This window comes from Pipistrellus kuhlii, unplaced genomic scaffold (assembly GCF_014108245.1).
Source record: "Pipistrellus kuhlii isolate mPipKuh1 unplaced genomic scaffold, mPipKuh1.p scaffold_m20_p_9, whole genome shotgun sequence".
Lineage (NCBI taxonomy): Eukaryota > Metazoa > Chordata > Mammalia > Chiroptera > Vespertilionidae > Pipistrellus > Pipistrellus kuhlii.
Genome location: NW_023425595.1, coordinates 32,119,312 through 32,400,268, shown reverse-complemented (window position 1 = coordinate 32,400,268; position 280,957 = coordinate 32,119,312). Strand labels below are relative to the sequence as shown.

General features: G+C 45.0%; 13 protein-coding genes, 1 long non-coding RNA gene and 1 pseudogene across 50 annotated transcripts in view; 6 read left to right on the top strand and 9 right to left on the bottom strand.

The window, feature by feature from the left end:
- The window catches only part of LOC118713445 (folate receptor beta), an 8,520-nt gene extending 2,075 nt beyond the window's left edge, over positions 1–6,445 (bottom strand). Inside the window, exons 1-2 of one of the 3 annotated variants that reach the window (XM_036428006.2) lie at positions 6,289–6,445; positions 1,120–1,284 (exon numbers count right to left, since the gene is read on the bottom strand). In XM_036428006.2, coding sequence (XP_036283899.1) covers positions 1,120–1,272 — 153 coding nt within the window. In that variant the 5' untranslated portion in view covers positions 1,273–1,284; positions 6,289–6,445. Of the gene's footprint in view, positions 1–1,119; positions 1,297–6,288 lie in introns of all 3 variants that reach the window. The other 2 variants (XM_036428007.2, XM_045577785.1) reach the window with 2 other exon arrangements.
- The window catches only part of LOC123651886, an 82,597-nt gene extending 3,864 nt beyond the window's left edge, over positions 1–78,733 (top strand). The window contains exons 2-3 of the long non-coding RNA XR_006740867.1: positions 20,520–20,685; positions 78,541–78,733. This is a non-coding gene — a long non-coding RNA (uncharacterized LOC123651886). The remainder of the gene's footprint in view (positions 1–20,519; positions 20,686–78,540) is intronic.
- On the bottom strand, positions 27,361–49,442 carry LOC118713444 (folate receptor beta). 3 transcript variants are annotated; one of them, XM_036428005.2, is made up of 5 exons: positions 49,256–49,442; positions 46,127–46,300; positions 28,153–28,167; positions 27,888–28,023; positions 27,361–27,743 (listed from the first exon to the last, which is right to left on the bottom strand). In XM_036428005.2, the coding sequence occupies exons 1-5, from the start codon at positions 49,406–49,408 to the stop codon at positions 27,466–27,468; spliced, it is 756 nt and encodes a 251-aa protein (XP_036283898.1). In that variant the 5' UTR covers positions 49,409–49,442; the 3' UTR covers positions 27,361–27,465. The 3 variants fall into 3 exon arrangements, with proteins under 3 accessions (XP_036283898.1, XP_045433739.1, XP_036283897.1); XM_045577783.1 differs by lacking the exons at positions 46,127–46,300; positions 49,256–49,442 and adding exons at positions 33,789–33,933; positions 36,460–36,580 and having other exon boundaries at positions 28,153–28,341; XM_036428004.2 differs by lacking the exon at positions 46,127–46,300 and having other exon boundaries at positions 28,153–28,341; positions 49,256–49,439.
- LOC118713453 (60S ribosomal protein L31-like) lies at positions 30,204–50,033 on the top strand. 4 transcript variants are annotated; one of them, XM_036428025.2, is made up of 4 exons: positions 30,204–30,633; positions 35,213–35,217; positions 35,705–35,712; positions 43,371–43,381. In XM_036428025.2, exon 1 carries the CDS (start codon positions 30,248–30,250, stop codon positions 30,623–30,625), a length of 378 nt encoding a protein of 125 aa, XP_036283918.1. In that variant the 5' UTR covers positions 30,204–30,247; the 3' UTR covers positions 30,626–30,633; positions 35,213–35,217; positions 35,705–35,712; positions 43,371–43,381. The 4 variants fall into 4 exon arrangements, with proteins under 4 accessions (XP_036283918.1, XP_036283917.1, XP_036283919.1 ...); XM_036428024.2 differs by lacking the exons at positions 35,213–35,217; positions 35,705–35,712; positions 43,371–43,381 and adding exons at positions 41,155–41,164; positions 50,021–50,033; XM_036428026.2 differs by lacking the exons at positions 35,213–35,217; positions 35,705–35,712; positions 43,371–43,381 and adding exons at positions 33,203–33,210; positions 40,425–40,435.
- Positions 66,827–75,675, bottom strand: LOC118713456 (folate receptor alpha-like). 2 transcript variants are annotated; one of them, XM_045577786.1, is made up of 5 exons: positions 75,586–75,675; positions 73,061–73,268; positions 67,540–67,728; positions 67,275–67,410; positions 66,827–67,129 (listed from the first exon to the last, which is right to left on the bottom strand). In XM_045577786.1, exons 2-5 carry the CDS (start codon positions 73,226–73,228, stop codon positions 66,894–66,896), a joined length of 729 nt encoding a protein of 242 aa, XP_045433742.1. In that variant the 5' UTR covers positions 73,229–73,268; positions 75,586–75,675; the 3' UTR covers positions 66,827–66,893. The 2 variants fall into 2 exon arrangements, with proteins under 2 accessions (XP_045433742.1, XP_045433743.1); XM_045577787.1 differs by lacking the exon at positions 75,586–75,675 and adding an exon at positions 74,039–74,167 and having other exon boundaries at positions 73,061–73,234.
- A 10,113-nt stretch (positions 78,734–88,846) lies between the features above and the next one.
- ANAPC15 (anaphase promoting complex subunit 15) lies at positions 88,847–91,858 on the top strand. 7 transcript variants are annotated; one of them, XM_045577802.1, is made up of 6 exons: positions 88,862–88,990; positions 89,542–89,634; positions 90,324–90,448; positions 90,974–91,033; positions 91,302–91,439; positions 91,591–91,858. In XM_045577802.1, exons 3-6 carry the CDS (start codon positions 90,329–90,331, stop codon positions 91,648–91,650), a joined length of 378 nt encoding a protein of 125 aa, XP_045433758.1. In that variant the 5' UTR covers positions 88,862–88,990; positions 89,542–89,634; positions 90,324–90,328; the 3' UTR covers positions 91,651–91,858. The 7 variants fall into 7 exon arrangements, with proteins under 7 accessions (XP_036283910.1, XP_036283907.1, XP_045433758.1 ...); XM_045577801.1 differs by having other exon boundaries at positions 90,319–90,448; XM_045577800.1 differs by having other exon boundaries at positions 89,542–89,729; positions 90,319–90,448.
- Positions 91,859–91,926: 68 nt separating this feature from the next.
- Positions 91,927–96,922, bottom strand: TOMT (transmembrane O-methyltransferase). The gene is made up of 4 exons (XM_045577784.1): positions 96,073–96,922; positions 94,945–95,230; positions 93,565–93,761; positions 91,927–92,861 (listed from the first exon to the last, which is right to left on the bottom strand). Exons 2-4 carry the CDS (start codon positions 95,201–95,203, stop codon positions 92,541–92,543), a joined length of 777 nt encoding a protein of 258 aa, XP_045433740.1. The 5' UTR covers positions 95,204–95,230; positions 96,073–96,922; the 3' UTR covers positions 91,927–92,540.
- A 748-nt stretch (positions 96,923–97,670) lies between these two features.
- On the top strand, positions 97,671–103,495 carry LAMTOR1 (late endosomal/lysosomal adaptor, MAPK and MTOR activator 1). The gene is made up of 5 exons (XM_036428013.2): positions 97,671–97,854; positions 101,675–101,820; positions 102,068–102,145; positions 102,465–102,591; positions 102,856–103,495. The coding sequence occupies exons 1-5, from the start codon at positions 97,813–97,815 to the stop codon at positions 102,946–102,948; spliced, it is 486 nt and encodes a 161-aa protein (XP_036283906.1). The 5' UTR covers positions 97,671–97,812; the 3' UTR covers positions 102,949–103,495.
- A 608-nt stretch (positions 103,496–104,103) lies between these two features.
- Positions 104,104–118,773, bottom strand: LRRC51 (leucine rich repeat containing 51). 9 transcript variants are annotated; one of them, XM_045577793.1, is made up of 6 exons: positions 118,627–118,773; positions 112,306–112,388; positions 111,564–111,700; positions 106,129–106,334; positions 104,939–105,087; positions 104,104–104,302 (listed from the first exon to the last, which is right to left on the bottom strand). In XM_045577793.1, exons 3-6 carry the CDS (start codon positions 111,643–111,645, stop codon positions 104,233–104,235), a joined length of 507 nt encoding a protein of 168 aa, XP_045433749.1. In that variant the 5' UTR covers positions 111,646–111,700; positions 112,306–112,388; positions 118,627–118,773; the 3' UTR covers positions 104,104–104,232. The 9 variants fall into 9 exon arrangements, with proteins under 9 accessions (XP_045433749.1, XP_045433746.1, XP_045433750.1 ...); XM_045577790.1 differs by having other exon boundaries at positions 104,104–104,669; positions 118,627–118,771; XM_045577794.1 differs by having other exon boundaries at positions 104,104–104,717; positions 111,574–111,700; positions 118,627–118,766.
- A 2,644-nt stretch (positions 118,774–121,417) lies between these two features.
- On the bottom strand, positions 121,418–121,976 carry LOC118713454 (annotated as a pseudogene).
- Positions 121,977–156,509: 34,533 nt separating this feature from the next.
- NUMA1 (nuclear mitotic apparatus protein 1) lies at positions 156,510–193,911 on the top strand. Its single transcript, XM_045577777.1, is given in 27 exon segments — positions 156,510–156,679; positions 161,305–161,378; positions 169,671–169,756; positions 173,162–173,241; positions 174,488–174,570; positions 175,136–175,216; positions 176,706–176,793; positions 178,320–178,431; positions 178,922–179,079; positions 179,312–179,429; positions 179,518–179,635; positions 179,954–180,094; positions 181,060–181,182; positions 181,311–184,697; positions 185,170–185,211; positions 186,672–186,740; positions 188,052–188,162; positions 188,252–188,470; positions 188,586–188,737; positions 189,699–189,945; positions 190,831–191,059; positions 191,573–191,622; positions 191,624–191,761; positions 192,120–192,293; positions 192,497–192,607; positions 192,696–192,911; positions 193,242–193,911. Coding segments are annotated over 26 exon segments (6,387 nt in total). The 5' UTR covers positions 156,510–156,679; positions 161,305–161,336; the 3' UTR covers positions 193,254–193,911.
- A 926-nt stretch (positions 193,912–194,837) lies between these two features.
- Positions 194,838–218,651, bottom strand: LOC118713447 (interleukin 18 binding protein). 3 transcript variants are annotated; one of them, XM_036428012.2, is made up of 7 exons: positions 218,639–218,651; positions 212,730–212,734; positions 197,192–197,248; positions 196,634–196,813; positions 195,874–195,997; positions 195,648–195,795; positions 194,838–195,259 (listed from the first exon to the last, which is right to left on the bottom strand). In XM_036428012.2, the coding sequence occupies exons 3-7, from the start codon at positions 197,217–197,219 to the stop codon at positions 195,188–195,190; spliced, it is 552 nt and encodes a 183-aa protein (XP_036283905.1). In that variant the 5' UTR covers positions 197,220–197,248; positions 212,730–212,734; positions 218,639–218,651; the 3' UTR covers positions 194,838–195,187. The 3 variants fall into 3 exon arrangements, with proteins under 3 accessions (XP_036283905.1, XP_045433753.1, XP_045433752.1); XM_045577797.1 differs by lacking the exons at positions 212,730–212,734; positions 218,639–218,651 and adding an exon at positions 197,820–197,931 and having other exon boundaries at positions 197,192–197,246; XM_045577796.1 differs by lacking the exons at positions 212,730–212,734; positions 218,639–218,651 and adding an exon at positions 197,651–197,850 and having other exon boundaries at positions 197,192–197,246.
- Positions 197,988–250,845, bottom strand: RNF121 (ring finger protein 121). 8 transcript variants are annotated; one of them, XM_045577780.1, is made up of 10 exons: positions 250,730–250,843; positions 231,615–231,652; positions 228,009–228,150; positions 214,632–214,786; positions 214,053–214,160; positions 211,062–211,182; positions 202,891–203,024; positions 202,160–202,261; positions 199,030–199,035; positions 197,988–198,557 (listed from the first exon to the last, which is right to left on the bottom strand). In XM_045577780.1, the coding sequence occupies exons 1-10, from the start codon at positions 250,790–250,792 to the stop codon at positions 198,467–198,469; spliced, it is 960 nt and encodes a 319-aa protein (XP_045433736.1). In that variant the 5' UTR covers positions 250,793–250,843; the 3' UTR covers positions 197,988–198,466. The 8 variants fall into 8 exon arrangements, with proteins under 8 accessions (XP_045433736.1, XP_036283863.1, XP_045433735.1 ...); XM_036427970.2 differs by lacking the exons at positions 197,988–198,557; positions 199,030–199,035 and adding an exon at positions 199,415–200,661 and having other exon boundaries at positions 250,730–250,844; XM_045577779.1 differs by lacking the exons at positions 197,988–198,557; positions 199,030–199,035; positions 250,730–250,843 and adding exons at positions 199,415–200,661; positions 240,573–240,614.
- Positions 250,846–250,939: 94 nt separating this feature from the next.
- XNDC1N (XRCC1 N-terminal domain containing 1, N-terminal like) lies at positions 250,940–274,723 on the top strand. 3 transcript variants are annotated; one of them, XM_045577781.1, is made up of 10 exons: positions 250,940–251,459; positions 255,253–255,422; positions 258,903–259,044; positions 260,607–260,762; positions 261,802–261,980; positions 266,712–266,797; positions 267,035–267,207; positions 270,981–271,053; positions 273,185–273,312; positions 274,099–274,723. In XM_045577781.1, exons 2-10 carry the CDS (start codon positions 255,378–255,380, stop codon positions 274,329–274,331), a joined length of 1,215 nt encoding a protein of 404 aa, XP_045433737.1. In that variant the 5' UTR covers positions 250,940–251,459; positions 255,253–255,377; the 3' UTR covers positions 274,332–274,723. The 3 variants fall into 3 exon arrangements, with proteins under 3 accessions (XP_045433737.1, XP_036283871.1, XP_045433738.1); XM_036427978.2 differs by having other exon boundaries at positions 250,940–251,669; XM_045577782.1 differs by lacking the exons at positions 267,035–267,207; positions 273,185–273,312; positions 274,099–274,723 and having other exon boundaries at positions 250,940–251,669; positions 270,981–271,025.
- Positions 274,724–275,309: 586 nt separating this feature from the next.
- ART5 (ADP-ribosyltransferase 5) lies at positions 275,310–280,491 on the bottom strand. Of its 4 annotated transcripts, none has more exons than XR_006740863.1 (6): positions 280,136–280,491; positions 279,690–279,824; positions 277,091–277,817; positions 276,451–276,483; positions 276,181–276,365; positions 275,310–276,112 (listed from the first exon to the last, which is right to left on the bottom strand). XR_006740863.1 is itself a non-coding variant. In XM_045577776.1 (5 exons), exons 2-5 carry the CDS (start codon positions 279,747–279,749, stop codon positions 276,235–276,237), a joined length of 951 nt encoding a protein of 316 aa, XP_045433732.1. In that variant the 5' UTR covers positions 279,750–279,824; positions 280,136–280,491; the 3' UTR covers positions 276,146–276,234. The 4 variants fall into 4 exon arrangements, 1 of the variants encoding a protein (XP_045433732.1); XR_006740865.1 differs by having other exon boundaries at positions 276,181–276,362; XR_006740864.1 differs by lacking the exon at positions 280,136–280,491 and having other exon boundaries at positions 279,690–279,949.
- Between the last annotated feature and the right edge of the window lie 466 nt (positions 280,492–280,957).

Here is a 280,957-nt window from a genome sequence, read left to right as displayed (position 1 = left end):
AATTGTCTCCTCAATGGCAACACTGCTAGGGTATCAGACAGCATTTAAGTTGCTAATAGAGTACACTGGTATAAATCTTCATTTGAAGCTGCCCCATGCATGTGCTGTTTCACAAGCACTTCTAATGTAGCCATAGCAGAGAATTGACATATGAAATATAATTTGTTTGTTTGTTTGTTTTTAACATATTTTATTGATTTTTTACAGAGAGGAAAAGAGAGAGAGAGAGTCAGAAACATCGATGAGAGAGAATCATCAATCAGCTGCCTCCTGCACACCCCCTACTGGGGATGTGCCCGCAACCAAGGTACATGCCCCTGACCGGAATCGAACCTGGAACCCTTCAGTCCGCAGGCCGACACTCTATCCACTGAGCCAAACCGGTCTCGGCTGTTTGGTTAGTTTTTTATAAATTGCTTCCTTTTTGCTTCTCTTTTGCATTTTAGGTAATTATGATGACATTTTTTAATTAATAGATTCTAGTAGCTTTGAACTTCACTCCAGGATAGACAAGAGAGGTAAAACAATATTTTTCCTAAAAAGGAAGTATGGAAGCTAAAAGGGTTACAACCAAGTGGCATAATTTTTGATATAATGTGTGAGAGTACTGCACCTCTGCCTCGCGTCGCAGTCAGAAGAGGCTTCTCCTTTGCCCCTGGCACTCCGTGGAACAGGCACGTGGTCAAAGTAGGAAAACCACCCTCCCCCAAACCCCTGGAGGTGTCCGCCCCAGTCCTACCCCACCACGAGGGCTAGTCATGTCCAGGTCCTGTGTGTGTCCGCAGGCTCCTCTGGGCCTCAGTTTCCTCACTTGTGTCATGGGGAAAATGTCACCTGCCTCCCTCAGAGGACCTCCGGAAAAATGAGGTCATGGACAGAAAGCACATGACACCTGGTAGGTAGGTCCTCAGTAAGTGATCATTGCATGTGATTGCTGACATGGTCTCCTGTTCTGAGGAGGCCGCCCCAGAATCAGCTAAACCGCTCCCGACCTTTACCTTCTCAGCAATGATCAGAACCTGGGCTGTCGGGCCCCTCCCCTCTTCCCGCACCACCCTAAGGTCCTCTTCCCTGTCACAACCAGTGCCCTCCCCAACCGCAGCCACACTGCAGCCACACCTGGCCATGCAGCTTGTCCTCAGGGCCTGGCTTTGTCTTGTGGTGTTTGGCATCCATGCAGACGTTGAGCAGGTCTGTCCTGTCTCTGGCGCTGCACACGGAGGCTGACAGCCAGGCCAGCAGCAGCAGAGGAGACATCCGTTTCCAGGCCATGACTTTCTGTCCCTGCAGAGGAAGCTGTGGTGAGGGAGAGCGAGGCCTGAGGGGAGAGAGCCCCTGCCAGGTGCTCCCTTCACCCCCTCCTCAGTCTCCCCATCTCCACAGTGAAGGCTGGGGCCAGAGCCTGTTCCTTCAGTGCTGGGTCCTGGGGCTGCCTGAGACTGAGATAGATGAGGCTGGCAAAGGGGGCTCCCTCGCCTCATTCTTGGAGGGTTCAGAAGGGGATCTGGGGTTAGTAAGGAGACTCAGGGACAGTACCCAACTTGGAGAATAATGCTTGCACCCACATGTTCTCTCTGGATTTTACCTTTAAAAAAGTACTTAAATGGCCGAAACCGGTTTGGCTCAGTGGATAGAGCGTCAGCCTGTGGACTGAAAGGTCCTGGGTTCGATTCCGGTCAATGGCATGTACCTTGGTTGTGGGCACATCCCCAGTGGGGGGGGGGTGTGTGTGTGTGTAAGAGGCAGCTGGTCGATGTTTCTCTCTCATTGACATTTCTAACTCTCTATCCCTCTCAATTCCTCTCTGTGTAAAATCAATAATATATATATATATATATATATATATATATATATATATATATATATATTAAAGCTGTGAAAAAAATAAAAAATAAATAAATAAGTACTTAAATGGTTGTGTCCATACTTCCTAAAAAGAACCAGGAACCCACAGCACCTTATGCTGTGTTCAGCAAGTGCCCTGCCATTAGACCCTGGATCACCTGGGTTCCCATGGCAGCTTAGGAACCCCGTTTGCCTGGCGAAGGCAGTGGCCCAGTTCTGCTGAGTTCTCCACATCAGCCTGAGACTCAAGGGATGTAAACAGGACTGTGTTTGGTTTAATGATACAGAAATGGGAATGGTGTTTTTTTATATTTAAAAAAAGAAAGGTTTTAGAGAAAACAAAGATGGTGGCATAAGTATACACCTACACTGCGGCCTCTCACAACAATTTCAAAACTGCAACTGGAAGACAGAGCGGACATCGTCCAGAACTACCATAAAGCTGGCTGAGTGGAAATTCTACAACTGGAAGGAAAGAGAAAAGGACACTGAGACCCAGAGTTGCTGTGGAGGACAGAGGTGCAGAGACCTGCATGTGTGGAAAGGGCAGGCTGCTGAGTACACAGCTGGCTTACGTGTGGCACTCAGACAGGGCAGACAACAAGGGTGCGGCTAGCTGTCTCATTTGGGAGGGAAACAAAACCTCCCAACTGCACTGAAATCCAGTTCTGGGTGAGACTTTTTTTTTTTTTTTTTTTAATATATATTTTATTGATTTTTTTATAGAGAGGAAGAGAGAGAGATAGAGAGTTAGAAACATCGATGAGAGAGAGTCATCGATCAGCTGCTTCTTGCACCGCCCCTACTGGGGATGTGTCCGCAACCAAGGTACATGCCCTTGACCAGAATCGAACCTGGGACCTTTCAGTCCCCAGGCCGACGCTCTATCCACTGAGCCAAACCGGTCTCAGCTGGGTGAGACTTTTGGGTACCCAGACTCATTCAGGGAGAAACTGAGCTATCTGGCAGCAGGCAAAACTCAAGCTCAGCCTTCTCTCAGAGGTGCGTGCAGCCATTGCCTTGGGACACTGAGACACGGGCCTCACAGGGCATAGCTGACGGGAAACCAGGGCTGTCTGCTCCACCCTGAGACTCCGCCCTATCCAAGCTGAGCACAGAAGCTCTCCCAGCAGAGACATAGCTGATCCTCACAGTCAATTGGCCTGGGTCAACTCCCCACAGTGACACTAACAATAATCTACGCTTAACTACAAGACTGCACACACAGCCCACAAAGGGGCACATCAAGAGTGTCCACCTCAGGTAATGGGACGCTGAGCCCTGCTAGGCCCTGCTATGACACCTAGCACACAAAGCCACTCCATCAACTCAGGGAAGCAGGCAAAATGCAGAGACAAAGAAACATCACAAATGAAGGAAATGGAGGAAAGTAAACGACTGGATATAGAGTTTAAAACCTCGGTTATAAGGTTTTTCAAGAATTTCCTAGAAAAGGCCAATAAAATTTTTTAAAATATATATTTTATTGATATTTTACAGAGAGGAAGGGAGAGGGATAGAGAGTTAGAAACATTGATGAGAGAGAAACATTGATCAGCTACCTCCTGCACACTCCCCACTAGAGATGTGCCCGCAACCAAGGTACATGCCCTTGACTGGAATCAAATCTGGAACCCCTGAGTCTGCAGGCCAATGCTCTATCCACTGAGCCAAACCAGTTTCAGCGAGGCCGATAAATTTAATGAGACCCTCAAGGATATGAAAAAGGATCAACTAGAAATTAAGCATACACTGATTGAAATAAAAAATATTATAGCTGAAACTGGTTTTCTCAGTGAATAGAGCATCAGTCTGCGGACTGAAAGGTCCCAGGTTCAATTCCGATCAAGGGCATATAATTTGGTTGCGGGCACATCCCTGGTAGGGGATGTTTCTCTCTCATCGATGTTTCTAGTTCTCTATCCCTCTCCCTTTCTCTCTGTGAAAAATCAATAAAATATATTTTAAAAATAAAATATATATTATAAAGAGATATAAAAAACAGACTAGAGGATTGAAAGAACCAAATCAAAGATTTGGAATACAAAGAAGCAAAAAGACTCAACCAGAAAAGCAAAAAGAAAAAGGAATCCAAAAAGTTGAAGATAGTGTAAGAAGCTCTGGGACAACTTCAGCGTACCAACATCAGAATTATGGGGATGCCAGAAGAAGAGAGAGAGCAAGATACTGAAAACATATTTGAAGAAATAGTGACAGAAAACTTCCCCCATCTGGTGAAAGAAATAGACTTACAAGTCCAGGAAGCACACAGAACTCCAAACAAAAGGAACCAAAGAAACCACAACAAGACATGTCATAATTAAAATGCCAAGAGCACGCTGAGACCGGTTTGGCTCAATGGATAGAGCGTCGGCTTGGGGACTGAGGGGTCCCGGGTTCGATTCCGGTCAAGGGCATGTACCTTGGTTGCGGGCACATCCCCACTATGGGGTGTGCAAGAGGCAGCCGGTCGATGACTCTCTCTCTCATCGATGATTCTAGCTCTCTATCTCTCTCCCTTCCTCTCTGTACAAAATCAATAAAATATATTTAAAAAAAAATGCCAAGAGCAAAAGACAAAGAGAGAATATTAAAAGCAGCAAGTGGACATGTGCCCTAACCAGAATCATTCAACCCCCTCTTGGTGCATGGGATCATGGGATGATGCCCAACCAACTGAGCCACACCAGCCAGGGCAAGAGTGGTGGCTTTCAAACAGTTAATTACCTACAAGGGAGCACCCATACTATTGTCAGCTGATTTCTCAACAGAAACTATGCAGGCCAGATAGGAATGGCAAGAAATATTCAAAGTGACGAATAGCAAGAAACTACAACCAAGATTACTCTACCCAGCAAAGATATCATTCAGAATTGAAGGTCAAATAAAGTGCTTCACATATAAGAAAAAGCTAAAGGAGTTCATCACTGCCAAACCAGAATTATATGAAATGCTGAAAGGTATTCTTTAAGAAGAAGAAGAAGAAGAAGAAGAAGAAGAAGAAGAAGAAGAAGAAGGAGGAGGAGGAGGAGGAGAAGAAGAAGAAGAAGAAAAGGTAAAGATAAAAATTATGAACAACAAATACATATCTATCAACAAGTGAATCTAAAAACCAAGGGAATAAAAAAAATTAATGAACAGTATTAACTGGTGAATATAATAGAATCAGTAGCATAGAAAGGGAGTGGACTGACAGTTCTTGGGGGAAAAGGGCAGTGGGGGGTGCGGGAAGAGACTGGACAAAAAGCGTATACCTATGGATGAGGACAGTAGGGGGGAGGTAAGGGCAGGGGGTGGGTTAGGAACCTGGTGGAAGGGAGCTATGGAAGGAAAAAAGGAACAATTGTAATAAACTGAACAATAAAGACTTATTAAATTAAAAAAATATATAGGACCTTCTGCTGGGAAAAAAAAAAACATTTTGTTCTGACTGGTTTGGCTCAGTGGATGGAGCATTGGCCTGTGGCTGTAGGGTCCCAGGTTTGATGCAGGTCAGAGGCATGTGCCTTGATTGCAGGAACATCTCCGGTAGAGGGTGTGCAGGAGGCTGCTGGTGGATGTTTCTCTCTCATCAATGTTTCTAACTCTATCCCTCTCCCTTCCTCTCTGTAAAAAAACAAAAAATCAATAAAATATATGTTTAAAAAAAAAGTTTTTATTGATCGTTAGAAAGAGGAAGGGTTGGGGAGAGAGAGAAACATCAATCTGCTGCCTCCTGCACAATCCCTACTGGGGATCCATCCCACAACCCGGGCATGTGCCCTGACCAGAATCATTCAACCCCCTCTTGGTGCATGGGATGATGCCCAACCACTGAGCCACACCAGCCAGGGCAAGAGTGGTGGCTTTCAAACAGATTTGCTCCCTCAGACTTCTTCCTTCCCTATTTCCTGAAAGCCTTTCCTCCCTCCACCCCACTGTGACTCTGGCCCCTCAGCTCTCTCATGCCCCAGATCGCCACCTGACTCCTCAGAAAACAAATGCAGAGACCCTTGGACTGACCAGAGGACAACAGAAAGTCTCCCGTGTTAGAGGAGCCTGCCCGACAGGCACTGAGGGGCACGGGCGGCGCCTGGAAAAAGTGACAGCCCCTGTCTGTCCATGACTGCCTGTCACCCCACCCACCCCCTCCCTTTACAGATCCGTTTCCTTGGGCTTAGTCGCTGAAGCACTAAGAGTTGATAATGAAGACCCATTCCTCTCCCTCACCATTCCCTCATGCAGTTGATCAACAAGCCTCGGCAAGCATCCCTCCAAAACCTTTGCAGAATTCCCTTCCCCTGGCTCTGTTTGGGGTCAGTTCTCTCCTCCAATTTCTTCCCCTTCAAGTCATCTTTCCACAGGAGCCAGGGGGATCTTTCTAAAGACATGCCCTTCCCCTACCCACAGACCCACCAAGTCCCCCAGTGCCTCTGTCACCCTTCCCTTCTGAGGGCATCTTGCCTGAGCCTCGTTTGCTGCTGGGAGCACACACTGCTGTGTCTGGACTGACCTCTCTCAGGGCTGGCCACAGCTCCAGAACCCTCGATTCCCCAGTGGTCTCTGTCCTCAGGGCAGGATGACTGCAAGAGCTCTGAATGTGCTTATGCAGAAAGTACCCTGAGGTTAACAATGTCTACGTCTACTTCCTTTCCAGACCTCACTGCATTCCAAGTCCTTAGTCTGTCAAGTTAGCCAATTTTATGTGATTTCAGCTCTTTAGTTGTTAATTTCCTCATTCCAGGATCCACGCATTCAACATTCATGATAATAGCAGTATTTTCCAAACTTTTGACATATGTGTACCCGTACCCCTTCTATAATTTTCGTAACGCTGAGTACCCCTCGTACTCATGAGAACGTAGAATTAGGCGCAGCTAAGCACGGTGCAATGCATATCCCCAAACTCCGGTGCAATGCGTACCCCCACCAAACTCTTCCCGTACCTCTTGGGGGTATGCGTACCACACTTTGGGAAACACTGATATAGAGTAACACTCTCCTCCTCAGGGAATCTGATTTTTTGTACCTTTTTGTTAAAAACGGATTTTTTTTCTACTTCAGAGAGGAAGGAAAAGGGAGAGGGAGATAGAATCATCAAAGGGCTGCCTCTTGCACGCCTCCCACTGGGGGTAATGCCTGAAACCCAGGCATGTGCCCTTGAACAGAAGCAAACTGGGACCCTTCAGTCCACAGGCCAACACTCTTAGCCACTGAGCCAAAATGGCTAGGGCAGGAATCTGATTTTTTAGATTCCCCAACTGCTTGTTAGGATAAAGCTAACTTGAGAGGAATTAGGCAAGGAGGGGAAAACACAGGCTTTAGGGTCAGGCCTTGAAACCCAGTAAGGGTTCCATTCCTCGCACAACCTTGGTTAACTTACTGAGCTTTTGCTGGCTCATAGGAAAATTGTTGAGAATTTAACTGGAAAAGTCTGACACATACCAAGCAGGCTTAAATGACAACTCTCATGTTAATTTGTTAGCAGTGAAGTAGACAAAGGTAGAAGCTGAGGTACAGAAGTCTAGGTGTGAGGTGTTCTCTCTTTTCCGCATTCAGCACAGAAAAGGAATGGTCCGGTGGAGGAGCTGGGGAGAAAGGAAGGAAGGAAGGAAGGAAGGAAGGAAGGAAGGAGGGAAGGAAGGAAGGGAGGGAGGGAGGGAGGAGGGAGGGAGGGGGGAGGGAGGGAGGGGGGAGGGAGGGAGGGAGGAGGAGGGGAGAGAGAGAGAGAGAGAGAGAGAGAGAGAGAGAGAGAGAGAGAGAAAGAAAGAAAGAAAGAAAGAAAGAAAGAAAGAAAGAAAGAAAGAAAGAAAGAAAGAAAAAATGCAGAAATAGAACCAAGCTGGATGCCATCCTCTCTGATGGAGAGGCAAGGACTCTGAGCCCAAGCAGTGCATTTATTTTATACCCCCAAATACCTTGAAGTATCACCAAAACTTAGGATCAAAGGAGCTTATTTGCATTCTTGAGTAAGCCCTAGCATTGCTGGTGCTAGAGTGGATTTACATATCAAAGTTACAAATCCTCAACACCTGGACAAAGGTAAAAGCCAGTACTGGTAATATTTTCCTCCTTCTTGCGGAATGTGTATCCAAGATGGGGCTCTGCCAGTCAGCTCAGACTCAGCTGACAACAACTAAAGAAATGCCCATGTGCCTTCCCAGGTGCTGTCTATATCTAGGGACACAGAGAAAAGTTGTATCAGATCTGATCAAATATAATATCTCACCAGATAACATTTCTTTAAATATAATTAAGGAATGTTTATAATCTTTTAAAAAATATGGTGGAATACATAGTATATAAAATATACAATCTTGGGGGGGAGGGCATGTATGGCAGTGGGGGGGGGGCAATGGAAAGATATTACACATATAATATCCTAATAAAAAATATACAATCTTCACCATTTTTAACTGTACAGTTCTGTTCAGTACATTCATATTGTGAAATCAGTCTCTGGTGATCTCATTTTGTAGCACTGAAACTATTCCCGTTAAGCAACTATTCCTGATTTCCTCCTCCTCCTAATCCTTAGCAACCATCTTTTGACTTTCTGTCTCTATGAATTTGATTACTCTAGATACCCTCTTTAGGTGGAAACATGTTCTTTTGTAACTGGCTTCTTTGACTACAATATAGTCATAAAGTTCATCTATTTATCAGAATTTAATTCCTTTTTATAGCTGAGTAATATTTCACTGTATGTATATGCCACATTTTATTTACCGATACTTGGGTTGCTTCCACCTTTTGGTATTGTGAAGGACACTATAAGCATGAGTGTACATAAATCTCTACAGGACCCTGCCTTCAGTTCTGTTGGATACATACCCAGAAGTGGAAGAACTGGATCATATGGTAATTCTATTTTTACATTTGAGGAACTAGCATACTTTTTTTTTTCATAGCAGCTGCAGAATTTTACGTTCCCATCAACAGTGTACAAGAGTTCAAATTTCTTTTTTTTTCTTTCTTTTTTTTTTAAAATATATTTTATTGATTTTGTACAGAGAGGAAGGGAGAGAGATAGTCAGAAACATCGATGAGAGAAAGTCATCCATCAGCTGCCTCTTGCACACCCCCTACTGGGGATATGCCCACAACCAAGGAACATGCCCTTGACCGGAATCGAACCCGGGACCTTCCAGTCCCCAAGCCGAGGCTCTATCCATTGAGCCAAACCGGTTTCGGCAAGAGTTCCAATTTCTTCCCATCCTTGCCTACAGTTGTTGTTTTGCGTTGGATTTCCCCCCCCCCCCAAAAAATAGAAGCCATCCTAATAGATGTCAGGTGAAATCTCATTGTGGTTTTGATTTGCATTTCTCTAATGATTAGTGACATTGCACAACTTTTCAAATGTTTATTGGTCATTTGTACATCTTCTCTAGACTTCATTAGCAAGTCCTTTCCCCCTCTTTTTAAATCAGGTTATATGTGTGGGGTGTTTTTTTTTGTTGTTGAGCTGAAGGATTAGCTCCTTGTTAAATATATGATTTGCAAATATTTTCTCCTGTAAGTTGCCTTTTCACTCTAATTGTTCACTGATGCACAGAAGTTTTTATTTTTGATGGAATTCAATTTAACTCTTTTTGTCTTCTGTTGCCTATGCTTTTGTTCTTCTGTCCAAGAAGTTATTGCCTAATACAATGTCATAAAGCTCTTGCCCTGTGTTTTCTTTTTTTTTTTTCTTTTTTTTTTTTTTTAAATATATTTTATTGATTTTTTTTTTACAGAGAGGAAGAGAGAGGGATCGAGAGTCAGAAACATCAGTGAGAGAGAAACATCGACCAGCTGCCTCCTGCACACACCCCCACCGGGGATGTGCCTGTAACCAAGGCACATGCCCTTGACCGGAATCGAACCTGGGACCTTTCAGTCCGCAGGCCGACGCTCTACCCACTGAGCCAAACCGGTTTCGGCTGCCCTGTGTTTTCTTGAGTTTTCATTGTTTTAACTCTTTGTGATTAGGTCTTTGATTCATTTTGAGTTAAATTTTATAGATAGAGTAAAATAAGGGTCAAATGTTTTTGGTTTTTGTTTTGTTTTGTTGTTGTTTTTTTGCATGTGAATATCCAGGTGTGTCCCAGCATCATATTTGGAAATGCTATTCTTTGAATTGTCATTTATTCCATTGAATTGCTTGATACCATTGTCAAAAATCTGGACTTTACTCTGGAGGGTGAGGGCATGTATGGGAGTGGAGCAGCGGGGGCAATGGTAAGATATGTATACATATAATACCTTTTGTTAAAAATATATATTTTATTGATTTTTTACACAGAGAAGAAGGGAGAGGGATAGAGAGTTAGAAACATCGATCAGGCGCCTCCTACACACCTCCCACTGGGGATGTGCCCGCAAACAAGGTACATGCCCTTGACCAGAATCGAACCCGGGGCCCTTGAGTCCGCAGGCCAACGCTCTATCCACTGAGCCAAACTGGTTTTGGATACATATAATACCTTAATAAAAAAAAAAAAATCTGGACTCTAAGTTCTATTTCATGGATGTGTACATCTATCCTCATGCTACTACCACTGATTATTGTAGTTTTGTAATAAGTTTTGAAATTGGAAAGTGTGAGTCCTCCAATTTGGTGTTTTCTTAAGATTGTTTGAGCTATCATGGGTCTCTGGCATGTCCATATAGATTTTAGGCTCATATTGTCTATTTCTCAAAAAAAGTCAGCTGGAATTTTGGTAAGGATTGATTTGAATCTAAAGAGCAACTTGGGGAGAATTGCCTTTTAACAAACATGTCTTCTGATTAATGAATATGGAATGTCTTTGCATTTATTAGCTTTTTAATTTCTTTCAACAACGTTGTGTAGTTTTCAGTGTACAAGTTTTTTAGCTTCTTAAATGTATTGCAATGTGTTTTGTTCTTTTTTATACTATTGTGAATGGAATTCTAATATTAAATCCATTGTTGTATTATTTATTGATAGTGTACAGAAATACTCATCTGAGGATATTTTTCCCATTGATTTTAGAGAGAGTGGTGGAATGGAGGGAGAGAAAAAGGGAGGGAGGGAGGGAGAGAGAGAGAGAGAGACATCGATGTGAAAGAGAAACATTGATCAAATGCCTCCTGGAGGAGCCTCTGACCTTTTGGTGCATAGGATGGTGCTCAACCAAGTAAAGCCACACTGGCTAGGGCCATAACTAAGCAATTTTTTAATAACCTTTAAAAATTGTGGTAAAATACACATTATGTAAGATGTACCATCCTAACCATTTTTAAGTGTATTGTTAAGTACATTCACATGGTTGTACAACCAGTCTCTGGAACTACTTCACCTGTAACACTGGAACTGCATTCCCACTAAGCAACTACCCATTGCCTCCTGCCAGTCCTTGGCAACCACCATTTGGCTTTCTGTCTGTATGAACTTGACTACTTTAGATATCTTCTATAAGTGACATCATACAGTATTTGCCATTTTGTGAGTGGCTTCTTTAACTTAGCATCATAACCTCAAAGTTTATTCATGTGTTAGAATTTCATTCCTTTTTGTAGCCAAATAGTATTTAATTGTATGTATACAATGTATTTTATTTATCCACTTATTCCTAAATGTGCACTTGGGTTGCTTCCATCTCTTAGAACTGTGAAGAATGCTGCTATAAGCATAGGTGTATAAATATCTCTACAGGACCCTGCCTGCAGTTCTTTTGGGTGCATACATAGAAGGGGAAGAGCTGGATCATGTGCTAATTCTATTTTTAATATTGAGAAACTGTCAGACTGCAGAATTTTACATTTCCATCAACAGTGTAAAGAGTTCCAGTTTCTTTTCATCTTCACCAACACTTGTTATTTTCTGTTGAATTGAGGAAGGGGAGGATAGAAACCATCCTAGTATGTAAGGTGAAATCTCATTGTGCTTTTGATTTGCATTTTCCTAATGATGAGTGGCATTGAGCAGATTTTCATATGCTTTTTGGTCATTTGTATATGTTCTTTTAAGCGATGTTGTTTGCCCGTTTTAAAATCAGGTTCTGTGTTTTTTTGTGGTTGAGTAGAAGGATTAGGCTTTTATCAGATAAATGATTTACAGTATTTTCTCCTGTTCTGTAGTTTGCCTTTTCATTGACGCACATACATTTTTTAAATACATATTATTGATTTTTTTTTTTTACAGAGAGGAAGGGAGAGGGAAGAGAGTTAGAAACATCAATGAGGGAGAATAATCCATCAGCTGCCTCTTGCACACCCCCCACTGGGGATGTGCCCGCAAACAAGGTACATGCCCTTGACTGGAATCGAACCTGGGACCCTTGAGTCTGCAGGCCGATGCTCTATCCACTGAGGCAAACCGGTTTTGGCTATATATAATACCTTAATAAATAAAAAAATCTGGACTCTAAGTTCTATTCCATGGACGTGTACATCTATCCTCATGCTACTACCACTGATTATTGTAGTTTTGTAATAAGTTTTGAAATTGGAAAGTGTGAGTCCTCCAATTTGGTGCTTTCTTAAGATTGTTTGAGCTATCATGGGTCTCTGGCATGTCCATATAGATTTTAGGTTCATATTGTCTATTTCTCAAAAAAAGTCAGCTGGAATTTTGGTAAGGATTGATTTGAATCTATAGAGCAACTTGGGGAAAATTGCCTTTTAACAAACATGTCTTCTGATTAATGAATATGGAATGTCTTTGCATTTATTAGCTTTTTAATTTCTTTCAACAATGTTGTGTAGTTTTCAGTGTATAAGTTTTTTAGCTTCTTAAATGTATTGCAATGTGTTTTGTTCTTTTTTATACCATTGTGAATGGAATTCTAATATTAAATCCGTTGTATTATTTATTGATAGTGTACAGAAATACAATGTTTTTGTTAATACTCATCTGAGGATATCTTTCCCATTGATTTTAGAGAGTGGTGGAATGGAGGGAGAAAAAAAGGGAGGGAGAGAAAGAGAGAGAGAGAGAGAGAGAGAGAGAGAGAGAGAGAGAGAGAGAGAGAGAGAGAGAGAGAGATGTATGTGAGAGAGACACATCAATTGATGATTGCCTCACGCAAGTGCTCGGACCAGGATCCTCAGACCCAGGTACTGTTCCTTTGACAGAGAATTGATCCCGAAACCCTTTGGTGCATACCGACTAGGGTCAATTTATTTATTTATTTTTATTTTTAAAATATATTTTTTTATTGATTTCAGAGAGGAAAGGAGAGAGAGAGAGAGAGAGAGAGCTAGAAATATCAGTAGAGAGAGAGAGAGAGAGAGAGAGAGCTAGATATATCAATGATGAGAGAGAATCATTGATCGGCTGCCTCCTGCACACCCCACACTGGGGATTGAGCTGCAACCTAGGCAGCTGGGACCTCCTGGTTGACGCTTAACCTCTGAACCATGGGCCAACTTATTTTTATATATAGATCTGGTGCTTATAAATTTGCTGAATTCACCTATTAGTAATACAATGTTTTGTAGTTTCCTTAGGATTTTTTATATACAATGTCATACCATCTGTGAATAGAAATAGTTTTATTTTGTGTTTGCAATCTGAATGACTTTTATTTATTTTTCTTAAAATATATTTTTATTGATTTCAGAGAGGAAGGGAGAGAGAGAAACATCAATGATGACAAAGAATCATTGTTTGGCTGCCTCCTGCAAGCCCCCCCAATGGGGATCAAGCCCACAACCCAGGGAATGTGCCCTTGACTGGAACTGAACTTAGTACCCTTCTGTCTGTAGGCCAACACTCTATCCACTGAGCCAAACCAACTAGGGCTATTTCTTTTTCTGCACTAATAGCTCTATCCTAGAACCTTCAGTAAAATGTTGAGTAAACATGATGAGAGTAAAAAACAAAATAAAAATAAAATACCATGAGAGTGGCTATTCATGTCTTATTCCTGATCTTAGAGGGAAAGCCTTTTGTCAATAGTGTGATGTTAACAGCGGGTTTTTCATAGATATTTTTTATAAGGTTGGAAAATTTTCCTTTTCTTCCAAACTAATTTTTTGTTTTGTTGGTATGTTTTTGTTTTTGTTTTGTTTTGTTTATCATGAAAGGACTTTATGTTTTGTCTAATGATATTTCTGCATCAATTGAGATTATCATGTGGATTTTGCCCTTCATTCTAGTCATGTGGTATTTTATTAAATCAACTGTCTTTTGGATGTTAAATCAACTTGCATTCCTGAAGTTAACCCTACTTGGTTATGGTGTATAATATCTTTGACATGTTGCCAAATTCAGTTTGCTACCGTGTTTCCCCGAAGATAAGACATCCTCCGAAAATAAGACCTACTTACAGGTTTCCTTCTGAGTGAAATATAAGGCATCCCCCCCGAAAACAAGGCCCGCCCCCCAGGCTAAACATGAAAGATTTGGTTCACTGATTCTGAAAGAAATGGAGTTACAAGAAATTCACCAGGAAATTCAGGAATTGGATTGTTATGATGATGTTCCAGAAGATGATGACATGATTGTCATTGAATAAATGAGTAAATTCTTTTTTTTTTTTTTTAATATATTTTATTGATTTTTTACAGAGAGGAAGGGAGAGAGATAGAGAGCCAGAAACATCAACCAGCTGCCTCCTGCACACCTCCTACCGGGGATGTGCCCGCAACCAACGAACATGCCCCTGACCGGAATCGAACCCGGGACCCTTCAGTCCGCAGACCGATGCTCTACCACTGAGCCAAACCGGTTTCGGCAATGAGTAAATTCTTTTTCTTTTTTTTTTAATATATATTTTATTGATTTTCTTACAGAGAGGAAGAGAGAGGGATAGAGTTAGAAACATCGATGAGAGAGAATCATCGATCAGCTGCCTCTTGCACACCCCCCACTGGAGACGTGTCCACAGCCAAGGTACATGCCCTTGACCAGAATTGAACCCGGGACCTTTCAGTCCGCAGGCTGACGCTCTATCCACTGAGCCAAACTGGTTTTAGCAAGCAATGAGTAAATTCTTGATACTGTAGGATTCACAGTTTGTCTGGTTTGTGTTGACAACTACCGTACTACTGTACCGTATACAGGTAATAAATTTCCTTTATTTTCATTTAACAATAAATGTGTACCGTATTCTTCTTCATGGAAAAATGAGACATCCCCTGAAAATAAGACCTAGTGCATCTTTGGGAGCAAAAATTAATATAAGACACTGTCTTATTTTGGGGGAAACAGGGTAGTATTTTGTAGAGGAGACTTATGACTTTATTTAAAAGGGATATTGGAGTGTAATTTTCTTTGATATGGGTCTGCTTTTGGGCTCTTCATTCTGTTTATTTATTTATTCTTTGCCAACACCCACTGTTTTGATGACTTTGTCTTTATAGTAAGTCTTGAAGTCAGGTAATATCAGTTCCCCAACTTTGTTTTTTCTCTTTCAATATTGTGTTGGCTATTCTGAGTTTTTTGTTTCTCTATATAAACTGTAGAATCAGTTTGTTAATATCTACAAAATAACTTAGTGGAATTTTGATTAGATTACTTGAATCTGTAGATCAAGTTGGGAATAACTGGCATCATAACAATATTGAATCTTCTTATCAATGAACATGAACTATCTATTTATTTAGTCCTTGTATTTTGTTAATCAGAGTTTTTTAGTTTTCTTTATATAGATCTTATACATTTTTGGTTAGATATATACCTAAATTTTTCATTTTTCTGGATGCTAATATAAATAATAATGTTTTTAGTGTTTTTTTATTTCAAATTCCATTTGTTTGATGCTAGTATATGGAAAGGCAATTTACTTTTTAAAAAATATATTTTTATTAATTTCAGAGAGGAAGGAAGAGGGAGAGAGAGAGAGAGAAACATCAATGATGAGAGAGAATCATTTATTGGCTACCTTCTGCACACTCCACACTGGAGATGTGCCTGCAACAAAGGTACATGCCCCTGACTGGAATCAAACCTGGGACCCTTCATTTCCCAGGCCAATGCTCTACCCACTGAGACAAACAAATTAGGGCCTATCTGTATATTGTTTATGTCCTTTCCTTATTTTATTTCATTATCTGGAACTTCTATTATGATGTTGAAGGGGAGTGGGAGAGGGAAAATCCTTTTCTTGTACCTGATCTTAGTGGGAAATCTCCCAGTTTCTTACATTAATTATGATTAGGATTTTTAAAATATCAAGTTAAAGTTCTAGTAAATTTAAAAAATATATATTTTATTGATTTTTTACAGAGAGAAAGGAAGAGGAACAGAGAGTTAGGAACATCAATGAGAGAGAAACATCGATCAACCGCCTACTGCACCCCCCCCCCCACTGGGGATGTGCTCGCAACCAAGGTACATGCCCTTGACCGTAATCAAACCCAGGACCCTTCAGTCCGCAGGCCGACGCTCTATCCTCTGAGCCAAACTGGTTTCAGCTCTAGTAAATTTTTAAGTTTAATTATTATACTCCAGATTTTCTATTTGATTTAAAAAAAAAAAATAATTTATGCCCAAACTGGTTTGGCTCAATGGATAGAGCGTCAGTCTGCAGACTGAAGAGTCCCGGGTTCAATTCCAATCAAGGGCACGTACCTTGGTTGCGGGCACATCCCCAGTAGGGGGTGTGCAGGAGGCAGCTGATGGATGTTTCTCTCTCATCAATGTTACTATCTCTCTCCCTTCCTCTCTGTAAAAAAATCAATAAAATATATTTAAAAATTTTTTTGAAATAAAAATTAAAAAATAATTTATATCTTGTCCTGCCTGGTGTTTCTCAGTGATTAGAGTGTAGGCCCACACACCAAAGGGTCATGGGTTCAATTCCAGATCAAGGGAATGCACCTGGGTTGCACTTTCATTCCCCTCCCCTGGTGGCAGGTGGGGCACGTGTGGGAGGCAACCAATCAATGTGTCTTTCTCACATTGTCTATGTTTCTCTCTCTATCTCTCTCTCCCTCCCTCCCTCTCTTTCACTCTCTCTTAAATGCAATAGAAAAAAATGTCCTCAAGATAGGATTAACAACAAAAATTTATATCTCTTTATTGATATTCTCCTTTTGATTTTTACATTTTTACATTTTTCCCTGATTCCGTTAGACATAGTTCGTTTTTATAATAGATGATTTAAAAACTAATAAGTTCAGCCAAAGCCGGTTTGGCTCAGTGGTAGAGAGTCGGTCTGCGAACTGAAAGGTCCCGGGTTCGATTCCGGTCAAGGGCATGTACATTGGTTGCGGGCACATCCTTGGTGGGGGGTGTGCAGGAGGCAGCTGTTCGATGTTTCTCTCTCATTAACGTTTCTAGCTCTCTATCCTTCTCCCTTCCCTTCCTCTCTGTAAAAAATCAATAAAAAAATATATTTATAAAAAAAAAAACTAATAAGTTCAATGTAAGGGACAATATCTGTTGACTGCTTTTTATTCTCCTTCTATAGGCCACACTCTCCCATTTCTTTGCATGTTTTATCTTGTTGGGGAACAGAGTAAAAACTGGTCATTTTAAATGACATTCTATGGCATCTTTGGAAATTAGATACTCCCAAGGCTTATGTTTGTTCCTGTCTATTTGTTGATTGACATTCAAGGAGTAAATCTGTAAAGCCTGTTTTTTTTGTCATGTGTGGTCACTGTCATTTCTGCCATTTAGCTTAGCAGTCAGCTAATGAGTGGACAGAGAGTTTCTTAAATGTCTTCCCCTCTTTGCCAACGGATTCTGTGTGTTGGTTCAGGCAAGCCTTCAAAGCTCTGAAAGTTTACTCTCCCTTGTCCCTCATTTCCTGCTTCACCCAGGCCTCGAGGTTATTAGAAATGAGAGATCGGGCCTTTTCATGTGTTCCTTGGGTTTACATACAGTTTTGCAAACACATGTGGGTTTCTAGACCCCCGGGTATGTCAGAGCTTTTCAAAGCCTTCTATCTCCGTGTCCTTCCTAATATTTCTCCTACGTTTTTTGGCCGCTTCTGGTTTGTCTCGGTTGGTTTCCCTCCTCAGGGAGTTGGGATGTCTAAGTTTGCTGATGATTATTTGGAAAACACGCAGGGATGGAGCTTCTCACTGTGAGAGCTCCGAGTCAGTCAAATAAGACGAGCTCTGTGAAGGGGGCTCTTACCAGGAGCTGCCAGACGAACCAGTGACATTTCTCCAGGGACAGGGCTCTGGGAGGAATTCCACGCCTACTCTGTCCCCTCCAGTGGCTCCCAGGCTTCTGTTTCCACAGTTACTATAGTGGTAACTGTAGTTATCTGAAAACAGATAGCTGGGTTTGAAGGCTACCAGAGTTTGAGAGAGGAGGATGGGGAAAAAGTAAAAATGCCAAGAGCTTGCTGTTTCCTACTGAGATCCAACAGTCTTTCTTAAATAAATACACCTTAGATTTTGAAAGTTTGGGTTAATTTCCAGAGTTCTGGAAAAGCTGAGTTTGACATCTTGCCAGTGTTCTTGCTTTCATGGAGGAGTGGATTTTCAGATGTCCTTCCTCTGCCATTCCAGAAGTGCATCTTCAGGTTACTTTTATTTTAAGAGGCATTAAGCTTTAAATAATGTTGGCCACTCTTACTAAGAGTCTTTGAGAATACATTCTGCACTTAACATGAAGAAATAAGTTGATTTTTGTTTCCTGTGTTTTCCCCTGCAGCAGTGTTAAGGTCCTTACCCAACCTGACTGTGAACTTTTGCTTCGCAGGAAACACGTTCATTTTTATTTTCTTTTGTGCTGGCTCACTCATGTTGTGCTCTTAGGTCATGAGACAAGACAGTATGTTTCCTCACTTCTAGAGAAGTTAAAATTCTTAACGACAATGTTATAAGTAGAGTTCTCTTATTAATGAGACAGCCAAGACTCAGGCTGTTTCCTGCCAACACTTCCTTCAGTTCTCTTTTCTAAATCAGGCCCTACATTCAGGACAATAAAACTAACAAGGTGTATTTTACACCAAAGTCACCCTGGCATTTCTCAGACAGCTGCTAGAACACACCAAAAACTTGCTCTCTAACAGGAAGGCACTCATAAGTAAAGTATTCAAGGAGGGATGCTAAAAATAATTAAATATAATTGGTATGCTCCACGTTTTTAAAATTAGCTTATCAATATTATAAGAGCTGCCCTGTTCATAGTGTCCACAATGTGGAGGAAAATGACAGCAAAGAGAGGAGCTTCTCCCTTTGAGATGAGTTTTATACAAGGTAAAGGGTCCTGACCGAATGGTTAGTTATTGTGGACTTTTTCAAATGGGTAAAATCATACTCATGTTCATAGGCAAGGGTTTGCATGATCACTGTCAGCAAGTTTATTTCCAAGATGATTTGATGCCTTTATTTAAAATCACCTTTTAGACTAGCCAGTGTGGCTCAGTGGTTGAGCATTGACCTATGAACCTGGAGGTCAAGGTTCAATTCCCAGTCAAGGCACATGCCTATGTTGCAGGCTTAATACTCAGCAGGGAGCATGCAGGAGACAGCTGATCAATTGTTCTCTCTCAATATTGATGTTTCTCTCCCCCTCTCCCTTCCTCTCAAAAATCAGTAAAAAAAAAAAAAAAGTATGTAAAGTAAAATAATAAAATCACCTTATATTGTTGATAGCATTCTGGGTGCACATCTTACATAATAGAGTGTAAGGCACTGGGGACTTCTAAATATGTATCACCCACAGAGCTCTGGGAAATAGAGGAGATAAATGGAATTATCAAAAATAAGTTAGGTAGCCCAGCTGGTGTGGCTCAGTGGTTGAGCATTGATCTATGAACCAGGAGGTCAAAGTTTGATTCCCAGTTAGGGTTGTGAGCTTAATCCCCAGTAGGAGGCGTGTAGGAGGCAGCTGATCAGTGATTCTCAGCATTGATGTTCCTATCTCTTTCTCCCTCTCCCTTTATCTCTGAAATCAATAAAAATATATGTTTAAAAATAAGTTGGGTAAAGTGGTTGAGAAAACTAACTCTTCTTGTCTACTTCTCCTTACTCAGGGTCTGTGATATGTTCTCTTGAAAGTAGCCATCGCCGAAACCGGTTTGGCTCAGTGGCTAGAGCGTCAGCCTGTGGACTGAAAGGTCACGGGTTCGGTTCCGGTCAATGGCATGTACCTTGGTTGTGGGCACATCCCCAGTGGGAAGTGTGCAGAGGCAACTGATAGATGTTTCTCTTTCATCGATGTTTCTAACTCTCTCTCCCTCTCCCCTCCTCTCTGTAAAAAAATCAATAAAATATTTTTTAAAAAAGAAAGAAAGAGCTGGGACCGGTTTGGCTCAATGGATAGAGCGTCGGCTTAGAGACTGAAAGGTCCCAGGTTCGATTCCGGTCAAGGGCATGTACCTTGGTTGTGGGCACATCCCCAGTAGGGGGTGTGCAAGAGGCAGCTGATCGATGACTCTCTCTCATCGATGTTTCTAACTCTCTATCTCTCTCCCTTCGTCTCTGTACAAAATCAATAAAATATATTTTTTTTTAAAAAGAAAAGAAAAGAAAAGAAAGAAAAGAAAAGAAAGAAGGAAGAAGGAAGGAAGGAAGGAAGGAAGGAAGGAAGGAAGGAAGGAAGGAAGGAAGAAAGAAAGAAAGAAAGAAAGAAAGAAAGAAAGAAAGAAAGAAAGAAAGAAAAGAAGAAAGAAAGAAAGGAAGAAAGAAAATAGCCATCAACTGAGACTTCATGAATCTCTTCCTCAGGAGGTTCCTGCTCTGTTCTGCTCTTCATTCTGCTGTTGGAAATGAACACATTGATCAGATCATCTGGTTCTTTTAACAAGTGGTTTCTGTTCTCTCCTTTTGTTTCCCTGCAGATCCTGCCATGATTGGCTGATGGGAAAATAGACTCATGGATCTGACACCACCACCATAAACCAACACTTGAATAATTCAACCTATCAGAGGCCTGGTTCTTGTCCAGAAAAATTCCAGCCCCAAAGCAAAAGATTTCTCTGAAGGGAAGCACTCACCCACAAACAGGTAAGAAGAAATAATTTTTAGAGAAATAGTGAAGTTGACAAAGGATATGTTTGTGCTTATTGTGTCGGTATTTTTGGAATTGTGCTTCATGTTCTTTTTTTAATTAGTCATATGATGCAGCTCTTTTTTTTCTCCTGGCTCTGATAGCTAACCCTCAATTTAGCAGACCACACTTGTGCCAACTGGAGTAAACACTTCCTCTAAAAAATTCTTTTGGTCAGTGGGCTACGTTTTTAAATGTCTCAACTGGTATTGTTGCCTTTATCTACACCAAGAACAGACTCCCTCCTTGATTGCTGTATCGATCCAACCAATGCCTCAAAGTTCATAATCAAATAAAAATTGCCTCAGCCCTAGCCAGGTGGCTCAGTTGGTTGAAATGCGGTCCCCTGCACAAAAGATTGCAGGTTAGATTCTGGTCAGGGCACATACCTAGGTTGCGGGTTCAATCCTGGTCAGGGAACATATGGGAGACAACTGATGTCTTGCTCACATCAATGTTTCTCTCTCTCTCCACTCCTCTCTCTAAAATCAATAAACAAACTCAGGTGAGAATTTTAAAATATTATCTCAGATAATAGATTGTATGGAGCCAGGTGATAAATTCCTTAGAATACAGCCCTCATGGGTGCAACCCATAGAAATCAGAATCATACAAAATTCCCTATATGCTACCATGCAAGAGAGAATACCCATTGGCAATCATTCACTTATTCATTCTTTTGACATATCATAAAATTTACTTAAAGTTTACAATGATTTTGCCAAATGGTACAACCTTACTGTAAAAGAGTTTTATTGTTTTTTAATTTATAATTTTTATTGAATTTATTGGGGTGACACTGGTTAACAACATTATACAGGTTTCAGGTGCATAATTCCACAACACATCATCTGTACACTGTATTGTGTTCACCATTCCAAGTCAATTCTCCTTCCATCATCCTATACCTTCCTCTACCTCCCTGCCCCCCATAATATTTAGAACATTTTCATTCCTTCTCATACACATTTATAGTTAATTCCTGTTTCCAAATCCAGTCCCAGGCAGTCACTAATCTACTTCTATCTATATTTTTGCCTTTTCTGGAATTTTTCATACAAATGGGCTTTAACTTGGCACAATGTTTTTAAAGTTCATCCATGACATAGCATGTATCAATAGTGTATTAGCTTTTCTTGATAAAAAAGTATTCCATTCTATAGATACAACAAATTTTGTCTATCCATTCACCAGTTGATGGACAATTAGGTTGTTTCCAATTTTGGACTTTTATGAATATGCTGTTATTAACATTCAAATGTAAGTTTTTGTGTGATATGTATTCTCATTTCTCTTGTTTTGTTGGGCTATAAGATTTAACTTTTGAAAAACTCGCACTGTTTTCCAAAGAGTAGAACCATTTACATTCCCATCAGCAATGTATGAGGGTTCCAATTTCTCCACATCCTTACCAACATTTGTTATTGGCAGTATTATCATAGTCAGTCTAATGGGATGAAATGGTGCATCATTATGGTTTTAATTTCCATTTCCAAAAGATGTTGAGCATCTTTTCACGTACTTTTTAGCCACTCATGTACTTTCTTTGATGAAATGTCCATTTATTTCTTTTGCCCATTATTTCACGGGCCTGTTTGTTTTTATTATTGAACTAGAGGCCTGGTGCACGAAATTCATGCACTGGTGGGGTCCCTAGGCCTGGCCAGCGATCAGGGCTGATTGGAGCTAGGCCTATCAGGGCCAGGCCAGAGAGGAAACTACAGGTCCCATGCTGGGCGTGGAAGGAACGCCAGACACCTACACTACCATTGTCCGCAGCCTGCCACTGCATGGTGCCCTCCTTCCCCCCTCCTTCCCTTGCCGCCAATGCAGCCACCGTGGCAGGCAGGCAGCAAGCTGATCTGGGCCTACTGGCCAGGGGCAAGGACAGGACATGGGAGGTTGGATGCCTGCCCTGAAGAGGGAGCCAGCCCTTGGCCCTCCTGGGAAAGGCACTGCCCCAGCCCATTCCCTGTCCCAGCCCAGCCAGCTGGGGGAGGTTGGCTATGACAGAGCACTGAATGCCAGGCGGCAGTTCCTGTATTGAGTGTCTGCACCCTAGTGGTCAGTGTGTGTCATAGCTACCAGTCGTTCCAGTCACTTAGGCTTTTATATACAGTGGTGCCTCGCATAAAGAACGCCTCGCACAGCGAACACTGCACACAACGAACTTCCTTTCATGATTCATACAACGAACTTCGTTTCACACAACGAAGTCGCCCGAGCTTCCATGACCGCTTTGCCCGAGCTTCCACGACTGCTTCGCCCGAGCTTCCATGATCGCTGCCGATGTATTGCATCCTTCCGCGCAGGCACTGCAGGCAGTCGTTAGTCACTGCGCTTAACTTAAGCACGTATCACGGCAATCGTTCTTCATTACGAATTAAATCACACACATATCACGGCAGTCGTCCTTTTAAGTTAAACTCAATATTTTTTTTATATCATGGCTTCTAAAAAAAGCAGGAAGGTGATTTCTGTTGAAATAAAATAGGAAATAATTAGGAGTGAATGTGGGGTAAAACAGTGTGACCTCGTCAAAGAGTTTGGCCTCAGCAAGACCACCATTTTCACCATTTTGACAAATAAGGATGCAATCAAATCAGCCAAAGTAGCCAAAGGAGTATCAAAACTATTTCATGAAAAACATAGGTCTTCAATCCACGAGGAAATGGAGAGGCTATTAGCGATTTGGATTAAGGACAGGCAGGTGAAAGGTGACGTAACAACCCAAGATATTATCTGTCACAAAGCCAAGAGAATTTATGACTGATCTAAAGAAAAACAGTCCCTGGAAGTAGCAGCAATCAAGATAATGAAGAAGGATTCAAAGCCAGCAGGGGGTGGTTTTTTAGATTTAAGAAAAGGTGTGGAATCCACAGCGTTACTATGCATGGTGAGGCTGGCAGTGCTGACAAGAAAGAAGCAGAAAAGTTCTCTATTAACTTTCAAAAATGTATTAAGGATGAAGGATACTGCCCACAACAAGTGTTCAATGCCGATGAAACGGGTCTTTTCTGGAAAAGAATGCCGAGCAGAACCTTCATTACAAAAGAGGAGAAGAAATTGCCAGGACACAAAGCCATGAAGGACAGACTTACCCTTATGTTTTCGTCTAATGCCAGCGGAGACCTCAAGATCAAACCTCTATTGGTTTATCACTCTGAAAATCCAAGAATTTTCAAGAAAAATAACGTTATTAAGTCCAAACTGCCCGCCCATTGGAAGTCCAATCAAAAAGCCTGGGTGACCCAAGTTATCTTCAACGAATGGATTCTGGAAACCTTTGCTCCTGCCGTGAAGAAATTCTTGCTGGAAAAAGAACTGCCGCTCAAAGCCCTTCTGATACTTGACAATGCCCCTTCTCACCCAAAAGACCTAGAGGAAATATTGCAGGAAAATTATCCTTTTACTATCAAGGTGCAGTATTTGCCACCAAACACCACATCCATTCTTCAGCCAATGGATCAGCAAGTTATTGCGAACTTTAAAAAACTCTACATTAGAGCCCTCTTTAATAAGGTGTTTGAAGAATGCGAGTTTGGTGGAGACAATATGACTGTCCGAAAGTTTTGGAAGGAGAAATTTGATGTCCTTATGGCAATACGACTTATACAGAAGGCCTGGGAAGAAGTGTCACAAAGGACCCTCATTTCTGCTTGGAAGATGCTTGTGCCTTCGTGGACCCAGGAAGAAGCAGTAGTTATGACACAGAAGTGGTGAAGGACATCATCACAGTGGCCCAAAGGTTGGAATTAGAGGTAGAGGAAGAGGATGTAGAGGAGCTTATTGAGGAACACGAAGAAGAGCTGACAACTGAAGAGCTCCAAGCACTTCTGGTCCAGCAACAGGACAATGCTCAAAGGGAAGCGTCATCTGATAACGAGGAGCAACAATCAAACAATCCCAACTGCTGACATCAAGAACATCCTGGTCAAATGGAAAGCAGTTCAGGAGTTTACCAATGCCCACTATCCGGATTCAGCTGAAGCAAACAGGATCAACGATCTTTACTCCGATACTCTTGTCCGTTATTTCTGGCAGATGTTGGAGAAAAGAGAAAAACAAACGACTTTGGACAGGTTTTTCATGAAACCATTGGCCAAAAAGCAGAAAATGGATGAAGATGTGCAAGATTCGGTAGACTCTACTTAGTCTGTCTTAAAATTAAAAAAATGTGTTTTTTTTTTTAAATTATGTTTTTAGATGTATCTAAATAAAAATAATAACAAAAAATTTATCTTTTTTTATGTCATCTTAGCATATTTTATGCTACAGAACGAATTATTTTTTTTAACATGTATTGTTATGGGAAAACGCGTTTCACATAACGAACTTTTCGCATAACAAACTTGCTCCTGGAACGAATTAAGTTCGTTGTGTGAGGCACCACTGTATATAGATTGTTGCCATTCTTTGCATAGTATGGATACAAATCTTTTTTTTTTTTTTAATATATTTTATTGATTTTTTACAGAGAGAAAGAGAGAGGGATAGAGAGTTAGAAACATCGATGAGAATCATCAATCAGCTGCCTCTTGCACACCCCCTACTGGGGATGTGCCTGCAACCAAGGTACATGCCCTTGACCAGAATCGAACCTGGGACCTTTCAGTTCGCAGGCCGATGCTTTATCCGCTCTATCCACTGAGCCAAACCGGTTTTGGCATGGATACAAATCTTTTATCAGACTTGTGTTTGGCAAATATTTCCTCCAATCTGTTGTCTTTTAAATTACTCAGTGGTTGAGCATTGACCCATGAATGGCTAAGGCCATATATTTTTATAAATGATTCACAATCAACACAGTAGACCTTTGAGGTGTTGGATTGAGGTGATTCTAATCTTAAATTTCAGTAATTTTAATCTATAACAATAAAAGCATAATATAATTAGACTGGATAGCTGAATGGCCTTGCAGATGTCCTTCTGGATGACCTTCTGGGTGAAGCCAGGGCTATGGCTGCAAGGGCCGTACCCCTTGCATGAATTTTGTGCATGGAGCCTCTATTACATCTATAAATATGCCATATTTGTAAAGTGTCACAAATTCTGTAGAGAATATAATACATTAATTAACTGTGTTCGCAAGACTATTTAGGGTGGTAGCCAGTAGATCGTACCACTTTCCATGTGGTCCTCCTTATCAAAACCAAACCCAAAAAATACATTTGTAACTATGACCTGCCAGAAATATACTGACCATAGCATAACAGTCTTTGTAGTAGTCATTAGGTCTGTTGACAAACATTTTGATCGCCCTCTCCTTCCAGGCACATGTAGGATTGTACTTCCCTGGCCTCTTTGAAGTTAGTCATGGTCATAACATAAGCTGGCCAACAAAATACTAGTGATAGGTGGGTACCAGGCCAGTGTGACTCTGTGGTTGACTATTGACCTATGAACCATGATTTGATTCCTGGTCAGAGTACATGCCCTGGTTGCTAGTTCAATCCCCAGTAAGGAATGTGCAGGAGGCAGTCAATCAATAATTCTCTTACCAAAACCAGTTTGGCTCAGTGGATAGAGTGTCAGCCTATGGACTGAAGGGTCCCGGGTTTGATTCCGGTCAAGGGCATGTACCTTGGATGTACCAGTGGGGGGTGTGAAGGAGGCAACTGATCAATGTTTCTCTCTCTCTCCCTTCCTCTCTGTAAAAAAATAAAATATATTTTTAAAAATAATTCTCTCGCAACATTGATACTTCTCACTCTCCCATCCCCTATTCCTGTCTCATAAAAGTGTGTGATCAGATGGCCCCTCCATCAGCCTGCCTCGCTGAGTGCCCAGCAGTATCCCCCACATTAATCACTGTAGCTTGAGCAAGATATACCAGTAAATGTTAGTTGTGATAAGCCACTAAGATCTCAGGGATGGTACTGGAACATAACCCAGCTTATCACAACTGCTACAAACTACACTTAATGTGAGATCAGTGCCCACATATCTGTCAAATCATTGGCTTGGAACCTGTTCTAGGATTGGGATCCAGTCCTAGCTCTGCCAGGGCAGCTCAGGCCCAGCTCCTCTGGTCAGGCATGGGTACGGTATCCCTTTAAAATGCACACATTCACCCACTTCACAAGGGACAGAGCTTGTTCCCAACAGCCAGATTGCCTGGAGTGTAAGCCCAGCTCTCATGCAGGGGATGGCTTTGACCATGTCCCTTAATTCATGGGCCTGTTTTCACATATGTAAATGCAAACCATAGCATCTACACCTTATGGGAATAAACATAAAGCATTTAGGAAAATGCCTGGCAGGGAGTGATTTGCGGGTATTACAATAGCTGTATAGAGGTATGGCTCTTGCTGGCCCCCTTCACCTCTTCCCAGCCAGCTTCCAGAACATGCTGGTCACTCCCATTCCCTCTCTTCTACTGAAGAGCCGAGCTCAGGACAGAACAGTCAACCCTGGGAGGCTTTGGTCCAATTCAAATGACAAAGTCCTGGGCCTGACTCTACAGTGAAAAATGAAATTGAAAACTGTGAATATGTCCTTGATTAGAATATTTTAAGTATCTAGCAAATAGCAAGAATCAGAGCTGGGAACTGACCAAGTGTCAGTCAATGGCAACAGGGAAGCAGAAGTCACATCCCTATTCACACCCAAATCATTTGCAATAGACATGCAGGTAACTAGTTTATTCAAACTGTTGGACAGAGCTCCCACCATGGGAGCTGAGCCTCGGGGCTGAACTGTGGGGGGATGACCAGGTATCAGAAGGTAAAGGGAGCTCAGCTGAGCAGCAGGAGCAGGGCCAGGCCAAGCAGGAGAGACCAGGCCCCATGGAGCTCAGCTCCATTCATCATGGCCTCTGCATAGAACCTGGCCACCTCCTCGTTGGGGTTGCCCTGTGCCGGGTCAAACCACATCTGGATGCAGCGGCCACTGCCTCGGCTGTAGTTGCTGACTTTGAAGGAGTGACTCCAGATTTCGTTGCACAGAGCAGCAGGCGTGGGGAAGTAGAAATCAAAGCGGTGGCAGGCATTCTTCACCGGGCACTCATTAATCCCTGTGGGAGGATGGAAGCCCTTTAGCCATTGGACCCTAAACTATGTCTGGTTCTGCCAACTCCTCAACTCTGTCCCTTCATATGCCCATCTCACACCCCAGCCTCCCCTCCTAATCCCTCTCTCCCCACCCACCAGGCTCTCACCTGAGGTCCAGTTCCAGCCCTTGTGCCAGTTACTCTTGCAGGTGGAGGAGGTGCGGCAGTCTTCCCACCAGCTCTCACAGTCCTCTTTGCACAGGGGCACATTCAGGATCCGCTCTTTGCGCCAGCTCTGGTTCACCTGGGAGATGTCGGTAGGGGAAAGGGACTCAGACCCAGGATTCTCAGTAGCCCAGCCCTAGAGAGCCCCAGAGCTGCAGAGGCAGGACCAGGAGATGTCTGGGAAGCCGGCATGGGGAGGAAGTCATACCTCCTGGATCCAGGGCCCCAGGTTGGGGGAGCACTCATACAGGCAGGTGTCCTGGATGAAGTGGCGCTTGCAGGCGGGAGCCATGGGGCCGCAGTGGTCCCAGTTGAAGTTGTACAGGAGGGAGACATCCCTATGGGCTTCCAGGCTGGTGTTGACTGAGCAGCAGGCGTTCTTCTTCCAGGGACTGCACTGGGTGGGGAAGACACAGGACTGAGTCCCAGGACCAGCACAGAAGATCCTCACAGGCAGTTTCTCCCATCTGAGCCCTTGGTTCCCCAGCGCAGTTGGGTCTTTCAGGGAAATAGTCGCTGTTGGGGGGCCCTCTCTTGGGGAGATGTCATCACTACAAAATTAAATCAAATCTTTATTGAGCTCTTACTTTACACTTAACCAGGCACTTTTCTAGGAACTGGGACAAAGCAAGAAAAACTTCTCATAGGATAAATGCTTTGGGGGGGGGGGGGGGAGATAATGTAGGGGAGAGGGATGGGAAATTGCAATTTTTTAAAATAGTCCAATTAAGCATCATTGATTTAGTAGCAAAGACCAGGAGGTGAGGAAGCAAGTTCTAACCCCAGAAAAGTTCTAATAAACACAATGGAACCTTGGTTCTCGAACTTAATTCGTTCAGAAGGCTGTTTTGAGAAACCGTTTGTTAGAAAATCTAGTCATTGTTTCCCATTAGAAATAATATAAATTAAATTAATCCATTCCAGACCCCCAAATTATTCCGTTTTAAACTTTCTTATATATAGTACATGTCTAATGTACTGCTTAATCTTCTTTTAAATAAACACTTCTTTTCTAAAATGTATCAAACCACTCCCTCTTGCACACTCCTAAGAACATCAGTACTTTTTTTTTAATTTAACGTTTTTTGTTGTTAATCCTCACACCAGGATACTTTTCGCATTAGTTTATAAATCTCATTTTATTGTCTAAAGTATTACAAGTACTAGTACTCGTCTTTTTTCCCCCATAGACCTCCTCCCCTATCCCCCTGCTCCCTCCTTTATCCCCACCCTCACTCCAGGTGCATTCCCTCCCTTCTCCCTCCTGCCCCAAGTGTCTTGTGTCCATTGGTTAAGCTTATATGCATGCCTACAAGTCCTTCGGTTGATCTCTTATCTCGCCCCCTCCCCAGTCCTCCCCTGCCTTCCCCAGTAGTTTGACAATCTGTTAGATGCTTCTTTGCCTCTGTATCTATTTTTGTTCATCAGTTTATAATGTTCCTTATGTTCCACAAATAAGAGAAATAAGCCAGTCAGTGAAAGATAAATACATGATCTCACCCATTCATGTTTTTTTTAGAGAGTGGAAGGGGAGAAACAGAATGGGAGAGACCCATTGATTGGTTGCCTCCCACACGTGCCCCAATCAGGGCTGGGATCAAGCCTGCAACCATGCTATCCGCACTAGAGCTGGCATTGAAGCTGGGACCCTTCGGGCCAAACCAGCTAGGGCAACATTAGCACTCTCCGTGGCGTTTTTATGTTAAAAAGTTGTGCTAACCATCAATTTCCGCCAGCAACAAAAGCATTCTTCTCTCCTTTGTTACCTGAAAGCTGCTTTTTGTCAAGCTGAGGTATCAGCCTGCAAGGATTGTCAGGTCCCAAACCGAAGTTTGGCTCAACAGAGACATATTTTCACTTGTTCTAGATCAGAATTGTTCAGGATGGGAGATGTTCGAGAAACAAAGTTTGACGGTTCTCAAAACATTCTTATTGAATGAATAGAACCTATGACCTAGAACTTAGTATAAGCAAAATAAAATATGCACTTTAAGTATACATATAGGCTGAAAAAGTTCATGTCATTGCTGCTAGTGAAGCATCCATCTTATATAAAAACTGCTGTTTGAAATTTTAATTCTGTTATTTTGGCTTCTGTAAATGCTTACTTGCTTGCTTAAATAATAAGGAAAATAAGACTACTCCCATTCCAGAAAGACCATAAACCTTCCCCCAGGGGAAGTTATCAGTGCTGATGTCAGGCCAAGCCTTTGGTTGAAGTCTCAAAGCCCCAGCACTTAGGCTCTTTAAGAACTTGCAAAGGGGAATACCCTGCGGTCTTTCTTTCCAACTTGCTGGGCACGATGGCTCCCGCAAAGAAGGGTGGCGAGAAGAAGAAGGGCCGCTCCGCCATCAACGAGGTGGTGACCAGGGAGTACACCATCAACATCCACAAGCGCATCCACGACGTGGGCTTCAAGAAGCGTGCCCCCCGGGCCCTCAAGGAGATCCGGAAGTTCGCCATGAAGGAGATGGGAACCCCCGACGTGCGCATTGACACCAGGCTCAACAAAGCTGTGTGGGCCAAAGGAGTAAGGAATGTCCCATATCGTATCCCGGTACGTTTGTCTAGAAAACGTAATGAGGATGAAGATTCACCAAACAAACTGTATACGTTGGTCACCTATGTGCCTGTCACCACTTTCAAAAATCTACAGACCGTTAATGTGGACGAGAACTAGTGCTGATGGTCGAATAAAGTTATACAACTGCCTTGGGGAAAAAAAAAAAAAAAAAGAACTTGCAAAGGGGATAGGAAAAAACAAACAAATCATATTTGGGAAACAAAGAAGGTAAAAACATATAAATAGGGAAATTTCCTCCAGGTTTTTTGCCCAGAATTTGAAAGGCATTTTTCTCTGGGCTCGCAAGTTATAATAATAGTGATTCCATTTCTCTAAGCATTGCTTGGTTCTTCTCTGGTTTTCTGCAACACTAGAAGTACCCAGGTTACATCACTACCTATGGTCAGTCTGCACTGCCAGCTGTTGCTTAGTCCTCACAACAAGCACAACTGGGACTGGGATAATTACCTGCTGATGAGGTTAAAATGGACATTCACATATTGGAATGCACATTACAAGTGACTTCCTTTTGTTTTTTAAATATATTTCTATTTATTTCAGAGAGGAAGAGAGAGAAAGCGATAGAAACATCAGTGATGAGAGTACCATTGATTGGCTGCCTCCTGCACGCCCCACACTGAGGATCGAACTTGCAACCCAGGCATGTGCCCCTGACCAGAAACAAACCCGAGATTCAGCCAAACTGGCTAGGGCCCAACCTAAAGATTTTTTTAAAAAAATCAATATGATGCCAACATTATAAAGAAAAAATAAAAGCCATGGCTGGTTTGGCTCAGTGGATAGAGCGTCGGCCTTTGGACTGAAGGGTCTCAGGTTCGATTCTGGTCAGGGGCCCGATCCTCTGGGGAGTGTGCAGGAGGCAGCTAATCGATGATTCTCTCTCATCATTGATGTTTCTATCTCTCTCTCCCTCTTCCTTACTCTCTGAAATAAATAAATTTTAAATGTTTAGGTTGGTTCTGGTTATTTAAGGGGTGTGGCATAATTGTCATTGGTAGACCTCCCCAGGGGAAATGTTTGCTAGATGCATAAATCAAGGTGCCTCATGCCCAGCCTTACCATGGGGAGACCCTCTTTTCTTGAGCAGTTTGGGGCTGGCAGAAAAGTCACTATGTGCAGTGTGTATACTTTATCCTCTCAGATCCTTGGAGAGGTCATTCCCAGTCTAAACTGAAATCAAAATCAACCTCTGGTCTCTAGCCATTTTTGGCTCAATGATTAGGGCTCTGTGGCCTGTGGACTGAAGTGTCCCATGTTCGATTCTGGTCAAGGACCCATACCTCAATTGCAGGCTCAATCCCAGGCCCTAGTCGGGCACGTGCAGGAGGCAGCCAATCCATGTCTCTCTCTGGCAAAGATGTTTCTCTAGGCCTCTCCCCCACCCTTCCACTCCTAAAAAAAAAAAAAAAAAATCAATGGAAAAATACCCTCAGGTGAGAATTAACCAACAAAAACCAACCCCAGGGAGGGGTCTCTTCAGTGTCACTTCCCAGGCTCCTCTCTGGACCTGCTTCCTGACTTGTGTGAGACAGAAACCCAACAGCCTAAGAAGTTGAGCTGTTGACAATGTATTGGCAACACAGGCACAGAGTTTATGTTAAACAAATAGATGCCAGATTTCTAATCTTTTTGTTTTTTAAAGGAGAGAGAGAGAGAGAGAGAGAGAGGGGGGAGAGACTTTTTATTCCACTTATTTACACATTCAATTGATTATGTACCCTGACTTAAGGATCAAACTCCAAACCCCATGTTTGGGAGACAAAGTATGGGGACAATTCTCCAACAACTGTGCTACCTGGTCGGAGATTAGATTTTTATTCTGATGACAAAAATCACACTGGGAACCCAGCCAGCATGGCTCAGTGGTTGAGCATTAAGCTGTGAACCAGGAGGTCACAGTTTGATTCCCGGTCAGGGCACATGGTCAGGGCACATGCCTGGGTTGTGGGTTTGATCCCCAGTAGGGGTCATGCTGGAGGCAGATTGATGATTCTCTCTCATCACTGATGTTTCTCTCTCCCTCTCCCTTCCTCTCTGAAATCAACAACAACAAAATTATATTTAAGAAAATCACACGGGGAAGAACAAATGACAAAATGCGCAGTGAGATGTGGGCTGGGAAATATGGAGAATGGGTGCCCACAGTCCCTGGGATGCTTCCTGGAATCTTAGGTTTCCTCCCAGGTCTCCCAAGTACCCTGTGTGCCTCTCTGAAGTCTCCCAGGGAACGATTCTCTCTCATTGATGTTTCTCCAATGAGAAACATCAATGAGAGAGAAACGTTCCCTGGAGCAGAGTTTAAGAACCTTGCCAGTTTAGGCCAGGACCGGTTTGGCTCAATGGATAGAGCATCTGCTTGGGGACTGAAGGGACCGGGGTTCAATTCCGGTCAAGGGCATGTACCTTGGTTGTGGGCATATGACCAGCAGGGGGTGTTCAAGAGGCAGCTGATTGATGACTCTCTCTCATTGATGTTTCGAGCTCTCTATCTCTCTCCCTTCCTCTCTGTACAAAAATCAATTAAAAAAAAAAAAAAAAAAAGAACCTGGCCAGTTTAAGAACCTCAACCACTGTCCAGTTGGCTCCGTGGTTGAGCATCAACCTAGGAACCAAGAGGCCACGGGCATATGTCCTGGTCAGGACATATGCCCAGGTTGCAGGCTCGATCCCCAGTGTGGGGCGTGCAAAAGACAGCCAATCAATGATTCTCTCTCATCAGTGATGTTTCTCTTTTTTTTCTTTTTCTTTTTTCATCAGTGATGTTTCTATCTCTCTCTCCCTCTCCATTCCTCTCTGAAATCAATAATATATTAATGATATTAACTTGAAATCTAAACCCCCTCCCCCCTCAAAAAAAACAACCCTCCACTATAGACCAAGGTCTGAAAATCTGTCTCCTCAGGCACAGAGAGGGTTTAACCTTTCATTTCCAGCTTTTTTCTTTCTTTCCTTTTTTTAAAAAAAATACATTTTATTGTTTTATTTATTTATTTATTTATTTTATGGAGAGGAAGAAAGAGGGATAGAGAGTTAGAAACATCAATGAGAGAGAATCATCCATCAGCTACCTCCTTCACACCCCACACCGGGTGGGTGCCTAAAACCAAGGTACATGCCCTTGAAGGGAATGAAACCTGGGACCTTTCAGTCCGCAGGCCGGGGCTCTATCCACCGAGCCAAACCGGTTTTGGCAATTTCCAGCTTTTTTCAACAGAGTCAGTTCCTCCCCACAGACCACCCCTCCTCCACCTCGGCCCACCTGCTCGTGCAGCTTGTCCTCCCGGCCTGGCTTTTCCTTGTGGTGCCTGGCATTCATGCAGACATTGAGAAGCTCAGTCCTGGGCCTGGCTGCCCATACTTCGGCTGCCCACACCAGAAGGAGCCACAGCTGCGTCGGAGCCATGCTGGTCCCAGAAGGAAGAGTGGAGGGAGGGCCTCCAGGTATAAGAACAGCTCCGGGTGGGTGGAGCCTCGGGGAAGCCTGGGGCAGTGTACGCCCTACGCCCCACGCCCCAGTCTTCCCGGCCTCCGTGAGGGGTGGGACCACCTTTTGGGACAGTCCGGGTGGGACCTCCCTGACGTTTTATGAGGATCAAGTGATACATACACTAAGGGATGGGGTTTGGGAAATAAGCAGAAATAGCCAGGAGAGCACCATGGGTACCCAATCCCATGTTCACAATCTTTTTTAGGATTTTTCTAAAAGGTAACACCAAATCCAATCAGGCTGGCACTCTCTGTGGTGAAATAGTTACACCGGTGGGATAAATAAAAACGATAGTAACCTCACATTAATTTTCAGGACAGATATATTTTTTTACACCAAATGACTTTGTGAAAGTTTACAATTATCTTCATGTTAGGGCTCCAGATAAGCTGTAGACCTATGTGTTGTTGTTTTTTGTTGTTGTTGTTGTTGTTTTTTTTAAACAAAGCCTCTTCCACCTGGCCAGGTATAGTTCATTAGAGTATAGTCTCCATTCTGGCGGATTCCATCCCAGGCAGGGCACAATCAAGAACCAGCCAATGAATGCATGCAATAAGTGCGATGACGAATCAATTGTTTCTCTCTTTTTCTCTCAAATAATAATTTTAAAAAGCTTGGTTCTAGCTCCTTCCAGCCTTATCATTTGGCTTCTCCCAGAGCCCCTGTAGAGGTCACAGGGCACAGAGGCTTGCTGGGTGGGCACTGGCAGCCAGCTGGACAGTCCCTGGGAGGGGCTCCTGAGCCTCCGACCACAGAGGTGGCCTCCACTCAGCCTTTGTGGCCCCTCAATCCTCTAGCCTCAGACACTGAGCTTGGGGAGGTAACTGTTCCCTCAGCCTCCTCGTCAGCAGATGCCTGGCCCTCCTAAAACCCTCGTTTCCCACAGCCTATGTGCCCCCTGCTCACCAAGTCCCCTCGCCTCCACATTCCATCCATCTGTAGAACTCATGGACAGGACCTGAGTTGAGCAGCCTCTGGGCAGACTCAAGCCCAGCAGCGCTCCGGGAAACCTGGAACTGGATTCCCACCTAGCTCTCCTCCTTCTCCTCCTCCCACCTCCTCCCTCCCTCGGTTGACCTAAGAAACATCCTAGCCTGTTGAGAATTTTGTAGGAGTTCATGTGAGCAAGATCTCAACAGAATGAAAAAAAAAATGCTTTGGAAAATAAATTCGAAGTCTCTCTTATGATTACGGAGGGAAGGTAAGAAAGGTTACCTGGAGGTGGAAGAAGGCAAAGTGGGGGTCAGATTACCTCTTACGAACTTTAGAAGGAGGGTCTGAAAGAATTGCCAGGTATTATTAGAAGGAGGGGTCTGAAAGGGGTATTTCAAAGGGTGGCAATCTAGTTCCACAGAAACACATGAACAGATTTGCTTAAGGCTAAGATAATCTTTTCCGTAAAGAAGTTGTATGTGCCTGGGGCGTGACTAACCCACCCTGACCTGCCTCGTTAGGAATTCCTCAGGTCACCCCGTGAAGCTACTTTCCCTAGAATGCCACCCTCCCCCCTTTTTTTTGTCCACTCCCCGTACCCTTCCACAACCACAGTCTGCTACTTTATTTATTCCACAGTTCATTCGTTCTATCACTTGCTAATTCATTCATTCAGGACCCAATCTGTACTCTTGGGGACCACCAGGTGATTCTTCCAATCAGGCTCCTTGGGGAAACAAAGTCTAGCAATTTAGGGCTCAGGGTTTCAGATCAGCCTGCCCACAATCCCAGCCCTCACACTCAACTCCTATGTGATCTCGGGGTGGAGGTGGGGGGTGGGGAGGGAATAACCCAAATTATCTTGAGGCTTAGTTTTCTCATCTGAGAATTACATGTCTGGGGGGGGGGGGGGGGGGGGGGGGGGGGGGAATGTGGGGGGAGACCCCCAACGCATGATAGCCAGCTGGGCACTGGTTGAGGCATCAGTTGGGTACGGTTTGAGAGATGTGATCCTAGTCTGGGGACACCCTCCCTGCCCAAGTCTGACTCTGGGATCCTCAAGTCCAGAGCTCCTCCAGCGTGGGGCCCCTGGGCCTCTCTGCTGAGGCTCTCAGGGGAAACTGAAGTCCAGTCCTGGCACCAGGGGGGGGGGGAGAAAGCCCTTTCTCCCGGTTCTGTTGGATTCCCACCTGGCCAATCAGTAGCTTTTCAAACTGTGGCTGCTTTCTAGAGCCAGAGGCTTCTTCCTCTCGGAGCCTGCTCCGTCCCTCTACAAGCCCCTCCTCGCTTTCCTAGGTGCAGCTGGGTGCTCTGCAGGAAGGCTAGAGCTTGGGGCTCTAGTTCGGGGATGGACACTAACTTCTAGTTTAACCTCGGGCAGGCCCTGCTCTGCTCCGGGCCTCCATCTCCGCTGCTGGAATCTCTGCACGTCAGGCAGAGTGGACCCTTCCGATCTGGCCAATCCTTTATGCATGCTGGGCGTACCTGTGATAGGTGGGGAGTGGCATACCTGGGAGTGGAGGTGGCTCTCGGTGCAGCTCAGGCATCTGCTCTGCTTTCCAAGTCTTGCCCTCACCTTACTTCAGGAATGTCTGGGGTTTAGTGGCCTAGGAGACGGGCAGTCAGGCAGGCAGTTGGAATGTGGCCCGGGAGTAGAGCCTGGGATCGGGCGAAGGCCACTCAGCAGTTAATTATTGTCACCAGCCAGGCCTCCATGGGGATGGGGGGGGGGGGGGGGAATAATACCATTTCCCCGAAAATAAGACAGTGTCTTATATTAATTTTTTTCTCCCAAAGTTGCGCTAGGTCTTGTTTTCGGGGGATGTCTTATCTTTTCATGCGCTAGGTCTTATTTTCGGAGGATATCTTATTTTCGGAGGATGTCTTATTTTCGGGGAAACACGGTAATAATCTTATATAATAAAAGGCTAATATGCACCGTGACCAGTTTGGCTCAGTGGATAGTGTTACGAAGCGAGTCCCCAAGAGATGGACCACCGGAGCCAATTTGATTAAGCATGCTAGAGTTTATTACAGATTTGAATCTGGACTCAAACCATGGCTGACGCAGCAGCCGGTAAACACCCAGGTAAGAGCCCCGATGGAGGGGCAGTCCCTCCAGAGCGCTCACACAAAAACACAGACAAACACACACCTACCGCGGCCAGTCAGGCTCTCCGGAATGGGGGTCCCTCCTGGTCCTGGCTGGGGATTCCAGTCATGATCCCCAAGGACCACCAGGGAGCCGAGTCCGATGCAATAAACAAAAGAGCCATCTCTATGCTAGCATAGGCTATCCCACTCATGCCGGCAGCATGGCGGAAGAGAGCGAAATTCGCCCAGTCCAGGAGTTTTATTCAGGTCAGTGATGTCACTGCCTCGGCTAACCCTGATTGGCCCCTCAGGACTAAATTCTAAAGACTGGGGACGGCCTGCAGGGTTGGTTCCCAGTCACACTCTGCTTGACTTTGGATGTGGCCCTATCTTGCCCATAATGTAAAAGCAGAACTAAAGGTTATCTACAGTTTCTACCCCTGAAGCTACTGAGTCAGTGGGAGTCAATCTCCTGTAACTATCCTATTGTTTAAGCAAGCAATCGAAGGTAGAAGTCAGATAGCAAGGTTAAAATTCAAACAGCAGTTTTTACCCAAGTATGAGTGGTACCATATTTCAGATAGAGCGTCTGTCTGCGGACAGAAAGGTGCCAGGTTCGATTCCGGTCAAAGGGCATGTACATTGGTTGCGGGCACATCCCCAGTAGGGGGTGTGCAGGAGGCAGCTGATCACTGTTTCTCTCTCTCTGTCCCTCTCCCTTCCTCTCTGTAAAAAATCAATAAAATACATTAAAAAAAAAAAAAGAGGCTAATATGCAAATTGTCCCCTTGATGGGAGTTCGACAGGGAGTTTGACCAGGGGGCAGGGCTGGCCCACTAACCACCCTCAGGCCCTTTCCCCTGACAGCCCGATGGACCCCAATCGGGGTGGGCTAGTTGGACTCCACCCAGGCACAAATTTGTGCACCAGGCCTCTAGTAGTAGTAGTAGTAGTAGTAGTACTGTGGGCCTAAGGCCATTCCCCAAGCCCCACTTACCCCATTTTCTTCCAAAAAGTCAGATTTGATAAACCTTGCAGCAGAGTTGTTGGGATCCTTTAACGGGGTGGGGAATCATTTGGCCCTTGTGCCATATAAGACCCAAGAAATCATTCGGTCTGGCTCTTACCAAGGCATAAGGAGTGAGTTAATTAAACGTTTGGCCAAATGTAGCAGACTAATTTATTTTTAAGCAGGCTAATTTTTAAGTTGATAATTTTGTATGGACAGTAAATGATGTTATAAATATCCAAATGGGCCTTGGCAGAAAAAGGGTTCCCAGAACAGAACCAGTTGTGGGGCAGGGCGGGAGTGCAGGCTTCTGGCCTCCCAGTCCGCTGTAGAGAGCAAGGAGCTCCCACGTTCCCAACGTAGCCACCAACTCCTCCAACCTCATCAACCCCATGCATCCTTTACCTCCAGTTGCAAAATCACAGGTGTTTATGGTATGCCCAGATTTCAAGATCCCCAAAGAACACTAGGGAGCTGAGTCCAATGCAAGAACAAAGAGTCCTTTGTTCAAGCTTGAGCCCGGTCTCTCCACCTCTACCCATGCAGCGGCAGGATGCAGAGAGCCCCGAGTTCTAAGAGTACAGCTTCTTTATTTTTATTTCTTTATTTATTTTTTAAATATATTTTATTGATTTTTTACAGAGAGGAAGGGAGAGAGATAGAGAGCTAGAAACATCGATGAGAGAGAAACATTGACCAGCTGCCTCCTGCACATCCCCCACTGGGGATGTGCCCGCAACCAATGTACATGCCTTTGACCGGAATTGAACCTGGGACCTTTCAGTACACAGACCGACGCTCTACCACTGAGCCAAACCGGTTTCGGCAGTACAGCTTCTTTATAGGGTTGGGTCCAGGGCCAGGGCCCAGTTACACAGGTGACTGGATGCGGTTAGCTTATTTGGCCTTCTGCATTCCTATTGGCTGATTTATGGGTGGTTTAGGCAACTGGAACTATTTTGTAAAAAACTGCTGTTTAAAAATGTTTGCTCTCTAGTCTACTTTATAGCCTGTTTAAAGATAAACTCGGCTATATGACTAGAGATGCCAGGTGCATTTTTCAACTGAATAGAAGTGTTTTGTTTTCAAGGCCAGCATCGAGATAACCACTAAGTGCACCTAGGGCTGGCTCTTCAACAAAAAGGGAAGTTTTGCTTACAGCCTTGATCTGCCCTTTCATTTTCACTTGATAACCAGAGCCTCAGTTGTTCCAAAATTCCAGCTGTCCTGCTCTGTCCTTCTCACTCACCCACCTACACAGGTACCCCTTAAAGATTTTTAAAAAATATATATTTTATTGACTTTTTTTACAGAAAGGAAGGGAGAGAGATAGTTACCCTGTTTCCCCAAAAATAAGACAGTGTCTTATATTAATTTTTTCTCCCAAAGTTGCGCTAGGTCTTATTTTCAGAGGATGTCTTATTTTCGGGGAAACACGGTAGAAACGTTGATGAGAGAGAGACATTGACCAGCTGCCTCTTGGACACCCCCTCCTAGGGATGTGCCCGCAACCAAGGTACATGCCCTTGACCGGAATCAAACCTGGGACCCTTGAGTCTGCAGGCCGATGCTCTATCCACTGAGCCAAACCGGTTTTGGCTCATTGGTTGCTTCTTGTAAGTACCCTGACTTGGGATCAAACAGCAACCTTGGTGTATTGGGACAATGCTCTGACCAACTGAGCTTCCTGGCCAGGGTTACACAGGTATCCTTTCTACAGCATCAGAGTCTGGTCTAATTTAGACTCCACTATTCCCAGTCAAGGAGAGAAGCCTTCCTTTTTTCACCCCCTTAGGCTGTGGTGACATCACTGGTGGGGGGAAGAGAAGAGGGAAGAGCAGATTTGGACCGAAGCAAATACTGAGCTTGGTTTTGTCAAAGTGCCTGTGGCCACCCACGGGGAAGGTCGTTGCAGAGGCAAAAGCCCAAGGGAAGAGTCCAGCTTGGATGCAGATGTGGGAGCCATCAGCCTGTGGATGGAAGCAGAAGTTTAGGAAAGATGAGATCTTAATACCTTCTGGAAGGCCACAGGTCTTAGGGTTAGGGTTAGGAGGGGGCCGGAGAATCAGAGGAGTCAGATGGATTTAAACGGACTTAGCTTGCCGAGACTGGTTTGGCTCAGTGGATAGAGCGTCGGCCTGCGGACTGAAGGGTCCTGGTTTCCATTCCGGTCAGGGGCATATACCTTGGTTGCGGGCACATCCCTAGGAGGGAGTGTCCAGGAGGCAGCTGGTCAATGTCTCTCTCTCATCAATGTTTCTAACTATCTCTCTCCCTTCCTCTGTGAAAAATCAATAAAATATATTTTTTTTTTAAAAAGAAGAAAAAAAAAAGGACTTAGCTTGACCCGCAGGCAGGCAGGTGGAACTTAGGCAGGGGCAAACATGACAGTTTGAGCCAGCCTATTCATAGAAACCAACCATGCAGGAATAACAAAATGTTTTTAAACTGGGAGTGGGAGGTATGTGGAACTAGGGAGGGGTTGCAACAATAAGGTCAACTGGCACTTAGGAACAGGGAAAGTTCAGGTCCTTGCTGGGGAAGAACAATGGGGTAGATTCAGAGCAGGCTTGGAGCAAAAATATACCCCTAGAGTCCATAAAGCTTCATGGGCAACCCATTATTGGGCCCCCTTCCTGTGCGGGAAGTCTGAATCTGCTTGCAATACATTTTCCACATTTTTGCTTAAATCTTCTGGTCCGAGGTCTCATTCTTCGGCATCAGGAGATGTGACCTCAGGACAAAGATCTTGGCTAGCTATGGTTATCAGATTGCTGGAGGAAAATCAGCCAAGCTGACCCCTCCCCTCCCGCCCTCCCTTCGAGCCTTATCTGAATTCTGAGAAGGCAACCTGGGAAGGTTTAGCTCCTGAAGATCTCAGCTGGCAGAGGAACACTCAGGCTCTCTCCTGACTTCGCAAGCCCAGCTCAGCCTTCTCCTGATTAGAGCAGGACCAGTGAAAAGACCTCAAGGTGGGACTTGCTCCAGCTCCTTATCCTCCATCCCTGCCCCTGGAGCTGGTCATTATGGGCTTTAAGATCCTCCACCCAGGCTGGAGGTTCGGTCCCTGAGCCGGGCCCTGGGCCCTGAGGGCTTCAGAAGTGAATGGTGAGTTGGAAGTGGAGCACTGATCTATGGGGAGTTCCTGCCCTTGTTGAGCCTCAGGCTCTTGTTTAAGGTAAGAAACATTCAAACCTGTAGAGAATTTGCATGAGTTTATTTGAGCCAAAACAGACAATTGCTGGGAAGCAAGCTCTCAAACCCTCTGGGGAATGACAGGTTGCAGTTTCTGTTACGCATTTGAAATTAAGGAGGGAAGTAAGGACCGTTATGTGAAGGTGGGAGAAAGCAAGGTGGGACAGGATTACAGGACAATTAAAATAGGATTTCAGGACAGGTAAGTTAAGTGGGTGGTTACAACTTATTTCAAAAGTGTATTATCCCAGTTAGACCAGAACTACAGACAGAGCTTGCTTAAGGCAAAGATAAACCTTTTACTAAAATGTTATAGGCCTGGGCATGACCAGACCCCCTCCAGTTAGAAATTTATAATCAGATCACTATGTGACATTACTTCCTTCCACACTCTGCTCTGAACCTGGGGTCTGGGTGCTAGGGCCCCAGGGAGGGACAGGGTCAAGCAGTCACCTTGGGGCCAATCTCAAGAATGCCCACCTAAACTGGAAGCTTAATACCAGCAAGATTAGTCACACAAAGATAACAGGAAGAGGCTTGACCTGCACAGCTGGGGGCTTCCATAGCTACGCAATGGCTGCGCATTCCCAGGCAGCAAGGAGGGGCTAGGATTCAGATCGGAGTGTGGTTGCAAACCCGGCTTCCTTCACAAAGAAAGGGGAGCTCTGTGCTGGACTTGGGGCATCAGCCTAGGAACGTAGATCCAGTGCTTCTTCTCCAGGCCCGCTTCATCCCTGGCCCCGCTTAACTTCCTTCTGAGCCACCTAGACATTCTGCTTGGGCCTCTGTCACCTTCGAGCCTTTGCACTTGCTGAACCCTCTTCACAGAGTGCTGTTCCTCCCACTGTCTTCTGCTTGGCAGACATCACTCCTCCAGAAGCCTCCCCCTAACCTCTCTGGGCTTCCACAGAACTACGCCACACTCTGGCCTTCCCTCTAGAAAAGCCTTAGCAACTTGTTTCCTAATGCCCGGTTGCCATGGCCTTCCCTCTAGAACACATGTGTCAAACACAAGGCCCGCGGGCCAAATCCGTCCCGCCAGGCCTTGCAATGTGGCCCACACCGCGCTGTCATCACTGCACTCCGCTGCGTTTCCATCACAATGACAGTTTATGACTGTTCAGTAAACCATTCGGCCCGCGATTTAGGCTGGATTTTAGATTTTGGCCCCTTCTCTGATTGAGTTCGACACCCCTACTCTAGAAGAAAAGCCTTAGCAACTTGTTCCCTAATGCCCGGCCACTGTGGCCTTCTCTCTAGAAAAGTTTTAGCAACTTGTTCCCTAATGCCCGGTTGCCATGGCCCTCCCTCTAGAACAAAAGCCTTAGCAACTTGTTCCCTAATGCTCGGCCGCTGTGGCTCTGTGGTTGAACATCAACAGGAGGTCACAGTTCGATTTCTGGTCAGGGCACATGCCCAGGTTGTGGGCTCGATCCCCGTGTGGGGCGTGCAGGACCCAGCTGATCAAGGATTCTCTCTCGTTTCTATCTCTCTTTCCCTCTCTCTTCCTCTCTGAAATCAATAATATTTATATTTATTTATTTTAGTAAGAGTTATTGGTTCTCAGGTCCACCTGCCCCCACCAGTCTGTGCAAGGTACTCAGTTTCCTCCCTGCTGATGGAGACAAGCAGACTGGGTGCTCAGAAAGCCTCTGTTTACTGACAGTATGAGTGCACCGATTCCTTAACTTCCTGAGTACCTCCTCTCTGCAGGCACTGACCCAGGCTCAGGCAGTCTGTCACAAATGACACAGACGTGGCCCCTGCTTTCAGATGCATGTTTTGTTAGGGAAAAGCCAGACACTGAACCCAGCAGGTGTATGTATGTGTGTGTATATATATATATATCTGTACAAGGGGACTAACGGGTTGTGATAAGAAGGTGACTCACCACCCATTTGCTGGTCACTTCTGAAGCCCTGAGGGCTCAGTGCCCTGGTTTAGGGGTCAGCCCTCATGCCTGGGAAGAGGACTTAAAGGTATTCAGAAGTCATTTTAGGGGGAAATTATATGTTGAAATCTAACTGGCTGCAGAGGATAAAAGAGCATTCTAGGAACACAAGGAGGGTATTGCTGAAGTTAAGGCCCCAAATGAAAAGTGTGAATGGAGTTCATATATGGAGGTGGAAGGGGAAATAATTTGACATGTAATCTAAGTAAAGGGATGGCCAAGGCCTTCTATGCCACTAAAGAAGTTTAGTTTTCACAGCAGCTACCATCAGAAAGCATTAAAGGGTTGGTGAGGAGCTGTCATATAACAAGACCTTTTAGGTGTTTGTTTTTACTTTTTTAAAAAAAATGTCCATCAAAAGTAAAACTGATGGCTGAAAGTTTACTAATGAATAGATATCTGCAGTTCTCAAAGTATCTCCCTACAACATACATATTAATTATAAGGGGGAGGGGGGTAGTAAAGAAACCTGGAAGACCCAATATCAACCAAAAGATCAGTTAACATCATCAGATGGGCAGACCTGACACCATGTGCCTGTTATGATGCACCAAGGACAGAGTATTGCTTTTGGGATATTTGTTTCAAAAATGCACAGCTTCAATCTAAAGATGAGGAAACAGATAAATTCAAAATGAGGGATATTCTACAAAATAACTGGCCCAGCCCTAGCCAGTTTGGGGTGGATAGAGCATCTACCTGTGGACTGGAGGGTGTTGGATTCAATTCTGGTCAAGGGTATATGCCTGGGTTGGGGGCTCAATCCCCAGTGAGGGGTGTGTAGGAGGCAGCCGATCAATGATTCTCTCTCATCATTGATGTTTCTGTCTCTCTCCCTTCCTCTTAGAAGTCAATAAAAAATAAAATAAAATCTATAATAATAAAAGTGTAATATGCTAATCAGACCAGACAGCCAAACAGCCTTCCAGACATCCTTCCAGATGACCACACTATGACACCCACTGGTACCAGGCCAGCCAAGGCGGGTGCAATGCAATTGGTCAGGGGCCTGGCCATTGACCCATGACCGCCCTGCAGAGGGAGACCCAGGCCACAGGCCAGCAGGGCAATCAATCAATTAGGAGGTTCCAAGATTGCCCCAAAGAGGGAGGCCCAGGCCACCAACTGGCAGGCTGCAGAGAGTGGGTGGGGCCTCTGAGGGCGATCCATCACAGAGCCCTCTTTGGGGTGATAAATTACGGGGATCCTAGACTGTGAGGGCACAGGTCAGGCTGAGGAACACGCACCGCCCCTCCCCCGCCCAGTTCACAAATTTCATGCACCAGGCCTCTAGTAAATAAATAACTGGCCTGTGGTTTGCAAAATTGTCAGTGTTGTGAAAGAACCTCCCTTGCTGAAATATCTATCAGTAGGTGAAAGAATTAAAGGTAACATATTCATAGAATGGAATATTGTATAGCAATTAAAAAGTATTAACTAATTCTCAACAGACTAATATGGAAATATTTCAGAAACCCTGTTCTCATGGTAAGCCACATGGATATGACAACTACACCTATCAATTTAGCAGAAAATAAAAAGTTTGATGCCATACTGTGTTGACAAGGCTATGAGGAAATGGACACTCATATTTTGCTGGTGGAGGCCACATTGATACAACTCCTGTAAAGTTGAAATCCATATTAGAAAATTAGAAATCCATGCACTCCAGCAATCTCTCTTCTGGAATTCAAGTGTAATATGCTACTGTGTACAAGATTATTCATTGTAACATTATTTGTCATTTTTAAAAAATATATTACTATTTATTTCAGAGAGGGAGAGAGAGAGAGATAGAATCATGGATCGGCTGCCTCCTGCACACCCCTACTGGGGATCCAGTCTGCAGCGGGGGCATGTGCCCTGACCCCTGACCACGGGAAATTTAACCATGATCTCCTGGCTCATAGGTTGATGCTCAACCATTGAGCAGCACTGGCTGAGCTATTTGTCATTTCTTTTAAAAAGGAAATAATGCAGGTGTTCACTATTGAGATCCCTCCACAAATATTTCCATCCCAGACCACATCTGGTAAGAGAAGGAAGGGGAAAGAAACTTGTTTTGCACCAGAAGTCTGATAAGGTCATCCATCAATTTCTGCCCACCTTCCCTCCACAAATCCCCCTTGTCCCTTGTGATGCAAGAATGATGAACTTAGCCCCAGAGTAAGGGATCAATTTATACTCCCTACTTGCTGGTGAATTTCAAGCTAATCCCAGTCCTTCTTTGGTTCTCTCAACGAGAATGATAAATTAATGAGGCATGTTTCACTGCCACCCCATCTACCCCACGACCAGCTCAACTCACCCTCAGCAACCCACTGTTCCCCAATTATTTACAAGACACAAGACACATGTGGATCTCTCTATTTGAATAGACTGTCACAGTGTAAGGACCAGGGCATTGTGAGGTCTGCTAATTGAGAGAGCTGAGCTGGAATGAGCCCAGGTCACCCAGGTTGGGTACAGGCAAGGAAAAGGTCCAGGTATCAGTAGTGGAAGCTGTTCAGTCAAGGAGCCAGAGTTGCAGCATCAGAGCCAGGCTGAGCAGGAGAGGCCCAATCCCATGGAGCATGGCCCTAGAAGTCATGGCCAAGGCATAGAACCTCGCCACCTCTTCATTGGGGTTGCCCTGGGCCGGCTCAAACCACATCTGGATGCAGCGGCCACTCCCTCGGCTGTACTGGCTGACCTGGTAGGAGTGACTCCAGAGGCCCTCACACAGGGCTGCAGGAGTGGGGAAGTAGGAATGTGCGACAGATGGCCCCAGCTGGACACTTGTTAGATCCTGCAGGGGGAGAGAGGACAGACACAGACATCAGCCCTGCTTACCTGAGAGAGATTCAGGCAGTGCCAAATCCTCAAACCCCCTTTGCCCAAACCCCACCTCCATCTCTCCACCCACCCACCCGCCCACCCAGCCCTCACCCCCAGGTTGGGGGAGCACTCATAGAGACAGGTGTCCTGGATGAAGTGGCGCTTGCAGGAGGGCTCCATCTTGCCACAGTGGTCCCAGTTGAAGTTGTACAGGAGGGAGGTGTCCTTGTGCAGCTCCTGGCTGGTGCTGGCAGAGCAGCAGACATTCTTCCTCCAGGGAGTACACTGGGTGGGGAGGACACAGCACTCAGCCCCCCTGCCACCCACTTCTGCCACCTCCAGCCTCTCCCCATTTGGTCCTTGCTCTCCAGCCCCAGGTAGATTGTTCTAGAAACGCTCACTGTGAGGACCTCTCTGCCCTTGGCCTTCAGGAACTCCCATCTTGAGGGACACTCAATTGCAACAGTGTGATTAAGGGGTTGTGGGAGCCTGGGAGAAACCCAGTCTTAGGAGGACAAAAAACTATCATTTATACAGGCCTTAACACTTTATAAAAAGTTCTTAAATTTATTCATAAAAAAAGTATTACTGAGCCAAAACCAGTTTGGTTCAGTGGATAGAGCGTCAGCCTGCAGACTGAAGGGTCCTGGGTTCGATTCCGGTCAAGGGCATGTACCTTGGTTGCGGGCACATCCCCAGTAGGGGGGGTGTAGGAGGCAGCTAATCGATGATTCTCTCTCATTGATGTTTCTAATTCTCTATCCCTCTCTCTTCCTCTCTGTAAAAAATCAATAAAATATATTTTTTTTAAAAAAGTATTACTGAGTAGCTATTCTATGCCAGCCACTGAGTATAACAGACAAGAAAACAGACAGAAATATGTGTTCATGGATCTTACATTCTGGTCAGGGAAGACAGACAGTAAGACACTAAAAGGGAAAAAATATGATATGGAAGGTTATGATCAATTATATAGGGACGTTTACAGCAGGGAATGAGTATGTGGAGAATGGGTGATAGTTGAAATTTAAAATAAGGTGGTTTGAAAAGCCTCGTTGCGAGGTGACAGTTTCAGTAAAGAAGGAAAGACACTGATGCAATAAAAGATATACAGTATATATTTTTATTTTTTATTAATCTTTACCTGAGGATATATTTTCTATCGATTTTTGGAGAGAGTGGAAGGGAGGGAGAGAGACAGAGTGAGAAACATTGATGTGAGAGACACATGGATCGGTTGCCTTCCACATGTGCCCAGACTCAGGATGGAGCCTGCAACTGAGATACGTGCCCTTGAACAGAATCGAAACTGGGACCCTTCAGTTCACAGGAATAAAATATACTTTTTAAAAAATATATTTTTAATTTATTTTTTTAATATATTTTATTGATTTTTTACAGAGGAAGGGAGAGAGATAGAGAGCTAGAAACGTCAATGAGAGAGAAACATCAACCAGCTGCCTCTTGCACACCCCCCATCGGGGATGTGCCCGCAACCAACGTACATGCCCTTGACCGGAATCGAACCTGGGACCTTTCAGTCCGCAGACCGACGCCCTACCGCTGAACGAAACCGGTTTCAGCTAAAATATACTTTTGAATAACCATATTCTTGGCAAGAAATAAGATCTGTTTCCCCCCCTGTGTTTAGGCCAGTACCAGACATAATGGGCCCACAGAAACATTTGCTAAAAAAAAAAAAAAAAAAAAGGCAAATGGCTAAAACCAGTTTGGCTCAGTGGATAGAGCGTCGGCCCACGGACTGAAGGGTCCCGGGTTCAATTCCGGTCAAGGGCATGTACCTTGGTTGTGGGCATATCTCCAGTAGGGGATGTGCAAGAGACAGCTGATCGATGATTCTCTCTCATCAATGTTTCTAATTCTATCCCTCTCTCTCTCTAAAAAAAAAAATAATATATATATATATATATATATATATATATATATATATATCAATAAAATATATTAAAAAACAAAACAAAAACTGAACTTCATTATAGAAATTACACAATAGTTTAGCATGTTTTTAATATAGACCCAATTTCCAGGACAACAAAAGCATGAAACAGAAGGTTGTCCTATATGGTTTACATTATTGGAGTTAATTACCATTTTAGAAAGTGGCCTCAGTTGGTGTGGCTCAGGTGGTTGAGCATTTTCCCATGCACCAAAAGGTCACCAATTGGATTCCCAGTCAGGGCACATATCTGGGTCATTGTGGGCTCAACCCAGTAGGGGATGTGCAGGAAGCAGTCAATCAATGTTTCTCTCCCTCTCTCTCCTTTCCTTTTTCTCTAAAATCAATAAAAACATATACATATAGAAAATAGCCATCAATGGCAACACGTCTTAGAGTATCTCATAGCCTTTAAGTTACCAATAGAATACACCAGCACAAATCTTCATTTGCAGCTGCCCCATTCATAGTGATTTTATGAATAAAAAGACATGTGCTATTTCACAAGGACTTCTAATGTAGCCATACCAGATATTGAAATGTAGTTTTTTAAAAATATATATATAAGTTGCTTTCTTCTTGCTTCTTCTTTGCATTACAGGTAATTATGTTGATAATTTTAAATTAAATATGCAAATAGATTCTAGTAGCTTTGAACTTCACTCCAGGATAGAATAGAGAGCCTAAACAATATTTTTCCTAAAAAGGAAGTATGGAAACTGAAAGGGTTACAACCAAGTGGCATAATTTTTGATAGAATGTGTGAGAGTACTGCACCTCTGCCTCGCGTCGCAGTCATAAGAGGCTTCTCCTTTGCCCCTGGCACTCCGTGGGACTGGCACGTAGTCAAAGTAGGAAAACCACCCTCCCCCAAACCCCTGGAGGTGTCCGCCCCAGTCCTACCCCACCACGAGGGCTAGTCATGTCCAGGTCCTGTGTGTGTCCACAGGCTCCTCTGGGCCTCAGTTTCCTCACTTGTGTCATGGGGAAAATGTCACCTGCCTCCCTCAGAGGACCTCCGGAAAAATGAGGTCATGGACAGAAAGCACATGACACCTGGTAGGTAGGTCCTCAGTAAGTGATCATTGCATGTGATTGCTGACATGGTCTCCTGTTCTGAGGAGGCCGCCCAGAATCAGCTACACCGCTCCCCGACCTTTACCTTCTCAGCAATGATCAGAACCTGGGCTGTCGGGCCCCTCCCCTCTTCCCGCACCACCCTAAGGTCCTCTTCCCTGTCACAACCAGTGCCCTCCCCAACCGCAGCCACACTGCAGCCACACCTGGCCATGCAGCTTGTCCTCAGGGCCTGGCTTTGTCTTGTGGTGTTTGGCATCCATGCAGACGTTGAGCAGGTCTGTCCTGTCTCCGGCGCTGCACACGGAGGCTGACAGCCAGGCCAGCAGCAACAGAGGTGGCATCCATTTCCAGGCCATGACTTCCTGTCCCTGCAGAGGAAGCTGTGGTGAGGGAGAGCGAGGCCTGAGGGGAGAGAGCCCCTGCTGGGTGCTCCCTTCACCCCCTCCTCAGTCTCCCCACCTCCACAGTGAAGGCTGGGGCCAGAGCCTGTTCCTTCAGTGCTGGGTCCTGGGGCTGCCTGAGACTGAGATAGATGAGGCTGGCAAAGGGGGCTCCCTTGCCTCATTCTTGGAGGGTTCAGAAGGGGATCTGGGGTTAGTAGGGGGACCCCCGGGGACAGTACCCAAGTTGTAGAAGAATGCTTGAACCCACACGTTCTCTCTGGATTTTACCTTTTAAAAAAATAGTTAAATGGTTTAGGTCCCTACTTCCTGAAAAGAGCCAGAGACCCACAGCACCCTTATGCTGTGTTCAGCAAGTGCCCTGCCATTAGACCCTGGATCACCTGGGTTCCCATGGCAGCTGAGGAAGGCAGAGGCCCAGCTCTGCTGAATTCTCCACATCAGCCTGAGGATCAAGGGATGTAACACAAACGGGACTGGGTTTGGTTTAATGATACAGAAATGGAAGGAGTGGATGTGTTATTGTTGTTTTTAGGATTTTATTGATTGTTAGAAAGAGGAAGGGAGAGGGAGAAAGAGAAACATCAATAGGCTGCCTCCTGGACAATCCCTAGTGGGGATGGATCCCACAACCCGGGCATGTGAATCATTCAGCCCCCTCTTGGTGCATGAGATGATGCCCAACCAAATGAGCCACACCAGCCAGGTTTAGTGACAGTCCCAAGGTTGTGAGAGGATGGCTTCCAAACAGATTTGCTTCCTCAGACTTCTTCCTTCCCTATTTCCTGAAAGCCTTTCCTCCCTCCACCCCACTGTGACTCTGGCCCCTCAGCTCTCTCATGCACCAGATCGCCACCTGACTCCTCAGAAAACAAATGCACAGACCCTTGGACTGACCAGAGGACAACAGAAAGTCTCCCGTGTTAGAGGAGCCTGCCCGACAGGCACTGAGGGGCACGGGCGGCGCCTGGAAAAAGTGACAGCCCCTGTCTGTCCATGACTGCCTGTCATCCCAGGGATAGAGAGTTAGAAACATCAATGAGAGAGAAACATTGATCAGCTGCCTCTTGCACACTCCCTATTGGGGATGTGCCCGCAACCAAGGTACATGCCCTTGACCAGAATCAAACCTGGGATCCTTGTCCGCAAGCTGACGCTCTATCCACTGAGCCAAACCAGTTAGGGCATGTTGTATTTTCTATATGCATGATTATTTTATGGCTACCAATTTGTACTACTGAATCCCTTCACCTTTTTACCCAAACCCCAACCCCACTCACCTCTGGCAACCATCAGTCTGTTCCCTTTGCCTAGAAGTGAGTTTCAATTTTTTTAATTCATTTATTTTGTTCCTTAGATTCCACATAAAAGTGAAATCATATGGTATTTGTATTTCTCTGACTGATTTATTTTACTCTACATAGTACTCTCTAGGTCCACCATTTTGTTGCAAATGGTAAGATTACATTCTTTTTTGTAACCAAGTAATATTCCATTGTATATATGTACCACAATTTTTATTTATTTATTTATTTATTTATTTATTTATTTATTTATTTTTTATTATTATTTTTTTTTTTTACCAATTCTTGTATTGACGGGTACTTGCATTAGTCCCATATCTTGGCTATCCTATATAATAAATGCCTAGCCAAAACTGGTTTGGCTCAGTGGATAAAGCATCAGCCTGTGGACTGAAAGGTCCCAGGTTCGATTCCAGTCAAGGGCATGTACCTGGTTGCAGGCACATCCCCAAAGGGGGGTGTGCAAGAGGTGACTGATCGATGATTCTATCTCATCGATGTTTCTAATTCCCTGTCCTTCTCTCCTCCTCTCTGTAAAAAAATCAATAAAATATATTTTTAATAAACAAACAAATAAATAAATAAATAAATAAAAATGCCTAATATGCTAAGTCTCCAGTCGTCCCATCATCCATCCAACCAATCAAAGCATAATATGCTAATGCTATGGTAAGGCCACTCAACTGCTTGTTATGACATGCACTGATTAACAGATGGCAGACACTCCAACAAGTAGGTTAGCTTGTTGCTGTGGTCTGGCCTATTGGGACTGAGCAAGACAGTCTGGACACACCCTGGAGCCCTCGCACGGTCCCCCCTGGCTGGCCAACCTTCCATATTTCTCCCCAGCCTCGATTGTGCACTGGTGGGGTCCCTCAGTCTGGCCTGCGCCCTCTTGAAATTCAGGCTGAGGGCCTCCCCCCTCAAGTGCACGAATTCATGCACTGGGCCTCTAGTTAGAAATAACACTGCAGTTAACATGGCAGAGCATCTATTATTTCAATGTACTGTTTTTGGTTTCTTTGGATATATACCTAAGTGGAATTGCTGGGTCAAAGGCAGTTTTATTTTTTATTTTTTGAGGACCCTCCACACTGTTTGAGAGAGAGAGAGAGAGAGATCTTACCTAATAATAGAGAAACATGTAAATTGACCATACCTCCTCTACGCCCATAACCAATCAGAGTGAGTATGCAAATTAACCCAACAAAGATTGCCATTAATTTGCATACATACCTGGGTCCCGGGAACCTCCTTGGCACCCAAGTCACTCCCAGCCAGCCATAGGCTTGGGAAGGGGCCCAGCCTGTGATCAGAGGGGAAGGGGCTGAGCCTGCGACCAGAGGGAAGGGGAAAAAAATCAATGGAAACATATCTTCAGGTGAGGATAAAAAGAAAAATAAAGAAAGAAATGTCATATCCTATGAAAGACACATTTTGAAAATGCTTCAAGAAAGTTGTCATTTTTTCATGGTGAAGGGACTGGAGTCCATGTTGATGAAAATACCTTGGCAGCTGTCGTGACTGGCAGTGGCTGCAGCAGAGGGGTGATGGGGCTGGCACCTTCCTCTGATCAGCCCAGTTGCCTCCTGCAAAGGGAGGCCAGACTGCTGCTTAGGTCCGCTCCCCATTGGGACCAATAGGACATCCCCTGAGGGTTTCCAGTATGTGAGAGGGTGCAGACTGGGCTGAGGGACCTCTCCCCAGTGCATGAATTTCAAGCACCGGGCCCCTAGTAATGTACATATATAAATTATTTTTATTGATTTCAGAAAGGAAGGGAGGAGAGATAGAAACATCAATGATGAGAGAGAATCCTTGATCAGTTGCCTCCTGCACACCCCCTACTGGCAGCCCCAAAGCTGGGCATGTGCCCAGACCAGGAATTGAACTGTGAATTCCTAGTTCATAGGATGATGCTCAACCACTAAGCCACACTGACCAAGCATCTGCCCATTTTTTAATTGGATTAATTAGGAGTGTGTTTTTTTTTATGTTAAGTTGTATGAATTCTTTATAAATTTTTCATTTTCAAATCTGTCATTGGTGAATATCTTCTTCCATTCAGTAAGTTGTCTTTTCACTTTGCTGATGATTTCCTTTGCTGTACAAATACTGTTAGCTTCACGCAGTCCCATTTGTTTATTTTTTCTCTTGTTTCCCTTGATATATCAGGAAAAAATATTGCTAAGAGAAATGTCAGAGATTTTATTGCCTATGTTTTATTCTAGAAGTTTTATGTCTTGAGTCTTACATTTAAGTCCTTCTTTCCTTTTTATTAATTTATTGGTATGATACTGGATAACAAAATTATACAGGTTTCAGATGCACAATTCTAAAACACATCTGCACATTGGATTGTATGTTCACTACCCCAAGTCAAGTCTCCTTCCATCACCATTTATCCCCTGTACCCTCCTTATCTCCCCCACTCCCCACGTCTAAGTCTTTAATCCATTTTGAGTTTATTCTTACACATGGTGTAAGAAAGTGGTCTAGTTTTATTTTTCTGCTTATAACTATCCAATTTTTCCAGCACCATTTTTGAATAGACTTATGGGAACCCCTTTCATGTCCCGCATGGTTCAGGGTTCTGGTTCGGGTTCCAGTTCTGGAGAAGGGCTGAACACAAATTTTTAAAAAAATATATTTTATTGATTTTTACAGAGAGGAAGAGAGAGAGTTAGAAACATCGATCAGCTGCTTCTTGCACACCCCCTACTGGGGATGTATCCGCAACCAAGGTGCATGCCCTTGACTGGAATCGAACCCGCGACCTTTCAGTCTGCAGGCCAACACTCTATCCATTGAGCCAAATCAGTTTCGGCAGGGCCGCACACAAATTAAACAGAGACTAGAAGAAATTTAATTTGGCCATATGGGGGGCCAGGTGGAGCCCACCTCTAGGGGGAGGACTGCCACCAGGCTCTGGCCTTGCTATCCCTTTTATTGAGACTCTGGGATACACACATTACCCTAAAGCAGGTTTGGGATACACCCATAGCCCTTAGGCAGGTAATTGGATTATCATATCAGTAAGGATTTACATGATCACAAGATGGGGAAGTTGCCTCAGTTACCATTGTCTCAATTAGATAGGGAGTGGTTGGCTCTGACCTTTCAGAGCTTCAAGATTGACCAGCCTTTTATATCTTTCTATTAGTGAGATAATGATCAGTTTCCTGCATAGACTGTCTTTATCCTATTGTGTGTTGTTGCCTCCTTTGTCAAATATCAATTGACCATATTAGAGTGAGTTTGTTTCTGGGCTCTCTATTCTCTTCTATCTTTCTCTCTCTCTCATTCTCTCTCTCTCTCTCTCTCTCTCTCCAACTTTAAAAAAATATTTTTATTACCCTAGTCAGTTGGGCTAAGCTGCCGTTTTTCACAGCTACTGCAATTGTGTGATAGCTGGTTTTATTTTTTTTTTATTTATTTATTTAAATATATTTTATTGATTTTTCACAGAGAGGAAGGGCGAGGGATAGAGAGCTAGAAACATCAATGAGAGAGAGATATTGATCAGCTGCCTCCTGCACACCCGCTACTGGGGATGTGCTTGCAACCAAGGTACATACCCTTGCTTGACCAGAATCGAACCCGGGACCTTTCAGTCCACAAGCCGACGCTCTATCCACTGAGCCAAACTGGTTTCGGTGATAGCTGGTTTTAAATGCTACCATCGTGTTTGGGAGAGGAGGATGGGAAAAAAGCAAGTCAAGCCCTAGCCTGTTTGGCTCAGTGGATAGAGCGTTGGCCTGCTGACTGAAGGGTCCCAGGTTCAATTCAAGAGCACATGCCTGGACTGTGGGTTCCATCCCCGTAGGGGTGTGCAGGAGGCAGCCAATCAATGATTCTCTCTCATCATTGATGTTTCTATCTCTCTCTCCCTCTCCTTTTCTCTCTGAAATCATGGTTTCATCTTTGCTTCTTCACAAGCTTCCCAGTAACTGCATAGTTGTTTGCTGCACTGAATTTCTTTTAGCCACAATGAAAACCACATGTTAGTATTTTACTGATGTCGTCTTTAATTTTCAGTCTATACATTAAAACATGGAGGGGAAAAAATCTTCTGAGGAACACTTTTAAAAACCATTACAGTGTAATGGGAATATTCACTACTTGCACATCATGCATTTACCCCTAAATGTTGTGTAATGAAGTGACAGTTGAGCTGAGCATATGTTAATAAGAGGTTTTCATTAAAATAAAATGAAATCAATAAAAAAAGGCATAAGTCAAAATGCCAAGAATGCTACTTTCTACTGAGATTCAACCATTTTTCTTAAATAACTGCTCCTTAGATTTTGAAAGTTTGGGTTAATTTCCAGAGTTCTGGAAAAGCTGAGTTTGACATCTTGCCAGTGTTCTTGCTTTCATGGAGGAGTGGATTTTCAAATGTCCTTCCTCTGCCATTCCAGAAGTGCATCTTCAGGTTACTTTTATTTTAAGAGGCATTAAGCTTTAAATAATGTTGGCCACTCTTACTAAGAGTCTTTGAGAATACATTCTGCACTTAACATGAAGAAATAAGTTGATTTTTGTTTCCTGTGTTTTCCCCTGCAGCAGTGTTAAGGTCCTTACCCAACCTGACTGTGAACTTTTGCTTCGCAGGAAACACGTTCATTTTTATTTTCTTTTGTGCTGGCTCACTCACGTTGTGCTCTTAGGTCATGAGACAAGACAGTATGTTTCCTCACTTCTAGAGAAGTTAAAATTCTTAACGACAATGTTATAAGTAGAGTTCTCTTATTAATGAGACAGCCAAGACTCGGGCTGTTTCCTGCCAACACTTCCTTCAGTTCTCTTCTCTAAATCAAGCCCTACATTCAGGACAATAAAACTAACAAGGTGTATTTTACACCAAAATCACCCTGGCATTTCTCAGACAGCTGCTAGAATACACCAAAAACTTGCTCTCTAATAAAGAAGTATGCAAGGAGGGATGCTAAAAATAATTAAATGTAATTGGTATGCTCCACGTTTTAAAATCAACTTCTTAGTATTATAAGAGCTGTCCTGTTCAGTGTCCACATGTGGAGGAAGATGACAGCAAAGGGAGGAGCTCATCCCTTTAAGATGAGTTTTATACAAGGTAAAGGGTTCTTATCCACTGAGCCAAACCGGTTTTAGCTATGTATATATATTTATATATACACACACACACACACACACACACACACACACACACACAGACGAAGGGAGAGGGATAGAGAGTTAGAAACATCGATCAGTTGCCTCCTGCCCACCCCTTCCTGGGGATATGCCCACAACCAAGGGAATCGAACCTGGGATCCTTCAGTTCTCAGACAGACGCTCTATCCACTGAGCCAAACCGATTTCAGCCCAACACCATTTATTGAAGACACTGCCTCTTCTCCATTTTATGTTCTTGCCTCCTTTGTCAAATACTAATTGAGTATAATGGCTTGGATCCATTTCTGGGTTTTCTGCTCTGTTCTACTGCCACAGCAGCAGGGCTTTTTATTGGCCTTTTAACATGAGATAACCTTTCACTTGTCAAATTCTCACAGACTGAAAAACATTCTACTTACCGAAGAGGGAGATACAGCCCATCTGGGGTGGGGCCTGAGGGTTTGCTCCCTGGAAGTTATGAATGGAAGCAACAAATCACTATGTACTATGACTTGTCACCAAAAGAAAGGCTAGCTGTCACATTACATTGAGATTGCATTGCAGCTGCTGTCACATCTTGAAATATTGTTTATCACTTATTTGAAATGATATCATTTATTAGACCCACTGGTATATCTTATTTACTGTGCAATAAGTACAGCATAATATCTGGTTGAAATTACTGTTGTTAGGTCATTTTTAACATAGAAAATTGGCTCCCCTAATAAAATACATTCATTTAAAAAAAAAAAAAAAAAAAAAAAAAAAAAAAAAAAAAACAAGGTAAAGGGTTCTGACTGAATGGTCAGTTATTGTGGTCCTTTTATTTTATTTTTTAAATTATCACCTAAGGATATTTTTCCATTGATTCTTAGAGAGAAAGCAAGAGAAAGGGAAAGAGCAAAATATCGATGTGTTTACATTGATTTGGTTGCCTCCTGCACCAGGAGCGGTGGGGAGGAGGAGGGAGGTACATACCCTTAACCAGAATCAAACCTGAGATCCTTTGGTCTGCAAGCCGATGCTCTATCCACCGATCCAAACCAGCTAGGGCTTGCTTTAAAAAAACAACAACAACAACAACAAAAGCCCACAAAAGCCGAAACCGGTTTGGTTCAGTGGATAAAGCATCAGTCTGCGGACTGAAAGGTCCAAGGTTCGATTCCAGTCAAGGGCAGGTACCTTGGTTGTGGGTGTGTGCAAGAGGCAGCTGATGGATGATTCTCTCTCATCGATGTTTCTAACTTTCTATCCCTCTCTCTTCCTCTCTGTAAAAAAAAAAAAATCAATAAAATATATTTTAAAAAAAGACACAAAACACAAACAAACATATTTTTTATTGATTTCAGAGAGGAAGGGAGAGGGAGAGAGAGAAACAACCATGATGAGAGAGAATAATTAATCAGCTGCCCCCTGCATATCTCACACTAGGGATTGAGCCCGAAACCCAGGCATGTGCCCTGACTGGAATTAAACCATTGACCACCTGGTTCATAGATCGACCCTCAGCTACTGAGCCATGGCAGCTAGGCATGGACCTTTTCAAATGGGTAAAATCATACTCCTGTTCACAGGCAAGGGCTTGCATGATGACTGTAAACAATTTTATTTCCAAGGTGATTTGATTGCTTTATTTAAAGTCATCTTTTAATTCAAACACATAATACAACATACAGAAGATGTATTGTAGATATATGTAATCTGAAACCTATATAATTTTATTAACCAATGCCACCCAATATATTAAATAAAAAATAGACTTTAAAATATCATCCTTCATTATTGATAGGAATTTGGTTATACATCTTACAAAATAGACTGTAAGGCCCTCAAGATTTCTGAATACATTCAGTGTCCTAATCACCCACGGAGCTCTGGCAAATAGAGGAGACAAATGGAATTATCAAAAATAAGTTGAGAAGAAAAAGAATAAGTTGGGTAAAGTCATTGAGAAAACTAACTTCCCTTCCCCAGGTTCTAATAATACTACAGGCCCGGTGCACAATATTTGTGCATTGGCGGTTGGGGGGTGTACCCTCAGCACAGTCTGTGCCCTCTCACAATCCAGGACCCCATGAGGGATATCTGCCTGCTGGCTTAGGCCCATTCCCCACCAGCAGTCAGACATCCCTCTCACAGTCCAGGAGTCCTCCCTCCTTATCACCCATCCACCTGCTCACTGCTCTTTACTACTCAGCTTCTTGCTCTTTAGTGCTGCCATGGAGGCAGAAGAGGCTCCCGCCACCACAACTGTGCTGCTAGTAAGCCTGTCTTCTGGCCCACTGTGGGAGCTCACTGACCTCCAGAGGTCAGCTCCTGCATTGAGCGTCTGCCCCCTAGTGGTCAGTGTGCATAATAGCAACAGGTCGTTCTGGTCCTTCTGTCGAAGGCTTTTATTATATAGATTATATAGATGTTCCTTGAAAGCAGCCATCAACTGAGGCTTTTATTATATAGATTATATAGGCTTTTATTATATAGATTATATAGATGTTCCTTAAAAGCAGCCATCAACTGAGACCTCACAAACCTCCTCATCAGGAGATTCATGCTCTGTTCGTCTCTCTTTCGTTCTGCTATTGGAAATGAACACATTGATCAGATCATTTGGTCCTTTTATTTATTTATTTAATATATTTTATTGATTTTTTTTACAGAGAGAAAAGGGAGAGAGATAGAGAGCTAGAAACGTCGATGAGAGTCATCAATCAGCTGCCTCTTGCACACCCCCTACTGGGGATGTGCCCACAACCCAGGTACATGCCCTTGACCGGAATAGAACCTGGGACCCTTCAGTCCGCAGACCGATGCTCTACCGCTGAGCCACACCGGCTTCGGCCATTTGGTCCTTTTAACAAGTGGTTTTTGTTCTCTCCTTTTGTTTCCCTACAGATCCTGTCATAGTTGACTGACGGGGAAATAGACTCATGGATTTGACACCACACAATAAACTAACACTTGGATAATTCAACCTATCAGAGTCCTGATTCTTGTCCAGAAAAATTGCAGCCACAAAGCAGAAGATTTCTTGGAGGGAAATGCTAACCCACAAACAGGTAAGAAGAACTAATTTTTTCTAAAGTTTAAAAAAATGTATTTTTATTGATTTTAGAAAGAGAGGAAAAGAAAGGGAGAAAGAAAGAGAAACATTGATGTGAGAGAGAAACTACAACAACAACAACAAAAAACCCACAAAAACCGAAACCGGTTTTTTTCTGTATATGCCCGACCCGGGTTTGGTCCCGGGTCGGGCATATACAGAAGGCAACCAATGTATGCCTTCTGTATATGCCCGACCCGGGACCAAACCCCCATCCAGGTGTATGCCCTGACTGGGAACCAAACCAGCAACCTTTCAGTGCACAGGATAAGACTCAAGCAACTGAGCCACTCCAGCTGCGCAAGAAGAAATAATTTTTTAAAATATTTTATTGATTTTTTACAGAGGGGAAGAGAGAGGGACAGAGAGTCAGAAACATCAATGAGAGAGAAACATCGATCAGCTGCCTCCTGCACACCTCCTACTGGGGATATACCCGCAACCAAGTTACATGTCCTTGTCCGGAATCGAACCTGGGACTTTTCAGTCCGCAGGCTGACGCTCTATGCACTGAGCCAAGCTGGTTTCAGCAAGAAGAAATAATTTTTAAAGAATAAGTGAAGTTGTCCTACCTGGTTTGGCTCAATGGATTGAGCGTCGGCCTGCAGACTGAAGAGTCCTGGGTTTGATTCTGGTCAGGGGCATATGCCTGGATTGGGGCTTGATTTCCAGGAGGGGGCGTGCAGGAGGCAGCCGATCAGTGATTCTCTGTCATCATTGATGTTTCTATCGTTCTCTCCCTCTCCCTTTCTCTCTGAAATCAGTAAGCTTATTGTGTTGGTATTTTTGCTAATGTGTCTCATGTTCTTGTTGTTTTAATTGTTTATATGATGTAGCCCTTTTTCTTTTCCCTGGCTCTGATCTATAACGCTCAATTTAGCAGACCATACTTGTGCCAACTAAAATAAACACTCTCTCTCAAAAAAAAAAAAAAAAAAAATCCTTGGCTGTAGCTGGTTTGGATCAGTGGATAGAGATCAAATGGTCCCAGGTTCAATTCCGGTCAAGGGGCATAAGCCAGGGGTTGCAGGCTCGATCCCCAGTGGGGGATGTGCAAGAGGCAGCCAATCAATGATTCTCTCTCAACCATTGATGTTTCTATTTGTCTCTCTCCCTCTCTCTGAAATCAATAAAAATAAAAATAGCCGAAACCGGTTTGGCTCAGTGGATAGAGCGTCTGCCTGTGGACTGAAGGGTCCCGGGTTTGATTCCGGTCAAGGGCATCTACCTTGGTTACGGGCACATCCCTGGTGGGGTGTGTGCAGGAGGCAGCTAGTCAATGTATCTCTCTCATCAATGTTTCTAGCTCTCTGTCTCTCTCCCTTCCTCTCTGTAAAAAATCAATAAAATATATTTATATATATATATATATATATATATATATATATATATATATATATTAAAAATCCTTGGCCAATTGGCTACTCTCCTAAACATTTATACTAGTATTGTCTCCATCTATACCAAGAACAGACTCCCTCCTTGATCTTTGTTTTGTTCCCACCAATGTCTCAAAGTTTATAATGAAATAGAAATAATCTCAGATGATAGATTTTTATGGAGCCAGATGCTAAATTCCTTAGAATACATCTCCTCCTAGGCACACCCAATAGAAATTCAGAATCATATAAGATTCCCTATATGACTGAACCTGGTTTGGCTCAGTGGATAGAGCGTTGGCTTGCCGACTTTGGGGTCCCAGGTTCGATTCCAGTCAAGGTCATGTACCTTGGTTGTGGGCACATCCCCAGTTGGGGGTGTGCAGGAAGCAGCTGATCGATGTTTCCCTCTCATCGATGTTTCTAATTATCTATCCGTCTCTCTTCCTCTCTGTAAAAAAATCAATAAAATATATATATTTTAAAAAAGATTCTCTATATGCTACCATTGCAAGAAAGTGTATCCTATAGGCAAGCATTCATTCATTTTACATATCATAAAATTTACTCAAAGTTTACAATGATTTTGCCAAGTGGTGCAACCTCACTGAAAATGAATTTTAGAACAACAGTTTCTGAACACATTTATAGTTAAGCCCTGTTCACAAATCTAGCCCCAGGAATTAAAAATTGTGCCTTTTCTGGCTTTTCATACAAATACAGTAGATTTCTTTTTTTTCTTTTTTTTTAAATAAATTTTTATTGTTCATATTATTACAAATGTTCCTTTCCCCCCCCCTTCTCACCCCACTCTCTGCCCTTTCCCCACCCCCCATTGTCCTCATCCATAGGTGCACAGTTTATGTTCAGTCTCTTCCCACATCCCCCTCTCCCCTTTTCCCCAAGAATAAACAGTTCACTCCCCTTCCATACCTCTGATTCTATTATATTCAACAGTTAATATTGTTCCTCAGATTTTTTTTTTTTTAGTTTCCTTGGTTTTTAGATTCACTTGTTGATAGTTACGTATTTGTTGTTTATAATTTTTATCTTTATTTACTTTCTCTTCTGAAAGAACCCCCTTCAGCAATTCATATAATTCTGGTTTGGTGGTGATGAACTCCTTTAGCTTTTTTTTATTTGTGAAGCTCTTTATCTGACCTTCGAATCTGAGTGATAGCTTTGCTGGATAGATTATCTTTGGCTGTAGATTCTTGCTATTCATCACCTTGAATATTTCTTGCCATTCCCGTCTGGCCTGCATGGTTTCTGTTGAGAAATCAGCTGACAATCGTATAGGTGCTCCTTTATAGGTAACTATCTTCTTTGCTCTTGCTTCTTTTAATATTCTCTCTTTATCTTTTGCTCTTGGAATCTTAATTATGATTTGTCTTGGTGTGGTCCTCTTTGGATTCCTTTTGTTTGGAGTTCTGTGCGCTTCCTGGACTTGTAAGTCTAATTCTTTCACCAGGTGGGGAAAGTTTTCTGTCACTATTTCTTTCAGTATGTTTTCGATATCTTGCTCTCTCTCATCTTCTGGGACCCCCATAATTCTGATGTTGGTTCGCTTGAAGTTGTCCCAGAGGTTTCTTACATTATCTTCAACTTTCTGGATTCTCTGGCCTTCTTGCTTCTGCGGAGGAGTGTCTTCTGGCTCTTTATGTTCCAAATCTTTGACTTGATTCTTGTGACCTTCCATTCTGTTTTTAGGACTCCATAAAATATTTTTTATTTCAGACAATGTATTCTTTATTTCTTGTTGATCCCTTATTATTTCTAGTTGATCCCTTTTCATATCCTCATAGGTCTTGTTTATTTTATCGGCCTTTTCTAGGAGATTCTTGAACAACCTTATAAGTGTGGTTTTGAACTCTATATCCAGTCACTTTTTGTCCTCCATTTCTTTCGTTTGTGATCTATTTGGTTTAGGCATTTTCGCAGGCAGCTTTCCTGATGGGGCGGGGTTTAAGGGTGGAGCCTACAGCCTTGGCTTCCGTCAGCCCCACCCTATGCGACTCCTGAGACTCAGGGTCCTTCAGTACTTGTTGCAAGCGCCTCTGAGAGAAAGGTGCCCTCGATTTTCGCCTGCTGCCAAACTGTCTATGCTCTCCCCCAATGAGTCCGGTATTGGGGTTCAGTTCAGTAGGTAGTGGGATTGGAGGTGGCGTTCAGAGCAGTCTGGAGCCCCTGTCTCCTTCCTGTCAGGGCAATCCCGCAGCACAGCTGGCCGGCCCTTCTCTGCGCGCAGTGTGCGCGCCTCTGGGACCTCCTTTCGCCGCTTCCCGGAGTCCCGCCTTAAGGCCCGGCTCCCTATGGATGAGCCTGGGTCCCCGGGGTCTGGCCTAGAATTGGGGTTCAGAGCAGTTGGAGCTGGGCCTAGCATAGTCGGAGCTTTTCTCTCCTTCCCGCTTGGGACCGCCAGCCAGGCACTCGGCCTCCCTCCTCTCCGGCTCTGTCCTCTCCGCGTGCGCCGCGTGTCTCCATACCTTGGGCTTTTACAGCTCCTCCGTGCTTTCTTCTGGTTTTCTCCTTGCTTCTTGTTGTAGAATTTCCAGTCAGTCGACTTTCCTGTAGTTCTGGGTAATGTCCATTTTATATTTTAGCTGTATTTTGTTGAAATTGTTGTGTGCGGCTGCGGCTAGTTGCCTACCCGAGCAGCCATCTTGGATTCTCTTCATACAAATAGATTTCTACGTAGCATAATGTTTTGAAGTTCATCTATGATATGGCCTGTGTCAGTAGTTCTCTAGCTTTTGTTGCTGAATAGTATTCATTATATAGATACAATAAATTTTGTTTATCTGTTCACCAGTTGATGGACATGTAAGTTATTTCCAGTTTGGGGCTTTTATGAATATACTGCTATGAACACTCACATGCAAGTCTTTGTGTCATGTATATTTCTATTTCTCTCAAGTAAATATTTAGGAGCGGACTTGTGGGTCGTGAGACAGTTTTACATTCAACTTTTGAGGAACTGCCACTGTTTTCCAAGGGGCAGTACCATTTCCATTCCCATCAGCAATGTACGAAGGTTCCAACTTCTCCACATCCTTGTCAACATTTGGTTTTGGCAGTCTTATTTATCACAGTCTCTCCAGTGGGTATGAAGTGGCATGTTATTGTGGTTTAATTTGCATTTCCCTAATGATTAATGGTGTTGGGCATCTTTTGATGTGTTTATTAGCCACTCATGAACTTTCTTTGATGAAATGTTTATTCATTTCTTTTGCCCATTATTTGCCTGGATTATTTGTTTTCTTATTATTGAGTTGTAAGCATTCTTTGCATAGTATGGGTACAAATCCTTTTATCAGACTTGTGTTTGCAAATATTTCCACCAGTCTGTTAGTTGGCTTTTTATTTTCTTCATGATGTCTAATGTATCGGTCCTCTCTGAAGTGGTTTCTGCTTTTGGTCCAAAAAAGAAATAACAGATGGGTGCCTAGGAAGAGATGTATTCTAAGGAATTTAGCATCTGGCTTCAATCTAAGAAAGCTTTGCCTAACAGGGGTCTAGAAAATGTTCTTCTGTTTTCTTCTAAAATGTTTATTGTTTTAGCTGTTACATTTGGGTCTCTGATCTATTTTGAGTTGATTTTGTCGTAGTTCATCTTTTTGTATGTGGGTAATAAATTATCCCAGCACATTGTCAAACAGACGGTCCTTTCCACCAGTGAATTGGCTGAGCAACTTTGTCAAAATTCAGTTAAATATAGCTTTGGCTTGGTTGCTAAATTGGTTGGAGCATTATCCCCATAAAAGAAAGGTTCAATTCTGGTCAGGGCACATCCCTAGATTGAAGGTTCAATTCCTGGCCAGGAGGTGGATAACTGTTTCTCTCTCTCTCTCCCCCTCCTTTCCTCTTTCTAAAAATCAATAACATACATCCTCAGGTGAGGACTAAAAAATAATTAAGTATAGCCGAAACCGGTTTGGCTCAGTGGTAGAGCGACAGTCTGCGGACTGAAAGGTCCCAGGTTCGATTACGGTCAAGGGCATGTACGTTGGTTTCGGGCACATCCCCGGTAGAGGGTGTGCAAGAGGCAGCTGGTCGATGTTTCTCTCTCATCAATGTTTCTAGCTCTCTATCTCTCTTCCTTCCTCTCTGTAAAAAAATCAATAAAATATATATTTTTAAAAAAATAATAATTAAGTATAAATATAAGGTTTTATTTCTGGCTTTCAATTCTGTTCCTACTGTATGTTAATATACATATCTCTCCTTATGCCTGGACTACTGCTCTAGGATATCTTGATATGGAAAATTATTACTCCATTTCACAACCTAATGATTCCTTAGAATGAGGATGACAGCTACATAAGTGGGGTATTTTTATAAATATGCTGCTATGAGAGAATATTTACTTGAGAGAAATATGAACAAACAGCATAATAGGCCTTTGATAAGATATGTTGGACTGAGGTGATTCTAATTTTAAATTTCACTAGTTCTAATACATCTATAAGCAAATCATCTTTGTAAACAGTGCCACTAGTTCTGTAGAGAATCTGATCTATTGATTGGGCTGTTTAACCAATAGGGTTGTAGCCAGTGGGTTGTTCCATTTTTCATGCTGATATAGTTTTTTTTTTCATAGCTTCAAAGAGTTCATCTTTCTCCTCTTTACCAGGACCAGAATGAAAAAATACATCTGTAACCATGACCACTGCAGAAATATACTGACCATAGCCAAAACAGGTTTGGCTCCGTGGATAGAGCGTAGGTCTGCAGACTGAAAGGTTCCAGGTTCAATTCTGGTCAAGGGCATGTACATTGGTTGCGGACACATCCCCGATAGGGGGTGAGCAGGAGGCAGCTGGTCGATGTTTCTCTCTCATCGGATATCTCTGGCTCTCTGTCCCTCTCTCTTCCTCTCTGTAAAAAAAATAAAAATAAAAATTATATATACATATATATATATATATATATATTATTGATTTGTCAATATATCAATATACTGACCATAGCATAACAGTTTTTGTAGTAGTCGTTAGGTCTGTTGACAAACATTCAGATTCCCCTCTCCTTCCAGGCATGTGTAGGATTGTACTTCCCTGGCCTCCTCAAAGTTAGACATGATATACCGTATTTTTCGGACCATAAGACGCTCCGGACCATAAGACGCACCAGTTTTTAGAGAAGGGAAATGAAGAAAAAAAGATTCTGAAACAAACAGTGTCCTAAAATATTTTATGTGCATTAAAACCCAACATCACAGTCATAAACACATGTAATCAACCCTGTAAAGTAAACAGCAGCATTTAGGACCATTTTAGAGCCGGGCAAGCACACAGAGACCACACAGAGCCGGGCAAGTAAAAAAACTTTTTTTAAAAAGTATATGTGTAGGCTATATTTGGACCATAAGACGCAGGGACTTTTTCCCCCCACTACTGGGGGGAAAAAAGTGCATCTTATGGTCCGAAAAATACGGTACGTTGAACTGGCCAATAAAATAAGTGATGGGTGGAAGTTTTAACAGCCGGTATGGAATTCACCAAGTTCCCTATTCCTGACTCATAAAAGTGTGTGATCAGATGGCCCCTCTATCAGCCTGCCTCACTGAGTGCCCAGCAGTATCCCCCTGACAACCCACATTAATCACTGTAGCTTGAGCAAGATATACCAGTAAATGTTAGTTGTGATAAGTCACTGAGATCTCAGGGATGGTACTGGAACATAACCCAGCTTATCACAACTGCTACAACTACACTTAATGTGAGATCAATGCCCAAATATCTGTCAAATCATTGGCTTGGAACCTGTTCTAGGATTGGGATCCAGTCCTAGCTCTGCCAGGGCAGCTCAGGCCCAGCTCCTCTGGTCAGGCATGGGTACGGTATCCCTTTAAGATGCACACATTCACCCACTTCACAAGGGACAGAGCTTGTTCCCAACAGCCAGATTGCCTGGAGTGCAAGCCCAGCTCTCATGCAGGGGATGGCTTTGACCATGTCCCTTAATTCATGGGCCTGTTTTCACATATGTAAATGCAAACCATAGCATCTACACCTTATGGGAATAAACATAAAGCATTTAGGAAAATGCCTGGCAGGGAGTGATTTGCGGGTATTACAATAGCTGTATAGAGGTATGGCTCTTGCTGGCCCCCTTCACCTCTTCCCAGCCAGCATCCAGAACATGCTGGTCACTCCCATTCCCTCTCTTCTACTGAAGAGCCGAGCTCAGGACAGAACAGTCAACCCTGGGAGGCTTTGGTCCAATTCAAATGACAAAGTCCTGGGCCTGACTCTACAGTGAAAAATGAAATTGAACTTCTAATCAATGTCTTTGATTAGAAGAATAGGTAAGTGTCTGGCAAATTCCTAGCAAGTATCAGAGCTGGGAAGTGTCAGTCAATGGCAACAGGGAAGCAGAAGTCACATCCCTATTCACACCCAAATCATTTGCAATAGACATGCAGGTAACTAGTTTATTCAAACATGGGATGACCAGGTATTAGAAGGTAAAAGGAGCTCAGCTGAGCAGCAGGAGCAGGGCCAGGCCAAGCAGGAAGGTTAGGCCCAATGAAGCTCAGCTCCATTCATCATGGCCTCTGCATAGAACCTGGCCACCTCCTCGTTGGGGTTGCCCTGTGCCGGGTCAAACCACATCTGGATGCAGCGGCCACTGCCTCGGCTGTAGTTGCTGACTTTGAAGGAGTGACTCCAGATTTCGTTGCACAGAGCAGCAGGCGTGGGGAAGTAGAAATCAAAGCGGTGGCAGGCATTCTTCACCGGGCACTCATTAATCCCTGTGGGAGGATGGAAGCCCTTTAGCCACCGGACCCTAAACTATGTCTGGTTCTGCCAACTCCTCAACTCTGACCCTTCATATGCCCATCTCACACCCCCAGCCTCCCCTCCTAATCCCTCTCTCCCCACCTACCAGGCTCTCACCTGAGGTCCAGTCCCAGCCCTTGTGCCAGTTACTCTTGCAGGTGGAGGAGGTGCGGCAGTCTTCCCACCAGCTCTCACAGTCCTCTTTGCACAGGGGCACATTCAGGATCCGCTCTTTGCGCCAGCTCTGGTTCACCTGGGAGATGTCGGTAGGGGAAAGGGACTCAGACCCAGGATTCTCAGTAGCCCAGCCCTAGAGAGCCCCAGAGCTGCAGAGGCAGGACCAGGAGATGTCTGGGAAGCCAGCATGGGAAGGAAGTCATACCTTCTTGATCCAGGGCCCCAGGTTGGGGGAGCACTCATACAGGCAGGTGTCCTGGATGAAGTTACGCTTGCAGGCGGGAGTCATGGGGCCGCAGTGTTCCCAGTTGAAGTTGTACAGGAGGGAGACATCCCTATGGGCTTCCAGGCTGGTGTTGACTGAGCAGCAGGCGTTCTTCTTCCAGGGACTGCACTGGGTGGGGAAGACAGAGGACTAAGTTCTTCCCTCAGAACAGCCATCTTCTCCATTTTCTGGCCCCAGTAGATCATCCAAAGGAAGACTCAGTGGGGAGGGTGACTCTGTATCTGGCACTTGAAGAGCCCTCATTTGGGGTAAAGGCAATTATAATATTTAATTTTAACAGAGTAACAGGAGATGTGGGCAACCTGGAGAACCACTGACTGGAGAAGCAACTATTATTTGTATAGCTCTAAACAGTGCATAAACGTATTTCACATTTATTCAAGTTACTTATATTACTCATTTTGCATCCAACCAATATTAATTGAATGCTTATTAAGTATCAGGCACTGGGCTAGATACTAAGAATACTACAGTGAACAAAGCAGAGCAAATCTCTTCTCTCATGTTGTGTATGATTTTCCTTCTGAGTTGGGGGAAGCCAGAGAACATTGTAGGCCTAGAAAACAGCAGGTGCAAAGCCCCTGAGGCTTTCGTGCTTTATCCTCTCAACAATCCAGTATAAATATTATTACTCCAAATTTTAGGGAGTGTAAGTAAGCTGAACCCTTGGCAAATGGTGGGGTTAAGATTTGGTCCAGGTGGTGGTGAGGGGTGGAGGTGAAGGGGTTTGGTTTGGCTGCCCTGGGGTCTGGAACCCCAGGCTCGGGGCTTCCAGATAGGTTCAGAAAGCAGTGGGGAACAGAGGGGCAATGGTCAGCACATTGGCCTAAATACTAGCCTGACTAACTGTGGGAGGCTAACTTAGAGAATTTACTAAATTCAAGGCATGTAAAATGGTAGAAGTGTTTGAAATTTCTCTTTCAAAATCACTCTAGCTCGGCCAGTAAGGTTTAGTGATTGACCCATGAACCAAGAAGTCACCAGTTCAATATCTGATGCAGGGCACATACCAGGTTGTGGGCTCGATCCCCAGTGGGAGGCATGAGGAGGCAGCCAATCAATGATGTTTCTCGCCGAAACCAGTTTGGCTCAGTGGATAGAGCATTGGCCTGCGGACTGAAGGATCCCAGGTTTTATTCCGGTCAAGGGTATGTACCTTGGTTGCGGGCATATCCCCAGTGGGGTGTGTGCAGGAGGCAGCTGATCGGTGTTTCTCTCTCATCGCTGTTTCTAACTCTCTACCTCTCTCCCTTTCTCTCTGTAAAAAACCAATAAATATATATTTTTTTAAAAAGTGAAGTTCAACCCCAACTCTTTAAAAAAAAAAAAAAAAAGATGTTTCTCTCTCATTGATGTTTCTATCTCTCCCTCTCCCTTCCTCTCTGTCTAAAAGTCAATAGAGAAGCATATATATATATATATATATATATATATATATATATATATATATATATATGTTAAATCACTCTAGATTGGGGTTCAAGAGCTGAATGATTATGGACTAATTGCTTTTAACTCTCTGAGATGAACTCTAGTACCCACAGTCAAGCAAGAGGGGATATGCTATTGGTCTGGGCACTCAAGAAGAACTAAGGGAAAATCCATGGGGGTGGGGCCAAACCTACTGCTTTTCAACAGCCTAGCCCATGCCTAGTGCACTGACACAGACCATGCTTTCAGGCCTCCCAACTTCTCCCATGTTCTTCCTCAAATGCTCCAACTCTTAGTCACCCTGGAAGACACCATGCTAAGGTCAGTGGTTTCTGCCTCCAAAAGAGTCAATTAATATAATGAAAAGCATTTCCTAGCTCAATGTAAGGGTTCAACAAAAATAGCTACTCCCATATAGCCCATGATCCTCAGAATTATAATCATTTGTCTCCTTCAAAGATCTGTGTTTGCACCATTTCTTGGCAAAAGGAAGTGCCTCAGAGAGGAAGGGAGAGGGAGAAAGAGATTGAAACTTCAGTGATGAGAGAGAATCATTGATTGGTTGCTCCTTGCATGTCTCCTCCTGGGAATCAAGCCTGCAACTGATCAATGTGCCCTTGACCGGAATCGAACCTGAGACCCTTCAGTCCACAGGCTGACACTCTATCCACTCAGCCAAACAGGTTTCGGCAACACCCTGTATTTCACCATGTACACGCACAAAGCAATGAAAGGTTGGAAATGATTCAGGAGTCATGGGGCTGCCGGGCTTCCTCCTCTTCACATCAAGTCCCTGGAATGAGTCCATGCCCCAGTCTTTCCTGGAGAACACCCCCAGCCCTCTGGCAACGTGAAGCCTTGTGAGGAGCAGAATTGGAGACCAGAAGGAATGAAATACTGGCATCTCTCATGAGCCTGGAGTTTAACTTCAAGCTCAGATTTCCTGAACTGCTTCCATGGGCCTTATCTATGAAATGGGGACCCTGGTCTCACTTCTCCTTTTCTGTGGTCTCTGGCCCACAAGACTTCCACTGTTTGTGCTGTCATCCTCCAACCTGTGTACATGCTGTCCTCTTCTAGGTGGCCCCTTTCTGCTTTGTCTTCCTGGAAAACTCAATCAGCCTCCAAGGCCAAGCACATCTGATTTGTCACTGTCTCTTCAGAACCTAATGGGGTGGGGGACCTGGCCTGTTTGTAAATATGTGCTTCCTAGTGACTGCGAGAGACTGGTCTCCCCTTCCACTTTACCTCTGAGCGCTGCCCTGGCACATAATGAAGGCTGGGGAACTTACTGTCTATCTCTCTCCTAGCTCCTGTTAATGAGTAGCCTCTCAATTTCCACAGGTATCTGTGGGCCTATTTCTTCATTTGTTTAAGTGAAGACCATCACCCACCAATCAAGTAGGACATTTGGGCATATTTGCTGATAAAATGTGAGGAAAGTTGCCGAAACCGGTTTGGTTCAGTGGATACAGCATTGGCCTGTGGACTGAAAGGTCCCAGGTTCGATTCCCGTCAAGGGCATGTACATTGGTTGCAGGCACATCCCCCGTGGGGGTGTGCAAGAGGCAGCTGATTGATTATTCTCTCTCATTGATGTTTCTAGCTCTCTATCCCTCTCTCTTCCTCTCTGTAAAAAAATCAATAAACCCACAGCCAACATTATACTCAATGGGCAAAAACTAAAACCATTCCCTCTAAGAACAGGAACAAGACAGGGATGCCCACTTTCGCCACTCCTCTTTGACATAGTACTGGAAGTACTAGCCATTGCAATTAGACAAGAGGACGAAATAAAAGGCATCCAAATTGGAAAAGAAGAAGTAAAGTTATCCTTATTTGCAGATGACATGATATTGTACATAAAGAACCCAAAAGACTCCATTAAGAAACTAATTGACTTAATAAATGAATTTGGCAATGTAGCAGGATACAAAATTAACGCCAAGAAATCCATGGCATTTCTATACACCAACAGTGAAACTACAGAAACAGAGACTAAAAAAGCAATTCCATTTACCATCGCACCAAAAAAATTAAGATACCTACGAATAAATTTAACTAAGGAAGTAAAGGATCTATATGCAGAAAATTACACGACACTGAAAAAAGAGATAGAGGATGATGTAAGGAGATGGAAGAACATACCATGTTCATGGATTGGTAGAATCAACATCATCAAAATGTCCATACTTCCTAAAGCAATCTATAGGTTCAATGCACTCCCCATTAAAATACCAAGGGCATATTTCACTGACCTAGAAAGAACTCTCCAACAGTTCATTTGGAACAATAAAAGACCCCGAATAGCCACAGCAATCCTGAGAAAGAAGGGTAAAGTAGGAGGGATCTCAATACCGGACTTCAAACTGTATTACAAAGCCACTGTTCTCAAAACAGCCTGGTACTGGCACAAGAACAGACATATAGATCAATGGAATAGAATCGAGAACCCAGATATCAACCCAAATCAATATGCTCAATTAATATTTGACAAAGGAGGAAAGAATATACAATGGAGTCAAGACAGTTTCTTCAATAAATGGTGTTGGGAAAATTGGGTAGACACATGCAAAAGAATGAAACTAGATCAACTTACACCATACACAAAAATAAACTCAAAATGGATACAGGACTTAAACATCAGACGGGAAACCATAAAAATACTAGAAGCATCTTCAGGCAGCAAAATCTCAGACGTATGCCAAAAGAACTTCTTCACTGATACTGCCCCTAGGGCAATGGAAGCTAAAGAGAAAATAAACAAATGGGACTACATCAAAATAAAAAGCTTTTTTACAGCAAAAGAAACCATCAACAAAACAACAAGAAAGCCCACGGTGTGGGAGAACATATTTGCAAATAACACCACTGATAAAGGTTTAATCTCTAACATCTACAGTAGCTGATACAACTAAATAAAAGGAAGATGAATGATCCAATTAAGAAATGGGCAAGGGACCTAAATAGAATATTTTCAAAAGAAGACAGAAGGAAGGCCAAAAGGCACATGAAAACATGCTCAAAGTCACTAATTATACGAGAGATGCAAATCAAAACAACAATGCGGTACCATCTCACACCTGTCAGAATGGCCAACATCAACAAATCGACAAACGACAAGTGTTGGCGAGGTTGCGGAGAAAAAGGAACCCTCGTGCACTGCTGGTGGGAATGCAGACTGGTGCAACCACTGTGGAGAACAGTGTGGAGTTTCCTCAAAAAACTGAAAATGGAACTCCCATTTGACCCAGTAATCCCACTCCTAGGAATATATCCCAAGAAACTAGAAACACCAATCAGAAAGGATATATGCACCCCTATGTTCATAGCAGCACAATCTACAATAGCCAGAATTTGGAAACAGCCTAGGTGCCCGTCAGCAGATGATTGGATCCACAAACTATGGTACATCTACACAATGGAATACTATGCTGCCATAAAGAAGAAGGAATTCTCATCATTTGCAGCAACCTGGATGGAATTGGAGAACATCATGCTGAGTGAAATAAGCCAATCAATGAAAGAGAAACACCACATGACCTCACTCATTTGTGGATAATAAAGAGCATTATAAACTGATGAACCAAAAGATAGATATAGAGACAGTAAAGCAACAAGCAGATTGTCAAATTACAGCGGGGAGGGGAGGAGGATCTGGGGGAGATAATAGATCAACCGAAGGACTTGTATACAACCAATGAACATAAAACTATGGGGAGGGAGGGGATATGGGGGAGGGAGGGAGGGGGGTAAAAAAAATCATTAAAATATGTAAAAAATAAATAAATTAATTAATTAAAAAAAAAAAAAAGATGTAAGGAAAGCACTTGGCCCATAGTAGGTTCCCCACCGCCTCCCTACCTCCTCTCCTTGGGGAGACCCTCAGTATCACCTTAGCCATACTCCTGCCTCTATCACCCCCCTCAAAGTTGATCTTCCTATCACCCTACTTCTTCTCTTTCTGGGGTCAACCCTTTCCCAATGCTAGACCCCAGCCCACCCTCACCTGGTCATGAAGCTTGTTCTCGGGGCTTGGCTCTTTCTTTTGGTGCTTGCCGTACATGCAGACATTGAGCAGATTCTTCTTGCCCTCTTGAGTCTTGGGCCGAGCACTCCACACATCAGTCACCGAAGCCAGAAGCAGCAATTGTGTGATCTTCCAGGCCATGTCCATCTGTTCCTGCCAGAAAGCCACAGTTAGAGATTCACAAGGCCTGAGAGGCAGCAACTGTAAGAACCTTGGTCATATTTCTTGTTCCCCTCCCAAGCCCAGATCTTCTCCCCACCCAGCTTACCCCACAGAGCAGCTGAGCCAAGCAATGAGGGGCAGATAGAGGTCTAGGCCAGAGGCAGGAATTCCTCTCCCCACCCCAACCCTCAAATGAAGGCACTTAGCTTGCTCTGGATTTGACCAGTCAGTATTTCATCCACAATGGGAAATCTCTGCCAGCTTGGCAAGTCCTCTCAAAACTGCTCAAGAGAAACCACAGGGCATGGCCTGCCGAGGGGGTGGGGGAGTGAAAGAAAGGGGCACTTGCCAGCCTTGGCCGCCTGGAGGCTTTTAGGTGCCAGTGGGGCAGACAGGAAAACTGTCCTGGGGCCAGATGAAGGCCACTGAGCTGTTCAGTTAGGACTCATAGTCCTGGACCAGTGCTGTGGGAGTTGGAAGTAGGGTTGGGGGGGAGGGGGCCAACGTGGCAAGCCAGTGAGAGTGCAGGCCCCGTCAGCGAGACTCCAGGACCTCACACACCAACAACCCCTTCTCCCACACAGAGGATTATGGGAAGTTCCCCCAGCAGAGTCAGGCCTCGAGCTAGAAGGCCAACAGATAAGGGGCTTGTTGAGGAGAGTGCTGAGCCAGAGCAGTGGGCCATGGGGAACCAGAGGAAAGGCAGCAGAGAAACCAGCCTCCCAGGAGTCCTGTGGGAAACCCAACCTTGACTCCTACCTCCCATTCCCTCTTCCCCCTCTCATCTGCCCTTACCTCTGCTCTCGGTCCACCTGGGAACGTAGAGTGGCTCCTCACCTCCCCATCTCCTTTTATAAGCCCTTTCTGACTGCCTGGTCAGCCTCTCAGTCAGGGAAGGCAGGCAGGCCTTGGCTAGGAAATACCTCAACTGACTCGCTAAGGGAAAGGCCAGTTAAATAAATTATGGTACATCAACCCAATGAGATTTAACTTGGCATTTGACATTTAAATGAATGAGAAAGCTTTTGTTGTATGTTGTCATTAGCAGATGTTGTAGTTTGTTGTTAATGATTATGTATAACAGGATATTGTAAAAATTAAGTTACAAATTTTTTATGAAAATATTCCTTACATACAGTTACATTGGTATTCACCAGCTACTACGGATTCAGATTTGGCACCAGTGCTGAGCTTGAACCACACAGCAAAAGTCACAGTATACACCCAAGCAACCACCACCTGCTGGGGGCCTGGAGACCTTTGCAGTAGAGTCGGGACTCAGGGAGTCATTGGGGTTGAACGAGCAGAGTCCACCAAGCTGCTGTCGATTCAGATTTGGCCAGCATAGGAAAGATGGTGCCTGCCCACTGGCCTTGTGGGAGAAAGTCTCCAACAAGGGGACAATGGTAGCCAGCCCTCCAGCCCTCACCCTGAATCCACACAACTCAGTTTCTCCCTGGTTGTCTCTGGCACCCCCTGAGCTTGATCAGAATTTCTTGAGTTTTTTAAGAAAGATAGCTGAGCTGGCTTAGTCTGGCTGCTTGTTGACAAAATAGTCTCTGGCAGTGAGGGAGTTGGGGCAGGGTCTCAGGGAGTCCTTAGGGTGGAATGCGTGGAGTTCAGATTCCGAACAGGCCGTGTGGGAGGATGGCTAAACACAGGGAGAATGGCGACCGTCCTTTCAGCCCACACCCTGAAACTGCACAATTCAGTTTCTCCCTTTGTGTCATTTGTACCCCCTGAGCTTGACCAGAATTCCTCAAGAATATTTTTTGTTTTGTTTTGTTTTAAACATATTGATTTCAGAGAAAGAAAGGGAGAAGGAGAGAGAGAGAAACATCAATGATGAGATATAATCATTGATTGGACGCCTCCTGCACACCCCTTACTGGAGATTGAGCCCACAACCCGGGCATATGCCCTTGACCGAAATCGAATCTTGGACCCTTCAGTCCGCAGGCCGACGCTCAAGCCACTGAGCCAAACCCGCTAGGGCTCCTCAAGTGTTATTGTGTTTTTTTTTAAAAAAAAACAAAAACATTTTTCATTGATTTCAGCGAGGAAGGGAGAGGGAGAGACAGAAACCAATCATTGACTGGCTGCCTCCTGCATGCCCCTCACTGAGGATCGAGCCCGACACCAGGCATGTGCCCTTGACCAGAATCAAACCTGGGACCCTTCAGTCCTCATGCCGACACTCCATCCATTGAGCCAAACCAGCCAGGGCTCAAGAGTTTTTTAAGAAAAACTTAAGCTCAGCACTCTCCCTCTTGGGAGCACACTGCACCTTTCCTTTCTTTTCCCCTCTTTCTCCATCCCCTTCTTCCTCCCAAGAACATTACCTTTGCTGTTCTCTCTGCTGAGCTCCAAGGACTCTTCTTTTGCTTCTGTAACTTGTTTTCTGAGCTTACACAGCCAACTGGCTCACTTTTTAAAAATATATATATATTTTATTGATATTTTACAGAGAGGAAGAGAGAGGGATAGAAAGTTAGAAACATTGATGAGAGAGAATCATCAATCAGCTGCCTCTTGCATACCCCCTACCGGGGATGTGCCTGCAACCAAGGTACATGCCCTTGACCGGAATCGAACCCGGGACCTTTCAGTCCGCAGGCCGACACTCTATCCACTGAGCCAAACCAGTCTCGGCCAGCTGGCTCACTTTTAAACTACCTCTGTAACTTTCTAAATAAATTTTCTATTATTATTTGGATTAAAAAAACTGTTGTTCATGCCAAGGCTGGCTGCTTGCTACCAAAAGAGCCTTGGGCAATGCAGGACTTGGGAGGGAGGGAGTCTCAGGAAGTCCTCAGGGTAGAGCAAGTGGAGTTCACCAGGTTAATGCAGATTCAGATTTGAGAGTGTGGGAGAAAACCTCAACATGGGAACAATAGCGGCCATCTCTGCAGCTCTCGCCCTGAATCATACAACTCACTTTCTCTCTGTATGTCTCTGCTGCCCACCTCCACCAGAACTGCTGTCCCTCTGCCAGAGCCCAGGGTGAGATCCTGCAAGAGAGTGTCTGTTTGTGAATCTTTAAGAGGACACCTGTGGGTCTAACCGGTTTGTCTCAGTGGATAGAGCATCGGTCTGTGGACTCAAGGGTCCTAGATTCGATTCCAGTCAAAGGCATGTACCTTGGTTGTGGGTGCATCCCAGTAGGGGGTGTGCAGGAGGCAGCTTATCAGTGTTTCTCTCTCATTGATGTTTCTCTCTCTTCCTCTCTGTAAAAAATCAATAAAATGTTTTTTAAAAAAGAGGACACCTGTATCCTAGCTGTGCAGTAGGCAACCAATCAATGATTCTTTTTCATCATTGTTTCTATCTCTCTCCATCTCCCTTCATCTCTGAAATAATATATATATATATATATATATATATATATATATATATATATATATATATTTTTTTTTTTTTTTTTTTTTTTTTTTTTTAAAGAGGGCACCTGTGTTCCCAGCAGTCTTCTGGTCTCACCCAGAAAATGGAATCTCTGCTGATTTTCACAGCCACGTGTTTTATGGGCTCTTTTCCTGGTACTGCGCTAGGATGGGAAGTACAATACGGGGCTGGGACCCCTCACTCCTCAGGGGATACTTCTGCAGCTGAGACATCCTTCCCAACCACCACACTGTGAGGCCAGCCTGTTTCACATCTCTGTCCCTCTTACCAGTCTCAGCATGGCCTCTTCTTTATATCCTTAGTTATAGGACTTCTTTCAGCTAATCTGCAGATGGTTCTCTGGGTTGATTGTTCTATTGTATAATGTAGCTGTAATTGTGATGTGCTCATGGAAGAAGGCAAGCACAACATGTACTTGCTCCATTATCTTGACCAGAACCAAAACAAGCTCTTTAACTGGCAGAATAATGCAACACACATAGGCCACTACCTGAAAGCTTATGTGGCTTAAAAGCATGTGCTCCCTCTTTATATGCTGTTTTGATTTTTGAATCATATAAATGCATGCCTTATTTAAATGTAATACACATGTATGCATATATTGTATGTATGTAGATATCCAGAATGCTTAATAGAAAAATAAGATAGAATGATACATCTGATTAGTTACCATTTATGTAAATTTCAATAATAAGTGTATGCACAAAACAATACTACATATCATTTATGGATGCTATTCACATGTTTGCAAAAGCATAAACATAAGGCCATCAATAGTTCTAGTTCCTTGGGTAACTGCCAGGGAAATTCTGTGCATTTACAAGTATTCTATGCATTTATACTTATCCCACTTTTGTGCACAAATGATAGCATAATGTTCTACACTTTGCTTTTTTTTTTTTTTTTTGGTAGTTTCACTGTACATTTATGCTTTTGACAAAAGAAACAAAAACCTCATAAAACCAAGTTATCCACCATACACACTTGAATAATATTGTCACATCTGACAGCATAATCTTCCAAGTTATTTCTTTATACTCTGTACTGTCTGAAATTAATTTAAATGTTTTCTATGGCAAAAAACCCTTTCATTAACCATTATAAAAATAAGTTAAGAAAAAAGTTTACTTTTTCATATTAAAAGTGCTTCATCTTTTGTCCTTATTTCTCAAATGCTATTGCACACAGTAAAATTGCTGCTAAGCTAGGAAGACAAATGGTATGGCTCCTGTTTTGTTTTGTTTTTGCTTTTTATTATGTGTTTTGGTATTTTCTCATTATGATTTTGGGAAAAACTCTAAGTTCTGTCAATATTTACTCAACTAGTGGAATGCCTCTCCTGGGGCAGGGCCTGTGGTTTCCATCTGCTCTCAGCACATGGTCCTGCCACAGGTGCGTCTAAGAGCACAAAGTCAGCATCTGGTTATGAGGTGCTCACCTTGCCTATCTTATTTCCAGGGCTCCATCATTGCTGAGTACTGACCATAGTCTATCCTCCTTCCATTGTACCAGACTGTGATCATCGCTGTTTCTGGTCTTAGTATCTTCACTTCCTAAATAGGAACATGTAGACATCTTCCTTCTTTTAGGAGTAGTTTGAAAATATATATCCAAGTATTTTAAACTTGGATAACATTAATGTGCCTCCTAAACATTAATGTGCACGATCATATTGAGAGTCAGATACCAATTCGAATAGTGGGTGCTTTACTTACATTGTTGTGTCTTGTAACTCTCACATTGCACTGCAAGGTTGACATTATTATTCCCAACATGCAGATGAGAAAACTGAGGCTGTGGGAGTTAGGTGAATTTTTAAATAGCTAGAAAGGGGAGGAGTAGAGAATCAACCCAATTGGCTTAGCTGCAAAAACCATGCTTTTTTTTTCTCACAGTAATACTATCTCCAGATGCAAGGTCTTATTTTCCTACCTTACCTCCAGGAAATTCAGCTGAGAAACCACAGCCTCTATTTACTTTTTGGAACAGACTTCGGAACGTCTCTCCCCAGAAACTTCTTGGACTGTACAGTTGTATTAGTCCTGCTAATGTTTTCCTGAATAATTAAAATAAAGGAAATGTGATATTGTAGAAATAAGAGTATCATCTTACCCCAGGTATACAAATCACCCATGACACAAAGAGGAAGAACATAGCCGAGACCGGTTTGGCTCAATGGATAGAGCGTCGGCTTGGGGACTGAAGGGTCCCGGGTTTGATTCTGGTCAAGGGCATGTACCTTGGTTGCGGGCATATCCCCAGTAGGGGGTGTGCAAGAGGCGACTGATCGATGACTCTCTCTCATCGATGTTTTTTTTTTTCTTTTTTCTTTTTTCTTTTTTTCTCATCGATGTTTCTAACTCTCTATCTCTCTCCCTTCCTCTCTGTGCAAAATCAATAAAATATATATTTTTTTTAAAAAAGGAAGAACATAATATTTCCTTTGCCTTTTTTTAAGAAGCTAAACCACGAACAATAGATATATAAAGGCAGCCTATGCCTGGAACTATGACGAGAGCATGTCAAGAACCAAGGGTTATGATTAATCCAAATCTGTGCAAAGTGGGGTTGGAGGGTCCCCTTTCCCATGTGCGGTGGGTTAAAGTAGGAAACAAATATTTGACTATTGAGAAGTGAGGTCTATGTCCCCTCCCCTTGAATGCAGACGGGCTCTGTGACTGCTTCGACTAACAACAGAATACGGTAACAGCTCCAGGGTTTATAATAAGACACTGTTACAGACTGAATGTTTGTGTCACTCCAAAACTCCTATGTTGAAACCCTACCCCGACCCATCTGATGGCATCAGAAGCTGGGACCTTGGGAGGTGATTAGGGTTAAATGCAGTCATTAGGGATAGATGAGATATTAGAGTCAGGAAAAAAATTTTTTTAAATATATTTTATTGATATTTTACAGAGAGGAAGGGAGAGGGATAGAAAGTTAGAAACATCGATCAGCTGCCTCCTGCACACCCCCCACTGGGGATGTGCGCGCAACCAAGGTACATGTCCTTGACTGGAATCGAACCTGGGACCTTTCTGTCTGAAGGCCAACGCTCTATTCACTGAACCAAACCGGTTTTGGCTAGGAAAAAATTTTCTCTCTGCTCTCCACCAGTCAGGATATATCAAAAACTCATGCCAAAACTGGTTTGGTTCAGTGGTTAGAGCGTCGGCCTGCGGACTGAAGGGTCCCGGGTTCGATTCCGGTCAAGGGCATGTGCCTTGGTTGCAGGCACATCCCTGGGGGGGGGGGGGGGGGCGGTGAGGCAGCTGATCGATGTTTCTCTCTCATCAATTGATGTTTCTAACTTTCTATCCCTCTCCCTTCCTCTCTGTAAAAAGTCAGTAAGATATATTTTTTTAAAAATTAAATTAAAAAAAAAAGAACTCATCAGCCTGACTAGCCTCTCTTCCCACTTTTTTATTGTTTTTGCTTTGATCAGAGTAGGGAAACCTTACCTTCAGTGAGCAATTATATGCAAACCCACCATGCAAATCAAGGCCTGGGTTGCACACCCCTTCTGGGGCCGCTTTCTAGGGGACTGGAAGAGAGCCCACAGAGATTGTTTCTAGCTCATCCAACCATCCTAATCTCAGATCAGCCCAGAGAGGCCTCAATGACTATTGGTGGACCAGAAAATAAATGAGGTGTCAAGTGAGCCGGAGGTAGAAGAAAACATATACCAGGCGAAGGTATACTCCCTCAATCAGCCCACCCAGTGGGGCTTTCCACCCTCCTCCAGAATCCCCTCTGCATGTGCCCAGACAATCTCCTCATTCATCCCATATCCCAGTGCCTGCTCATGGAGTCTGCTCCCACCAGGAAGGTTTCCTCTTTCCTTTCTGCTCACTGACTATATAACTCTAAAGCATCCTTTGAGACCCAGATGAAGTCTCCCCTGCTTGAGGAGACCTTTGTCAATGTCTCCTTGCCTGCTTCTAAGGACATGCGTAATCCTTTGAGTTCAGGGCACCAGTCTTGTAGCCCTGTTTCTCTCATGGTGCCTCCCACTAAGATGGCCACAAGCAGGCCCTGCGCTGAGCACACCATAACCCTTTCAAAGATCTATGTGCTTTGGCACATGCTATCCTCTCTTGTCTAGATTGTCCTTTCCTGGCATTATCTCCTTCAAAGTGTATAATGCTTCAGTACTTCCCTGAGGAACCCTCCCCACATCCTCTCCCACATTATTGCCTTTCTCTTCTCAACGTTCCTATTCTTCTCAGAACCTATTTCCACCATAGCATTTGTAGCATAGAGTCACATGAACTAATAATTCAATTCCATTAGACTGAAGGGAAAAAAAACCCTCATATTGTAGAAGCATTTTTAAAAAATATATTTTATTGATTTTTTTACAGAGAGGAAGAGAGAGGGATTGAGAGTACATTGATGAGAGAGAATCATCGATCAGCTGACTCTTGCACACCCCCGCAACCAAGGTACATGCCCCCAACCAGAACCAAACCCGGGACCTTTCAGTCTGCAGACCAACGCTCTATCCACTGAGCCAAACCGGTTTCAGCTGTAGAAGCATTTTTTGAGTGGCTACTCTGAGCCAAGTCCTAAGTGCTTAGGGAATAAAGATGAATCAGAGACCTGCCCTCAGGGCTTAATACTTTGTGTTATGCCTTCCAAACTAGACTGGGGCTTCCAGAGAATGAAGGCTCAGATCTGGTTCTTCTGTGAGTCCCCGTCACCAACCACAAATCAGCCCATAAGAAAGCTTTGAGGCCCAGTTGGTGTGGATCAGTGACTGAGCATTAACCATGCACCAGGAGGTCAATTCCTAGACAAGGCACATGCTTGGGTTACAGGCTTGATCCCCAGTAGGGGGCACGAAGGAGGCAGCCAATCTATGTTGATGTTTCTCTCTCATTGAAGTTCCTATCACTCTCTGTCCCTTCCTCTCTCTCTAATAATAATAATAGTAATAATAATATTATTATTATTAAAGAAAGCTTTGTGAGTAAAAGATGACTTTTTTGCCCAGCCAGTGTGGTTCAGTGGTTTAGTCACCCTGTCACCATCCAGTTCCCAGTCAGGGCACATGCCTGGGTTACAACTGAACAATAAGTCTCTCTCATCATTGATGTTTTTATCTCTCTCTCCCTCTCCTTTCCTCTCTGAAATCAATAAAAATATATTAAATAAAAGATTGACATTTTTTAGTTGTAGTTTCAGCTAGGACAAGTCACTTCAGTTTCTCATATGCTAACTGGGGACATGATTCCCAGGACTGGACTGAGAATAGGAGGAAACTATGAATGCCAAAGCCCTTTGGAGTTCAAATATCCTGCCATATGCATGAAAGATAGTGACAATCCCTACATTCCCTGCCAAGGTCTGCCATACTCCTCAAGAATTGTGAAAGCAGTTCTCACTAGCATTGAATTCACATCAGTCAATTCTGGCCCTTCCTGAATTTTTGAGAAATTTCTGCACAGAGCCATGGATTTCCCTCTCCAGCATGTGGGCTCTGACTGTTAGGAAATCACCATCATGCCTCCTGCTTTCAGCCCAGGCCCTGGCTTGTGTAAAACACAATGAAAGAAATAATAATATATCAAGGTAGAAAGGGCCAGATCTGGGAGTGTCTTCTAGACACTCACATTAGAGCTGGAGACATGGTTGGGATATTATGTTAGAGAAAACATAAGCTAAATGATGGGAAGGACCTGACTGTGATCCCCTTCAAGTCAACAATAAGGCCAAGGTAAGACTCCAAATCCTGGCTCCCATACTGTCCATTCCATCTAAAGGCCACCAAAGCCCTTCCCCATCTGAATCCTCTTAACATTTTCTCTCTCTCCATCTCCAGACACCTAAATGCCCCAAAGGATCCTTACTGTTCTCTAAACACATCATCTGCTTTCAACTTCATGCCCTCGCATGTTATATGCTTGTGTGCATCCCTGTTCTCCCACTCATCTAACCAGATGAACTCCTATTTATCTCTCAAAGTAAACTCAAATGTTTGCTTTCCTGAAACAAAAGTATAAGCTCAAGTATAAACGCCATTTTACCAGAACCCATTCCTCTCTTCCACAGTTTATCCAGAACCCATTCATCTCTCCTTCTTCTATAATTGTCTTTGTCCTCAGTACACTGTATTTTTCTTGAGGACAGAGATTATTATTTCTGCTTAGTTTTTCTGTCAAAGGGCCTATTCAAGGTGTCTAGCACTTGTTGGCACTCAGTAAATGTTAACCAAAAGGAATATGAATCAAATTACTTAATCTCTTAGGGTCTTTGTTTTATTGTCTATGATATGAAAGTCAAACATTTGGCAAAGACAAATGGTGAATAGTGAATGTAAAACAAATACCACCATCATTGATTCAGTTGTTGAAGCGAAAAATGGTCAGTTTTCTAAATTTCCACTTATCACGCTCCAGTCACCATGACTTGTTGAACCTGTCAAAGGACCTTGGTAAGAAACTCTAGGTTACCAGGGAATTTCCCATCAGATCAGAGCTGTCAGGAAGGATGGGAGGTAAAGCACGCTTGAGATAGATCTTATAAAGAAAGGAAGTAGGAGGAGAGACTAATCGGGACATAAGTCACAAGGGGAGCAAATAAGGGATCCCAGGAGAAGGGAGAGGTCAGGATGGATCATCGGGACGTAGAAACCATCCAGTCTGTGCCCTCAAGGAGCTCAGTTGGGGAAACATAGAGGCACAATTTTGTTCAAAAGCAAACTATTTCCTTCCTGATATTCCTTCTTTACTTGGCTTACAGGGTACCAGGCTTTCTAATCTTTTTTACGCTCTGTCTCAGTCTGGTTTGCCGCTCTAGTTTCCTCAAGTTCAGAATTTTATTTTATTTTAATTTTTAAAAATGTATTTTATTGATTTTTTTACAGAGAGGAAGGGAGAGGGATAGAGGGTTAGAAACATCCATCAGCTGCCTCCTGCACACTTCCTACTGGGGATGTGCCTGCAACCAAGATACATACCCTTGACCAGAATTGAACCTGGGATCCTACAGTCCACAGGCTGATGCTCTATCTGTTATGCCCAGACTTCGTGATCCCCAAGGACCACCAGGGAGCCGAGTCCGATGCAATAAACAAAAGAGCCTGTACCATGCTAGCAATGGGCTCCTCCCACTCATGCCGGCAGCATGGCGGAAGAGCGCGAATTTCTCCCAGTGCAGGGGTTTTGAGGGCTAGGGATAACTCCACCCTATGGGGCGGAGTTGGGAGCTCATCCTCGCCCCGCCCTGCCCTTTCACTATCCACTGAACCAAACCAGGCAGGGCTCAAGTTCAGAATTTTAAAGGAAACTATTTTCCATTTACACACACTCCAGTGATGATCTCATTCAAACTCATGGCTTTAAATACCATCTATGTGCTAATGACTCCCAAATTGATTGATATCTTCAGCGTAGACCTCTCTCCTTCAAACCCTTACCTTTTACCTCTCAACATCTCTATTGTAATGAACATTTCAAACTCTTCATACCCCAAAATGACCTCCAGATAGTTCCCCCCAAAACTAGCACCTCTCTTGTTTTTTCCATCTCAAGAAATGGCAACATTAGTCGTCTAATTGTTCAGGTAAAAAATCTTGGCTCCCTTCTTCCTCTGATATTCTACATCCAGTCTGTCAGCAAACATTGCTGTCTCTACTTTCTAGATATAGTAGACTCTTGAACAACATGAATTTGAACTGCAAAGTCCACTTATACATGGACTTTTTAAATCTCTATTCATACTGTTTTTGACTCACGTTTGGGAGTCCACAGATTTGGAGGGATATATATATATATATTGATCAAAATAGGTGATGTCTGTGGTGGGTCCTGGAACCCAATCCCTTGCAGATACTGAGGGACAACTTAAGTTTTTTTTGTGTTTTTTTTCCCAAATATATTTTATTGATTTTTTTACAGAGAGGAAGAGAGAGGGATAGAGAGTTAGAAACATTGATGAGAGAGAAACATCGACCAACTGCGTCTTGCATACCCCCCACTGGGGATGCGCCCACAACCAAGGTACATGCCCTTGACTGGAATCGAACCTGGGACCTTTCAGTCCGCAGGCCGACGCTCTACCACTGAGCCAAACCGGTTTCGGCCAACTTAAGTTTTGAGAGAGCGAAAAGTTATATGCAGATTTTCAACTGTGCAGGGTTCGGTGCATTGTTCAGGGTCAACTATATATTCAAAATTCAATCACTTCTCACCCCCCACCTCTGCATTATTATAATAGGCTCCCAATTGGTCTCCCTGCTTATTCTACTGCCCCTTAGAAATCTAGTCTTCCTAGAACAGTCAGAGTAGCTCTGTTAAAAATATAAATTAGATTGTGTGGATCTTCTACTCAAAACCCTTCACTAGGATCCTCAACATGGAGTAAAAGCCAAAGTCCCTAGTATTACCTGATAGTCTTCTATCTGGCTCCTGCTACCTCTCTATCTTCTCCTACTCTCCCCAGGACACACTCTGCTCCAGCTATTTCTAGGCCCTTTGCACTTACTGCCCCTGAAATGCTCTTCCCTAAATATCAGAATAGTGTTCTCTCTCTTTTTCTTCAGAACTTTCTTCAAAAGTCACCTTCCCTGCAAGGACTTTCTTAGCTCTCCTATCTAAAATAAAACCTATTGCCCACAAAAATGATTAAGTAAGTAACTAATTAAAATAAAAACTCCCCTGCCAGTGTTTTATTTCCACGACTCCGGTTTATTTGTTCTCCTTAGTATTTACTGCAATCTTAAACTACATGTCTTCTTTATCTTTATTGTTTATCTATCTCATTAGATTAGAAACTTCTTGAGGAGAGAGGTGTTTTGTTTTTTTCAATCCTTACCTGAGAATATTTTAAAATTGATTGGCTGGGGGGGGGGGGGGGGGGGGGGGCGCGGAGAAACACCAATTGGTTGCCTCCCACAACCTAGGTATGTTTCCTGACCAGGAATCAAATCTGCAACCATTTGGTGTGCGGACAAATACTCCACCAATTGAGCCATCCGGCTAAGGTGAGAAAGATTTTTTTTTGGTTCCTTTTCTTCATTATTGTATACACACTACTTAGAATACTGATAGGCACATAGTGAGGCACTCAATAGGTATTTATTGAACGGATGAGTGAAAATGATGGCCATTTCCAAGAGGCAAATTTTAACCTTTTTTTAAAAAAAGTCTTTTTTTTTTTTTTTTAATTGGTTTCAGAGAGGAAGGGAGTGGGAGAGACAGAAACATCAATGATGAGAGAGAATCATTGATTAGCTACCTCCTGCATGCCCACAGTGGGGATTGAGCCTGCAAGCTGGGCATGTGCCCTGGGCCAGACTCAAACCAGACTCAAACCCAGGACCCTTCAGTCCACAGACAAACACTCTATCCACTGAGCCAAACCGGCTAGGGCCAAATTTTACTTTTTAATGAAAAAACTTTTTAACAGAGAAGAAGGCTGGGCAGAGATTAAGATGGCAGTTGAAGAGGAAACAATTCAGGGGAAAAGACTTGTTAAAGGTCACACATCTTGTTGGGGAAGGAATATATATATATATATATATATATATATATATATATAATTTTTTTTTTTTTAATTACTAGCACTGGAAGAGGCTGATAGGCTGATGGGTGATGGAGCTTAATGGAAGTTGGGTATGAAAGACCTCTTGCTAGAAGACATGAGGATCTCTGAAAAGGATGGTGAATCAGAGGTTGCAAGAACAGAGACATCATCAAAACAAAAATAGAAAAAACAAGATCAAAAATAGAAAGGAAAAAAAAAGAGATATCAGCAAAAACGTGGAAGTGAGGGTTAGGCTAACCACTAATCAAAAGGACAGCTGAATGTCTCAGCAGCAGAGGAATTCAGCTGTGCCCAAGGCTGATTAGTCACTTAGGCCCTTGAATAATTTCAAATACAGAACTGGACCAGCAATCTTTTTTTTTTTTTTTTTTAAATATATTTTATTGATTTTTTTTACAGAGAGGAAGGAAGAGAGATAGAGAGTTGGAAACATCCATCAGCTGCCTCCTGCACACCTCCAACTAGGAATGTGCGTGCAACCAAGGTACATGCCCTTGACCAGAATCTAACTGGGATTGACCGTAGGACGCTCTATCCACTGAGTCAAACCGGTTTCGGCTGGACCGGCAATCTTAAGAAACAAGTGAGACCTCTGTCAGTCTTCAGTCTTGCTTTCCCACTGGACTGTGAGGTGTTTTGGGTAGGGACCATTTCCTGGATATATCTTCAGCTTCTTGCAGAGCCTGGATTATAGTAGGGACACAAATATAGGGTGTCCCCCAAAAAATGTATACACACTTTGAATGATTATAAAGTTAGTATTGTTGTTTTTTAATATATTTTATTGATTTTTTGCAGAGAGGAAGGGAAAGGGATAGTTAGATATCCGTGAGAGAGAAACATGGATCAGCTGCCTCCTGCACGCCCCCTACTGGGGATGTGCCCCCACTCAAGGTACATGCCCTTGGCCAGAATCGAACCTGGGACCCTTCAATCCGCAGGCCAAGGCTCTATCCACTGAGCCAAACTGATTAGGGCTAAAATTAGTGTTTATTAATATACAATTCATTTTCAAAATTTAAAAGGATCTACAGAAATGAATGTTGTGGGGTCGAACCCTGGGTTCAAAATAAGACCACTGGAGGCTGATGATTTATTAAAAAAAAGCAGGCAAGAATTTATTGAAATATCTGGCCAGAGCAACCGCAAGAGTACCACACACAGGTGGACCCTACATGACCGCGCTGCTTTAGGGGCAGATAGCTATGTTTAAAAGTTCTGAGAAGGAAAACCCCCATTCTGTAACAAACTGTTGTTTGGAATTTTTTGCTGTTCTTCCTAGATAAAATGTTGCTTTCTAGTTTGCTTTAGCCTATTTGAAGAATGATGAAGATAAACTTAGCTGTCTGACCTTGTAGGCCAGAGACCAGATATGCCCACAATCTCAATACCATGCCAGGTGTACTTTTTTTAATTGGATAGAACAGCATTGTTTTTCAAGGCCAGCATCCAGATAACCACTAAGTATACATAGGGCTGGCTCTTTAATAAAAAAAAAGGAAGTTCTGCCTGTAACCTTGCTTAGAATTTGAATTCATTCTATTTCAATGAATACTTTTGTTGTTGTTCAATGCGTTTTCAAACTGGTGACCATTCTGCCAATAATGTGAAGCAACGTAATCACAAACATCAAGAATCATTTCGTTCAGTATTTGTGCACCCTCAATTTGTCAACTGTTGCCAGTTTTGTACCGTAAACTTATCTTTTATGTTTTCCCATAAAATAGTCCAGTGGATAAACTTTTTGTTCAGAGCTTAGTCTGGCTTCACCCATTATTTCAAGTCAGTTAAACCTGAAAAGGAGTAAAAATTAAGTATTAGCTGTTAAAGTGTATACATTTTGTCCCCCCAAATGTTTACACTCTTTAATTATAAAAGCAGTGTTTGTACTACAACTGTGTATTCAAACTTCCAATAGCATTTTAGGGATGAATTTCTTTTCTTTTTTTTCTTTTTTTTTGGTTTGTTTTGTTTTTGTTAGTTTTTATTGATTTCAGAGAGGAAGGGAGAGGGAGATCAATGAAACATTATGAGAATCATCTATCGGCTGCTTCCTGTCTGCCCCCTACTGGGGAAGGAACCCACAACTGAAAGTCCGGCATGTTCCCCCGTTCTGACTGGGACCTGGGACCCTTCAGTCCACAGGTCGAGGCTCTATTCATTGGACCAAACCGGCTCGGGCTGAATTTCCTTTGTTCAAAGCTTAGTCTGGCTTAAAAGAAAGAAACATAAATTGAGCTATCAACTGTTAGTGTGTATACATGTTTTTGGGATACTCTGTATTTTCGCGGGAAGCTTACATAAATGAACGTATGCGCCAAACCGGACCCTGAGAGTGACAGAGGACAGACAGAAACTGTTTAAAACCACCTAGCGATTCTGGGTCAGAAGCCCATTAATTTTCCTAGTACACAGCACAGCAAACAGGCCCACCGCTGCCGCAGGGGACACCGAGCCGTTTTCCAACTCGGGTTGGCGTGCAAGTACCGTCCGTAGGAAGAGGGGCGGGGTTAAGTGGAGCCTTAGGCAAGGGCTCCGGGGAGCCGGGCAGATCGGAGAGGCCGATTGGCTGGGCTTCAAGGCGGGGCCAACAGAGAAGGCGCAGCAAATTTCCGTCTCCAACTACGCGACTAGAGTGTGTGACGTCACGTCCTGTCTGGTGGGCGGGAACGGGGAAAAACAAAAGGAGGCCAATGACGCATGCGCTCGGTGTGTCCCAGGTTCTGGTGGGTCCTTCCGCTGAGGCGGAGTCAAGTGCTTCCGGGTCACTGCCGGCTGCCGCCTCCCTGCGCGGTAAGTACAGAAGCAGGACTGCGTCTGCAGTCTCTTCGCCCCTTTCTTTCTTCCCCATAGACACCCCGCTTCCCTGACCCGACTCCACCAGAGATCCGGGCTTAGACTGCCCTTTCAATATTAAACTGCGCCAGCGCATTGGCCGCTTCCGCGAGACCAAGCCCCACCCCGTCACACAAGGTCCGTCACTCATTGGTCTCATATCTTGTCACTCAGCATTTCTTCCAGTTAATTGGCCCTATTCAAGCCCCGCTCCTTTCGCCTTTAGCAACCCTATAAGGGTAAATGCGTCTCCGAAACCCGCCCCTGCCTTTTCCTATTGGTCAGCCTCACGGTCATTATCATAATGAGCAAAGAATGGGCGGTGGCTTTGCGGCGCTCGTTTGGGTTTTGGAACTTGGGTCTCTGTGCCTCTCAGTAATTCTGGGGCATGATGGTTGAGACTGATGTACCTGTTAGGTGGTCTGGGAAGCTCAGCCCTGAGTCAGTCAAATAAGCTAGGGCAAAAGCAGAAATAGAGACCTACATCCCTTTCTCCTGCTCACCGCTAGGACCCGGACTGGACCTCCCCGCCGGAGTTCTGTGCGTCAGTTCACTGTGACCTAGAGCCCAGTCGTTGCCTGTTGCTGAGCCTCAATTTTCCTGTGAGCCGAACGGTTTTAATTCATATTCTCTGGCACCTTCTTGGTCAGCTCCCTCAGCTGATTAATCCGAACTGAATGTACTTGTTCTCTCACATGTTAGTTCATTCAACCTCCCATCTACTTATTTACACATTTACCAATGCCTTTAGAATGGAATGTATTAGTGAGTCATACTTGCACGCCTCCTTGCCCCACCAAAAAAAAAAATTTTTTTTTTTTTTTTTTTTTTTTTTTTTTTGCTGTGGTTTATGAAAGGTGATTAGTGTCCTAAATTTCGGACACTGGGTAGATATGTATGGATAATCATAGAGGGCAAAAGAAATCGGTTTTAGTGTTTGAAGGAGATAGAGACAGTTTCATGAAGCCCTGCTACCTCTACTTTTGTAATGCTAGTCTGCATTTTGGATTCCTACCTCTACATTTGTCTTCCATAAAGTAAGTTACCTTACTTAATGATCAGAATGAATGTGAGGGTGGCATGTTATCTCCATTTTGCAGATGAGGAAAGTCAAACAGCTCTTACGTGGTGGAGCCAGGACTCAAACCCATGTGTGTCTGACTCCCACAGAAAAGAGCTAGCTGCTTCTCTGCTCCCTTCCACTCCACCCCACAGCCACATCAAACTGTAACCCAAATCAAAACCAACACACCTGAGAGCTGGATTCACCTGACCTTTTCTCTCAGTCTAGGAGCCATGTCCACCTTGTTTCCCTCCCTCTTCCCCCGTGTGACTGAAACGCTGTGGTTTAATCTGGATCGGCCTTGTGTGGAGGAGACAGAGCTGCAGCAGCAAGAACAGCAGCATCAAGCCTGGGTGAGTGAGCACCTAGCACCGTGGTGAGCCTCAATCAGGGATTTCCCTTCACTGGTTAAGATCCAGTCTTACTCTAGAGACCTACCCTGGAAGAGCTTTTGCTTTGAGCTGAGAATAATCAGGCTGGGAGCTGGGTTCTCATCTTTGTGTCACCCTAATTTTCCACGGGACCACGGGACTTCTGGGCCAGATTGGAGCCCAGGTTCTTTTTCAAAAAGCATAGAAATAATAATTTTGACTATTTATTGAGGACCTAGCAGATGCCATGTTCTAGGCTGATAGTCTTTCACTTCATCCTCACCATAATCTTATGAAAAAGTCAAGGCCCAGAGAGTTTATGTAATTGGATCAAGTTGCAGATGACAGGAGAGAAAGGGATTGAATCTTCCTGAGAACTGGAAGCTTCTCCATCACACTCGGGGGTGTGGGTGGGGGCGTCTTCTTGTGGGCAGAGGGGTCCGGTCTCATGCTCCTGACTTTCCCTGCTTGGGCCCTGGCCCTGCTTTTCTTCCCCTTTGGCTACAGCTCCAGAGCATTGCAGAGAAAGACAACAACCTGGTACCTATTGGCAAGCCGGCCTCAGAGGTGAGTGGGGTCCAGGTGGACTAAGGCTCTGCTCTAATTCTGAAGGTCTTGCCTCTGACTCCAGAGCAGTTGTGATCCTCAGCTCTAGAGGGGGTGGGCTTTGGGCCCAGAACTAAGGTCCTGCAGAGCATGCACCAGCCTGCTAGACTTAAGCAGGGTTGGGGAGTAGTGGTCATTTGTTGACTCTAGAGAGAGGCTCCAAGTAGGCTAGCCCTTAAATTGGTCCAAGAAGGCTGTAGAGTCTATAGGCTCTCCCTTGCCTCACCAGCACTATGATGATGAGGAAGAGGAGGATGAAGATGACGATGAGGATAGTGAAGAGGACTCAGAGGATGATGAAGACATGCAGGACATGGACGAGATGAATGACTACAATGAGTCACCTGATGATGGAGAAGTCAATGAGGTAGGCAGGGGTGTGGGAAGGGCCCCTGTTCCTGGGCCCCTGCCCCTGACCTAATTGGTGGCCAAGGGGTGCAGAGACCCTGGATCCAGCCAGGAGCAGGGTCTGGGACGGGCTGGCTGGGTGGCTGAGGCCCCTCCCCACCCACACCCAGCCTCCTCTCCAGGTGGACATGGAAGGCAACGAACAGGATCAGGACCAGTGGATGATCTAAATAGACAAGGCAGAGTGGCCTCAGGGAGAATCCAGGCCATCCCAACCCACTCTGTGACTCCTGCAGAACCAGCTGATCACCCCAGGACTGGAAAGTTCACCCTCAGGCACCTCCTCAGCTGCTGCCAGGACGTGGTCTCCTTGGCCCCTCCAGGGCCATCAGCCTGCCCTTGAATCCCCAGGACCCGAGTCCACCGCACCTTTCTGGCGTAGTCTCTTTCTAACTCTCTTTAATAAAGACACGGGGCTGATTTCTCCCTTCCCCCATGTCTATTCTCCCCCCACACTTTTTTTTTGGTGGGGTCCAGAGGAATCCAGCATCTTTTCTTGACCTTTTGGGAGAGGGCATTTAAGGGACTTCAGGGAAACCTACCTGGCCATTGGGCCAGGGCTAGGGAAGGCCAGGGCCCAGGCTTCACTGCCTTCTGCTCTAGTTTACATTGCACCAGCCATTCCTGCAGGGCTTCTAACTCAGAGTTTACTGTTTCTTTTAATTCTATCCACAATGTCATGGGCTGGGGAGGGCAGGCTTTTTGTGTTTCAGAGCTAGGAAGCATCTAAAACTCTTCCAGCCAGTTTCCTTAAGAGAGCAGATTAAGTCTCAGAGCAGGGCAGGGACTCCCCTGGAGCCACCCAGCAAATCAGCGACAGAGCTGGGGTGGGAGCTCAGGCCTTTGCCGGTCAGTTCCTGGCTTTTTCTGGAAGCGGTGGGACCAAGCAGTCAGACAGAACTTGATGCCTCTGGTGCATAGGGCAGAGGTAGGAGGAGAGTCTCCCCAACTCCAAGCCCAGCGTGTGTCAGGCCACAAGCAGGGAGGGGAAGGGATGTTCTGAGGTCCTTGCTTGGGTGGGGGTGAGGTGGGCAGCAGTTAGTACCCCTGGGCCTCGACCTCAGCCAGGTCCCGAGTAGGTGAGCTGGGCTATGCCGTCCTTAATGGCAGGAAAGTCTGGGAGGCCAGTGTGATGGAGGCGGCAGCGGTAGCGGCCACAGCTCTTGGCGTACTGCAGGAAGCGGGGGGCACCAGGGAAGAGCACGTGGTCCGCCAACACAGTGGCACCAACTGGCAGCAGAGCGTGACCCTCCAGAAGCTGCAGGTCCCGCAGGTAACATCGGGGCCGGTGTGCCAGGAGTACCAAATCTACTCGACTCAGCTGGTACTGGGCTCGTAGGCTCGTGATCACCTCCTCTGAGTTACCCACGATGAGCTCCACCTGTGGGGGTGGGAGGAGCTGGAGGTTAGGGCGGGACACACCAGGTTTATCCCCCACCAGACCCCATCAGGATCTGGCTTCCTTTATGCCAGGTCCTTGTCTAGATCCCCACCAGTGTTCTCACATTTCCTCTGGCTTCAGAACCCAAGAAGTCAGGATCAGTATTGTCATTTTTATTTCTTTTTGTTTTGTTAATTAATCCTCACCCAAGGTAATTTTTCCATTGATTTTTTTTAGAGAGAACGGAAGGGAGGGGGATAGAGAGAGAAACATTGATGTGAGAGACACATTGATTGGTTGCCTCTCATATGTGCCCCAACCAGGACTGGGAATTGAGCCTGGGACCCTTTGGTCTTTGGGCCAATGCTCTATCCATTGAGCCACACCGGCTAGGGCTAGTATTGTGATTTCTATTCAGCCAGTGAAGAAGCTGAGATCCAGAGGAGAAGTGCTTTGCCCAAGGTCTCATACCTAGTAAGCGGACTGAGATTTGCTGGACTGAGAGACTTTCCTCTTAACTGCTTCTTTGTCACTCGGCAGCAAGTATGTGCAAATGACTTGGAACAAGAGTTCACACCGCCTCCAGGGTCACAGTTCCCTAAGTGGAGCGGCTGCTTTCTCCCAGGTGGGATTCCTCCACAGGGGAGGCCTGGCCAGGACAAGGCCAAGGGAGGAGGCCAGAGGTGGGGAGGTGGGGGCTGACCTTGCGCTCGTCGAAGCCAGCCAAGCGGATGAGTTTTTCAGCCACCACTGCTGTGCGTGGGTCCCGCTCTACAGTGAGAAGGCGGCTCCCAGGGGGCAGGGCCCGGGCAATATGCAGTGTGGAGTAGCCGCAGTGGGTACCCAGCTCCAGCACACAAGCAGGGGCCTTTTCTTCCACCAGCCGTATCAGGATCTGACCTATGGGAAGAGATAGCTATTACGGCAGACATGGGAGATGGGTTTTAGGCCACAGAAAGAGATCTCAAATGCCACCTGCAGCTCCCAACCAGCTGGAGTCTTATCTCTCTCCGACTAGTCTCAGCTGCCCGTGGTACCCCTTCTCCTCCAGACTTCCCAGGCTTCACACCAGCCACTAGAAATCTTTCTAAAAAAAAAATAAATCTGACACTATCACTCCCTGGTTCCTTGATCCTAAGGCCTTGGGAATTGAACTTGGGATTCTCAGCCTGATACACAGGACCTTCTTGGAACTGATCCTGTCTTTCCAGTTTCAGCTCTCTGTAGACCGTACCACAGCCATCCCAAACAACTGTGCCCAGGATCAGCCATTCTGGCTCATTCCTTCCTGTCAACATTTGTTATGTGTCTAACTTTGCCCTCCCAACCCTATCCTTGCCTGTCTGGCCAACTCAAAAGCAATCCTTCTAGGCTGTTGAACTGTTGCTTCCTCCAGGAAAGTCCAGGCAGAAACAATCACAGGGCTTCTGAGAGACCCATCTTCTAATCTCTTGAAGGAGCTTTGCTAGAACTTCCAGTTTAATTTCCCCTTATTTGTTCTTTGAATATCTTTCTAACCTTGGTACTGGACCAATTTTTTTTTTTTAATATATTTTATTGATTTTGTACAGAGAAGAAGGGAGAGAGATAGAGCGCTGAAAACATCGATGAGAGAGAGTCATCGATCAGCTGCCTCTTGCACACCCCTCACTGGGGATATGCCCGCAACCAAGGTACATGCCCTTGACCGGAATCGAACCCGGGACCCTTCAGTCCCCAAGCTGACGCTCTATCCATTGAGCCAAACCAGTCTTGGCTGGACCAATTTCTTAAATAAGACTGAAAGACTTGTGCTGGGAGCTGGGACTCAGACAAATCCAGGCAGGGAGCATCTGTGGCTGATTCACCCATGTGGCCTCTATTTTCTTCTCCCCCAGCACACTCCTGGTACAAAAGAGGTGGCAATAAATTTTTGCCAGATGAATTAACTTTGCCCATCCCCCTCATTTCCAGAGGAGAAAAAAGAGACCCATAGAGAATCAAGAACCTGCCTAAGTCACCCATTAAGGCAGTGGCAGATCCCAGCTCTTCCTTCACCATCTTGGGGGGTTGCTTCCTGGAGCAGAATGCAGGGAACACTGACCTTTGGCAGGCCCCATGTGGCTCAGGTACTCGCAGTGACTGCTCCAGTGGTCCAGGGTGGTGAGGATTTGAGTAGGGTCCCCAGGCAGGGCGTGGGTGAGCACATAGCTGAAGGCCCGTTCCTCAACCCGCAGCCCTGACAGGTAGTCTCGGAGGCTCCGCAGCAAGACCGTGTGCACCAGAAGTCGGAAATGGTGCCGGTACCGCACCAACAATGTCACCACCAGTGGCAGGAAGGCTAGTGCGATGGCAGGAGACATGGTCCCTACCTGGTCCTGGTAGGGGTCCTGAGGTGGAGGGAGACAGTGAGGGAAAGCCACACCTGATATTTGCCTGTCTGTGCAATCCCTAGTAGTAATGATTATCCCTATATTTTACAAACTGTGGCTCATAAAGGTTGTCTTCTGTCCAGAGTCACACAGCAGGACTAGGATTTGAGTCTGAGTTGGTCTGATCCCAAGCCCATGTACTTTCAAGGACCCCATGCTAAATCCAGAACCTAACCCCAAAATACCTCTCCCCACTTCCAGCTCCTGGTCCCACCTGCACCTTGCTCCCTCCACCCATTTCCCTTCATCTCTGTTGTCACCATTCTTCAGAACTTCTTTCACCAGTTCCCTTCTGACATATCCTTCTCCTGCCCCTACCCCTGCCTGTTTGGTCTCCTCTGACCCATTACTGTGTAGCAAAAAGGCACAGCTTTACATCAGAAACCCCTTCACTGCCATTGTTTTGCCTCAATAAAAGGCAATCAAAACACTTACTCCACAAGGTATTAGGATAAGATGTCCTTCCCACCCCAGGATTTTTCTCCTGTGCTTCCCTAGGGCTGAGAAGAGTCCTTGATTCTATATTTCTTTTCAGTCCTATCTCCTTCCCCCTACAGCCCCCTCTTTTCTCCCTTAGAATTCCCTTCACATGTGCATACACAAAGCACACACTTTCTCCTCACTCAGCCCTCTTCCCCCCAGCCGGCTATGAGCGATAAGTTTCCTGTTTTCTTCCATGCCCTTTTGAGGCCCCTGGTAGTGATAGAAAATAAAAATGAAAGTAGGAATGTATGAATGGGTTAGGGATGGCAAATTTGAACCGGTGTGCTTGGGAACCCACACTCAAGGACCCTGCTTACCTGGGCTGGCGGCTCCTGCTTGAGGAAGATCGGAGCATAGGACAGAAGGGGGAAGTCCTTGGAGGGTAGGGGTAGAATCCTGAGGCAGGCTGGACTTGCTCTCAATTATTGATGCTGAGACTGCTGATGTCACCTGAAACCTGCAGTTCAAGTTACTAACCCAGGGGCAAGCTGGAGCTGCCTCCTACCCTTCAGGAGCCCTCAGCACTTAATAAGAACTCCATGGTCTTGATTTGAGGGACAAAAGAGCTATAGGTCTTGGTAGCCTCTCCTACAATCCTTTGGATTAGCACATGGGGTATGATGTGAGCCAACGTGATGGGGAGGTTGTAATTTATTCATTAATTCCAAATTTGAGTTTTCTCTAAATAAGTACTAGGGAGTGGGTCACAGAAAAGAGATTTTGTCCCTGCCCTGCAAGAACTCCATGTTTTTTGTCGATGTTGTGTTTTGTTTTGTTTTGAACTCCATGTTTGGTAGAAGAAATTGGTGCAGAAACAGTGAATACAAGAAGTCTTGGCTGTTTTGTGAACTGCTACATAAACTGATACAACAGTATGTACATATTGCAGATATTCAGTAAAATTTGATTTAATAAATGAATGATTTAACACAGAATAGGGATTAAGCACAGATGTACAGAGACTAAAGTTAGAGAAGGGAATCAGGAGGGCATTGTTGAATCTTGAACACAGAAAGCAGACCTAGTGGGGAGACAGCGTGCTTGGATACAGGTGCAAGTCCAGGAAGTCAATCAAGAAACTGCTATGGCCAAAACTGGTTTGGCTCAGTGGATAGAGCATCCACCTGCAGACTGAAAGGTCCCAGGTACAATTCTGGTCAGGGGCATGTACCTTGGTTGTGGGCGCATCCCCAGTGTGGGGTGTGCAGGAGGCAGCTGATCAATGATTCCCTCTCATCGATGTTTCTAACTCTCTTTCCCTCTCTGTGAAAGATCAATAAAATATATTAAAAAAGAAAAAAACTGCTATGGCTGGTGAGGCATTTCTCCAATCCCTGTACCACCACCCTCTGGGCCTGGAGTGGGAAGCAGTGTTAGAACCTGCAAGATTTTGAATGACAGACTTGAACTTATTTTCAGGGTCCTAGGGAAGGTTCTAAAAAAGCAATGATGGTGAGCTTTGTGTGTTCCATAATAGGACTGCTATAAAATGGCAGGATTGAAGATAAGTGCCTAAGGGCAAATAGATCAGTAAAGTGGCCTCTCTCTCCACTACTAGGACTAAGCTCCACTCCACTTCCACTTGTGAAGGTGTAAGGTCCCCGGGCTTGCCCCTGAGTAACTGGGGCCTAAGTGTGTGCATCCCACTCGCCCCTCGAGTGGTATTTAGGAAATCACATCATGATGTACTTGGTATAAATTCGCTCACAGGTCCACAAATGTAGACTGGAGGCCCCACGACCACTCAAGACCCTCTATGGCTTGCAAAAAATTAGGAGCTGAAGTCATGTGACCAGCCCCTCCCTGCGCTCCCATCACGTGTCTTGCGGTTTGTCACGCAGGGTACGCCTTCCTATTGGTTGGAAATGGTCACGTGGCGGGGGCTGGACCGGAAGTCGGGGTTTCAGGGGCGCCGCGGCAGCGAAGCGGCTCTGGAAAGGGATAGTCGTGGAGGCGGGTAGTTGCTTGCTCATTGCAGCCACGGGTCATGTGACCGGAAGGGCTCCTCACGGACGCCGTCCCTCCTCACGGCCTGAGCGCCCGGCCCGACCCCGGCCATGGGGTGCTGCTACAGCAGCGAGAACGAGGACTCGGACCAGGTGCGGCCGCGGCGGGCGGGGCTCGGGAATGAGGGCTGAAACGCTGGGGCATGGGGCTCAGAAAAAAACCCTGCAGAAGAAGGGGGAGTTGGACGGCGAGGCTCGCTGAGTACGGAGACCCGGAGGGGACATATTACAGAGGAGACGCCGGGCCGGCCTCTACTGTTAAAGCCCCAGTTCTCTCTGTACAGTCACCGTGTTGGGGCGTGCAGTGGGGGTGTGCTGGCAGCCGCTTATCTCACTTGCTCTTCCACCCTTTCACCTCACCTACTTTCAGACCTTTACAGCTTCAAGGATCCTTAGTCTAGGTCCCTGGGAAGCACTCCCTTCTCCCCTCCCTGCGCTTGCATTAGCGGGCTTTGTGAATCCGTTGTAGAGGTGGGAAAGCTGAGGCTCAGAGTTAGTTCGTCCTGAGATAAGTCAGGAATCTGCATATTCTCTCAGTCCCTGGGGTTGGAGAAGGCAGCTGATGTCTAGGGCCAGAGGAGGCCTCTGGAAGGTGGTGGCATTTGAGTTAGTGAAGGACTTATTAATAGGCACAGCGAGGACATCAGGATGTGTGGGAAATTATTTGGGAAGTAACATCAGGTTTACGTTTGGCTGGACTGGGACGGCAGGAGGCGGGTGGTGGTATGGGATGGGGAACTCAGTTTTGACTGTTTCAGTGCAGTCCCTACCTGGGCCTGATGGTTCCTCTAGCTAGAGGGGTTCTTGCCCTGGGAAGTTGGCTGTAGATCACATCCCTTTACAAGAAGAATTATCTTGGGGGAGACGTGTGCAATTTTAAATTATCCCTCTTCGTGCATTTTCACACCATACTTTTAATTTTTTTAAGAGAGAGAGAGAGAAACATTGATTGGCTGCTTCCTGGTGATCTGGAGCCTGCAACCTGGACATGTGCCCTGACCATGAATCAAACCAGCGACCTCTTAGTGCATGGGTCTGTGCTCAACCTCTGAGTCACCAGCTGGGCTCACACCACACTAATTCTGGTCCTTCCCACCTGACCTCCTTTGAGAGGGAAAACCCTTCCAAGGATGCAGTCTTAAGCTGTTGGCCCCTCACTTTTGATTGCTTCTGTGCCTGGGTTCCACATCTCAATATATACTAGACACAAAGACTGTAGAAAGGTTTCAGCAATGAGCCCACAGTCTGGTTGGGTAGATGGTGGCAGAAATGGATTATGTCACTGGTATTTGGGAGGAGGTCTTTTTCCCGTGACTCATATGAACCTCTTGTGGGTTAAGGATTTAGGCTTGGGAAAATGTCATTTGTATGGGAGGCATGGGTGGTTGAACACAGTGAACACATAATCACATTTCCTCTGTCTTATGTTAGGCATGCCTCTGACAAAACCTTTCATGTCACCCCAGCCTTTTAAAGAGACAGTATCCCCTACTACTGAAGAAAGTTGTGGCTTATGGGAAATTGTCTCTTAAAACATAATATGGACTCTTTCTGGCAATGACTCACGAAGGGTTAATGCCTGCCTTATGAGAAAGGATAAACCAGCTTTTAGCTGGAAGAGTTGGGCTTGTTGCTCTCCTCTATCTCCTCCTTGCCTTTGATGGGGTCTTCTTTTCCTAAATCCCAAAGGCAGTGATTGGTCAGTGCTAGGTGATTTGAGACCTCAGATGGCAAAAGTCTAATTACCTGGTCTATAAGCCAAAATCAATTCGCTATCAAAAAAATCCTTCTTTGAGCTCTTGGGCTGGCTCCTCTTCCCCTCTCATCACTGCCACGTTATTATAATAATACAAAACATGCACAACATATTTCAGTTTTCAAAGCCCTTTTACAGTTATCTCACTTGACTTGCCAGACATTTGTCATAAGATACCAGTTATGTCTATTAAAAGCCTAGGTGCCCTTGCAGGTAGCTCAGTTGGTTAGAAGGTCATCCCAATACACCAAGGTTGTGGGTTCAATCCCTGGTCAGGGCATATGCAAGAAACAACCAATGAATGCATAAATAAGTAGAACAAATCAATAAAAATCAAGGAAAAAGTTCACAGAGGCTAAGTGCCTTAGCAAAGGTTACAAAGCTGAGAAGTGCCATAGCCAAGGTATTTTGATGTCAAGCCATGTGCTCTATCCATTGGATCAAACTATTTATTCTAGATGACTAGTCATAGGCAGACCACATATGTGTCTATGCTAGGGTAGACCGTGAAACACTCCTGGGTTGACATTGACTCAGAAAAAAATTGGGTGTAAAAACCTCCCGTGTTCCCTGTGCTCTTTGTGGGTGAGCCAATGTTAGTGTCCTCTCTAATGGGAGCAGTGTGGCTTCTGGGAGGCTAGGTCTCAGGAACCCATGGGGAGAAACTACCCTGTTCTGCAAGAAGGTCTGTCTGAAGTGGGGCTGGAGGAAGGATGGACACAGGAAACAAACTCAGACTTCAGGATGGAACCAGCTTTTCTGATAGTTTAATCTTTGGCAAGTATTTTGTCTTCCTAGCACTTCAGTACTTAGCCTGTCCTTTAGGAATGGAAGTGTCTAGAACCTGGGAGGTAATGGAGCAGAAGCTCACAGCTTCTGTCTCATGCTGCTAGGAGCTGTGAACACTTGGGCAATCTAGGATTGAGCAGTAAGAGTCATGTGACAAGACTGGGCCTGCGTAGGGTGGGGCAGGCCTGGCAGGAGGAAGTGGCCCTCTACCAGGAGAGTTGGGCAGAGACGTTGGGAGCCCGCAGTGGGGAAGTCAGTGGTAGGAACTGAGATAGACCTGGAGTGGAACCCTGAGGGGTCTGGTGGTCTGGCACTACCAGTTGGTGAGTCAGCGTTAGCCAGGATAGGCTCCTTGTCTTTGTCCCGAGCACCCTCACTCTGTGGCTTGGCTAGGTCCCCAACAGGTTAGCTTATCCAGTTTGCAGCTGACACAGAGCCAGCAGGGATTTGCAGCTGATGGGCTCAAGGCAGGGTTGTATCCAGAAATATTAGAACAAGGAACTGAACTGGGACAGAGTTATATATAGAATTATACACGCCCAGGGAGACTGCCCCAGGTCAGTTCTGGGGGTTGTGATCATCAGTGTGGGCTAGTGGTAACGGGGCTGCTGATCGTTAATGAAGCCACACTAACAGGTGTGGCGCCTTAGCAAGGGAGGGAACAGCTCGCTTGGTTCAGGCAGGATTCCCAGGTGCATCAAGTTTGGTCCTGGGAGTCTCATATAAAGAGCATCAGAGCAGAGGAGGTGAACACCTGAGAGGACAGGGACCTGCCCTCAAGAAGGAAGCACACTTAGCCTGTGTGACCCAGAAGGTGAGGCTGGAGCTCCTGCCCTGAAATAATACAGGAATGGGCATGGGGAGCTGGGGTGTGTTTTCTCTTTGAGCTTAGGGCCATGTCTGGCCTCAGGGCCTCTACCCTGGGAACAGGCAGCTTTGCTGTGGAGGGCCTGGTTTGGGGAATCAGGAGGGTCACTGGGCTCCTGGCTTGCATCAATTTCCCTGTGGACCACCTGTTTTTGGTGTTTTCTACCTCTTCTGGCTTTCAGCCTGCAGTATTCTGTCTCCATAAGTTGCTGGACTATTTTCTAAAGCTCCAGGGCTGTTACCTTATACCTCTTTTGTGCCTCTGTCCATCTTCTCAGGGCATCTGCGACTGTTTGGGTCCACTGTACCTTGTCCTGAACCTCCGAGCTGAGCTTCAAAGGGCAAGCAGGAACTTATCGGGCACATACTGGGGCCTTGGGATATTCCTGATAAAAATATTTTTGGTGCTTAAATGTCAGAGTTGGGCTGAGAAGAGAACCCAGGAAAGGCAGGTTGGACTAGGGGCTCCAGGGCTGCCTTCTCCCTGATGATCTCTCCTAGGACCGAGAGGAGCGGAAGCTGCTGCTGGACCCTAGCAGCCCCCCCACCAAAGCCCTCAATGGAGCCGAGCCCAATTACCACAGCCTGCCTTCCGCTCGCACAGATGAGCAGGCCCTGCTCTCCTCCATTCTTGCCAAAACAGCCAGGTGAGCAACACAGAACCAGGCCTGGGGCAGAGCTCCTCTCTGTGTTAAAGGCTGGACTCGAGAGAGCTGACCCAGGACATGGGGGATAGAACACGGTCAGTGGGAGAGGCGCCTGTGGGCCCAGCCCTGCTCCAGTAGGCAGGTGGGGGCACTGGCGTCAGATAGTCCTGGAGTTAGCATGTGGCAGTGAATCCTTTTCATCCCCCTTGGATGTACCTGTCATGTTCTATTTCTCTTCTCCCCAAAGCAACATCATTGACGTGTCTGCTGCAGACTCCCAGGGCATGGAGCAGCACGAGTACATGGACCGGGCAAGGCAGTACAGGTGAGCATCTGGCCAGCTTGGACTCCTCCCCTCCCCTCCATCCCTGATCCAGCTTTGCAGCCTGGGCCCAGTCCAGCCTCTTCATTTGGGTACCCAAGAAACTGACCACAAACCTCTTGGGTACCTTCATGTCAGCGCTATTTGTCCTGTGACACGCAAGGGTGCAGAGGGCCAAGGGAGGTGGGCCTGGAGTGAGTTTGTGGTCAGCTGAGGCCTTGTCACTTGCTTCTCTGGTCTGAGGGAGGCTTCCTTGGCTGAGCTTGGCAGGGCAGGACAGATTGTAAACTGACTGCCCATCCCACCCCTCTCTATCGGCCAGTACCCGCTTGGCTGTGCTGAGCAGCAGCCTGACCCATTGGAAGAAGCTGCCGCCACTGCCATCTCTCACCAGTCAGCCCCACCAAGTGCTGGCCAGCGAACCCATCCCCTTCTCCGACCTGCAGCAGGTGAGCCATCCTTTCTCCACCCCTGCCTACCCACTCACACTGCCCACGTTGTGGCAGAGGGCTCCCCCTCGCTGCCTTCTAGGAGGTGGGGGGCTAGAGTTAATCTGGTAGCTTGTGGGCCCTGCTCGCTCCCACCTTTCAGTTGGCTTTCTATCCCCCATCATTCCCTCCCCTCTGGCCCTCTGATCCTCCTCCCCTGGTTTCTGGATCTCCCTTTTCACCTGCCTCTCTCTGTTCTTCTCCTTCCTGGTCCCTCTACCTCAGGTCTCCAGGATAGCTGCTTATGCCTACAGTGCACTTTCTCAGATCCGTGTGGATGCAAGAGAGGAGCTGGTTGTACAGTTTGGGATCCCGTGAAGACAGTGGTCCTCGGACAGCTCTTCTCCTCCTCTCCACCCCGCCTCCCCCGGCCCCAGCCTCACTATGGCTTAAACAGTACCCTGACCTGCTACTAATCACAGAGAAGAATGTGGAGGAGGAGGAGGAGAAGAGCGAGGCTAGAAGCCTGGACAAGTGAGGATGGAGCAAGAGAGGGTAGAACCATTTGGGACTGGCCTTCGAAGCCCTGGCCAGGGGTGGGGTGGGGGTCAGAAGGACAGGGCCTGTAGGTCTTCACCGTCACTGGGAAGGGGTGGAGGTAACACTGTGAGTGAGCACTAGGGGGCCCATGAAGGCCCCTTGCCCACTCTTCTCTTGGCCTCACTCTTTGCCCCTCTCCGACTCGGTGCTTACAGGCACCTCACTAGGGTTTGTGACCAGTGTCTGGACGAGATTGAATTTGAATGAATTGAGTTTGTATTTCTAGCACCCTGGGTTTTTACATGTTTGGGGTTTTGATGTTTTTTTTGTTCGTTTGTTTTTTTGGGGAGGGGGGTTATCTCCCTTGATAAAGGAAATGTGTTCATCTGTGTGCTGATTTCAGCCCCTCTGTCCTGCCCAGCACCCTACTGCTTGCTTCTGGCTGCTTAAGTCTGTGAGCAGTGAAAATGGATGATGGGGAGGGGGACATCTTTTGGGGGCATTAAGAAGAGTCCAAGATATGAGTTCAAGGTTCCTAGGTCTTATCTGAGATCTGGCCGTGGCTAACCTCATATTGGATAAGACTGCTTGTCATTTCTCCAGTGATGGGAACACAGGCAGCTGTCATTGCTGAGGACCCTGCCGCAGACTCTGAGATTACTGAAAACCTGGGAAGGGATTGGTGGTGATGGTGCAGACAGATCAGGAGTACCTGACTTGGAAGTCAACAAGCTAGTTTTCAAGCAGAAGAATCTGCTTTTTTATTTTTAATCCTCACCAAAGGATATTTTTCTCATTGATTTCCAGAGAGAGTGGGAGGGAGGTTGGGAGAATGAGAAACATTGAGGTGAGAGACACATCGATAGGTTGCCTCCCGCTTGTGCCCCTACCAGGGCTGGGGAACCTGCAGCTGAAGTACGTGCCCTTGACCGGGAATCAAATCCGTGACCCTTTAGTTCGTGGGCCAGCGCTCTAACCACTGAGCAACCCGGCTAGGGCAGAAGTTCTTTTTATCAAATGAAGTCTCAAGCACAATCCCAGCACATACAACATGAGAGTAACTGCTCTGGTTGGATGGAAATGGGGGATTCAGCATTCACGGCCTATCTTCTTGGGATTTTATCACCGAGGCCTCTGATTGCCACAGAACCCTGGTGCTCTGTGAAGCAACTCTAATTCTAGGATATCTGATCTGAAGAGTGAAAAAAGGACCCGGGGTTGAGATAAGCTCCCAAAGACCATGCAGTGAACCCAGGTCTCAGGTGTCTCAGGCCAACAGGCCTTTCCCTTCCCTGCCTCCCTTTCAGTGAAGCAAGACCAGAGCCGGTGGCAACTGCCTGAGTTGGGGGCATTTTTACACAGCACACGTGACTTCTGATCTGCTGAACAGCTCAAATCCTTTATTGTATGGTCAGACCAACCCTGGCTATCCTCATGCCTTCAGCCGGCTGCAGTCCTGGGAACCTCAGAGTGCCTCCTGCTTGATCCGGATTTTCTTGGGCCTGATGTTCATGCGTTTCCACACTTCAGCTGAGGTGCGGTCTGCTTTGGTGACCCCACTGAAGTCGAATGTGGTGATACGAGGCAAGGTGCACAGCACATAATGCCTGTGGGGAAGACTCGGGCTGGGGGCCAGCCCCCCCACCAGGACCCCATTCCCCCCACCAGCTGCTGCTATCTCCCGATTGCAGGAATGGAGGGACTTGAGTATAATTTGGGGGAGACGGAGTTTATCCTGACAGCAGGAAATGCCTAAAGGTCTCTACTGCTTTTCCTTGTCTCCCCTCCTTTGCCTTGGGGAAGCCTAGCTCCAGGGCAGGGCACTCACCGATACCCCTTCTCTTCCTCCATGGGGTTCCCATGGAGGGTGAGGCTCCGGAGCCGAGGGAGGATGGCCAGCTTATTCACCTCTCCGAGGCGCTGGATGCTGTTCCCATGGAGGTAGAGGACACTCAGGTTGAAGAAAGTGGTCAGGACCTTGTTGGGGAAGAAACCGAAAGCCAGGCTAGACAGGCCTCTAGAGCTGTGCTCAGGACTGACTTGGTGAGTAGAGTTTGGCTAACAGCTTGCTTTCCACCACCCCTCGTCTCCAGCCATATCGGATGACTCTAACCTACTTTCATTCACCTTTGAGGAGGTATAGGGCATCCACTGACAGCTGTGATCTTAAAAGCAGGAAATAGGAGCCTGGGTCCGAGCACTGTCCCTGACTTGTCAGGTGACTGGACCCGCCTGCTTCTACCTGAGCCTTAGTTGCCCTTTCACTGAAGACCTTTGGGGATCTGAGAGTCTCAGGACATAGGAGAAGCTTTTATTTATTTTTAATATATTTTATTGATTTTGTACAGAGAGGAAGGGAGAGAGATAGTTAGAAACATCGATGAGAGAGAGTCATCGATCAGCTGCCTCTTGCACACCCCCCACTGGGAATGTGCCCGCAACCAAGGTACATGCCCTTGACCAGAATCGAACCTGGGACCCTTCAGTCTCCAAGCCGACGCTCTATCCATTGAGCCAAACCAGTCTCGGCAGAACATAGGAGAAGCTTTTAAAATAGTGAAACATCACTATACCTGGGGAACAGATTTTAAGTTGTGCTCTAGCTCCTCCCGCCTAATGGATCCTGGACAACAGGACCAGTTTTATTTATTTCACAGTTGAGTCTGAGTGATGGGAAATAAAGTGCTGTAGTTCTGCCTGCCTCTTCCACAGAGCTCTGCACAAGGCACAGTGGGTGCTCATAACAACAGCTACCATTTTATTTCAGCTTTCTATGTGCCAGTTGGTTTTCATACATTATTTAATTCTCACAAAATATTGATGATTCCCCCTGTCTGAAAACTGGGTTTTGGAGAGGTTAGGAAGGTTGTCCAAAACCATAAGAGGCAAATCTAGGATCTGAACCTACATCAGAGCCAACAGCTGTGTGCTTCAGACACAGTACCATGTGCTCACAACTTCCTTGATGAGATGTGGGAGGTGGAAAGGCTCGGGCTGGACTCAGGACTGGGAACTCACAGGGTCAATGGAAGTCAGGTCATTGAAAGACAGGTCGATCCAGGCCAGGTTCTCTGGATGCTGCAGCTTCTGTGAAATTACTTGGGGGAAGTCTCTCAGCTCATTGAGGACATTGTTGTTCAGCCACAGGGACTGGGTCAGTAACTTCCCTGACTTCGAGCGCCTTAGTGGTCGCAGCCCTCTCCTTGGCTCCTCGCTCATCAGATCTGTGGGAACAAAGTGAAGTCTGCATATGTCATCTTTGCCTTTCTGGTTCTGGGGGATGAAAGCTGAGAGAATAAGCGTGAGCTAACTGGAGGGGCCACAGGCTGACTAGTGCAACTGCTGTCAGCTCAAGAACCCCATCTCACAGGCCCCAGAAGACAGTAAGCTTGAACTAAGGGCCAAAGACTTCTTATCCCAAACTCGGTTTGGGTCACATGCTCCTCTCATATCTATTTTATTATTGGGTCCTCTGTGTACACCCTGTGTATATGTGTTGAGGGGAGAGGGATAAAACCATTCCTATTTTATGAAGAAACCAAAAACCAGAGTTGGGCTTGAGCCAAAGTTACGATGACACAAAGTCCCAAATTATCCACTGGTAGAGCCTACAGAATTCACTTCAGTGTAACACACCCTGATTTGCTCTCTTCCATCAGTATTGAACTACTATGTGCCAGCTATTGGATATACAATGGTGAACAATATGAGAGACAGACTGTGCCACGCTCTGTGTGAGTTAAGAGGGTAGGGATGAAGCAGATGTTTATGTCTTGGAGGAGCTTAAATGGGCAAGACGGAAACAAACTGGCAGTGTAGTGTGGTAAATGCTATTTAAGTTGTTGAAGGAGAGGGGCTCCTTAGTCTGGAGCTCATGAAGTTCCCTAGGAAAAGTGAAACCTGAGCTGGATCTCAGTGGATTAGGAGAGGGGTGGAAAGGGTGAGAAGAACATGAGCAAAGGCACAGAGTGTGGAACATGGGCACACATGTATGTGCTGCACAGGGACAAGGAGGAAAAAGGTGACGAGGAACCTCTAATGCCAGGCTGAATATCTTGGACTTTACTGTAGGTGACAGGAACCACTGGAGGTTTTGGAGCAAAGGAGATAAATCTTGCATACAAGAAAGATCACTCTGAAGCTTTAGTAGAGTGTGTTTTAGGGAGTAGACCAATTTGGCTATTTTAATCATCCAAGCAAGAGATGAAGGTCAGTCGAAGTGACTTGATGTAACTGATACGGAATTAAGGAAGAAACATGGTTGGGCAGGTAATGAGTTTAGACTTGACCTTGGTGTGTCTGAGGCTCATTAAATGTAAAGAAGTGGAGATTCCAAGTAGGCCGTTGGATATGAAGGTCGGAGACACAGACTTGAGAAAAATACCATAGAGAGTGAACAGTTAGAGAAATGGACGAGAGTCCTCGGGAATTGTAAAAGTAGAGAGGAGGCACAAGGAGGAAGGGGAGTCCATTTAAGAAGTTACTGAACCCAGCCCATGTGGCTCAGTGGATTGAGTATTATCCTACATAGGATAATACCAAGAGGTTGCTGGTTCAATTCCTGGTCAGGGCACATGCCTGTGTTGTGGGCTCAGTCCCCAGTGGGGGGCATGTAAGAGGCAACTGATTGATGATTCTCTCTCATCAATGTTTCTTTCCCTCCTTTAAACCTCTCTAAAAATCAATGAAAACATTTTTTAAAACAATATTTTTTTAAAAAAGTACTGAATAATCAGGAAAGGACAAAGCAAGCCAGGAGAGGTTAGTTTTATAGATGCTCAGGGAATCCATATTTATAGGAATGAGTTTTAGGGGAGATGAGGAAAGAAAAGTAATTTTGGGAACAAAATTTGAAGCCCCTGGTGACTTTGATGAGGGCTGTTTCAATTAAATGGCAAGGGCCTGGGAACAGAAGCTAGACTGGAGTGAGTCAAGAGTGAATGGAAACTGAAACTAGTTTGGCTCAGTGGATAGAGCGTCAGCCTGCGGACTGAAAGGTCCCAGGTTCAATTTTGGTCAAGGGCATGTACCTTGGTTGTGGGCACATCCCCAGTAAGGGGTGTGCAGGAGGCAGCTGATTGATGTTTCTAACTCTATCTCCCTCTCTGTAAAAAAATCAATAAAATATATTTTTAAAAAAAGTGTGAATGGAAGGTAAGGAAATATAAGCAGGTAGTGTAAACAATACCTTCAGAAAGTTTAGGTGAGGAGAATAGAGTGATGTTAGAACCCATCTGAATGGACACCCCTGTAACCGTTCCCTGCCTCCCATTCTGATTTGTTTTTGTTTTTTGACAAATGAGGTCCAGAGAGAGGATGCGCTTTGCCCAAGCTTACAGACACCAGAATCAGACACCAACTCTGGTTGAGGTGACTATAGTTTTCCTATGGCCCCTATACCTTTGGTTACTTGTTTAAAACTGCCTCTGGCCCTAGCCGGTTTGGCTCAGTGGATAGTGTGTTGGTATGAGGGCCGAAGGCGCCCAGGTTTGATTCCAGTCAAGGCACATACCGTGGTTGCAGGCTCCTCTCCAGCCTGGGCCTTGGCCAGGGCTCCTACAGGAGGCAACCAATCAATGTGCTTCTCTCACGTCAATATTTCTATCTTTCCCTCTCCCACTTTCTCTAAAAATCAATGGGAAGATATCCTCGGGTGAGGATTAAAAAATAAATAAAACTGCCTCTGGAGAAGGAAATACTTAGTACTTGTTGAATTGGGCAGGTTTGTCTTCACCCTCCCCTTGGCTCTTTTTGCATACACTTCCTCTCTTCCACCCCCAGCCAACATTCACTTCCTCTCCTCAGCTGCATGTCAGGCAGCATCCACCAGATGGCTCTCTGTCTCAGTCCTAGAGTGAGAGCTCCCAGGTGGAGTGTGAGATTGGAGGAATGAGGCAGAAATGGACTGGAGCACCCCAGTTTGTGAAGAAACTCCTAAGCCTGCCTCCCAGCCTTCCAGCTCCTGACTGTAAGCCCTGGAATGAAGTTACAAAGATGTTAAAATAAGCCTACATAGGGCCTGACCAGTGTGACTCAGTGGTTGAGCTTTGATCCATGAACCAAGAGGTCACTAGTTCAATTCCAGTCAGGGCTCATGTCCCTGTTGCAGGTTCAATCCTCAGTAGGGAGCATGCAGGAGGCAGCTGATCAATGTTTCTATCTCTGTCTCCCTCTCTAAAATCAATAAAAACACATTTTTTAAAAGCCCACATAGCCTGAAGGGTGTGGCTCAGGGGTTGAGTGTTGACCTATGAACCAAGAGGCTGCCAGCTCAATTCCTGGTCAAGGCACATGCCTGGTTGTGGGCTTGATCCCCCAGTAGGGGGGACGCAGGAGGCAGCCGACCAATGATTCTCATCACTGGTGTTTCTATCTCCTCCCTCTCTGTAATCAATAAAAACATTTAAAGAAATAAAAAGCCCACATATGGACTAGCATCCAATGTGATGCATCCAGCGTGATGAGGCAGCAGCTTAGGGAATGCATCAAGTCTGGGCTGACTCCAAGCTCAGGAGCCACTGGTGGAATGGCATTGCCTAAAATCCAAGGTTGCCTAGGGCTGCTGTTATCAAGGGTAAAGCAAGGTGTCTAGACTGCTACAGTTACTGCTCCCTCCGGCTCCAGCAGGGTACTGTATTGCTGAGGATCGGCCTTGTAGGCAAAGGCAGGTCTGGAAACTGGACCACAAATATCAACACTCAGAGAACTGGAGGTTGTCTAGCTACAGGAAAATGAGGATAAAGTGATTCTGTCTTCACCCCTCTGAAGAGTTGCCATGCAACTTTTCCCATGTGTCCCCAGAAGTCAGGAGTTAGTTTGCTATGAAGAACATCCCATAAGGAAGGGGTGGGGAGGTGCCTGTGGTAAGGGACTCCCTTAACACTAAGTGAGCAGAAGTTAGAGAACTATGGGTTGGAGGTAGAACAGATTGGATGCCTTCAAAAATCACTGCCATTTCAGATTCTATGATCCATCTATTGATTAATTGCCAAATAGTGAACCAAGTACCCCTAAACTCTACCCTGTCCTCACCCCCAATTTTAAGTAAGTGTTCCATAGTTCTGGGAAACCTGAGAGGACTGGCCTTTTGGGGCTTAGATGTGCCTCTTCCCCACCTAATATTCATCAAGGAGCACTATGCCTGGCATATATGTATACATACATATACATATATACATAAATACATATATATGTGCTTAATAAAATAGGTGCTTAACAAATATTTAACTGTTGAATGAAGAACAAGGGGTCTGTACTGATCATGTTTTGTGCTGTGGAGTTATCCTTGGTTGTAGTAGCTTATCTCTATCCTCATTTGAGGACTCCATAAAGGGTAAACTACATCTCCCTGCTCAGAGCTGGGAATTCCCAGGGTACTGAAAGCCATGCTTCCCTTCCTCTGTCACCATGGCTATAGTGCATGTAGCCATGACTGTAGCTAAAACCCCTTGTGAAACACGGACTACATCAAGCAGAAGCGATACCATGCATAAAAAATAAAGATCACGGTAGGTAGGTGTGTGCTCACTGAAGAACAAATATGAGTTACTACTGTAGCTGATGCCAACCCCTGCAGTATGCTAAATCCAAACCCAAGTAGTATCCAGTACCCTAGATAACTGTTTGCGTTTTCTGAACTTCAAGTGGCCACCAGTTGCCTAAGAAAGGGGACCAAAGCCAGATAATGGGTCCAGGATATATTGATGCCAAACTGTGTTCTTTGAGGACAGATACACTGGAGCATTTATGAGACCAGAAAACAAAATCAGATGACAGCAGAACTCTAGCATATTCCTTTGAAAATACATTACTTGAGAACCCTGCTGTGTCCCCTTCTGAGAGGTACTAGCTGCCCGTTGACACAGATATTGAGTGATAAAACGGGAACGAGTGTGGGCAGTGCTGAAACCTATAAGTGTGGGTGATGATGAAATAAACTTGGATATGACTGGGATGAATATAAAATGTCAAGTATTATACTGGAAACATGCCAGTTTGTTAATAACAAGACCCACCACCCCCCCCCCCCCAAAAAAAAAAGTTTTACCAGTGATCAGAATAGGCTTGTGTCCTGACTAAGAGACAGGACTCTGCTGCAGGCCGTGTTTTCCTTCCATTAGTTCCTCTCCAGGTAAAAACAGAATAAAACTACTGGCTGACAGACTGGCTTCCCAGCTTTCTCCCACCTGACTTTCTTGTAGCCTGTCTTTTGAAGATGATCAATTACCCTGAGAGAGCCCCCTGGTTCCTGTCAGAGTTTCTGCTAATTTTTTAAAAGACGAAACACTTCCACTCCCACCTCCCTTCCTTCTACTCCTCCTAGAAAAGACAACAAAACCTGCCAGTATACTGGAAGGATCTCTTCAGGCTTTTAAGTAGAAGGCTGATTACTCCCTAGGGATCACACCCAGCCGCTGCTACGGTGAGCTGAGTGCTGTTCTCTGTGGGCTGACCTTGAATCACCTGGATGTTTCGGAAGGAGTAGTCAAGAGGGGGCTCTTGTACCGCAGCGTTCATGTAGTCCTGTCTGCTCATAGCTCAGGCCATAATTTGTCCGGTGTGAGCATGGGCCCTGAAGTCCGGGTTCAGCCTGGGAGGACAGAGAAGGGCTGGTGTTCTAGGAACAAGGGGCACAGGCCCTCAGGTTTCCCCATTGCCCTCCACCCCTGCTTCCTACCCTCTATACTCCAGGCTTGCCTGGCTGCACTTATATTTTAAGATACTAATATGATTCTTTTCAGTTGTAGGGCACTTCCTACTTCTCAGAACACCTTCACATCCCTTAGAGCTCATTGATAGTTATAACACCCATTTCTACTTTCCAGATGAAGAAACTGAGACCCAGAGTGAAAGAACTTGCCCAAAATTAAGCCAGTGAGTCAGTTGTGGACTGTAGTCAGTCTTCTGAATCCTACTCTGAGGCCCTTTCTGCTACTCCACAGAAGTTACCATGGAAATGGTTTTGCTACCTATCCTCTAGTGACATCAACTGGGTTATTCTATTGCTTAACAAACCCCTTAGAGCACTGTGTCTGACCCCCTTTTGCAGTCTGATCCAGCTCAGAATTTGCTACTTTCTCTGTCAGGCCCTATTGCCTTTTCATCCAAAGACCCTACTTTCAGCCACATCCCAAATGTAGTCATGTGTATGTAAATAACACACATAAAACCAGAATCTGTCTCACTCTCACTCACCTGTCACTGATGCCTGAAACTCCACCATTATGGATTCATTCCTTTGGGTTCAGGGATTGTTCCCTGTTAAAATAGAAATACCCCTTGAGAGGGGTGAACACAATGTTATCAGTCGTTTACAAGTGTGATGTAAATTGTCTTATCAGATCCTTTCCAATTTGCTGGCTCAAGTAAAGCTGAGAACTTTTCAACAGGCTGAGCAGAGCCATAAGAACACTACACACCTGATCAGAACAGTTGAAAATATAGAAGCGTTTTGTATGTGACACAAATAAGACAAATGGACTGACAAGGACAAGTATATTTCCCAGGGAACCTCCCCTTTTTCACTCTATCCATTGCCATCACCTCCTTTGCATTTACTTTTTCATCTGGTTTCCAAAGGGACTTTAGGTAGTTTACAAATATACATTCAAAACAGGATGATTTGTAGAAAAGAAATGTCCAGCCTGGCCAAAGAAATGTCCAGGTGGTTCAGTGGATTGAGCATTGTCGATGCACCAAAAGGTCACCGGTTTGATTCCCAATCAGGGCACGTACCCAGGTTACGGATCCCCAGTACCGGGTGTGCACAAGGCAGCTGATTGATGTTTTTCTCTCATCAGTGTTTCTCTCTCTCCCTCTCCTTTCCTCTCTCTAAAAAATCAAAAAAAAATTTTTAAAGAAAAGAACTGTCCACAGAAATATAATGGATTTCACAAATGCAAGCCACATATATAATTTTTTTTCACCTAGGTAATATAAATATTTCTAATAGCCAATAATAAAAAGAAAGTCAAAAGAAACAGGGAAAATTAAATTTACTTTTTATTTTTTATTTTTATTTTTTAAAAATATATTTTATTGATTTTTTTTACAGAGAGGAAATAAGAGGGATAGAGAGTTAGAAACACCGATGAGAGAGAATCATTGATCAGCTGCCTCTTGCACACTCCCCACTGGGGATACACGCACAACCAAGGTACATGCCTTTGACCAGAATCAAACCTGGGACCCTTCAATCTGCAGGTCAACACTCTATCCATTGAGCCAAACCAGCCAGAGCAGGGAAAGTTAAATTTAATCATATATTGTATTTAACCCAATATATGCAAAATATAATTCAACATATAATATTAAAAACTGAAATATTTTACACTTTATAGCACATCCCAATTTGGACAAATTATCAAGTATTCAGTAGCCACATGTGACTAAAGGCTACCATACTGGACAGTGTGGATGAAGAAAATATTGTATAAACACGGAAGAGGAAGATTAGAAACCAGATTAAAGGAAGACAGAGATGTACCAAAGAATTAGGAAAGTAGGCCTATATTTAGCTCTGAAATTTCTGACAAACAAAGCCAAAAGGGAAACATTAGGATATGTGATTCTTGCCAACATTCTGTCCACTGAGCCAAACCGGTTAGGGCTGATTCTCATCATTTGATTAAAAGAAACAAATAGTCTGTATGCAGAAACAATTCACAAATGTTCTTAATATGAAATTTCTTTTAAAAACTATAGAGTTGAGCCTGGCTGGTGTGGCTCAGTGGTTGAGTGTACACCTCTGAACCCAGAGGCCATGGTTCAATTCCAGGTCAGGGCACATGCCTGGTCTGTAGACTCAATCCCCAGTGGGAGGCAACCAATCAGTGATTCTCTCTCATCACTGTTGTTTCTCTCTGAAATAAATTTTTAAAATATTTTTAAAAAACAAACTATGGAGTTGATAGTTTGTAATTCAGTTTAAGCTACATACAGTTTAAGTAAATTTTTTTGTATGAATTAACACATGCAAAGATAGAATTTAACAAGTTTAGAGCAGGGATTTCAACCCTTTTCATCTCATGACATGCACAAACTAATTATTAGTTCTGTGGCACACCAAAAATATATATTTTTGCCAATCTGACAACAAAGTAAAGCAAATATAGTTCTGATTAATTCATATCAGATGGTTATTGTGTTGGCTATTGCCATTTTTTAACTTGACAATCTAAGGGAAAAGAGGTCAGTGTCCTTGACTAAATAGTCAGGTATTGCATGTTTTTAAAATGTTTGCAGCACAACAGTTGAAAATCTCTGGGTTAGAGGAATAAAGTGAACGGCTTCCTCTCAAAAAGCAGCAGTTTCAACTGAGCTTTGGGAAGTACAGGCTTGAGTCAATTACAACTGAACTCTGTCTAATGCGGGACCAGCCAGGTGGGCATGGGGTATTGATTAGGGAGATCTAATCTAGATTTTAAATGCCAAATCTAGAGAGAGACAACAAAAAATTGTTTCTCTTGTAGAAACAGAGGGACCTTGTGTTCTCATCTAGACAGAAGCCCATTCCATTGGGAATCTACAACAGGTTTGATGCCTTTGAGCAAGATTGGACACTTTTCTCAAAGTAAGACCTGGGTTGGGACCCCAGAGTTCTGCATTACGGAACGTGAATTTTAGCTTAAAATATTTAAGGGCAGATTTAAAAATATATATATATATATTTTATTGATTGTTTACAGAGAGGAAGGGAGAGGGATAGAGAGCCAGAAACATTGATGAGAGAGAAACATCGACCAGCTGCCTCTTGTACAGCCCCCACTGGGGATGTGCCCACAACCAAGTTACATGCCCTTGACCGGAATCGAACCTGGGACCCCTCAGTCCTCAGGCCGATGCTCTATCCACTGAGCCAAACCGGTTTCGGCAGATTTTTTTTTTTTAATATAAAATATATTTTATTGATTTTTTACAGAGAGGAATAGAGAGGGATAGAGAGTTAGAAACATCGATGAGAGAGAATCATCAATCAGCTGCCTCCTGCACACCCCCTACCGGGGATGTGCCCGCAACCAAGGTACATGCCCTTGTCCAGAATCGAACCCGGGACCTTTTAGTCCGCAGGCTGAAACCGGTTTCGGCATAGGGCAGATTTTTATCATTAATCTCCTTGACTTTCGATTACCTCAGTGCAGTTCCTAAGAATTTCTGATTTAGTGTATAGTACTGGCTCCTGATGCATTTTTCTGGGTTAGTTCGTATTAAAAATGGAGCCCTAAGTATTCAGATAAATTTGCCAGTTGGAAAGGGTTATTAACCTTCTTCATTTAAACAGTAGTCCTGTGAGCTAGTATAGAACCTGGCTTATTACAACAGGTACTCAGGAAATAACTGTGAAAAAGATGGATGAGAAACTGCCAAATACAGGATCTCTGTTTTAGGAGTGTTGATACTAAGCTGCTTGTTCTAACAATTAGCTTTGAGGTTCAGCTGTTTCAGTCCACATCTCATTCACAGTAAGATAATTCAATTCAATTCTGCAAACATTTATTGCGTGCCTGCCGCCCTGTGCCTGACCAAAGACCGGAAGCAAAGATACAGGTACTAGAACCCTGTCTGTCACGAGCACAGAAAGGCCTTGCTGGGTTTCTACTGGTTGCGGCAAAGTGGCCTGCATCTAGTTCTAAGAAACAGTTGCCTACATAGTGAATATTCTTCTGTTTCAATACTCAGCTCTAGGGAATCCTCTTTGGTGAACACTTTCTTTCCCGGTAAAATTGATCAATGTATCCTGTGGTATATTGATTTCTTTGATGATTCCTATGTATGGTCTCTCTGCTCCATCCCTTTTGCCCTATTACTTTTAGTTGTTTGGAATACAGTTTCTTCCTCCTTTTGCCTGGCTAATTCACGACCCAGCTCAGTTTTCATCTTTTCTAAGGCGCCCAATCTTATGCCCAAATCTTGGATGTGGAACTTCTCTTCAGAGCTCCCAAAATACCCTATTACTTACTGCCATGGCAGCACACATATCACTAAGATGATCTGCTAACTATTTGTATGTCCATAAACGCCACTGTGACCTGCAGAGCAGGAACCATGTTTTTCTCATAATTGTATTCCTACCTGGTGCAAGTAGTAGGTGTTTAACATATACATTAAAAATTGCTACAGGGCAATACTATAAAGAAGAGGAACATGAAGTAATTATAACTGAGGAATCTGATCTGCTGAGCAATCAGGGAAGACATTTTAAAAAATATATATTTTACTGATTTAAAAAATATATATTTTATTGATTTTTTACCGAGAGGAAAGGAGAGGGATAGAGAGTTAGAAACATCGATGAGAGAGAATGATTGATCAGCTGCCTCTTGCACATCTCCTACTGGGGATGTGCCCTTAACCAAGGTACATGCCCTTGACCGGAATCGAATGGGGACCCTTCAGTCCACAGGCTGACACTCTATCCTCTGAGGCACACCGGTTTCGGCAGGGAAGACATTTTTATCTTTAACAATTACTTTAATTATTATTTTTATTTTATTTTTAGGGAAGACATTTTAAAAAAAGTGATTGAGAGAAGAAATTGAGGATAAGCACAAATTAACAGGGAGATGGGTGGGGGGATGAACATTCCAGGCAGAAATAACAGGTTCTATGGTGAGAGGTTAGTTGGAAATTTTGAAGACCTTAAAAAGGCCATATAACCCAGCCAGCATGGCTCAGTGGCTGAGTGTCCACCAATGAACCAGGAGGTCACGGTTTGATTCCAGGTCAGGGCATATGCCGGCTTTCTGGCTCAATCCCCAGTGTGGAGCGTGCAGGAGGCAGCCAATTAATAACTCTCATCATTGATGTTTCTCCTTCCTCTCCCTTCCTCTCTGAAATCAATTAAACAATTCTTTAAAAAGGCCATATAACCGAAGGGGATAAAAGGTATGGTTAAGCAAGCTGGAGGGGGTAAATAGGGGGGGAGGGGGTAGAAGACATTTCTAATACTTTCAACAATAAAGGTTTTAAAAGAAGGTATGGTTAGACTGGAGGCTGGAGAGGTGGGCAGGAGTCAGGCGGAAATGTTGCTTGATGCTAAGAGTAATAGAAAGCCACTTTTTAAATGAGTGTGGGATGGGGGAGGGTGAACAATATCAAATTTCTACTTTTAAAGGATTACTCTGGTTGCAGTATGCAAAATATCTGAGAGGGTAGGCAGGAAGGATGTGATGAGAAGTAAAGCTGACAAGACTTTATGATGAATGGGAAATGTAAGAGGTGTTTAGGCTAAATCTCGGTTCTTTGGCTTCTAAAATGGTGGATAGAGGGTGAGAACACTGGAAGGAGTTGAGGCTTGGAGTGCACAGAGATTATAAGTTCAGTTGCAGACATGTTGAGTTTAGGTTGTCTTTGACATATCCTGAAGGAGATGTTGAAGAGGCAATTGGCTATACAGACCTGGATGGAGCTTAGAGATGAGAGCTGGGCTGGAGATATACAATTGTGGATGATAATCCCCAACAAGGGAATAGAGAGTGAGGTAGGAAGTGGACCTAGGACCAAGCCTGGGGGTACTTTAAGATAGTAAGTGGACAATCAGGGCCAGCTAGAAGCCAGCCAGAAACCAGCTAATTATGGCAGCATCAGACAAGGGTGCTGTGTAGCCAGCCTGTTTCCTGTTTCTATTTGATTTCCATTGTCTTCATTCTCTCTAGTTCCCTTTCCCATTTAAACTTTAAAGGAAGGATCCGAAACTCATTCATGCTGAAGTGCAAATAATCCAGTGTAGGCTAGACAGGTTTCTTTTCCCTGGGGCAGTTCCTACTTGTTGGAACAAGTCCTTAAAACTAGAGAGGCTGTAGGCTTGAGTTAAAGACTTGGCTGGATGTAGGCAAACTGGATTCTAGTCCTAGCTGTCACTGACTTGGTGTGTGGCCTTGGGCAAGTCACTGCGCCTCTTTGAGTTTCAGTTTTCCAATCTGTGAAATGGGGATAAATATCCTTGATTCACAAAGCTCAAAAGAGACACTGGATGTGAAAGCGCTTGGGTAAGTTACTCAATGCAGATCTGTCATGAAGACTGTAAAAGGAATGAAGCTCTAACTGTAGAGCTTTGAGAAACAGATCATAGAGGAGGTGGGGACAGGAGTCCTACTAAGTGTGTGGAAAGATCCTGCTCAGACGGAGACGGAGGCTCTACCCTGGGGTCTTCCTGCTTGGAAGGAAAGGGGCCGTGCAAGCCCCCAAAAGTTTTCCTTACATCTCCAGAATCAGCGCCTGTGATTTACTCTTGAGGTTACTCCCCTGGGTCTCAGCTCATCAGGAAAACCAACCTTACCGGTATGTCAAAGTGTTTGATATCTCCCAGGGGACCAGGGAGCCCCATGTTTGTGATGCACCCCGGAACCCGTCTACCCTATGTGGGTGTTGTGTCATGTTCACTGTGAGAGCGAGTCAAGTTTTTTGTTTGTTTGTTTGGGTGTGTATCTCAGGTTCCGAAGAAAGGAAGTGCCCCTCCCCTCTCCACAGAGCTCTTGTTCCCTAGAATGGGCTTCCCATATTTCCCGCCCGACTCACCCGCAGATGCTGCCCTCCAGCCTCGATGTCCCTCACTACCTCTGGGTTCCCCGGCGCAACTCCATGGTAACTACCTTCACCGCCACACCTCGGCCTGGCGCCGACAGCGCTGCCGCAAGGCCTCCCGGGAGTTGTAGTTTGTTAGGGGCGGGCTCCAAGGCCGCGGGTGTGTTGGGATTTGTAGTCTTTGCCCTCAAGTCGGGGCCGAGGCTGGGGGCCGATAGTAAGGACACCCCTTCTTTTTTTTTTTTTTTTTTCTTTTTTTTCCCAGTGGCCCTCGCACTTCCTTTTCCCGGGTCCTCGAGCGTGCCCTAGCGAGCACACCCGCCCACGGGAGCCTATCAGAGCTCCGTGCGAGGGGGCGGGCCATCGTTTAAACCGACTGTGCGCTCACAGGCCCGGCGCGGGCCCGCGTCGAACTCGATCCGGAGGAAGCGGGGGCCGGCGGGATCGCGCGGCCGGGGAACCGGCGCGGGCCGCGGCTGGCGTTCAGCCTTAGGGGCGCCCAGGAATGCCCAGGGCCGGAGGGGCTGCTGGAGAGGCGGGTGCGAGGAGGAGGCCTCTTCCGTAACGGAGTCTGGCCGAGGAGAACCTGTCCGGGGTAAGGTTTGTGAGGAGAGGGTCGGAGGGGGAGGTGCCGCGCGGCCCGTTTGGGGGCGTGTCTGTGCCATTCGGTCTGAGGGTGACGGGGGGGGGGGAGGGGGGTAGGAAGGTGACCCTGGGAGGGAGGTGGGGGCAGGGAATGCAGGTTTCTGAAAGGCCTATGACGAGGGGCTCCGGACGTGAAAAGTCTCTGCCTATTGTTATGAGTCATGGGAGGGATAAACGTTTCTGAGCACCTACTACGTGCCGGACACTGCGCCACGCCCTTTTATATATGTGTGTTATTTAAAAAAAAAATACTCCTGACCACCTTATAGTTTGTTACAGACGGGAAAATCCGAGGTTTAACTCGGCCAGGGTTACCTAGCTAGTGCGTGGTGAGCTGTCCTGGGGTTTGGGGGGCTGGGCCTAAATGAGGGCGGAGGGGAGGGGAGGGGAGAGGCTGCGTGGGGGTGCAGGTTGTCTGGGACGAGCCACTTTAAGCCTCACTTTCCATATGTGTAAACAGCGGGTTGACCTGCCTTTCCTGCTTCTTGGTGGTGTTTTAAGGGTCAAGGCAGGCGCGGAGTTTGGTGGAAGCACGCTGGAGAGTACACATTGGAGACTGTGAAGTGGCTGTGAAGGTTGTGGGCGGGAAAGAGCCCCTGGGCGCCCTCTTTCACTTCGCCCCGAGGTCGGCGTTGTTCACCTTGGTGTCCTAAGCGCGTCTGCACGGGACCCGTCTAGGGAGTGTCTTTTGTCCTTGTGTCCTCATGCCTTTGCGATAGGAAACGTTGGCATGGTCAGTACTTACTTTGAAATGAAGGAGGTTTTTTGTTGTTGTTTTTGGGCTGAAAGGGGCTAGGAGCCTGGCTTTTCCATCTTCCTTCAGCGGCGTTGGGACCTCTGAATTATGCTGTCCTTTTGCCTGGAATGGAACTGCTTTCTGAAAATGTTATAATATTACTTTAATGCATGCTTTACTCCCTGGTGTCTGTTGCCTAGTCCTGTATTGCCAGAGTTATGGATTTTCAAATGTGTTACTGTGTGTGTGGGCAGAAACCTTCGATGGGGAGGGAATTGGGGCTACAGCTTGTGGAGGTCTGTAGTGCGGTGACTATGGGAATCTGGAGGGGATGTTCAGATCACATCAAGCAGCTTTCGGTCAGCAGGGATGAGTGTATGTTCCCTCTTTTTCTGTTCCAGCGTGGTATTGCATTTATTTCCTCTTGTAGAGGAAGAGGCACATTAATTAGGAGGCCCAAGTTGAAGCAAATGATGAATCTTAATCTAAAGCCAAAAGCTCCACTCCCTCCCAAATGAAAAGATATTGTCCCAAAGCTCACATAAGAAACATCTCTATCTAGAATGTTTTTTTGTTTTTATTTACTTATGGAGTATGGGAGTGGGAAGAATGCCTAAGAAGTAAGATTGGGGTTCTAGAACTGTTAGGATAGGGACAAAGCCCTGCCTCAGATGGCCAAATAGAGCTGCTAAGGCACATGTGTCAAACACAAGGCCCGAGGGCCAAATCCGTCCCGCCAGGCCTTGCAATGTGGCCCGCACCGCGCTGTCATCACTGCACTCCGCTGCGTTTCCATCACAATGACAGTTTATGACTGTTCAGTAAACCATTCGGCCCGCGATTTAGGCTGGATTTTAGATTTTGGCCCCTTCTCTGATTGAGTTCGACACCCCTATGCTAAGGGAATGTTTTGTGTCTGATTGATAAAACCCTATGGTCAGTAGGTATGTTGGGGGTCATTTATTTCAGCCTCTTTCCTACTGTACACTAAAAACATTAAAAGGTATTATCTATATTAAAAATAAGCACTTCCAGCCGAAACCATTTTGGCTCAGTGGATAGAGCGTTGGCCTGCGGATTCGATTCCGGTCAAAGGCATGTACTTTGGTTGCGGGCACATCCCCAGTGGGGGGTGTGCAAGAGGCAGCTAATTGATGATTCTCTCTCATCGATGTTTCTAACTTTCTATCGCTCTCTCTTCCTCTCTGTAAAAAATCAATAAAATATATTAAAAAAATAAGCACTTCCATAAATGAGACTACTCCCAAAGGCAGTCAACGTCAATGTTGAACAATTCTAATTAGTATTAATTATTTTTTTGTGCTGTCAGTGATTCATTTTACCTGTATAGATTCACTCTTTTTTTCTTCTTTTCTGGTTTTATTTTTAAATTTTTTTTCCAGTATCTAAAACCTTTTTAATAATATGATAGGATTTAGCGTTAATTTTTGTAGCCGCGGGTGGCTGGCGGCCTCTTGCACTCTTGAACTTCCGGCCCCTGGAACGCACGTTGGGTTTGGTGTGGCTGTGGGGGGTTCCTGGGGCCTTCTGAAATGCCTGTACACCTTGCAGCCCTTGAGAGGACCAGAAAGCAAGACAGCGCCACAGCCCTTGGGGGAGTCCAGGGCCAGCTGGTCGAAAGTGAGAATCTTGCCCCCAGCCTTGAGGATTCAGCTCCGGGCACAGCTGCTCACACGAAGGGCACAAGCATTCAGTTTGGGCACCTCCTGGATTCTCACCTCATAAGTGATAGTCCCTACAACCACGGCGGTTTTGCCCTCCCGGCCAGGAAGCTTCATCTTGTGGGTCATCCGGGAAAGGGACAATTGGTGCCACTCATGAATAACCTCTTCAGCACCACTTGGTTGAGAGTGGAGTTGGTTCTTCTGGCCAGAAACCTGTGTAGCTTGACCAACAGCCTTAGGTAGATGTCCTGGCTCTTGGGCTCCTTGCACCGAACCTTTCAGTCGTCGACTCCCATGATGGCACCTTCTGCTCCACCAGGTCCGAAAGTTTAAATGTTTTTATTGATTGTTGTTGTTATTATTATTATTATTATTATTATTAGAGAAAGAGGGAGAGAGATTGATGAGATGTACATCAGTTGGCTGCCTCCTGCACGCCTTCTACTGGGGATGGAGTCTTCAACCCAGGGCATATACCTTTACCCAGTCAGGTGACCTTTTGGTGCATGGGATGATACTCAACTAATTGAGCCACACTGACAGGGCTACATTTATTCCTATTTTTTTCACCACTCTTTATTTTTTATGATAAGTTGATTTTTTTAAAATATATTTTTATTGATTTCAGAGAGGAAGAGAGAGAAACATCAATGATGAGAGAGAATCATTGATTGGCTGCCTCCTGCACGCTCCCTGCTGGGGATCGAGCCTGAAACCCAGGCATGTGCCCTGACCGGGAATTGAACTGTGACCTCCTGGTTCATAGGTGGACGTTCAACCAGTGAGCCATGCCGGCTGGACCCCTTCGTCTTTCTTTTTACTGTAGGTATCAACCTTTATTCAGGGATCTCAGTTGCTTTTTGAAAACTAAGAGCTGTCTCCTGGACTATGAGCAGTTCATAAATACCTTATACTGCTATGAAAGTTAAGCCGTCGGCTCACTAATACAGTTTGCAGCTTCTTTGTTTCTGGTTCCTGGGATTTTCCTTTCTTGTGACTCAATTTATATATCAGTTAGGACCCAATAAGAAAACAGAAACCACTTGTAGCTATTTTATGAAATTTTAAAAATTATTATTGACTAGAGGTCCGGTGCACAAAATTCCTTTCCCCCATCTGCCTTCATTCTGCGCTACCCCCTGGTGGTCAGTGCACATCATAGCGAGTGGTCAAACTCCTGGTTGGTCAAACTCCCGAGGGGATAATTTGCATATCAGCCTTTTATTATATAGGATTTTTTAGAGAGAGGAAGGGAGAGGGATAGAGATATAGAAACATTGATGAGAGATAAACATCATAAATTGCCTGTTTCTTGCATGCCCCACATGACCAAATATGCAACCCAGGCATGTTCTCTGACTGGGAATCTAACTGTGATTTCTTGCTTCCTGGGTCGACACTCACCCACTGTGCCACTTTGGCAGGGCACACATGTAGCTATTTTAATAGAATGAACTCTGTTAGTTTAAACTCTTATAGGAGGTTGCAAAAGCCAAAAGGGAATCTTAAACTAACTTTGATATAATAACTGCATTAAGCAGTTACCTATTAGGTCTGAAAAACAAAGAGAGGAAAAAGGTTGGGGTTATCAGAACCTAGAAGTCTGGAGGGATCTGGTGTTAACTGCACTCTGATTCTCTGAGGAGGGTGCTGCCTGGTGCTGCTGGCATCCCAGAGAGCTCACCGGAGGGGCCTGGAGGAGCCAGGTTTGGTTGAGCCCTGTCCACCTGGTGTTGGTGCCTCTGACGGGGCACAATGAAGCTGGTTCTGGGAGTTTAGGAACAGCAAGCCACAGGAAGAAGTCCTTTGTAGCTTCCTTCTGCCTTCCATTTTCCCAGTACATCCCCCTCCCCCATTTACAGAACCTAACCAGGAGTCCCAGCTGGCAAAGGTGAAGTGGAATTGGTGGAGTCCAAACCCTAGTATCACAGAGCAGAGCATAACGGTGTCAACTTGAGAGAGAAGAACTCAATGGCACAGTCTAAAAGGATGTTTATTATATTTTCTAAGAATTATTATATTTGCAGCCATATTTAGTAGGAAGATTTTTGGATTATCTAGTTCCTTATACAACAATCAGTTATAGCAGTAGATAACTTTTTTTTTTTTAATCATATATTGTGAGTCAGGCACTGTTCTAAGCATTTTACATGAACTGCTTTCCAAAGCCCTATGAGGTAAGTACTATTATTCCCTTTAATAGGCAAGGAAATGTAGCAACCCAAAGCCATTTACGTACAGTTTGTAAAGTGATGGAGTTGGTGTTTTAGTTCAAGAATTCTGAGTTACATAACTCACATTCTTAAGGTCTTCATTATCCTGAAAGTTCTTAACTATATCAAACCAAAATCTGTCTTCCTAGTTCTAGTTTTGCCTTCTTGGAGTTTTTTCCTTTATTTGTGTGATAAGCATGCCCGTATTTGAAAAAAGATTTTCATGTTCTCCTTGGTGTGACGTGTAGTTCTTTCCTCACATTTGCCACAGTCTGACTTTCAGACCCTTCACCAAGATTGTCATTCTTTCTCTGCATGTACTCTGACTTTGCCTTTCAAAGGTGGTCACACACAGTTGCTCACTCGATTTGAGCCTTGAGTAGCAAAACAAGCATTGATGTCTTGGGGAGCTCTGCTAGATTCATGGTTCATTGAGAGTGTATATAGTAACAGCCTCTCCTCTACCTCCCATTATAGGCAGCCTTTTCTCCCCCTAAGACAACCTTTTGGTTTAATATGACCTGCTGTACCAGGTACCCACCATCCTGTGTTAGTTTGGTTGATTTCTTCTTTTCGAAATGCAGGGATTTATATTTAATCCTGTTAAGTTGTATCTTGTTATTTTGGTACTACCAAACCTGTTAAGATCTTTTTGCCAAATCAAATCTAAAAACATTTTATTTTTTTTGTCTCTCACAGTTAGAATTCCAAAGTTCAGCAATCAGGCCTTACATGTTTTCATTCTGTCTTTGGCAAAAAATGCTGAACATGGTAGGTTTTAGAAGCAAGCTCGATGTTATCCTACTATAGCTCTTAGTCCAGTTAATCAAGGCTTGAGGGAAATAGTTTTGACTGTCCTTTCTGCTAAATTAGGGGAGGACTTACTTGGCAAGGGCAGTATCTAGGCTGTCAGTGAGGGAAGGAGAGAGTCAAGTATTAAGGGTTAGCCGATGGGTAGTCATTCATCCTAATAAGGGACCACTTAGTTGAAGTAAAATGATCTGATTGTAGAAGGGAGAGATGGCATATTTGCATGGCACACTCCTGAGTTGAGACCTCTGTTGGTAGCTGTGGCAGCTGCCCTTTTTGTCCTATTTCAGGGCCAATGTCTTTGAAGCCAGTGCAGGAAGTACCATTGGTGTAGCCTTGTAGATTTCTTTGCTTCTTGTAGTTGAGGACTGGTTTATCTGGTGAGGAATCAAGACTGCACATGTTTCAGGCATATTTATTTGACCACTTGGGTACTTTCCTGTGACTGGCCAGAGACACTTGTTTTACAGGCTGTCAGGTTTTTGTGATCCCAGCTCTTGGTCCTGTGTGTGGGTAGTAATTGCTTTCTGACCTATAAGTGTTCGTTTGTCAAGTGACCTCAGTGATGAGGTGAGGTAATAATAATAGCTTTGGTTGCCTTCTTTTCTATCTTTCCCGTGGTGTGACAATGTAAGTTTGGGGAACCTCTTGTTTCCTAAGAGTTTGCCATTGCACCCTGATCAACTGGTGCAAAGTGGACTTTGTCCAGTTGCTGACTTCCAAAGCCCAGTTTCCTTAGACAGTGAGCAGCTATGTAATGAGTGCCTATTATATCTCTCACAGAGTAGAATATGTAATACAGGATTTCTCTCCTCACCAGCTGTTCAAAACTACAGAGACTTTATAGGAATAACATACAAATATTTATATACTCATATATGTTTAAACATACTGATAGTTTAAAAAAATAATGTAACATACATACTCTTCACTTAGATTCACCAGTGGTTAACATTTTGCCAAATTTGCTCTCTATCTTTCATTTTATGAACCTTTTGACTGTTAGATGTGATTATCATGTTAGTTCATCCTAAACATTTCAGTAACTATTTCCTAAAAACCAAAGTATCTTCTATATAACCACAATTCAATTAGCACTCAAGGAAACTTAATATTGATTCAGTATATCCAGTATATAATAATTGTTTAGATTTCTCAAGTTTTCCTAATGATGTCTTTCATAGATTTTTTTTTTCCAATTCAGCTTTTAAAAAATATTTTAAAAATATATATTTTTATTGATTTAGGAGAGGGAGAGATAGAAACATCAATGATGGGAGAGAATCATTGATCGCTTGCCTTCTGCATGCCCCCCTACTGGGGATCGAGCCCGCAATCCGGGCATATGCCCTTAATTGGAATCGAACCCGGGACCTAGTTGCCCACAGGCCGGCACTCTATCCATTGTGCCAAACCAGCTAGGTCCCAATTCAGTTTTGATTGAAGGTTCAGTTGGCAAGATTTTGTCATGCTCCTACTCTCCTTTAACTTTGAACAGTTCTTTAACCTCTTACTCTTAAATATATTTTTGTCTATCATAGCATTGACATTCTTGAAGAGTTCAGGTTAGTTTTTTGCAGAATGTCTCTTTAAAAAAAAATATTTTATTGATTTTTTACAGAGAGGAAGAGAGAGGGATAGAGAGTTAGAAACATTGATGAGAGTGAATCATCGATCAGCTGCCTCCTGCACACCCCCAACTGGGGATGTGCCCACAACCGAGGTACATGCCCTTGACCGGAATCAAACCTGGGACCCCTCAGTTGGCAGGTTGACGCTCTATCCACTGAGCCAAACCGGTTTCAGCTGCAGAATGTCTCTTAATTTGAGTTTGTATGATTGTTTCCTCTTGATTAGATTCAGGCTAAACATTTTTGGTAGAGCTAATTAGATTAATACAGTAGTTTGCCTAGTGAAGTTAGGAAACACATGGAATCAGTATTCAGTTTAGCATGACAGTGTATAATTTAGCATTTGATTGTGTTGTCTAATCTGTAAACCCTATGGGAATTGAGAGAAGAGGGAACTCAATAGGACCTGGTGTAACTAGGGATGACTGGCAGGCAGGTGGACAGAATTTGCGGTTGTTGAAATGGTTAGATAAGCCAGTCTGGGGCTTCCCATCCCACTTTTAGGGTTGTATATAATGAAGACTGAATTTCTTCTTCAGAGTTTAAAGCTCTGTATTTGCCATAGAGTTTGTATTATTTGGAAGCCTACTAGTTTAGAGCTCTTGCTTCAGACAGGCCGAGAGAATTCCCAGCATTTTGCCAGCTGTCTAACCTTGGGGAAGTTTCCTCACTTGAAAGCTATTAAGAGTATTGGTAACTACTTAAAATGTGATTGCAATGCTCACAGTGAAATATTACATAAGTATTTGAATTAAAATATTTACATTCCTTTAGGTGGGGGCAGCACTGTTGTTCTGCCATATGCTTCATTGGAGCATTTATTTCTGTTATCTAAGTCCTGAAGGTGTTTGAATTAAGCACTGCTGGCTAACTGAAGGCATGGAAATGAGAAAGAGCTTGGCTCATGCCAAGAGAAGTGGGAAGACTGGCTTGATCATTTCAGAGTGTACATTGAAATAGTGGGAAATAAGATTGAATAAATGACTTGAGGCCATGTAATGGAGGACTTGGAGGAAAATTAAGCCAAAGAATTTAGATGTGAGGCTTTAGGCAAAAGAAAACCATGGCAGGTTTTTGTTAGGAGAAACACCCTAGAAATGAGGACGGTATGGAGTCTCCTGAAGAAGGACTTTTCCTGCTCATAGGCCAGAATTCTAATAAGGCAGGGCCTTCCATTGTTGACCAGGGGTGGGTGTGGTTTGTCAATCTTGCTAGAGGAGGCCAGAATTTCTGCCCCAGTGACTCTTCCTGCTTTGCCACTGACTCACCCCATTGACCTAGGCTGTGTGGCTTCTCTTCCGGTTGCTGTCTGAGCTGCAGAATGCTGGGCTGCCTGGGATGATGTGAGACTGAGCTGACCAACATGGGTGGAATGGGGGACTGAACAAGCCTTCCTGTCCCTTTGCCCCTTCCCTGGGTAAAGGCTTAATTCTAAGCTACACTGACAAGGATCACTTTCTTCTGCGCCTGAGGAAGCTCCACTAGGAGGTAAGCCAAGATGGCTCCTGCCCTCTGCTTTTTCATAGGTCAGCTTTTTCTAGAACAGGAGCTCTACTACATACTTCCCCTGCTCTGTTCTGGATTCTTCATAGTAACCTTTCAGTTACTTGAGGCAAATGGGTTACTGCAGAGAGGTAGGCAAGAGGTTTAATAAACTTATTCTCCTAGCTGGGGGGCAGTGTCCAAAGGTTTCACCGATCCCTAGTCTGAGAGAGAGTACCCAGAACTCTTGTGAACTAAACAATGGTTCATACCCCTAAGGGCAACTGCATAGAGACCCTGGTCATAAACCATTGTTTCTCAGCTGCTGTGTTTCAGAACCATTCTTGGTGTTTTAGTGCCCCCACTGATCTCCTTTCCCTTTAAAAGAGAGCAGTGAGGAACAGAGAAGTGGGGGAGGTGTATGGATTGGGATATGTTGTAGGTTATGGTGATGTCAGGGTGACTAGATTCTAGTTCTGACTGCTGCTAATCTGCTGTGTGACCAGAAACAAATTGCCTAACCTCGGTGGAGAACTAGAGTTTTCCATATGTAAAAATGAAGTTTGGATTATATGATCTAGAAGATTTCTTCCAGCCAAATTTTATAATTATATAATGTGTGATTGTAAAGTAATAAAATAATTTACTTTTAACACATGGGATATATTGCACATATCTTGTCCCTTTCATTGTAATTGTGGAATAGTTATAGTATTTGTAAGTGAGCCCCCCTCAAAGTAATTGTGTTTTCAACCTTTACATTTATTCTGGTGATGCTGTAAGTGCTCAGAGCATTTTTGGCTTCTAAGCCATTTTTTTGAATATTCTTAAAAGTAACAAATCTTCACTCTTTCTTGGTGGATTTAATTTTTAGAAACAGCCAGAAGATACTGTGAGAGTCAAGCAAGGCAATAACTCTTTTGGTGAATGGGGTGTGACACTTTTTGTGTCTGTCTCACATGGAGTAGGTTTTAAAGGCAGTTGTCAAAGGAGTGTTTTGTAAATGTTTCTAGCGATGGTAATATTCTTAAAATAAGTAAATAACTTCCTAAAGAGACTGTTTTGATTACAGTTTTCATTTGATTTAATAATATTGGAAATATTTGTTTTGAAAAATGTCATTCGGTTATACTCATTGTGTATGTGCTTGCTTCTAGATCAAGGTAATTAAATAGTAGAGAAAATTAGCCTTTATCCTGATAGTCCTCCTAAATCACAAAGGTGTTGAGGACCAAGAAAGGTTTGGAACGTGTTGCTGTAGGACACTGTAATTTTGGAGCCATTGAAGTCCCATCTCCAGAAGACTCCCAGTCATAAGTTCTTAGGCTGCAGCAGCCACTGCTCATCAGAATGCCGGATTCTATCAGGATTACTTCCAGGCATGGCTGAAGGAGATGGTTTGGTAGCTCCAATCTGTTATGGGCGAAATGATATATCATGTCACTTCATTTATTTTATTTATTTACTAGAAGCTCAGTACACGATTTCAAGCAGCCCCGCCCACCCACCCACTACCCCATCCACCTGCTGGGTGCCAGGCGCCTAAGACCTGGGCTGCTTCGCTCTGGACACTGCTGCCACTCACCTGGTTCCCTGTCCGGTCATTGCCACGTTACGGCCACAGGCCTTTTATAATATAGATTTAGTCAGCAGTTTAGGTTTGAGAAAAGGGTGGGCATGTGTGGTGGAGTGGGAGGGACTACCAAAGCAGAGGGGCTTATCTGTTTGTTTTTTATAATCCTCATTTGTGGATGTTTTTTCCCCATTGATTTTTAGAGAGAGAGTAAGACAGAGGAAAATATTGATGTGAGAGAAACACATCAATTGGTTGCCTCCTGCACATGCCCCATCATGGCCTGGGCCGGGGAGGAGCCTACAACTGAGGTACATGCCCTTGACCAGAATCGAATCTGGGACCCTTTGGTCTGCAGGCCAATGCTCTGTCCACTGAGCCAAACTGGCTAGGGCCAGAGCGGCTATATTGAATGTATTTTATTTTAAGGAATAAAATCTGTGTATTATTTATGACACTGAAAAATTGTGACCACTACTAATCATGCCTTTTGGCTTAATTCTACTGAGTTAACATTAATAATAATTTGCACACAACAAATAGTTTCCTAAATACAAGAGATGAATTATTTTATAAATATTCTTTAAACATTATATATTTATAGTTCAGAAGTAACCTTGAAAATTTCTAAGCACCTCAGATACATTTATTTTATTATTTAGAAATATATATTTTTATTGATTTCAGAGAGGAAGGGAGAGGGAGATATTGTAGAAACATCATTGATGAGAGATAATCATTGATTGGCTGCCTCCCATCCCCCCACCCCACCCTCACCCCTGGGCACCAAGTCCGAAACCCTGGCACGTGCTCTGACCGGAATCGAATCTGGGGCCCGTCAGCATGATGCTCTATCCATTGAGCCAATCCAACTAGGGCTCGGATGCATTTAAATTAGGCTGGTTTTAGTGCCCTGGAATCTGTTACTAGAAATGATGGTCTCATTAATAGCTATTGGTAAAGTAAGGTTTTAGGCAGCCTGGTCTCAGATTCTTCTAAGTTACTGTGATCACTTATAATTCTCTTCCTTACTCTAAGGCAGTTTTGGACTTTTTGTAATAATAGCAAACATAGGTTTTAGATGCCCTTTAATTTTTGTTTCCCATGTGCTGATTATCCATGCTGTCTTCCTAAGATGCTCCTCAGAAGACTCTCAAAATAGGTGGTTTCCATGTCTTCATCATCCTCTTTTATGGGCTTGCTATCTTCATTATTCTTACTCAGCAGTTTGGACGCTACATTCTTCCTCATATCTGCATTTTGCTTGCTAATGTCTACATTCTGGTTCCACCTATGCTGAATCCCATCATATACAGGATCAAGACCAAGCAAATCCAAGAGCATACTGTTCACATGTTTTTACCAAAGCAGGAATAACTTTGGAAGAGGATCAGAGTTTTCAGCATCTATAGCACAGGTGGGGAATGTCTGGCCTAAGGGTCGTATAAGGCCCGTGAAATCATTTGGTCTGGTCCTGCCAAAGCATTAGGAGTGAGTAAACTAAATGTTTGACCAAATATAGCAGGCTATTTTTAAGTTGACAATTTTGTTATAAATATCCTGGAATAGCCCTAACTGGTTTGGCTCAGTGGATAGAGCATCAGCCTGTGAACTGAAAGATCCCAGGTTTGATTCCGATCAAGGGCATGTACCTTGGTTGCGGGCACATTCCTGGTAGGAGGTGTGCAGGAGGCAGCTGATTGATGTTTCTCTCTCATCAATGTTTCTTTTTCTTCTTCTCTTTAAAAAAATAAAAATAAAAAAATATATACATATATATATATATATATATATATATATATGTATATATATATTTTTTTTCTTATTGATTTTTTATAGAGAGGAAGGGAGAGAGAGCTAGAAACGTCGATGAGAGAGAAACATCGACTAGCTGCCTCTTGCACACCCCCTACCGGGGATGTGCCCGCAACCAAGGAACATGTCCCGAATCGAACCCGGGACCTTTCAGTCTGCAGACCGACTCTCTGCCACTGAGCCAAACCGGTTTCAGCTCATCAATGTTTCTAACTCTCTTCCTCTAAGAAATCAATAAAATATATTAAAAAAAAATCCTGGAATGATGTTATAAATATCCAAGTGGCCTTTGGCAGAAAAAAGGTTCCCCACACCTGCTCTAAGGGCTTGTTTTCCTTGTTTTTATATAGAAAAGTTAGATACTAAGAGTTCAAGGTCTGAAACGGGTTTCAGACCTTGTTGGGGAAGTATCTATTCTATGCTGCTTGTCTTTTAAACTAGGGGCAGTCTTGGTTGGTGTGGGTCAGTTGGTTGGAGCGTCATCCTGTGCACTGAAAGGTTGCCAGTTTGATTCCCAGTTAGGGCACATGCCCAGGTTGCAGGTTTGCTCCCCAGTGGCAGCACATACAGGGAGAGGGGAGTGTGTACAAGAAGTAACCCATCGATGTTACTCTCATACACCGATCTCTTCCTCTCCTCCTCCCTTCTCCCTCTCTAAAAACCAATAAAAAACAAAAACAAGCAAACAAAAACAAAACAAAACTAGGGCAGGAGTGGAAATCCTTTTTAGCACCTAAATTACAGTGACTACTGTGTACTGGTAGTCACACCTGAGTGAACAAACATGAACTAGCTATTTAATGAGAAGTAGGCACTAGAAACTTTCTCCTGAAAAACAGTCACAGGGCATGCTGGTCCTGAGAGAAGTTATTCTCTGACCAGTGCCCTGGTGCACAAAATTCATGCATATTAAAAGGGGGACCCAGAGTCAAGTCCCTGCCCACCCCACATGCACCTCAAAATCGCATTAGAGAGAATCCAAGATGGCTGCTCGGGTAGGCACCTAGCCGCAGCCGCATGCAACAATTTCAATAAAATACAACTAAAATATAAAATGGACATTACCCAGAACTACAGGAAAGTCGACTGACTGGAAATTCTACAACAAGAAGCAAGGAGATAACCAGAAGGAAGAGCGGAGGAGCTGTAAAAGCCCAAGGTACGGAGACACGCGGTGTGCGCGGAGAGGACGGAGCCGGAGAGGAGGGCGGCTGAGTGCCTGGCGGGCGTTCCCTCCGGGAAGGAGATACAAGCTCCGACTGCTGGGCCCAGCTCCAACCGCTCTGAACCCCAGTCCTAGGCCAGACCCCGGGGACCCAGGCTCACACGGGGAGCTGGGCTGTAAGGCGGAACCCGGAGGAGCGGCGAAAGGTGGTCCCGGAGGCACGCACATTGCGCGCAGAGAAGGGACGGCTGGCTGTGCTGCGGGATTGCCCCGGTGGGAAGGAGACAGGGGCTCCAGACTGCTCTGAATGCCACCTCCAACTCCACTTCCAACTGAACTGAACCCCAGTTTCGGGCCCATTGGGGGAGAGACTAGACTGTTTGGTAGCAGGCGATCGCGGGCACCTTTCTCTCAGAGGCGCTTGCAACGAGCACTGAAGGACCCGCATAGGGCGGGGCAGACGGAAGCCAAAGCTGCAGGCTCCACCCTGAAACCCCGCCCCATCAGGAAAGCTGCCTGCGAAAATGCCTAAACCAAATAGATCACAAACGAAAGAAATGGAGGACAAAAAGCGACTGGATATAGAGTTCAAAACCACACTTATAAGGTTTTTCAAGAGTTTCCTAGAAAAGGCCGATAAAATAAATGAGACCTATGAGGATATGAAAAGGGATCAACAAGAAATAAAGAATACATTGTCTGAAATAAAAAATATTATACAGAGTCCTAAAAACAGAATAGAAGATTGCAAGAATCAAGTCAAAGATTTGGAACATAAAAGAGCCAGAAGACACTCCTCCACAGAAGCTAGAAGGCAAGAGAATCCAGAAAATTGAAGATGATGTAAGAAACCTCTGGGACAACTTCAAACGATCCAACATCAGAATTATGGGGGTCCCATAAGATGAGAAAGAGCAAGATATCGAAAACATACTGAAAGAAATAGTGACAGAAAACTTCCCCCACCTGGTGAAAGAATTGGACTTACAAGTCCAGGAAGCACACAAAACTCCAAATAAAAGGAATCCAAAGAGGACCACACCAAGACAAATCATAATTAAGATTCCAAGAGCAAAAGACAAAGAGAGAATATTAAAAGCAGCAAGAGCTAAGCAGGTAGTTACCTATAAAGGAGCACCTATACTATTGTCAGCTGATTTCTCAGCCGAAACCATGCAGGCCAGACGGGAATGGCAAGAAATATTCAAGGTGATGAATAGCAAGAATCTACAGCCAAAAATAATCTACCCAGCAAAGCTATCACTCAGAATCGAAGGCCAGATAAAGAGTTTCACTAATAAAAAAAAGCTAAATGAGTTCATCACCACCAAACCAGAATTATATGAATTGCTGAAGGGGTTCTTTCAGAAGAGAAAGTAAATAAAGATAAAAATTATGAACAACAAATATGTAACTATCAACAAGTAAATCTAAAAACCAAGGAAATTAAAAAAAAAAAATCTGATGAACAATAGTAACTGTTGAATATAATAGAATCAGAGGTATGGAAGGGGAGTGAACTGATGATTCTTGGAGAAAAGGGGAGTGGGGGATGTGGGAAGAGACTGAACATAAACTATGCACCTATGGATGAGGACAATGGGGGGTGTGGAAAGTGCAGAGGGTGAGGTGGGAAGGGTGGGGGAGGAACATTTGTAATAATATGAACAATAAAAATTTATTAAAAAAAAAATCGCATTAGACCCAGACCTGGCCGCTGTCTCTCCCCCACCCACCCCCTCCCAAATTGGGCTAGATCCAGACCCGGCCAGTCCCGTCCTTGTCAAGCCCCACCAGGCAGGGGGCATAGCCTCAGGTCCCCTGGCCCAGTGCTAGGATGGGGGGCGTGGCCTGAGGTCCCCCAGATGGGGTAAGGGGTGTGCCTTGAGATCCCTCATCAAGCCTCCACCAGGTGGGGGACAGCCTGAGATTCCCCTGTCAAGCCCCCACCAGGTGGGGGGGGGTGGCGCAGCCTCAGGTCTCTGTCAGGCCCTACTGGCAGGGGGAGCACAGCCTCAGGTCCTCTGTCAGACCTCGCTGGGCAGAGGGTGCAGCCTGAGTTCCCCTGACCCAGCACTGGGGGTGCACCTTGAGGTCCTCTGTCAACCCCTGCTAGGCATGGGGGCGCAGCCTCAAGTCCCCTGGCCCAGTGCTGGGGCAGAGTGTATGACCTGAGGTCCCCCGACCTGGTGCCAGGGTCAGGGGCAAGACTTGAAGTCCCCTATCAAGCCCCACCTGGTGGGGGGTGCGGCCTGAGGTCCCCTGGCCTGGTGCTGGCGTGTGGGGGAGGGGGGGACAGCCTCAAGTTTCCTAGCCCAGAACCAGTATGGGAAATGCACCTTGAGGTCCCCTATCAGGGCGCAGGGTGGGGGGTGTGTGGCTTCAGGTCCCCTGGCCTGGTGCCAAGGCAGGAGGCACAGCCTGAGGTCACCCAGTCTGATGCCAGGGTGGGGGGCATGGCCTGAGGTCCCCTGTCAAGGCCCACGGGGGCAGGGAAGGCGTAGCCTCAGGTTCCTGCTGATTGCTCATTAAGCTCCTTAAGGGATCTTGGCCTCTGCTGTGGGCGCAGCCATCTTTGTGATGGGAGTGATTGTCAATTAGCATATTCCCTCTTCATTAGATAGGATAAGACCTATTGTTTGAAAGAGGTGGGCTGAATGTCATCAAAATGGACTATGGATATTGTAATTTAAAAGATTTAGAGACTTTGTTCCCTGCTGTTGTTAGTTTTAAACCTTTCTTTAAAGGGATTCTCTTATGATTGATGCAGTGGGATTCATTTTAGAGAAAATAAAAAACTATGTGACCACAATTAGAAATTAAATGCCCTAGAGCAGAGCCAGTTGCTGGATAGACAAAATGGCCTGATCAGTTGCTTTACAATTCTTAGATCCTACAGTTGACCCCAAAGAGAGAATATGCTGCTGTACATCTTGCTAGGCTGGAATATTTGAGCTCCAAGCAGAGGAGATGGTGGCCTGTAGAATCCACACCTCTTAATCTCCCAATTTCTCTTCTTTGCCTTAGTCCCCTTTAGTCTTAATTAGGGTTGTGTTAACACAGTCAGCTTGCCAGTCCCCTTAAAGTGGCAGGCTCATGACATTTTCTGCTGGTGACTCATGTTAGGTACGTGACTTTAAATTAGAGGGATTTTTCTGTTTGACAATTTGGCTTTACTAGCTGCCTCACTAGATTAGGTTGAGAATGGAAGCTCTCATTCAGTCAGTCAGGATTATTTAGTGCCTACTGTGCATGAGCAGTGTGCTAGAATGGAGCAGATAGGTGAATAAGATTGTTTCTTCTCTCCAGGAGCTTAGTCAAGTGAAACATGTATGTAGCTAGCTTCGACTCACAGAGGAATGAAATAGAGTGAAGGAATAAGTAATATGGGAGCGTACAGAGGCAAAACAACTGTTCCTGAATTTGGGGGAATAAGGAATGCTTCTGAAGGGAGAATGCATTTGAGTCAGATTTTTTTTTTTTTTTTTTTTTTTTTTTGCCAGATTCTAAAGGTGAATAAGAGTTCAGTAGGTTTAGAAGAAAGGGCATTTCAGAAGAGGTCCCAGCATGGGTAAAGGCACAGAGCCTGGAAAATACCTTGCATGTTTGGAAAAAGTATTCCTGAGATAGAAGACATTTTAGAAGAATGAGCAGAAGATGAACCTGGAAAATAAGTTAACCAGTTGGATCTTAAAAAACCTTGAAGATTGTGGCATAGGTAAATGCTGGTACTTGCCACATCAAACTTACAACTAAAATATAGAACAACCGTCATTCAGAACCACCAGAAATCCTACAACTAGATTAGTAAAGAAGAAGGCATGCTGAGACTGGTAGGAGGGGCGGAAGCATGGAACGGGCTGGTCTAACACCCATGTGAGGTGTTTCTTTAATTAGGAGAGATCTTTACAAGGCCTCCCATGAGAAGCAGGGGTCCCAGCCCCACAACAGACCCCAGCGCAGGGTTCCAGAGCTGGGAAAAGAAGTCCCCATAACTCCAGGCTGTAAAAACCACTAGGGACTGTGGCTGAGTGACACCGAGGCTGCTGGTGTCCCAGGTGTTCCTCTTAAAGGGCCCACACACGAACTTACACGGTCCTGATTCCTTTGAGCTCTAGTGCCAGGCAGCAGCCTTGGGGTGAATCCAGGGACATATGGGGATACGGGGATGAACTGGACTGTCTGGCATCAGGGCAGGAACTCGGGGATGGCCTTCTCCCAGACAGAGGTGATTGCAGGGGTCAGTGTACCTGAGCTGAGCTGATGGGCAGCCATATCTTAAGTTTCCATCAGTGTGGCCCACACTGTTCACTCAGTCCTGGTGATTCTGAGACTCTGCCCCATCCAATTTGCAGCCCCACCCAAACTGGCTCAGGCTCAGACTTTGCCAAAATTTCTTAAACAGCAGCTGGAATCAGCATGCCTCACACCTAACAATAAAAGGTTCAAGACCCAACATTAGTACCAGCCTGCCTTGCTTCATAGGTAGGCCCCATCTGAGCACTTCCTAGCCCAATACAAGTAGCAACCATCTGCAGATCTCTCTATAGCTCCTGCTGGGTGGCCCTAGGCAGCAACTGACTTTGTACCTCCTAGGAGGCCCCAGAATAGTGACCCAGTGGACAACTTCAGACCATATCAGATTATAACACTACACATCACAGGTGACACACTCAAGGGGCAGATCAGCACCAAAGCCCCATGAAGCAATTCCTGCTCCATAGGGGTATCTCCTCATAGCAGATCTTCTATAGAAGTTGCAGCTGATCCTCACAGCCAATTGGCCTGGAGGCCAGTTCCTCCCAGTGATGCCAATCAAGGCTCAACTACAACAAGACTGTGTATACAGTCTACATAGTGGCACACCTAGAGTGCCCAGCTCAGGTGACTGAAGAGGCTGAGCCACTGGGCCGGCCCTACAGGACACCTATTACACAAAGCCACTCTACCAATTACAGTAGACATAACAGCTCTACCTAATACATGGAAACAAACACAGGGAAGCAGCCAAAAAACAGAGACAAAGAAACATGTCACAAATGAAAAGAAAGGAAAGCAAGCAAGCTACTGGACACCAGAGTTCAAAACAATGGTTATAAGGTTACTCAAGAATCTTCTTGAGCCAAAACCGGTTTGGCTCAGTGGATAGAGCATCAGCCTGCGGACAAATTCCCCCTCTGCCCTACACTAACTTAATGGCCCTAAAATTCTCATTAGAAATTACTTAAGTTTTGTGGCCAGGATCTTCAGAAAGGTAGAATCTAGAGGGGAGAATTGGCTTTCCTTTCCCACAAATGTCAGTGCCTTAGCTCTTAACAATTAATCTCTAAACTTTTCTTTAGGTGTTAAATTTGAGTTAGTGTTTTATTTAGACTAAGTAAATATTTTAGGCTTTGTAGGCCATATAGTCAGTCACAACTACTCACCTCTGCCATTGGTGAACAAAAATAGCTATAGATAATACATAAATGAATGTTAGCCAATGTGCTGACGCTCTAAATACTGAGCCAGACCAGCTAGGGCTGTACCAGTATGTGTGTGGCTGTGTTCCAGTAAGAATTCATTCACAAAATAGGGGGAAGCTGGCCCACAGGCCATAGTTGTTGATCCCTGGATAGTGACAATACATTGGCTGCTCAACAGGCCTAGTTTTCATGGGAAGTGATTAAACTTAGCTTTGACTTAGGCTGCTTACAAGTTGTCACCTTTGCATCTCTGAGTCCTCAGGTTTAAAATCAAACTGGCAATACTTCTTTTTTTGTTTTTTCCTTTTTATTTTTTCCTCCCACCCCCAAACTGGCAATACTTCTCATAAAAAATAAGAATCACCAATTAAAACATATGAATAGATATTTAACTTTTCTGGAAATCAGGAAAATGCAAATTAGAACTAATTTATTGTTTTCTATTTTGTATATTGATAAAATAAAAATAACATCTGTTGTTGGGAGGGTATAGAAACTACTTTTTATACTCTGTTGGTGGGACTAAAATTGGTATACCTTCGATAATTTGGGAGTACCTATTGACATTTAACATGTATGGACTTCATCAATTCCAAATATTGGTACGTATCCTAGAGAAATTAGTTTGTGTATAAAAGAAGGTGTGTACCAGTATTATTTTTTTGTTTTGTTTTTTGATAATCCTCTTTTGAGGATATTCTCTCCATTGATTTTTTTTTTTTTTTTAAGAAAGAGTGAAAGGGAGGGAGACAGAGAGAAACATCGATGCGAGAGAGACATTGATTGGTTGCCTCTTGAATATACCCAACTGGAGCTGAGGATCAAGCCTGCAACTAAAATACATGCCCTTGACCAGAATCCAACCCAGGACCCGTTAGCCAATGTGCTGACACTCTAAATACTGAGCCAGACCAGCTAGGGCTGTACCAGTATTACTGATATAACATTCTTTGTCACGACAAAACACTATGAGCAACCTAAATATTCAGACATAGCAAAATGGGAAAATAAGGTTTTGGCATAGTCTTACTATGGCATTTTTTCTTGAGCTTTTACAAGTATGAAGAGTCTATTATATACTAACTAGAGGCCCACTGCATGAAATTTGTGCACTCGGGGTACAGGTCCCTCAGCCTGGCCTGCGCCCTCTCCCAGTCTGGGTGACCTCGGGGTATGTCCGACTGATGGCTTAGGTCCACTCTCTATGCTGGCAGTCGGACATCCTTAGCACTATCTTGGAGGTGGGAGATGCTCCTGTCATCACCACTGTGCTCACCAGCCATGAGCCAGGTTTCTGGCTGAGCAGCACTCCTCCTGCTTTGAGTGTCTTCCCCCTGGTGGTCAGTGCACGTCATAGTGACCAGTTGTTCTGCTATTTGGTTGATTTGCATATTAGCCTTTTATTATATAGGATATGAAACATGTCAAAGAATTTTTAAAAAAATATATTTTATTGATTTTTTACAGAGAAGAAGGGAGAGAGATAGAGAGCTAGAAACGTTGATGAGAGAGAAACATTGACCAGCTGCCTCCTGCCTGCAACCAATATACATGCCCCTGACCGGAATCAAACCTGGGACCTTTCAGTCTGCAGATCGACGCTCTACCACTGAGCCAAACCGGTTTCGGCTTAAAGAAATTTTTAAGTGACAAAGGCAAGTTGCAGAACAAATTATACAGTATAATTGAGATATGTAAACCAAACACACGTTTGTCTCTAATTATATACAGATGTGCACATATGTATATGTGTGTGCGTATGTGTATACATGATTAGGAAAAGTCTAAAAAGTTAAACAACAAATTTATAACAGTGGTTACCTCTGAGAATGGGGTGCCATTGGGGAATGTTGGTTAAGGTTTGGTGAATAAGGAGTTTTGCATTTTGCAATATAATAATATACTTCTGTATTATATTATTTCATAGTAATAATGTATTCTTTCTCCTTCCTACTTGTTTGGGTATCTGGTGGGCCTATCTGCACTTGTCAGGGTCAGGAGTGTGACAAAGTAGGATTAATTCCGTAAGCCAGCTTTGCCCACATCAGATGAGTTGGAGCAGCTGCTGAGACCAGAACAAGGAGCACAACGTGTATGGAAGTGGGTGGGCCGGCAATGTGTGCAGATGGCGGGGAGAGACAGCCAACACAGGCCAACTCTAATTCGCCAACAGTAGCTATCACATGTCATGTCTTAACATTCTCCAAATTGCTTTGCTCTTCATTATCACACTGGGTCCTGAGAATTCTGTGAGCAAGTGAGGCAGGGATGATAATAGGGAAAGAAGCAATCAAGACATGGGACAACAAAGTATGTGGGTAGAAACAGGTTTTCTCCCTTTATTTAAAAAGAAACATGTACAGAGATATTCATTATAGCATTGTTTGAAATGGTAGCATTGAAAATAGTTATGTCCATCAATAGAAAATATGTGAACACATTATGGTATATTCTTTTTTTGTTTTGTTTTGTTAATCCTTACCCAAGAATAGTTTTTCCTTTGAATTTTTCTTCTTTTTCCCTTTGATTTTTAAAGCAAGTGGAAGGAATGGGGAAAGACAGAGAAAAGAAAATGGATGTGAGAGAGATACATTGATTGGTTGTGCCCCGGCTGGGGCTTGGTATCAAGGAGCCTGCAACCAAGGTACAGAATTGAGCCTGTGACCCTTCTGACTGAGGGCTGATGCTCTAAGCACTGAGAAAAACCAGCTAGGAGTACATATTCTTTATATGGACTATTCTTACACAGTTTTGTTTTTAAATTTTTCATTGTTTAAAGTATTACATATATCTCCTTTTCCCCCCATTGACCTCTCCCCAGCCGTTCTCCCTTTCCCCCAGCACATGCCCTTACCCCCTACTGTCTCTGTCCATGGGTTATGCTTATATAGCTTTTTATTTTACTTTTTCATATGTAAAGAATTCATGGGAAGGTTACTTTAAAAAATTATCTAAAAAGCACTACAGGCATGTAGTATTATATCAGTAAATCAGAAAACCTCTAATCCTCATGTTTCCTTTACTACTCTTCAGACCACCATTGATAATGTCTATAAGACAATTTGTCATGAATAAAATTATTGATGGCCAACAGAGTGGCTAATAATAATAATAACATTAAAATAGTAGGAAAGGTGACTGTACATCCCAGTGTGCTTGTGACTGTCATGATTTCTGCAGTTCACTCAGGATTTCATCTGGATTTTGACTCATTCTCACAAGTATTCCAGTTTATATAATAAATTACATGATTACTTTAGTAATATGATTTTTGTTTGTTTTTGTGTTTGAATGATAATATTTTTTAGTCCATCCTGATTTCTCTTGGACAAGTCTAATTTCAGTGAATCTTGTGGGTCTATGATAATTTGAATGGTTGTTTCAACTAAGTAATTTGTTGCTATATATCCTACCCTGTTTTATAAAATATTGTCTTATTTTTAAACATTTGTTAATTGGCTAAATTGACTATTCTATTAAGAAGCAAAGTAAAATGAATTAGAATAAAGCAAGGATCATATGTTAAGATTTAGCTGGCAACAACTTTTCTGGACATAATTGTATCTGGTAGCAACTACAGTTGAAATTTCAAACATAGTCCATGTATTAGGCAGCTTTTTAAAAGTATGAATTGGAATACCAACAGAGCCCACTACATGGGAGAACATATTTGCCAATTATACATTCGATAAGGGGTTAATTTCCAAAGTATATACGGAACTCATACAATTTTAACAAAAGGAAGACAAACAATCCAATTAAAAAATGGGCAGAGGACCTAAATAGACACTTCTCCAAAGTAGACATACAGCCAGAGACATATGAAAAAATGCTCAATGTCGCTAATCATCCAAGAGATACAAATCAAAACCAACAATTTCAGAATGGCTATCAACAACGACAAGCATTGGTGAGGTTGTGGAGAAAAGGGAATGCTTGTATACTGCTTGTGTTAAGGCAGACTGGTACAGCCACTATGGAAAACAGTTTGGAGTTTCCTAAAAATATTAAAAATGGAACTCCCATTTGACTCAGTGATCTCACTTCTAGGAATATATCCTAGGAAACCTGAAACACTCATCAGAAAGAATATATGCACCCCTATGTTCGTAGCAGCGCAATTTACAATAGCTAAGGCTTGGAAATAGCCTAAGTACCAGCAGATAAAGTGAATAAAATAACTGTGGTACATTTATACAATGGAATACTAAGCGGCAATAAAGAAGAAATAACTTATAATTTGCAACAGCATGGATGGACCTGGAGAGTATTATGCTAAGTGAAATAAACCATTCAGAAAGATAAGCATCACATGTGGAATCAAATGAACCAAATAAAATGATGAACAAAAACAGATCCAGAGACATAGAAACAAAACTAGACTGTTGAACCTCAGAGGGAAGGCAGGGGAAGGTGGGTGGGAAGAGATCATCCAATGAACTTGTATGCATTTATGCATAACCTGTGGACACAGACAGTGGGGTGGTAAGGGCTGGGACACGGAGGGGTGACCAGAGCAGGCTGGGAAAAGGAGGACCTATATAATACTTTCATTAATAAAGATTAAAAATCAAAATATGAATTGGAATTTTAATTATTGAAACTTAGAGAGATATTCATGATAAATTATTAAGTGAGGAAAAACAAGCTGCAGAGCAATGTTAGTGTAAACTTAGTTTTTTTAAATATAGAAGACAAATACCCTCTAAATATATTTTAAAAATTTTGCTTATGTTTTTGAGACATAGGAAAATCTGTTAATATTTCTTATTTTGTGGTAGAACTTGGAGGGGAATGGAGGAGTGCTGAGAGATTACTAATTTTGTTTAATATCTAACCATTGTATTGCTTCATTGGTTTTAGAGAACAAGGAAAATAAACTTGTATGAGCAAGAAATGTAGTTTCCTAAACATTTTTATCTTAATTGTTTTTTAAAAGCTGCTTTTAATTTTTTTCAGTGAGTTAATGAAGTAAGAAATTATAAAATTCAAAATAGTGTTAACATGTACATTTCCCTTGGGTTTAGGAGAGGAATTGGGTTAGTGGAAAGAGAACCAGGAGAACCAATTTTGTAGTTCTCAGCTTTCTGATGTGTAAGCTTTAATTTAATAAATTAAGATCATTTACTGACTTAAAAAGAGGCCCTCAGTTTCCTCATCTCTGAAATGAAGACCTTTACCAGGAGACACTGATCTCTAAAGTCCTTTTTAGCCCTAACACCCCATGAGTCTATGATTTACAATTGAACTATCTCTTGAGACGGTGGTTGGCAAACTCATTAGTCAACAGAGCCAAATATCAACAGTACGACGATTGAAATTTCTTTTGAGAGCCAAATTTTTTAAACTTAAACTTCTTCTAACACCACTTCTTCAAAATAGACTTGCCCAGGCCGTGGTATTTTGCGGAAGAGCCACACTCAAGGGGCCAAAGAGCCGCATGTGGCTCTTGAGCTGCAGTTTGCTGACCAGTGGATTAGAACATTGTATTTAATTTATTTTAAAATACTTTTTTTTTTAATTAGCACTCTAAAATTATGATGCATTTTATAATCAGTGGCATCTTTTAATTGTCATTGGCCATTTTTCTCATATTTTTATTATCTCCAAAATTTAGATATCTTATTGATGACATAGAATAGTTCCACTTTTCAATGCAGGGCCCTTTCTTTTTGTTTTCCTTTTCCTTTTCATTAACAGTTACCTTGGTTCCTTCCTGGGCTTCCCTTGCTCCTAAATCCATCTGACTCACTCACATCAACTAGACATTCTGGATAGCAAAAGTGAGTGGAGATATTTGAGTGTGCAAGGATTTTGGGACCCTTACTTAACTGGTAGGGTCTTATATGAAACCACTGCTTGAGAAGTCAGATAAAGATGTGATCTTGAGGGATCCAATTTAAGTGCTCCTGAATTTTGATTAGTCTCTATCTTGATTTTGCCTTGTGGTTTTTTTTTTTAATTTTTACCAGAGGATATATTTATTAGAGAGAGAAACATTGATGGGTTGCTTCCTGAAAATACCCCATTGAGGATGGAACCCACAATCTTTTTGGTGCATAGTACAATGCTCCAATAGTGATCTGGTGTTTGCTTTTTGTTTATTATTATTATTTTTTAATCCTCACCTGAGGATATTTTTTTCATTGATTTTTAGAGAGAGTGGAAGGGAGAGGGAGAGACAGAGAGAAACACCAACGAGAGAGAGACACATCAGTTGGTTGCCTCCCTCATGCCCCTGAACAGGGCCAGGAGCCTGCAACCAAGGCATGTGCCCTTGACTGGAATTGAACCCAGGACCTTTCAGTCTGCAGGCCTATACTCTATCCACTGATCCAAACCGGCTAGGGCCTGATGTTTGCTTTTTAATTAAAGTATAACATACATATAGAAAAGTGCATGAATTGATATACTGTAGTGTAACTCATGACTTTTCAGAAAGTAAACACACCTGTGTGGCTAGTATTGCATTAAGAAACAGAATCCCGATAGGTCCTTTCCAGTCATTATCCCCTTGCTGTTTTCTTTTTAAATGTTGACTCTGTTGGTTCATAGTGGGATGGCTCATGGTTATCTTGGGTGAGTGCTGGAAGGAGCTCCAGCTTTGAAGCCAGAAGATCAGAGTTGCATTGGCTCCTGTTGCTTTTCAGTTGTGTGACCTTAGGCAAGGTACCTTTCAGAACTTTATTCATCTTTGATAAAATGAAAACAGTGTCTACCTGTTGTGAGCATTGTGTGACTACTTTTGATGGGACCAAGTGGAAGCAGAGAGGACAGGGTTCCAAACATCCTTTACTTCAAACCATCTACTTTTATCTGTATCTTGGGTTTATATAAAGATTATATCTGAAGAGGGTTCTCTTTTAAAATATAATTTGGAGCCTTTCATTTATTATGAAAATATCAAGTACCTTCTATGTGCAAGCATTGTTCTAAGTTCTTTTTTTTAAAAATATATTTTATTGATTTTGTACAGAGAGGAAGGGAGAGAGAGTTAGAAACATCGATGAGAGAGAGTCATCGATCAGCTGCCTCTTGCACACCCCCTACTGGGGATGTGCCCGCAACCAAGGTACATGCCCTTGACTGGAATCGAACCCGGGACCCTTCAGTCCCCAAGCCGACGCTCCATCCATTGAGCCAAACCGGTCTCTGCCATTGTTCTAAGTTCTAATAATTCAGTGATGTGCAAACAGTCTATGATTTCATGGAACATATGGTAGTAGGAAAAAGAAATTAATGAAATACAAAAACGTGTAATTAGAAACTGAGTGCTATGAAGGAAGGGAGTATGGTGCTATGCAGAGTAGGAACTTGACCTAATCCCTTCCTTGGGGGATGTCCGACTGCCTCTCACAATCTGGAACTGCTGGCTCCTAACCACTTGCCTGCCTGCCTGCCTGCCTGATTACCTCTCTGCCTGCCTGCTTGATTGCCCCTATCTGCCTCTGCCTTGCCCTGCACCTGGGACCCAAGATTCCCTCCTCCGGCTGATTGCAGGCACCCGGACCCAGGCTTCCCTTCCTTTGGCCAGCCACAGGCACCTAGGACCCGGTTCAGCCTCACCCAGGCCAGCTGCAGCTGCAGGGGACCATGGGTGGGTGGCTTTGCCCAGGCTGCAGCTGCTGGCACCTGGGACCTCAGGGCGGGCAGCTTGTCTAATGGCTGGTCCCCATTTTCTCTTGGGAGCCATTTTTGCCTGACTGGTCCCCATTCCTTTCTTGCAAGCTCATTTGTGCCTGGCTGGTCCCCATTCTTCTCTTGCAAGCTCATTTGTGCTTGGCTGGTCCCAATTCCTCTCTCTCATGTGTTGAGTGTCTGAGCCATTAGGTGTGAGGGTGTGATGATCATTTGCATATTAGCATTCCTCTTGTTTCTTGCCTTTCCAGCCTGAACTTCATGAAGACTGGAACATAGATTTGATTTATGTTACTCCCTTTTGCTCCCTCCCTTTATAAACCTTGTTTCCTATCACCTACAGTATAAATCTGAATTCCTTAGCATGATGTAAGCCCCTCAGAATTTAGTACTTCTTATTCCTGTCATCTGTGATACCCTCCCAAAACTGCTTGCCATTGCTCAAATGTAACTAGCTCTGTCTTTACATATGCTGTTCTCCCTGCCTAGAAATGCTTTTTTTTTTGTTAAACCCTACTCATTCTACTCAAATTTTAAGTACTCAGCTTAAATGTTACTTCCTTGGTAACATTTCTGAGTTTATCAGTCCCTCACAGCTTCTCAACAGCAGTTCTAAAGTCTTTTCAGCAAAGCAAGAATTTTACAGATCTTTTCCACTCTCTACCAACCCCATACACCTCATTCTAAGAGCTTTGAGTCTACCTCTGGGATACTTTTATTTTTAAAATACATTGATTTCAGAGAGGAAGGGAGAGGGAGAGAGAGAGAAGCAATGATGAGAATTATTGATTGGCTGCTTCTTGTATACTCCCTTTTGGGGATGAAGCTCATAACCTGGACTATTTAGAAATGCAACCCTTATTAATATTTGTGTTTGGGGGAAAGGGAGACATATGTAATACTTTAAAAAATAAAGAATTATAAAAAAGAAACTTGTGTTTGTTCATTTCTATCAGTGAGTAAAGGCACCCTGGTGTGGTAGAAAGAGAAGTGAATTTGAAACCAGAAAGACAGGACCTCAGTGATATGTAGGAGGCTAGGAGGTGGAGGCATGGAAAATAAAGGGGCGGGGGGGGGGGGAATGCAGGGAAAAAGAAGAGAGATGTCATTTGAGTTTTGTATCTACTTAAAACCTATTTGAAATAAACCAGAACTGGGGCAGAGTTTGTGTTCTCTAAGATTATGTTCTGAAATCACAAGTTGTCTGAAATCTGCATACAAATAAATATAAAATTTTTGTCTGAGTCAGGAGATAGCAAATCTTCAGCAAAGTTGTCACATGTATTCCAGTATGGATGTTGAATGTGACCATGAAGGTCTCTTTCAACCTTAAGGTTCTGTGATTTGTTTATCAGGTATAGAAAGCTGCTTTCTTCAGTCTTTTTAGACTAATGCAATTCTAAATTGTACTTTGTGGCTTTTATTTATGAAACCTTGTAAATGCCCTGAGTAAAGAGCCAGTCACTTTCATTGTACCCCATGCAGAGTGGTACTACCAGTTTCCAGGGACCTTCTCCTTTCATCAGGATTAATGAAGCGCCCACAAGTGTCTTGCTTGGAGTTTGAGACCCAGCGGGGTAACAACGTGTATCTTTCTAGGGGACTTGCTTTTCTTTTTTTTCTTTTCTTTTTTTTTGGGGGGGGGGGGTTTGGAGGCGAAAAGAGGGGTAGGAAGCCATACTGGTGACGTTTGACCAGATTCTAAGGAAATAAGTTCTTTTGAAGATTTTTTTGTTGAGAATGGTGTCCTAGAGGAAGAGTCATGGGAATTTTTGGATTAAATATTACCTAATTATATATCTAAACCCAATCTTCTTTTACTGGACCCAAGATAGGGCAAGTGACTTGCCTAGAGCCACAAGTTTAGGGTGCGGGGGTGAATCCAGAACTTAACCACCAAGAGCTTCCAACACTAAATCTAGTATGCTTTCTTTTAACATATTATTAAAAATATTTTAATCCTCACCCGATATTTTTTCATTTAGAGTGGGAAAGACAGAGAAATATCGATGTGAGAGAAACACAACAGTTGGTTGCTTCCTGCATACACCCAACCAAGGCCCAGGTTGGGGAGGAGCCTACAACCAAAGTAGGTGCCCTTGACCCGAATCGAACCCGGGACTCTTTAGTCCACAGGTGAACGCTCTATCCACTGAGCCAAATCGGCTAGGGCTATTTATATTTTTTTATTAATTTCAGAGAGGAAAGGAGAGAGATAAAAACATCAATGATAGAATCATTGATCAGCTGCCTCCTGTATGCCCCCTAATGGGGATCGAGCCCGCCAGCCGGGCATATGTCCTGATTGGGAATTGAACTGTGACCTCCTGGTTCATAGGTCGATGCTCAACCACTGAGCCACATCTGGCCAGGCTAAATCTAGTATGTTTTCTACCACGAGCATAGTTCTCCAAGAGTTACATATCTTTACATTAAATTGTTCCCCCTTTGGTTTCTTTTACTTTTGTCATCATTAGTTTTGTGTTTGTGAGCAAACTTTGTAGTAGATACGTTGCTTGTAGGGACAGTCATTTATTCCTGTGACAATTCACAGGGTGAACTGGTTCTCAGGTGTTTTGTAGAAAGATCTTGAGGGAGAGTTGAATAGGGCCTCTTGGGTGTTATAATGAATCCTCTCTGGGTTTTTATTTGCCCTCTGCTTTTCTCCCCAGGATGCTGCAGGCTTACAAACACTGCCTCATTATTCAGTCACTACCCTGTGGAGAGGGAGAATGAGGCTGCAGGTTGGGTTCTGAAACAGCAGTCCTTCCGTCCAGCCAATGGCTTTTCTTCCAGCCTTTCTCCATGGCTTCCCACCTTTGAGATCTGATCAACATCCCTTCTAGTAGAAGACTTTGTCCATTCTTTTATTTCAGAGGAATTTTGGTCCTTCAGTGTTGGTAAAGCTCTTGCATTTTCAGGAAAAAATACTCAGTGGTTACTTTTGAAATTGGAACTGCTTGGTTGTTTTGATTAAAAAGTTGATTTTTATGAGGAGATAGAGGTACAATTCTTCTTTGGGCCACTGAGAATGTGCTTGCTTTTTTATTCAGTGGTTGTTTTATGAAGAGCAGAAAAGAATAATATAGACCAGATAGATAGCTCACTATTTATGTGAGACTAAATCACTTAACTCCTGATCCTCGGATTTCCTAATCTTTATCTTTTAAAAAATATATATTTTGTTGATTTTTTACAGAGAGGAAGGGAGAGGGATAGAAAGTTGGAAACATCAATCAGATGTTTCCTGCACCCCCTCCACTGGAGATGTGCCCCCAAACAAGGTACATGCCCTTGACTGGAATCGAACCTGGGACCTTTCAGTCCGCAGGCCGATGCTTCATCCACTGAGCCAAACGGGTTAGGGCAGATTTCCTAATCTTTAAAATAGAAATAAAACCTACCTTTTATTTATTTATTTATTTATTTTTACCTTGCTTTTTATTCTCTCTCTCTCTCTCTCTCTCTCTCTCTCTCTCTCTCTCTCTCTCTCTCTCTCTTTTTTAAAATATATTTTATTGATTTTGTACAGACAGCTGCCTCCTGCACAGCCGCCACTGGGGATGTGCCCGCGACCAATGTACATGCCCTTGCCTGGAATCGAACCCGGGATCTTTCAGTCCCCACGCCGACGCTCTATCCACTGAGCCAAACCGGTTTTGGCTCTTTTTTTTTAATTAAGGTATTATATGTGTACAAACATTACCAATCCCCCTCCCACCCCCCATACATGCCCTCCCTTCCCAGAGTTTTTCATCCATTGGTTATGCAGAAATAAACCTACCTTTTAAATTGTCCTGAAGATTAGATGAGATGACCATGTAAGCGGTTGGACTATGGGGACAGACCCAATTGGGCTCAAATTTTGTATCAAACACTTACTAGTGTGTGACTTTAGGCAAGTTATTTAATCTTTTTAATTCTCATTTTTCTTTTCTGTTACATAGCAATAATCATAGTGTTTGGATTATTGTATCATTGGGTTATTGTGCCTGGTGCATACTAAGTGCTCATTACATGTAGGCTATTAATTACAACAATAACAGCAACAACAATAATGATAGACTTTATTATGCTAGGACATCAAGTGGCAGAGGAAAGACTTCAAGGTATTGCATACGGCAGTGAATTCAAAAGAGGGTTTTTTCTGCTATCTTTCTCGGAAAGGTCCTCAAGGGACTGAGAGAGCTCTCATTGGGCCCTAGCCTACAGCTTCCAGCAGCAAAAGCCCTCCAGGCTAGTAGGTTGAGGTAGTAGGTTTAGAAAGACTTGAAAGGACAGTATGAAGACATTTTGGCAGGAGGGTTTTGCTGAGGGCATAAATGACTCTAAGAAGGTAAAACTGAGGCCAAGTCATGGAGGGCTTGAATGCCAGGGAAATTATTTGTGTTAGAATCACCTCATTCCTGGGCCATCTCAAGGAAATTGCTCTCAGTCTTTCATTTAAAGATTTAAAAATGGTAATATAAATAACAAGCTATAACACATTTCAAACAAGAATAATAAACACCCATGCATCTACGCCCCAGCTCAGGAGACGTAATACTCCACACCCCTGGAAACACCCTGTGCGCCACACACCCATCTCCAACCCCTTCCAACCTCTATCTATCTGAACACTATTTGGAATTTTTAGTCATTTATATCATTTTCCTTTCCTTCCTCCCTCCCTACACCTCTTCACTCTTTCTCTCCCTCCCTCTTTTCTTTTTCATCCCCCTTCCTGCCCTCCTCCCACCTCCACTTAAAAAAATGGTTTTACCACGCCTATCCCAGTCTTCAGTCTTTGGTGAGCAGGGGCTGGGAGTCGGCAGGAGCCTGGCTGGGCTGAGAAGAGGAAGGGTGGGGAGACCTTTGCTTCTGCCGCAGGAGGGGAGTGGCTGGCTGCACTCCGGTGGGGGAAGAAGAGGCACATCCTTAGTGGCTCAAACCCTTTCTAGCTGTGTGATCTCAGGGCCGGGCTCCTTGAGTTGTTCTGAAGAGAAGGCCCAGAAACATGGCAGTTTTGGTGGAGAGGTTCCAGAAGAGAGCTCAGCCCTCTGAGGCTGCACAGCTAGAAGCTGCTGCCTGAGTTTAGAGCCAAAGAAGAGTAGAGGAGAAGACCTCTTTTATTCTTTTGAGACACAGTATCAATTCTTTTATGTGCTAGGGAGCTGCAGGGCTAACTTAATGCTAGATGAGGCCAGAAAGAGTTTAGCAGGTCTGCTTCTCCTGTTTTCACGTAATATAGTTTCTGGAATGTTGATTGTGCCAGTCATTACATTATGTTTACCGCTTTGCTTTTCTATAAAACTTTTGGTTTTGCTTTTCTATAAAAGCTTTTGCTTTTGCTTTGCCTTTGTGGTGCTTCTTTGAATAAGAACTTTCCTTTCCACCAATAGCGACTGATACTGTTTGAGTGAGTTATAGGGTCTGGGAGAAGAAACAGGGCCATGTCTCTGCAGTAGTGGGCCTTGTTCTGACCCCCTCCATAGTACCTCCACTACCTCCACTATTCACCAGTCATTCTCTGGTGGGAACCTGCCAGCCAAATGTAGTTTAGTGCCAGGGCTGGCCAGCAGCTCCTGAACAATAGATGAACAGATTACTCTGACAGTTTCATTGTTGGGGAGAGGGCTAAGGGACAACCCGGCTAAAGGAACCAGGCAGCCTTGATTGCCTGCCTTGTTAGGCTTTTATTGGAATTTTTATCTTTAGATACAATCAGTAGGGTGAGTAACCTTGGGGGTGTGTGTGTGGGAGAGACACATGTGTTTACACTGTCCTCTAGACAAGGGCATCCAGGGATTAAGCATATGGATTCCAGTAAACACCCGGGGGTCTGCATGTGCACAGACTTGTTTGGAAAGGTCAAGGAGTAAGTCGGAATTCAGATAAACAAGGCAGGCTGCCTTCCACCCACTTCCCTTTTATTAAAATGTCCTCCTTACAAACCTTCCAACCAAGTCTCATGTGCTTCCCAGCAGTTTAGTAGAGGATTCAGGGAGCCCTAGTATGCTCGGTACTGTGGGGGATCAGAGAGAGAGAGATGGAACTACTTATGCCCTTGTGGAACTTACACTCTAGATCTGAAGACAAGACTTTGTGCATATATGGTCAAGGGAGCACAAGTGCCAAATGCATAATGTGGACACATTTTTCTGATTACCAATATAATACAGGGTTATTAAAATAAACTAATGAACAAAATATGTCCAGAGGGCCCTAGCTAATTTGGCTCAGTGGATAGTCAGCCCATGGACTGAAGGGCATATATCTCAGTTGTAGGCTTGATTCCTGGCCCCAGAGGGGGACTTGCAGGAGACAACTAATCAATGTGTCTCTTTCACATCGATGTTTCTCTGTCTTCTTTCCATTCTTTCCAAAAATCAATGGGGAAAAATGTTCTTGCATGAGGATTAACCAAAAAAGAAAAGAATCAGAGGTATGGACGCATGGAAAATATTGATAACATCTCAGTAGGGAGGGGATAGGAAGAGATTAAGTAAAGAACATACTGTATGTCCATATATGCATAACACATGTACACAGACAATAGTATGGGGAAGGCCTGGGGTGGGGTGGCAGTTGGGTGAAGGGAGGCAAAAAGGGAGAAAATAGTAGATATATGTAATACTACTGTCAATAATAAACAAACAAACAAACAAACAAAGAGTGAGGAATGGCTGGGAGGACAGAAAGGCCATATATAGAATTGCCCAGCTGGCATGGCTCAATGCATCAACCTATGAACCAGGAGGTCATGATTCCATTCCCGGTCAAGGCACATGCCAGGGTTGTGGGCTCCATCCCAAATAGGCGTGTGAAGCAGGCAGCCAATCGGCAATTCTCTCTCATTGATGATTCTCTATATCTCTCCCTCTCTCTCTGAATTCAATAAAAACTGTGTTACACACACACACACACACACACACACACACACACACACACACATTCCATGTCTCTGGATCTATTTTTGTTTGTCAGTTTATTTTGTTCATTAGATTTCACATACAAGTCAGATCATGTGATATTTATCTTTCTCTAACTGGCTTATTTCTCTTAGCACAATACTTTCCAGGTCCATCCATGCTGTGTCTCAAAGGGCTAGAGCCCCTTCTGTTTGATAGTTGCATAGTATTCCATTGTGTAAATGTACCACAGCTTTTTTTATCCACTCATCTACTGATGGGCACTTTAGCTGTTTACAAATCTTAGCTATTGTAAGTAATGCTGCTATGAACATAGGGTTGCATATATTCTTTGTGATTGGTGTTTCGGGATTCTTAAAATACACTCCTAGAAGTGGGATCTCTGGGAGTCAAATGGCATTTCCATTTTTAATTTTTTAAGGAACCTCTATACTATTGTATTTTCCATGTGGCTGTACCAGTCTGCACTCCCACCAGCAGTGTACTAGGGTTCCCATTTCTTAACATCCTTACTAGCACTTGTTTGTTGATTTATTGATGATAGCTATTCTGGCAGGTACTTCATTTAGTTTTCATTTGCATCTCTCTGATGATTAGGGATGTTGAGCATTTTTTCATATGTCTATCGGCCATCTGTATATCCTCTTTGGAGAAGTGTCTATTCAGGTCCTTTGCCCATTTTTTAATTGAATTGTTTTTCTTCCTGGTGTTGAATTGTATGAGTTCTTTTTATATTTTGGAAGTTAAACCTTTATCAAATATATTATCCATGAATATGTTTTCCCATGCAATAGGTTCCCTTTTGATGTTATTGTTGATTTTGTGACTTACATTTAAGCTTTTAAAATCCATTTTTACTTTATTCTTATGTATGGTGTAAGTTGCTGGTCTAATTTCATTTTTTGCATGTACCTGTCCAATTTTCCCAGCACTATATATATTTATATTTATTATTGATTTCAGAGAGGGAATAGAGAGGGGGAAAGAAATAGAAACATCAATGATGAAAGAGAATCATTGATTGGCTGCCTCCTGCACACCCCCTACTGGGGATCTATCCCGTAACCATGTTATGTGCCCTTGACTGGAATCGAACCCAGGACCCTTCAGTCCACAGGCCAACACTCTGTCCATTGAGTCAAACCAGCTAGAGTAGGGGTGTCGAACTCAATCAGAGAAGGGGTCAAAATCTAAAATCCAGCCTAAATCGCGGGCCGAATGGTTTACTGAACAGTCATAAACTGTCATTGTGATGGAAACGCAGCGGAGTGCAGTGATGACAGCGCGGTGCGGGCCACATTGCAAGGCCTGGCGGGACGGATTTGGCCCGAGGGCCTTGTGTTTGACACATGTGAGCTAGAGCCTAAACCCATTTATTTATTTATTTATTTTTATTTTTTTAAAGAAAGTGTTGGGGGACCACAATTTTTTTATTTTTTATTTTATTGATTTTTCACAGAGAGGAAGGGAGAGAGATAGAGAGCTAGAAACGTCGATGAGAGAGAAGCATCGACCAGGTGCCTCCTGCACACCCTCCACCGGGGATGTGCCTGCAACCAATGTACATGCCCTTGACCGGAATCGAACCTGGGACCTTTCAGTCCGCAGACCGACGCTCTATCCACTGAGCCAAACCGGTTTCGGCTAAACCCATTTATTTTTATTCTATTTTATTTTTTAAATATATTTTTATTGATTTCAGAGAGAAAGGGAGAGAGATAGAAACATTAATGATGAGAGAGAATCATTGATTGGCTGCCTCCTGCACGCCCCCCACTGGCGATCGAGCCTACAACCCGGGCATGTGCCCTTGACTGGAATTGAACCCGGGATCTTTCAGTTCGAAGGCCAATGCTCTATCCACTGAGCCAAACCAGCCAGGTCCCTAACACCATTTATTGAAGATATTATCTTTTACCCCATTGTTTGCTCTTACCTCCCATCTCTCTCACTTTTTTCTCCATTACAATTTCTCTCTCTACTTCCAGTCATTCCCTTCTCTTCAGCCTATCTCCAGGATGTCCCTTATTCCCTTCTTTCCATTCTCTTTTACCTTACTCTCCTCCATGTCCTCATTGTCTCCTGTCTGATGTGGTAGCCTTCTGACCCACTTACTGCTGCTAGTCTCATTTATTTATATATACCAGAATAATTTCTTAACATACAGTTCTCTTCGTATCACATCTCTGTTAAATACAACAAACTAAGCATGCAAATCTTTAATTTGATTGTTTGGCTTAAAGTTTAAGATTCTCCAACTCACTCTTCAGATCTGTTTCCTTACTAATTATACACCACCTCTGCTTTCCTTCCACACTCCTCTCTCCATTCCCATCTGGAGAATCCTTCCTACTTATGTGTTTTAAGATCCAGATTAAAATATTGTAACCAGACAAACAATGGGTCCATGCTGCCTGTCACTACTCAAGTCACTTAAGCAGAGACAAGATTGAGTGATTATGATAATTTATTCCAGTATTGCTGGCAGTATGGGAGAGCGGCAGGTCGTCCACAAAAATCTGCTCTGCAGCCCGCCTTAAGCCAGCTGCTTATACAGGTATAAGTACAAAGGAAAAAGGCAAAAGGGCAGTTTACAGATACACAGAAAGGGCTGAGATCTTCAAAGGGTTTAGTGATAAGCAAAGACTAAGCCTTAGTCACTAAGGTCTTCAGGTGAACTCGCAGGTCCTGAGTGCAGCTGCCAGCCTGGTTAGAATGTGCCTTCTTTAATTAAAACAAAACCGTCATGGTTAACAGAGCATGATTAATATTTCTTACAATGCTAACTGGTTCCCCAGAATCCTATTTCTGCCCCCTTTCAATATCACGTTGTTTTCTTAGTCCTTTCCTACTCGAAACTGGTTAGATTTTAAAAATATTTTTGTGGGAGTTAGTAAAAACTGTCTTAAATATAATTTTTGAATCATATTTCTTATCTGCTGTGGGATTATAACCTATCTCAGTGTAGACGCCAGGCTTAATTCATCTTTATACACTTCCTACAGTGCTTTGCACATAGTATGTACTTAATAATGGTGCAAGTGAAAGGGAGAGGAGGGAGTCCCTGATAATGGGTGGGTTTCTCTCTCAGTCTTGGTGAGGGTCATTGTTCAATGGATGGAAATGCTGTGGTGGTTTGTGTGGTTTTTTTTTTAAGTCAGACATCTTTTCCTTTTTGACCATGTAGGAGAGCAGAGTCCTAGTGTCTGTATCTGTTAAGGGGCTCCAGCCAGTGCTTGCCTTTCTAGGTCCCGCGCTTTGGCCCCTCAGCCCCTCCCCACAAATGCTCAGCGGAACAGGGGATTAGGTTCTGGCAGCCCAGCTGGGATTTTGGCGGCCATTCCACAGTCGACAGCAGCACGCAGCCACCGGGCCGGGACAGGACAGCGCAGGCCTGCGCTCCAGCCCACAGTTTGCCGGGCCTTCTTGTTTGGGTGACCGAGGAGGAGGGGGAGGAGTGCAGCATCCTGGCCTTGCCGCACAGAAGGTATGGCAGGAGAGAGTCCCTTCGGGAACGGGCTTGGAGGGTGGCCATTGTCCCAGGTCAGGCGGTGCCCACAGGAGGAGGCAGGCGCTTTGTGTGTGAGCCGGCGTGTGTGTGCTAAAGACACGGCCCGCCCAGGAGCCAGCCGGAAGCTGCTCCCATTTAAAAGGGCCTGGCTCGCTCCCCAAAGCCTCTGCTCCCGGGTCCTCTCCCCTGCCCTTCCGTTGCCGGCCAGAGAGATGGACAGGCTATCACTGCAGTCTTAAGAGAGTGAAGGGGGAGTGTCTGGGCAATATCAGGTTTGTCAGGCAGGCCGCTGTGGATGTGCTTTGTGTGTTTATGCCAGTTTGCCTGGCTCTTGCCACTGTTGCAGCGCAATGTTGTTGTCTGCTAGCTGACGCCTCCCCAGGCATCCCATTCTTCTGTTTGTGGGCCAGACTAGGAGGGAGGGGCTCCCCTCCTCTCCAGTGCCACCCTCCCTCCTTACTCCCCTCCCCCGCTGCTACCCTCCCCCCCTCGCTGAGAGTTCCCTGCTTCTCCGAGGCTCCCAGACCAGGACTCCCGGATCGCGGAAGCTTGCTGCGCCTTTAAAGAAAGCAGACTCCTGGCTGTGACGCACTTCTGGCTGTCAGCCAGGAAGATCGCGCCTGCCAGGCTGACTGAGAAGAAAACCAACAACTTTTCTTTTGTGTGTGGGGTTACTTTCCACTGGCCCCCCCTTCCTCCTCTCCTTTCAAGATTTAAATGCTAATGGCGGATTAAAACCTGTAAATACGTTTGGCTTTAGGAATCTGGTAAGGCCCTCCTGCACTGAGACTTTTTCTCCTCACTCTTTCTCGGGTTTTTTGTTCAAACATGGACGTGGGGGTGGTGCGGTCGAGTCTGCCCCCCCCCCTCTCTTTACTGCGCCATCCTTAAAGGGGAGGGGGTAGGGGAGGGAGAGCAAGTAAACACTCAGAAACAGGCACTGGAGCAGAGCCTGCCAACATCCGGGAGTTGGCGCCTTTCAGAGCAAAGGGTTGCTTTCTTTCCCCCTCGCGTAGATGTTAGCGCGTTTTTGTTCAGAGTGGGGAAAGCGTGTGTGGCTGCATGCTGAGCTGTAGAGACAGCTCAGGAGAGCTTCTCCATTCCCAAGTAGGCCTGGGTGTGTATACAGTGGTGGGGAATGAAAAAGGTTCATTTTTCAGATGGTAGGGACCAGGGTGTATGAATATAACTGTGGGGGCAGGTGCTGATGAACTGTTGGAGTGGGTGCGTGTGTGTGTATGTATATGTATGTGCGCGCGTTAGGCCTGGTTTGATTGCAACCCTTTTGCCCAGATCCTTCTATCTGGACCCTACAGAGCATGGGGGGAAGGGCAGATATCAGTTAGCCACTTTTCAAGAAACCAGGGGAATCTTGGTTTCGCTTGCAATCTCTCCCTCGTTCTTTGCCAGGGCCTTGGAGCTCTGGGCCAAGTTCTAGGCTGCTCAGAAAGGGTGGTCTGTGTGAAGAGGGGCAGGCCTGAGCCTAGAGCATACATCCAGCAAGCTGGTTTGGCCCAACCTCAGGCGTGCGGAGAGCCCTTTGGCTGTGGATGAGACAGCCTACTCAGGACTCCCCAGGAGTTGAAAGGATTGTTTTTTTCCCATCCTTGGCTTCTTTTGCTGCTGCTGGTCCTTGGGTCTTTTACCGCCTCCAAGCCAGGATACACACCAGAAGATAATTCCTGTTCTTCAGTTAGCCTCTGATCACATAGTTTGGCTTTTGCTGGGCCTCTCTGGGGTAAATTACAAGGTGTGAGGGGTGGGTGCCTGATTGCCTATGCCTCCTGACTTATCGCTCCCAGAGTTGGGGGAGTCCCAAACCAGGGTGTTCACTCTTTAGTTGGTGGGAAGATCTTCTTTAAAAGGTGTACAGAACATGGAATTATTATGGCTGCAGGCAGGCAGACTGTCAGTGTAAATGGTGGTAAACTTTGCCACTGAGCATGGGCACCCAAACAGGGTAGTCATTTCCCCTGTGAGCTGTGAGCCTTTGGAACCTTGGGGGAGAGCCAGAGTGGGACTTGGAGAAGAACTCTTTGAGATGGGAGTTTGTGTGGGCTTTGGGCCTTAAAATTCTGGGAGTGGGAGCTGGCCCCCATGAGAATGAGGGTTCAGTGGAGGCATGAGCTGAGAGGTCAGTGCGGTTTTGCAGTTTTCTGGGACCAAAGGTCACTTTGGTGTTATCTTGAGGCAGGGCTGGTGTTCAGGCCCAGCAGTTAGTGGCTAAAGGCAGTCTCCAAAGGAGCTGGCACCCGGGCTGGGGGCGGGGTAAGGAGAGCAGTGCTGCCACAACTCAGGCCCTCTGGCCTTTGGCCTATCATTGATTGTTCCTTGCATCTGAGCAGGTGGTTTGCATTAGCTTCAGCCATGATAGAAAACTGTGGCTGAGTTTTAACTCCTTACGACCCAGAGAGGGTGCATGCCAGGTGGCTATGTGTTTCTTGAGTGCCTGCTTGTCCTGATAATATCTTCTCTGGAAACAGAGGGGTTACTGTTAATGTGGGAATTGGTCTTGATGGTGAAGGAGTTTACATTGCTAGTTTTGAAAATGTAGAGAAGATGTAAGACCTTTAGTTTACAAGGCAACGGCTTCTATGTCTTGGTTCCTTCTTGAGCCCAGGGGAAAGAGCAGGTATCTTATTAGCTCTCTGTTTTGGATTCTGAGACTTTTTGCAAAGAACCAGGTAGATGAGAACTCTGAGGTGCCTTCAGAGGACCTGCATTAGAGGTTTTCTTTGTTGATTTGGGGGTGACAGGGGATGCCTGATTGTGTCAGAGTGGGTTTCAGGAGACCCCTCTGTGAAATGGTTCCTGGCTACAATTGTGGGGATCTGTTTTTCCATCACCATCACCCAGTCTTCTGGGTGGGGCCTGCCTCGGATTTCAGGGGGAGGGTGGGGAGGATGGTGCTCTGGCTGGGAGCCCTCCGGTTCCAAGCCAAGGCCTGTTTAAAGCTGTAGGCCCAGTGCTGAGGACTAGCTGTGCCACCAGCTTCCATCATTCTTTACCCCAATTTAGCCTAAGAAGGGTGACTACCTGGGCTGTCCTGAAGTTTCTCACCCAGTGTCTTGTCTCTGATAAAGTGCCCCTTCATGGGCTTTGAACTGACAAGGTCCTTCTGGAGTTCTTCATGTGGTTGAGTATTGGGTTCCTCCTGTTTCTGTGCCTGGGAGCATAAAAGCAGACATTTGGCCTTGACACCAGTTTTCCTGAGTAGTGGAACTAGTTTTTAGAGAGACTCCCGTGGGACAACATAAGGGTTGTATGTTTTGTCTCTGAGATGAAGAGAAGAGGTTGGTTAAACCTCAGGTCATTTTTAGCACCACAGCTGTGAAATCTCTAAGAGGGGGCAAAATCTACCTCCGGTTGCATATAAAATTTCTGACTGAAGTTTTGGTCCTCATCAAAAGGATAGCAAGTCTTAACTCATGTAATACTTTAAACAATAAAGTATTCAAATTAAAAAAAAAAAAAGGGGGGTATCAAGTCTAGAGGCAGCATTGGGGATGAGGGGGAGGTGACCTGGGACTCATTTCCCTCGTTCCTGAGTAGTTCAGACTTTTTTTTTTTTTTCTTTTCTTTTCTTTTCAAGAAGCACCAGTCAAGCATTTGGCCACTGCCACCTTTACCACAAATGCCAAGCACGGTCCCTCTAACTTTAGACTGGCCAATCACCAGAAAAGCCTTTTTGCAGTGTAGTAATTGAAGCCATCTGTCTTCATCCTTGCCTGGCCCCAGGGAGCTACGCAGTTACTGCTCACAAATAGGCCATCGTGGGTGAAAATCATCCGAGACTGAGGCACACGGAGACTCCTTAGCCTCTCCCCTCCTGAAAGCTCCCTTAACCACTGCATTTGCTTATTGCCAAAGCCCAGGTGAATTGGCTCATTTCCAAGACTGACATTGATATGACAGATGGAATCATGTTAGGTTTTGCAGAGTCAGGAAGCAATTATAATTAGCATTCAGTTATATTTAGCATTTAATTATTTTCTTACATTATTTAATGCTTTATGTATGTTTTATTTTACTCCTTATTCTGCTGTAAGCCCCTCAAAGGCAAGGACCATGTCATTGTCTCCCATTTCAGGTAATTTTGTTGTATACTCTCATCTAGCTTCCAGCACAGGATGAACATATAAGAATTAAGAAAATAACCTCCCCCCCCCCCCCAACCAGTTTGGCTCAGTGGATAGAGCGGATTGAAGGGTCCCAGGTTTGATTCCGGTCAAGGGCATGTAGAGTGGTTGTGGGCACATCCCCGATAGGGGGTGTGCAAGAGGCAGCTGGTCGATGTTTCTCTCTCATCGATGTTTCTAGCTCTCTATCCCTCTCTCTTCCTCTCTGTAAAAAATCAATAAAAATATATTTTTTAAAAAAGAAAATAATCTTTTTGATTGGTTGATAAAAGGGTACACTGCATAGAAAGGGCTAAGAGATTTCTGTATGTCCTTCTATTAGACAGTAAGCACCATATGGACAAAAATGGTATTTTCTTATCCCAGCACTTTGCATACAGAAGGTGCTTAGCGAATGTTAGCAAATGTTAGTTCCACAGAACCCCCACTTGGGAGATGCTAATATGTGGGGAGAGTTATAGTTGATGTGCTCTTAACCACCCTTGCTCTTCCTTATAGAGTAGTGACAAACAGCACCTCCAGCAGGCGGGGCTGATTGCTCCCATGGAGATTTGTGCGAATCCTGGAGGCTGCTAGGAGGTGTTGGGGAATATTTAGTCACCAGGTCTGTGGTCTCTTGGGCAGGTTGGCAAGTAGATGGGCAATTCCCAGTGGGAAGGAAACTTGGAATTAAGAAACCAGGACAAGTACCTAATCTTTTATTAAATGTCCTTTGGACTCTCCATGAGAATTGGCTTTGACTTCACCAAATCTCCCGTTTGAACCATGTCTGACATTTCTGGGAGGTGGGGAAGGTAGAGGATATAAAAATTCAGAATTTAGAGAGGTTCCCCAAGGACTTAGTTATTATTGTTAGTTAGGTAGAACTTGGGTACCTGTAGAAAGAGCCAGAAATCAACCTTTCACACCTAGGTCTGTCTGGAAAATCATGATTATTCGATGTTTTAAGGGTTGAAGGACAGCTTTGAATGTTGTACTTTCTGTAGAACAGAAAGATTGTATAAAAGTTGTGGACGTTGAATTAAATGAAAGATTCTTTATTGTCCACTCTGATGCAATAAGTTTCACATAAATTTTTATGTAAACTCTCAGCTCTCTAAAGATTGCCATGGGCCTTGGTGATGTGGATTAAGTATAAGTGAAGAGTGGTATATTTAAATGTTCGAGCCACCAGTTAATGAAACTGTTTCTTCCCTCCTCCTTCATGATGGATATCTGCGGCCATTAACTGCTCTTCTTCTCTTTGGTCCCAGGTGCATCGGGGTGACGGTCTAGTATCACCAAGATGACGCTCCATGCCACCCGGGTGGCTGCACTCCTCTCTTGGGTGAGTGGTCTTCCTCTCCTTTGCTAAACTTCTCCAGGAAGCTTGGGAGAATTTTTTAGGAGTCACAACCTTGGAAGTACAGTTTTCCCCTTAATTTTTAACTTTTATTATTTCTGATTTTGATGCTGACAGTGATCCATGAGTCTACCTGTGTAGGTTTGAAGAGGCTGCCCTAAGGCACATATTCCCTTTAGTCATGGGAAGGGTTGCTACAGGTGGCATGGAAACCCATCCTCATTTGCTCCCTGTGGATTTTCTGACTGCAAGTGTTGGCACTGAACTTTGGTCTTCAGAAGCCTTTATTTGTAGGTCAAGGTTCTCCTTGCTCTTTACCATGTTTTGCTGCTTTGATTATTCTCCTGTTGCCTTCTTGATTACATCACCAAAATTTTTCTGCTAGGTATTTTCATATACTTTCTGCTTGAGACAATGCCAAATTGGAAAAAAAAAAAAAATACTAAGCACTGGGAATTTAGAGCTACAGAGCAACTATAGAGGCCGTTGAGTACAGTGATGACAAGCAGGGGCCAGATAGTCTTGGAGTCAGATAGTCTGGCTTAGAATCATTGTTTTGGCTTGTGTGACTTAGAGCAAGTTACATAGCCTCTCAAATCCTCATTTTAAAATTGGAAAAAGCCCTGCCTGGTGTAGCTCAGTGGTTAAGTGTCAATCTATGAACCAGGAAGTTATGGTTTGATTCTCCGTGAGGATACATACCTGGGTTGCTGGCCTGATCCCCAGTAGGGGGTGTGCGGGAAGCAGTTGATCAATGGTTCTCTAATCATCATTGATGTTTTTATGTCTCTCCGAAATAAAAAAAAGAAAAAGAAATAGCCCAGCCGGTGTGACTGAATAGTTGAGAATTGACTCAGGAATCAAGAGACCACTGGTTTGATCACTGGTTTTAGACTCAATCCCTGGTAGGGGGTGTGGAGGAGGCAGCAGATTGCTGATGTTTCTCTATCATTGATGTTTCTATCTCTATCCCTCTTCCCTTCTTCTCTCTCTTAAAATCAATAAAAACAGCTGGCACCGGTTTGGCTTAGTGGATAGAGCGTTGGCCTGCGGACTGAAGGGTTCCGGGTTCGATTCCGGTCTAGGGCATGTACCTTGGTTGTGGGCACATCCCCAGTAGGGGGTGTGCAAGAGGCAGCTGGTCGATAATTCTCTCTCATCGACGTTTCTGACTCTCTATCCCTCTCTCTTCCTCTCTGTGAAAAATCAGTGAAATATATTTTTAAAAAAATAAATAAATAAAAATCAATAAAAACATTTTAAATAAAAATGGAAATAATAATACTACATGGGGTTATTCTGAGGATATTGATATAATGTGTATAAAAAACATTTCATACATACACACAACCATTTAGTCCAGTATCTGAATGAATAATTCCTGAAACTTAAAATATTGCTTGGGCATGCTATTTGGTACGGGGTATTTTAGTAGTCACCCTGACAATGAGTCAATTAGCCAATTAAAGAGCCAACTTAAAAAAAAAGTAATCTAGAATATTTGAAAGGAAATGAATTTTTAATTTTCAAATAGGGTGGATTTTATAATACAGCATCAGATATCTAGTCAGGTGAAATGTATTTAATGTACAAAACATGCATTCTCAGTCTTCAGTTTCTGAAATAGATACAAATTTTAGTTGTGTAGTTTAAAATTGTTTTAAAAATATTTATATTTAATACATTTTGTATTTATATTACATTTCAGTGTTTTATGTATGTATTAGGAACAATGTCTCTTCCTTCTCTTCTCTTCTTCCCCCGCAAAATAAGCTGTATGTGGGGGATTATGAGCTATGTCTTTAGTTCCGTGGCTTATGTGAATATTTGGGATCCTTTAGCCGCACTGTTTTAAGTTGATCAGTTTATCTTTTTATTTATTTAGGTCTTAGACTTGTTTTTATAGTGACTACTGCTGTTACAGAGACGAACAGACACAAAACTAGTTTTACTTAAGAGCAAATACTTGTTTTTTTTTATACTTAATTTTCTAAAAAATTACATGAACATGCATTAAAATATAGTTACAATTTAAAAGGTAGGCAGCTACCGTGGATTTTATGATATTAACAGCATGAAATAATACTTACTGTGTTAATGAGAAGAGTGGTTTAGAACAGCGGTCACCAATCTTTTGGACCTTATGGGCCACCAATGGTTGGTGACTGCTGGTTTAGTGCACACATATACACACCTGATCATTATAGCTGTGGTTTAAAAAAAACTACTTACAGAAAAAAGGCTAGAAAGAAATATATACTGAAAGTGTGTGTATTAAAATACTTGAATGAGTGAAACTTTTTTGGGTTTCCAAATTTTCCGTAATTTATTTTGTAATATAAAAGTAAATTTATTGCCGAAACCAGTTTGGCTCAGTGGATAGAGCGTCAGCCTGCGGACTGAAAGGTCCCAGGTTCAATTCCAGTCAAGGGCATGTACCTTGGTTGCAGGCACATCCCCAGTAGGGGGTGTGCAAGAGGCAGCTGATCGATGATTCTCTCTCATCGATGTTTCACTTTCTATCCCTCTCTCCTTCCTCTCTGTAAAAAAACAATAAAATATATTAAAAAAAATAAAAATTAAAAATAAATAAAATAAAAGTAAATTTATTTTACTTAGCATGTAGCTTGAAACTAATCTGTGCCAACAATTAGAATGAATGAGTTGTTATAGGGAATAGGGAACTTTAAATAAAAATTTTCTAAAATATATTTTTTATTGATTTCAGAGAGAAAGGGAGAGGGAGAGAGATAGACATATCAATGATGGGAGCAAATCATTGATCGGTTGCCTCCTGCATGCCCCCAAGCCCATAATTTGGGCATGTGCCCCGACCAGGAATAGAACCATGACTTCCTGCTTGATAGGTCAATGCTCAACCACTGAGCCAGGCTGGATCAGGTGGGAATAGGGAACTTTAGGATTCAACAAGCTAAGCAACCCCAAAAGCCTTATAGACAGTTCTTGAGTTCTGCTATGAGCTAGGCTCTTATTCACATGATTTTTACCCTGATTAGAGATGAAAGAGCTTCTCCATTTCCTCAGCTTTTCAATGATTTCTCATTTGAGAGCAAAATAATGCACCAAAAGAAAATACATTTTTATATCTGTGAAAGAAATGATGGATTATTACTTAACTAGAGGCCCGGAGCACGCAATTCAAATTCTTGGGGCAGGGGGGGGGGGGGGGGGGGCGGTCCCTCAGCCTGGCCTGCACCCTCTCATAGTCCGGGAGCTTTTGGGGGATGTCCACCTGACAGCTTAGGCCCAGGAGTGATATTAGCAGCATGAAATAATACTTACTGTGCTAATGAGTGGGCCTAAGCTGTCATTTGGACATCCTCTTGGTGCTGTCGTGGAGGCAAGAGAGGCTCTTGCCACTGCCACTGCACTTGCCAGCCATGAGCCCAGCTTCTGCCTTAGCAGTGCTCCCCCTGTGGGAGCATACTGATCTTCAGGGGGCAGCTTCTGTGATGAGCATCTGCCCCTGATGGTCAGTGCACATCATAGCAACTGGTCATTCAGCTGTTCAGTCAATTTGCATATTAGCCTTTTATTATATAGAATTGGTTTTAGATGAATCCAGATTTCCTTAAGTGACTTTAAATCAGCTAACTGATGTAATCTTTCATTCTTGTTAGTGAACAAGCTTTCCTAGCCTTTGAATATTTTACCTACATTGCAGGTATTAAAGGGAGATGGTTTTTGGATGCTTAAGTGTTGGCAGTCTCTTCGTTTTTAGTAGGTACAAATGGATCTTGGCCTGGAGTATTCAGAATTTTCTCAGAAAATTTACACACACTGGACATTCCTAACTAGATTAAGCTTTTTTTCAAAAGATGGTTTTAATATATTGTCTTTAAGACTTCAGTGAAATGTTATATTTTATATTCTATACTGAAAATATACACACACACACGTTGTGTGTGTGTGAGAGAGAGAGAAAATTCATGCCCTGGAGGGAGGTATCTCAGCTCGGCCTGCCCCCTTTCACAGTCTGGAAGCCCTCAGAGGTGGGAGGCGACCTGGCGATCAGGGGAAGGTGATGCCCCCATCACACCTCTGCTGCTGCCACTGCCGGCAGCACAAGCTGGTTACCTCAGCCTCTGACTGGCCCTGGGCGGCTGAGGGAACTGGGGGACTCCAGAGGCAGGTGCTTGGAGCTGAGGGGACTGGGTGCCGCCATCTTGTGGTTGTGGGTGCCACCATCTTTGAGGGTGTGGCAGTCAGTTAACATATTCCCTCCTTATTGGCTGTGGGCACCATCATCTTTGCAATGGCAGGAGAGTCAATTAGCATATTTCCTCTTTATTAGATAGGAGGATATTTCAGAGAGAGAGGGAGAGGGAGGGGGGGAAGAGAGAGAAAGAGAGAGATAGAAACATCAGTGATGAGAGAATCATTGATTGGCTGCCTCCTGCACACCCCATACTGGGTGGTTGAGCCCACAACCTGGGCATGTACCCTGACTGGGAATCAAACTGTGACTACCTGGTTCATAGGTTGATGATGCTCAACCACTGAGCCACGCTGGTTGGGCTGTATTCTACTTTTAAAATTAGCCTATACTAACTTAGATCCATCTAGAAGTGGTTTCAATTGTTGTTTTTTTAACCCTCACCAGAGGATATGTTTTTATTGATTTTTGAAAGAGAGGAAGGAAGAGGAAGAGAGAGGGAGAAACACTGATCTGTTGCCTCTGGGAATGGAGCCCACACTTGGGTATGAGCCCTGACTGGGAATTGAACCCATGACCTTTGTGTGTATGTGTCAACTTTCCAACTAACTGAGTCATGCTGGCCAGGGCTAGAAATTGCTTTTAATATAAAAGTGTTTAACCAAAATAAATACTATTATTTCTGTAGCTGAATCATTTATTTATTTATTTATTTATTTATTTATTTATTTATTTTAGTCCTCTTGATTCTCCATTGCATGCAGCTGCTGAGACGTATAAGTCTTACTGGATCTACTTCATTATTGTAAATTAATTAATTAATAATAATAGTGCTTTGCATTTCATGCTTTTTTGTGTTTTTGTATCCATAACCCCTTTTGAACCCACACTGGTCCTTTAAGGTAGATGAGGTAGAGATTATATTCACTTGGCAAGTGACAAAAAGTTGATTACAAAGATTCCTGGCAAGTTAGTGGAGGAGATGGGCCCAAAATCTTTGTCTGGGCACTCCCAGCAGAGTGCTATTTAAAAAGCACATCTATCCCTAACCAGTTTGCTCAGTAGAGAGAGTGTCGGCCTGCGGACTGAAGGGTACCAGGTTTGATTCCGGTCAAAGGCATGTACTTTGGTTGCAGGCACATTCTCAGTGGGGGGGGGGGGGGGGAGGGTGGTGGTGGTGGAGGGGGTGAGAGGCAATTGACGGATGTTTCTAACTCATTATCCTTTTCCCTCCCTCTCTATAAAAAAAAAAATCAGTAAAATATATTTAAAAAGCACATCTATACTAATAACCTATACTAACAAAAGGGTAATATGCTAATTAGACTGGGTCAGCTAGACATCTTTGGTCGTCCTGTCTTCCTTCCAGACAAAGCCACGGTGGCAGGGGCCGAGGCAGAGGTGGTAGGGCAATCAAACCAGCAGGGGAGAGCAGTTAGGGCCAATTGGGCAGGCAGGCCGACAGGTGAGCAGTTAGGAGTCAGTGGTCCCAGATTGTGAGAGGGGTGTCTGACTGCCGGTTTGGACATCCCCTGAGGGGTCCTGGATTGGAGAGGGTGCAGGCCAGGCTGAGTGATGTTCCCCTTCCTCCCACCCCTCCCCTCTGTCCATGAATTTCGTGGACTAGGTCTCTAGTCATGTCTAATAAAGAGGGAATATGCTAATTGACCCTCACACCATCACAAAGATTCATCACCCACAGTCAATAAGGAGGTAATATGCTAATTGACTGTCCCACCCTCAAAGATGGCAGCGCCCACAGCCAATAAGGAGGGAATATGCTAATAGAATGCCATTCCCTCAAAGATGGCGGTGCCCACAGCCACAAGATTGTGGTGCCCAGTCCCCTCAGCCCTGTGTGGGTGACAGGTGCACGGTATGGCCCGGCCAGCCCCAGGCGCAGGCAAGCCTCAGATGGTGGCTGCCCAGCCACCCAAGGCTAGCCCGCCCGAGGGATGACCAAACGACTGAACAGGCAGGCAGGCTGGCAGGGGGGTTTAGTGAGGGATGACCAAAGGACTGGGCAAGAGAACTGCGTGGGGTGACCAGACTGGCAGGGGGTTAGTGAGGGATGATCAAATGACTGAACAGCAGGCCTTGTGAGGGGCAACCAGACTGGCTGTGGGGGCCAGTTAGGGGTGACCAGACCAACGAGGGTGGGCAGTTAGGGGTGACCAGGCTGGTAGGGAGGGGGGCAATTGGGGGTGACCTGGTCAGCAGCAGGGGGCAGTTATGGGTGTCCAGGCCAGCAGGAGGGGCAGTTAGGGATGATCAGGCTGGCATGCAGAGGCAGTGAGGGGCGATCAGGCTGGCAGGGGGGCAGTTAGGGACGACCAGGCAGGCAGGCAGGTGAACGATTAGGAGCCAGCAGTCCAGGATTGTGAGAGGGATGTCCAACTGCGGAGACTGGCAGTTGGATATCCCCTGAAGGGTCTCAGATTAGAGAGGTGCAGGCTGGGTTGAGGGAACCCCCCATGCACGAATTTTGTGCACCGGGCCTCTAGTTTATAAATAATAGAACCTATCATTTGCCTATAACCATTATCCTAAAGTTCTTTAAAATACCTTGTTAAGCAGGCTAAGTCTTCCTCTTTCCTCAGTCTTATACGAGGTGATTGACTTAGTAAACCCTTCCTTCCTAAGGCAATACAATACAAAGCTAAACTTCAGTCTGGTGAACTTGGTACCTGTGAAATTTATGAGGATTTTCTCAGTTGACCATACATGCTAGTTGAGTAATCTGTGTAACTGATTCATTTGCATGTGACTGCTGGCAAAATTTCTAATTGTAAAGACTGATTTAGGTGGATGCCTGCCTAAAGCCAAAGAAAGGGGTCAGGGAATTGAATCATAATTCGAGAATTGTTTATTGTGGTTTCAAGTTATTTTTCTTCCTCCTTATTTTTTAAAGGAGATCATTTACATATATATATATTTACATATATATATTTTTACATTTACATATATATATATTTATATTTCAGAGAGTAAGGGAGAGGGAGAGAGAGAAACATCAGTGATGAGAGAGAATCATTGATCAGCTGCCTCCTTCATGCTTTACATTTGGAATCGAAGCCGCAGCCTGGGCATGTGCCCTTGACCAGAATCGAACCCATGACCCTTGATTCTGCAGGCCAGTTCTCTCTCCACCGAGCCAAACCTGCCCTGGCCCTCCTTTTTTCTCTATTACCTTGTTCCCCTGTCATTTCTCCCACTTTCCTCAGCCAAAGTTTTATGTCTGAAAGGAATTTTAAGCATACATTAATAACAAAATTTTATATATGTATAGGAGTGTATAAATATCTACCTAATAAAGAATAACATGCTAATTGACTGTATCTTCATGATACACACCAGCCAATCAGGAATGAGTATGCAGATTGACCCAACAAAGAAGGTGGGTTAATTTGCATATGCAGGCACCTAGTGGTTGGGGGCAGAGCCGGACAAAGGCGTTCGGCACCACCCCAGCCCCTCCATGGGCTGCATGGGAAGGCAGACAAGTGGCTCCGGGTGGAGCAAAGACTGCTGGCAGCCGGGGGAAGGGAGGCCATTCTTGCACAAATCTTTGTGCATCGGGCCCCTAGTTCAATATAAGTTTCAAATCTTTCGAAATTCAGGAGACACAAAGGGCTATAATGAAAAGATTTGAACTACAAAGGGTTATGCCATTTAAGAGATACAAAGGGCTATAATATAAGAAACCTTTCTTTTCCCCTGTCTCCCAGCCAGCACATTCTTCTCTCAAGAGGCAATGGTGGTACCAATTTGTGTATCCTTCCCAAACCATTTTATGCCTAATTGCATTTAAGGTATACTCCTAGAGCTAGAATATCCTAGGAGAACTTAAGCTCTTATTAGTTGAAGCCAAAGGAAGGATTTTGATGGCAGCTCCAGGCAGCTGTCACTGGGTGAGTGGGTGCAGCAGCATTCTTATGCTGAAATTAAAAATCCTAGAATCATCTGTTCCTTCATTCCTATAGTCACACAACTACAGGCACTTGCAATGAGCAGAGAATTGTCAGCATCTGGGGAAGGCATGAACCACAGTGCTCTGGTACTTATGACAGCTTCTCTGGGCTCTTTCCTTTGTCTCACAGGTGAATGGTCTGCATGTGGCTGACCCTGTGGAGGCCTTGCTGCAGCTGCAGGACTGCAGTGTCTTCATCAAGATCATTGGCAGCATGTGAGTGTGCACCACTTCTCTCTCGGGCCTCTCAAGCAAAGCTGTGTGCTGGAGTGGGGACTGCCATTTGCTCCCTTGCCTTGGTGACTTCTGTGACCAGAAAGTGTGGACAGTATTGGGATGGCATAAGGCAGTGTGGGACCCAGAGGCAAGAACACATTGACCTCATCCTGCAGTCACCATGGTTCTCTATGGGGGAAGTTTCACTCTTGTTCTCCCGAAGGCTTCCTCCCTCTTGTGCAGAAGAACCTCCGAGTTTTCCAAGAGCCTGCTCTGGGGCTCCCTGTCTAATCTCAATAGGAGTCTTCAACAGCTCTCTTTTTGTGACTCATCCTTATCTCACAAGCCTTCTTTGCATCCTCTAGGCCGCAGTGTTTCCCAAAGTGTGGTACGCGTACCCCCAGGGATACGGGAAGAGTTTGGTGGGGGTACGGGTTGCACCGGAGTTTGGTGGGGATATGCACTGCACCGTGCTTAGCTGCGCCTAATTTTACGTTCTCATGAATACGAGGGGTACTCAGCGTTACGAAAATTATAGAAGGGGTACACATATATCAGAAGTTTGGGAAACACTGCGTCTAGGGCTAAGAAGAAAGGGGAAGCTCTTGTACTCATGGGAAATAAAAAGCACTTAAAAATCTCATCTCTAACTTGTTAGCAAAGCACAGATACGCAGCCATTAAAGCATTTCTATTGGTGTTCATCTGCCTCCTTTACCTTGCTTTGTGAGGTTAATTAGCATTTGATAAGCTGTTTGTTGTCCTGTAGCCAGGACCTACCTCACTGTTTAACTTCACTAAAAGAGAAGCAGCCAGGTATAATATGCCTCATGTTATGACATACAATAGGGTACAGCCTGCTTTTTTTTTCTTTTTTTTTTTCCTGACTTAAGAATAGATCAAGGAGCTTTAGCTTTTGAAAAGATAAATTTTCCTTGGCCTGATGACAAGAACAGTAGATGTATCCAGTGGTAGCGATGTGTGCCTTTGTTTAGGCTGAGAACTTGGGGAATTTTCATAGGGAGTTCAAAATTCAAGATGCCCACCTTCCAAATTGTTCTGTAACATGTTGCCTGAGTTTTAGATGGGGGTGGGGGTGGGGGGAAGAGATCGTTCTGTAACATGCTGTCAGCACATATACTGAGCACTTGCTATATATTCCTGGCTTTCAACTTGCACAGTTAGAGTGGTCAATTTTAAGTGATGCAGTTGTACCGTGAGTGATGTAGAAACTCTTGAGAATGTCTGGCACTGGAAGGTTCTGAAGCCTTCCCTGCCTTCCGGAAAATTGGTTGAAACCTGGAGATTGATGTTCTGAGGAGCTTGAGACCTTTTAATCATAGAAGATTGTTCAACTTTGAAAATGAAACTGCAGTTAAGACTGAGCCCCGGGAGCTAGGGGCCTGGGCTGTGTGAGAGCTCCCCCTGCTGCCTCCAGTCCTCATTGCTCTCTTTGCACTTGGCTTACCTTCCAGTTAAATAAGCACCGTGACAGCCGCAGATCAAGTGATTGTCCCTTGTTCTGGCCTCTGGGAGGCTTTTGCTACATCAGCCTTCAGCCTAGTGTGTTGAACTTTGCTCTGTCACTTCAGGGCCTTGTTCCCTCTGGTTCTTTCAGTTCTTGGACCTGTTTTTTCTTCTCCTTTCCATCATCCTCTGTCGCTCTTATTCTAGCCAGGTTTCCCAGGTGTCCTGACCTTTGACCTTTACTTAAGCCATTCCTAATTATTGAACTTAGCTTCCCATTTATCTCTGTTGCCTCCATCAATTTTTGTTCCTTTTCCCACAGTGCTTTTTTTTTTAATGCTTACAAAATTTATTTACATTTCATTTATATAGGGATTTATATATAAACCAATATTTACTTACTCTCTGGTATTCTTTTAGACATTTATATCACTAGCTTCTTCCACACATTGAAGCGTCCAAAATAATCAGAATTGTCGGTCTTTAAAATCTCTACTTAAGCCAAAACCGGTTTGGCTCAGTGGATAGAGCGTCGGCCTGCGGACTGAAAGGTCTCGGGTTCAATTCCGGTCAAGGACAGGTACCTTGGTTGTGGGCACATTCCCAGTAGGGGGTGTGCAGGAGACAGCAGATAGATGTTTCTCTCTCATTGATATTTCTAACTCTCTATCCCTCTCTCTTCCTCTCTGTAAAAAATTAATAAAATAATATATATTTTAAAATAGCACGAAAAAGTCTTAAAAAAATAAAATATAATCTCTACTTAATATACTGACACTTTAATCCATTGCCTTTCAAAGCTTTCTCCATGATTATTGAATGTAATACTTAGGGTTAAATTATGAAATGTTTACAGAAATAATTACTCAATAGTACTTTCAAATTGTACTTTTTAAAATACAGCTATGCTGTGTAAATGATATTTCGGTCAAAAACAGACCACATCTATGATAGTGGCATCATAAAATTATAATGGAGCTGAAAAATTCCTATTGCCTAGTGCAGTGATTTTCAATTGTGTGCCACAAGAATTTTGAAAATGTGCAATGCCTGACTACTCGGGGGCACTTCTGACTTCTTTTCTCTTAGATTAGCAAATAAAAAATGACAGCAGCCCACACAACAATAGCCATTGGTGTGAGTGAATCAAAATGATACCTAGTCGTTCTGTCAGGTTGGCAAAAAATATGTTTTTTGGTGTGTTGCAGAATTTACTAATTATTTTATATGTGCCATAAGATGAAAAATTTGAAAATTGCTGGCCTAGTGATATCATAGCCATTGTAATGTCATATGGCGCGGTGCGTTATTTGTGTGTTTGTGGTCATGCTGGTGTAAACAAACCTGTGCTGCCTGTGGTATGAAAGTGTAGCACACACAGATATGTACAGTACATAATACTTGATAGTAAACTGGTTTATGTATTTACTATTATTATTTTAAAGTATACTTATTCTAATTATTAAAACATTTTTTATAAAACACCATGTCTTGTTACACTGTTAGCAGTCTGAACATGCTGTATAGACTTGTAGCCTAGGAGCTATAGGTTAATCATACAGCCTAGGTGTGTAGGAGGCGGTACCATCTACATTTATGTAAGTGCACTCTATGATGTTCGCACACAATGAAATCGCCTAATAACGCTTTTCTCAGAATGTATCCTCGTTGTTAAGTGGTGCATTACTGTATTCACAAATGGGATGTCAGGGTGCTCTTTCCAGAGGGACCTCATGCCTCAAGTCCCCACTTGCCACCCGCCACACAGTTCTGAATAAATGGTGCCTTGGTCCCTTCTCCCGTCTCTAGCATCTGGTTAGGTTTTTTCCCAAATCCAGTGCAGACCAAGCCTGATGAAATGGGAAGGTAGTATGTGATGTAGTAACAAGGAGGGAAGGACTGCTAAGTGATCTGGTCCTAATACTTGCTCTTTTTCTAGCCACAGCACTGAGGAGGGGCAACTAATCGGGCAACAGCCAGTGCCAGAGAGACTGGACTTCGTGTGCAGCTTTCTGCAGAGTAAGTACTTTCTTATCTAGCTGGGAAGGAGCTGCCCACTCAGCTCTTGAGAGTCCAGAGGAACCAGTTAAGAGGTATCTGGAGGAGCAAAGGCCCAGGGCTGTCTACTCTGTGCACAGAGAGGAATACAGCTGGGTCAGCGCCCTGGGTCTGTGATGCTCACACTAGCTCAGTCCCAGAGCTCCAGCTACAGCCAGAGGGTCAGTTTTTAGGACTCCTCGTCTGCAAGGAGATGGAGGTGAGGGAGGCATCTCTGTTACCCTTTTTGCAAGAAAAACATTTTTCTTGGGTAACTTTAAATTAATTGCTTAGGAAATAGTATAGGGGCAGAGGCAGACTTAAGTTGATATTTTGGCCCTTCTACTCACTGCTGTGTGACCTTTCTGGATATAGATTCCCTGTCTATAAAATGGAAATAATAATAATTGCTCTAAGTTTTGGGTAGATTAAATAAGATCACGTGCAAAGTTTCTGGCACAGTGCTCATTATCTGCTTTCTCCACCTCCAGAGAATTAAAGGAAAGGTAAGAATGGATTTAGATAAAGCAAGGTGTTAGTAATTGAGCCCAGACCCTCTGGCAGCATAAGAACCAAATATCCCCAGTCTTCCCCATGTGACTCAGCTGCAGGTTTCCTCTGGGACCTCAGTTGGAAGGAGTGTCTTTTATTGTTGTTTTGTTTTGTTAACCCTCACTTAAAGATACCCTTTCCATTGGTTTTAGAGGGAGTGGAAGGGAAGGAAGTTGGGAGAGAGAGAGAAAAACGTCAATGCAAGAGAAACATTGATTGGCCACCTCCCACACACCCCGACTTGGGCAGATCAAATCTGCAACTCAGGTACATGCGCTCCACTAGGAATTGAACCTGAAACCTTTCAGTGTTTGGGCTGACTCTCTAACTATTGAGCAACACCAGCCAGGGCTGGAGTGACCTGGAATCTTTGGCTCCTCTGTAGGGCTGAGCAGTTGTGTGTGGATGGGTGAATGCAGTGCTATGCCCCAGCGCTGCTGTGAATCCAGCCTGCTTTCTGCAGGAACTATCCCTGTAATCGTTGGACTCACCTAGGATAGAACTCACTTCAGGTGGAAACATGTATGTTGGGGAGAAAGGACAGGAGTAAGGAGCCCTCTGTCTTCTATCCCCACCAGAGACAGAGACCAGAACATCTGCTCCGACTCTGAGATGTTCTGATGATCTCAGGAATCACCTATAGGAAGTTCACCTCTTATCTACATTGTCATTACAGAAAACCGAAAGCATCCATCTTCCCCGGAATGCCTGGTGTCAGTGCAGAAGGTGATGGAGGGGTCAGAGTTGGAACTGGCCAAGGTAGCTATTGAACACCAGATGGGGCAGAAGGGTAGCATCAGAAGGACCTGCAAAGCCTTCTCTTAACCCAGAGGAAATGGTGGGGGCTTTATTTCTGGGGCTTGTGGAGGTTTGAGGTAGGTTTTGATAGCTACCTGGATGAGGCAGGGGCTAATTTAGCCCAAAGATTCTAGGAGACCATGCCATATGACAGAGTTTACTAGACCATTACTGTGGACTTCAGTGGAGACTTGGCAGGAGTCAGGCCTCATCCAGCTGTTGTCATATTTTTCTTTTTAGCTCAGTCTACTTCATTCCTTCTCCTGTCCGGGTGCTGGCCTAGAGGGTTCCATGAGTCCAGGTATTTAGCTGTGCAGGAATCCTGGCACATGGCTTTTTGCACGTAGGCATTGAGTCCTCAAGTGTTACCTGGTGCAGTGTAAGGGCAGTGGCCTGGGCTGCTGAGTTCTAGGAGCTTTGGAAGAGTCTCCAGAATAGCCTGGGCGGTGAGGGAGAGGGGCGGGGAGAGGGGCAGTGAGAAGAGAGAGGGGCTCTGCTCAGTGATTGCCTCCTGTCTGGTTCCTAGATAACCATGTTGCTCCTATACCAGTGCACCATGAGCTCCAAAAGTCCCAGGGACTGGGAACAGTTTGACTATAAGATTCAGGTAAGCCCTTGTGCCTTCACTCTACCTAGCAGACCTAGCCTGCATTTACAGTGTTTCCCAAAGTGTGGTACGCGTACCCCCAGGGGTACGGGAAGGGTTTGGTGGGGGTACGGGTTGCACCGGAGTTTGGTGGGGATATGCACTGCACCGTGCTTAGCTGCGCCTAATTCTACGTTCTCATGAGTACGAGGGGTACTCAGCGTTACGAAAATTATAGAAGGGGTACACATATGTCAAAAGTTTGGGAAACACTGATTTAGAAAGTCTGAAAAATATTGAAAAGCATGAAGAAGGAAGTAACGGTTGCCAATAATTCCATTCCCAGAGATAACTACTACCTTTTTAAAAATATATATTTTTATTGATTTCAGAAAGGAAGGGAGAGAGAGAAGAAACATTGATAATGAGAATCATTGATCGGCTGCCTCCTGCATGCCCCCTACTGGGAATCGAGCTTACAACCCAAGCATGTGCTCTTGACTGGAGTTGAAGCTGGGACCTTTCAGTCCACAGGCCAATGCTCTATCCACTGAGCCAAACCAGCTAGGGCATAACTGCTAACTTTTAAAGGCTATCCTTGAGTAGAAAGGATTAGTTAGAGAGAATGTCTGTCCACCCTGACATTCTAGCTCAGTGTTACCTCCTTTCCCCTTCTCTACATGGCCCCCAAGTGAAGAGGAGTTGGTGCATCTGCTTCATTAGAGAGCGAATTGACCTGGTTTCCAGGAGCTACTTGCCATACAGATTCTGGTGTTGGCCTTGGTTCCTACATGAGCAGCTGCTCTTTTTATTTCCCAGAGCAGAAGCAGCTAGAATCCAGAGTGGATATACTGTAGGTGACTGAGGGGACAGTGTCTAGAGAGTGGTGGCCTTTCACATAACGGTAGAAATGTTGAATCATTCCATTTTGTACTCAGCTCATGGCTCATATTGGGGATGGTGTGGCATGGAAGGAACAGGTGGTTTCTTCCTCCCTTCAACCTTTTCTCTGCTCCAAGCTGGTCATAGAGTTGGTAGGAAGAGATTCTAGAAGAATAAGGAATACAGCAGAGTTAGCCAGGAAAATTAAATTAATTCTGTAACTTTGGAATTCAGACAAAGAAGGGAAGATTTTACCGCTGAGCTGGTGGATAAGCTTTGGCTGAGCCCTGAGGTGTTCTCACCTAGATAAACAAGAACAGTGAGGGTCAGCGGGAAAGAGACCAGAATAGTCATGCTAAAGCTTTCTCAGCACTTTACTTTTCTTCCTGTTCTCTTCTCTGGTCAGAGTGAAGTCAGTTGGAAACTAACCCTGCGTGGATATTTAGGGAGGAGAAGGGAGTGGGAATACGTCTCTAGTGGAATGTTCTCTGCTGGACCATGGGGCTTCCAGCTCTTAGAGGAAGAATGGGCGCCTATAGACTTCTGGGGCTGGCACTGTCAAGTGGTGATCTCCATCCCTTCAGGTGTCCCTAATACTTATCTGTTACTCTTTCTCTTTGTGGCCTAGGCTGAGTTAGCCGCCATCCTGAAATTTGTGCTAGACCATGAAGATGGACTAAACCTGAATGAGGACCTAGAGAACTTCTTGCAAAAAGGTAAATAGAGACCACTTCTGAGGATCACCTCTTCTCTGAACTGGGATCCGGAGTTGTTGAGGAAGGAGGCTGTTTCTGTGTCTACAACAAGACACAGAGTTGGTCCTCAGGAAAAACTGTGTAACGGCGTAGGTTTATTTCTGGGCCCTGTTGCCATCATCCCAGTTCATACAGAACTACTTCTAACTGCTTGGCAGCATTCAAGCAGAACCTTTTTATAAGTGATCTTGTCTATTGTTACGTTCTCCTTGATCACATCACCACCACCACACACACACACTTTTTAATCCTCACCTAAGGATTTAAAAAAATATATTTTTTATTGATTTCAAAGAGGAAGGGAGAGGGAGAGAGATAGCAACATCAATGATGAGAGAGAATCATTAATCGGCTGTGTCCTGCACACCCCCTACTGGGGATCGAGCCTGCAACCTGGGCATGTGCCCTGACTGGGAATCGAACCGTGACGTTCATAGGTCAACGCTCAACCACTGAGCCACTGCAGCCTGGTCTGCCCGAGGATTTTTTCCCATTGACTTTTAACGAGAGCTGAAGGGAGGTAAGGGAGAGAGAGAGAGAAACATTGATGTGAGAGATACACATGTATGGGCTGCTTTCCACATGCGCCCCAATTGGGGCCTGGGATGGAATCTGCAACCCAGGTACGTATCCTTGACCAGGAATGGAATCCGTGACCCATGCTGTACCATTAAGCCACATTGCCAAGGCTTTTTAAAATTTATCTTAACAATCATTACTCCTGGTTTAGAATCTAGGAGCACAGTCTTAAAAGATGTTTTTTTCTCCACATTCAGCTCTTGTTCTAGCTGAGAAAGCAGAGACCTAAACTCAGTAGGTATGATAAGGGATAAGTGCTGGGACAGAGAGGAGCCAGTTTTACCAGATGTCTAGCTGGAAGCACAGTAGAAAGAGTGATAGCTCCACCTTCCTCTGGTGAGGAGGCCATCGGTGTTGATAGGATGTGAGACTTGGGTCTCAGCCATTCTCTTCCAGCTGCTGAATTTGATGTTCCTCATATTCAGGTTCCTCATGAGCCCTTCAGGTGATGTTGGAAATGTGAGAGGAGAGGCTCCGGGCCAAGTTATGGGTTTGCAAGTCAGAGTATGGCTGGCCATTGAAGTTGTGAGCAGAGAAGGAGGCCCCGTCTGAACACTGAGGGCTTAGAAGATGGGTGGAGGAGGAAGGAGCAGATGAGGGGGCTAATAAGAGTGAGTGTTTAGAAATAGGAGAACCATGTGAAAGTGATCATGGAACCAAGGAAAGAGAAGGTTTTGAGAAAGTGTGTGGCGGTGCAAGATTTTAGATTGGAGGAGTTCAGAAAGGAGGCTAGTAGCTGACCCAAGAGGTTGTTGGGGCTGAGAAGACCCTGCTTAGGTTCTGCCCAGTGGCCGCCTTCTGTAGCTTACATATGTGTGCGCTCCCAAGAGGAGTTCTTAAATTGTGAAAAGATACAAATCTGTTCACCCTTTTACTAACCTCTGTGGTTTGTCTGTTCCTTCCCCCAGCTCCTGTCCCTTCTAGCTCCATCTCGGAAGAACTCTCTCCACCCAGCCACCAGGCCCGGAAGGAGGTTCGCTTTCTAGAGCTACAGAAGGTGGCCTCTTCCAGTGGGAACAAGTATGTGCTGAGCCTCTTTACTGGGACAGGGCCTCAGCATTCAGTCCTGAACTCCCTCCCTCCCTCCCAGACTCTAAGCTGCTGAGCACCCTTACGCCATCAGAGGTGCTTGCAAGCATCCGGTCAGGCTGGGATGTCCTCACCTGCTGCAGTACTAACTGGGGAAATTGGTTGGGATCTGTCTTGGGCAGAAGGCCTCTCTCAAAGATTGTTCCCTGTCTATGGAATTCCTTCCTTTGTTGGTTACACTGAAGTCCCTTCTCTCAGTGCAGCTCTGCAGAGGCAAGGAGAATACCTCCCTCCCCGTTTATTTATTGACTTGGAAAAGGAATGATTTCCTTAAGGTCATGTCATAAGAACCTGGGTGTATGAGTCTCCCATTCAGTGCTCACATCCATAGTGCCCTGCTTCCCCATTCCTGCCTGTTGCTGGTCACTTCAAGTCTTATACCTGAAGATGACCATGACATCTGGGCTATCTCTTTCCTTAGCTTCCTCTCAGCTTCTCCAGCCTCCCCCATGGGTGACATCCTGCAAACCCCACAGTTCCAGATGAGACGGCTGAAGAAGCAGCTTGCAGATGAGAGAAATAATAGAGATGAGCTGGAGCTGGAGCTGGCTGAGAACCGCAAGCTCCTCACCGAGAGGGGTGGGTACTGGCGCACAGTGTGTACGAGTGGGCAGCACCTGGGATTTCCTTCCAGGGAGCAATGGGCTTGTCTGAGGTACGGCCCTCTGCTGGCCCTGGGCCTGTCAGGCTGACCTGGAAACTGGTTCTGTCCTTGCCTCCATCTTCCCTTTCCCTTGGGCTGGATGTTTCCTCCTCGTTCTCCCTTCTCCCTTAGTTCTGCACTGACTCTCCCCTCCCCTGGTCTCCTCAGATGCACAGATAGCCATGATGCAGCAGCGCATTGACCGCCTGGCTCTGCTGAACGAGAAGCAGGCGGCCAGTCCACTGGAGCCTAAGGAGATCGAGGAGCTCCGTGGCAAGAATGAGAGGTAGCGTTCTCTCTGCCTCCTTCCGAGCTCCCTGCCCCACCCGTACCCGCGAGGGACACCCTCTTTTCTCACTGCTCCTCCCTTACAGCCTTACCATGCGGCTCCATGAAACTCTGAAGCAGTGCCAGGACCTGAAGACAGAGAAGAGCCAGATGGACCGCAAAATTAACCAGCTCTCTGAGGAGAATGGGGACCTTTCCTTTAAGGTGTGTTATGCCCCCACCTGGAGGCCCCTTGCAGTTGAGTTTTTCTGGATAATTAACCAAGAGGAAGTTGAGAAGAATTTCCTGTTCTTAAATTTCCCGTTTGGTGCCTTTGTCTCTCCAGAGACCTGCATACTTTGCCCCTTTCCTTGTCCCATAATTGGTGGTAGCCCTAAATTTTGATCTGTAGTCCCAAGTTAGGGATGTGATCCAGGTGGACAGAATCATCAGAGGATCAAGTCCTGGAGTTCTTGAGCAAGCAGCAGTGATGGTACCAGTTCTGACTCTGAGTAATGGGGCTTCTGATTTGTCTTATCTCAGCTGCGCGAATTTGCCAGTCACCTACAGCAGCTGCAGGGCGCCCTCAATGACTTGACAGAGGAGCACAGCAAGGCCACTCAGGAGTGGGGGAAGAAGCAGGCCCATCTTGAGAAGGAGTTCAGCACAGCCCTGCAGGATAAGGTAAAACTGTTTCGGGGTATTAGGGCCACGGTCTTGAGCAATGTTCAGAGTTGAATTCTGTTTGACGCGCTCTTCCTTTGGGCCTTTGGGAATTAAGGTGACTTCTGTTCAAGGTTTAATAGTGTGCTGTAATGGAAGAACTGTGGGCTTAGAAGTCCAATACACCTTTGAATCTTGTCTCTGCTATTTACAAGGTGTGGATCTTGGACAAGTTACTTGATCTCCTTCTCTCTAAGCATCCTTTCCTGAAAATGGGAAAAAGAACGAGTAGCTGCCTCATCAATCATTGTAAGATAATAATACATAGAAAGCACTTAACACACTGTGTGGTGCAAAGTAGGCTCTCAGTGAATTAGTTGCTATTATTATTGCTAATTGTTAATTAGGAACTCGGTTCTGCTGTTTATTAACCATGTAGCCCTGGGCCAAGCCATTTAACAAATGAGCTTCAGATTCTTGCTCTGTAAAAGAGGTTTATAACAACTGTCTCTCGGATCTCCTGTGTGGGTTTGAAATTCAGAAAGGCACCCAGTGCCTGGCCTGTTGTCAGTGCTTAGTGAGCAGTGAGGGGAAGTGGGGGTACAGGAGTGGGTGGTGCTGTGGCTGCTGCTGCTATTGATGCCCAGAGGGGCAGGGTATGTTTTTCAGCTGGATGGGTATTTGGATAATCTGGAAGTTAAGTCTTCCTTGAGGAAAGGTATACAGGGAAGAAATTTGAAGTAAACTGGCCTTGGAGAAGAAAAAGTTGGGTCACCTCACTTAATTTAGCCCTCTAGCTAGGGCTAAAAGGCAGATCTCTCATGGTCCCAGATCCATGATTTCTGAGGGTTTTTCCCTAGGTGAGGGCAAAGGAGATCTTGGTAACAAGGTGATAGGGCCTTATGTTTGGTTGATGTTCACAAGGGCTTGGGGGGCCATCCAGGGCCTCTTCCACTTCTGTTCATGCGGAGCTCTTTTACTCCCAGAAATGCCTTGAAGAGAAGAATGAGATCCTTCAGGGAAAACTTTCACAGCTGGAAGAACATTTGGCCCGGCTACAGGAGAACCCACCCCAGGAGAAGGGTGAGGTGCTGGGTGACGTCTTGCAGGTAGGAATGCATCTTTGCAACTGTAAGACCTGAACGTTGTGTGCTGGGGTTGGTGTGGGCCATGTTTAGCACATTAAAGGGCCCTGGTGACAGGAATCATGCTCATCCCAATTTATCTTTCTCACCAGCTGGAAACCCTGAAGCAAGAGGCAGCCACTCTTGCTGCAGACAACTCCCAGCTCCAAACCAGGGTGGAAGTTCTGGAGACCGAGCGGGGCCAGCAGGAAGCCAAGCTGCTTGCTGAGCGGGGCCACTTTGAAGAAGAAAAGCAGCAGCTGGCTGGCCTGATTGCTGAGCTGCAGAGCTCTCTATCCAACACCAGACAGGCCAAGGAGGAACTGGAGAAGGCCTCCCAGGCTCAGGGGGCCCAGTTGTCTGCCCAGGTGGCCACACTGACCTCCGAGCTCACAACCCTCAATGCTACTCTCCAGCAGCAGAATCAAGAACTGGCTGGCTTGAAGCAGCAGGCCCAAAAGGATCAGGCCCAGCTAAACCAGACCCTTCAGAAGCAAGAGCAGGTCTCCCAGGACCTCCGCCACCAGGTGGAGCAGCTGAACACCAGCCTGAAACAGAAGGAGCAGCAGTTGGAGGAGGCCACCAAGGAGCTGGAGGCCACCAGGCGAGACCACTCCCAGCAGCTGGCCACTGCTGCTGAGGAGCGGGAGGCCTCCTTAAAGGAGAAGGATTCAGCCCTCCAGCAAGTAGAGGCACTGGAGAAGGAGAAGGCTGCCAAACTAGAGGTGCTCCAGCAGCAACTTCAGGCTGCTAATGAAGCCCGGGACAGTGCCCAGACCTCAGTGACACAGGCCCAGCGGGAGAAAGCAGAGCTGAGCCAAAAGGTGGAGGAACTCCATGCCTGTATCGAGGCAGCCCGCCAGGAGCAGTGTGAGACCCAGGCCCAGGTGACAGAACTAAAGGCCCAGCTGAGGTCTGAGCAGCAAAAAGCAACTGAAAAAGAAAGGGTAGCCCAGGAGAAGAACCAGCTCCAGGAGCAGGTCCGGGCCCTTGAGGAGTCTTTGAGGATTGCCAAGGGCGGCCTCGAAGAGGAGAAGCGCAGGGCTGCAGGTGCCCTGGAAGAGCAGCAGTGTTGTATCGCCAAGCTGGAGGCAGAGACCCAGAGCCTGGTGGAGCAACATAAGCAGGAACGGAAGGAGCTCGAAGAAGAGAAGGCTGGACGCAAGGAGCTGGAGGCTCGATTACAGCAGCTTGGGGAGGCCAATCAGGCTGTGACGGAAGCCCTGCGGCAGGAGCTGGCAGAGGCCATAGCCTCCCAGCGCGAGGCTGAGAGTGAATGTGAACAGCTTGCCAAGGAGGTGGCCACATGGCGTGAGCGGTATGAGGCTAGCCAAAAAGAGGAGGCCCAGTATGGTGCCATGTTCCAGGAACAGCTGGTGACCCTGAAGGAGGAATGTGAAAAGTCCCGCCAGGAGCTGCGAGAGGCAAAGGAAAAGATGGCAGGGATAGAGGCGCACAGCGAGCTCCAGATAGGCCGGCAGCAGAGTGAGCTAGCCCAGCTCCATGCCAGCCTGGCCAGAGCCCACCAGCAGGTCCAGGAGAAGGAGATCCGGGCCCAGAAACTTGCAGATGACCTCTCCACTCTGCAGGAGAAGATGGCTGCCACCAGCAAGGAGGTGGCCCGCCTGGAGGCCTTAGTGCGCAAGGCAGGTGAGCACAAGGAAACAACTTCCTCTGAGCAAATCAAGGAGCCCCCAAGGGCAGGAGACAGAGAATCAGAGTGGCGGGAAGACCAGCAGGGGCATAGGTTCTGCAGTACCCAGGCTGCACTGCAGGCTATGGAGCGTGAGGCCGAGCAAATGGGCAGTGAGCTGGAGAAGCTGCGGGCGGCGCTCATGGAGAGCCAGGGACAACAGGAGGAGGAGCGTGGGGAGCAGGAGCGGGAGTTGGCCCGGCTAGCCCAGGAGCGGGGCCGAGCCCAAGCCGATCTTGTCCTGGAGAAGGCCGCCAAGGCAGAGCTTGAGATGCGGTTGCAGAATGCCCTCAATGAGCAGCGTGTGGAGTTTGCTACCTTGCAGGAAGCACTGGCCCATGCCCTGAAGGAAAAGGAAGGGAAGGACCAGGAGCTGGCCAAGCTTCGTGGGCAAGAGGCAGCCCAGAGAACAGAACTGGGGGAGCTTCAGCAAACTGTAGAGCAACTGAAGAAACAGCTGGCCAAGATGGAGGGGGAGCACCAGCAGTCTCTAGGGACAGCCAGTGGAGAGGACACTTGTGGGTCTGAGGCTCCTGGAAAGACCAAGCGAAGAGGCCCTGGCCCGGAGGCTCTGCAGGCAGAGGCGAGCAAGCTGGGGCAGCAGTGCCGTGAGCGTCAGGAGAAGGCCTCCAGCCTGGAGCGGAGCCTGGAGTCTGAGCGCGCCTCCCACACGGAGCGGGCCGCCACGCTGGAGACTTTGCGGGGACAGTTAGGGGAGAAGGCCCAGGAGTTGGGGCGCACTCAGGACACCTTAGCCTCAGCACAGAGGGAGCTGGCCACCCTTCGCACCAAGGTCCAAGACCACTGCAAGGCAGAGGAGGAGTGGAAGGCCCAGGTGGCCCGGGGCCAGCAGGAGGCTGAGAGAAAAAACAGTCTCATCAGCAGCTTGGAGGAGGAGGTGTCTATCTTGAACCGCCAGGTCCTGGAGAAGGAGGGTGAGAGCAAGGAGTTGAAGCGGCTTGTTGTAGCCGAGTCAGAGAAGAGCCAGAAGCTGGAAGAGAGGCTGCGCCTGCTTCAGGTAGAGACAGCCAGCAACAGTGCCAGAGCCGCGGAACGCAGCTCTGCTCTGCGGGATGAGGTCCAAACTCTCCGGGAGGAGGCAGAGAAACAACGGGTGGCCTCAGAGAGCCTTCGGCAGGAGCTGGCCTCACAAGCAGAGCGAGCAGAGGAGCTGGGCCAAGAACTAAAGACATGGCAGGAGAAATTCTTCCAGAAGGAGCAAGCCCTCTCTGCCCTGCAGCTAGAGCACACCAGCACACAGGCCCTGGTGAGTGAGCTGCTGCCCGCCAAGCACCTGTGCCAGCAGCTGCAGGCTGAGCAGGCAGCTGCTGAGAAACGCCATCGTGAAGAGCTGGAGCAAAGCAAGCAGGCAGCTGGTGGGCTGCGGGCAGAGCTGATGCGAGCCCAGCGGGAGCTTGGGGAACTGATGCCCCTGCGACAGAAGGTGGCAGAGCAAGAGCGAGCAGCCCAGCAGCTGCGGGCAGAGAAGGCCAACTATGCAGAGCAGCTGAGCATGCTGAAGGAGGCTCATGGCCTGCTAGCAGAGGAGAATCGGGGGCTGGGAGAGAAGGCCAGTCTCGGCCGGCAGTTTCTGGAAGTGGAGCTGGACCAGGCCCGGGAGAAATATGACAAAGAGTTGGCAGCTGTGCGTGCTGATGCTGAGGCCCATCTGGCTGAGATGCAGCGGGAAGTACAGAGCACTGCCCGGGAGCTGGAGGTGATGACTTCCAAGTATGAGGGTGCCAAGGTCAAGGTTCTGGAGGAGAGACAGCGGTTCCAGGAAGAGAGACAGAAACTCACTGCCCAGGTAAGGCACCAAGCTCAACTCCTCCTAAGACTGGGCCTGAGAGACAGATGACATTGTTCCCTCTGCGTTCCAGGGCCTCAGGCTTCCACGTTATTGCAGTGTCTTATCTCCCTCCCTCACTGGGTGTCAGAGGAGGAGATGTAGCCGGCAGAGTTCAAATCTGTTGTCCCCTATTGTCCCAAAGGAAATGTCAGTAGCCTCCCCTTCCCTGAAGACTCTCCCCGGAGAGTCGAACAGTGAAGGCCAGCGCTCATTCTGGAGGCACATTATGAGGTGTACCTGCTGTGGGGGCCCCAGAACCACAGGGGACTAGAATGAGGCAACTGGCACTGTACAATTACCAAAAGTCTGGTCCCGTGGGGGAGAGGGATTCTAAGAGTTTCAGTGAGGTCAGCCTGACAACAGGAACAGTGCCTCTTTGACCCCCATCCCCCATCTCACTCTGTCTCTATTGCTCCTCCCCCATGCACAGGTGGAACAGCTAGAGGTATTTCAGAGAGAGCAAACTAAGCAGGTAACGCCTGGGGTCCTTGCTAAATGCTGGCTGCTTAAGCGGTGACCAGTCTCGGTGCATGACCCCGGCTGCAGCTTGCCTCCGCCAGCTCCCGTTGTGAACTGTTTGTGAAGGGGGCAGGGTCAAGCCATGGAATCCAGGCCCAGGCTGCCCAGGAGTGTTGGGCCCTCTCTCAGGCCTCATCCCACCCGTCCCAGGTCGGACTCCCCACCTTCTGCCCTTTCTGCCATTTGCCTGTCAGGGACGAGGGGTAGGGCAGGCTTCGTCTTTCCCGTATCTAAACCAATCGCAGACAGTTCTTGTGATTCCTAAACCTTCAGGTCCTACTCCAAGTTTGGGTCCTCAATGAGGAGGACTAGCAGAATGACCAAGGCCTTGTTTAACTCCGTTCCCTTCTTTCCCACAGAAGTCATAAAGGTGATAAGCAAAGCATCCCAACAGAGCAGGAGGGTTGTGAGCTCAGGATGTCTGCCGATGGGTGATGACCCTTTGGGCCTTAACCCCAGGCGTGAAAATAGAGATGTCCGGGAGCAGCAAGGCCAAGGTTGAGAGGTGCAGGAGGGGCCTCTGCTAGTGGAGTTGTGTAGTCTAGCTGCCTCGCTCACTCTCTCAAGGATTTCTCTGTGCTGCCCAGATGTCAAGGCTATTGAGCCGGTTTTTAGTGGGAGCACCCTTTCTCTGCCAGCCCTTCTACCCAGTCACCTCAGGCCTGCCGAGGAATCAGGCTTTCCTTTCTTCCCATCACCTTCTTCAAGGAGCCCAAGACGACAAACTGAATACAAACAGTTAGCAATGGAGCCCTCGCCTCTCGCTTTTGCTGCTCATGCTTGAGCTTCTGGAATGCCTGGAGGAGCCGGAGTGCTTGTGGCTGTGATGCTCCCCTTCATCCCTCCCTCCCCTTGCTCTTCCTCTCCATGGGAATTGGGTGGGCGTGGACATGTGCTGCCCTGCTCTGTCTCCTGCAGTCTGATCCCCACACTAACCACACTGCTGGCACCAGCCCTAACAGCCTGTGGGGATTGGTAAGAGGACTCATCATCTGTGGGCTTTTGCTTTGGTAGTTTCTGGGAAGGTATTGAATGAGTATGTCTGCTCGTTACATGCTAGGTTCCCTATTCCTGTCTCCAGCCCAGGACAGTTGGGGCTGGAAATGGCAGCAATAGGGTGGTGGTGAGGCGTTAGCTCCCCAGAGTAGATCTCTCCCTGCAGGCCTCTGTCCCTGCAGACCGGGGGTGGAGGTGAGTGTGGGCAGGTGGCTCTGGCAGCACCTGCGTGTTGGGTTACCTCACTCAGGTCCTGCCCAGCCAGCCTGAGCCGCAGGCTAGAGAAAGTAGCCAAGTTATTTATTTATTTATTTTCTTAAAATTGGGGACTGGTCTGGGAAAACCCCAAAAGTTGCCTGGACATCCAGGGTAAGGCCTCCTGAGTCTTCCCGTCACCTCTTCCCTTCCCTATCCCAGGTGGAAGAACTGAGTAAGAAGCTAGCTGACCACGACCAAGCCAGCAGAGTGCAGCAGCAGAAGCTGAAGGTGGGACAGATGGGAGTGGGAAGGTGCTCTCAGCCCTCAGGCTGTGTTGGTTGTGGAGGCAAGGAGGGCACCATGGGCACCTGGCAGCCTTAGAGCTGCCTGTGGTTGGAGAACTTCCTGCGTGTGCCTTCTGGGATCTCTGAAGGGAAGATGTTTGCATTACAGTAGCAATAACCATATGTGGTTACTTAAATTTAAAGTGGTTATAATTAAAATTTTAGTTCCTTAGTCACACTAGCCACAGTTTCCCTGCTCAGCAATTAACTGCACATGGCTTATGTCTACCATGTTGGACAGGGCAGAAGATGGCCAGAAAGTCCTATTGAATAGTGCTGGCCTAGAGTTAATCACATGTAATATTATAATGGAATTTAATATTCTTAATATTTTCAACATTGTCACCGTTGGTTTAACATGTGCTTTTTTATGCAGTCTGGGTGTCATAGCTTTTAGGAGTAAAGGAATGGGGTCCGTGGCCCTGGGACTCGCTGAGCCCTGGTGGGCTACAGGAATTGGTGGGAGCTGAGAGCTTCATTTCCCCAGCTCATTTCCACATGTTCCGCACCATGTCATGATGATGATAAACATGCTTGTTATACTTCTTTTGGGAGCCTTCCTGGTGCTAGATGTAAAAGAGGTAAAGCCAGAGGATCCTGTCCAGGGTCTGTTATAAACTAAGCACTTGCTGGCCTTGCTGGTGGACAGAGAATCAGACACATTCCCTGTCCCCAAGGAGTCTGGCCTGGAGAGGAGGCCGTGCAAGCCTCATAAACACCCACACAGGCATTGGAGTCAGATCATACGCTGCTATTGAGCCACTGTGATCCTGGCCAATTGCCTTAAGTCTCTGTGCTCAAGTTCTTCAACTCTGAAATGGAGATATAGTTACTTCCCAGAGTCACTGCGGAGAATTGAGTTCACATGTCCTGAGAGCTCCCATCTCAAGTGCCTAGTCCCGTGCTCTGCACCTCGGCGAGAGGCTCAGTTCCTTCCTCCTCGGGGAGACTGTGTGCTCACGGAGAGCACACAAGACAGCTTGTGCTTGAATTCAGTGATGGCAGGGCTGTCAGAGCTCTGCCAGAATTGGCATTAAGCAGAATGGGAAAGATCCTATGGACTGTGGACCTTGCAGAGGTGTGTGGTGGTTCAGTATGCTGGAGTTGGTGGGGATAAAGATTTTCCCACTTCCTGAAAGAACATGTAGGAGTCTGAAAACACCCAAGGGTCCAAGAGGCTAGGGCAAGTCAGCAGATTTAGATGGAGTAGCCAGACCACCCCCCTGATCAGCCTTCCACATCATATGCATCCCAGGCCCAGGGAGGGGAAAGCCAGCAAGAAGCCCAGCGCCTCCAGGCCCAGCTGAAGGAGCTGCAGGCCCAGCTGAGCCAGAAGGAGCAGGCAGCTGAACACTACAAGTTGCAGGTGAGGAGTCCAGCCCTGGCCCACTGTGCCCTCCCTCCTGCCATCCCCCACTCTCCACCCCGAGCCCTACCTACCCATCTGCCACACAGATGGAGAAAGCCAAGACTCATTATGATGCCAAGAAGCAGCAGAACCAAGAACTGCAGGAGCAGCTGCGGGGCCTGGAGCAGCTGCAGAAGGAAAACAAGGAACTGAGAGCCGAAGCTGAGCGGCTGGGACAAGAACTACAGCAGGCTGGGCTGAAGACTAAGGAGACCGAACAGACCTGCCGCCACCTTACCGCCCAGGTGCGCAGCCTGGAGGCACAGGTAAGCATCTGGCTGGACAGACTCCCTTACTCATCATAATGGGCCCTGTGCCTTCCCCTCCTAAGCCACCCTTGCCTTAGGCTTCTCTTCACTCTCCTGGCCCTCTGCTTCCCAGGTTGCCCATGCCGACCAGCAGCTTCGAGACCTGGGCAAGTTTCAGGTGGCCACTGACGCCTTAAAGAGCCGGGAGCCCCAGGCTAAGGCTCAGCTGGACTTGAGTATTGACAGCCTGGATCTGAGCTGCGAGGGAACCCCGCTCACTACCAGGTCAGAAGGCACCCTTCATCCCTCAGTCTGTTGTCCATTGAGAGACTATTGCCTGTATCCTGGGCTTGTCCCTTTGCCCTTTGGAAGCTTATTCTTAGAAGAATAAAAAGGCTATGTGGAGGTTGTCACTCCTGTTCTGAGTCTTCAAAGAGCCATAGGTATGTGTGCCTTCGGCTGGACTCCCCATTGATGGAGGCTGGCGCTTTGAGGGGCCTGAGAAGGGTTTGAAATGGAGTACATGATCAGATTTTCATCTTAGCTTATCCTTATAGCCAATGTAGAAGCTGAGACTGAAAGCATTTGTTGTTATTTAACAAGACTTGGTCACTGTTATAGACACTTGAAAAATAGTAATTCATTTAACAGATGAAATTGGAGCATAGATGGGCAGTCACTCGCTCAAGGTCCCACAGTGACAGAGCTGGGCAGCCTGGCTGGAGTCCTTGTTTGTCACTGCTTTGGTTCCTCTCGGATGCCGATGTCAGATCAGGGGAGGGTGTGAGGGCAGAGTGGGGTGCAGTTAGGAGACTTGCTGGTTTGGTTTATTAGGAGAGGGAAGCAGTAGGATTGTGTCCATGTTCATGACTGGGCAGTTTGGGTGAAGGCTGCTCCCATTTGCTGAAATAGAAGATACAGGAGGAGGAGCACACAGATGGGCTTAGTTTGGGACACCCTCTCTGGGGAGCAGTGGGGGTGTCCGGAGATGTCTGGGGCAGTGGGTGTATGGGTCTGGAGAACAGGGTCTGGGAGTTGCCAGTATTGAGTCAGAGGGCCATGGGAGTGGACTGAAGGGAAGGCCCAGGCCAAGGATGCTCCTTGGGACCTCTGAAAATTCAGCAAATGGGGTGCTTGACCTGGTCTGTTTATAATAAATGCAAGAATTTGCCACTTTGTAGCAAAGAGACAGACAAAATGCTTCCTAGGCCAAGGAATGGCATCTCATCAGGTTTCTTTCCTATAGCAAGCTGCCTCGTACCCAGCCAGATGGCACCAGCATCCCGGGGGAGCCAGCTTCACCCATCTCCCAGCGCCTGCCCCCCAAGGTAGAATCCCTGGAAAGTCTCTACTTTACCCCCATCCCGGCTCGGGGTCAGCCACCCCTGGAGAGAAGCCTGGACTCCCTGGGGGACATCTTCCCGGACTCCGGCCGGAAGACCCGCTCTGCTCGTCGACGGACTACACAGATCATCAACATCACCATGACCAAGGTCAGGCTCGGGGGCGTGGGGCTGCAGGACATTAATGCTCATGCCTTCTTAAGGGCATCTTTCCAGTGGGTCCTCAAAATAGCCGCAGGGCTGACCAGCCCGTATCTTACAGAAGGAAAAGCTGAAATTCTGAGAAGGACCTGTTTTGTAGAAAAGGGCAGGACTGTAAGTAGATGCCTGTCTGCTGACTGTAAGGCTGGTGTCGTCTCCATGTGCAGCACTGACCCTGTACAGGCTGAAGGGAGAGAATATGGAGAAGTTGCAGCCGAACCTGTGCTTCCCAGCACATCCCCGGGGGAGCCGAGATGTGTTGTGGCCGCCAGGGGGCTGCCTGCCAGCCTGAGGGCTCTGGCCCGTTTCCACATCCCAAGGTTAGGGAGGCGGGGGTGCGTTTGGGGCAGCAGGGACACCTCTGGGTACAGGGTGGCCTCTGCTACCAAGATCTGGAAAAGCTCTAAAAGATGGTCAGACCCTGCAAGCGTGGGCCAGGGACGCAGAGGCCGTGGGATGATCATGACCAGCTCAGGAGTCATGAGAGCTCTGGTTCTCCCACTTCCTAGCTGTTTGACGTTTGGGCCAGTTACTTCATTTCTTTGTACTTCACTTCTGAAGTAGTCCAATATACTCTGCCTTCCTCCCTCAAAGCAGTGAGACTTAGTGGGGGAAATGGGTAGAAAAGAGTCGATAACCTCAGCACCTTGTGTGGATTCTGGCAGCAAGCTCCATTTCTTGCAGACGTCCAGGTAAGAACTCTTGCAAAGCAGTATGGGAACACACAGCCGTGTAGCAGGGTCTGAGGGGCTTTAGGAGGGGAACAGTGGAGGCTCCTTTATAGAATGCCAGGTGCCCACTCAACCCACTACAACAGATCGTCCTTTCTTCCAGAAGTCAGATGTGGAAGATCCAGACAGCGCCAACTCCTCCTTCTATAGCACGCAGTCTGCCCCTGTTTCCCAGGCCGGCCCAAGAGCCACCTCCTCCACCCAATCTCTAGCCCGCCTGAGCTCTCCCGATGATGGCAACTCTGCTCTGCTCAGCCTGCCTGGATACCGGCCCACTACTCGCAGCTCTGCTCGCCGCTCCCAGGCTGGGGTGTCCAGTGGGGCCCCTCCAGGTAGGGACTGTTCCCTAACCCAACCCAAATATTAGACTGGAAGCAGATCCTGGCACAGGGAAATAACAAGCATTTAAAAACCCACGGCTAGCTTCCTGGCTGCCTTGTCTGTCCAAGGGAGAATCAGAAATGCTCACATAACGGGCCTGGGATTCCCAGCATGACAGTGAAGCTCAGAAGCTATAGGGAGTGCTTTTCAGGCGGTGAGAGTCTGCCAAAGGGCCAAGCTGGCAAGTTTTACCCTCAGATTCTACTGGGAGGTTCTTGTCCTTTGGAGATCCCCTGGGTATAAATTCCCGGCCCTCGAGGCTTTTCTCTCGGTGTCATGGCCCGTGTGACCTCTCCAGGGAGAATGCAGTGAGGCAGCTCCTGCATCTGCAGCTCTGAGCAGAGCAGGACTCTAGGATACTGGGCTTGAAGTCCACGGGGGAGGTGGACAGGATGGTGGCAGCAAAGGCTGGCGAGATACCAGGGCCAGTGGGCAACCTGCTGCCTCCACCTTCACTCTTCCAGCCCCACTTGCTCAAATATCCCTGCCCTCCCCCCCCCCCCCCCCCCCCTTTAGGAAGGAACAGCTTCTACATGGGCACTTGTCAGGATGAGCCCGAGCAGCTGGATGACTGGAACCGCATTGCAGAGCTGCAGCAGCGCAACCGCGTTTGCCCCCCGCACCTGAAGACCTGCTACCCCCTGGAGTCCAGGGTGAGCCCTGGGGTCACCTGCCTGGGACTTGCCTGCACTGGCCCGCCCCTTCCTCTCAGCATCCCACCTCAGTGCCACTTGCTGACTCATCTCAAGTAATAGTGCCCTTGGTCTCTGGCCTCCTGAGGAGGGAGACTAGATACTTCTAGAAGAATAGCTGTAAGGGAGGGAGTCAGGGGTGAAGTTCCTGTGGGTGGGCAGGAGATAGAGGTTTGCCTGGGACTCCTCTTCTGTGGCCATTGTGCCAGGGAAGACAACAGGCCTCTTGCGACATGAAGCCTTCAGCTGTCCCATGTGCCAGGCCAGTGAAGAGAATCCGGGCCAGCCTGGGTCCACTGACCACTTCCCCCTCACACAGCCTTCCCTGAGCCTGGCCACCATCACAGACGAAGAGATGAAAACGGGTGACCCCCAGGAGACCCTGCGCCGAGCCAGCATGCAGCCGACCCAGATAGCCGAGGGCACGGGCATCACCACCCGGCAGCGCAAACGTGTCTCCACGGAGCCCCACCAGGGCCCTGGCACTCCTGAGGTAGGAGACGTTAGCTCACAGCCTGCCAGGTCAGCGCACCACGTTTGAAAAGTAGGTTAAGGGGGAGGCTTCTGGCCCTTGGGGGTGGGGTGAGAGGTACTGCTGATGGGACCAGTTGATTCATAGGTCCTCTCACTCGAGATACCTGGCTTTGGATGTGAAGTCCTCTTGCTGATGTCTGCCTATCGGCCTCTTCCCAATAGTCTAAGAAGCCCACCAGCTGTTTCCCACGCCCCATGACTCCCCGGGACCGACACGAAGGGCGCAAACAGAGCACCACGGAGGCCCAGAGAGCAGCTCCCACTGTTAAACAGGTAAGTTGGGGGCTGAAGGGAGACCCTAGAGCAGCAGGTTGGCCTGGGAAAGCAGCAGTGAGCCTCATTTGACAGCCCCTCCCCACAGGCTGATCGCCGCCAGTCTATGACCTTCAGCATCCTCAACACGCCCAAGAAGCTTGGGAACAGCCTTCTGCGGAGGGGGGCCTCAAAGAAAGCCCTGCCCAAGGCCTCTCCCAACGCCAGCAGTGGAACCCGTCGCTCCCCTCGCATTGCCACCACCACAGCCAGCGCTGCCACTGCTGCTGCCATCGTCGCCGCCACTTCTCGGGCCAAGGGCAAGGTGGAGGCACTGACAGGGAAGAGGGAGGGTTTAACTCTCAGGGCCCCAGAGGGAGTATGGGGCCGCTTCCAGGGCAGGCCAGGCCTGCTGGGGGCTGAGAGGTGCTCCTGGTACTTGGTCAGTGGCTTAATATTGAGGAGAGGAGGCAGACAACTCTACTCCTGAGAAAATCCAGAGTTGCTTAGAAACATCTAGCAACTGGTAGTCTGAAGGTAGATCTGTCCAGAGCTGCACCATGGAAGGGATCCTAGTCAGGACTATGGGAGCGGAAAGATGTCTTCCTAAGCCAGCTGATGATATCACAGCCACATGACCGTTTCTCTCTTTCAGGCAAAGCACTAAAGGACCAGTACCAGTGAGTTGGCCCCGCCCGTGTCCCTGATGCTGCCCTGCCTGATGCTGTCCCCCTCAGTGCCTTCTCTCAGCTTCCAGGCCAACCGTGGCCAAACCCCTAGAGACAGTGATGCCTGACACACCTGGGCCTGGTATCTGGACCTTTACGAGAGCCTTCACTAGGTGAACAGATGTCGTCAGAATGAGCCTGAACAGTGTGGGTCCTCTCCCTACTTTGCCTCCTGTTTTCACAAAGCAAAGTCACTTCTCCATGACAACGAGATCTGAGGCTGGCTTTGAGGACTGGGTCCTTGGGCCCAGCCAGTTCTCCTCAGCCTCTGTATTTAGAAGGGACCATTGGAGGAGCAGGCCCCGGTCCCTGCTGTTCCTGGTGGCGAGGCTTACCAAGGGCCCTTGTTGAAAGTCTGTGGCATTGACCTGGTGGGAGCCCCTGAGGATAAGGTGCTCCCATCCATCCAAGGGCACAGTTCCCAGAGGATGCTCTTTTCCAAGACAGCCAGGTGGGGGAGGGTGGGGACAGCTCACCCCCCACCTTCTCTAGACTTGTACTGGGTGGGATTTGGATTGATGGGAAGGTTTTTAAGGGCCAGGAATGGATCTTTTCTAAATGTTATTACTTGTAAATAAAGTCTATTTTTCTCCCTTGGCTGCTAAGCTGCCTGATCTGTGTGGGAAAAGGGAAAGCTGGGCTTGTTAGAGCATACCTCTGTTCCTGCTCAGTCTTCAGACCACCTACCTTCTTTCAAGTCCCTTCTCCCGGCCTCTGCTCATGAAGCAGTTTGGGAGGTCTTTTTCTGAGGGCCTGTGTCCCCTGAACCTGGTTTTGTCTTTAACTTCTGAGTGGTACTCTTCCCATAGTCCCTTTTAGAATGGGCCAAGTTCTGTGAATGGGAGAATGGCCTAAATCAGAAGTCAGCATGCCTCCACTGAAAAACCACCTATGAATGCCCATTGTGGGCCTTGCTAGGTATGACAGAGATACAACTGGGTATCAGAAGCAGCCTCTGCCCAATCTATTGGGGTAAGAGGGACAATACAGGCATAGCTTGGATATTGCAGGTTTGGCTCCAGGCCACAACAAAGTGAATATTGCAATAAAGTCAGTTACAAAATCCACTGTAGTCTATTAAGGGTGTAATAGCGTGTCTAAACAACATACATAAACTAAAAAACAGATCATGGCAAAAAAAAAATGCTATTCTGAGCTTTCAGTGAGTTGTAATCTTTTTGCTGGTAGAGAGTCTTGCCTTGATGTTGGCTGCTGCTAAGAGTAGAATGGCTGAGGGTTGGAATGGCTGTGGCAATTTCTTAAAATAAGAAAATGAAGTTTGCTGCACTGACTTTCACGAATAATTTCTCTATAGCATGCAATGCCGTCTAATAGTATTTATCCCATAGAACCTCTTTTAAAAATGGAGTCAAGCCCTGGCCGGTATTGCTCAATTGGACATCGTCTCATTTAGAGTAGGGTTATTACTTGGACCATTTCAATACTGTTATGTCTTGGGGAATAGGGAAGCTCAAGGAAAGGGAGAGAGATGAGAAATAGGCAGAACAGTCGGAACACACACATTTGTCAATTAAGCTTACCATCTTATATGGGCATGATTCATGGCACCCAAAAAAACAATTGTTATATCAAAGATCACAGATCATAACAAATACAATGATGATTTGAAATATTGCAAGAATTACTACAATATGACAAAGTGAACAAATGCTATTGAAAAAAATAGTGCCAACAGATTTAATCAACACAGGGTTGCCACAAACCCGCAATTTGTAAAAATTGCATTATCTGTGAACACAATAAAACGAGCTTTGCCTATACAAATATATACCATTAAGTTGAGATTGTGGCCTGAGCTGACAGCCTAGACCTAAATGAAGAGGTGGCGCTGCAACCAGCTTGAGTTCACCTGTCAGGATGGTGAGGCAGAGGGAACCCTCTGGAGGCTTCTTGATTCGGGGGTCATGACTGTCCTCGGCCCAGCCTGGGGAAGTGAAGGCAGACAAGGATCAGGGCCAAGAGGGAGGGATATCTCGTCACTTTCCTCTAGGCCAGTGGTTCTCAACCTTCCTAATGCGGCAACCCTTTGATACAGCTCCTCATGGTGTGGTGACCCCCAACCATAAAATTATTTTCATTGCTACTTCATAACTGTAATTTTGCTACTGGTAGTGAATCGTAATGTAAATATCTGTTACATTAGATAACAAATATTGCAGGTTTGGTTCCAGACCAGGCTGTAGAGCCTAAGAGCATCGGAAAGCACAGATATTTACTTAGCCTGAGATGGCTCTGGGCACAGCCTGCCCTTTCCTCCCCACACTGGAGCAGAGCTCTGCCCGTCCCTGGAAACCTTCCCTCAGGTTCCTCACCTGGAGATGGGCCAGGACGACGTGGCGCTGGGCAGTGCTGTCAGGATCCACGAAAACACAGGAGAAGTTGGTGTTGAGCAAGGCGGGGCTCAACTCCTCCAGCACCAGGGCCTTCTTCAGGTGAGAGTTGGCACCCCTGTTCTCCACGCTGCCGCAGGGAAGAAAGGCCGTGAGAGGACTGCAGGAGGCCGCCTCCCCCCATGGGCCTCGCCACCACGCCCCTCACCTGGTGCTGCCCTCCCGCAGCCCATACGGGAGGTGCTCGATGAAGGAACCGTTGCCCAGCCAGTAGAGAAGGCTGAAGTGGTAGAAGCGGCTACAGGCGGTACAGGACAGAGTCAGCGTTCCGTCTAGGGGCACAAGTGGCTGTCAGTCCTTAGCCCTTCCGTCAAGCAACCCCCCACCCTCTCTACTGTGGCCTGCCCACCCTCCCCAGCTCCCCGGTGCCATGACCCAGGAACCCCGAGTGCTGCTCGGCACCCCCCCCCCAAGTGCGGAGGTCCGTTAAAGCAGAAGTGCCCTGTCTGCCACGGAGGCCCAGGGCTGGGCAAGAGTCTGGGGGATATGTCCTTATTCAGGTGATAACCCCTGAGCTTGTTCGCTCAGGAGACCTTCTAGTGCCCAGCGTCAGTGACTGAAATCCCCAGCCAAGGAAGCAGCCCTACTGGGCCACTCCTCTTGAGGTGGCCAGAAGCATGTGGGCTCTGAGAGGAGCCCACAGCACTCGGCTCTGCAGCCTCTCACCTTCTCTTGTCTGAATTCTCTGTCCCATTTGATAGGGAGCACCTTGGGGGCTAGGCCCCATGCCCATACTCATAATGCTGGATGGGAGCAGAGAATGCCAAGTGCTCAGCCAAGCTGGCAGGGTTGGCAGTGGGCTACATGGCAGAAGGGCAGGGGTCAACTCCACCTTTGGACCCTCTGTGCTAACAGCCTGCCCTCTAACCACTGTGCCCTCCTGGGCTTTCCTCAGAATTGCTCCTTACTTTGTGAGAGTCCATCTTCTGGCCGGGACACCTCCAATGCTGGGCACCGCTCGGTTGCTGGAAGCGTCGTGATCCCAGCTGAGACTGCAGCGGCTGTGACGACCTGGGGTACAGGTGTAGCTCTCGCCAAATGGGAGACGATGTGGGCACACAGGAACAGGATCCACAAAGGGCTGGAGTCTGAGGACAGGGCAGTCACGGAGATGAGCAGCTGGACCGCCTGGGAATGCTCAGCGCCCGAGCTCAGGTCTTAGCCGAGGGAGTTGCTGCCTGGGTAAAGCTCTGGCTCGGAGATTCCTGGGCTCTGCTCAGGGAATTAGAGGGGCAGAAGGACCTTCCTGGCCATTTTTGAAAGGAACACAGGGAGACTGTGGAATGGAGCCAGAGCCACAGCGTCTGGACAGAGGCTGAAAGAGCGCAGTGGAGAGGAGTCGCCTGGGAGTTAAGGCTTGGGGCAACCCCACGGCTCCATTCTGTTTTCAGACCGCTCCCACCCCCATGTTCTATCCCCCGCCGTCCTTCCCCCCCACGCTCCCCATGCACAGCCCCAGGTCCCACCTGGTGTCCAGTTCCGTCTGGTGGTCATGATGCGCCCGGAGCTGTGTTCTTGGCTCTGTACGTGGTGACGGGACAGGCGGGGAAGGAGTGGTAACTATTCCACAATTCAGAAACTGGCCTGAGCCTCAGAACCTGCCCCCGCTGCTGCCTGCTGCTTCTCCTCCGTCCCTCCCCTCTTCAGTTCCCCTCCACTCTCCCTCCCCTTCACCCCCTTCCTCCCCCGCTGCCCTCGGTTCCGGCTCAATTCCGGCTCCGCTCCTCCGCCCTCAGGCAGTCGCACTGGGTCTCCCATCAACCGGGCCTCGCTGCCTGCCTCCAGGGGACCCACAGCTCATCGCTCACCCTGGAGCAGCTCAGAAGCCAGCCGCCTGTTCGACAGGAAACATGCTGGTTTCCCGTGCACGCCAACCCCTCAGGATAGACACAGAAACTTGAGCGCAAGGAGGGGCCGGGACTTACCCAGTCGGGAGGGAGATAAAGCTCTCCTCACGGAGGGAGCTGTTCTGGGAAGGGCAGGATCCAGGGAAATTCTGGGAAAGCACTGGCCTCCATTTCACTTTCACTTTGAATCTAACAGGGAACCTAACGCAGGCTCAGACACGGGAAGCCGCCTTGCGCCTTTACTCACCAGCCAGCATCAGACTGGGTCCGCGGGGACTTTAATCCACCACATCCGTACCCTCCAGGGGGACAAAGGGTCTGGACTAATGAGTCTCACAGTCAGTCCTTCCATCCCAGCGAAGGGTCAGGGCTTTAGTATCCACCTTTGCTCTTCAGAGCCTCCTGCTTCCTCCTCCTGTCACGTTGATATTCAAGGGAACAACTCTTGTAGGCACTGGGGGACTCCAGTGTGTTAGACCAAATTGACCATTTCATGTTCAATGTCACCCACGTCCATCCACATCCAGACCTTTCCCAGGCTCCCCACTCACTCCCCTGAACCAACACCCACCCAGCGCCATGATGAACTCTTCTCACTCCTCCCCTCCCAGAGCTACCGGTCTAGGCTCCCCAGGAAGTTAGATTCCCCCTACCTGGCTCCTAAGAAGCCCGAAGAGCCCTGCTTTTCGGAGCCACCGTTCCAGAGGGCCACAGCACAGGTCCTCTCTGGCCCGAGGGAGCCCCGCCACGGGAGCTGCGCTGAGAGAACTTCCAGACTTGTCCACAGGACTCGCAGAGCCACGCTGAGAGCCTGAAACGTGAGCTGGAGCCCTGGCCCTAGGAGGCACTCCCTAGGGAAGAGGGGAATGGCCCCACACTGGCTGGAGCAACGCTCTAGTCAGGCGGCTGATGGGCCAGACAGAGCTGGGACTGCGGCAGGGAATGAGCGCGGCACCCAGTCAGGGTCATGGAGGCAGAACGAGGGCTGGCGATCCAACGTATGCATGTATCAAGTGTGAAGGACAAAGCCCGAGTGACTGGGGTTTGTGACTTCTGTGGTCAGGAGGATAGGAGAGCTGGGGCCAGAGCCAGGGAGGCCAGGACCCGGGCCTGGCTTTTGAGGACGCCAGGAATATCATCTGCTGCAATCCAAAGGGGGCGTTACTGGTGTGGAAACCAGACTCATATTCCTAGTTTAGAGGCAGGAGACAAAGCCATGCATTCTGTTCTCCAGAGCTCGCTCTACTTGGCATTTTTTACTCTTGGTCCCTCCCCAGGAGCTGCTAGGCTGCAGGACACAGGGAAACTGCTTCCAGCAGTTAAGTCAGGAGGCAAGGCTGCCTGGGGCTCTGACACAGTCCTTTGGGGCTTGGGGGTGAGGAGAGGGAGGGAAAGGAGGTGGGATTCTACTTCGGAGTCACCAAGACTAGAGTTGGGCCACTGGGAGGTCCTAGGACTGAGGACTGGTGAAATATAAAAGAGTCTTGGACAGTTGGCTTCAGCTTCTCCCATGAGCCGGATGTAGGGATTGGATGATCCCTGGACCCTTCAACCAGCTCCCAGTCCACCCTGAGGATGGCATGAGAGAAGCCACAGCTGGGTAAGACAGCCCAAGTTGAGAATGGCTCTGAGAAGGGGTGATGGCAGGGAACTGACCTCAGGTGGTAAGGACACAACTGCCCAGTGGTGTCCCAGGGCCCCTTCTACCACAGGACAGGAGCCCAGTATCCCACCACCACCTCAGGGTCCTCGCTCTCAAACAGGACCAGCAAAAGGCAGCCAAGGCAAGGCATCCCCAGGGACCCCAGGGAAGGAGGTGGGAAGAAGAAAAGCAAGATGATGTTCAGCTTTTCAACCCAGCTCATGGAGCTTTATTCAGAATGGAGCGACATTCTTGGTTCTTGCTGCCCTTGAAGGCATTGGCCCAGGTGGGCCGTATTTCCTAGGGGCCCAATGTGGAAGGCCCATGTTTACCCTCGCACGTCCTCACAACTCCTAGGGCCAGGGCTGGGTCTCCCTGGAATCCCTTTCCAGATGCCATACTCACCTGGGCCTCGCCCTCCTCCCACCCACCCTGCCAACTCCCACTGCCAGACCCAGACAGGACCCATGAACAACAAAGCTGACATAGGGATGGCCTCTGGCTGGGAATCCCCTGCCAGCTTCAAGGGAACAATGTCTCATGTCTGTGAGTCCCTCTGTTACACCCACTCAGAGGCACACACCCACTTCACACAGGCTTTCCGGGAAGGAAATGATGCGGCTGAATGGCCTGTGGTATATACTGCCACTTCCGGGCACAGGGGGCTCTCAGTCATTGCAGCCGCCGTGGCCTCCGTTCAGGCCGAGCACAGGGCTGCTCCGGGCAGGTCACCCAAACTGCTCCTGCCCCCAAACAAATCCTCAATGCATTCTGAGGTCCCAAGGCTTCCCTCACTGGAAAAGTCACAAGGTTCCACTTGCCTCAACCAGCCTACGGCTCCTGGACGGGAGAAGACAGAAGATACCCTCACGCACAGGGCTCCTCCTCCGCTCTTCCTCACTGAGCCCCTTGGAGGGAGGGAGGGAGGGAGGGGTGTGCTGAGGCTCTCAGCCAGAGGCAAGGAGGCTCCTTTAAACCAGAAAGGTTGTGGCTCTGCCTCTGCCCTGCTCAAGCAGGGAGGGTGAGGCCTGCAGGAGTTGAGGCAGTTCCTATGCTCCACAATAAAAAAGGTTTTTAAATATATTCATCAAAATAGTTTTTTGTTTTTTTGTTTTTAAAAAAAGCCCCCACTGCTGGCAGCCCACTGGCTAGCTCGCCATCATATCCCTCCCTGCCCGGACACAGCCAGGAGGGTCCTGAGTGGCCCACGTGCCCCTTTGAGTCTTTCCCACCAGGAGGTCTTGAAGGGCAGGGGGGAGTGCGCCCTGAGGTCCATGGTGGGTGGATGCTCTTCTGCCCGATTACTCGAGGCCCAGGATGTAGTTGATGCCTTGTACTAGGCCAATGATGACAGGCTGCCAGGCTACCAAGTAGCGAAGCCAATCCAGCAGTTGCCCGTACATGACGTGGGGCCTCTCCCAGCTGCCGGTGTGGTAAAGGAAAGAGGCTGTGCACAGACCTGCTAAGGCTGGTCTAGGGGATGGTCACGGAGGTTTGCCCACATCCTCCTGGGACCGCCCACACTTTCCAGCAGCTTTCTAGAAAGCCCCACAGCCTCTCCATGTTGGAGTAAAGGGCTAAAGCAGAAAGTGGGGGGAGGATGGCGGAGGGGCCCGTGCAGAAGATGGGGATGGAGTGGTGGAACTTAGCTCTCCATGACCGACATGCAGAGAGGGTCATCCATGAAACAACTTCTCAGATGGACTGGCAGTGAGAGAACACAGCCAGAGGACTGTGACATTGGCTGCAGGGAAGCTGGGAGTTGAATAAGGCAACCCTGAAGGTTCTTGTAATGTCCAACATGAAGGCTTTCTAGGTCAAGGAAGAGGTTGAGTCTAGAGACAGAGGCAGAAGGGAGCAAGAGGCTGGTCACAAGGAATAACCCCTGGCAGAGGCCCCAAGGAATCCCTGTCCAGGGCACTAAGCCACTACCCTACTGAGGCCAACCAGCTCGGGAGATAGTTCCCTTCCTTCCACTTCACAGCTAAACACTGGGCAAGACGCCTGGAAAAGGAGGTTGGGATTCCAGGTCTGGGGAAAGCCCTGGGGAGAGGGAATCTCTAGAAAGGCATCAGAAAGGGCAGCTTGGCCTAGTTTCTGGGAACTAAGGGAAGCCCCAACCATCAGCTTGACCATGGAGTTACTACTTGTTCCTAAACTAGTCTCTGCGAGAACAAAGTAAGAAACCTAAAAGGGCCTGTCTCCTATTCAGGGAGTGGACTAGGAATGCAGTGGCTCCCACACAGCCCAGCTGGTGTCCTAGGGACAGAGAAATGGGGCAGCTGAGAGGAGAGGGGAGAAGGCTGGGTCCCTGGATCCCAGGGGAAGTGCAGGGGCAGGCAGAGTAGTGGCTGGGCACTTTCCAACAGTCAGGCTGTGAGGAGAATGAGGAGGGGGAAGGTACAGAATGAGGAGGGAAGGCTGGCCGGGGAGGAAGTGATAGCTCAGCGGAGCGTTAAGTCCTGTGTTGATAGCTGATGGGCACAGGGAGTCCCTCAGCCATCCCTGCACCTACAGGCCCTGCACAGGCACAGAGCTGGTCCCCAGGCCTGTGTGTCATAGATAAGGCATCATCATGCATTAGTCATATCACCCCAAACAAGTATCCAACATCGTAACTGTTTCATCTGTAAAATTAGAATATCATGAGGTCATTAAGTTTCTAGAGAAGACAATTGGATCCACATGAGAGCACTTAGCACAGTGCAGGTATTATATACGGTAAGCAAGCAGGAAGCGGTAGCTGCTACAGCTACCAACTTAGCCTTAAGCCTTCTAGAGCTACGATGAGAAGTGAGGCATTAGTCCTATGCCATGTCCCATCCCAATTTCCTGGATCTGAGGCCAAACAGAATGGAGGACATGTACCAGGTGGGAGCAGGAGGGAACGCCCAGGAGGACCCAGTGCAGGGTCACAAGGCCACAGGAACGCACAGTAAGGATACGGGTTGCTGAACATCCTCTTGAGGTCCACCTTCTCTTTGCAGTAGGGACACGTCTGCTTCTTTCCCACAATGCACCAGCCGCGAATGCAGAACTCGTGGAAACTAAGCATCACTGGTCAAGGGAAATACTGTGGACAGCCTGCGTGGCACCCAGCTCTGTGCTGATCTCCAAGGTGCCCAGGCACTAGCTCTGGAGAAAGGTCCCAAGCCTGGCTTCCCCTCTTAGCTTCTGTATAATATTAGGCAAGTCCCTTCTCTCTGACTCTTTGCTCATATGTGAATAATCATCATCATCATCATCATCAACATCTCTACCTTACAGGATTGTCAGAGGCAAAACGGAGATAACATAATACATGGCACAGAATGGGAGCTGAGCAAGGACATGACAAATCTTAGATATTATTCAGGGGGATCTGATTCTGAAACTGAGGGATCCAGTTAGAGGATGCTGCTCCTGTGACCCATCCAACCCTGGGGCAGCTAGTGTAGCTTCAGGCTCCTTCCTGGTATGCCAGGCTATGAACAGCATTTACATAAGAGTGGCTCCCATCTGTGGGAAAGAGCAAGCAAGGATGCATTTTCTACTCCTGGGTATCGGCACCTCTAACATTCAACATCACCCAAACGTCTACCATCTTGTGACTCTCCTACACTCAGAGGCCGGGCAGCATGCCCCCTTCTCTCCCTGACTACAGGGTGCATGTGACCCGGGAGCTCCAGGCAGATACACATGATTGCAAGACAGCCTGTACGTGTTCTCGATGATGCCCTCTTCACTGACATCCACGAAGATCTGCTGCCCACACACGGCACACATGCTGTCCGAGAGGTGTTTGGTAGGCATGCCTGACTCGCTGTAGAACTAGGAGGGAAGAGCACAAGGAAAAGACAGGAAAGATGTGAGAATCAACTGAAGTGGAAAGCTACCACAGAGGCCTTCTAGAGAGAAGGCAAAGTGGCAGGGGAGGTCACAGAGCTAGAAAACATTTCTATACAATAAATAGACCTCATCCTTGTTGGGTGAATGAGGAGAAAGGGACACACCAGAGATGGGTCAGGAAGTCTAATCGAAAAGGACCTGAATGCTAGGCTGGGTTAACATCAGGGACAAAGGAGAACGTGAGGGAGAAGGGCTCAGGGTGACATACAGGAGCTATGTCAGGTAGGCCACGTTATAGCCAGACTATGATGCTAGCAGACATGGACAACATCTTTAAGATTCAACGGCAATATCCAGAGCAATGCTGTGTGGTGATAAGGGTGTTCTCAGACACTTGTGGCTGCAGCAAAGGAGATGCAATTCTTTTGGACAGCATTTGGCATATATCTCATACTGTCATACACTTCAGCCATTAATTTCAAGGAATTTAAGGAAATAAAAACAAGAGTCAAAAAGCTTCATGCAGCCCTGGCCAGTGTGGCTCAGGTGGCTGAGCATTACCTAATGCACTGAGCGGTTCAATTCCCAGTCAGAGCATATGCCTGGGTTGCGGGCCTGAAGTCGATGTTTCTCTCTCCCTTTCCCTTCCTTCATCTTTAAAAGTGAATAAAAACATTTGAAAAATTTATAATTAAAGAAGAATTTCATAATTCCTCTAAAAGTTAAACAAGAATCACCACATGACAAGCAATTCCATTCCAACATATATACCTCCCAAAAATGAAAATGGACTAAACACATGCTTGTATGCTAATTCTCATCAAAGCACTACTATTCACAATAGTCAGAGGTAGAAACAATCCCTCAATAAAGGGATGTATAAACAAATGTGATATATCCATCCAATAAAATATTGTTCAGTCATTAAAATAATGAAGTCCTGGCACATGCTACAACACACACAAACCTTGAAAACATTATGCAAAGTGAAATAAGCCGACACAAAAGGACAAATATTTAATATTATATGATTCCATATATAAAATATCTAGAGTAGATAAAAAAAATATAAAAAATAGATCACTCTGTCTTCTGTGTGAAAAATGAATTGGAAACGAAGAAAAGAAGCTTTAGAAGACCAGCTAAGAGACAATTACAATTCTTTAAAAGCAATGGATGATGGAGGCTTATACTACCGTATTTTTCGGACCATAAGACGCACTTTTCCCCCCCCAGAAGTGGGGGGGAAAAGTCCCTGCGTCTTATGGTCCAAATATAGCCTACACATATACTTTTTAAAAAAAGTTTTTTTACTTGCCCGGCTCTGTGTGGTCTCTGTGTGCTTGCCCGGCTCTAAAATGGTTCTAAATGCTGCTGTTTACTTTACAGGGTTGATTACATGTGTTTATGACTGTGATATTGGGTTTTAATGCACATAAAATATTTTAGGACACTATTTGTTTCAGAATCTTTTTTTCTTCATTTCCCTTCTCTAAAAACTGGTGCGTCTTATGGTCCGGAGCGTCTTATGGTCCGAAAAATATGGTAAGTTGATGGTTTAGGCTAATTTGATGGCAGTAAAAACTGAAAAAAGTAGACAGACTGGTGATGTCTAATAGACCACTGAAAAGTAATGCTCTGGAGCTCAGAAAACAGTTTTGGATTAGAAATCTGGAATCCCTGGAAAAAGAAAAGTGAATTATCCAAGTGAAGAGAAGAGATGATGACTTAGACTTGAACTTAGAAGAACAATATCATTAGGAGAAAGGAAAGTTAGGAGAGGAAACAGGAAATATCAGCGATAAAAAGAATGCTTTACATTCACCTATTCCTTACAATTCTATAAGACTGGTAGTATTACTACAGCTAAGAAAACAAGACCAGAGAGGTAAAGTAACTTGCTCAAGAGCACACAGCTAGCCCTGGTGGTGGCTCAGTTGATTAGAGCATCATCCTATATACTAAAAGGTTGTGGTTTAAAACCTGGTCAGGGTGCATATAGAAGGCAACCGACGCATGTTTCTCTTTCTCCTTCCCTCCCTTACTCTCTGTCTAAAGACAGTAACAACATAGGAACATATATAATACTTTCAACAATAAAGATTAAAAGATATTTATTTATTTATTTATTTACATATATTTTATTGGTTTTTCACAGAGAGGAAGAGAGAGGGAGAAAGTTAGAAACATCGATTAGCTGCCTCCTGCACACCCCTCCCTGGGGATGTGCCCGCAACCAAGGTACATGCCCTTGACCGAATTCGAACCTGGGACCTTTCAGTCCACAGGCTGAAGCTCTATCCACTGAGCCAAACCGGTTCCGGCAAGATTAAAGAATTTTAAAAAGAAAGAGAACATAGCTAATTAAAAGTGGATTCAAACTTGAAACTAGGCCTGACTCTAACCCCCTCGCTCTTTCCACTACTTTAAGCCAGATGAATGGCTAGCTAGTCCTGTCCTGATGCTATCAGGGCCACTGATGATTCAAAAGGTAACTCTGGGGCACAGAAACTTGCTTAGAAGTTTGCATGAATGTGGGTTACTGCCCAGCCTGGAAGAAGCTCCAGAAAATAATCTTATTTCACAATCAAGAAAACCATACTGACTGGCTGTCACACGCTTATGATCTCATAGTGACCAGATGAGAGAAAAGCAAATATCCAAGGTTCCCTAGACTCATCATCAGAAGATAATGACTAAAGTTCATATTACAAGTTTCTCCATGTGAAAACAAACCAAAGAGCTACCCTACACTAAACAGAACAGTGAAAAGGATTTGCGGATGCTTGCTAATATACTTACATTTCTAAGAACCCTAACACACAAAAAATCACAGATCTCTTTAGGTCAAACCACCCTCAAAGGGCTATGCGAGGACTAAAACAAGTTCCTGACATGGTAAGCAGAACAGCTCCAACATCAACTATGACTTTCTGGGATAGGAGCCATGACCACAAAATGTACAAAAGACTATGAAAAATGATCAGGACTGAAAATATGGTCTATACATACAGTGGGATATTATTCAGACTTAAAAAGGAAAAAAATTCTGATACATGCTACAACATGGGTGACCCCTGAAGACATTATGCTACGTGAAATAAGTCAATCACAAAAGTCAAATATTGCACAAGTCCACTTATATGGGGTACCTGCAGTGGTCAAATTCAGAGACAGAAAATAGAATGGCGGTTGGGGGGGGAAATTGTGGAGTTACTATTTAATGGGTATAGAACTTCAGTTTTATAAGTGAAGAGTTTTATGGATGTATAGTGATGGTTGCAGAACAATGTAAATGTACTTAGTGTAACTGAACTATACACTTAAAAATTATTAAGATAGTAAATTCTGTTTTATGTGGTTTTTCAGTCCTCATTAGAGAATGTTTTTATTTATTTTAAAGAGAAAGGAAGAGGGAGAGAAAGAGAAACATCGATCAGTTTCCTCCCACACATGCCCTGACCAGGAATTGAACCTGCAACCCTTTGGTGCATGGGATGATACTCTAACCAACTTAGCCACCGGCCAGGGCAATGTGTATCTTACCACAAATAAAAACAAAACAAAACCCACAACAACACAAAACAAGTACTGCTACTGAAATGGGTGGTAGTGGTATTAGTGAAGACTGTACTTGGGTCATACTTGGTACATTATAGACTAGGGGTGTCGAACTCAATCAGAGATGGGGCCAAAATCTAAAATCCAGCCTAAATCGCGGGCCGAATGGTTTACTGAACAGTCATAAACTGTCATTGTGATGGAAACGCAGCGGAGTGCAGTGATGACAGCGCGGTGCGGGCCACATTGCAAGGCCTGGCGGGACGGATTTGGCCCGCGGGCCTTGTGTTTGACACATGTGTTATAGACAATTGACAAATAACTATTGCTTTAATAAATGAATGAATGAGTTGCCTAATGAATGGAAGGCAGAAATTTCCTGGCTTCTTCAAATTGCCTGCACCAAAGCATTGATCAGATTTTGTTTTAAGGTCAGGGTTATTCTTGAAATTGAGGTATCCGTGGCTCAGAGACCCAGAGCACAAGGCCCACTTAACTAAAGGCGGGCAGAAACAAGAGAGTTCTGGAATCTCAGGGTTGGAAAGAACTGTAAAGGCAGTGCAATGTATCCCTTTAATCTCTGCTGAAATCCCTCTCCCACACCCCTGCCTCGTCTGATCTGCTGGCATCCCACGCCTTAGAAGAAGGCCTGTCACTAAGTCTCAGCAATGTTTGCTATGGGAAATAATGAATGGATTCCTGGCCATTCTAGTCTTCCTATGACCCACTCTGCTGCAAGATGGGAACCTGGGGAAACAGCAAACTCTCCATAGTTAGGGTCAGCAAGGTCACATTCTGTTGGACAGATTTGGATAGTGTGGCTCCTCTGAAAGGGATAGCCATTCTTTTTTTTTAAAATATATTTTATTGATTTTTTACAGAGAGAAAGGGAGAGAGATAGAGATCTAGAAACGTCGATGAGAGAGAAACATCGACCAGTTGCCTCTTGCACACCCCCTACCGGGGATATGCCCGCAACCAATGTACATGCCCTTGATCGGAATTGAACCTGGGACCCTTCAGTCTGCAGACCGACGCTCCTCCACTAAGCCAAACCGGTTTCGGCGGGATAGCCATTCTTAATGTCAATTACCTAGGAAAGAGGTAAGTCCTCACATAAGGTACCAGAATTCAAAAGGCTGGCCTGAGGAATAGAAGAAGGGGTGACATATTTTTGTCAGGAACAAAGGCTCTAGGTCCAGACGTTTGGAAAATAGTTGTCTAGATGTGGTGGGTGCCAAATGCCTCCAGCTACACAGTTTGTTGTCAAAGGCAGGGTCTGGAAACCCTGGAAAGCAGGCAGCCTGGAAAGCCAGATTAACCTCAGCCAAGTACCCTTGGCTTATTTTCCTGCTCTCATCCTCAACCTTTTAAGAAAGCCCAATGTCGCCGAAGCCGGTTTGGCTCAGTGGTAGAGCGTCGGTCTGCGGACTGAGGAGTCCCAGGTTCAATTCCGGTCAAGGGCATGTACCTTGGTTGCGGGCACATCTCCGGTGGGGGGTGTGCAAGAGGCAGCTGGTCGATGTTTCTCTCTCATCGACATTTCTAGCTCTCTATCTCTCTCCCTTCCTCTCTGTGAAAAATCAATAAAATATATTAAAAAATAATAATAATTAAAAAAATAAAATAAAAAATAAAGCCCAATGTGACTGCTTGATCCTTCTGTTCTTATGCTGAGACACAGGGAAGTATGTGGGTTTATACATATGCAGGCTATTAAGTGAGCATATGGGATAGTAAGATATTGTAAAGGGAAGGAGAATATGAGGGGCCAAGAGCTGGTATTTGAGGCACCCTCCGCCCTAACAAGAGAGTGTTCTGCCAGGTCTTTTGGTAAAGCTGGAATTTATTACTTTTAAGGGTTATCAGCTGTAATCATTGGAGCCCAATAATTCTTCCCAAGAACATGGAAGGCCCAGCTCAAACCTTGTTTTGGAGAGGCCAATTAATGATCCCATCTCCCCTAGAGGAGAAGCTATCTTGTGGATCAATTCTGAGCTCAGTCCCATTTGGACAGAAAAGGGATTTTGTAAATTGGTTATCAGCGACCATCTGAGAGAATTAAAGCTATGCTTAAACTGGAAGCTGATAATAACCTTGAAATAAAGTTGGCAACAACCTGGGAAAATCAGAGAATTGGTCCTATAAAAACAAAATGAGAAAAAAAGAAATCACTAGAGGGTAAAGGATAAGATACTGGCAAGAGTGGCTGTGAAAAGCTGGCTATGCTATAAAAGCAGTCTAAGAGAACAGCTGTTGTTCAACGTGTAGTAATTAGATAATATAGAGTCCAGAAATTTCTTCTGGGAAATGAAATGGGTAAAGGAAGAGCTGAAGCCTACACAAATGCAGCTAAAACATAAGACAGTTGTTCAAAAAAGTATCTAATAAGCCGGGACCGGTTTGGCTCAATGGATAGAGCCTCGGCTTGGGGACTGAAGGGTCCCGGGTTCGATTCCGGTCAAGGGCATGTACCTTGGTTGCAGGCATATCCCCGGTAGGGGGTGTGCAAGAGGCAGCTGATCTATGACTCTCTCACCGATGTTTCTAACTCTCTCTCTCTCTCTCCCTTCCTCTCTGTATAAAATCAATAAAATATATTAAAAAAAAGTATCTAATAAGCTGTCCACAAAGTGACCCAATATACTATTTTCAATTTGATCCGTTGCTAGAAAAATAAATAGCCCATGATAGTGAGAAACAAAGTCCTAGATCTGAAACTACTATATTTAATTAAAAATATCCAAGGCGATGGTTGAAGATTATTTAACCTAAATTGGCCTGTGACACAAATGAACATACAAGTTTACACAGCAAATAGTGTCCCACCTGAAAACTGCCTCAAATCCTCCCCGAGCTCCCGAAGCGCCTCGCATGCAGCCGGTGCCGGTCCTTTCCTGCTCTTATCGCGTGGTCTCCAAAGCTACCTGCTGCCTAAAAGCTACGCCTGGTATCTGGACGCTCCCAGAGAACCCATTTCCCTGATGTCCTCCCAGGGATTCACTCCAAGCTGTCAGTAACTTCTTACATGCCCTTTGGTTCCCCTTCATCAGACAGAGCCACATGTATTTCAGCACAGAAATGGAGAGATGTCCATTAAATTTTGAAATATTCTTCCTTGGGGTAGAGTCTAATGGGATGACACTGAGATGGGGAACACTTTTGTGTTGTTTACATAATTAAGAGAATGTAAATAGCAAAAAACAAAACAAAACATACTTCCATTATAAAGGGGAAAAAGGGATACTGATGTGGGTTTCTCAGATTGGCTATTCTACCCATATTTTAAGCTTGAATTTCTCCATGGTCTCCACTTCATCTTCATAAAGCATCTCCTATCTCCACCATTCAAGGAGTTGCTTGAGTTAGAAATCTCAGCTTTGATACCTACCTTTCCTTCATATTTTTTTCCTTCAGGCTCCAGAACCAATCTTTACCCAGGTCCCATCAAACTTACCTGCAAAATACTTTAAAATAGTGCTCTTCTCTCCCTTTCTACCATCTCTAATCCAAGCTACCTTCATCTTTCCCATTTGTCTCTTAAATAGTCTTAAGTGGTCCACTCTAACCTGTGGACCCCTCTCCAATCTGTTCTCTACCCAGCAGCCAATATTATCTTCTTGGACCTTTCAGTCCACAAGTCAACGCTCTATCCACTGAGCCAAACTGGTTAAGGCCAATACAATCTTTTTAAAATGCAAATCTGATAATGACATTTTCTATTGTAGCCTTCCAGTCTTTTTAGTATAAAAAATACACAATCTTTCCTTCATCCTCTAAGGCTTTTTCTAGTCTAGCCTCTGACTATGTCTCCAGTTATTTCACTACATTCTCAGCCCTACAATCATATTAGCCTTAGTTCCTCACCTTTCATATTAGCCCACCTTTCCTCCCACCAAAGGACTCTCTACTCGAAGTTTTCTCTACCTCTTTTCACTTTACTTCATTTAGTTAACACCTACACATGGTTTGAATCAGTTCAGTAGTCACTTCTTCAGAGAAGCCCTTTGAGATCCAAGACTAGGTCAAATGCTACTACTGCATTTATTCATTGCATCATGCACCTTTCCTTCATAATATTTATTAAAATTATAATTTTATATTTATTTTTGTGTTTATTACCCTTAATACCCCTCTCTGTCACTAGAGAGTAAATTCCAATTAGGCAAGGACCGTATCTGCTTCTGTGTGTACACCTCTGCAATCCCAGCAGTGTTCAGGCACATAGGCATTACATAAATACTTGTTGAACGAATGCTAACTTCCTTCAGGGTAAAATGGTCCTTTCCTACAATGGTCCTAAAGTTAAAAATTCCAGAATACATCTGAGTTCTGACTTTCCAAATTTAAGGAAGAAATCCAACCACATCTTAAAGGATTTTATCCTTCAAACAAGTTATGCTATCCTGAACTCCCTGGAGGTGGTAGAAGGCGGTATTAAGGGCCAGGTGAACTCACCCCTATGGTAGACGCCATGTAGTCTGCACACATTTCTGCAAAGTCCCGCTCAAGAACACCATAGTAGAGGCCATAGAAGAGGAGAGATATGCCAAAGTCCATGGCATCTTCTGGTTTGATCCTGTAAAGGAAGTAGCATTGCCTGAGACACACTGCTTTGTATTCTATTCTCAGACACAGAAGGAGGTGCCAAAAAGCAGAAGGTTCAAGGGCTAGAGCAAGTTTGCTAGGGCAAACTAAGACCAAATCTAGCATGCTGTATTTAAAGTATACACTGAGTGGCCAGATTATTATGATCTCTGAATGCAAAATAATCTGACCACTCAGAGTGTGTGTGTGTGTGTTTGTGTACAGTATAAGGCCTAGTGCATGAATTCGTGCATGGGTGGGATCTGGGTGGCCTGGCTAGGGGGAGAGGACATGGGTGGTTGATCAGCCTGCCTGCTGGTCGAACTCCTGGTCGATGGTACAATTTGCATATTACCCTTTTATTATGTAGGATATACAATGAATGGCCAGATTATTATGCATTCAGAGATCATAATAATCTGGCTACTCAGTGTATTATCCTTGGGCACCAATTGAACAGGCTAACATTGTGAGCTTCAAAGACAAAGCCATGGTATCCCCTTCTGCCCCACTTCCCCTCTCTGTTCCCAGTGCCTGCCTCCTCCAACTGGCAACCATGTACTGCAGCTGCCAGGGCCTGCTCTGGTTGGCACCTACATATTGAAGACCCCAGTTCATCATACCCACCCCTCTCAGGCTACTGCTTCTGAGAATGTCTTGTCTGATGGCAAGCAGGCACAAATATGCCCACCATCTGATACAGCCATGGGGCAGAAAAGGAGTTTTCTTTCATTATAGAAGTATCTATATAATATCATAGATTTCACTCTTATCTCACAAAGTCTAAAATATTTATTATTTAACCCTTTACAGAAAAGTTTGGCAACCACAGTTTTTAGAAAAAAAGTTAGTCAGTTACAGACGAGCTACCATAAAATATTAAGCTGCACCTACATATATTCTGTTTGTCATCAAGTTAAACGTTGACCCACATCTATTTACCAAGAAGAACAAAGTTTTTTTATTGGATATATTGGAGTGACACTGGTTAATAAAATTATATATGTTTTAGGTAGAAAGACAAAGTTCTTGCCTGTAATATTAAGAGATTTGTTTTAATAAGTCTAAGGACCAATAATTTGCAACCTTGAGTCTATAAATGTTTAGTATAGAAAGTACCTTTGTTAAGATATTTGTTAAAATATTTGTACCCTGCCTAGTGTGGCTGTTGATTGAAGCGTCATTCTTTGCACCAAAAGGTTCAATTCCTGGTCAGGGCACATACCCAGGTTGTGGGTTTGATCCCCGTGCAGGAGACACCCGATCAATGTTTCCCTCTCACATTGGTCTCTCTCCCTCTCCCGCTTCCTAAACTAAAAAAAAAAAAAAAAAAATTGTACCAGGAACTGTATGTGTTCACTTAAAACTGTAAATGATATTTATCTTGGAAAGCTGAATTTGCTCGTCAATCCTGTAATATTTAACCTATTAACTAAACATCATGATCTTTCACTGATTAATCTGATCAGTAGCATAAAAATGGTCAAGACTCCCAATTCTGTTTTCTTCCTTGTAGAGTTTATGAGAGCAAAAAGAAACATGGCCTGTGATTGCACTGCATCTGGACTGGGAGATTCCTGAACTGAATGTGTTCCTTGGGTGAGGGGGGACTTCTGGGGCAGGTGTCTCACTCTCTTACATCTCAGCCCTGTGACTACTATGAGAACCTCTGACTATGAAGACACTGCCCTGCAACTTCCTGTCTTGTATCCTTCGAGGTGGATCTGTTGTCAGGTGTGGTCAACTGTATGCCACGAGTTCAAATGTCTAATTCAGGGTCAGCAAATTTTTTCTGTAAAGGGTCGGATAGTAAATATTTTAGTTTTGTGGCCCAAATAGTCTCTGCCGCAATTATTAAAATCTGCTGTTTTACTGCAAGAGCAGCTATAGACAATGTGTAAAAACAAATGCCTGTGACTGTGCTCCAGTAAAATGTTTTTCATATTTTATAAAAACATGAAGTAGACCAATTTGGCCCACAGGACATAGTTTGCCAGCTCCTACTCTTCTTGAACATAAGATCACTCAGGGAGAGTGAATACTGCAATAAATAAGTGGACAAGGAAATTAGTTCTATTAGGGAGATAAAGTAACAGGAAACTGGCTATAATTATTATTATTACTTCTGTCATACTCTTCCACTAAAATATAAATTCTGCCAAACCGGTTTGGCTCAGTGGATAGAACGTCGTCCTGCAGTCTGAAAGATTCCAGGTTCGATTCCCGTAAAGGGCATGTATCTTGGTAGCGGGCACATCCCCAATAGGGTGTGGGTAAGAGGCAGCTGATCGGTGATTCTCTCATCAATGTTTCTAACTCTCTATCCCTCTCTCTTCCTCTCTGTAAAAAATCAATAAAAAGCAAAACCGGTTTGGCTCAGTGGACAGAACGCCGGTCTGTGGACCGAAAGGTCCCAGGTTTGATTCCGGTCAAGGGCATGTACATTGGTTGCGGGCACATCCTCGGTAGGGGGTGTGCAGGAGGCAGCTGGTCGATGTTTCTCTCTCATCAACGTTTCTAGCTCTCTATCCCTCTCCCTTTCTCTCTGTGGAAAATCAATAAAATATATATATTTTTAAAATCAATAAAAATATTTTAAAAATTTAAAATATAAATTCTTAGAAAATATAACTAATGATCTGAAACTCTAATTCTGTATCATCCAACATTCCTTTCTCTTTGTCAGCACAATAGTGGAGGGCCCACCCTCATATCCCTCATGGCTCGAATCTCCTATCCTGGATTACCACTTTTTCCCTGTTAATAACCATGACTTACCCCAGGAAGAAAGATATATCCCACCAGCATCTCCTTCCCCAACACAAGGGGAAAAAAAAAAAAAAAAAAGCAAAGGATACTCACTTGAATAATAAGTTAAGACCAAAAAGGGTAAACATGACAGCCATGTAACCAACGATGCCAGTGGCATAGCTAATTTTATAGATCAGCAGGAACCACTTATAAACCAACCTGGAGAAAGGAGAGAGAAAGAGATTAAAAATGGCGGTAGAGTAAGTGGATGCTACATGGACACGCTCCCAGGAGCAAACTGGAATTACAACTAAAATATTTAATTATAAATTGTGATAAGCTCTATGAAGGAAAACTGCAGGGCATTATGAAAAAATATAACAGAAAATCTAACTTAGAGATCAGAGAAGGGTTCACAGAAGAAAATAACATTTTAAATGATACTACAATCATCACCAGGATTTGCTTACTCTGTTGTTTGCTTTTAATGTAAACAAACCTCAAAATAAATGATAAGGTAAACTAAAATGAAACATTTGGGTTTTTTAAATCTGTGAATGGCAGGTTTGTTTTGGTGGAGCTCAGTGCCAAGTAAACATGGCAGATAAAAACTAAGTTTTCCATCTAAACCAGCCCTTCCCATCATCCCACTTCAAGAAACCTAGTTCTTTCCACTACCTAAATTCTCACCTTGGGGTTGTCTGCACTAGTGGCTTTCGGGTGGCTCGGAAGGTGACAAAGGCTGTGACAGCAGAGAAGAAGATCCAGATCACTAGGAACCTCCACCAGTGCAGCTTCACTGTGAAATAGAGGGGAACAACCCACATCTGAAAGAGGGTCACCATCTGAAACACAAACACAAGCACTTCAGCTCCAGCCAGCTCCCTCTGAGCTCTACCCACAAGTCCACAGTGCATCTCAGGCGTTCCATTTCAGCCTGATCCTTGCCTACATTTCCAATTGTGGACAAAGGCATCTCCTAGGGACCTGACCTGGGACCATACTGGACACTTCCCTTTCATCCCTCACCCAACCGTTTATTGTATATATTCTCTCCTTTCCATTTGAATCTTTGCTGTCCCTTGGCTGGCTGACTATGACGACTTCCTTGTTAAGCATCCCTCGTTCAGTGTCTCCCCTTCCCACCTACCCTACCAGGAGCTCTGGAAAGGAATCTCTAACATCCAGACTTAAACATATTCCCCTGCTTAAAAATCCTCTAATGGTCTCCCCCTCCCATATAGGATAAGATCCAACTTCTTAGGTAATCAAATCACCCAAATATGGCCCCAAACTACTATTCCAAGATCACCTTCTACCACTCACATGCTTTTTAGTCAGGCTGTCCCCCTCAGACTAAAACATCCTTTCTGCCTGAAAACATCACTTCCGAGACACATGAAGCCTTTAGTCTCTTTTCTAGGAAGAATGTATCTTGAGTTTTTAATGCTCCAAAGCATTTTCTAGTCTATCATCATTACAGTGCTTACCTAGAGTACAAGACTGCATTCAAATTCATTCTCTACCTGAATGCAAGCTCCTTAAGAAAAGTCATTAGGCCGTTTTCATCTGCTTTCTGTGCTAGAAAACTGTCTGGCATGTGAGAGATCCTCAAAAAACTTAGATAAATAAGAGGAAAGCAGCCCGCCGGTGTGGTTCAGTGGCTGAGCATCAACCTATGAACCAGGAGGACATGGTTCACTCCAGTCAGGGGACATGCTCAGGTGGCAGGCTTGATCTCCAGTAGGGGACATGTAGGAGGCAGCCAATCAAGATTCTCTCTCATCATTGATGTTTCTATCTTTCCCTTGTTCTCGGAAATAAATAAATAAAAATTTTTTCAAAAGAGGAAAGCAAGACTGGAAACCAAAGAGGGATGCTCATTTCTGTTTCAAAGAGTATCTGTTTCCCTTTCACTCCTTCAGATATCTACCTCAGACTTAGCTGAAGAATTCCAAATGTATAATACAACTCTAAGTTAGAAGTTTGGACTAATCACCATTTGCTTTGCTCCCCAATGCCTCCTAACTCTCTCCCAATCACCCAGCTCTCACTACATGTCATTTGTCTCAGGTGAGTAGCAGGGAAAGGGAAAAGAAACGGAAAGAGGAGGAGGAAAGGGAAGAATTTAGGGACAGGAATACGCTCTTTGAAACAAGATGGCCCAGTAGACCTGAATTCTAAGTTCTCTTATGCCTCCAACTCGTTGGGTCATCCTATGGAAGGCCTTCCTCCTTGAAGGAAGTTTGAGTTGATTTTCCAAACCACTTCAAGTTCTAACATGAAAAGGCTCTATTAAGAAGCCTTGTATCCTAGACTTCGAGGGATGGTAAAACCAAGTGTCCTTTTGACTTTGACTAAACTTAGTTTTATTGTAGTTTTAAGTCCTAGCTCTAAAAATCATAATCTTCTCTCTCTATATATATATGCCTCAGAGACCTAGCCTTTCCCCTTCCAGTGGTTGGCAAACTCATTAGTCAACAGAGACAAATATCAACAGTACAACGATAGAAATTTCTTTTGAGAGCCAAATTTTTTAAACTTACTAAACTTCTTCTAACGCCACTTCTTCAAAATAGACTCGCCCAGGCCGTGGTATTTTGTGGAAGAGCCACACTCAAGGGGCCAAAGAGCCGCATGTGGCTTGCAAGCTGCAGTTTGTCAACCACTGCCCCAAACAATTAGCAACCCTTGAGGCTGAAGATAGTAACCAGAACCTGACCAACGCTCACAAGAACCTCTGGCAGGCTAAAGATAACATCTTAACCTAAGGCAGTGGTCAGCAAACTGCTGCTTGCAAGCCACATGTGGCTCTTTGGCCCCTTGAATATGGCTCTTCCACAAAATACCACAGCCTGGGAGAGTCTATTTTGAAGAAGTGGTGTTAGAAGAAGTTTAATTTGAAAAAAGTTGGCTCTCAAAAAAAATTTCAATCGTTGTACTGTTGATATTGACTCTGTTGACTATTGAGTTTGCCGACCACTGACCTAAGGTGTTTCAGTTCCTGAGCCATAAGGTGGAATGACCCCTGGCTACTTTCCCAGGAGACCAAACGGAGAGAAGCAGGAAAAGACCTTTCCACTGTCCTCAAAATCTAGAGATGATTTATTACCCTTATCTCACCTCTAACCAGTCAGCTCTCAGCACAACACTGGTGTCTTATGATTTTGCCCTTATATAATCTGTAACTTAAATGCCATTGAGGAGTTCAGGCTTTTGAGCATTAGCTTTCCATTCTCTTGGGTGGTGCTATCCTATCTAATAAGAGAATCATGCAAATTGACCATACCTCCACTATGCCCACCAGCCAATCAGGAATGAGTATGCAAATCAACCCAACAAATATGGCAGCAATCACAGCTGGAGAGAGCTGGAGGTTTGGGTGCCACTGGCTATGGAGGACGGCCCTGGCCTGCCCTGGCTCTGCTCAAGGCTACAAAGTTTCAATTATAGAAGATAAATAAATCCCAGACACCAGGGCCTCTGCTTGGATCACTGGGAGACGTGGCCAGCCTGCAAACCACCACAGGCCCCTCGCCCAGGCTGCCCCATGCCCCAAGGAAACCCCTACCCTGATCTGGGACACCCTTCAGGGTAGACCAGCTGGCCCCCACCCATGTACCAGGTTTTTATCATATCTAATAATCTAATAAAAGAGTAATATGCAAATCAACTGTCATTCCAACATACAAGATGGCTGCCCCTATATGGATACATGATAGCTACCACAAGATGGCCAGCAGGGGAGGGTAGTGGGAGGGAACAGCCTGCAAGGGAGGGCAATTGGGAGGGACCAGGCTGGCAGGGGAGGGCAGATAGGGGCAATCATGCTGGCAGGGGAGTGGTTAAGGGGTGATCAGGCTGGCAGGCAGAAGTGGTTAGGGGCAATCAGGAAGGCAGGAAGGCAGGCACGCGAGCAGTTGGGAGCCAGCAATCCTGGATTGTGAGAAAGATGTCCCAGATTGGAGAGAGTGCAGGCTGGGCTGAGGGAAACCTGCCCCCCCACCGCATGAATTTCATGCACCGGGCTTCTATTATAGTTCATAATAAAATACCCAATATTTCTCCACTGTGATTCTAGGTATTTAGTGTTTGGCTCCAGTGGACAAACTGTTCTGTAGTAAAAAATGCTTCATTGATTCATCCATCAAATATTACTTTGCATTTACTGGGAAGAGGAATGCAGAAATAAACATGACCTTAGTCCCTATCCTCAAGGAGCTAACAGACAAGCAGCAGGAGAAAACCAAATCAAACCAAATTTTAAAGATTCTATTAATCCTTAGACCCTTTCTAGAGGAAGTCCAAGTAGAAATCATTAAAGAACACATGAACAATGTCAAATGATACAATACATTGAAATGACCAGAGATTTTAGATATGAATTTAAAGAGATCTAGATATGGATCCTAATACAACTGTTTACTGTGTTATCTTAGGCAAGTCACTAACCTTGATAAGCCTCAGTTTTCTGAACTATAAAATGGGGTTAACATATCTATTCTCATAAGGCTGTATAAGTTAAGGAAGCCAATGCATGAAAAGTTCCTAACAAGGTAAGCATTCAATATAAGTAATGTAATAAATATGATGATGATGATGTATTCAACATATCAGCTCTTACATTTAAATAGGAGTAATATATACACTGAGTGGCCAGATTATTATGATCTCTGAATGCATAATAATTTGGTCACTTTATACATATACATATACATATACATATACATATACATATACATATACATATTACATATACATATACATATACATATATTAGAGGCCCAGTGCATGTATGGGGCCCGGCAAAACTGGCCAAGGGCTGGGGACATGGGCGTTGGCCAGCCTGCCTGCTGGTCACATTCCTGGTCGAGGGGGCAATTTGCATATTAGCCTTTTATTGTATAGGATATCCACTGAGTGGCCAGATTATTATGTATTCAGAGATCATAATAATCTGGCCACTCAGTGTATATAAAACAAGCACAGTACATAATTCATAATAAGCGGCCAGTAAATGAGACCTCTTATTATGGTTTCACATGATCAAAACTGCATAAAATCACATATATATAAGGGAACAAAGACTGCAATGAGGTAACAAAAATAACATTAAAAATGGTGGAGGCCCTGGCTGGTTTGGCTTAATGGATAGAGCATCAGCCTGTGGGCTAAAGAGTCCCACATTTGATTCTGGTCAAGGGCACATGTCCAGCTTGTGGACTGGATCCCCAGTAGGGGGCGTGCAGGAGGCAGCTGATCAATGATTCTCTCTCTTCACTGATGTTTCTATCTCTCTCCCCCTCTCCCTTCCTCTCTGAAATCAATAAAAATATATTTTTTTAAAATGGTGGGGTGCCCAGCCAATATGGCTCAGCTGTTGAGCATAGACCCAGGAACCAAGAGGCTACCAGTTCAATTCCCAGTCAGGGCACATGCCCACGTTGCAGCCTCAATCCCCAGTAGGGGTCATGCAGGAAGCAGCTGGTCAATTACGTTCCTCCTTCATCGATGTTTCTATCTCTTCATCCCTCTTCTTTTCTCTCTAAAAATCAATAAAATTTTTTTTTTTAATATGGTGGAGTTAGGCCCTGGTTGGGTGGCTCAGTTGGTTAGAGTATTGTCCCAATAGGCCAAAGTTGCAAGTTCAGTCTCTAGTCAGAGCACATACAAGAGTTAATCAATGAATGCATAAATAATTGAACAACAAATCAACGTTTCTCTTTTCCTCTCTCAAATCAATTTAAAAATTGGTGGAGTGGCTGAAACCCGTTTGGCTCAGTGGATAGAGCATCGAACTGCGCAGACTGCAAGGTCCCAGGTTCGATTCTGGTCAAGGGCATGTACCTTGGTTGTGGGCACATCCCCAGTAGGGGGTGTGAAAGAGGCAGTTGATCGATGATTCTCTCTCATCGATGTTTCTCTCTATCACTCTCTCTTCCTCTCTATAAAATATCAATAAAATATATTTTTTTAAAAATTGGTGGAGTGATAGAATTTCATTATAACGTTTAATTTGTCTTTTCCAGGAAAAAAAAAAAAATGACCTAAAAACACAAACCAAGGACCTGAGGCCACTTTCAGGTGTTAAGGCACTCTCCTTTGGGAAGGCTTGAAAGCCAGATTCTGTTCAGGGTCTAGAAAGCAGCTGCTGGGGTGAGAACTCAGTGCCTAAAAAAAGAGTGAACACAAGTCTACCATGTAAAAATGGAAAGTTACAACTTTGCCTGGTTAATGTATTTGTTTCTACTATAGTATTTATTGGCATTGTGCTTAATAAGTTAAAGCCTCTTTATTAAAGAAGGCATCTTTAATCTCTAGCTTGGCAATAAGTGGCTGAAAGTTACTATGCAAGATTCTCAAAATAATAGCAGACTCTGGTGCCATCTGGTGGCAACACTTCATGCAGACCCATTTGTTTGAATAGTTTCCTTAAGTACTTGTGCCTGATGTGTGGAAGGCACAAAATGATGGAAAGCCTTGGCCATAACTTCTCTTTCAGGGTGTGGAGTGATGAGATATAAACACATAAATTGGGAAGCCATGCAAAGCATCAAGTGCTGACATGAGAGTTCAGAAGATAGAGGTAGCAAGACTGCCTAAAAGAGGCAGAGCTCTAGCTGGTTCTGAAAGAAGCTTGGGTTTGGTAAACAAAAGCCATTCATCCTTCTTTCCATGATCTGAAAAGACCAAGTTGAAGTGAAGACTATCATGAAACTAACTCACTGATTCATTCAGCAAACATTTTCTGAGGAACAAACCAAACTTTTCCAATCTGGAAGGTAAGAAAAGCAATATCCCACTTAACTCCGAAATGCTGTAAGTTAGATGCTAACAATAGCAGCTAGTCCACATTAAATGGACTGTCTTTGTTTTAGATTTATTTATCTCAGGAACTATAATTCATGAAAAGTCAGAAAAGAGCTCTAAATGACTTCCTTCCCTTGCACCAGTTGCCTGTCAGTCGGCTGATGCTTGGCACTTATGATTTGCAGGATCTCATCACTTCTGTACCTTCCTATGCTATGGCGACAGGGATCACCCACCATGCTTGGCTGAAAAGAAATACTGCAGATGGGCTAACACCAAAGTCCAGGTAGCATCTATCCTAATAAAAGGGTAATATGCTAATTAGACCAGCAGACCTTCAGGACATCCTTCAGGACAAAGCCATGGTGGCGGGGCTGAGGCAGAGGCGATTACGTGATCAGGTCAGGAGGGGAGGGCAGTTGGGGATGATCAGGCCAGGGGGAGGGGGAAGAGGATGGGCAGTTGGGTGCGAGCAGACCAGCAGGAGGGTGCAGTTGGGGGAAGCAGGCTGGCAGGGGGGACAGTTGGTGGCAAGCAGGCTGGTGGGAGAGGGGGTGCAATAGGTGGCAAGCAGGTCGGTAGGCAGAGTGGTTATGGGCAATCAGGCAGGCAGGCAGGTGAGCGGTTAGGAGTCAGCAGTCTTGGATTGCGAAACAGATGTCAACTGCTGGTTTAGTTTCATGATAGGATCCCTAAACTGGCAGTCGGACATCTCCCCAAAGGTCCCCAGATTGGAGAGGGTGCATGCTGGGCTGAGGAACACACCCCTCCCTGTGCACAAATTTCGTGCACCAGGCCACTAGGAGCAAAGTAAGAGACTCACAGCTAACAATCAGGTTGAAAGAAGTGCTGATAATGGACAGAGGTCAACTAGAGGAAGGTGTCAGGGAAATGCTGTACAGCTCTGGTCAATATTTTCATGAGTGATTTGGATACATATACAAGAATCTGCTTAGCAAACTGTGGATAGCCCAAAACTGGGGAGATGGGGAAGATCACGGCAGTGAACATGGAAAACAGAAGCAACAAGATCCAAAATGAATAAAGTTCTTCTAGCTCTGACATCCTATAAGCTAATAAGCTGAGATGAAGAACCAAAACCATGTAATGAAACCTAACCAACTACCCAAGTATTGGATGGGAAAGGAATGGTTTAATAGCAGCTCATGTGAAACAGATCTAGGGGTTTCAGTTGAGCACAAATCACCAAGAAATATATGCCAACAGGGCCACTGCCAAAAACACCAAAGCAACCTCATGCTGCTTAGCTAAGAACAGATCCAGAAACAAGGAGGCAGCAGCTCTACTATGCTCTGCTGTCAAAGCATTCCTAGGACCAGGTCTTCAGACCACATTGCATAAAGGACACTGACATATGAGCATGGTCAGTGAGCAGCCAGGATTACAAAGGATCTGAAAACCAAATCAGGTAAGGAACAGCTGAAAGCATTAGGATAGTAGGCCTGGAGAAAACTACAGGATGGCATGGCTGTAACCGTCAGTTATCTGAAGATTGCCCGGTAAGCAGATAGATATATTCCATGCCCTGATAAGACCCACACATTGCTGGAATACCTTATAGGGCAGAAACATTTTTGACAACTCCTTCCTATCACACCTCTGGTAAATGGTCAACCTTACCACAAGAGTGAAGCAGGTCCTTCCATTGCTAACAAATGTATTCTAGAGTTCCTGACTCTGGTAAACCTGCCTTTGTGTCCCTTTTGCTTCTGGGTCTAATTCTTGTCCAGAGACATAAAGAGTAAATTTACTCCGTTTCTTTTGATTACTCCACAATACTTAAAATTACATATCCTCCTCTCCCCAGCTCTTCTCTTCAGGCAAAGTCAGTCATCCAGTCATTTAACAAACACTGAGCACTTACTGTTCAGCATGCTAAGGACTATGGGATTCAGAGATAAAGAACAAAACCTCCTCAAGAACTTAGGTCTACTGAGGAGGAACAAAGAAAGGAGAGGGTAAGTACTTCACTTAATGTAGAAACGAGGAAGGCTTCCTGAAGAAAGCAACCTTTGATCTCTGTCCTGACGGCTTAGGAGGTACAGGTGCAGAAAGAATCATGATGAGTGTTTCAGGATGAAGGAACATGGTATGCTTGAGAAAGTACAACTGGTATTTGAGGGAAGTGTGAGAAATGAGACTACAGGGGCAGGCAAGGCTCTTTGGAGGAAAAGGCTGATGTTTGCCTCACAGAAGTTTTTATTATACTATAAGAAGCAAACTTTTTCTTTCTCATAGAAAGTGGATTATAACTCTTTACCATCTTAGCCAGCATTCTCTAACCCCCTTCAGGTCTTAGCATGAGAAAAATCTATAGTACTTTAAAAATATCCAGCTAGGAGATTTTGCCCCTCATCCATTCCAGGAGGAAATAGCAGATCAGTAGAAAAGAGTTTGAAAAGATGCTATACAGTATTTGGTAACAGACATAAATGATGAAAGCTTCTACTTGGAGATCTTTAAAAATAGGATACTTCCCCAGGCATAAACTTATTCTTTCCCTAACATCCCTGAGGGAGTTAAGGAGTAACATTAGACTTTCTGAATAGTCTAGAGGCCCAATGCACGAAATTCATGCAAGGGCCTTGGCCATACCTCTGCCTCAGCCCTAGCCCACTGCAGCTTTGTCTGAAGGATGTCCGGTCTAATTAGTATATTATGCTTTTATTATTATAGATGATAAAACTGATGTACAGAGAAATTAAAGAGCAAGTTAGGTCTCCAATTGGCCAGGTCTCCAATTCAGATCATCTGTCTCTCAAGTCCTGCCTCCTTAGCATATTCACTGAGTCTGGGGAAACCCTGGAAGCCTGAGGAGGCGAGCTGGCGTAAAGGGATGCCTGAAATATAGGGAAAGGACTTGGGCAAAAGTCATCAAAGAAGGAAAAATCTGGGGTATTATAAACCAAAATGACCATGACAAACTGATAATTTCCTGAAACTCTTAAGAAACCTCAAAAAATAGTTGAGTGGCTCTATGAAAAGAGCACTTCATCAAGAATCAGATTTTGGTTTTATGTCCAGCTCTCCAATTAAATAGTCAAGTGTTCTTGGCAAATAACTTCAGAATTCTGCACTTTGGTCTACTAATCTGAAAAATGGAAATAAAGCCCTATCCTGACCATCTTATAAAGCTGTTGTGAGGTTCCAATGAGATAGCAGATGAGAAAAGATTTTTTTTAAAAACATCATGCCGAAACCGGTTTGGCTCAGTGTTGGAGCGTCGGTCCGCAGACTGAAAGGTCCCAGATCCGGTCAGGGACATGTACATTGGTTGCGGGCACATCCCCGGTAGGGGGTGCGCAGGAGGCAGCTGGTCGATGTTTCTCTCTCATCGACGTTTCTAGCTCTCTATCTCTTTCCTTTCCTCTCTGTAAAATATCAATAAAATATATATTTTTTAAAAATCAACAAATTGGCTCTGGCTGGTGTGGCTCAGTTGGTTGGAATGTCCTCCCATGTACCAAAGGAGTGTGGGTTTGAATCCTGGTCAGGGCATATACCAAGGGTGTGGGTCCAATCCCTGGTTGGGGCGTGTACAGGAGGTAACCAATCAATGTTTCTCGCCCAAATCAATGTTTCTCTCTTTCAAAGATAAAACAAATCAACAAATTGAAACTGTAAGCAATTTAAATTACTCTTGTTTCTCTTATTCAAAAGAGCAGTACCTGAAATTTAAATACAGAAAACAGTAAGATCTCTTGCTCCCAAAAGTAGTTAGACTAAGTTTTTCTTAGCTTCTAACCTGAAGATTATACTTGATCTCCAAGTTAGAGAGAGAAGTTTAATACTTTTCACTGTGAAACAAGTAGATTGACATACTTGCTCATAATCAGTCTCATGGCTGGCAGTATCTATGCTGTCCTAGGTCCTTGAGTCAAGGACAGTGTTTCCCATCAGGGGTGAATTTCCTCCACACAGGACATTTAGCAATGTTTGGAGACACTTTTGGTTGTCACAATTTTGGGAGGGATGCCACTAGCATCTACTAGATAGAGGCTAGGGATGCTGCTAAATATCCTACAATGAACAGGATAGTATAGCATCCCCCCCTCAACCCCCCCCCAAAAAAAATCATCTGGCCCAAATGTTAATAGTCTCCTTATTGAGAAACCTGGTCTAAAAGAACAGAGCTAGTTTATTTCCCACTCAGTGGTCACAGAGGCACAATGAAAAACTGAGTTGCCAACCAGCATTAGTGAAGAACAAAAAATGTCATTCAGTTTGAGAAAAACAGAGCCTTATCAATTAATTCCATCATTTCTTGGTGTGTCATAAAAATCTTTTTCTTTTTCTTTAATATATTTTTATTGATTTTTTTTACAGAGAGGAAGGGAGAGAGAAACAGAGTAGAGAGTTAGAAACATCGATGAGAGTCATCGATCAGCTGCCTCTTGCACACCCTCTACTGCGGATGTGCCTGCAACCAAGGTACATGCCCTTGACTGGAATCGAACCCGGGACCTTTCAGTCCGCAGGCCGACGCTCTGTCCACTGAGCCAAACCGGTTTCTGCAAAACCTTTTTCTTTTTTAAAAGCTATGAATAGCTATATTTTGAATAGTTTCTACTGTTCAATAATCTCAGTGCCACTTCTTTACACAACATTCTCTAGAGAGCTCTTTTGTTTTTTGTTATTTATTCCCATTCTTCACCACATAGACATTCTAATGTGTTTAAATTTATTTATTTATTTTTTGGTGGTGGCTGTTAATTCTCACCTGAGGATATTTTCCCATTGATTTTTAGAGAGAGTGGAAGGAAGTGGGAGAGATAGAGAGGGAAACATTAATGTGCAAGAGACAAATTGGTTGCCTCATGCCAAAGCTTGCAACTAAGGTGCATGCCTTTGACCCAACTCAAACCTGGGAGCCTTAAATCTGCAGGCCGATACTCTTATCCACTGAGCCAAATCAGCTATGGCAAGATGTATATATTTTTTGTGTTTGTTCTGACAAATTGTATTTTTTGTGTGCATGTATTTTAAATTTATTATTGGCACTGTGTTGTATATCTTTCTGTTTGTTACTTTAAAATATATATATATATTATTGATTTTTTTACAGAGAGGAAGGGAGAGGGATAGAGAGCTAGAAACATTGAGAGAAACATCAATCAGCTGTCTCCTGCACACCCCCCCACAGGGGATGTGCCCACAATCAAGGTACATGCCCTTGACAGGAATCGAACCTGGGACCCTTCAGTCCGCAGGCCAGCGCCCTATCCACTGAGCCAAACCGGCTTCGGCTGTTTGTTACTTTTTCACTGATCTGCAGTTACAGTTACCTATGATCAATACTGATGCAAAAATATTAAATGGAAAAGTCTAGAAATAAACGATTCATAAAATTTAAATTGTGCTGTTCTAAGTAGTGTAATTGTAGAAGTTACTTTAATCTATTGTCAGTTTTTTTTCTAAATTTTCTTAATGTTTTTATTGATTATTTTAGACAGAGAGGAAGGGAGAGGGATAGAGAGATACAAAGATCGATGAGAAGAGGAACATTAATCAGTTGCCTCCTGCATGCCCCCTACTGGGGATTGAGCCCACATTCCAGGCATGTGCCCCAACTGGGAATTGAACCGGTGACCTCTTGGTTCATGGGTTCAGGCTCAACTACTGAGCAACTCTGGTTTGGCTCTCTTTGTCAGTTTTAATCATTACTAACCTGCCATTCTTTTTGCCCATGGTAATCCTTTACTGAACAAAAACCCTTAATATAATCAAATTTATCAAGTTTTATCCTATTTACCTACATATTTTTATTATCTTCTTAATTTTACTTTTCCTAATCAGATCTTTTTTTTTTTTAATATATATTTTATTGATTTTGTACAGAGAGGAAGGGAGAGAGATAGAGAGTAAGAAACATCTATGAGAGAGAGTCATCGATCAGGGGCCTCTTGCACCCCCCCACTGGGGATGTGCCCGCAACCAAGGTACATGCCCTTGACCGGAATCGAACCCGGGACCCTTCAGTCCCCAAGCCGACGCTCTATCCATTGAGCCAAACCAGTCTTGGCCTCCTAATCAGATCTTTATATCTGATAACCAAGATGGCTACAATTTTCTTCTAGGTTTTCTAATTTGTCGGCATATATGGAATATCTTTTCCCATCCTCTTACTTTCAATCTCTGTGTCTTTGTATCTAAAGTGAATTTCCTATAGCTCTGACTGGTATTGATCAGTGGTTAGAGCATCAGCCCACACACCAAAGGGTCCCAGATTCAATTGCCAGTCAAGGACACATACCTGGGTTACAGGTCAGGGTCCCTGTGGGAGGCAACCAGTCAATGTGTCTCTCTTATGTCAATGCTTCTCTCCCCTCCAGACTCTCCCGACTCCTTCCCGTCCCCCTACTCTCTCTAAAAAGCAATGGAGCTGAAACCGATTTGGCTCAGTGGATAGAGCATCAGCCTGTGGACTGAAAGGTCCTGGGTTTGATTCCGGTCAAGGGCATGTACCTTGGTTGTAAGCACATCCCCAGTGGAGGCTGTGCAAAAGGCAGCTGGTCAATGTTTCTAACTTTCTATCCCTCTCTCTTCCTCTCTGTAAAAACTCAATAAAATATATATTTAAAATAAATAAGTAAATAAATAAATAGCAATGGAAAAAAATATGAGGTGACGATTAACAAAATAAATAAATAATAAAATAAAGTGTGTCTCTTACAGACAACATATAAATGAATCAGTGTTTTTTTTCATGGTGATTTTTTAATACAATCTACTAATCTCTGTCTTTTAATAGAATTTAATCCATTTACATTTAAAGTAATTGCTAATAAGGATTTACTTCTGACATTTATGAGTATTCCTCTGTATGTTTTTATTCTTCATTTCCTCCATACTGCTTTTTTAAAAAAAATTAATCTAAATCCAACCTATTAGATTTACTGGAGGCTTCACCTTCCCAGTCAAGTGATCACTTCTCCCTCTATTTCAATAGTTCCTAATGAATATCTCCTTCATGAATATGTCCCAAAATATTTAACAGGAAGGGCCTACCTTTTCTGGCCATAAAAGTAGTCTCAGGTTCTATCCCTGTTTTCACCCTCTGAATCACTTGCACCTTAAACACATACCCACCACACAGAATTCACCATTCATACATAAAGTTCATTATCATTGTCCATTCTCTGCCTACATGTGGCTTGGCTTAGGCTGGATCCCAGAATACTTAGGAAGGGTCTCTTGATTACTGACAGACAAAGAAGAGAGAGTCAAATGGCTTACATTGTAGGAGCGAGGATGCCTCTGCTTCCACTGCACCAGGAGCAGCTGGGCCACCACCAAGGTAGCGATGAGGATGAGGACCATTTCGGCATGCATGGCTTCATGACCACGGTGCTTGGCATGCATGCGTGCATGCTCGATCCTGAAAGTCAAACAGATGGGGTTATCCAGTTAGGGCTGGTGTGGTGGTAAAGAGGTAGTGCTTCCCAGGGACATTCTATCTGTCCAAAGTTCAGAACACACTCCTGTATTTCGCAGCTGCAGGGTACTATGTATGCATATGCCCTAGAGCAGCGATCTAGGAGCAACCGCTGCTCCAAAGTTTTCCTTAAACCAGTGGTCACCAACCTTTTGGACCTCATGGATCACCAGTGGTCCATGGACCACCGGTTGGCGACCGCTGCCCAAGAGGACAGGCATTCTGGCATAGAATAGGGGTTCTATGGGCCCCAATAACCAAGCTCAGCAATTAGATTAAATGTGGGTGGTGTGCTGCCTTCCTCCAATGGTAGATACAATATATTGTAGCTGATACCTTTCCAGTTGCAGGAAAAATATCCAAGAAGCCTGTGTCACTACCCATTTCTGACCTATTTAATTCTGTCATTGACAAGAAAACATAACCCAAAGAGAAGACTGTAGCCACAAAGCCTCATAATCTTAGTATTTATGATACCAATAAAGGAGTAGAACTGCAAACGTGTTAATTCTAGGGTTAAGTTTTGCTTTATTTGTCCTACCCTGTCAAGACTAGGGATCCTGAAGACTATTTACAGCCTGAAAAATCTAGATTGCTTTGACTTTATATTAATTCAAGAGTAACTTCACCATCAGCATCCACAGGGAAATAGCCTCAAGGACTTAAGAAACTCTTATTTAATCTAAGACTGGCATTGTCTTGTCCTGAGTATTGGTAGCAAATTATTTCCTTGGTCAATACAGGCAAAAAGCTTTTCCTAAGTACAGAGAAGAATAGTTATTCCTATTACTCTGGGTCAGAGTCAGTCAAGGGAAAAGAATAAGGAAGAATTTAGTCAAAAAATCAAATACAAATATAGCCTGTGGTCAGGAGCTTTTGTACAAGTTTTCCATGTATAGGGAGGAGGATTAGGGAGGGAAGGAAAGAACAACCTAAATGCTATCTTCATGGAGTTCCTGAGGGCAACAAGAACCCAGCGGGGTGAGTTATGGGTAAATGATAAAGCAAATATAGCAAAAACGGTAATTGTAGAATCTACGTGGTGAGTGTAAGGGTGTTCACTGTGCATTTCTGTATGTCTAACATTTTTCATAATACAATGTTAGGGGCTGAAACTCAGTGGGCAGCCAAATGTCTCAGCCAGCCAGCCACAGCACCTAAAGGTGCACTTTACATAAAACACTATCCTGCGTGAGAGACTCTGACAAAAAGATGATAAGGTTATGAGTAAGAAACTTTAACCAGTTAACTGCCACAATATTTTGAATTTAATTTAAAAAGGTCTGCCGCTTGCGTCTATAGACATTTATGGCGTACAAATGGTTAAGGTTGTGGCCTTGACCAAGAAAATTAACAACTCTACATCACATTTCTTCATCTGTCAAAAGGAGTCCATATCTTTTCTGCCTCCCTCACAGGCTTATTGTGAGAATAAGCTAAACTAAAAGGACAAGTAACACTTTAAAAACCTAAGGACTGTGGGGAATAATAAAGATAAGAAATGCATTTCTTGTTCTCAGATAATATATAAATTAATGGATGTACACAATGAAAGAATCTAGAAAAGACCAAAGAAAACATCTATTTCAAGTTCCCACTCAATGAAAAAATTATTTTTGATATCCTTTGTATGGAATACTTCCATTGGCTTGAGAACATACGCCTCTTAAAGTAACCTATTCTAGAACTAGCAGTGTCTGACACATTGTAGGTACTTATATCTACACTTCAATGCTTTAAGAGGTAGGAGGGCCCTAGCTAGCTTGGCTCAGTGGATAAAGCATCGGCCTGCAGACTGAACGGTCCTGGGATCAATTCCGGTCAAGGGCACAAGCCCGGGTTGTGGGCTCAGTCCCCAGGAGTGGTGTGCAGGAAGCAACCAATCAGTGATTCTTGCTCATTATTGATGTTAAGAATCCCTTCCTCTCTGAAATCAATAAAAAGGCGGAAGGTTCTCTATCTCTCAATATACCATGATTATTAACCCTTTGCACTCCGAACCATTCTGGACATTGGCTACCAGCTACTCGACGCTACTTTGCGAAACGTGCGTTGAATTAACTCAATTCCCCGTAATCACTATTAAACTGCAATGTCCCCTGAGAGGGGACATCCGAGTGATATGCTAGAATTCCGATGTCCCCTGAGAGGGGACAGCGGAGTGCAAAGGGTTAAAAATGTTTCTGATAATAATACAAAATCTATCTTTCTATAGCTCCAATGTATTGGACCTAAACCTATATTCTGGAACAATAAAGGGCATATCCACTTCTCTTTTCCAATGATGCCCCTTCAAAGATTTCTCATGATCTTATTTTTTAAAAACAAAACCAAAAACTATCCTGTTCCTATCACCATTTTCCTAGCCTTTTTAGTTCTAGATATTTATTTTATTTATTTTTAGTTCTAGATCTTGTAAACATTATTAATAAAACATAATGTGAAGATCATTAATCCTGGTTGCCTTCTTTGAGACATTATCTAGCCAAAGATCTTCTTATACTGTAGTGTCTACAACATCCAGTGTGGCCTCAGTCTAGCAGAGCACAATGGCATGGTCCCTACGTTAAGGCTGATAACATATTTCTATGAACATCTTCCAAATGATTTGAATTATTTCAGTAGCTGAGGTACACAACTGCTGCATATTAAGCTTAAAGTCATCTAAAATCTTAAAGTCATCATATTACAAGTTGGGCTTGTCATATGAGTTAATATTTTTGCCATTCTATATTTTTACAACCAATAGTTTTAATTTAAAACGTCTTTTTCCCTCATTATTAGGTTTTATTTGGTTGACTTCAGCTCACTGGTCAGCCATCTTGTGAAGTTTGTGGGGCAATCTCTCTGAAACTCCTTTACTAATTAGAAATCATGACAATAAGATATTTGTTGGCCCACTCTGGGTACACAGCAAGTAGCCAGCAAGTTGAGATCTTCTATTTTCTCAATCAGATCCCTCTGCCCTGTTTGATGTATAATGATAATAAACATCTTCAAAGTAGGTGACACTGGAGCTCACCACATGCCAGGCACTGTTGTAAGAATTTCATATATATTAATCCTCTCAACTCTATGAGGTACAGGTACTATTTTGATCCACACTTGACAAAGGAAAAAAACTAAGGCAAATTAAGTAACCTGGCCAAGATCACAGAGCTAGGAAATGGTACAACTAGTATTAAAACCCCGGTGGATAGTCTGGTACATTTATGCATTTGCTTCCCAGGAACAAGGGAGCTACCCAGAAGTGACCCTGTACTGGAAAAAAATCCCCAAAGACCTAGCCTACTGGTCATGAGTCACTGTCTCCCACAGACAAGGAAACAAAAAGAATAGATATACAACTCTACTAGTTGGATTACCCGATAGTCCCCAGCCTGAGGGGTCCACACTGTCACACTTACCTCCATTGCTCCTCTGGCGAGAGGTGTGACATATCAACCTGTAGAAAGACACCACCAAAAAAATCCATTACTGTCTTAGGCTGTCCCTGCCCAAAATAAGGTGCTTACACATTCATCAATATCCACCAAGGAATTACAGGTAGCTTTAAGTGCCACCATTTCTATGAAGCCTTCCTACTACTCTATTCCCCACTGATCTCTCCCTTCTAGAACTAACCAGTAACTCTGGTTAATGCCTATGACTGACATTGTTTTGCATGTCTGTGCTAAGCAATAAGGACAAAAGAATGAACCCAATTCCCAAGATTCTCACAGGTATGAGATAAAAACATAGTATTTCTTTATTGATATTGAAGACTAGCTATGGAAGAAAAAAAAAGGGGGGGGACTTTTCATCCAACCTGTGGTGTGACAGATCAGTGAAAACTTCCTGGAGGTGAGATGTGAAATACTACCCAGATGAGGAAATTAGAGAAATATGTTCCAGGAAAAGGACTAACATAACCATGAAGTTATAAAGCATACAAACAATTGAGTATGGGGGTGGGGTTCCTCTGCCTGGCTGGTGATCAGGGCTGATCAGGGCCATCTCACCCAGTCTCGATTGGGCTGGTGGCTGGGGAGGGACCTCGGGAGGGCTCCAGGGCTTGTCCAACCCATCTTGCCCAGTCCTGATTGGCTGGACCCCAGCAGCAAGTTAATCTACCAGTCAGAGCATCTGCTCCCTGGTGGTCAGTGCACGTCATAGCAACCAGTCAGTCAACCGATAGGACACTTAGCATATTGGACTTTTATATACACTGAGTGGCCAGATTATTATGCTCTCTGAACGCAAAATAATCTGGCCACTCAGTGCATATGTGTGTGTGTTTTATGTATATGTATATGTATATGAATATGAATATGAATATGAATATGAATATGAATATGAATATGTATATGTATATATGAGGCCCGGTGCATGAATTTGTGCATGGGTGAGGTCCGGCCAGCCTGGCCAGAGGGAAGGGACATGGTCAGTTGGCCAGCCTGCCTGCTGGTGGAACTCCTGGTCAAGGGGACAATTTGCATATTAGCATTTTATTATATAGGATATACACTGAGTGGCCAGATTATTATGTGTTCAGAGATCATACAATAATAATCTGGCCACTCAGTGTACAGAGATTGTAACTCACTGGTGGTCCATGAGGTCCCAAAGGTTGGCAACTGCTGCTCTAGTTTCCCCAAGAGAACACGCTGGGTGAGATGAACAGTGAAACTTAGCACATGTGATATGTCTTCATTCCTTGGGGTTTAACTCATTCCCACATTTTACCACAAGAAATGGTTTCAGGGCAACAACTTCCTTTCTCAGTGAAGAGAAACAGTTGTAGGTCCTAATCTGGCATGGCTATTTATTTGATTTATTCCAAAGAACAGGTTACTTCTCTCCATGCCTCAGTTTCCCCACATATAAAATGAGGGAGGGGATTGGCTTAGGTGATTTTCAAAGTAGTAATTCATACCAAATCTGTCTAACTCCAAAGCTTTGAAGTTAGTTATAACACTCTGGCTTTCCAAACTTCCAGTTTAGTTAGTTCCACAGAAGTTAAAGCAAAATTCCTTCAGTGTTGTGAGCTGTGATATTAACAGGCTGTGACCAAATTAAATTAGTGAAAGCGTACCAAGTGACTACTATATGCACCCATCACTCAGGGGATGGCCCCTTGCTCTGGTTTCAAGTACCTGCTAACTGCAAAGGGGCCTAAACTCTGGAACTCCATCCACCAGGACAACCTAGCATTTCAGAAGTCTCAGTTGATCCTTCCAAAAGTTAAAGACTGATCAACTTTGCGGCTAGAGACCTCATTCTTTCACAAAACATTAGAGATAACTAAGTAACCTTTGCTCTTGAGGTATTCACAGTCGGAGGAAGAGGGACAGGCTATTAAACATAATATGATAAGGATAACACTGACACATAAACAAAATGCTGTGTAAGCACAGAGAAAGAAGAGATTAGCTAGCTTCTAAACCTGGTATGAATACAGCACAACAACCAGGCTAACTGCCTCTATCTTGTGGACAAAGATACTGTGATCTGCTGTGTAACTGGAATGACAAGTGAAGTCCAAAGGTTCACAGGCTACCCATATTTGTGGCTCCCCGTTCTCTCATTCACATTTTTCTCCAGCTCCTTAGACTTGCCAAGAATGCAAGGCCAACAAATCAAAGTAGAACTACCTACCTCACTTTTCAGAACTCACAAATCATCTGGGAATCATGCTTAGCCAAACAGAAAAGCCTAACATGGACAGTACACTCTGGGCAGTGAAGTGAAAGTAGATGCTAGCTACTGTGGCTGTAGTAACTGCTACGGCTGCTGTCTGCCCTCTACCCCCACCCTTCCTACCAACACAAGACAGCACATCCTCCAAGCAGCTGAGATGCAAAGCTTTTTAAAATGAAACTCTTCAAATATATACAAAAGTAGAAGAAATGGTTTAATGACCTCTCTCCCATTTAACAATTATCAAATTTGGGGGCCTAACATTGACTTTTTTGATTCTTCAATGCCTATCCCAGTGTTTCCCAACCTTCTCTCAGGATGAGAATCACCTGGTGGAGTTGTTAAAACACAGATTCCCGAATCCCAACTAAGAAGTGCTAAACTAGAATTTTTGAGAACATATAGGTAAAATTGCATACCTAACTTAGTGCTCTGTATATAAAATCTGTCTTAGAGCACTAGTTAAGTATACAATTTTACCTATATGTTCCCAAAAATTCTAGTTTAGCACTTCTTAGTTGGGATCCGGGAATCTGTGGTTTAACAACTCCACCAGGTGATTCTCATCATGAGAGAAGGTTGGGAAACACTGGCCTATCCTATCAAATTTGTTATTTCCCAGACTGGCTTCCTCTCCACCTGGTCCTCCTCTCTCACTCTTTCCTATATGCACACCAGCTTCCCACACATTCTACACTTTTCTATCCATCCATAAGAACCAATCCAGACGTCACCTTTTCCAGAAACCCTTTCAGAACAGAATTATCCTTTCTATGAAGTCCTAATCGGAACTATTCAGGCACTGATCACATTAACTCACCTAGGAAATCGCTCTTGAACTTTTCATTGCCACACCGCCTTAGTATAGACTTTATCCTTGCTCTCTCCTAGACTAATGCAGTGACTTTCAAGGTGATCTCTCTAACTCTGATCTTGCCAGAACAGATTCATAACAAAGAAGCAGCCACAGTGATCTTTATCAGACACATATGACTGTATCCTTGACCCATTCTGATAACCTTCTATTACCTTCGGCTTAAAGTCCAAACTCCTTTGCATGACACGGAAGGTACTTCATAATTTGGTCCAACAACTTATCTCATCACTCCCCACCAAATGGCTTACACTCTAGCCACACTGAACTGCCTACCATTCTTCCCTTCTACCCCTCACTGCTTCTATTATATAAAAGCTGCTGCTGTCTTCTCCCACTAGAATTCTTTCCTCACCTTCACCGCCTAGTTAATTTCTATTCACTCTTTAAAATGCAGCTTAAATATCAATTCCCTTGTGAGACATTCTCCAACTATTCATTCACACAACCATTTGACAACTGTTAACTGATCAGATGTTAAGCTCTAGACAGGGATACAATAATAACAGCTTCACACTCAAGGAGCTTAAAATCTGGTAGATCTCTGCAGGTGAAGTAATTCCTTTCCTCCTCTGTTCTCCTGCAAAATTTTGCAATTTGCACATACCTCTAAGGTCACATTTATTACTTTTATAACTATTTCTGAGTCTGTTTCCATCGCTGGGCTCTAATCATCTTGAGGCCAAGGATTGTTTGTAAAGCTTTACTGAGGTATAGCATCCATTTAAGATGGACAATTCAATATTTACAGAGTTGCTCAATCATCTTATTTTAAATCATTTCCATCACTCTAAAAAACACACCTTATGCTCATTTGCCAGCTTCCTATTCCCACATCCAACCTAGGCAAGCACAAATCTACTTCTCTACATATTTGCCTTTTCTGGACTTTTCATATAAATGAAGTTTTATAATATATGGTCTTTTTGGATGGGATTCTTTCACATAGCATAATCTTTTTCAAAGATCATCCATATTACAGCATGTATCAGTTCTTTTCTTTTCTTGCCATGTAACATTCCACTGTATGGATATACATTTTATTTTTCCATCAGTTTTTAGACATTTGTGTTACTTCTAATTTGGGGCTAATATGAATTATATTGCTATGAACATTTGTGTATAAGCTTCTGTGTTGGCATATGTTTTAATTTCTCAAGTATATACCTAGAGGTGGAATTACTGGATCATACACTAACTCTATGCTTAAGAGTTTTCCACAGCCACTATACTATTTTACATTTCCACTAGCACATATGAGGGTTCCATTTCTTCCACTCTCTCAACAATACTTGTTATGTGTTTTTTATTATGGCATCATAGAGGGTATGAAGTGGGATTGCTGATGGGTAAATGAAATTGAATATCTTTCCATGTATATTTTCTTTGGAAAAAAGTCTATTCAAATTGTCCATTTTTAAGTGGGTTATTTATCTTTTTCTTGTTGAGTTGTAGGAGTCTTTATATTGTATATTCTTAGCATGTGTCCTTCATCAGATATTTTCTCCCATTTAGTAATCCTACTGAGTGTCAAGTGGTCCAAGAATCACTGGAATATTATTCATCTTTGTGTTTCAAAGAACTGGCACATAATCTGGCACATTGGATTTGTCCAATAAATGTTAGATGGATGTTATATAATGCCTTACTCATTCAGTATCCCTAGCACTATACACAAACCACAGACTTTGGAGATACAGAGACAGAATAATTCCCTCCTGAACAATGGGGATTCTGCTGAAGTAATCAGAGAAACTGGGAAAACCATCTGAAACCAATAGAACTTAATCTGTATATATTCACTGCTATCAGTCATCCCCAAAACAGCTACTCTCTCTGAGAATAAAGAAGCAACTTTTGTATAACCCATCCCTTCAGTGGCCCACACTCAGAAGTAGATATCAAAATTCCTTATCATTAGAATACTAGCCCCTCCCCCCTCCCTCAGCCAGCAGGAGATAAAGGATATGACAGAATCACAAACTATGCTCATTCCTAGCAGTAAATGATATTTTGATTTCAAGTGACTTAAGTGACCTTTCTTCTTAAGGAACTCAGAAGTTGATCCAAAGAAAAGAGACAGGCTGGCATCTGGACCACATCAGAGATGTAGAGCTAACAAAAGTGCCCCATCCTTTATGGCTACCAAGTTAGAAAGTGAGTCTTCCTCATAAAAGAAATGCTAACATGAAACTCTACATGATCATCAGTAACAATAATAAATACTTTCCAAACTTAACACAGCATACAACTAGGACCAAAGGATGCTTTGGGGAGAATGAAGAACACAAGTGGTTGTACCAGAAGGCCTCGGTCGGTGTGGAAGAAAATGTCTCTACCATCTTTTCCTTCCTTTTTATTACTCAAGTTACAAATGAGGCTCTTCAGCCTCATACCCTTCTTAGCAAGTCACTGTGTCACCCAAGTTCAATATTTTCTGGTGTCCCAATGCTGCCTATAAAAGAAAGTCAGAACTCCTCAGCAGGCTGCACAATGCTCTCAATAAGAACACTGAAAGTGCGCTCTTGTGACCACACCTGGCCACAATCTGATCCCAAATTACCTTTCCAGATTTACCTTCCTCTGTCCTGCAACTCCTCTGGCACTTAACATATGCTCCCCTATACTATGTATAATATACCAAAGTACATGCATTCTGGAAATAGATAAGTTTGGAAGCCCCTTACCTTAATTAAGGCAAGTCTTCCCTGCCTCTTTAATCTCTTCTCCATTTCTGTCCCCAGAGTGATCTTTCTTTTCTTTTTTTTTTTCTTTTTTTTTTTAATATATTTTATTGATTTTTTTACAGAGAAGAAGGGAGAAGGATAGAAAGTCAGAAACATCGATGTTAAAAACATCGACCAGCTGCCTCCTGCAACACCCCTACTGGGGATGTGCCTGCAACCAATGTACATGCCCTTGACCGGAATCGAACCTGGGACCTTTCAGTCCGCAGGCCGATGCTCTATCCACTGAGCCAAACTGGTTTTGGCCAGAGTGATCTTTCTAAAGCAAACCTGATCCATGTCACTCACCTAAAGCTAATCATCCATTCTGTCTAATAAAGAGGGAATATGCTAATTGACCATCACTCCATCACAAAGATGGCTATATTCATAGCTGAGGCCAAGTTCCCATAAGGAGCCTTAATGAGCAATCAGCAGGGACCTGAAGCTATGCCCTACCGCCCCGTGGAGTTTGACAGAGGATCTCAGGCTGCGACCCCTGCCCTGGCACCAGGCCAGGGGACCTGAGGCCATGCCCCCAACCCAGTGGGGCTTGACAGGTGACCTCAAGGTGTGCTTCCCATCCTGGTGCTGGGCTAGGGGACCTCAGGCTGGGGGGCCTCAGGCCACGCCCACCACCATGTGGGGCTTGACAGTGGACTTCAGGCAGTGCCCCCTGCCTGACTGGGCTTGACAGGGAACATCAGGCCGTGCCCCCAACCCAGCTGGGCTTGACAGGAGACCTCAAGGTGCACCCCCAGTGCTGGGTCAGAAGAACTCAGGTTGCACCCCCCACTAAGTGGGGCTTGACAGGGGAATTCAGGCCATACCCTCCACCCCAGCACCAGGCTGGGGGAAACTCAGACCACAACCCCTGCCCCAGCACTTGGCCAGGGGAACTGAGGCTGCATGCCCTCTACTCAGCTGGGCTTGACAGGGAAGCTCAGACTGTGCCCCCCACCCAGTGGGGCTTGACAAGGGACCTTAAGGTGCACCCCCAGCGCTGGGTCAGGAGAACTCGGGCTGTGCCCCCCACCCAGCGGGGCTTGACAGAGATCTCAGGCCACTCCCCCGTCCTGGCGCAGGGCCAGGGGATCTGAGGCTATGCTTCCTGCCCCGTAGGGCTTGACAAGGGTGGGACTGGCTAGATCTGGATCTAGCCCAATGTGTGTGTGTGGGGGGGGGGGGGGCGGCGCGATTTTGAGGTGCATGTGGGTGGATGGGAACTTGATTCTGGGTCCCATGGTACGCCCCAGACTGACAGGAGGAAGATTTTCATATACATTTTACTAATTTTCTTTTATTTCTGATGCTTCTATTATAGAGAAAGGGCAAATAGCAATATTAAATTATTTCCTCTAGTTAATCCCCTTTTAATGTACACAGATTTTGTGCATTGAGCCACTAGTTACAGATAAAAATCCAGACTCCTTAGCACAGCATATAAACCCTCAATAATCTCACACAAGTCTCCCTTTCCAGTCTCCCTACTTTCTGATTACTCCCCACGTTCTACCCTGATGCTCCAGTAATACTAAACTACACACAGTTCCCTGGCAATGCCATTCTCTCCCTCTCACCTCCCACCTTGCACATGTTATTCCTCCGGCCAAGAGGACCCTTCCCTTCCTTCTTTAGTTGGTTACTTTCTAGTTACGGTATCTTTCATACCAGCTAAAGTGCCACTTCTCGGAAGCCTTTCCTGATTCCTTGCCCACCATTTTCTGTGCTCCCAGAGATCTCTGTGCTTCTCTGTAATACAGCAGTTGTTACATCATCTGTTTATATGACTAACCATTCCACTAGACTATGAGCAGCCTGAGGACAAGGCCTATGTCTTCATTATCCTTCACGGCTAAAATAGTGCCCTTGGTAAATGCTCAGAGTATGTTTGATCAATGAATAAATGAGTGAACAGGATTCTCCCCCCATAAACATGAGAATGGCATAACAAATAACTTTATTAATATTTTTAGCTAATAATATTGCAGTTCGAAGTGCCTTATGACTTGCCTAACAGTGCCTAACAACTCTGTGATAGAACTAGGATAAAATGTCAGAGCTTTAGAGTCCCAGACCAATGTTCAGACATCTCCCCTGAGTTCTAAATTCATATTTCCACTCACTCACCTAATTAACACCAGCACTTAGATGTTTAAATAGCAGCATCTCAAACTTAATGTGGCCAAACAGAATTTTTTATACTTCCTCCCTCTCCCCTCCAAGTTTCTTCCCTGGTCATTCCTGTTTCAGCAAGTGACACCATCAACCAATGATCAAATCAGGGCAAAACAAATCCCAAAAACCTGAAAGTTGAGCTTATTTTCTTTCTCTTACATCCCATATCCAACCCACCATCAAGTCTGTAGACTCTACTTTAAAACATATTCTAAATTCATCCTCTTTCCTCCATGGTCTCAGCTGCCACCCACCCCCACTCCCAACTACAACGCCATCATTTCTCATTGCACTGCTGCAATAGTCTAACTGCTCTCCTTGAATGCCCTCCTCCCCCATCCAATTCCTGAAAACAGCCGGAAACATCACTTTTAAAATGCAAATCCGCTCACTTAATTTCTATTTTTAAAGCCATCCAAAATTTTTTCATTGTACGATCAATAAAATTTAACATGTTTAGCAGCATCTACAAGTCCTTACAGTTCTGACTCGGCCTAACTTCCTGACCTCCACTGGTACTACTTTTCACCTGCTTACTATAAGTCAGTCACATTGGCCTTCTTTTGGTCCCAACACATGCTTAGCTCATTAGCATCAACTTCTCCCTCTACCTGACACCTATGCTTCCAAATCTTCGTACGTGTTAGGTTTTCAATATTCAGGTCTTGGTCCAAATATCACCTCTTAGGAGGCATTCCATAACAACCCTATTTAGAGTAGCAGCCTCTTTATCACATCACCCTCAGAGCACTTATAACCATTTGGAGTTATCTTGTTTGTTACTTATTTGTTATCTATTTTTATGCTCCATTAGAAAATAACTTCAGTCCGAGCTGATTTGGCTCAGTGGAGAGCGACAGACTGCGGACCGAAGGGTCCCAGGTTCGATTCCGATCAAGGGCATGTACCTCGGTTGCAGGATCCGCCCAGGCCCTCGTCAGGACACGTGCAGGAGGCAACCAATCAATGTGTTTCTCTCACATTGATATTCCTTTCTGTCTTTTCTTCTCTCTCTAAGAAATCAATGGAAAAATCTCCTCAGGTGAGGATTTAAAAAAAAAGAAAAAGGAAGTAACTTCACAAGAGCAAGGACCTTGAAGCATAGATTGTCTCTGTATCCATATATGAATTCCCAAGACCAAATAAAATGTCTGGCATAATTAAATGCTCAATAAATACATAATTAAATTTGAAAATAGTGAATCCATATCATAGACTACACCAGCAATAGAGATCACAGAGTCACATCACCAGGGTCAAATCTCAACTCCACTTACAAGCTGTGCAACCCTTAATTACTTAGCTGTGCCTCAATTTTCTTCATCTGGAGAGTAAAGATAATGATAGTATTAAAATAGAATAAAAGAGCTAATGCATGTAAAATGCTTAGCATACGGCCTAGACCAGTGGTCAGCAAACCGTGGCTCGCAAGCCACATGCGGCTCTTTGGCCCCTTGAGTGTGGCTCTTACACAAAATACCACGACCTGGGCGAGTCTATTTTGAAGAAGTGGCGTTAGAAGAAGTTTAAGTTTGAAAAATTTGGCTCTCAAAAGAAATTTCAATCATTGTACTGTTGATATTTGGCTCTGACAACTAATGAGTTTGCAGACCACTGGCCTAGACCATGGCAAGCACTAAAAAAGTTAGCTAAGCCCTAGCCGGGTTTGCTCAGTGGTTGGAGTATCAGACCCTTATTAACTTAAGGGTCTCAGTCAATCCTGGTTAAGGACAGTACTTCAGTTGCAGTCTGGATCTAGTCCTGGTTCCAGGCCCTGGGACCTGTGCGGGAGACAACCAATTGATGTTTCTCTCTGTCTCTCCCCCTACCTTCAACTCCCTCCTAAAAAAGAAAAGAAAAAAATATCCTTGGATGAGGATTAATAAAAAAGAAAAAAATAGCTATTATTGTTACCCTTAGAATAAAAGAAGAAAATATTGTTTCTGCAAGGCCCTAAGACACAAGAAGAGGTTAGGCTCAATCATATGGGCAATGAAGAGTCAAACGTCCCAAGAGACCTCTGAAGCAACAGAGGCATTCTGTTATTGAGAACACCCTACTGGAAGGGTGAAGGGCAGAGGGAACACACACCTTAGCAGAGCTTATGCACTCTGCCTCCAGCTCTCTGCCTCCCTTTCTGCACTGTTTCTTTCTAGTTGCCCAGAGCTAAAAGCCCCATGGCCATAACTCTGCATCCCCTTGGGAAAGTTGCATGTTTACCTCTGAGCAACAAAGACATAAAGGATGTCAAGAAGGAAAAACAGCCAGGCCTGTGGCTGAGTAGTTGAGCTGATCAATGATTCGCTCTCATCACTGATGTTTCTATCTCTCCCTTCCTCTCTGAAATCAATAAAAATGCATTTTTAAATGATCTTTTTTAAAAATATATATATTTTATTGATTTTTCACAGAGAGGAATAGAGAGGGATAAAGGGTCAGAAACATTGATGAGAGAGAATCATCAATCAGTTGCCTCTTGCACACCCCATACTGGGGATGTGTCCAGAACCAAGGTACATGCCCTTGACCGGAATCGAACCTGGGACCCTTCAGTCCCCAGGCTGACGCTCTATCCACTGAGCCAAGCCAAACCGGTTTCGGCTAAAAATGCATTTAAAAAAAACTATTATTAAGAAATACCTTCCCCAACCCTCAGAAATAAAGAATGCATACATATTTTAAAAAAAATAAAAAGAAAGGAAAAACACAACCCTGGCCCGTGTTGGGAAGTGGTTAGAGCATTGGCCCGCAAACCTAAGGGTCATGGGTTCAATTCCCAGTCCAGGGCACACACCTGGGTTACAGGTTCAATCCCCCCCTGCGGGAGGCAATCAATTGATGTGTCTCACATAGATGTTTCTCTCTCTTTCCCATCCTCTTTCTCCCACTCTCTTAAAAAAAAAAAAAAAAAAAAAAATCAATAGAAAATATGTCCTCAGTTGAAGATTAACAAAACAAAAAGGGAAAACACAAATAAAATGGAGATGAAGAATGACAGACACCAAATGAATGATCTTCGGTTGGCTTTCATGGAATAAACTTGTAAGCTCTCAGGCCAAATAGCCCCAGGTGGACTGAATCTACACTCTCCAGAGGCATTCTCTGCCAGCACCTGTGCCTCTCCTTGGGTCAAAGATGTAAAGAAGCAGGATCTGGGGAAAGGAACAAAGAGGACTAAAACATTGAAGCTACAGAAATAATAATTCTAGCCCAATCTGAAGAATTTTGCAACAGAGGTATTCAAAGGGGATTTAGACTTACTGTAGAATGATAAGCTATCATTAGAGGTGTTTAAAAGACTGAGTGATCACTTGTTGGGGATGTTCAACATGGGTGGATTGAATGGTCTAGATTTAAGATTCAAACTCAATAAACATTTGAATATCTACCCTGTTAGCTACTGTGAGAGGTTAGGTACTGGGATCACAGAGATGAAGAATGATACTGTTATGTCCTCTCAAGGAGTTCACTGACTAACTAATGGAGGAGACAGACAATGCAACATGGTAAGTGCTGACAGAAACCTATATAGGGAGCTATGGTAGCAGAAAGCAAGGCCTCAAGATTCAGTGCCTATAACGCACTGTAAGAAGTAATCTGGGGCGCTGGAGCCGCCCGTGGGGAGGTGCCTGCTCCCCCAGCACAGAACCCTGGAACCTGGGGACGAATTGGAGAGGAACCCAGGCGTGGGCATTTTCAGAAGAAGAAACTGGTGCTCAAGAGTATCTGAGCCAAGCCCCTTGGATGCCTCGTAGAAACCAGGGCCTCTGGGAAGGCAGAGAGCAGGCCTGTTGTAAGCCTTTTCAGCTTTTGTCAACTGAGATTGAGGAGGCCAGGGCACAAGGATCTGAGGATGGCTTCTAGGAGCTGAGAGCCAACCCCAGCCAGTAGCCAGCAAGCCGAGACTTCATTCTACAACGGAAAGGAACTGGATTCTGCCGACATCCAGTGAACCTGGACCAGAACTCCAGATGAAATCAAAGCCACAACCGACACCTCAATTTCAGCTGGTGAGACCCTGAATAGGGAACCCAGCCATGCCATGCCTGGCTTTCTGACCTCCTGAACTATGTAATGATAAACAGGTACTGTTTTAAGGCAATAAATATGTGGAAATTTATTACACGGCAACAGGAAATGAATACATCATTTGTCCAAAAAGAAGAATAGCATTTTAGCAACATGTAAGATAAGAATGAGAAAAATCTATATTATCCTCCCCCCAATGCCACTGGAGTAAAAATCTGCAGCAGCTTCTATACTTACAGTCCCCCTCCTGGCTGCAGTTAAACCCACCTTCTTAAGGTTCATGTCTTTCACCTGAGCTTCCAACCATTCTGGATGAGGGCACGTTTGTTTTGAGAAGGGCTGTGCTAATGACACCATCAGAGCAGCCAGATCCCACTTTGGCTAAAAAAAAAAAAAGGCACCCTGGAACCCTCTACTGTAGGGGATCCCTGGACTTTGGCCATCTTTAGGGTCAATAAAGCCATTTAAAAAAATAACAGTTTTAGCTGAAACCAGTTTGGCTCAGTGGATAGAGCGTCAGCCTGCAGACTGAGGAGTCCTGGGTTCGATTCCGGTCAAAAGCGTGTGCCAAGTAGTACAAGGAATATAGATGTGGATAGGACTTTCAAAGAGAATCCAGTCTTATGGGAGAAACAGACAGCATGACCCCAGCCAAATCACCTCTGTAAATGAAGTCCCACACTTATACAAAATGTCTAGTGGGCAATATGGAAAGAATAAAGCCACTCATATTGCCCAGAATGTTTAAGGGGCACAGGTGCTAGAGTCCTCTTGGATTTAAACCCCAGCTCTGTCACGTGGTTGTATGATATTAAACAAGTTAAGTACTCTATGCCTGTTTCCATATCTGTAGAATGGGGATAACTATAATAGTACCTGCCTTGTAAGGCTATGGTACTAATATACTTATAAAACACTGATGCACAGGACCAGCTATTCCTAGTCTAGAACCTAGGTCGACTGTTTACTACTCTAGTTTTTCCCCCCCACTACACCATGCTACTACTCATTTTACATGCCTTAAAATTTTTTTAAGTAAATGGTAAGATATCTAAGATTAAATTTCAGTCACACATGCCTCAATCCCTCAGTAAAATTTTGGCTTTCACAAATAATCCTTAGAGCTGGAAACAAAGAACATGTATCCAATGTCTAGAGGGAGAGACCCACAAGAGAAAAAAACAACAAAAAAAAATAAAACAAGCCGAAACAGGTTTGGCTCAGTGGATAGAGCATCGGCCTGCGGACTGAAAGGTCCCGGGTTCGATTCTGGTCAAGGGCATGTACATTGGTTGCAGGCACATCCCCAGTAGGGGGTGTGCAAGAGGCAGCTGATTGATGTTTCTCTCTATCCCTCTCTCTTCCTCTCTTTAAAAAATCAATAAAATATATTTTTTTAAAAACAGTGATTACTACTTAAAGAAGTAAGGATGGGAATTTCCACAGCCTGCCTGCTGGGGGTTTACCAATCTAGCTGGGAAGAGGAGATATGAAATGGATTGCCATCTTCTCCTGGATGTACCCACTGTCACAGCACAATTTTGTACTTATTTATCTATTTTTGCTAGTCTGTGAACTCCTCATCCATCTTGGTATTATTTTTTTTTCCAGAAAGTTGTGACAAATTAATAAATGAACACAAAATTTGTATTATTAAAAGCAGGGAAAGAAGATGTCAGTATAGATCTGAATAGTTCCAAAAGCTGAGAGAACCTTAAAGTACAGGTGGGATTTGGAAGGGCACAGAGGGAAAGAAAAGGTATTCCAGCAGACAGGACAGCGCTAACAGACCTGGCAGTAATCAGAAAGAGCTATAGACATGATTTAGTCCAACAATTAATTTCAAATAGGAATGCTGTAAGCATTCAATCAAAAAGCATGTATTATTGAGCAGAGGAACTAGTGTTATCACAAACATTTGCTAAATGATACTTATTACTATTACTACTCAAAAATAATAATCATCAAACACTTATTAGGTGCCTGAAGTATGCCAGGCACCATGGTGATAAAGAGACTACAACAAAGAGCAAGAAAGCCTTGACTCTGCTCTCTCTCATGGAGCTAAGTCTAATGGATGAGACAGACAATTAAAATAATGCTTGGGCCGAAACCAGTTTGGCTCAGTGGATAGAGAGTCGGCCTGTGGACTCAAGGGTCCTGGGTTCGATTCCAGTCAAGGGCATATACCTTGGTTGCAGGCACATCCCCAGTGGGAAGTGTGCAGGAGGCAGATCAATGTTTCGCTCTCATGGATGTTTCTAACTCTCTATCCCTCTCCCTTCCTCTCTGTAAAAAATCAATAAAATATATTATAAATAAATAAATAAATAAATAAATAAATAAATAAATAAAATAATGCTTGGTAGAGCTGGGCTAGGGAAAGTGGAGGGGGTCTGAAGGAACATAAAGTAGGGTAACCTAATCAGCAGGCAGTAGGAGAAAGCTCCTTGAGACACCCTTGGTATTTGAGTCCCATAAAGGATCATAATGTTTCAAAGACTGAGTTTGAATAAAGGATTTCATGACTAAATAAAGGTTTAAAAACCACCAATCTAGTCCAATCTCCTCTTTTAGCAAGAATAAAACAGGGCCCAGAAGAGGTAAATTACATACTTGAGGTAATAATGCCTTAAGTTAGTTGTAGGCTGGGCTACCTGCTTTGAACTTGAGCTGGAAACTACTCACTGATCTGCATATCACATCATTTTGGCAAATGAACAAGCACTGGGAGTGGACACATCCAGAATTCGAAGGCACTGGTCAGGTGGATGGGCTGGCCTAGATTGGATGTTGAAGTGCTTTTCTACCTTAGCTTCCAAGCCAGCTCTCTCTGTGCCAAGATGATGCCTCCAATTCCTCTCGGGAGTTGGCCAGCTATCCCTTCCAGGAGGAACTCATTGGCCTCCCAGCCAGTACCCAGGCTTTATCCTATTAACATGCTCAAGTTGAGAAAAAGAATTGAGCTTTGCCACTTATCACAGCCTGTTTAATACCCAGCCTGAGCAGCTAGACCCATTTCTCATCTCCCTAACCACCATTGGGCTAATCGCTCCTCATGACCAGGGATTCAACAGAATCAGATTATCTGTAAATTAAAGGACCTGTATAGAAAACCAATATTACTTTGTTGAACCTGTATAGAAACCAATATTACTTTTGTTAGTCTCCATTTTGAAACTCTCGAGAATGAAATGCTGCTTCATATTTTAACGCTAGGACTTTTGTATATAAAAACAGAAGTAGTTTTACTTTAATGAGTCTGCAGTTTAGTTTTTTTAAACTGAGGGGTAACGAACACTTTGGAATCTATAAAAATGGTTAAAAGCTTAGTGATACCACTTAGTAGCTGCAAGACCACTGGTGTATCTCAAATATTCTGAATTTCAACTTCTTTGATCCTAAACAGGGAATACTAATAAAACTTACCTCACAAAAATGAGACTCAAAATGCTCTTTTAGATAAGTCACTTATCAAATGTATATCAATTTTCATATATAATTGAGACCATACAGTTTTAAATTACCTATCCCCAGAATACAATCATGGAGAAAGAAATGGAATCAAGGTGCTCAGTGTCTCATGGGCTAATAAGTTCAGGATAGCACTGAGTTGGCATCTGCACTTCCCCACTCACAAACTGTAATTCTAGGAAAGTCACTCATCCTCCCTAGCCTCAATCTTCTCACTTATAAAATACTAGAGGCTTGGTGCACTTGATTTTTATGCATGGAGGGGTGATGGGACTGGGTGCCGTGATCTTTGAGGGCAGGGAAGTCAATTAGCATATTCCCTCTTTATTGGCTGTGGATGCCACCATCTGTATGATGGTGTGAGGGTCAATTTGCATATTCCCTATTTATTAGATATAGAATGGTTAATACCATCTAACTCACAGGGCTACTGTTAGTAATAAATGAAATAATGAAAGTAAAGGGCTTTCAACAGAAGCTGGTTTATGGTAAGGACTCAACAAGCAGTAGCCTTTTTAATCAATAGCTCTTTTATTAACCCTTCTTTTCTATCCACCTCTCTAAAACAGGAGAAGCAGCTAGCAAAGCCCAGATTACCTTAACTATTTAAGGAAATAATAATGAAAAAAAGGCCCTAACCGGATTGGCTCAGTGGATAGAGTAGGGGTGTCGAACTCAATCAGAGAAGGGGCCAAAATCTAAAATCCAGCCTAAATTGCGGGCCGAATGGTTTACTGAACAGTCATAAACTGTCATTGTGATGGAAACGCAGCGGAGTGCAGTGATGACAGCGCGGTGCGGGCCACATTGCAAGGCCTGGTGGGACAGATTTGGCCCGTGGGCCTTGTGTTTGACACATGTGGGATAGAGCATTAGCCTGCAGACTGAAAGGTCCCAGGTTTGATTCTGATCAAGGGCATGCACCTTGGTTGTGGGCACATCCCCTCTAGGGGGTGTGTAGGAGGCAGCTGATTGATGTTTCTCTCTCATCGATATTTCTAACTCCCTCTCCCTTCACCTCTGTAAAAATCAACAAAATATATATTTTTTAAAAAGAGGAAAGGATTGTGAATGAACTGATGACTGCTGTTCCAGACTATTTATCATACTAAGGGCATCTGATACTGAAAACCATAGGTACTACATTCTAAAGAACAAACCAAAGCATGAGCAGTCTTTCCAAAGGAGTGACAAAGAGTAACAACAGAATTTTTGCTATGGTAGGCTATCCATTACTCTTTTATAGTCCCTAACCAGCAGAAAGTGCTAAAGGAAGGCAACTCTGATGCCACATGCAAATCATTGCTTTTCTGTAAACATATCTCTATCATAAAGATTCCCCGTAGCTCATTCAAATGCTTGTCTCTTGTGCCCCACTACCTGGTAAATTTGTTACACACTTCCATTATAGCAATTAACTTGTATTGTAAGGGGCTATTTGCATGTCTACCTTCACTATACTGTTAAGTTGATAAAGATCCTGGCTTATGCATCTGTGATTTCCCAGTGCACAACAGATCCCCATAATTACTAATTGAAGGATGGGTTTCACCTTCTTTCACTAGTTAAGGCTGTTAAGAAATAACTGGAGAGACATTAGTAGAAATTTGCACACAAACTAAGGTCCCCCAGAGGAGATCCCTGTTTTGGAGGGATCTTGTTTGGAGCTTGAAGGGAAGACTGTTCCTGCTTCACAGTTACTTTCTTAAAAACACAAAGGACAGAATCAGTCCCTACAGAATTTCCAGACAACAAATTATATTCTTTCTTAGTAACAGGTAACAGAAGTTTGTGAGATGAATGCCTGTGGTTACAAATAAAACTGACCTCTGGACATGACACTCTAGATTCTAGAAGTATATTATGCCATTAGAAGCTCTTAAGTTCAAAAAACAAATAGGAAAGAAAAGTTAAGAAGCAAAGATAAAAAATGTCTCACGACAAAAACCCTGATATGTGTAACTGAAATCAGGCTCCCTCAAAGGAGAGCCCACGACCAATAAACCATACATAACTTCAATACAGTATTTACCTTTTTCAAAGCCCTTTCAAATATATCTGTGAACTGCAGCCAATCGTAAGCACAAAAACTTAAGGCTGGAACAGGTCTTGGAGGTCATTTGCACGACCACCTCACCAACCAAGTGGTATCCAAGCACCCTTAGTCTCCAGTAATTGGGAATTATGGTACTAACACCTGGTTTAAAAACCAGCTCCTGTTCTGACCACCTGTCCTTTTTTCAGTCTCCACCCCCAACCTTAGTGATCCCAATCAGATAAAACAAAACCTTCAAGTCATCCCGCCACCAAACAACAGTCTGCTTCTCAAGTCCACTTCTAACTCCCTTTCTCTGGGCCTCATCCTCAATCCTCCCCTCCCCATCAACCCCAACCACCCAAAACATGGCCAGGGCCTCAAAAATCCTGACCCCCCAGACATTCCACTGGTTCCGTTCCTGACAGTTCCCTTCCTCAGTGCTATTCATATGCTGTCATGTGCAAGACTACAAGCACTCCCAGCTATGAATGTATCTCTGGCCTCAGAATCTCTTCCCTTTCCTTTCTCACCTTCTCTGCTTCTTAGCACTGTCCCTTCATTCCCTTCAACCTCGGTATCTCCTTCCTCCTCATGATTCCTTCAAGGACCATAGGAAATTACAGGTAATTGGTCCTTGACAACAGCTGTTGTTAAGTGTCTATTAGATACGTAAAAGAGACCCTCCCAAAGCTCACCCTCAAAGAAGTCATGAGTCTAGATGGAGATAGAGATAATTTATCCAGCTCCTCCTGGAAGCCTTCCTCAGCCCAAAGTGAATCGGTCCCCTCTTCTCAGTGCCACAATTACAGTATATCTGACGCAATGACTAACCTTGTGTGTCTCCCACCCCTAGACTGTCGCCTCTGCAATGGGAGGACCCCTTGTGGCCCTGTCACTTAGCCCAGGGCTAGGCACAAGGGCGATACCGAATGTTTGTTAAATGAGTGAATGGGTAAATTCTAGTATGCAATTATTCATTCATCTATTTGTTCATTAGTTGACCCAAACTTTCCTGAGCTTACATTATGTACAATCTCCTAGGCTGTAAGGATAAATAAAATAGCTCTTACATTTAATAACTCAAAGCTGTAATATTAGTAGATTAGCACCCTTCCCCGGACCGCATCCTCAACGCCCACCTAAAACCTAGTCAGTCTTTTCCGCAGGTAAAGCCAACCTTCCCTTGCAGAAATCCACGCCCCTCACACCCAAGCTACCTCCTCCACCCTTGAGCTCCAACGTAGGGCCGGCCCCCAGCTAAAAAATCTCAAATGTTACACTCCTATCCATCTGGCTTCTCTCTGTGTCCTCCATCTCTACCCAGGAGGTTACCGTCAGTCCTCTCCCCACAAGACCGCCTTAGCGTCCCCGAGTCCAGGGTACCTCAGATTTCCCTCTCCGCGCATCCGCCTCCCAGGTTGCACCTTCCCTCTCCCGGTCCCGTCTACCCTAGGAAATGAATTATTCCCGATACCACCACTCTCCTCCTTTCAGTTTTAGGCGGTGTCTCTCCTCGACTCTTACCTCATCCAGCTCCCGTTCCCCGGCAGCACCTCGTCCAACCTCTAGCTCTACCACTGCCGCCATCTTCACAGGTCTCCCCCTCCCCCGTCAGCCCGCGAGCCAGCTGCTTCCGCTGCTCAAGGGCTCCTAGCCAATCAGCAGCGTAGGCTCCGGCAGAGGGGGCGGGGCATCGAGATAGGCCGAGACCTGACAGGGACTAAGAGACCATCTACCTGATACTCATTTAAAGGTCAAGGAGGAACGGTTCCCTCGCATTTCCAAGCTTCGGCGCTGGGAGCGTTCTTGGAAAATGAGAAGCTGAGCTTGTATTATTTTCAGGGCAAATATTTCAACAATTCTCCCCTTTGGAGAACGAAAGAGAAGGGTCCATAATCCGTCAACTTTCGAGACGCTCCCTCACTCTAGGCTCCAAAGAGTGAGGCGTGGAGGCTAAGAACTACATTTCCCAGAATGCATTGAAACTAACACGGAAGTTTTCATTCCGCTCTGGATCAGAGATTTGTAGTGAATGAGAATTTATTGTAACCCACCTTACTGCTCACGGCACGTGACTTCTTGCCTCTGAGGGAGTCATTTTTCAGAAAGAGCGGCTTTTGAGGCCCCAGAACGAATTCCCGGGCTTCGAGAGGCGGAAGAGTAGCTCTCTGGGTCAGAAGGCGGAGGTCAAAGGGACGAATTGGCGGGAGAATGTGTCTGTGGACCACGATCTCAGCTGCGGTGGCTCTTTAAGGTTCATTGCCCCGGGTGAAGGGTGTTGGGGGTTGTTGATGGCAGGGTAGTGGCCGAAAGAAAGGAGGAGTCGCCAGAACAGCGCGCTCCGAGGAGCAGAGGAAGTAGCGAGCGGTTTAGGCTCTAGAAGTTGAAGAGCCTTGCTGTACCTCCACGGCCCCCAAACTGCTTCTTCGGGTCTCAAGTCTTTGGATCCAAGTCACACTTCTAGGTACTCTTTCCTACGCAATCATCCTGCACCTACCTTTCCCCCCTTCTTATACATCATATTTTCTGGGCTGCACTCCAATTTATAGCTTAGTATTGCAATTCATTTCCAAAAACCTGTTATTTGTCCATCCGGACCCAACACTTCACGAGCCTGCAGCTCCTGTCACGCCCCCTGGGCATCCCTGCTGCAGCTATCCCATGCATAGAGCTAGGATGACTTGTGGGCTCACAAGACTAGAATGCCAGTCAACTATTTGGAAGTTACAGGATAATATTTTGACCATCTGCAGCCATCTTATTTACTTAAAATGGTTTTGGTTTTTTTTTGTTTGTTTTTTTCCCCTGAAAATGGGAATTATTTTTACTATGTGAAACTTAAGACAAAGAATATTATATCTATACCTTTACCCCACATTAACTATTGACATTATGATGTATTTGCTTCCTCATATTTAAAAAAGAAAAAGTAAGCTCAGTCGGTGTAGTTCAGTGAGTTAGCATCAATCTATGAATCAGGAGGTCATGGTTGGATTCTGTTCAGGGCATATGCCCAGGTGGTAGGCTCAATCCCCAGTTGGGCATGCAGGAGGCAGCTTGTATATGATTTTTGTTTTTTTGCATCATCGATATTTCTATCTCTCTCTCCCTCTCCTTTCTTTTCTGAAATGAATAAAGAATATATTTTAGCCCTGGCCATTTTGACTCAGTGGATAGAGCCTCCACCTGTGAACTGAAGGGTCCCAGGTTCCATTCTTATTAAGGGCACATGCCAAGGTTGTGGGCTTGAGTTCCAGTGTGGGACGTGCAGGAAGCAGCTGATCAATGATTCTGTCATCATTGATGTTTCTCTCTCCTTTCCTCCCTGAAATCAATAAAAATATACTTTTAAAAAAGATAAAATAATACAGTTAAAAGTTGAACTTATCTGTCCTCTATTCGCAGGCTCATTACTCTTTCATCCTCCCCAGAAGCAACTAGTTTAATTAGCTGGTATTCTCTCAGTCCATTAAAAAAAAAAGTGTATGTACAAACTATACATATTGTATTGTTTAACTTTTTAATGAACATAAGTGCTCTTTTCTGTGTATCATTTGTAATTCTTTTACTCTAATTTTTTGAGGTCTGTCCATCTTTCTGTGTATTTACATCAAAGTATTCCTTTTAACTGTTTAATAGTATTCAACTGGGTGATATATAACATTTCACTTATTCACTAGTTTTATGATTTTTGCTATTAGAAACAGTGTATGTGTCTTTTTATGCACATGTGAGTTCCTCTAGAACTGCACTGTTAAATAAGTTAAATACTGGAAATGTAGCTTGTCAGAATTAAGATGTGCTGGAAGTGTTTATAAGAGGGCCCATTTCCCCACATTATTGCCAATCCTTTTTATTGTAAACATTTAATTTTAAAAAACATTTAAAAATTTAATGTACTTGCAATTTCCTTATTACTAGGGAAGCCAAGGTTTTTTTAAAAATATATATATTTTATTGATCTTTTTACAGAGAGGAAGGGAGAGGGACAGAGAGTTAGAAACATCGATGAGAGAGACATCGATCAACTGCCTTCTGCACACCCTCTACTGGGGATGTGCCTGCAACAAATGTACATGCCCTTGACCGGAATTGAACCTGGGACCCTTCAGTCCGCAGACCAACACTCTAACCACTGAGCCAAACCAGCTTTGGCAGGGAAGCCAAGATTTGTTAATATGGATTTTTGGTCATTCAGATTTCATCTTAAGTGAATTGTATGCTTATATATTTTCTCCAGTTTTCTTTTGAACTGCTTGCCTTTTTTTTTTTTTTTTTTTTTTTACTAATTTATAGTACTTAACATATATATTCTGAATACTATCCAAGTTTATGTATTGCAAATATCTTCTTTTAGTCAGTCATTTGTATATCAGCCTCGTTTGTGTTCCCTTAAAGTATTTTTAATGTTTCTATCTTTGATCCATTGAGTATAATTTTTCAAATATGTTACAAGATAGGGGTCTTCTTTTATTTTTCTTCACATTGTGAAGACCATTTATTAGTTCATCTTTTATCTGACAGAATCATGATTCTGCTCTTACCTATAATATATGAGTCTGTTTCTGGTATCTATCTACCTGCTTGTTTCTATCGATAATATATTTTAATTAAAGAAGTGGGGTTCAACTCCTTTAATCTTTCTTTCTAGAATTGTCTTCCCTACGTGTGGCCTTTTATTGATTAATGAGTTTGTCATGTTTGCCAGAAACTTTTGCTGAAATGCTGATTTGAATTATATTGACTTATTAATTACTCTTTTCAATGGTTATTTGTGTTTCAGCACCTCTCTGAGGTGTTGGAGATGATGAACATGCCAAAAATCCATATCCTCAAAGAGCTCACTAATTAGTGGGGAGACAGAGTAAACAAGCCATTGACCAAAACAAAACAAGAGCAACAGTCCATACGCTGCACATGTGTCAAACACAAGGCCCTCGGGCCAAATCCGTCCCGCCAGGCCTTGCAATGTGGCCCGCACCGCGCTGTCATCACTGCACTCCGCTGCGTTTCCATCACAATGACAGTTTATGACTGTTCAGTAAACCATTCGGCCCTCGATTTAGGCTGGATTTTAGATTTTGGCCCCTTCTCTGATTGAGTTCGATACCCCTACCTGGGGCAAGGAGGCTAGAAAGTACTTAATCCTTGGATAACTACAGGCAATTTGATAGACAGTGATCTTCATGAAAAATAGTGTGTATGTCTTATTCACCTCTGTGTATGCAGCACCTAGTATATAACCTGGTATCTACCAGTCAGCCTCTAAAATATTAACTAAATGAAATATCCAACATTGACAGCTTCAGGGTCTCTAAGCCTACAGTGTAGTTTAGTTTGGGGGCTGGCTAGGTCAGACATCAGTATTGTTGGTGATGAGAAATGATTGCATTTTTACATCACACCATAAATGTATACTTAGAATTTTCTCCAAAACACAGATCATATCTTACTTGTTTTTATATTTCCAACATCTAGCATAGAATAGGAAAATTTGTTTAATGTACAGTGAGCCCCTGTTATGGGAATAATCCACTCTAATTAATCTGGAGGCCTAGAAAGCTAACTCAGGACTCATCCTGCTTTCTTCTCTTTTTGAAGCCTTGGTGCCGTATTGAATGTGACCTGTGAGGAACGCTTGACCTTTAGATGCCCTTTGCTAAGAGTCTGTTACTACTCCACTCTGAGCGTTCCATGATTACTGGCCCTTTGGAGCTCAATTTTTAGGGTCATTAATTTTTATAGATATTTGCTAGTCTGGATATAAAGATGAATGATTTAAGGCACAATTCATGCCTTTGGGAGCTCACCTACACAAAAATCCAACACTAACATGCCAATATAGCTTTTGTACTTGCTGCTCCATTGCCCTGTGGTTGCATTCTAGTTGTTTCCATTTGTTGGGATCTAATCAATTGGTGCAGATCTGGTTCCTGTCCCCCATCCTGGTAGTCATGGCAATCCGTAACAGTCTGACTGCTGCAAATAACTACTGTTACCAGAGGAACAGCGTGGCTAGTTTATTTTTCGTTTGTTCTCTTCTGCAGGAGTAGTGTTCTTTCTCTTCTGGAAGCTGACGGGACCAAAATGTAGACAGTGCCAAAGTGGTGACAGAAGAAATCTCAGGAGAAAGCATTTTTTCCTTGTACCGGGGACAGCTGCTGGGCCTGCCATGGCTCCTGTGAAGATCAGCCACGTGGTATCATTTTCCTCTCAGGTAATAGTTGGTCTATAACTATTCTTCCTCACAGGCCTTTATCCTCTCAGGTATATTAAGTAGCAGACATGGTTTTTACTTGGTGACTGAACAGAGTGGGGGGGCAGGGCGCGGATAGAGGACTTGGCTCCGCTTTCAGGAAACACATAGTCTAATAGAAGACACATTGTCCCTTCTTTGCGAGTCCAGAGTGGAAGTGAGTGGACATAGCTCTGGCCCTCAGGTTGTTCCCAGAGCAACGCTGGACACACAAAAAAAGTGTTCTCAGGAACTCAAGGTAAAAAAAGAAACCACCTCAGATTTCACCCTTAGTTTGGAGGGAACTGGCAAAGCTATAGGATCGAAATCTGTACCAGGGTTCCCAGAAGGGACGTGTAATCACTCTGTCACTGAGAGCAGACCAGGACACTCATGTCATCCCTGACCTGTGAGGATATCGGCACCATCAGCAAAGGTGACCTCAGCCTTCTCCCTAACAGTCCACTTTCAGGAAATCCTGATTATCCTAATTACAGCTGGGTGCCAGGACCCAGCACCAGTCCACGGTGTTGATAAGGACTTCCCTCCCTTTCCTCTACTGTCATTTCCCTACCTATTTATCCATTCTTCCTGCTTTTCCCCTTCAGTTATCCTAGTCTTTCTCAAGGGTTGCTGTTGACATTTTGGGTCAGATAAGCCTGCATTTTATAGCAGTATCATTTGCATGGTGGAGTATTTAGCCTCCAGGGCCTCTAGACCCTAATGACATACTACTTCCTGGTCATTATGACCGTCGTGGGCATCGCTGCACCCTTCAGAAAGACCCTTAGAGTGTGTTTAGGAATTACTGTATCAACTCCTAAGTGAAATGGAATAAAAGTTACTCTTATCCTCCTTACCTATATGGTCAGTCTAAATGGTTTTCTTCAGTGTCAGCCTTATAAAATGCTAGAGAGAGAATCATTGGTTCTCTAGCTGCCTCTTATATGCCCCCTACTGGGGATCGAGTCTGCCCGTGACTACAATCAAACCTAGGGCCCTTGAGTCCACAGGCTGATGCTCTATCCACTGAGCCAAGCCGGCTAGAGCTTCTCAAGAGAGCATGAGCTATCTTCTTTTAAAAAATATATTTTTTTACTGAATTGGAAAAAAAAAAAAAATATATATATATATATATATATCTATATCTATATCTATATATATATATATATATATATATATATATATATTATTGATTTCAGAGAGGAAGGGAGATGGAAAGAGAAAGAAACATCAATGATGACAGAGAATCATTGATCAGCTGCCTCCTGCATGCCCCAGCCTGGGGATTGAGCCCGAAAACCCAGCATGTGCCCCAAACAGGAATCAAACTGTGACCTCCTGGTTCATAGGTCAGTGCTCAAACACTGAGCCGCGCCCACCAGGCTATCTTCTAATATTGTCGTTTCCAAATGTACTCTGGGGACCCACATCTAGAAGTTGAAGGGAGAACGAGGCCCCCAAACTGTACTTTAACCAGAGCTGTGCTTTTTATTGAAAACTCACACACACACACACACACACACACACACACACACACACACTTTGGTATAAGACTTCAGTTAAAAGGAAGGGTTTTATTGCTAAAACAAAAAAACAAGATTGAAGACCATGAATCTAGTCTTTCCACTTATGATGAAGAAATTTAGATCCAAAGAGAGAAAGTAGTTTGCTCAAGGCCTACCCACCAAAAAATATCTGACTTTGGGTTAGAACTGAAAATTTCTATCTCAGTATTGCTATTGCAGCCTTTGAATGAATCACTTTATTTGTAGCCATCAGTTGTAAACTTAGATGCAAATCTTTGCCTTTCCTCCTAGCCAGTTTTGTTCAGTGGTTAGAGTGCCGGCCCCCGGACCGAAGGGTGGTGGGTTCAATTTCCAGTCAAGGGCACATACCTGGGTTGCAGATTCAATCCCCAGCATGGGGGTGAGGGGGGGCCCCACATATGGGAGGCAACAAATCAATGTGCCTCTCTCACATTAATGTTTTTCTCTTTCTCCCTCCCTCTCTCTCTTGTCCCTTTCCTCCTTTCCACTCTCTCTAAACAATCCATGGAAAAAATATCCTTGGGGTGAGGAGGATTAACAACAAAAATACTTGTTTAGAGCTGCTACAGGTTCACAGCAAAATTGAATGGAAAGTAAAGAGATTTCTCATATGCACCCCGCCCCCAAATATGCATAGCCTCCAGCATTACCACCATTCCTCCACCAGAGGAGTGCATTTGTTCCAGCTGATAAACCTACATCATTATCACCCAAGTCCAAAATTTACCTTAGAGTTCACTATTGATATTGTGCATTCTATGGGTCTTGCCAAATGTATAATATTCATTCCCATCATCAGAGTATTATACAGAGTAATTACACTGCCCTAAAAACTCTCTGTGCTCTTATTTTATCCCTCCATCTCTCCTAACCCTTATCAAGCACTGAACTTTTTACTCTCTCCATAATTTTGCCTTTTCCAGAATGTTATATAGTTGAACTCATATAAAGCATGTAGTCTTTTGACATTGGCTTTCACTCTCCCATTGATGTGGGGGGTTTTTCCTCTCACTCTCTCTCTCTAAAATAAATGAACATATCCTCAAGTGAATATTTTAAAAATAAAAATAAATGAAGCCCCATCAGAATGGCTCAGTTGATTGAACTACATCCTGTAAAGCAAAGAGTTGCCAGTTCAATTCATGGTCAGGTTCAGTCCTGATTGGAGCAGGTTGCAAAAGACAACTAATCAATATTTCTCTTTCTTATTCTCTCTCCCTCTGTCTTCCCTCTCTCCCTCTCTCTCTCCTTCTCTTTCTCCCTCTCTCTCCCAAAGACCTCAGGTGAAGATTTTAAAAAAAAGGAAAAATAGGCCCTAGCCGGCTTGGCTCAGTAGATAGTGTCAGCCTGCAAACTGAAGGGTCCCAGGTTTGATTCCAGCCAAAGGCACATGCCTGGGTTGTGGGCTTGATCCCCAGTAGGGGGTGTGCAGGAGGCAGCCAATCAATGTTTCTCTCTCATCATTAATGTTTCTATCTCTCTTCTCTTCCTCTCTGAAATCAATAAATATATTATAAATAAATAAATAAATAAATAATAGTATAGTGTGGTAGTTAAGAGCTCTAGATTCAGAAACCTGGGAGTTCTGATTCAGATTGGTTATTTGGCCTTTGGCATTGGGTAAATTTCTGAACCCAAGCTTCAGTTTATTGATCTGTTAACTACAAAGCAGTAATAGTAACCACCTAAAGTTGTTCTGAGAATTAAATGAGGTAAATGTCAGAGGGGAAAACAGTGTCTGTAAATCTCTTGGTGTGTGATGCTACATTCCTATGGACTCTGGTCTGGCGCCTTTCCCGTCATGTTGGGATGCCTGGAAAGGTTTGGGAGTCTAGGGACCCCTTTATTCATGGGCATCCTTTGTTCCCTTGGGCTCAGGAAGGTTCCTGATGCTCTCCTCTCTCTGACTTAGGATCCCAAGTATCCTGTGGAGAACTTGCTGAACCCAGACAAACAGAGGGGACCCTGGCTCAGTTGCCCTCAGGACAAGAGTGGGCAACTGAAAGTAGAACTCCAGCTGGAAAGGGCAGTGCCCATTGGCTACATCGATGTGGGTGAGTGAGTTCTCTGGGGCCCAGGAGCCTCTGCAGGAGAACATAGGAGTAATGTTCCCCTCCAAATGCTCCACCACAATGTCTCAGTTCAGGCTGGCCGATCAGCCGAAACTGGTGGCCCTGGCCCTTGGGGCAGGGATGTGGTGTTGGCAAGAACTCTAAGGATTCCATTCACATAGAATTGAATGTGAATGGCAACTCCTTAAATTAAGCAAGATACCTCCCCTGCTTTAATCTGGGTGGTCTGGGTGAAACCTTAGGACAGTGTTTTTCAACCTTTTTTGGGCAAAGGCACACTTGTTTCATGAAAAAAATGACGAGGCACACCACCATTAGAAAATGTTAAAAAATTTAACTCTGTGCCTATATTGACTATACATAAAGTAATTCTCTTGAATAGGAATCAAATAAACACAAAGAAAGTATTTTATAATTACTTTATTATGAAATATTAAGTAAACAAAATAGTGAAAAATTATAAAATTCTTGTCTTGTCTGCACCTACGGCACACCAGGCAACATCTCGCGGCACACTAGTGTGCCTCGGAACAGCGGTTGAAAAACGCTGCCTTAGGACATTGACATAACTAAATGCAACAAATAGAATTTATACTCTTCTAAATATCAATGTCAAGAGGATACTGGGGATGGACTGTGCTGGCTCATCCAAGAAGGCTTCATAGGAGTTTATGGGTTGAAAAGGTTGGCCTTAGAATTCTCTGGACTAGAGAGGTGACAAAGACCATTGATCTCAGCTCTGTCGGGACAGGGAGATGGCAGGCTCCCTAGCAAGGATTTATTTTTTTAATTCTTTTTTTATTTATTTTTTTATTTTTTACTGAGAGCAAGTAAGGAAGCTGGAGGGAGAGGGGGAGAGAGAGGTATCAATTGGTTGGTTCACTTACTGATGCATTCATTGGTTGATGCTTGTTCCTGACCATGGATCGAACCTACAACTTCAGTGTATCGGGATGACACTAACCAACTTAATTACCTGGCCAGAGCCTCCCTAGCAAGGATTTAAAAGAGATAAGAGCCCTACGGGTTTGGCTCAGTGGATAGAGCATCGGCCTGCAGACTCAAGGGTCCCAGGTTCAATTCCGGTCAAGGGCATGTACCTTGGTTGCAGGCACATCTCCAGTAAGGGGTGTGCAGGAGGCAGCTGATTGATGTTTCTCTCTCGTTGTTGTTTCTAACTCTCCCTCTCCCTTTCCCTCTGTAAAAAATCAATAAAGTATATATTTTCTTAAAAGAGAGAGAGATAAGAGTTTGGCACTGCCTCCAGAGCCAGAGGACAGGGAAACAGCGAGTGTCGTCAGCCAGGGGAAGGCTTCTTTCTGGCCAGGAGGAACATGGTGGACCTGCCTTCACAATGCCATTTATTGGGGCTGAGATCTCGTTTCACTTCAGTTCCTGGCTCACTGAGTTGCTTGGCCTTTCTGGGCTTCCAGTTGCTATAGTTAGAATGGAGAAATGTCCTCTTCCCACCTGATTCCCTTGTGTACAGTCAGGGGAGCCCTCATCCTATAACCCTTATCCTTCTCTCAACCTTTTGTCCCCAGGTAACTGTGGCTGTGCTTTCCTGCAAATTGATGTGGGCCGTTCTTCCTGGTCCCTGGACAGACCTTTTGTCACCCTGCTCCCTGCAACCATGCTCATGTCCCGAGCTGATTCAAAGCAGGGGAAAAACAGCTCCGGGGTCCGCATGTTTAAAGATGGTAAGGAGGGCAACAGCGGAAATGGGAGAGACTCAGCAAGAGAGACAGATTATGCGGAAAGGCTGCAGTGCAGTAGAGGGCTGGTGGGCATATACTGGGGGAGGGAACCTATACAGGGGTTAGATCTGTCTGTTGGGGGGACAAGGACTAGTTAACAAGTGAACATCCATGCAGTGTGTTTGTGAGTTCGTTCTCCATGATGAAAAAATGTGATCCCTTGGGATATTTATGAGCTGTGATTTATATTTATACTCAACATGACTCAGTGAAACCGGATGCAGAAAACACATTTGTGACTAGTGTGCTTTTGTTTGTATAAAGGTAAGTGTGAGTGTAGGATGAATGTTTACATAAGTGATAGGAGACTATGTGATATAGTATGTAGCCTGTAGTGTTTCCTGATATCTGTTCTATGCAGATCTCTGCGTTCACTAGGCACCACATAAGATCTGAACTCCTGGCCTCTGGGGACTTAGGATTCGTCTGTGTTTAAACTGGAGGTGTTTGTAATATGAAGGAAGAATGATCAGGGAGGGGCATACAAGGTGGAGGAGATGAGGTCTTAATAGATAGTGCAGGGAATTGACGGTGAGGAGGGTTTGAAGTACTGGTGTGTGATACTGTGAGTGCGAGCGTAGTGCATGGAGTGCTTGTGAGAGGCTGAAGTCTCATGGTCCAGGAAGGGTAGATGTAGATCATCTAATCCAGTGAGCAAGTAACACTACAGATACTTCCTGTTAAAGTGAGACATTGATAAGGTCCCTGGAGAAATGTAAAATACGGATGTACCCATGCTGGGAATGGGAATGGTGTGGACCTGTGACAGGGAGGAGTGATGGTGTCTGAGAGGACCCCGAATGGCCTGTTTGGCACTGCCAAACCCTGAGCACCAAGGACTGAGGGTTCAGTTACTGAGGACCCTCATTATTCCTTTTGTTGGAGTTTATATAGTCCCTGTCCTTGCTTTCCGCTCCTCGGTATTGACCTTTCTCCCTCCTATTCATACATTTCCTGTCCCCCTCATTTTCTTTTCCTGGAGATGATTTCCTGGCTCCAGCCTCAGGTGAATCATGGGATCGACTTCGCCTTACTTGCTCCCAACCCTTCACGCGTCATCAGTCCTTTGGCCTGGCCTTCCTGCGTGTGTGCTCCTCTCTGGACTCCTTAGATGACCCTGTGGTGGATCCCTCAGCCCCTGTGAGCTCTGGGCTGAGCCAGGTATGTGCACTGGTGGAGTAAGGACTTAATATTTTCCCATCATCCTTTCAGTTTCTGGTTAGGAAGCTGGTGCTTGATTGAGTAATACACACACATACATTCAAATATTGTACAAATGTAAATGGGCTCGCTACACTTTCTTAAAGGTAGGAGTGCACACCTTCCCTTTTACATGCAAAAGGTTCAAGTGAGTGAGCCTTCAATATAGTGTACTCAGAGGTGGTGGGACATTGTTATTTAGCCATTAAAAAATTCTTTGGGGCCCTAACCGGTTTGGCTCAGTGGATAGAGCGTCAGCCTGCAGACCGAAAAGTCCCAGGTTCAATTCTGGTCAAGGGCATGTACCTTGGTTGCAGGCGCATCCCCGGTAGGGGATGTACAGGAGGCAGCTGATCTATGTTTCTCTCTCATCCAATGTTTCTAACTCTATATCCCTCTCCCTTCCTCTCTATAAAAAATCAATAAAAAAATATATTTTTTAATTCTTTTGGAATTCAAACTTAATCTTATACTTTATTTCTGGGTTATTGGAGACTCTAGCTTTCATCAGACTTTTCCTTCTAGCACCCGAAACAACCAGGACTCACTACAGTCCCTCTGCCATTGTTGTTCCCTAACCCACCTACCTCTTCTTAGATCTGTGCTTTGCAATTTCATGTGTTCACCTGCTTTCTCTCCCTGTACAATAAACACGTATGCCACCTAAAAGATGTATAGGTTTCTGGCTACCTATAAGTATCTAATCAATTTATCTCCCCTTTTCTCAACAAGTTTTCTAATTTTTATTTCTTCCTAAGCATATTATGACTCCTCCTTTTTTGTTGTTGTTGTTTTTGTTAATCCTCACCCAATGATATTTTTTTCATTGTTTTCCAGAGAGAGCAGAAGAGAGGAAGGGGGAGAAAGAGGGAGAGAGAATCATTGATGTGAGAGAGAGAATTCATTGGTTGTCTCCAACACATGCCCTCTCCATGTCTGAGATCAAACCTGCAACCTAGGCACATGCCCTTGACCAGGAATCAAACCCACGACCCCTCACTGCCCAGGCAGACGCTCCAACCATTAAGCAACACCAGCCAGGGCTGACTCCTCCTTTCCTATCAGTGGTGTCTCCATTTATCTTTCCAAGCCAGTACCCTGTACTGCAATTCACTCACAAATAAATATGAAGATATAATCACACAAAACTAGAATCATAAAATTCTAGAGATAGAAAAATACTTAAGAGATCATCAAATCCTAACCACCTCATTTTACATCTCAGAGAGGGAAACTTACATATTCAAATTCGCACAGCACTTCAAAATTGAGTAGAGACCAGAATTCAGACCCTCCTATCATTTAACCACAGTACCTCTATGCACACTGTACATTTTTAGAAGCTTCAAACATTTGACATAACCAAAAGAATTTCAGTTCTCAGGAGTGAACCTCACAAGTGTCACTCCTATTGAGGTTACTGAGAAAAAGGAGAGACTGGACATTGGGAAGAGAAAGGGGAGTTAGAGCAGACAGAGGAGGAATATGCTCTTGTATAGCCATAGGAGAGACCAAGGGAAGTGAGACAAGGAAAGCTTGGTTTGAGATTTACTCTTCATTGTGGGAGGGATAAAAAACGCAAAAGGCCAGTAGAAGCAGTTCAGTGTGCTCTGCCAGGTCCCATATCTCAGTACTTGGAGCTGACGTGAATGGAGCTAGAGCTATTCAATCAAGTGGAAGCTCTATGAGATTAGGAACCTGTTTGTCTTGTTCCATAATGCATTCCTAGCAGCTGGAACAAAGTAGGCTTTGAGTATACATGTTCATTATGTAAATGACCTTTCAGAGGGGAGTTGTAGATAGAGTATCATAAAACTTGTCATCCAAACTGAGACCAAAAAAGAGTGCTATTAATAATTATACTGAGCCCAGCTGGTGTGGCTCAATGGCTGAGCATCGATCTTTGAACCAGGAGGTCACGGTTCAATTCCTGGTCTGGGGACATGTCCGGGTTGTGAGCTCAATCCCCAGTGTATGGTGCAGGAGGCAGCCGGCCAATGATTCTCTCGCATTATTGATGTTTTTTTCTCTCTCTCGCTCTCCCTTCCTCTATGAAATCAATAAAAATATTTTTAAATGATAATAATTATTATACTGAGACAACAGACATAATAGGCACGACTTCCCAGGCAAACTAGGACAGACGATCTCCCTAATTAAAGGACAAATACTTTATAGAATCGTTTTCATTTTTGGCCATGTAAATTACTCTGCACCTGTGCTGGCTGTGTGGCTTAGCTGGTTAAAGAGCCTGGCTAGTAAATTACTCTGCACCTTTAGAACCATGGGGGGATCAAGAAGGAAAGGAGTCAGCAACTCCAGAGCCATAATGTCATAAAGGCATTGAACATCAGTGGCAGAATGAAACTTGTTTTATGTACCTCAATGAGACCACAGGAAAAGGAGATCCTGAAACATTTCTTCAAGAGTGGATTGATACACGGTAACAAATTGATGGTACTCAGTTTTATGATTTATGACTTCTAAAGTGCCATAGGCTTAAAAAAATAAAAAAATAAATAAATAAATATATATATATATATATATATATATATATATATATATACACACACACACACACACACACACACACACACATATACACACACACACACACACACATATATGTAATCATTCCAATGGTAAGGTATAGTGAAAATATAAGTAATCCTATAAAGTAGGGTCTTTTATGATCACCAAGTTTCCAATAAGGAAAACAGAAGCCAGAGAAGTTTAGTGGGATGTCCCAGGTCACACTGCTAAATAAATCTTAGAATGGATTTGAACCCAGGCCACCTGGCTCCACTTAGCCTGTGCTGGAGAGCTCATTTCCTAATGATTAATCGCATTTAGAGTTAAATAACCATCTCTACACATCCAGCTAGTTACCCTGTATAGTATTCACTCTAAAATTTATGAGACATGGTAAGGAAAAAAGAAAAATCCTGGTAAAGTAAACAAAGTATTTTAAAATTAATGCAAGGCCCAAGATGAGGTTGCAAAATAATTTCCAATTAGAAAATATTAAACAATGAATGTGAATAAAAAAACTATTTCTCAAATTTGCATAATGAGGCCAAGGTCATGCTTTACAAGAAAGATATTTACCTTTAAAAGAATCTGTGATTGCCCTAACCCAGTGGTTGGCAAACTCAATAGTCAACAGAGCCAGATATCAACAGTTCAACAATTGAAATTTCCTTTGAGAGTTAAATTTTTTAAACTTAAACTTCTTCTAATACCACTTCTTCAAAATAGACTTGCCCAGGCCGTGGTATTTTGTGGAAGAGCCACACTCAAGGGGCCAAAAAGCCTCATCTGGCTCGTGAGCCACAGTTTGCAACCACGGCCCTAACCAGTTTGGCTCAATGGATAGAGCATCGGCCTGGGGACTGAAAGGTCCCAGGTTCGATTCTGGTCAAGGGCATATATCTTGGTTTCGGGCACATTCCCAGTAGGGGGTGTGCAGGAGGCAGCTGATCGATATTTCTCTCTCATCGATGTTTCTAACTCTCCATCCTCTCCCTTCCTCTCTGTAAAAAAATCAATAAAATATATATTTTTAAAAATCATTAAAAAAAATAAGAGCTGAAAATTAAAGAAAAAAATATTTAATTTTTTAAATTCAAGGAAATTTAGAAAAATAAAAAAGGACATAGCCACAGATGAATCAACAGATAAATTGCATTTTGACAAATAATTTAAAAATTGTAGCATTCCACACAAAATCTATGTACTATAGAATTGATCTATTGTATGATTATTACACATAGACCTTCCTGGAGTTTTAAGGAGAGAGGTTTATAAAATACCTGTGATAGATATAGTGGCTAATTCTAGAAAAAGATGTGTCATATATTTATATACCCATACATATATACACATCTCTTTTTATAGATGGCTAGAAATTGGTAGGCTGTTTATAACTTCAGGTAAATAATTGTTCACAAAATAAATCATAATGTATATTAAACAATATTATTAAATAGTATTTAGAAAAATGATAAAAATGTCCCCAAATAGTTCAAAACAGAACTTTAAAATATAAAGAAATATGTGTGTATAATTTCTCTCACATAGATGTGTATAGAGATGAGTGATTTGAGTTTTATACCTACATGAATCAATTTTATATAGCTACAAATTTATATATATAAATGCACATGATATCAATCCCATAGCCCCTTTTTCCCCAACAGCACGTATTCTTTTAGGATCATGACAAAACCCTTAGCATTGGGGTAAAAAGTATACAAAATCGCCAAAACCGGTTTGGCTCAGAGGATAGAGCATCAGCCTGCGGACTAAAGGGTCCCGAGTTCGATTCCGGTCAAGGGCATGTGCCTTGGTTGTAGGCACGTTCCCAGTGGGAGGTGTGCAGGAGGCAGCTGATCTATCTCATCGATGTTTCTAATTCTCTATCTCTCTCCCTTCCTCTCTATAAAAAATCAATAAAATATATTTTTTAAAATAAAATAAATAAATAAAAAGTATACAAAATCACCCATCTCACATCTCAGAGCTGCAAGAGGGTGTGCACACACACAAGCAAAGGTGCCCTTGTACAAGTTATAGCAGATACATCCACTCACTGAGCTGAAGTCCTCAGGTTTGGGAGTATCCTTGGCACTAGGTGACAGCATCCCCTGGTGGTGAATGTCTGTATTTCATATTTCTCTATTTTCTTCTCAGGATTCTTCTAATGCTTCAGAGTCTGGTCCCAGCCCCTGGATGGCTAATCCTTCCATCCGGAGGACATTCTTCCCCGATCCCCAAACGTATGTAGCTGCCAGAACGGAGGTCTCCCAGCCATTTTTCAGTTCTTTCACCTCGGAAAGAAAAACTACCAGGTTGCTCGCAAGCATGCAAGCCCCACCTGGGTTCCCCCAATTAATCACATCCTCCAGGCCAATAGCTATATGTTAAACTGGTTTTCTTGGTTAGATGCCACTGACTTGGGTGAGCAAAATGGAGTCTTTGTTCTGAGTGAAACCAAGTACTCTGTTTCCTTGCAGGAACACTAAGGAAATTTCAGACCTTAGGAATATCCTAAAGCAGCTGCATCCGGGGCCTTTGGGGCGTTCAGCCCGCATGGTGCTTTCAGCTGCCCACAGGGTATCTCCAGCCAGTGTGGCAAGCCCAAAAAACAACCCTGCGGAACCAGGTCCCAGTCATCCAGACAGAGCAGGTGAGGCCCCAGGACCTGCCTTTGGCTCCTTATTCTCCCTAGCACCATCCTTTCTCCTCAAATCCCCCACTGCTCTTTAGGGATGCCTCACCAATGGGACTTCAATTGAGAGAAAAGACAATTTTCAGTGTCCAATTTCATCCCGATCCCCACAGGCCAGGCCGAGGGACCCCGCCAGTGCACGAATCCATGCACCCGGCCTCTAGTATGCATATAAGAACTTTGGTTAATCTCTTTCCGCCCTCCCCCCTTCCCTCTGAGATTCACCAGTCTGTTCCATGTTTCCATGCCTGTGTACTGAGTGTCTGCCCCTCGGTGGTCAGTGCATGTCATAGCTATCAGTTGAATGGTCAGACTATCACATATACATATACATATACATATACATATACATATACATATACATATACATATACATATACATATATATATATAGTCTAGTAATAATTAATGTCGTTTTCTAATACTTTTTAAATCGAATTTATTTAAACAATACAACAAAATTTAATCAACAATATAGTTGTCGTTGTTTTCTACTACTTGTGCCCAACACTCAGGAAGCATTTTAATCCCTCTGTTGTAAAATTCTTGTGATTTTGATGCAAAAAATTCGGTCAATGCATTTTTGAGGCATTCTTCATTATTAAATTTTTTTCCAAGAAGAAAGTTTTGCAAAGAACGAAACAAATGGTAATCAGAAGGGGCAATATCAGGAGAATATGCAGGTTGAGGGAGAACTTCCCATTCCAACTGGCGCAGTTTTTCAGCAGTGATTCTTGCAGTATGCGGTCGTGCGTTATCGTGGTGAAGAATTACGCCCTTCCGATTAATCAGCGCGGTTTCTTTTTCTCTTAAAGCTTGGGCTAACCTTTCCAATTGGGCACTATACACTGCACTTGTAATGGTTTGGGTAGATGGTAAAAGTTCATAATGAAGAATTCCTTTAAAATTCCACCAAACACACAACATCACTTTTTTCGCATGCAAGTCAGGTTTTGGCGTGGGCTGCGGAGCCTCATTTTTGTCCAACCATTGAGGCCGCCTTTTCAAATTAACATACAGCACCCATTCTTCATCTCCGGTAACAATTTGCTCTAAAAACGGCAAACGGTTTTGACGAGAGAGGAGCGAACTGCAAATTGTGACTCTTTGATTACGGTTGTTGTTGGTCAACTCATGAGGAACCCATTTTACAAACTTTTGGACTTTGCCAAGTGCACGCAATTGATTGGAAATTGTTTTTTTGTGAACAATTTAAAGTTGTCACAAGCTCTTGTTGGGTAATTTGAGGATTTTGCACCAAAAGAGCTTGAAGAGCTTCTTTATCAAAATTGGACACACGGCCTCGACCACTCTTGTCATCTAACGAAAAATTTCCCTCGCGAAATTTCTCAAACCAACGCTGGCATTTTCTGGCGCTAACTGCATCTTGACCAAGAGCACTACAGATGTTTTTTGCAGCCTCACTTGCTTTTCTTCCTAATTGGAACTCGTAAAGCATGCAGTGCCGAATATGCTCTTCATCCGCCATCTTCTTAGCCCTAGTTTTGCAACAAAAACCAAACCAAACACAAACTTTTTCAAGCAAAACTTGTTAATTGCACTTCACACGTTCTGTAGATACCACGTGTTTGAAGGTTATGTCAATACAAGTCAACGCCAAGCAAGATTTTAAACGAATGTTTAAAAATGACATTAATTATTACTAGACCCGATATATATATGTATATGTATATGTATATGTATATGTATATGTATATGTATATGTATATATATAGATTGGTTGAATGTAGTCCCATGCACCAAAAGGTCGCTGGTTTGATTCCCTGTCAGGGCATATGCTTGGATTGTGGGCTCATTTCTCCAGTAGGGGGCATGCAGGAGGCAACCTACCAGTGTTTCCTTCTCTCTTTCCCTCTCCCTTCCTCTCAAATCAATAAAACATATTGTAAGAAAAAAGAAAGAAGAAGGAACACTAGCCTAGGAATCAGAAATCCTTATCTTTTGGGCCTCAATTCCCTAATATTCAAAGTGAAGGACTAAACCAAAGAGTATTTAGGCCTCTTGCAGTGTTAATGTTCTGTGATCATCTCGGAAGGACAATTAAGTCAGGGTGATGGTCTGTGGAGCTTCTTGAAGAAATGAGTTGGGGAATAGTGTGCTTTGTCACAGAGGAAGAAAGCACTAAACATTTTGGAGTTCTTACTTTGCACCAGGCATTGTTGGACACCTTTACTAACTTTATCCATTTGCTGTTCACCACAAACTTACGAAATAGATACTGTTGTACTCATTTTACAAAAGAAGCTGAGATACGGAGAGGTAAAGTGTTCTGAATCACACAGCTCATCAGCGGCAGAACTGGGATGGGAGTCCCACAGCTCTTTGTGTTCAAGATAGCGAGAGAGAGAAAACAGGTAGAGTTCTCACTGAAAACCTCAGTTTCACTCACTGCTTCACTGGGGGGAAAACATTTTAAGGAAGTGGTTTATCATTCCAAGGAACTGAACAAATTAGTGAAATCATCAGTATATAATTTCATTGCAGAAACAGGGTGCATTGGTTATCTGTCGTTGCATAACAAATTACCCCCCCAAAAGTTAACACAATCTTTATTATCTCATAGATTCTGGTGGTCAGGATTCCAGGTGTGGCTTACCCGGTCCCCGGCTCTGGGTGTGTCACAGGCTGCAGTCGCCTCCGGGCTCACCTGGCAGGGATCGGCCCCTAGCTCACTTACATTTCCTCATGGCTGGTGGGCTGAGGCTCCCTCAGTTCCTCTGCCAGAGAGCCTCCTCAGAGCATCTCACAGTATTGACGGCCGCTTGCTTCAGCAGAGGGAACAAAAGGAGAGTGCTAGCAAGAAAGCGGCCAGTCTTGTAACCTAATCACGGAAGTTGACATCCCATCGCTTTTGCCAAATTCTGTTCATTACAAACGAGTTACGAGGTGCTGCCCACACCCTCGGGGAGGCATGAATACCAGGAGGCAGGGATCAATGGCAGTCACTTCAGAAGCTGCCTGCCCCATTAAGAAGGATGTGTTTTATTAAGAGATGGAGAATGGAAGGAAACTAAACTCTTTTTAGGTACCCTACAGGCTGGGCACTGGAGCCATGGAAGCACTTTGAAGCATATGAAACACCATGCACAGTATTTCATAAGTGTTGAGTTACCAGACAGATGGCTGTTGATGGGTTTTGTTATTATTACTCAGTTGACATATTTATTGAGCATCTCCGCGCAAGGCTCTGTGCTAGGTGCCAGGGGTATCGCAGCAAATAAAGCAGCGGTGCTCCTGCCCCAATGGAGAGGCTGTGTCAGTGTCACACAGGAAATCTAAACTGTGTTAAGTGCAGGATGACCACATTTAGAGTAGAGAACCCAGGGAAACGTCCTCATAGGAATTAGCATTTCCTCTAAGACTTAGAGTGAGAATTAACCAGGAAAAGAGGATAGAAAGAATATTTTTTAAAAGAAGGAACATCATTTGTGAAGGCCCTTTTGTTTTTGTTTTCTTTACTTTTTTATCCTCACTGGTGGAGTGAGGATTTTTGTTTTTTCATTGATTCTAGAGAGAATGGCAGAGAAGGGAGGAGGGTAGAGAGACAAAGAGAGAAATGTTAATGTGACAGAGATACATGGATTGGTTGCCTCCTACACATCAGACCTGCAACCCAGGTATGTGCCCTTGACCAGGAATTGAATGTTCTAACTACTGAGCTATGCTGGCCAGGGCTGAAGGCCCTTTTGTAAATGAGCTTTCTCACACAGAGCCCAGACCAGAGGAGCAAAACTCGGAGAGTGATGTGGGCAAGAGGAAAAGACAAAAAGTACAAGCCCGCAGGTAAGTAAGTCGACCTGAAAGACCCATAACACCTCCCCACACCTTTCTGCCCTTCACCTGTCCTTCTTCCCCACTCGTGTTTCAGTTACATCTCCTAGTCTGGACCTAGAGGGTAGTAGAGAAAAGATGTCCTTGTCCACATTTTGTCAGGCTTAGAGCTGAGCAAGGAGGTAGCCCTGTAGTGAACCAGAATTTGAAGCTGAGTACACGGTACTTGTTGGACGTCATTAAAACTTAAATATTTTCTGCTTCAGTAGACACTCAAAAAAATAAAAAGATAACCCATAGAATATGTAAGGAAATACTTCCAATCATACATTTGAAAAAGGACTTCTATCTATAATATATAAGGAAACCTTACAACTCAATAATAAAAGAACCTAATTTAAAAAATATTTCAAATAGACAAAGATTTTTCTCCAGAGAAGATGTATTGGATACACACACACACACACACACACACACACGAGGCCCAGTGCATGAAAATCCATGCACTGGAGGGGGCATCCCTCAGCATTGCCTGCCCCCTCTCACAGTCTGGCAGCCCTCAGAGGCGGGAGGCAACCCGGCAATCAGGGGAAGGCAATGCCCCATCACACCTCTGCTGCTGCCATTGCCAGCAGCGCAAGCCTTGGCTGGCCCTGGTTACCTGAGCCTCGGGCAGCCCTCGGTGGTTGGGCAGCTGCCATCTGAAGCTTGCCTGCGCCTTGGACTGGCCATGGGCAGCTGGGAAGCTGCCATTCAAGGCTTGCCTGCACCTTGGGCTGGCCTTGGACAGCTGGTGGGCTGAGGGGATTGGGGAACTCTGGAAGCTAGCGCCTTACACCCCAGAAGGCTGAGGGGACTGGGCGCTAATATCTTTTTTTTTTTTTTTAATATATTTTATTGATTTTATACAGAGAGGAAGGGAGAGAGATAGAGAGCTAGAAACGTCGATGAGAGAGAAACATCGACCAGCTGCCTCTTGCACACCCCCTACAGGGGATGTGCCTGCAACCAATGTACATGCCCTTGACTGGAATCAAACCTGGGACCCTTCAGTCCACAGACTGACGCTCTACCACTGAGCCAAACCAGCTTCGGCTGGGCGCTAATATCTTATGCCGAGGGCACTGCCATCTTTGAGGGTGGGGCAGTCAATTAGCCTATTCCCTCCTTAATGGCTGTGGGTGCTGCCATCATTGTGATGGCATGAAGGTCAATTAGCATATTCCCTCTTTATTAAGTAGTATCTACATTAATAAAAGAGAAATATCCAAATTGACCATACCTTCATGACACCCGCCAGCCAGTCAGGAGTATGCAAATTAACCTAACAAAGATGGTGGGTTAATTTGCATATGCAGGGGTCGAGTGGCCAGGGGTGGGGCGGGACACTTGCATCGTTGCCATGGTGATGACCCAGGCATTCCACACTGCCCCAGCAGCTCTCGGCCTCTGGGCAGTGTGGAAAGGCAGAAAGGCAGCTCTGGTCAGAGCCAAGGCAGAAAGGCAGCTCCAGCCAGAGCCAAGGCGGTGCCAGCAGCCAGGGGAGGGCAGGCCCATTCTTGCATGAATCTTCGTGCATCAGGCCTCATACACACACACACACACACACACACACACACACACGCACACACATATACAGTCTGTAGGGATATACTGGTAACAGTGGGGAGTTCCTTTTGGGAGTGATAAAAATGCATATAAGCAAAACCAATGGACGAAAAACTCTGGGGGGAGGGGAGGGTATTTATGGATGTAGGGGAGAAATGGAAAGATTTGTACACAAATACCTTAATAAAAACAAAACAAACAAACAAAAATGTGAACTTCTATAACTGGTGGTTTCACATCTTTGTGAATATCCTAAGACCATCAAATAGTGTACTTTAAAAGAATGAATTTTATGGGATATGCATCAAAATGTAGTAAACCTAAAGGCATTAATAGAAGTTCTGTTCTCAGATGTTCAAAGGTTAAATGACTTCCCTAAAGTCTGATTCACCAAGTGGGAAAGCCAGGACTCCAACGCAGGGCTTCTGGCTCTACCCCAACTAGTTACCTTTTTTTCACCCTAATTTAAGGTAAGGTTCCTTCGGCCCTTGTGGCCTTTTGCTAATAGTTGGTCTTTGACTATTCTTCCTCACAGACCTTTATCCAACTCAAACTCTCAGCCAAACAGGAAGGGGAGAGCAAAGGCAGGGCGGAGAGAACCCCACCGACTGCAGGCCCAAACTGGCAGTGTCCAGGAGAGGGGAGAGTGCCCCATCTGTGCAGGTAAGCTGCTTGGGCACAGGCGGTTGTTGTGGGACCTCGAGGCATCCCCTGAGGGGGGATGGATCTGGGAATGCTGCCAGGAAACATTTGAACTTGGACTCCTAGCCTCTGTCTGCCGAGCAGGGACATACAAGTCTTTGTTGGGCACCCGCTCACTTTGTGTTGGCCAAGCTGCAGCGGGGACAGGCGCCATGTCCTCAAGGAGAAACGTGGAACAAAACCACATAAAACACGATCAGATTTTTTTCTCATTCTACTTGTTTCTGCTCATTAGGAGCCAATACAATACTTAAAAATGTCCTTAAAAATAAAGCCAAAAATAAAAATAAATAAAACACTATCAGAGAGGGCACAGAATATCCTTCATACCTTTTTCCTCTGTGTCCAAATTCTACTTACTGTCTGAGCCTCTGTTCAAATGTTACTTATTTGCCAAGGCTTCTCTAACCTTCTCAGATAATCTCTTCCAGCTGAGCTCCTGCCGCCTCCTCCCACCCCCTTGGGCTTAGCACTTCTCACCTTCTCTGCGTCATAGCTACTTGTGTTCATAGCTTAGCTTTACCTCTAACTGCAGCCCATAAGGACGGGCCTGGTTTTAAATGCCTTGGCTCCTAGCACAGTGTCAGGCACATAGGAGACACTTGATGAATGTTTAGTGGATTTATGATCGGACAGTGTCTCCATGTAAAATATTCAGTTCCTACAGAGACAGCTGCATTTTGACAGGCTGCTCGGGGTGTGCCAGGAGCAGCCCCAATTTTGCTTACCTCTCTCCCTCCCCCTTAGGCTCCTTCAGCGCTGAGATTCTTCCCCAGCACGCTGCCACCTGTGGAGAGACCTCCCCTCCTCACCTCGCCTCTCCCTCCTCATCGCCGCCTTCATCGCCATCTGTGCTGTGGGTGTCCTCAGAGAGCTCATCGCCCGTGTCCTGGATCCAGTGCCCTATCTGCCAGCTGCATTTCTCAGCAGGAGAAGTAGAGGAACACGCCAGCATGTGTGGGGAGGCCCCTCAGGCATGAGCCATGAGGTCCTGTGGTTTTGGCCTCCTTATCCTCTGTGACTAAAGCTGGGGAGAGAATCTCTTGACAAGAATGGCTGATGAGACCAAACACTCTCTCTGCTCCCCGCCACTCATTCCCTCAGGACTCTGCCTAATGGCTCCTCTGAGCCCAGCCTGCCCCGGCTCCCAGTTGTCAAGGCTTCTGTCACCATGGCTGGCACCTTATTTTTCCCAAGGATGGATCCATCCTTTTCCCCTTTGGAACTTCTGGGCTCTGGGACGCAGTCCAGTTATCTTCCCCTAGTGAGTGGGTGTGCATCCTTGTGCCCATTTTCCTGAAAGGAAGACTGAGGTCCTGTGAAGAGAATTACTGCCTAATAAATAAGATGCTGTGGTGTACTGGGAAGGTGATTTTTGAACATGAGATCAACCTCCAGGATTCCATGAACTTAACTCTATGCTTTGTGGGCTCTTTTTCTAGATGTAATCAGGTAATCGTGTTGCTGTGTGACTTGAAGCAAGTTCTTTACCTTGGGCCTGGAACTAACGCCATATCAGCGATAAAACTCCTGTCCTGCTCACAGAGCTGTCTAAGGAAGGGTTAATGTCTAAGAAAGGATTCTGGGCTTGGCTGTGGGTCCTTGGGCAAACCCTTGTCCCCACCTGTCCAGTGAGGCAGGTGGACCAGAGTGTGTCCAAGGTCCCCTCCAGCTATGATTCTAAATTCTGTTCCCACCTTTTTGGAGCAACTATGTCCTCTCACTCCTTTCCCAGAATATTTCATGGTGTGGTACGACCATCAGTTCTCCTGGTCTCCACGTTACAGGGCTGAGGGCCAGCAGCTGGTCCTGGCAGAGGAAGGGCCGGGGGCGGGTTTTGAATGAACAGGAAAGAGGCAGCCGGACACGGGAGCGGACAGAACAGGAGTTGTCAGCTGGAGGAGGAAAGTCTGGTCTCTCCTCCTCAGCTCATGTGCTGGTGCATAAGCAGCAAGAGTCAGAGGGGGCTGGGACCTGCCCAGGAGGGTTCCCGCTGCAGTGGGAGGGCTCCTTCTGTACCTGACGAGGGCAGCTACAGGCTGAGGGTGGAGGTCATCTCAGAGGAGCCTGCACTGCTTTCTTCACCTTGATAAGGTTTCTGTTCAGGATGTCAGATACCTCCCGAGTGTGTGAGGATCGCTTTCTCTTCGTGTTTTATGACCTCTTCCCTCCCCCAAAACAGGCCCTTGTGGGAGCAGGGCAGAGAGAAACGTCTTGCTCTGGGGCCTCGAGTACCTTGGGCTTAGGATCCTACCTTGAGTTCCTTCAGCTCTTTAGTGCAAAGAGTTCTGGACTGCGAGGCGGGGGGCCTGTTTTCAACACTAACTCTCTGACTCTGAGCAAGTCGCTTCCCTCCTTGGGTTTGCCTTTCCTCATCTGACGCATGAGCAGAGGAATCCATCTGTCCCCTTCCTGCCTTCAGTATGTTGAGAGGAACTTCAGGCTGTTAAAGCTTCTGGGTTTGCAAGTTATAGTGTGTGACAGGGATCTGCACAGGGGACCATGTCTAGGAGAGAGAAAAAAAAAAAGTCATTCTTTTAAATCCCTCAGTCCTGCAAGGCCAGAGCAGGGCAGATGGTCCAGTCTCGCGGAATAAACTAATCATGAAATTCGATGTCACCACTCTTTAATCAAGAGGTCATCACAGCACTACCTTTCCTTGTCCCAGGGAGTCTCCACCCTTCCATGGCCTCAGACCCCACACATCCTGGTTGGGGAGATGGCTACTAGGGCTGGGTCTGAAACCATGTTCTTGCTTCTTTTCTTTTTTTCTTTTTTTTTGTTGTTGTTGTTCTTGCTTCTTTTTTTGTTTTTTTGTTCTTGCTTCTTGAGGCTTCTCGAAGGCCCCCTTCTTCATATGAAGGTCAACAGTTCCCAGGACCCCTAAGTGGCAGGCCTTGGACTTTCAAGGGCCCAGCTCCTGAGAGCTGGAACCCCCCGGGGGCCCAGTGTAGGGTCTTCCAGGAGAGCAGGGAGAAGGGCCTGCTGGATGACAGATCTGGCTGCCCCCCCTGCTGGAGAGAAAAGAAAAGAAGGTGAGGGGCCAGCAGGACCAGGAAGAGTCAAAGCAGCTGAGGGAGGAGAAGGAGGGTAACTCACTTGGTACAGACATACAGCCTTGCCTCTTCTCCCCTGGAATAGACAACTTGGTGAGACTTTCATGTAGACAGACCCTCACACCCCAACTCCCCTTCCCACCGGGCTCTGGCCCTGGCCTTTCCCCTTCTCAATCCATCTTTCCCTTCCCCTAAATGGGAACTTCTGGCTTCCTTTCCTCCTCCGTACCCCAGGAAGTCTTCCCAGAGAGCCTACCCATCCCTGCTCCCTCCCGAGCTCCTGTCACTGCTCCGCCCTGTCCCTGCCTCCCCGCTTGGGAAGAGCACAGATGTGTCCTGTGGGCCCACGAAGCCCAGGCCTCCTGAGGCCTGAAGCAGCATTCCTGTCACTTCCCTCTCCTTGCTGACCCCCTGGGCTGGGCTCCTCTGCTCGATCAGACTCTATAGCACATGGGACCTTTTGAGCACGTTTACAGAATCATTTGCAAATATGCACAGATCTGGAAAACACTGGCAGGACCTTCTTTCTAAGAGCTGGTAGGACCTAAGTCACGGAGAACCGTAACTGCAGCTGACTTCTACCCTTAACCAATGAGATCTCCGGAAGGCCCTGGGGATCGGCAGGGACATCCCGGCTTATTGCACCCTCTTTGCCAGTCCTGCTTCCCTCCTGCACAGCTCACCACTCAGATAGGCGCAGTTAAAGTAGCTGCAGGTCTTATGGCTGCTGAGAGTCACCAGGTTCCGGGCTCCCTCTTGGGAGAACCTGGTGACCAAGAAGACTTCTTGGGGAGGGATCAGCACCTCGCGCTCCTTGGGAAAAACAGACAGGGCCTCGATGGGGGCCCCAAAACAAGTCCTCAGGGAGAAGAAGGTGGCGTTACCAAATCTCCGGGCCACTGCCTCGTCTAGGGTGCTGGAGACAAACTGGCCCAAGCGGACAGAGTCCCCCACCCGCTTGGGTTCAAAGCGAAGAGTGTCTACACCTCGGAACACCACCTGCCCGGGTCCCTTGCTGCAGCCCCCGCTCCCCTTCAGCAGCTGCAGGGCCCGGGTCAGGTAGAAATGCAGGGCCTTGAAGGGGAAGTGCCTCAGGTAGTGCTCCCGGGAGACGCCGCCTGTCCGCACCGCCTGGTTCAGCTCCCCGTACAAGTTGTTGGACGAGTTGGTGTAGACCATGATAGCGATTCCATGCTGGGGTTTGAAGCCAGCGGGCAGTGGGAGCCCTCGCTGCTTCTGCCCCCAGGCCGCCTGGGCTGCCTCCCAGGATTCCCGCAGCAGCACGTGGCGGGCCATCTCCTCCTTCAGCAGAAGGGCTGCCTTCTCCTCCATCTCCTCCGCGCAGCCCGCGTAGGCATCATCGAAGGTGTCAGGGGCCAGGCCCAGGGGCAGGACGGGAACAGCCTGGGCCTGATGTAGTAAGGAAGAGAGCAGCCACACAGGAAAGGGTATAAATTCAGAGCATTGGGCAGGGGCCAGGTGGCAGATCAGTTCAGAAACACGGAATCTCATTTTTTTTTTTAATGTCCAAATATCTGGTGTATATAATTTGGCAAGAGCCCAAAGGCTTACATAATGTAGGCACTGGAGTCAGACATGGGTTCATCACTTATTAGCTGTGGGATCTTGGCCAGTCTCTTAACTCTTCTGGGCTTCAGGTTTTCCACTTATAAATTCATACTTCCAACCCCATAGGGCTGTTGTGAAGCTAGGATATAGATCTTCACTTCTGTACAACTTTAGGGCATCTTGTCATTCCCTCAGAGGGAAGCGGGGCGAGATGGCTTCCAAGCACTGTTCTGGCTCTAAGTCTCGGTGTGCAGATGATATACAGATGTGCCACTGTATCCCAATTACCTGACCCCGCCCTATCCTCAGACCCTCTTTCCCTCCCCTGCAGTGCTCAGCCAGCACACCAAATCACTGTCAGCGCTGAGACTCCGGCTGTTCTCCCGCTGTGAGCCCTAGACCTGGGGAGGTGTAGGTGGGAGCGCTGGTCCCGGAGGGACTGACTGCAGGAGGGTAGAACATAGGGGGCCCTTCCCACCTTGCCTAGACTGAGCCTGTGGATGGAGATGGAGATGGGGAATTGGGGATGAGGAAGTTAGTGGCCGTTCCTAGGCAGGGATGAGTATGAAGGAAGGAGGATCACAGGAGGATCAGGGGGTGAAGATGTGGATTCTGGCAGAGAAAATGAGGACTGGGGGCGGAGCGGGGGGGGGAGGGGGAGGGGAGGAGGAAGACTACAGAGAGGAAGAGCATTGAGAGGACTGGGGTCTTAGAGAACAGTCCCTGGGAGAGATTTTTGAGGAGTTTGCCTCCCAGGGTTGTGGCCTGCAAGACCCGGGTGAGGCAGGGCTCCAGATGGCTAGCAAGACCCTGTCGAAGCAGGGCTCCAGGCCACGGAAGAAACGAGCAACCAGATCCACAACAAAGAATGTAGCATGATACGCTTTAGCCAAGCATAACTGTTAGCCATAAAATACCCGTGTTTCTGCCGAAACCGGTTTGGCTCAGTGGTGGAGCGTCGGTCTGCGGACTGGAGGGTCCCGGGTTCGATTCCGGTCAGGGGCATGTGCGTTGGTTGTGGGCACATCCCCGGTGGAGGGTGTGCAGGAGGCAGCTGGTCGTCGTTTCTCTCTCATTGATGTTTCTAGCTCTCTATGTCTCTCTCCCTTCCTCTCTGTAAAAAATCAATAAAAATATATATTTTAAAAAAAATACCCGTGTTTCCCCGAAAAGAAGACATCCTCCGAAAATAAGACCTAGCGCATGGAACGATAAGACATCCCCTGAAAATAAGACCTAGCGCAACTTTGGGAGAAAAAATTAATATAAGACGCTGTCTTATTTTCGGGGAAACAGGGTAGTTCTGTTGCAAGGCTCAACCCCCAGGCAGGCACGTCCTGTTTCCAGTAGCCGCAAAGCAGAACAGACCAAACCAGGTCAAACAGAGACTGCTTAAGCTGAAAATAACCCCCCACCCCAGGTGTTGTATAAACTTTAAATGTTACTGTACTAGTGGGATTTTTCTATAACTTATAACTGACCTTTCTTTGTTAAAACTTTTAGCCAATCATAATCTGCCAGGCATCCCTAAAACGGGGATAAAAGTAGCATGCTTAGAGTGCTCGCTGCTGTGTCAGTTGAAACGTGAGCCCGGACTCGAGTTCGTAATAAAGGCTTCCTAAATTTCAATTTGGCTGACTGGTGGTCGTCATTCGCGGGTCGCCCACAACACCAGCTCTTTCCTTGGTGGCAGGGGATGGTTCCCCCAGTTACCTGCCAGAAGGCGAGAAGGCCGAGGCAGCTGAGGGTGAGCAGCAGAGCAGCCTGCATCATCTCTGGGGGAGACAGGAGAGCGAGGTCCGGATGCGGGTGGGTCAGTGGCAGCGGTGGAGCCTTGGCTTCAGCAGGCTGGAGGAGGAGGAGACTGTGCACACCTTTTCTGCTTTGGTGTGAAGATGGTCCCGGACGCGGGCCCAGGCGTGGGCGGGGCCAAGGAAGTGGGCAGGGCTTGGGTGTTACCGTCTCCGCCCCAGCACAGCCCCAGCACAGCCCCAGCACAGCCCCAGCACAGCCCCAGCACAGCCCCAGCACAGCCCCAAGTCCCGGCTCCTCCAACCCCCGGATGCCTCTACCCTCTGTGCCGCCGCCTAAGTGTTTGCCGGGGTCCAGGGGATTTGACTCCACCTGGCGAGGGGCGGGGGCAGGGACCTGGCACCCACCTGGAGGTCACAGAGGCCGAGAGGGCGGGAAGGTGTGGTAGGGACAGCGGTGCCGCTCGGTGTCAGGAGGAGCCAGGCTGGTCCGGGACCGGCTGAGTCCCACAGCTAACTATAGCCCCGGGCAGTAATCCAACCTCTTCCCCATCGACAGACGCTCTGGCCGGGGGAGCGGGAGGGGAGAAGGGGCTGGACGGCTGACTCCCCTCCCCAAACTGCCAGTTCTTTCTCCAGGACCCTCTTGGGCTCCAAGCAATTCCAGGGTTGGGGGAGGGAGCTGGTGGTTCAGGGCCTCTCCCTCAGGGGTGTCTAACCGGGTACCCAGACCATTAGGCCCGGGAACCCAGCGAGGGCCGCCCGCTCCCTCCCTTGCCCCGCCCCCCCAACCTCCGTCACCACTTGCATACTCGCTGATTTGCATGCAATTTGCATATGATTCACTCTTTAGGGCACCCACCCCTCCCTTTTCTTTCTCCCCCTTCCCTGTCAGTAAGGACGGACCAGATGCAGAGCTCTCAGTTTCAGATCCTCAAGGTCCACCCTGACTCCCTCCCAGACCAGTGTTTTATAAGCACTGGCCTTTCCCCTCCCCTAGTGTGGGCCAGTCTATAAATAATCTGGCTCTGAGCTTTGGATGCCCAGTCAGAGATAACGGGGAAGGAGCCAGCCGAGGTATCAGTAGGCAGCTCTGGGAAGAACTTTCTGAGGGCCTGAGCTTCTGGGGGTGAGAGAGGTATGCCCCCAGAATGGCCAGAGGAGTTGGGGTTCCTGATTGTTAGGACTGAAGAGACTGCCCACTTCCGGCTGGGGCTGAGGTGGGCGTGG

What these genes read in the sequence shown, in the direction of transcription:
- LOC118713453 (XM_036428024.2), top strand. Translation starts at nt 30,248, where the DNA reads ATGGCTCCCGCAAAGAAGGGTGGCGAGAAGAAGAAGGGCCGCTCCGCC.
- LOC118713444 (XM_036428005.2), bottom strand. Translation starts at nt 49,408, where the DNA reads ATGGCCTGGAAATGGATGCCACCTCTGTTGCTGCTGGCCTGGCTGTCA. An exon ending in AGGACAAGCTGCATGGCCAG is followed by an intron (nt 46,301 to 49,255) that starts GTGTGGCTGCAG and finishes CTCCCCACCCAG; the next exon opens with TGTACTCCCTGGAGGAAGAA. An exon ending in GGGCTGGAACTGGACCTCAG is followed by an intron (nt 27,744 to 27,887) that starts GTGAGAGCCTGG and finishes ATCCTCCCACAG; the next exon opens with GGATTAATGAGTGCCCGGTG.
- LOC118713456 (XM_045577786.1), bottom strand. Translation starts at nt 73,228, where the DNA reads ATGGACATGGCCTGGAAGATCACACAATTGCTGCTTCTGGCTTCGGTG. An exon ending in TGGGGCCCTGGATCAAGAAG is followed by an intron (nt 67,411 to 67,539) that starts GTATGACTTCCT and finishes GACATCTCCCAG; the next exon opens with GTGAACCAGAGCTGGCGCAA. An exon ending in GGGCTGGGACTGGACCTCAG is followed by an intron (nt 67,130 to 67,274) that starts GTGAGAGCCTGG and finishes ATCCTCCCACAG; the next exon opens with GGATTAATGAGTGCCCGGTG.
- ANAPC15 (XM_045577798.1), top strand. Translation starts at nt 89,930, where the DNA reads ATGGATAATCATAGAGGGCAAAAGAAATCGGTTTTAGTGTTTGAAGGA. An exon ending in TTGGCAAGCCGGCCTCAGAG is followed by an intron (nt 91,034 to 91,301) that starts GTGAGTGGGGTC and finishes TTGCCTCACCAG; the next exon opens with CACTATGATGATGAGGAAGA. An exon ending in ATGATGGAGAAGTCAATGAG is followed by an intron (nt 91,440 to 91,590) that starts GTAGGCAGGGGT and finishes ACCCACACCCAG; the next exon opens with CCTCCTCTCCAGGTGGACAT.
- TOMT (XM_045577784.1), bottom strand. Translation starts at nt 95,203, where the DNA reads ATGTCTCCTGCCATCGCACTAGCCTTCCTGCCACTGGTGGTGACATTG. An exon ending in CCACATGGGGCCTGCCAAAG is followed by an intron (nt 93,762 to 94,944) that starts GTCAGTGTTCCC and finishes CTCTTCCCATAG; the next exon opens with GTCAGATCCTGATACGGCTG. An exon ending in CTGGCTTCGACGAGCGCAAG is followed by an intron (nt 92,862 to 93,564) that starts GTCAGCCCCCAC and finishes CCACCCCCACAG; the next exon opens with GTGGAGCTCATCGTGGGTAA.
- LAMTOR1 (XM_036428013.2), top strand. Translation starts at nt 97,813, where the DNA reads ATGGGGTGCTGCTACAGCAGCGAGAACGAGGACTCGGACCAG. An exon ending in AGAACGAGGACTCGGACCAG is followed by an intron (nt 97,855 to 101,674) that starts GTGCGGCCGCGG and finishes GATCTCTCCTAG; the next exon opens with GACCGAGAGGAGCGGAAGCT. An exon ending in CCTTCTCCGACCTGCAGCAG is followed by an intron (nt 102,592 to 102,855) that starts GTGAGCCATCCT and finishes CCTCTACCTCAG; the next exon opens with GTCTCCAGGATAGCTGCTTA.
- LRRC51 (XM_045577789.1), bottom strand. Translation starts at nt 111,645, where the DNA reads ATGAGCAGACAGGACTACATGAACGCTGCGGTACAAGAGCCCCCTCTT. An exon ending in ACCTGACTTCCATTGACCCT is followed by an intron (nt 105,088 to 106,128) that starts GTGAGTTCCCAG and finishes TTCCCCAACAAG; the next exon opens with GTCCTGACCACTTTCTTCAA. An exon ending in GAGGAAGAGAAGGGGTATCG is followed by an intron (nt 104,718 to 104,938) that starts GTGAGTGCCCTG and finishes TCTTCCCCACAG; the next exon opens with GCATTATGTGCTGTGCACCT.
- LOC118713447 (XM_036428012.2), bottom strand. Translation starts at nt 197,219, where the DNA reads ATGACCACCAGACGGAACTGGACACCAG. An exon ending in CAGACGGAACTGGACACCAG is followed by an intron (nt 196,814 to 197,191) that starts GTGGGACCTGGG and finishes CCCTGTCCTCAG; the next exon opens with ACTCCAGCCCTTTGTGGATC. An exon ending in CTGCGGGAGGGCAGCACCAG is followed by an intron (nt 195,796 to 195,873) that starts GTGAGGGGCGTG and finishes TCCCTGCGGCAG; the next exon opens with CGTGGAGAACAGGGGTGCCA.
- RNF121 (XM_036427970.2), bottom strand. Translation starts at nt 250,792, where the DNA reads ATGGCGGCAGTGGTAGAGCTAGAGGTTGGACGAGGTGCTGCCGGGGAA. An exon ending in GGGAACGGGAGCTGGATGAG is followed by an intron (nt 231,653 to 250,729) that starts GTAAGAGTCGAG and finishes GTCTTTCTACAG; the next exon opens with GTTGATATGTCACACCTCTC. An exon ending in ACATGGCGTCTACCATAGGG is followed by an intron (nt 203,025 to 211,061) that starts GTGAGTTCACCT and finishes CTTCCCTCCTAG; the next exon opens with TTCTACAGCGAGTCAGGCAT.
- XNDC1N (XM_045577781.1), top strand. Translation starts at nt 255,378, where the DNA reads ATGGCTCCTGTGAAGATCAGCCACGTGGTATCATTTTCCTCTCAG. An exon ending in TGGTATCATTTTCCTCTCAG is followed by an intron (nt 255,423 to 258,902) that starts GTAATAGTTGGT and finishes TCTCTGACTTAG; the next exon opens with GATCCCAAGTATCCTGTGGA. An exon ending in GGTCCGCATGTTTAAAGATG is followed by an intron (nt 260,763 to 261,801) that starts GTAAGGAGGGCA and finishes CTTTTCCTGGAG; the next exon opens with ATGATTTCCTGGCTCCAGCC.
- ART5 (XM_045577776.1), bottom strand. Translation starts at nt 279,749, where the DNA reads ATGATGCAGGCTGCTCTGCTGCTCACCCTCAGCTGCCTCGGCCTTCTC. An exon ending in GCCTTCTCGCCTTCTGGCAG is followed by an intron (nt 277,818 to 279,689) that starts GTAACTGGGGGA and finishes TTACTACATCAG; the next exon opens with GCCCAGGCTGTTCCCGTCCT. An exon ending in AGGCTGTATGTCTGTACCAA is followed by an intron (nt 276,366 to 276,450) that starts GTGAGTTACCCT and finishes TTTTCTCTCCAG; the next exon opens with CAGGGGGGGCAGCCAGATCT.